Here is a 288,358-nt window from a genome sequence, read left to right on the forward strand (position 1 = left end):
GAAGGAGAGTGGTATGATTTCTAATGGAAATTAGCTTCTTTATAAATTAGAAACATTAAAACAGGATTACCCTCACAAAGGAAAGTATTAGCATTTAACTGTTAAAAAACCTGCTGCTCTGCTGTTTTAACACAGTCAACTTAAAACCTCTAGGCCGATAAAAGAGTTCACTCTCAGTGCTCTTGTTTTCAAGTAGATAACAACAACATGATATTTGGATTGATATTTCCCTCCCCACCCCCCCATGCTTCTAAAATGTCGCTAAGTTGCATCATAGTATTACTAACCCATGAGCTGTACTGTAGATGTTTGCTTCTAAAGGTCCACAAAACCCAACCATTTGTTAGGTGACAACCTATGCCTGGGACCCTGGCAGAGATTATTAGCTTTACCATTTAGTTGGCTTTCTGACAGAGATTTTTAATCCTGTGAATTATTTTTAGAGGGATACATCAAGCAAACATACACCTTTCAGAGCTGCTTTATCATCTACGAATCTAGCCTTGGCTGCAAATTGTGAACATCATCCCTACTTGAGAAGAGCAAACATATGTACGTGTAGGGATATGACAAATGAGTCCTTCAGACCCATCTTGACAGTTAACCTCATGGATTTACATCCGTTACAAAGATGCAGTAGAAAAATGACAGGTCACAAGTTGCTTTCCAATGTAAAGCCCTATTTTAGCCCCAGCACAGCTTTGCTGTACAGAAGTGTTAGCCCGAAATTTGCCAGAGGTGCTCAGCAAGTGACAGAGAGTATTTTGCAGGAAAAAGAGCATTAATTGGAGGCTTGTATCTTGGAACGCGGCTCAGTGAAGAGTTGCCCTCTGTGGAGACTCTGACTCCTGCACTGAACCAGTCAACATTTCTGCACAGAAACTTTCCTGCAAAAATAGTTTGTTCTCTGATAAAAATTTAAATATAGAAACTAGGCAAAGGAGAGCTACTTTTTCAGATAGAAATAACTTCTCAGCAAAACATTTCCTCTTTAGCCTTGCCTTTCAGTTAAAAATGTTTTTCCAAACTATCTTTTTAAAGATCATAAAGTGAGCTCCGAAGAGGCTGGGCTTTGGGGAAAGGGCAAGGCTTCTTGTTATATTTTCTTTTATATATATATAAAGAACAAAGTCAATAAGATAATTTCTCAGAGAAAGATTCTTTACACTTTTTACCAGCTTCACTGCCATCTCTTTCTAACTGAAAGTAGATTAAAAAAAATAGTCTCCACACCCTTCAAACTCCTTAAGAGTATTTTTGGAAAAAGAGATTCTTTAAATTAGCCCAAACTGCTACTTTTATTCAGCTGTTTGGGGCCCAGATCTGATCTCAGTAGTTTCAGCAGGATTTCCAAGACTCGTACTTTTGCTGATGTAAAGTAGTATTTTTGTCACTTGGTTTCTCTAGGAGCAGGACTGGGAATAAGGGAGGTGTACTTTAGGCATTTCCCATCTAACACAAGGGGTTAATCGAAGCAATAAAGTTAGAAGCATTAACTCTCTGCAGCCACAGCGGAGGGCAGCCAGCCGTCCGTGGGGTCACATCCATAGGACCGCTAGGGAAGGCCTGCGGACCCTTTTGGGGGTGTGAGGGACAGGGAGGTAGAGAGGTGTGTGCACACTCACACCCATCTGTACGTACAGCCCAAGGAGCACTAGGCTTGGCAAATACAGCGAGTTCCTTCCTCCTTGGCAGAGCCCATCAGCCCCTGCCCTCTGTCTCATGGCAGCAAAATGCCATCGTCTTGGCAAGGGACCACCGAGCCCTGAACACCGCAGGGCCGGAGAAGCCGCTCCTCAAGGCCACCAGCCGGGCGCTGGAGGTCCCTCGCCTCTGTGGGCTTGCATCTGCCAAAGATGCTGATGTAGAAAAATCGGGGCAAAAGCAGCAACGCAGTGCCAAAAGGGGCACGGCAATGGGTATGGGATTTGCCCGTCATCGGCTATGGGAACTCCCAGCACCTCTTGTGTAGCTGGTGGGGCTGGAGTCCTGAAAAATCTAATAAAATGGGAGCCGAGCATTGTACTGTGTTGGGACCCACATCCTCAGATCACCCTTTGGTCGTGTTTATACATTTAGGCTGTATGCAAAGTTTGTGGCGAGCTATCAATTATAAATCATAAAAGGAGTTTGTACTGTTAACATTTCTCATAATATATCATTTATAGAGTCACACCACAGTGTTTTCCTAAGCAAAAGCATGCAGCCTGAAGCCAGGAATGAGGTAATTACTTGTACAATAGAAATGTAAATTCAGTAACCTGAAAAGGGGGGAGGGGGCGGGAAGGCAGAAGTGATGCAAGTCCTTACAGAGCCAGGTCCCAGGGATAAGTCACAGGCACCAAGCAGCAATCAGCCAGGAAGAAAAGAAAGTTTTCCTATGAAAGATGTGGCAACCAGAATAGTTGCTCTAGCAGCTACCTTTAAAATCAGAGGAAGAGGTAGCAGAAAACACTCCAGAATATGCCAGCCCCAGGGGCAGCAGCCAGTGAACTACCCCAGAAATCTAGCTGGGTTGCAGAAATAGCCAAAAAAATATTTAAAGCTAAGTACAATATTAATAATTGTTTTCTTTTATTAACTTTATTCTAGTACCACACGCCCACAGTCCTAAGTAAACATCCTTTATCCTTCAATCTCATCTAGTGAAAATGCTGACTGTCAAGTAATGTAAAATGACAAGGGTTTCCATTCCTGCCAGGGTGGAATCAGAGGATTAGCGTGCTTTTGCAACAAACAGCTGGAAAAAAAAACATTCCTGGGGTATCACAAAAGCAGCAGCACAGCCCTATGCTTGGCTGGCAGGGCAGAGAGGAGGAAATCTCCTTCAACAGCAGCTGGGCATGGGAGCCCCTCTGCTGTGCAGCAAGAGAGCAGGAAGGACCCTGAGCCCAAAGGGTACCCAGCACAGATACACTAGCAGCTTTGAAAGCCTTTCTGCCTCCTGATAAAAGCCACATACCAAACCCCCCATACAGCAAGAGCCCAGGGCACGCACCTGAAGGAACGCAGGGCAGGGGGAACACTGCAGCCATCAGGAAGAGAATAACCAGGAGGACCCCCAACGCTCCCAGCTCCTGGGCTCAGCAGGCAGACCCTCATCCCCAGCTGCTTCCCATCATCCTCCAACCCCTCTGTCTAAACAGGCCACCTGAAACCCGTAGCCCGAGGGCACCCCATTTGAGTGGCTCACAACCCGGGAGGGGTACAACAGCTGTATTTTGGCCAGACCTGATTGAAAAGCCCAGCCCTGCTGGCAGCGGGCACCAAGTGCTGGCAGCGGGCACCAAGTGCTGCGCCTTGTTGGAGGCCTGCGTTGGCAGAGCACTGGGAGCAGGGCTGTGGTCCCTATGCCTACATGCAAGTTGCCCCAAACCAGTGACTTCCCCTCCCAGTTAAATCTGGTGTAAATCAGCTCAGCATGTCCATCATAGGTGCAGCTGTAGGAATTTAAGCCCAGTGAGGCTCTGGTCTGTAGAATGAATCCTGGTTTGCTTTACAGCTCCAAAGACAAATCTTGATATATGCTGAGGTTTGGGATGGGGGGTGGGAACATGACATCAACATCCTGAAATGTTTAAATAAATGGAGGCAGCAGCATTGTGAAGCACTGCTTGTTCCTCTAGAGGCTTTGCCAAAAAAAAAAAAAAAAAGTTTAAAAAAAAGTAAAAAAAAGTTTAAAAAAAATAGAAAAAAAAGTAAAAAAAAAAAGTTATTAAAAAAGGTAAAAAAAAAAAAGTGTGACCTTGTGACTTTTTTATAAAACCCTGCTACATCAGAAAGTTGGAAATATAAACAGCTGCTTTCACTGACTACATCAGTGCAGCCGGGCTGGGCTGCCTAATCCTTGGGTAGCAGTGTTTATAAATACTGTTCAGACAGGCAGGTTAGATCAGATTTTCTCATGAGCTCATTCAGGATGGTTAGCTTTCACGGGCAGGCCCGTTGTTATCTCTTTTAACTGCCAGATTCTGAAAGCCAGCCAGGGTTTTCAAAGAGTCAGTCCTGGGGAGGAGGGGGAGGTGGCAAATGAGAGTATCTTTCATCACAAACCTGACATGGGTGAAGCTGCAACTGGATTGACACCACCAGAGAATATATCACTCACTGCCAGGCGGAGCCGGGCCGTTTCTGACAGGCAGCGACGAACTTGCTGCAGAGCCCTGGGCTCTCCCTGGCGGGCACAGGCCCCTCAGGACCGAAAGGATTTACCTGCTCTAGAAACAATAATATGAAGATGCAATACCAGTAGAGCTTAAATATAGAATCATAGAATCATTAAGGTTAGAAAAGACCCTTAAGATCATCGAGTCCAACCATTAACATAGCACTGCCAAGTCCACCACTAAACCATGTCCTCAAGCAGCAGGTCTGCCCTTCTTTTAAATACCTCCAGGGATGGAGACTCAACCACTTCCCTGAGCAGCCTGTGCCAGTGCCTGACTACCCTTTCAGTGAAGACGTATTTCCTAATATCCAACCCAAACTTCCCCTGGAGCAACTTGAGGCCATTTCCTCTCGTCCTATGGCTTCTTACTAGGGAGAAGAGACCGACCCCCACCTCGCTACAACCTCCTTTAGGTAGTTGCAGAGAGCAATAAGGTCTCCCCTCAGCCTCCTCTTCTCCAGGCTAAACCACCCCAGTTCCCTCAGCCGCTCCTCATAAGACTTGTGGTGCTCTAGATCCTTCACCAGCTTTGTTGCCCTTCTTTGGACATGCTCCAGCACCTCAATGTCCTTCTTGTAGTAGGAGTATGACTAATTAGAGCATAGCTTTGGATGGCCTGTGCTTGGCAAGAAGGCATTAACCCAAACCTTCTCTGACAGGACACACCAAAAATCTCTTTCAGTTTTGCTGCCTTTCAGTTGATGGTTACAGAGGTATTTCACTGCAAAGAGGTAACGGCAAACGCAGGGCTGCAGCCCTAGGGAGAAGCAAAGCCGGATAAGTCCTGCAAGAAGAGCGGATTAAAGAGTGTTTTGAAGAACATGGTGCAAGGCCCAACGCCTGACACTATCCCGGCGTCTGCCCCGCGCACTGTCCTCACACCGATTGTCACAACAGCGCCCAGAGGAGCAGGAGGGAGGTGACATTATCGCTGCCGCGGAAGAAAAGCACCAATAATGAAAATTGCGACTGTGTCAACAGTGCTGCTGAGGAAAAGGCTTTTTCCTCCCTGTGTTTCTATTCCTCTAAAAAGAAAAGCAAACTCCAAAGCGCTGGCAAAAAGTGTTTTTTGTGGGAGCCCGCTGAAACACGCATCCAGCGTGAAGCCATTTGAGGTCGCTGGCTCCGCTAGTGTTAAACCCAAGGTGTCCCTCAGCGAAGGATGTTGGGCAAAAGGGCCTTTTCCCATGTTTTCTTGTGTGTCCTTCCTTAGGGTGATCCCCCTTCTCGGGTGGTACCAGCCCAGCTGAAAAAAAAGAAGTAGAACAAAAGCAGTTAGAGCTGCACAAGCATTCAGGAAGGGCTGGCGCCCGGCAGCTCCCCAGAGAGGGGCCGAGCTCCAGCTGCAGGCCCAGCCCGGCGGGGGAGCCTCTCGCACACATCAGGGGACAGAAGCTCCCTTTCTTTCCCAAACTCCCTCAATCCTGAAAATAAAATCAAAGTTCAGGTGTCCAGAGCACCCTGCCGACTTCAAGGGAGTCGGCAGTGAACAGTGGCAGGGGCTTAGTTTTGGCCCATTTGGATCACGAGGTGCAGAGGGCTGCCTCCCCAGAGGCAGTATTTGCCCAGAAAAAGGTGATCTACCTAGATGATTTCTACCAGAGGGCACAAGTTGCCTTTAATCTCCAGCTGCTAAGGGCTGTGATAAGGGAGGGGAAGGATGGGCAGAGAGAGGCCAGAGTTATTAGCCCATGTCCTCAGGAGAGGCGGCTTCCTCCATCCCTCCCTGCCTCTCTCTTGAAGCCAATTTCAGCTGAATTCAAAGGAGTCTCAGAGGTGTAAGTCTCAAAAATAATTGAATTTCTACAAGGCCAATGAAACATAGCAGCCTGGGAGAATAAGAGATTCAAGGGAAAAGCATGCGACCAAGAGTGGGCACAACTGGCCGGTGGGCCAGCAAACGCCACTTGTCCGGCTGTCCCCTGCCTGGGCACCCAGGGGATGTGGCCGGACACCCAGGGGACAGAGGCACAGGCACGGCCTTGCCCAGGCTCCGCCAGGTCTTCTGCTCACGGGCCGTAACCTCAAACAACACAGGATATCGCTGGGGGGGGGGGGAAACAATTTTTAGAGTTATTTTCCATGACCGATTTCCTTGATGGGGGGTTTCTGTGCTATAGATACAGACCCAGCATCAAACTTCATGGCTGCAAGTTTGAAGGTACACAATCTAGGTTGAAAACAAGCTCCATGTTTTCAGAGATGATGGGGATTTGTCATGTCTGCTACATGAACAGAAAGTTTTCTGCTCAGGGCTGCACGCCTTTCTTCAGTGGCTTCCAGATAGAGTCGTAGGCTTGACTCACTAATATCTGGTAGCTGATCACACTGGTCCCTTGAGCCTTAAAATTAATTCATCAAAAAATGAGAGTAAGCTAATGCCTTTCAGTTATAATTGAATAGGTTTCACACGATATCGGACAGAACTAATACTCATCAGTTCTCTTAATCTATCGACGAGATTATAAGTGGGGAAGAGAATAAAAATTCCTTCACCTTTGCTTGTGTATCATGAAGCAAAAAAGGAAAATGAAACAAAGCAAACAAACAGATGCAAGCCCTTCTTTCACAGCCCATTTTACAGATTTCTTCCAAAAAACCCAACCCCACAATGATCTCCATTAAAAGATAGATTCCATTCCTGTCACTTCTGACATGACTTAATAGAAGTAATGCAAGGTTGTTTTGCTTATGGTTCTCTGGGCATAGCTGGTGGTAATTGTTCTTGCTGAGCAGCGGGGCATTCTTCTTTGTGAAAAAATCAATAAATATTTAATTCATAAATGTAAGAGAGGTGATGAGCAAAATATACAACTAATAAAGATAAATGGCTTTTGAACTCATGAAGGCTTCTTTCTTATTAAAGAGTCAGTGGAAAAAGTGTCCCTGTTGGGCAAAGAGAACAAAATAAATTGTGGACTTTATACTGCAAACACAGCATTTAAAAAAAAAAAAAAAAAGAAAACAACATTAATGCATCATTAAGGTTGAGTGTTTAAATCTACAGAAGCCAGCACAAACATGAAGGAAGATTCCTGCAGCAACGTTAATTGGGACTTATTGCAGACTGTGTTATTGATGATTGCATACATTCAGTTGCATAAAAAAACTGCCAAAGCTGTATACAACCGGAATGCAAATGAGTGATGTGCAGCCATGTGGTTTCTCCTACACCGTGAGACCCACCAGATAACAAGTGCAGCAGGTATGGCTGACGGGTCACCTACAGATGCACACACATGCATATATATTACATGAATAAGCATAAGGCAAAAAAAAACCCCAACCTACCAAATCTTCAGGATACATCTTCTACTTATTTGTGCTTGTTTATTTGCAGGCAAGTTAACAAAGACTGTGGCTAACAATGCATTCCTTTAGTGCATGCATAATTTAATTTGCTTCATCTGTTGTCTCTGCAAATGCTGAAACATGACAAGAATGTAACACTCCCGAAGTCGTAAAGTACTTCTATTTAGTAATTTCTATGGCCAGATGAAAACTTTGTGTTATTTCATGTCCCATATTGCTAATAAAACCGCAGCTGAGCTAACACACCCCAATCCCTCTGCCTGTTTTCCAAAGCAGTGTCCTGGGGACATATACTCTAAATTGCCTACAAAGGCTTCTGAACAACACAAAACCAGCCCGCAAAAAGACCCCGTTCATCCTGGCAAGCCCATACTCATACTAGCGCTATGCTGGAAAGGCCAGCATCTGTCTCGGCTCCAGCGCGTTATCATTGGACTGTATCAGCACCAGGCGATCAAAACTGGGAAATGGCGTTTAGCCGATGCTGGGGAGGGGGGGATATTATTTGCATTACTGCAGTTCCCAGACACTTCAACTGGGATCAGATTCCCGCTGCAGGCAGTACAAAGGCAGCAATAGGAAATTGCCCCCTGTGTCCAGGTAGGCTATTAGCCTTTCAGAGAAGGGGTAAAGCGTGGGTCATCCCGTCAAACGATTCCGATTTCACAGGGGAAGTACTGATGCCGGCTGTACTTCCTACCAAGTGCTGTGGGTTGCAGTGGGAATTTCGGTGTCATGAAGTTTTGTTCAAAACGAAATCAAGTGCAAAAAAGTGATCCCAGACACTTTATCAAGTTGCCCGAGGTCACAGGCTGTGGCAGAGCCCAGGGCCGCGAATTTCCCCCCTAGCGTTTCCCATGACTCTTCCTGCCTTTTGGCGCCTCTTATCACGAAAAAAGAATGGGATTGCTCATGCGGTGTTGCATCTTCGTCGCTGCTTTTGCTTCTAGGTTCCCCAGCACCTGAGCACAGGCTGAAACAGATAGGGGGGACATTTGGCTTAGATGATTCAACTAATCTCATGCAAATGTACTAGGCAGTCTTGGTACCCATTGTGCTTTCACCTACATAATGGCCAAGCCAGCTGAATATTGCTTTTTTCAAAGATAAAAGCATTTTTATGCATTATTCCTTAAAGCTTTTTGTGCTCACACACTAAAAGCAGCTCCAGCTGAGGAATAACAGAAGTCAATAGACTTAGTCTCTGTCCAGGTAATTATGCATCCTCCTCCCATGTTAGCTGAAGAGAATATGATGATGATGGGACATCATTAACATGTCTGGTTTTTTCCTCCCTTTTCTTACTTTCAGCATATGAAATGGAGAACTGCAGTTAAACATTTATCATTACATCTTTTCTGGCTTATATTAGAAATGCTGCCTGCCTGCATTATCTTGCATATGAGAAGCAGGAAGGATTTTGCAGGCAAGACAAAACATAGAAGAACTGGTTTTAAACAGAAAACAATAAACTTGCCTCTCCTGACATGAATTTATGTGATTTACTGATTTCTGAATTGTCCGAGTCCAGACGAAAAACCAACAAAAAAGACTATATATAGTTTCCTTTAGTAACAGAAGCAAACCCAAACCATCCAATAATGCTAATGCCAGAGTTGTGAGCTCCTCCTCCACGTCCCTCACCCACTCCCAAGTTAATTCGCTAGTGATAAATCCACCCCAATGTACCTTCTCCCCAAGGAATCAGGATTGATTATGAAAATGAATGCTAGCGATTTTGCCCTCTTCACAGCCGATCAGGCATTGCTCCTGCCCATGCTCGAAATACAAAGAGTTTTGAGTGAAGGTTGCAATTTCACATTTGAGATCACGGGAGCTGGAGGATTTGGCTGGAGGGAGTGGGGTGGGTTGCATCTGAGAAGACAGTCAGCTCATCACTTCAACCAGAACCACTACTTGGAAAAGTTGCAGCAACGCGGCACCTCTAATACAGCACGTGCACGTTGCTCATAGACACAAAGCCACAACCTCCATACCCATCCAGTGTATCAAACCTGGCTTTAGAAAAGGAATGATAATAGACTTATGAATTGAATTCAGCGCTTGAATTCTGTTACAACCAGTCTTTAAGTTACATTCTTGAGAGAGCGTTTTGACTGTTGATCTATGATCGACGTTTCGATCCATTGGCTTTTACGGGCTTTGGGAAATTCCTGCTGATTTTGGCGGTTGTTGGCTTATATCTAAGGTCCATGCATTACTGGAGCATAAAATCTATTTTGATGCTTTAAGCAGATATGGAGAAAGCTCTACGCCCTCCTCCCCTCTGACTATAAAATTATGACTACTTTCATAGTAGTTGTATGTCATGCTGTTTGATCGTCGTTCGTTGTTGTTCAAGTTGTTTCCATTAGGAGGAGAAATTGCTGATGGAGTCACATATTTTTATGCAATCCTGTTGATTTTGCAAAGAAAAAAAAGAAATACAAAAGCCTTGAAGATAGCCTGAATCAAATCAGAGATAATTTCGTTACCATTTTCTAGCCTGCACTCAAACCTGGAAAGAGATTTTTCAGCCATTCTCTCTGGATCGTATTTCCAACTTTTTTCTGTCTCCAGGACTTTCTAGCTCCTTTTTTCTCTCTGTTTCCTGGCTACTCTGGAAAATACACACTCCAGTTACAGTATCTTATTGCTTAGATCCGAATTCGGGCCCTAGAAACATCCTTTCACCATCCTTTTCTGCTTCTTATTAAGTACCCAGGGCCTATGTTTTGGGCACGGAATCCGTTCATTTTTATTCCAAAAAAGGAGGTTATCATCTTCCTGCATGTCTCCTGAATGAAAGAAACCATCACACTGACACGCTTTAATTAAGCTTCGCTCAACCACCATCAATTTCAGACATATTTTAAGAGAGATGATATCAGGAGAGGTAAAATAAAGAAAAAAAAAACAGTAATTAAAATGATGGAGTCAAAAAGCTTCCCAAAAAGCAAAGAACAGGCAACAGTAGTGTGTACTTGTCCGTGCTGAAGTAAAAGCATACAGGGATCATTGTGAAGGTTACATGCTTGAGTGAATGCCTGATGACCATAGAGTAGCCACTGCTTTCAGGTATCTGCTGGAGATGGAAGTAGTAACCCGAAGAGTGTATGTTTCTGACAGCGATATAAGCGCAAATACTCTCCTTTAGAAGGGTTACAAGGAGAAAGCAGTGGACTTCACTTGTAGTTCTAGTTTGCTAAATTTCACTCAGATACATGAAATCATTCCCCCAGAGTCCGAAGACAGTTTGTTACGTGGAGTCCAAAACCCATTTCATCAGAATGACCCTGATTTGGACCTTCAACCTTGGCTTCACACTTGCGGTTCAGAGCAGCTTTTTCCACCTTCAGCTTCAGTAACTTCCAAATACACTGCAAGAAAGGGGCTTCTGATGAAGCAAAGTTATAACAGGATTCCTGGTGGGCAGCGTGAGGCCAGTGCAGGATGAATGCTGGGGAAGAGTTTCAAGTTAGTGGAAACTGAAAACAGTTTTTTGGGAGGTTGGGGGTTTTAGCTTTTTTGGCCTAATTCCATTTCCAATTAAGCCATTTAGTGAAAGCAATATTTGGCCAAAGCAGAATGAGATTTTCACAGAACAACAATAAAATATTTAATATGTTTATGTTCCCAAAAATTAAAAACAAAACAAAACAGAACAAAATGCACAGAACAAAATGCTGTTCTGAAATGGGCAGACTAGATTAGTCTTTTGCTGGAATACCTCTATTTTTGTCATTAGTCGGAGAAATGCTAGGCAACTGACAACTCCCACTTCATCAACAGGAGCTGGGAATGCTCCATCCATGACGAGCTCCGATCTGTTTACAGTCCTACTTACTGCTGCCATCCTGATTTAAGTGTTATACGAGAAAGTTTTTCCCTTTTATAAGCTCTCTTAGCCAGACTCTGGTCCTCCAGGTCACTTAAGCACATGTTTAGTTGAAGTGCACAAGCAATTTCTTGTACTTAAGAGAGGACCTGACTCTGCCCCACCGCAGTCAGCAGAGCCAGGTTGTTTGAAGTTAAGCACACACTTAAGTGCTCTGCTGGATCTTTGCCCAAACTGTCAATCTTTTGTAGTTAATCATTTACCACCCTGCTTATGTGCTGGTAGTTATGCTTCAGTGTGCAAATATGTAAATTGCTTTCATAAAGCTCCGCGCACCAAGCACAAATAATGCTTTCTCAGCCCTTTACAGGAGTTCTCCGGTCCTGTGACATCTCAGATACATCAAACGGCACTTAGGACTGGCAAGAAAGTCACTTCTCCGTTAATTAAACAGAATCATTACTGTGTTCCTCTTCTTAAGAGTGAGGCACATTCACAGAATTGCAAAATAAACAAATAAATAACACCATTTAGCTCTAACCTGACAAGTGTCACGCATTTTGCCTTTAGGAGCGTGTACATCGATCCATCTTACACACACCGCCACTCCTAGAGCGAAAATGGGAGCAAGCTGTCAAATGCATGATAAGCATATTTGCATAACTGTGGCACAGATTAAGTTAAACAACTGCCTACGATGAGGGTATTTGCAATGTATCACAAGGTAATTCTCCCAAACACAAGTGACCATTTTAATTTTGCTTCCCCTCGCTGAGGTTAATTGCTGTGAACTACAGGGGAATGTCACCTCCACTGACCCGAGCCCCGTTGCTTTGTATTCAGAAAGCTCACAGCTCCCATGATTTTTCACAAAGAATTAAAATTGCCACAAGGAGAGAAAATAGAGTTGCTGCTAAGCAGTTCCAAGATATTGTATTGGAATGATAGGCAGCAATGGCACCTTGCTGAAATACAGCCTTAAAATACAATTAGCTGCAGTTCCGTAGATTGCAGAGCCAGTTATTCTGTGCTCCTGCCCGTGGGGCCTTCCATGCATCCACTAATGAAAAGGCTGCTTTTCCCCACATGTCAGGTACTTTTGCAAGAAATGAGTAAATGACAGAATCTGTTCCCTTGCTCTGTAGAGCAATTTTTGTAAAAATTTATTCTCTGTCAAGCAAACTGCCTGAAAAAAAAATGCAGTCAGCCACTTTTTCTAAGAGGGAGCTCGAGCACTTCCCAGATCAAGTCATATTAAAATGAATTAATGCCACCAGCTGGTCTCCCAATCATTAATTGAAAAAAAAACCAAACCAAACCCCAAGCTTTAAGTATCATTAAAAAAATATTCTAAGCAAACAAAAGCAGCAAACCAAGCAAACAGGCTCCCCCATGATAGACCGGTTGCCATCACGACCTACTGAACAGGACAAAACTCATCCCCTGAACAGCCTTGGGCTCCAGCGCTGACCCTGCCAATGGTCCCAAGCTCCTGCCGCAGAGCCAGGCTGGCAGGTCAGGTCCTGGGCCACCCAGGACACAGGCAGAGGAGCAAGGGGAGCAGGGACCCTCAAGGGGAACCGCCGAAAGACACGCTTGGGGAAAAAAGCTTAGGCAGGGTTCACTGCATGACTGTTTTGGGGTTGGCAGGGAAATAAAGCCCCAGGGAATGGAGTAGCTTGGGAGAACATTTCAGAAGACTTGTGTTCGATTCAGGTCCCAGATGAAGGTTTGGCCATCATCCCAAATACTAAGAGGTTTTCCTTCACTATATAATTCTTTAAAAATTACATGCACGCTTCAGTTCTACTTTTGCCTGTAAATACCAGTCAATTACCAAGTTACGTTAAAGCAAGTAAGTTCGTAGCATTTTAAAGGAAATATAACGTGTTAACGTAGGTTAGAAGAGACACAGAAAGATACCGCTTGTATGAAAAAATGCACGGCGGTGAAACAGATATTTTCCTTACACAGTAGGTCAGATATAACAAGCTTCCTACTCAAAGCCCCTGATGGAAAATAACCACTCATTTCTGCAGATCTGGTGAGATGGAGACACAAACATCCAAGCAGCTAAACGTAGCTTTGGGTAGCACTGCTTTGTACAGTAGGTTCTAGTGTCTCTTAATATAGAAATTGATACAAAAATAAAATAACAGTATTTTCAGAGCCCATCTCTGCTTGTGTGCTCACTGCGACTCACAGCACCAAATTTCAGCCCCTGTTGAAATTACTCTGATGTTTTTGTCTTGCACTGTCTCATATGCCAAGAAGAGAGAATAATGATGTCCAGCACAAAAAGCCACATCTATTGAGATACGTAAAGGTTACTCCACAGAAAGTCAATACGAGAACTGCACTCAGAATGCCTTGTCCTTTAGCATTTCTGCAAGAGCGATAAGCTAAGTTTCACTAGAGGAGTTTAGGTCTTGCTCAGAGATTTCCCCAACCCTAAATGCCAGTGGTTCAATTTTCCAGCGTTTGTTACTGGACACATGTCCTTTGGATCAGCTTGCGGTTCCTGAAGCTTGGGGCTGGGCTTGAGCAGGTACTGCTGGAGCAACACTGCAAACCCCCGAGGAGGAAGAGGAGGCGGTGAGAACAGCAAAGAGCCATGCTAGTGACGCATGGCTTTCTCATATTTCTCCTGCCATCTTGTTGCGAGGCAAAAACGCTGGACCCAGGTGTGACTGCACTTGCAGTGGTTTAAATTCAAATTCCCCAGGCCTGACTCTGCACTATCCTGCCCCTTGCTCAGCCACTGGCCCAAGCACAGGGCACGCAGGACTTGGCAGCCTTTGCACTGGATCACAGGACAATTCAGGTCAGGAGGGACCTCCTTGCAGCGGAGGTGACACCCCAAGAAGCAGGGCTTCAGATGGCAAGAAATTCAGAGCAGAAGTGGGCTCCATCACTGGTCGCTTCCCGTCGCAAGGACATTGGGCTGGGGATCTTGGTGCAGTGCTTTCTCTCTCCCCCTCTCAGAGAACGCACTGGATGATATCCAGCCATTAACAGGTCAGCGGTACTGACCCGAGGGAAAGGTAAACCTCTATGTTAGCTTCACCTTATGTAACATTAAAGGAAATAAGAAAGAAAAAAAAAAGGCATTTGCTCTTACAACTCACATGGAAAATAACATGCAAACAAAATAAGGTGTGTTTTCCTCTATTTCCACTTGATATTATCCACCTTCAAAGTTAGAAAGTTATGAGGCTTGTTGCCAAGTGTAAGTCAATAAATAAACAAATAAAGAAAATATCGACAAGCTGGATTTCAAATGTCACAGGACAGGGGCGAGTGCCATGCTTTCAGCCTTCTCCTTCCCCTTTTCAGTCCTCCTTAAATGCTGAAACGCCCTGCCCTGGGGTGAGGAGGGAGCCCTTGCAGGAAGCAGCTGAGTTCAGAGCCTCTTTAAGCCGATGAACTGGATTCGACCCCACACATCCTTATTAACCAGTCCAGGTGAGACTAGTTGAGCAGAAAGTTGTAAATAATTTGGTGACCACCAGCCGCTGTGACGGTCAGTTCCAGCTCAGCACAAGCCCTGTCTCACTGATGACCAGGGCTGATCTGGGGCTGTCCCACTCACGTGGCAGCAGTGCAAGATAGGTTCCCAAACCTTCCCCAGCCACGGCAGCTCACAAAGCAGCTGCCCAAAGACAACACAGAGGAGAAGAAAACCAAAGTTTCTTGCCTTCAGGCTGGATGAAGCCATGTGATGATGGAGAAGGGGGCACCTGGAGCTGCCCCACCACTGTGACACAGAGCACACCCCAGAGCAGGTGTAAGACAGAGATGTTCTCCCTTCCCCACTACAGCTGTAGCTCCCCAAAATATTCTCTCCAGCTGGCTCATGCTCACAGCACCCCACATCTATCAGGATGCAGCAGCAAGCCTGGCACCCTCCATGCTCTCATCCTCTTTGCCAAAGGCATCTGAGAGAAGTACCCTCACCACCCCAAAGACACAGGAAAAGGGACTGCAGGATTCATTCGGACAATTTTGAAAAGTGATGAGCATCGCACCCTTACGGATTAGCTGGGGTGGTAGGAGCTGAAATGACATTTGTATCGTGGCTTGGCCAAACCAGACACCACAGTTCAAGGGCAATGCTAGAGAGCAAGGTTTAGGTAAGACCACGAACGTTCATTCACGTCTTTGTTCTCATTCAGGAATGTGAAGGCTGTAGCAGCATTACAACTAACAGCTACGGCACGCATTGAAATTGCCAAAGCTTGTAAAATCTGGTTTACTCTGTGAGGGGGAAGGGAAAGTCATTTAGTTTGAGTCATAAGAGGTCTTGATACAATCTAAGCTTCATCATCGCTGAAGAAACAACTCACTCCCTGGACGGATATCAAAAGGCTGCTGCGTACAGCCTTGATAACACAACAGCAGAGAACAATTCCTGCGCTGAAGATTACAAGATCTTTTTATCAGCTGCTCCTCAGTACAGCTTCTCTCACATCACACCACCTGATGGGCACTCCAGGTTTATGGTTAGCTCTTCAGGGGTCCATGGCTCTGAAAGCAAGAAGATATAAGCTTTGCAAAGGTTTTTATACTATGAGTATAGTTAAAAAAAATTGTGCAGCCCCAGGCATAAATAATAATGTCAATCTACTTGCCTTTCCCTGCCCGAGGTTTTCACTGCCTGGAGCCTCATCTGCTCTAGGAGTCAGAGAGCCTCCAACTCTGCTGCAGGTGAAAGAAGGCAGGCAGGAGGGCTCAGGGTACTTCTGCCGTCGTGCGCTTAGCAGAAAGCACAGGGGCTGGGTGATACCTGCACTGGCCTGCAAGGCTGTGCTGGATCAGAGCCCCCCTTTCTGTGGCCCAAGTCCTGTCTGGGGCCCATGAAGAGGGATGATGCTCAAAGACCCACAAGTAGAGGAAAAGAAAGCTTAAACTCAGCTGAGTACAAAATTTTATTCCCTACCTTTGCTCCTAAGGTTGGGGAGGACTTATTATTGCTGATGACATTTGTTTCTGGAAAGGAGAGGAGCGCGCATCCACGGGATGGAAGACTCGAGTTTGTCACACGCCCCATGGGGCTGTGTAAAGTAGCTGAGTGGGAGAATTTTTGACACCTCCCTGTGCTGGCATAAACCCAAAAGTGCAGGCCAAGACTCCGGCAAGAGCCTCCCCTGGGGAGACAGAGGAACAGCACAGCCAATCCTGCCTCTCCACGAGAGCCGCTCTCCAGCTCTCCCGCAGACTCGGCTAGAAATGGAATTCACAAATGGCACAGAGATGCGAGGGACCAGCGGGGGAAAGGGAAAAGTCAGCTAAGGTTGCTACCACTATGGCCCAATCAGAGCAAATGGCAAACAAGAACAGACCCCTGCAGAGCAGCACTAGGGAAAAACCAATGCGTGTGTTGCAAATGTTCCCCCGTGCTCATTGTCCACTTTCTGCTCTTACAAGAACGGATGTAAAAAACAAAACCTACTTTGTGGAAAGAGACCCTATGGAAGCCATAAGCAGAAAGAGTATTTGATGTAGGTCATACTTTGGACAGCCATTCGTTTCCACTTGCCTGCATACCAGAGTATATGGATTATTCCTAGTACCATAGATGAGCAGCACCAGATGCAATGGGGTGAGACGCTGTTTTATTAGTAGCCCACTGTGGTAAGAAAAGACATCAGGCCTGAGCTCCTGTGCATTCTCCTGGGGAGCCTGCAGCACCAGACAGTATGTACCTCCAGTGTTTTCACTTGGTAGGTAGGACATCCGCTTGGTCTTGTCATAGATAACAAGCAGTTTTGACATGCTTGCAGAAGATGTGCCTTCAGGGTGGCAGCCTTGTGGGTCCCACCTTCCTGCTTTTTCAGTCAATTCCTTCACATCACACAAACGCCAGCTCTTCAGCTGCTCCCATCAGTGAATTTGCCGTACAAACAGTAGTTTTGCAAAGAAATCACTCCAGTAATGGAGGCTGGGATGCTCAACGGTACAGCTGCCTACAGCTGTGTGTACTGAAATGACAGTGCTGTAGGCAGAGGTCTCAAGACATCAGTTAGGTCACACAAAGCTGATGATACAGTACCCTGCACTGATACAGTCCACCTTGTAGACTGGGGCTGAGGTGGGGATAGCTCTCCATAGCAGAGACTCGCTGGATCTAGGGAGAACAGGCATGGCAGATTCCCATGCCTACACATAGTCTTTGCTGTGGCAGCAACTTTCCATTTGCTCATGGTTGCTCCTTGCCTTGGCTGTATGGTACGACTACCAGCAGTGGGCACATGCCCACCTTCCGGCATGCATAGGTATGGTCTGTAACAAATGTGAAATATCTTCTGTGACTGAGGCCAGCTGTGCTAGCAACATGCCCGGTAGGACCACCTACCTAGTGGAAAAATTATTCCCTCTCTAGTGCTCAGACGCTCTCAAGAGGCACTCCAAAGCTGCACGGATGACTGCAGGCCCATGATATGATATTTTTCTAGCACTCAACAAGCAGATGGAGGTTTGTGACTGGTTTTGCCCAGCCAAACTTCCTGTGGAGGGATGACTCGTTTCCAGAGTGTTAAACAGACATGTGACCACAGCCAAATGCCAGCCAGATGGCTGGAAAGAGTACTGGAGCAGCCCTCATGACGAATGTCTAGCCTCGGCTGCCAGCACCACGTACCGTATGTATCAGTTCCCAGATCGGAAGGCCTGGCTGCAAGTTGGGAGTGTGGCACAAGCGTACATTGGCAGTGCTGGATGGAGGAAGAGGTGGAGCTATTGAGGAAGTTGGATAAGCAGTATGAGGGGTGTAAGAACACCAAGTTGATTGCGGAACATATTCCGTCAAAAACGATTGTATGGTTCTATGATTCTTTGAAAACAACTAAACAGTTAAGCGATAAGAGAACAGGACTTCATAAGAGTCCTGTGAGAAGAAGGGAAAAAGATCGAGAATGGAGGGAACATCTAGAAGAAGAGGGAGAACATCCTGTGGACATTGGATCGCATGTAGAAGGTGGACTGAGGTCCCACTACTGAAGAGTGATTTCTGACTGGCTGATATCAAAAAAGCTGCCCATTCTTTTGAAAGGTGATCAAAGGGAAGGAAGATCCATCAATACTGATAGATGAGGCAGTTGATTCATGCCTGTTTAGGAAGTCCACCGAGTTGAAAGCAAGCCAAGGTCAGAAGCACCAAACGGCCTGCAGGGCTGCTCTTTCTCAGCCACCAAAGGACTGGATGAAGAAGAGGGCCAAGAAGCAGGGGCAATTCCTACAATTCCAGCGGCTGTTTTACCTGGATAGACGGAAACTTGCTGGTATCAACCTGGATGATGTGGACTCCCTAAGGTGCAGTATCCCACTGGACAAGGTACACAAGGTGTTCAAGTTCAGATGGGAATGGCTAGGAACAATCAAGGGCCTAGGTGCCCTCAGAACTATTGGTCAGGCAGCAAACTCAGCATTCAAAGCCATGATCACAGCAAAAGAGATCTCTAAAAACATCAAGGAGATAAGTAAGAACACAGGACCAGATGGGCTTAGTTTGAGAGATCTTATCAAGATAGATCCTCACTATACCAAATTAATGGAACTTTTCAATCTATGGTCGGTATCTGGTATTGTACCAGACATGGTAAGAGAATGTCGGACTGTGTTAATATCAAAATTTGGTGAATGGAGTCAAATCCAGTTGGCGGCCGGTCACGAGTGGTGTTCCCCAGGGATCAGGGTTGGGGCTGGTCCTGTTCAACATCTTCACTGATGATCTGGATGAGGGGATCGAGTGCACCCTCAGTAAGTTTGCAGATGACACCAAGTTGGGTGGGAGTGTCAATCTGCTGGAGGGCAGGAAGGCCCTGCAGAGGGACCTGGATAGGCTGGATCAATGGGCCGGGGCCAACTGTACAAGATTCAACAAGGCTCAGTACCGGGTCCTGCACTTCGGTCACAACAACCCCATTCAACGCTACAGGCTGGGGGAGGAGTGGCTGGAGAGCTGCCTGGCAGAAAAGGACCTGGGGGTGCTGGTTGACAGCCGCCTGAACATGAGCCAGCAGTGTGCTCAGGTGGCCAAGAGGGCCAATGGCATCCTGGCTTGTATCAGGAATAGCGTGGCCAGCAGGACCAGGGAGGTGACAGTGCCCCTGTACTCAGCACTGGTGAGGCCGCACCTCGAGTACTGTGTTCAGTTTTGGGCCCTCACTACAAGAAGGACATGGAGGTGCTGGAGCATGTCCAAAGAAGGGCAACAAAGCTGGTGAAGGGTCTAGAGCACAAGTTGTATGAGCAGCGGCTGAGGGAGCTGGGGTTGTTTAACCTGGAGAAGAGGAAGCTGAGGGGAGACCTTATTGCTCTCTACAACTACCTGAAAGGAGGTTGTAGCGAGGTGGGGGTTGGTCTCTTCTCCCAAGTAACAAGCGATAAGGACAAGAGGAAACGGCCTCAAGCTGCGCCAGGGGAAGTTTAGGTTAGATATTAGGAAAAACTTCTTCACCGAAAGGGTAGTCAGGCATTGGAACAGGCTGCCCAGGGAAGTGGTTGTGTCCCCATCCCTAGAGGTATTTAAAAGACGGGTAGACGTGGTGCTTAGGGACATGGTTTAGTGGTGGACTTGACAGCACTAGGTTAACGGTTGGACTCGATGATCTTAAGGGTCTTTTCCAACCTTAATGATTCTATGAAATCTTTAAGTGAAAGCCTTTGACAGCATGAGCCATTTTCACATCATTTCAGCTCTTAAACAGAAGGGCGTGGACAATGATAGTATTGCCCTGATTACAAACTTGTGTCATAACATCAGTACTCATATTGACCTGAAGAACGAACAGTCGGATCCCATTGAGATTCGGATTGGTGTAAAGCAGGGTGATCCAACATCCCCAGTTTTATTAAACTTATCTGTGGACTCCCTACTATGCAAGTTGGAGGAGAAAGGAAGTAGATTCCAACACTGTTCGAAAAATATAACTACAATAGCTTTCATGGACAACTTGGTACTGTTGAGTGGACCATGGGAAGGAATGCAGAAAAATATTGAAATTTTGGAGGTCTTTTGCGAACTAACTGGCCTCAAAACACAAGGGGAGAAGTGCCACAGCTTCTACATCCAGCCAACAAAAGACCCTTCTACGATCAATGCTGTCCTTCATGGACGATTAATATGATTCCTCCTCAATATGACTGAACCTGGCAGCTGGCTTATGTATTGACCCATGGACTGGAATATCAAAACCAGTACTGGAGAAAGTGAAGGGATGGTTACAATGGATTGAGAAGGCTTCACTGAAGCCATTTCAGAAAGCTGACATCGTTAAAGGATATACTATTCCACAACTGATCTACTTGGCAGACCAAGCTGACGTGAAAGCTACGTACCTAGAAACCCTTGATTTGGCAATTCGAGCAGCCATCAAGGAATGGTTACATTTTCTGGCAAGTACTTGTGATGCCATCCTGTATTCTAGCACTTGGGATGAAGGTTTAGGTATTACCAGACTCTCGGGATTGATCCCCATGTACAGGTTCAAAGACCTCACAGAACTGCGCAGTCTTCAGACGAGACAGTAAGAGCAGTTGTTCGGCAGGAAGGTATTGAGAAAGAATTTGAAAGATTGTGGATTGCAGGAGGGGATAAGGATAAAATTCCATCTATTTGGGACCATGAGAGCAGTTTATGGTGGTATTAGAGGAATTAGGCAGAGAGGAACCAGCCTCAGAATGGGAGATACCGCTCCAAAAGTCATCCTTCCAAGACCCTGTAACTGACAAACAGGAATTTGTGAATTGGACCAGGCTGGTATCCCAGGGCTGTGGAATTTCCAACTTTGAGAAGGATAAAATCAGTAACAACTGGCTTGAATTTTATAGAGGTATTCCTCACAGAAAGCTTATCATGGCCTTACAGCTAAGAGCTAATGTCTACCCCACAAGAGACTTTTTAGCAAGGGGCAGACAAGAGACTCAAATTAAATCATGCTGACACTGTCAGGTGGAGAATGAGACCTGTTCACGTATTACTGGTTACTGCCCTGTGGTACAGGATGCTAGGATTAAGAGACATAATCAACTATGAATTATTGGCAGATGAGGCCAAAAAGAAGTAATGGGTAGTATTCCAGGAGCCGCTGCTGAAGGACGAACAAAATGAATTATACAAGCCAGACCTGGTATTCGTTAAAGGAGATCAGGCCCTAGAAGAAGACATCACAGTCAGATATGAGAATAAATCAACATCTTTGGCAGATGCAGCAGCAGAGAAAGTCAAGAAATTTCAACATCTTAAAGATCAAGTTCAAGAACTGACAAATACTAATATAATTAAATTCATAGGATTTCCTTTAGGAGCATGTGGAAAATGGTACCAAGGTAATTATGAGTTATTAGCAGAATTGGGACTCTCCAGCTCCCGACAGGAAAAGGTTGCTCATCATTTATCAAATTGGGCATTATTTTCTTCAGTAGATATTGTATAGATATTTGCTAGTCAAGCACGGAATATTTAAAGATCTTAATGAATTAATTAATTGTAATTGTGTTACTTAATGAATTGTAAATAAATGATTCTTTCTATCTATCTAAGGTGGGAGCAGGACCCCCTCAGAAGTGCCAAGGGCGAAAGGCAGAAGGGCAAGCATGACAAAAGCTTTTTAGAGGGTATTGGTAGTATGTAGGGAAGTTAATGGGCTCAGAGTCATGACGCATCCTCTATCCTACCAAAAGACATTAATTACCAGTCCTTACCTAGGTGGATGGGCCACCTTTACTTAACTCGGAAAAGGAACATGTATAATTTTATATATGTTCGATAAATAGCACAATTTTTAGTGATGCCATCATACAATAGCACAGAAAGAAGACAGTTTTTTCTTTCACTCACTCGCTCCATTGTGCAAAGGGATCTGCTTCAAAAGCCCTTTTATTGATGGTGTTGATGGAAAAAGCTGTTTCAAAGGCAGGACACCTAGCTCCGTGCAAGCCTCCTGCTGAGCAGGAGGTACAATTTTTGCTTCAGGAGATACAATTTTTGTTTAATTCTCACAACAGATGACTTCAGGGAGTGATGAAGCATTGACCTGTAGGTGGGTACTGTAGTTTGTGCTACTTAATCAGCTGTGGGCTAGTGGTAGAGAAGCTGATGATTGCTGTTGAAAGGGCTATGAAGTTACAAGTCTATCTCAAAGCCTCACGCAATGTATTTACAGTTACTGGGTCCTCAGGAGCACCCACAGCAGCAGAGCCTCTAAGCACCCTGGCTCTTTGCTCTCACTTGTAATCAGTGTACAGCCAGGGGATTTGGGTCTGCATTTGATTCATGCTGCAGCCATTACCCAGGCTGACACTTGTAATCAGGAGCAGAACACAAGTGGAAAGGAAAACAAGGAAAGAAAGGAAAAAACTCTCTGTGTGGCATCACTCCTATGCAACCCACCAAGTCCAACTGCAGCTTCATGACCTCTTTACGCTGATCTGACCCTGGGCTGCCACTGAAACAACCAGCCCTAACCTTCCTGCCTGCCCCATCGCAAGCTGGACCAGGGGATCTGTCTGAATGCTATTTTACAATTCTTTCATTTGGATCAATTACCTGAGCCGGCATACTGCTCAGCTCACCCACACACAGGAGGCAGCAGGAGAGCACGGTCAGCGGCAGCAGTTCACGCTGAGGTTAGCTAAAAGCTATTGTCTTACAGCAACAGCTTCACAGCGCACCAGTCAACCTGCCTCAACGTATTCTCACATGCACATTGACACAGCTTGCAAAAAGCGTAGCCAGTTTCAGAGATATTCAAATGCGTATGCCACATTGGCAACACACAAATCGGTGATCTGCCCAGACTGATTTCATTTATGCTTTAGTCTGCGAGACGCTCATGTGAGACACGAAATGAAGCTAGGACTTTGCAGACTCCTAATGAGAGAGAGCATGTGAGAGACAAACAGCTGGCAGACAAGTTATAACAACCAAAAAAAAACCCCAAAAGATGGTTGCCTATTTCTTTTAAAAAGGACTTCATCGCTGTTTTTATTTTCAAGAAATATGAACACTTGGATAATAAAGCTGAGGCTTTTTTAAGCCCATTGATGTCTAAATGGCAATCTCCAAATGCAAATTCCAGTCACGGGACAGCATTTAACCTGTATTAGCAGAGCACTCTGAACCCCAGGTGGGATTTTGGCACTCTAGTCCGTTAAGTTCTATTTACATTCCAGAGGTGGAGGTTGGTTCAGAGGAAGCCTGAGGATGTGAACAAGGCAGGAAGATTTATCGCTTTATCATGTGGAATGGTGTTTAGTCCTTCTGGGAAGTTCAAGTCTCTTTGTAGTTAGCAGCTGGGCCAGTCCATTCATCAGCATCATAAATATGGTCAACGACATCACCAGCACATAGTGGCTAATGCTGCAAGGAAGAGAGAGAGAAAAGAAGTGAGAAAGAAATACAAATTTGCAGAGTAAAAAAACCCTGACATAAACAACCCTCTGAATATTTTTTTTTCTTTTTAACTAAGCCTAATTATTGGCCTAGTATGTCATTTTATATATGCTGCTCCTGGAAGACAGCTATTATAGCAGCACTATCGTGTAAAAACCGAAGTCTGTGACAAAATAAAATGGTGGGGACAACAGAAAACACAACTGAGCATATACCGAGTGAATAAGAGGTACTGGGCTTATTTTTCATTCAAGTGGGTAATTCAACGCATGTGACAAACCATTGCAAAACTTCCGTTTGCTGTGAAGTGATAACGCAGAATCTAGGGAGAACTTGCCATCAGGTAGACATTCCTTGGTAGTAAGACAACTCAGATATTTATGTCAGCTGAAGTGAAATTTTCTAGAGAAAACACTATTCCAGTAATGAGCAGCTTTAAGAAAAAAAACCACACTACTTTTTCACTCAACATTTCTAAAAATTGCAGATTTCTCTGATGTGGTAACACATGGTTTCAAGAGTGGCTAATAAACACAATATGAAGATGCAGCTTCTGGGTTAGGAAGTCCTTAAGTCACTAACAATTAAAAGGATAACAAGCAGAGAGCTTGTTCTCCACTCGCTCAAATTCTGTTACCTGATGTTCACTAGTGTTACAGATGGGCTATTTCGGGTCAGACTGAGATTTGACTGAGGATATTCAGCATCTTGTGTTCAATGTCTGAACAGAGCTACTGTTAATGTAAACCACTAGCCATTAAGAAATCAGAATTTCAGCCTGACATTTCAGGCTAGAGTTGCAGATGAAATACTGCTGCATCTGTATCCATCATGCATTCAGTGCAGCTGTTTGTTTTTTTCCTAGGACTACTGAAGATACAGGTCTTGAGACATGAGAGGTACCCATACCTCCTGATGCACCCATCTCCACTATTTCAAAGCAGATGGCTCTTTAGGACAAGCAGGGTAACTTCAGACGCAATGAAGTCTGAGTTTAGTCACAAAAAAGGATTGCAAGGAGCACTTGCCAGTTTAATGACCTGGAATTTCTGCCAAAGGACTCATTCAGTTTGAGAGTTTAGCCACGGAAGAGCAGTAAAGCTCATAATGCCAACGCTATCAATCCTCAGGACCCCGAGACTCTGACAACCCTGGCACCAGCCTAGTGCAATTTAGCTCTGTGAAGTGGAGAAGCACCAGCTCTTAACAAAGCTGGGCCGCTAAGCAGTGTGAGAGAATAAAAGTGATCCAAAAAGTTCACGAATGAGTGGAAGCTCTTCCACAGCCAGGGTACCCGCAACCAAAGGAGCCGTGGTCTGAACAAAGTGGGTGGAGAACACTTAAAGGGAGCTGACTCATGCTACAACATTTTTCTGTTTCTGTTGAGCCTGACTAAACCTTCTCACAAATACCTTGCTCAAAACACATAGTTTTAAGAAATCAATTGCAAAAATCCACCAGCACAATTGGGCTCAGACCTCAATAAGCATAATCCACCCCAGCAGCCTGCAGCTTGCATCTCTGTAAACTCCCAACTGTACACCACGCAACTGAAAATATTCACTAATGTGAACAACTCAAGGTTTAAAATATCAGACAGGAGCCATCTTTCCTACATGCCTTTCCTATAGGCATCTCCCCCCTCCAGCTTTAGCTAAGCAGAACAGCACGCCTACAAGAGCCATACTGCTGCTCTGTTTCTGTGGGGAACGTGTAAGATGACACAGCGAGAGCATGAAGTCAGGCGCAAAGCGTATTTTCACCTGGTCAGTGCACTTCAGACTTCATAGTTCACAGCACAATAACAAAGATATCACAACTCCCTCAAGAGCTGCCCTTGGAAGTCCACCTGGGTGTATTACAGGCTCAGTTTCAGTCCTCCGTGGGAAAGGACACGTTGCCAACTGAAAGTCAAACCCTCCTTGCAGTTATCTTCATGGCGTAACGTGCCCTTGGGGACTGTGTAAGCACCACAGGTACAGAAGTTTGGGTGGCTCTTACAGGAACAGCCACCCTGCTAAATAGCTGGATGGCTTAACGTCTCATGCATCACTGGTAACACCTCAGCTTGCCTTCTCACCTGGCACCAGAATTACAGTTCTTCATGTAAGCAGCAACACCACTTTCCTTCTAGCTTTCAAAGAAAGCTTGAATGAGAAATCTGAAAATCAGAAGCCAAATGAAGACCCTGCCTTTATTCCTACAGACACCCTGAGACAGTCACCAGAGGATCGTCAACTTGCTGCCATCAGCATGGTCCTTACACAGGCATCTGAGTTCCTGTCCGCCCCAAAGGGAGCTTGTCCAGACATGGGTGTTAATCAGTGATTTTGGCGGGCACAGAGAAGGGCTTTGTCAAAGGAAAAAAGTCTCCACAAACTCTGCTTAGCTACCTGTCAGTCGAGGGACTGGGTCCTCCATACTTTTGTAAAGAGGAGAGTGCTGCACACAGTTCTCCCTTGCTATACTGCAAAAGGCTGAATAGTTAATGCTGCTTTATTAAAACATCAGATGTTCAGAGTAAAGAAACACATACATAAATTATGCCATAGAGCACAATTAAAAACAATTTCAGTCTACTTGTCACATAATTACAAACAGCCAGTATCTCTGGGGCTACCAGCAACTGGTACTGCGGTGTCTGCAGGCAGCTCTGCTTGGTAAATTAGTCCTCAGGCTGGAGTAATGCTGTAATTAAACAAATAAACAAAGCAAGACTCTTACAGGTATATGCCACAACAGCAGTGGCAAAATCTTGATCCCTACACAACCGAGAACTGCACCCTTGGCTGGATCTGTAGTTACAGTGAAACAGGTAATTCTCAAAACAAGCTTCCTCCATCAGAAGTCAAACCTGAGCTAAGAAGAAAAAGGAGCAAGATTCTAGGCTCCAGGCAAGTTAGATCCATGGGGAGGAAGAAGAGACATTAAACAGGTACAAGAAAATAGCATAGTGGGGCAATGCTTATAAAGGATGAGATGGGCAGGGACAGGTAACGGTAGAGAAGAGGCAGCTGGTGTAGGGGATCACAGATGATCTAAGGTAAGGCAGCACTGTTCAAGGGAAAGGTGAGTGCCCTATGTATAGATCAAGGTCAACAGGCAAAGCTGGTGCTAGGAAAATTTTGTATCAGGGAGGAAGACACCTGTTTCAGTGGCAAGGAATCAAAAGGAGAACATATGAGGTACTACCGTCTCCTGGCTTTGTTTGCAACAGTGTACATTGGTGAGGATTACTAATCAGAGGCAAGAAGAATCAAAGATCAGTAAAAAATGAGGAGGCGGGGGGGGGGGGGGGGGAAGGGATATATCAATCTTGCTCCAAGACGTGGCTTTCTCCCAAGACAGGCTAATTCCTAAGATGGCAGACCTGATTAGAAGCTGGGAAGACAGGAAGATGGAGTAAGTTACCATAGCAATTAAAAAACTAGAAATAAAACAAGTAAAACAAAAACAACTCATGCAAGGACTTGGAAGAGCACTCTCCAGAAGAGTCCAAGGACCTTATTTCTACACGACATGCTACTTTGAACCGTGGGACTGTTCCTAAGCATACACTGAAATTCCAGATTTAGATTCTGAATTTTAGATCTACTGCATTTCCAGCCGGGATCCCACACCCTCTCTCCTCTGTTTCACACAAAACAAATCATGAAGCACATCACTCCTAGCTCCCGTTTTAGAAACTGGTGGTTGGTAAACACTTTTCCTCCTAGTTACAAGACCTTTGGTTTAATAGTCAGACCTAGAAGCCCCAGCATCCCAAACCTGAAAACGATTCTGTTATCCTAAAATCTAAAAAACAGTCTCCTGTGCTTTATCTATGTCCCCTGAACTTTGAAACTGCAGAACAGTTAAGGTTGTATCTTTATCTTTCAGCAACTGTTATAAAAACAGGGAGAGATTAGTACAGTATATGTCTGTATAAAACTGTAGAATACTGTCATATAAAGAAGCTTTAGGGTTTGTCTTGACTATCTGAATATACAGCTATTTACAAATTGCATATACTGTATAGATATAGTAGGCTTTAGAGACCTATAGACAGGCCTAAAGATCTATAGATATAGATAAACATACCTTTTAAGTCATAGAGATATTATTTTAATGACAAAGAAGCCAAAAAGCTAGCCTTTGTCTGTTATTAAAAAATAAAAGAACCTGTCAGAACAAACTTCTCATGATCACGGACTACACACTGATACATCAAAAATACTAGGAAAACTGCATTATTATTTTTATGAAATGTAATGGTGTGTTCTTCTAGGGCATACAATGCAATTTAGGGTGACCTCAAGATATACAGGTAGAGGGTAAGGTTAGCAGACCTCAGAAGCTTGTATAAGCCACTGCTATGAGTTCTGCATTCACTGCAAGATTATTATCTCATTATTATACCAAAACAATGAAAAGCACTCTCTGAAAAACAAGTTCACATTGATTTTGGCATGACCATTACGCAAAGGGGCTTGAAAACTTTCTAAGACATCATAAATATATATGGTAATTGATAATGTACTGAGAGGAGGGAATCAATGGTGCGTTGATAATTTGCTGAATGTGGTAATACAGGACTGCATGTTGGATCTGTTGTTGCTCAGCATTTCATTAATGATCCGGAAGAGCAGGAAGAGTAGAAATCTCTTTACATTCAAAGACAATACTTAAGTGGCATGGTAAATTCAACCAGGGAAATAAAGACATCGCATTGTTAAGGCAAATATGAGGCACGGTAAAATGACATGTAATGTCGGTAAGGCATGGTAGAATGAGATGTAAAAGCCAGGAGTTAGGGGTGAAATTAAAAAAAAAAAAGGAAATATGTCAGTTCAGCAAACAAACCCTACTTCCAAACAATGAGAGAGATCCACTAGGAAACAAAACATCACCATAAAAAAAAGCAGTGGAGGTCTTTTTCTTTTTTTTTTTTTTTAATCACAAGGGATTTAAAACCAGCTCTTACACATGAAACTTCTGAGCACTGGTACTGAAAAACAGAAGTATTGCCTAATGAGGGTTTCCTACTGAACTTGCACATTCTTATTAAGAGAGGACACACAAAAGTTTTGAAGCAAGGTAATTAGAAAATCCATAGAAAGCTATCACCGCAAAAAAGAACGAGTATGGAAATACACATCAGAAGATTTGCAGATGCAGCACATATACCACTGGACTCTGACAGATGTTAGAGGAATCAATCTTCACTGGGTAATTAAATTGCTGCTTTTCCACCTGTGACTTCAATGATGTGACAACTAGTAATATAAAACAAACCCTGATAATTGCACATGCACACATTCTTCCTATCAGTGCCACAAAAAAAAAAAAAAAAAAAAGGGGGGGAAAAGATGAGAGCAGCTGTCCCTAAGGGTGCTCCTATTCTTTGTTCCATGAAATCCTACACAGGTTTTGTTGAGATACAAACAGCTGGGAAAAAAAATAGAACCATCATTTCCTTAACTGACTCAGCCTTCTCGGGAAAATTTTGGCAACACTTATAATGTCAGCTGAGATGGGATATTTTCAGACCTTGCTGTCAAAGCAACAACAGACAACACTGCAATGGGAATGCCACAGAGCTGTCACTGCAATTGTAGCAGGAGGACAGGAAAGAGCCATGTTAGTACCTCTCTCCCACTGGTTTTGGGAATTGCCCAAAACCCCATGAAGCTCATCTTCCCTTTCAGGAATAAACAAAACAACAACAACAAAAAAATCTCCTGTTGCCTGCTAATTTTGCCAAGCTTGAGGCTCACACATTAGAAATCTGCTCAGAGGAGAAGGTTTAGGTGCCAAACTATTGCTCATGCTAGGTAAAAGAAGGACCACTTCAGCTCTGCGCCTATGGCTTCACCTCTCTTCTTATGCAACCTAGTCATTTTTATCTTATGTGCATAGGCACACATACATATAAAATATATATATAAAGAGACTACAATAAAATAGCACAGGTGGCAAAGTCAAGCACTCGAAAGTGAAGTAATGGTAAATTTAAGACTGCCTGAGCGTTATTCATTACCACATTAAAAATTAACCACAAATTACTCTTTTGAAAGGACTTTTTCAGGGCTTTCTTCAGTGCTCAAAACACACACACAGAGAGGCAGAATTATGGTTGTGCACAGTGAGCTCCCCTAAACTCTTCAGGATAAGGCAAACTTCCAGCTGAAATGGATCCAACAATCTATCACCATTGTAAATCTCTACGCTATGAAGACCGTATATCAGAAAGGAAGTTTTGGGGTACTCGTAACAATTTATATTTTTGCTTCCTAAGTCCCAATTAGAAAGCTTCTTGCCCAGCAGAACACAGCTTTTCTGAGGTCTTTAATATCCTTATTAATCTGCATAGGAATTCACACCAAAGGATGAGGCCATCTGATTTGTCATAAACTGACCATAGCAAGGAAGTGTGATGTTAAACCATTGTTTCCACCATTCGATCTAACTGTATCTCCTCCCATTAGGAACCCTTCAAAAGGTAGCTACAAGCAGGAATTTGAATCTCCAAAGAAAACAAGCAGAATACGTGTGCTCACGTGTGTACACGCATGCATGCGCCGGAGGGAATGTTGGGGCCCCGCAAAGCAGAGAGTAAATGTAGACTAAACAGAATATTAACAATGGGTCACTATTCAACTTCTGTTTAAATAACAGTGTCAAGTGACCAGATTGGCTGGATTATTAACACCACATTCCCTACTAAGCTTATTACAGCATATTATCTATTTCCACAACTCAGGGAAGGTAAATCCGAAATGTGTACTCCTTGTATTTGTTACTTCTGGACTATTCACAAATAAGACTGCACAGTTGAAAACGTACCCCATGATGTATGCTGTGGAGGCTAGTACAACTCATAACGCAAAACAAATTCTCTCATTTTAGCTGTGATTTCTACGTTTAAATGCCACAGATTTACTCTTCCCCAACTAGGGGGAGGATAAATGCATGGGTCTTGGTAGCCACCAACATATTTGCACAAGGTTCATTAATTCATGGGGGATTGTACATGGAGGCTTAACTAGATGCAAGACAATTAACAATTTTGATAAATTGTTATTTTAACAGTGATTACAACTAATTAAAATGCAAAACAGTAATTAAAATATTTTTTGTGTAATTACTGTTCTTTAGAAACCAAACAAATCCTACTAACTGTATTTCTTGCCATGCTAGATTCATTACTTACTCCATGTTGCTCCAGCACAGATTTTAAGACACAAGTTTTAGCTTGGGATATATATATGTGTGCACACATGCGTGCACATGCCTTTTAAGTACAGGGAACCTCACTGAAGCATTTGATTAAGGAGAGTAATTGGAAAAAATTACAAGAGTTCTGAGTAGATAAACAACAATATTAACCTATGAGCCTTTTAAAAATGCAATGGAGGCAAAAAAATACTGTACCTTGTTCCAATATCCAGCCAGCTTCCATAATCTTTAACCAAAAAGAAAAAATGCTAGGAAATAAAACAACTTTGATTAGTACCTCAACATTGCACAATTTGAAACACAAAATTAAAAACCATGTTTTCAGGCTGTTTACTCCAAGTTTCTAATTCTTCAAGTAGAACAAGGGCAAGACCTTTCCTGGAATGCTTATTCGGACCAAAGTAAAGAATAGTCTAGGAGCCAGGAATAGATTTAAAATGGTATCAAGCACAAACAGCTAAAGATGGACTAAGCTCTGTCAAGCTGGGCTTGCAAGAAACAGAAGATTACCAGCAGAGAACTTTTTCAATAAGAACAGCCAAGCCACCTTATTGTTTGAAATAACGGGATCCCAAATAACACCTAGTGCCAAAGAGAAGGCTGCATATTGTTTTCATAGAATTCCGTAACAAATTTCTTTGGGCAGCTCTGGCAGTTCCCCACCTGTAAAATGGGAATAGTGTTGGGAGAAGACAGCACTTGTCTATTAGTGAATCCCCCAAATTCTAGCTGGTGGCCACATTGATTCAAGACCACAAACCAGTTCTCTTCCCTTTCTTTTTTTCTGCCAACTTTCTCATTTCTTGGTATACGCACAGCTCCTGCATATCAAACCTCTTTGGTAATATTTTGGTTTGTACACCAAGTACATATTTGATAATTGTTTAAAAATAGTTAAACTAAAAAAGGAGAATACGTGAGATACAAGACCTGGATATATTGGGGCTTGCTACACACCAGTACATGCCTGCACTCTTCTTTTGGTCTAGTTAGACTGATTTTATTAGTGAAATGCTATCAGTTTGGTTTATTGGTATTTTAATCCTTTTCCTGTGGACATTATCAAAAATCAGATTAGTCACACAGATTTATTTGAAACTACACAAAACTATATGTTCTCCATTTCTCACTCTACAGACAAATTAATCATTATTTGTTTTTTTACTCACTCTTTTTCCTATCAGGTGGGATCCACAGATCACACTGTACAAGGAAATCACATCAGGAATACTTACTCCAAAGGGACGAAACTAAAACAGCATGTACAAAGTGAGAACACCAGCTCTACTTGCTGCTTTGAAAAGGTTTCTGTTTACCTCGTGATACCCAGTGGCACTGCTTGCTTGGCTGAAGACAGTTTGAGGAGGCAACGAAAATGTACTTTTAATCTGTAAGGATTATGTTGGGGTATTGTTCAGCTTTGGGTTGTTTTAGCTAGCTTGGGTTGTGGACGCAAGCTTTCTAAAGACAGCATTTCCTAACAGCTTATTACAAAGGGCACAAAGTGTCTTTTCAGATGTTGCTGATCTGGATTCTGACAACTCTAACAGAGCTGGTGGGTAATGCATTTCTCCTTTTCCTCTCTTTTTCAAGGGAAGGTAGGGTGAGTAAAAGGTTCAAAATTCCTGAAAAACTAACTAAACCCCTGCACACAGCTAAAACTGATATTCTTATTTAAATTTTTCCTAGGAATTTGATTGGAAAGCACATGAAAAACTCGGAATGATAACTTACTACTTCAATTTTGTCCCTTATTATTATGAGAATATTGCTTCTTCAGAAGCATCAACTACATGAAATTCAGAGCGGTGATTGGAGGAGTGTTATCTCTAAATTATGCTATGATTTCAATCCAATTCACTGCCCTAGTTACAAAAACTTTGAAGTCTGAAACAAATTCAGATCTCTCCAGATGGAATTAGGAGAACCCTCTGCTTCTTGATCTTATTTGAAGAGAATGTGCAACAACAACTTACCAAAGCCATAATGTCCGAAATCACAAGAACAATGAGGAAAAGGCTGCAAAGAAAAAAAAAACAACCAAAAACCAGACCATCAACCTTTATTTATAGCCACAGATGTTACAAAGCTTATTAAAACCCCTATAAACAAACTAAGATATGATTTCCTGCACTTGCCTTTCAATCCCTCAGATACATTTCAATGCATTAGAGAGCAGTTAAAATATATGTCTAGGATATCTGGCATTTGTAATCCCACCCTGCGTGAAAAAGACATTTCACATTAACAGAGTTTCAATTTTGCAACAGAGAAACCTAACATGAGTCATTTTTTGGAGAATAAGAGCATCTTACAAACACCACGTGCCCATTCCTGATGCAGGCAGCTCATGATTTAGAAGCTTCAAGATGGACTCAAGAGTGAGCAAAGCTGCTTGGTATAGGCAGATCGATACCTGAGGTGATCGGTCCTGTCCTGACAACCACCCTGCTGGGTAAGAGGCTGCTAAAGGAGGCGCTCGCCCTGCTTCCAGATCTCTGGGTGCCCGTAAGCTGGTCTGGGCATGCCCAGCGTTTTGGTGGCGTGCTCCCAAACCCACGGGCCTCTCTGCCAGGCAGCAGGTTGCTTCTGGAAAGTAGGCTGCGGCCAGAAAAAGGAACCAGAAGGGAGCATGCAGAGCTACTTTTTCCCCCATTAACCTAATCTTCTTTTCATTAAACTATGTAAATCCTAAATTACATGAAAGCAATTGCAATAACTGGTTAAAACTAGTTTCGAAGTTAATGACACTGAAGCAATGTTGCAAACAGCTGACCCATTAACAGAAAAAACTCTTTAACTAGAATACAGTTAATTTATCAGTATCACCATCATAAATCCATGAAGCTTTTTTTGGGAAAACATCCTGCTGCAGTGTTCCATGAGCATGTACTGGGGGAACACCCATACCAATGCCTCCTGATGAGGAAGCTGCTGGTATTGCCTACGTCAGCTATGCTTCATTAGTAAATAAGGATGCACCAAACCAACTGTATCTCAGACGCACTGAAAGCCTTCTCTCCACTTACCTACGACTCAGATAGGACGTTGCCATCTTGTAGCGCCTAGGAGGCGCTCAACTAGAGGGCTGTTTTCACAGGCAAGCTCCAATAACATATTCTGACAGAACGCTCCCCAAGAACAGCAAAATAAAAAAAAAAAAAAAATCTTTAATCTGTAAATGGGGAGTTTAGGAGCAATTTCTCCAAATCACAAAAATCTACTTTTTGCCCTTCTGAACTGCATGAAGCCTTTCACAACAGAAGGATAACACTAATTTCAGGGCATGTTTATACACTACAAAGACAAGATTGTCTTCTGTGATGGCTTAATTTATCTAGCAGGGGCAGCAAGAGCAATAGAGTGCAGCAGAGACTTCATGCGCTGACAATCAGAGCACCACCTCTCCAGGGGTCCTGGGCACATCTTGTGGTTTCTGCCTTGTTCCCAAGGCTGACGTTGTGACAGTATCACTGCTGTTGTTACCTCAGCACAGCTAAATGAAGCTGGCACAAATACCAGCTGGAGTTACCACCACAGCCTCATAAAGCGGCACAGATGTACTCCTGTCCCCTGGTTTAAGAAGTTGATATCATTTCCCCTCTCACACACTCAGATCCACATTCCATAAAAGCTTGCAATATCACTGGTGCTGCCAAGGCAAGTGTTCACAAGTTAGGAAATTCTGACCTTTGTGATGCCTGAGCCCTAGAAATGTAAATCGCTAGCTAGTCTTCTGAGCAACCCCAATTCCTCAACGCAGCCCTGCTCCTGTAAAAGCCTTAGTGAGGAGGACGAATATCCTTCCTTGGGGGTCCAGGGACAGCCCAAGTACGCTGCACACACAGCTAAGGCAGAGAAGGTAAAAGGGACAGTCAGCCTTGTGCTTCCTTTCCGACATGAAGTCATATTTCGGGCTGCTGTGTCCCTTGTTAGTAGCGGGTGGCATTGTATAAGGAGACAACAGGCAGGGCACAGGCAGGATGAAAACAAACAGAAAGGCAGAGGGCACCACACTGAGCGAGGGCAGCTTCCTCCTGCTCAGCTGAGCAATCTGCAGGACAGAGTCCCTGCGGTCCCCCTGCCACCGCCCAGCGAGACTTTCAGTCAACCCCACACAACATCCCATGGTGACAAACTCAAAACCAGGTGGCTGACAGGGACCTCCTCCGCCTCAGCACCATTCGTCATCCCACATGATGAGCAGAGGTTTCAGTCATGTGCGCTGGGTGCGCTGAAAGCGGTAGGGAGGGCTAACAGTTCAAACAATAAAAATCTTCAGACAGTGAAAAGAGTGAGGGTAGTTCAAGTCTGGATACAGCATTCTGTGAGGTGGTGCACCCGTCCCACGCTCTCTCTGAAAAGTCTTTAGAGATGGAGAAAGGACTGGCAGCCATCTAGTCCTACTGCAAAAAAATATGTAGTACTGAACACACCTGAGAAGCATTGAACTGCAATGGAAGTGCATGCAGCCTTTTTTTTTTTTTTTCTCTAAATGCTATTTGTGGTGAGGTCAGTGCTACAAAGCTGTAAATTGGTTACATTATAAATAGGTTATTTTTAAAATATTGTACTGTAGACAGAGACGGAGTATAAAACAAAAAATTAGACTTTAAATTCTGCTCATTTTTCTACATTACGGGGGAGAAGTGCTCCTCCTCTGTATTGTCAACAATGAATATTAAATATCTGATTGTTTCAGACAGGGCCAACACTTCCATATATACTCATTTATCACTAAGAAAAGAATTCCTGAGCTTGCAAAATCACTGAACAAAAACCCAAACCATAATAACAAATAAAAGTAACGATGTGATCTACTGTTTGTTTTTTTTTTTTTAAATTTAGATTGTGATTTGACAATTCTGAAATCTTGCAAAATAGATTTGAAACCCTTACTAATGCAGAAATCTAACAGTTACTGTACCTCTTAGAAGACAGTTGTGTTGTGACTTGAACAGCTTCGAAAGCACATGATACCAGAACAAATGGGATTACAACCTGTTTAAAACACAAGCTACATTTTGGTTTATAGCCATATTTACAAAACAACCTGGCAGGTTGTGGAAACATTTTCCTGCCTTTGAAATTATCACAGAATGTGTATGTTACAAAAATAAAATATTGGCAAGAAAGGGTAGAAACTCATTTTGCAGGAAACACATTTAGGAAATGAATAAAAAACGCCTTCCATGGTCATAGCTGAACTGCAGTGAAATAAGCCATGAGGTAATCTGGAAAACTATAATTAAAACACATTAATGATCCTCACTTCGTTTATCCATTTTAGCACTAGTGATAAATGCTTCAACAAGGCTAGAAGACAGAAGTATTCAGATCCAATATCTCATGTGACAGGCTGCAGAGCTCCAAGCATGATAGGACAATCTCATCTCAACCACAAAAAAATCTGAATATAGAATGCGTTCAGTAAGGCAAGGATCACACTGCTCCTCCAAAGCCAAGACAAGCAAATGTATGCAGTTCAGTAAATTAAGAACAAAACAAACAAACAAGTTAGAAACATGAATTTTGCCTTTTGCTCTTTCCAAAGTTGACTTGTAATCCTTAAGTTAGTAGTGTAAATGCATTGCTAAAACCCGTTCTTTCGCATTCAGAGGGTTGGCATTATTGACTTATGTCCTGCAGTACAACACGCAGTACGCCTGTAACTTAGTCTGCTTTCTCTGGGACAGAAGCAGCAGAAAGGCAGAAGCAGGAAATACTGCTTATTTGAGCAATAACCCATAAATTCCATGTCTCCCTTCCTGTTTCCCTCTTTACCCCTCTGGCAGATTCTTTACTCAAATATTAGAAAAGAGCTCCCACACCTTGCCTGCAAACAGGAAGTGCAATCCAATCTTTGATAGACTATTAAAAAATATAAAAAATAATATTCATTGTAAAGTGACAACCTAATCAGTAGAGCATTCAAAGCCTGTACTTAATGCAATGTAGATAGAGCTAATAAAAACATATATATCCTCAATGTTTCTGTAGACATTATACTATAGGGAAAGCTTATACTTTTTTAAATAATTTAAGTCTTTTCAACACTTAAAATTTCCATTTTAATACAATAAACTGATCTAATGCAGTTAAATTATACTTCCATGTACTTTAGCTTTTCTCTTTTGGGAAACAGAAGGATCCGTCTCTAGAAACACTACAAAGGCTGAAAGTGTCACACATGGTTAAGAAAGCTAATGAAGCTTAAATACATATATATGTTTTTGTAAATTGCAAAGTAACAACCGTGTATGTGATATGTTATTTATTAAACAGTTCTTTGAGAAAATTTCACTAAGGTAAGATTACTAACCTTTAGCAAAAGCAAGCCTCCCATCACAAAGGGACTGAACACAGTCAAGAAACAATAGACAGAAGCAGGATCAAAACTAGAGAAACATGAAAAAGACATTACAACATATCCTTGAAATGGCATTTTCCATTAAAAAACAGAGCATTTAGTTACTCCTGTAAAACACTGTGCATATATACATTTTTAAACAAGGCTTCCAACTTTCTCTTCTCTTGCTCAAATATTAAATTAGCAAGGACAGCCTACCTCCCTTTTTTCTCTACAATTTTTCTCTGCTCTTGTCTTTCGAGGTGCCATGCCATTGGTGAGCAGCTGAGCTCTCTCTGCTCATGCTGCCACTAACTTCTAATGGAAATTGAGACGACCTCATAACCAACAAGCTCAGGCTCTTAGGGAACATGTTACAGAGAGCAGAAATGAAATAAATTGTTATCATTATTCCACTGACTATTGCTTTAATTCTGCTGCCCTGATTTTGCTAAACAAATTTATATTTAGTACACCAACTGCAGGAAGAATTTTTTGTACCCTGCATCTCAAATCAATAAATAAAATTTACCTGTTAACAGAAGCTATGTTTCCGGTGCCAAAAAAGGCTGTCACTATGAAGAAAACCTGAATGTATTTAAGGAAAACACATCACAGAAATGGCTGCAGAAAACAAAACCAGCATTTTCCCCCCTTCATTCCAACTTACTTTCAAAATCCTATCATGAAACTGCAAGAGCTGACCCATTATTACAGCTTTACGCTGCATTAAGGAATCCAAAGTATTGTCTAGCTCTACCCAAGATTTCACACATGACTACATCAATTTTAAAAGACAGGGACTGCCTGGGTAAGAATTTAGAGCCTGTCTTGAGGCCCCGGCCAGAAAGCTGCAGCTTGTTTTTTCTGGGCCCCTACCTAGAAAGACAGGAACAGCCCTTGGACCACAATCCCCGCTGTGCATTCAAACACACATGCTTTTGCAGAAAGTAATAACGCATGCATGTCTACTGCACACCAAAAGAGATGGCTTTATTGAGGAATTGACCGTGGAAGAGGTAGTTGGCTACGAAACAAGACTAAAGGTTACTGTGCTATCCCTCCCATAGGTTTGTTGTCCAAAGGTTATGCTGAGTCTATCCATCGCAACACGGGATTCCCAGTTTTTTTCCTTACTTGAGGGAGAGAGGGCGACTCTGGCAGTATGTATAGCGGGAAGTTTTTTTTATAAACCCTACCCTTTTCATCTAGGTACAACACTTGCTGCTATATGAGCCCATGAAAGATATTCTTCTACCTCCTGAGCTCATTGGGGCCCCTTACAGCTCACACCTCTTCAGCAGAAGAATGGTTTTTAACTGCTTTTTTGCATCAGGCAGAGGGCAGTCAGTGACAATGGGTGCTGTTGCCAGAGCTCCCTCTGGTCCTTCCACTCCTGTTATAGCTCCTGCACTGGATCATTTAAGTCTCTGCATAAACAATTTACTACCAACTGTTCAGCAGAATCGTTGGGATTCTGCACGCAGTATTTTGGAAGGATTAGGTCAGCATAATTAAAGAAATTATGCTTCCCAAGAGTATCACATCATTTCAAGTTTAGTAACACAGCAGTCTAAGAGCATAGCACAGTTCTGCCAGTTAAGATTTATAACAACAGTTCTGCAATGAAACAAAAAGATACCAGTAGCACATAGGTCTAATCAAAATGCTAAGCATAAGCAATCTGAATCTTCTTCTGGAAGACCAGGCTATAAGGTCTCTCAGCACATGCTGACTTTCGGGCCCTATATAGGAACCTTGAGACAATCTTAAGATATAGAGCTCACAGGGTCATGGTTGCAATGTGACTGCTCTAGTAGAAAAGGTTTCTCTTCTAACACTACCATTTCTAAACATTAAACAGCATCTAAATTAAAAAAGCCACAACGTCTTTCGAGCAGGGGTGTATCACACCTGGTCTCTGCAAACGAGACCTGCAGATTATGTATTTTTTCAGGAGCTGAACAAAATACATTCAAATGTTTTAGATTAAGAGGAGATTAAAGTAGTGCTACATCCAAGTGTTAAAGTAGTACTACACTGGAGCTTTAAAAAATAGAATTGGATTGTTTGATTTTTGTTTTGGCTAATTTTTAGCACCTGACAGAGAGCAGCAGCTTTATTAAAAGTTAGCTTAGTTTTTGCTAAAATAGCAAAATTGCAAATGAAATTGATAATTTACTGCAAGGTATCTCAGCTGCTTTTCAGGTATACTCCAAAGCAAACACAAACGTTGAACACCTAGCAAATGGTTCTGCCTCCTTCCTTAGCGCTGAACTGCCTTCTTAATGAGTTATCTGTCACACTTCCTCTGCTGCAGGTTCCCAATGTCCAACAGCGTTCTCCCAAATTCCAACAGCATAGACTCTGCGACTGTGATCCACCCTCTCAGATTTGGTTATTCTGCAAACTATAAAGCCTGTTTTTGCAGGAACCAGTATTGAGACAACTCCCTCCCCAGCTTGAGCTATGATAACCCACCTGCACTAGAAACTCCTATGTTGTAGACTGGCTCATAATTTCTCTCCCACTTGCACACCCATCACCCTTGCTGCCAAATACCACTCATTTAACTGCAGTCCCACGATGGAAGAGAAAAATGACAACGTTATCAAGTCGGTACAGTATTAAACAAAATCAGCTGTAGTTTCAGTTACAGTAATGCAAAATAACTGCTATGTTAGTGAACAAACAGCCCTTCCCTCCCAAGCCTCTATCATTTCTAACAGCAGAAACCATGTGTGACAAATAATTCTAGGCTAGATTCTGGGAACACGTTTCACTAAGAGTCCGCAGGAACTTTTCTTCTTCTCGCATCTGTCTGGCCATGGCCAATGCCTGCCCCCTAACATTTTCTTCCTAACACACTGCCACACTCTAAAAATGAGAAAGTGAGAATAACTTTAATATCACCTTTTCCAACTGATTTGTGAAGGCTGAATGAGTTCCCTCCAGCCAAAATGTAGTAAACCAAAACCAGACTGAAAACAGGACTCCTTAGAAGAAAGTTAACCTCAACTGTAATGGTCATGAGACTAAACTTTTTAAAGTGGCCAGGGAGCCAGATTCCAAAACAGTGCAGTTCGTACTGAATTTTTTACTACTTTATCAAAACACATAACGTACAAGACCATTGTCTTTTGAGCAACGTGAGTCCAATCATCTTCACCAGCTTCTGTTTCCAGAGCCTACCAGGCTACAAATTTTGATTGCGGGGCCTTTTGAAACAAACCCATCTTTTCCCTGGGATGCAGCAACCAGCAAAAGGATACAAAGAAGAAGGACCTGCGGACGTCATCTAGGTGGAGCTGTCGAAACTGAGTTATATCAGTAGCATAGGCAAAGTTGAAAACAGCAAGCTGGAAAGACAGCAGAAGAAACCAATACATGATATCAACTGATGTACTTTGGTAGAACCACCATATTTTTACTGAAATGAATGAAAAATAAACCTACTTCCCTATCAGCTGTTATTAAAGCAGTATTACGATGAGGACTGCAAACCTTTCCCATATTTTCATTATACTTTAATGAATCTGCCAGAAAGATTGTACAAGTGAGATGATCAAATGAACAGTGGAGCTTCCGCTGTTACCTACACTAAAAATGAGCTTCTATACCTTAGACTTATCATCTTTTTTCATCATAAATATTCCTCCTACATGCACACACTTCCACTGCTCACTTGAACATGTGGATAAAGACCCACAGAAATAAAAGACTGCAATTATCCTCAGTTGACTTATGTTGTGAGTGTGAATACTAAAATATTCTCCATCTCCTTCACTCAGTTCTCACCACAATATCACTTGACCTGAAGAGAAATTTTTTTCATGGAGATTAAGAGGTCAATGAACTCCTTTTCACTGGAGAAAAGAAAAAAAAAAATCACGTAATAGACATTCAACACTGACAACATTTTAATTAAAAATAATCTCACATCATCAGAGAACCGAGCTGGGTTCTCTAATACAAGATTTACTTTGTGGCTTATATTAACAGGCATTCTAGAGATGATTTCTCTAACCTAAAAATGAGAAGCAGGGGTAAGCATTGTTCCTTTCACTTGAAACCAAAAAAGTCAAATGACATACAGGGAGTGACAACAGAAAACTTAATTACAGCTTACCTATGTTCTTTTCATTTGCACTTGGTTAATAAAGTGTTCATCACTGTTTAATACTGCTTGAAACAGAGTTTTATTTTAAAACAAACAGAACATCAGACCACCATCAGACAGGCAAGCACCACAGATGCCTTGTAACAAGATGCAAAAGGTAGAGTGGGTTCTAGAGTGGAAGAGAAAGTCCATCCCACAGATGACTCTGCTGTGCTAGAAACCTCCGGTTGCAATCATAGCCTCACATTAAATGTACATTTTTACATTCAGATTCCTCCTCTATCACTTAAGATACTATAAAACATGCTCACACAAAATATCATAACTATATGTAGCATTAATAAAAAGCGATTCCTGTTTTCATTTCTGATATTCAGCCTTGAATGGGTAAAGCCTGTTCTCTCTCAAGTTTTAAAACTGTCTCCCTTGCAGGAGAACCACAAAACCATAGTATGTGTCAGGTCCGCTCCGGTGACTGCCTTGGTCCAGATTTCACCTCCCGGCACCTCTCCCTAATTGTTATGAGCTGCAAAAGGAAGGAAAGATGTGTACCGCCAGTTCTCTTACGAGTGACTCTGGCCACTCCCATGCACCTGTACTCAGGTTCTCTGTGACCTGCACCAAGGATGGCGCATTTGGGAGAAGCGGGGGAGAACGGTGCTGCACATGTGCCTGGCTCCAAGCACCCAGACGACTCCGCAACAGGCACTTCAGATCTAACCAAATCAATGGCATAGCCACAGTTTGTTAAACCCTTGACCCTAATCAAAAAAGCTAAGTAGCAGGGCAAGCAGCATGGGCTTTGAAAATTGCTGACAATATACTAAATTTTAAGGTGAAAGAAGTTGCATTGATTACAAAACTTCCTCTCCAGGCAAATCCGAAAAGGTGCTAGTTCCAAGTTAGTCTCTGGCTCCTTCTCTGTCTAATCAGAAATGAAACTCTGTCCTTGAAGAAAGAGTGGAAGGACAAAGTCAAACTAAGATTTCTGGTATTTCCTATGGGTCATTTCAGAAATCAAATTATTTCTTTTCAGCCTCTCACTTGTGACTCTGCCATCAGAATAAAAAAAAAAAAAGTACAGTGACATTGTACTTACTCTAAAGCGTTACTGCACCTTATGCTGAATTAGCACTAGACTTGACAAACAGAGCTTTGTAGCCTACAGAACATACCACTAAGTCAAACTGATTTCCTGCATTCCTATAAATGGCTCTGATGTGGAATATCTTCAGTAACATAAATTATAAATCTCTCTTAAAAGGTCCCATTCCTATTTCATAAAACAGCTGATTCTGGCTTCCCAAACTTAAAGAAATGCAAAGTGTTGCTCTATGAAAACCACTCAGAATTATTTATTATATCCTCAAGGAAAAAAAAAAGATAAAGCTGATAATTAACCTGATATAGCTATCTGGAGCTGTTACCTTTGGTTTGAGAGAAAGACCATAGTGCTGCAGTGCTTTTTGCTCCATATTTATCCACACAAACATCAAACCAGACAGCACCAGTGGAAACAGAGCTTCATACCTGAAGAGTTAACATAATAATCATAGTAAATGCAGTCACTAACAACTATTTAACAGCAAATATTGACATGTTTCTTTTCTTTTTTCTTTACACAAATGATATACCAAAGACCTAGTGGCATTCTCTTCTCTCCCCATTTCTGAGGAGTACCCACAGCTGGATGATTGAAGTTTAAAGGCATACAGTAATTAAATGGTAAAAGTAGGAGAAACAGAGGCTGCTTCAGCTTTGTCATCTTTTGCACTCATTTTCTCATTTGATGGCTGCCACAACAGTGGATGAGTGCCCTTTGTGTCATGATTAATTTTAACAAAACTGGAATAAAATTAAAAAGAAACAGGAAAAAAAGAATCACATTTGGCACCCATTTTCTGCAAAATTTTGTAATGAGAGCTATTTGGAACTGCGGGGTTACAGTCCAACCTAGACAGCAACCAGAGATTGTGTCTCTTTAGGACCTAACCACACAAACTCATTCTCATGGTGATCTCAGTCTAGTCCCAAGGAGAGAGGCATCTGTATAATAAAAAGAGCATTACATTTCACTGAAGTGAAATGTCCTTTTCTTTCCTATATGCCAACCCATCGCGATAGCAGTGTCAAGTCACACTCTAACCAAGGCCACTAAGCTGTTATAGCTACAGCCCCAATCTCAGAGGATTACTTCTGGCTCCTACAGCACTCAAACATAGCAAACTATGAGTGTACTTACGTGAGAGAGAAAAACCCCCAGACAACTTAGGGGCATAGATTGTCACTGGATAATATTAGTTTCTCCTTGCCCTTTACATCTCAGTTGCACTTCATGGTGCCTCTCATTTTTTTTTTCCTTCAGGATAAAATTTAATACTGACACTGACTGTGACACTAATACCGACAAGACTGTAATTTTTTTTCCTTTTTATTTTTTTTCCTCCTTGGACACACACTTATTTGTCTAAAAATAAGAAAATCATTGCAGTTAATCTTGGTATTGTTTCTGTTGTGCCTCCCTACTAGTGTAGCTACAAAGCAGTTTCAAACCGGAACAAAAAATTTTGAATAGATATTTTTGCTTTAATTATCAAAATGACAAGCAGTTAAACATAAAGACAACAACAGTTGGGTTGTCATTAACAAAAGTACCTACAATTGTCACAATGGTCTACACTTGCCTACAAATTGAATGTCTTCAACTGAATCAGTGACAACTGGTTGTATGCAACCATGCTCTTCAGCTGGCTTCAATACTTCCACTTAACTGCACCTAATGCAGTGCTGTAATTACCTGGGCCATGCACTGGGTTATCGTTACATCGTATAACACAGCACTGAGGAGAGAAACACTGGATACTTTTGGCACCGAGTGCCTTGTTTTTGCTATGATTGGTTGTTTGGGGTTTTTTGTGGGGTTGGTTGGTTTGTTTGTTTCGGTTTTTTAAAAAGAATTGTTCCTAAATTTGTTGGTCTATTTGAACATTGTAGGAAGACAGCAGAGAGCTGTCAGCATTTAAGTGGTCTGGTGCAGGGCCAAAATACAAAGGAGGAGGTTATCAGCCTCAGAGAGAACAACATTCATGCTTTAGCCAGTAGCCTAAGAAGGTTGAGGGTAAGAGTGTGTGTGCAGACAGGAGTAAGATTATGATCCAAATCTTAATGGGGAAGTGGGAGAAAGGGGTGGCAGGAGATTAAAAAAAAAAAAAGAGAGATGCTTCATCTAAAATGAGAGTATCCACAAGAGGCAGCTATTGCAAAATGTCTGCTGCAAGATATTTTATTCCACTTAATTTTCCAGTGTAATTAAATCCAGAGGATAAGTGGGAGGGGAGGCGGAAAGAATGGTTCCTATACTCCCCATTAATTATGCTCTTAAAAGCTAGTGAGTCTAGAAAAAAAAGGGTTGGCTGACACAGTGTTTTCTTCATTTACAAGCTCTGAGGAGTTGTCTTTTATCCAAAAAGAAACAAACCCTACTCTTTATGGGGACTAGCATCCCTTTGAAAAAAATTACTTCCATGAAAACCTCTCTGAATAAAATTTTCCCTCATTTCAGGGCTACCTGTTTCCTGCTCCACATCATTTAAGCCATAACTAGACACCAGCGCTGAGCAGCTGGGAGAGAAGTTATTTTCTGTTGTTTGTGAGCAGAAAAGCACATGCCAAAACAACAAAAGACAAACTAAACCAGACTTTCTTATTTTGGTGCAAGATTGTTTCCAGCCACTGCTTGGTCTAGCTGAAAGAAATGTGAACAAAACTGTTTATAATACAAGGAGGAATATGGAAGTTCCCCTGAGATTTTATTTAGGAAACTAAACAAGGAGATAAATGGTGAGACTACAGCTGGAAGCACACATTACACCTTTAACAGAAATGTTAATGAGATTCACAGTTTCACATTTAGCCCTTGATTTTCATTTGTAAGACCAATCTAAACAGAATAAGAAAGAAGTACCCTGTGCTGAGGAGCAGGTAGGTGGACATCAGGGAGAGCAATATGCTGAACAGTCGCTGAAAGAGAAGCGTGGGGCTCAGTAACGGCAACACTGAGGAAGAAACTGCAATAAAAAGAGATCCATCAGTCACTACATGCAAAACATTTCACCCTCAGTAATAAGATAACATTCTTCAAATCCTGACACTTTATGTACAGAAATTCAATACTGCTCATATATGCCTTTATTTTCAGAAGTTACTTTTGCTAAAGAAAACCCAATGTTTGGAATGCTTAATATTTATCAAAAGTAATTTTAGTTCCCCATCACTTTAATTCCCTGGCTTTCTACCTCACAGCCTTTATAGTTTCTCATGAACTGATGTTAATAAGTCCTTAAGATGATGCAGAAGCACTACTCCAAAAAAGAGTCAAACTTGACTGTTTAATACTACTATGAGAACCGCTTACCATGGCCCCAAGGACCTCCGGCAGCTCAAAGACTGCGGTTACAAAGGCACTGCTCCACTGGATTAGATTAGGAAACCTGCCACATTTTGAGGTGCAACTGAAAACGCTGGTAGTAAAGATACAGAAACTATCAACTTCTTAGCTTCTCTACTTTAAAGTTTTAAAACAGGAATATTAAAGGAACTGCAGGGGACCTATCTGTCATGATTCATACCTCTAGCCTTCAACTTGTAATGCATTTCTCTAATGCAGGTGTGGTATCTTAAGAGTTGGAAGTGCCTCCTTAGGGCAGTCCATTGCTCAACTGCCCAGTCAGCCCCGGTTAGCAGAGTCCGTGCCGCCTCTAAAGAGACACCTCTAGCTGGGAAGCTTCTGAAGGTGAGGACAGGGCCCAACAGTTTGCAGGAGGTGAGGAAAATTGGGAAGAGAAGAAATGGGCTACTTGAAGAGTGAGTAAGGAGGAAGAAAAGCAGAGGAAAAGTGGCCAGTGCTTGAAGCAAGGAAAGGGAGAAGGAAAAGCATTGCTGTGATTTAATCTTTAAAACTGATTTTTTTAATATGAAAATTTCATGTGTTTATAATAAAGTGTGCTGACAAATAACATTGGTGTGATTCCATTGTGGTATAGTGCCCTCACATTACTGAATCATTCGAAGACTGCATTAACAGTAAGTCATAATTAATCATCACTCTATTAGGGAACAGAAATAAAATTATAATATATGGAAAGTGCTTGCTTGTGCTTATTGTCATAGTATACTTTAGAATTTATAGTAAACATATCAACGAATGAGAGATGAGGCTATTTCTAAAACCTGTGGGTCAGTATGTTTTACTTCCTGGCTTTCAGCCTTGGCCACTGCTACAATTACAGAATAAGTGACTTCATTTCAAGGGTGCTCCAGCCTTTCAGCATCACTTGTAGCTTTCTATACTTAAAGAAGACCTGACTCAAGGAGGAACTCCAGGGACCTCACCGCAAGTCAGAATGGCTGGAAAGAAATTCAGCGTGGCAACCGGCCTCTGTGAATGACACTCAAAACATCAGATGTGTATCACTCTCTGAGTGCAATCATAGATGAGAACAGATGAGTGGCTGGTAGGTCATAATTAGCCTTTCCCTTCCATCTCTGATGTGACACATCAGATATTAACCATCAAAAGACTGCAGGTTTCTGGCTGACCTATACAAATCTCTGTATGTGTCCCCTGCACACAGTTGTGACACCAAATTCCTCAAAATGTGGCTAGTTACAATGACAGATTTCCACTGATGAAAACTTTAAAACATAATATACATTCATTTAGAAATATCTGCTAACATAAAGATGGTTCTGAAGAACATGGGAAGCAGCTGGATTAACTTTATGCCTTCTGGTTTTACCTCTGTTTGTGGTTAACGTACAGTGCGCGAACCATACAGTGTAACACCTAAAGCCAGCTGGATACAGGCCTGCAGGAACCCATCCATCACTAATTCATTTGCCTGGTTCTCCAAAAACCAGTCTTTCTTCAAAAAAATAATTTTAGGCCTGAATTAAAACTTTAAACAAAGGTAGGCTTCATATTAATCAGAATGAACAGCTGGGGAGGAGGGAAAATTTGCTAGAAAACTTCAGAAGTCTCATTATCATACTGACACGATAATAATACTCATATCAGTATTATTATGAATAAATACTGGTAACTGTGTGTTCCTGGTTATATAAATACACAGAGAGGTGCAAAATGAGAGTTCAGTAAGTAACAGTGCCATTCTTCCACGACTAAGCAAAGATGAAGAGGAGTTTGACCACCTGTAATGCCACCAACCCTGGAAAAGCCACAGTAGACCTTGGTACCTTAATTCTTATGGTGTCACATTTGTGGTACACGCTAGTGACAAGGCAGATGCTAGTTGTGGTTATGGTAGTGACAAGGCATTTCTCTCCAACAGGAGTATTGAGGACATGTTGTTGGATGCCTTTGCTTTTTACCTGCTTAGTTCTGTGTTTAATTATGTAGAGCAACTTCAGCAAATACATAAAGCTCCTACCTAGTATATTGTATTCACTTAAAATTATTACTTCCAGCCTGAGAGACTTTGCTAAAATATTCAATACCACCGTGGCAGCAAGCAGACTTTTTGGGTATATACAGTTTACTTCACTGTTAGCTTTATTTTTATCACAGAAACATCACCGACAGCAAAGAGAATTTCTAGACTTCTCTGACTGCCCAAATTGTCTCTTAGACGAAAAATGTTTTTCTCTCACCCTTACACAGGAGAGAAAGATAACCTTTACCCTCAATTCCTGCTCCAGTAAGCCAAGCAGGACATCATTGATTTCATCGACTTTACAACTGCAAGGAATTCATCCACACAGAGATTCCCACTTAGGTTAGCAGGCTACGAAGAGTTAGGAAAGCATGATGGAAAGGAAAATGCTCCAAAGAAAACTACATTACAAAGAGAGCATTGCCCACACACACACTGATCACAATCAGTTGTATTAATCTTGAATCCATTTGCTCAAACAGAAGCAGGATTGCTAAAACCAACAAGATCTGCTCAAGTTAAAACAATGTCACCATTACAGGAATGTCCAAGACATCCAGCAACTACAAGAGTCATAATTCATCCATTAAGCTATGTTTAAATTCCTGGTCTTGACTTCTAGCAAAGAGCTGCTGTCAAACTTTGCATGTAATACATTTAGCTCTAAAACAAATCCCACATTCCAGATCACTCAGGGATAAACAATGCTTAACATTTTCTAATGGAGGCCTACAGAAATTATTTTATAGTTGAAATACGAAAGGTATTGCTTTACTGTATTCCATAACCCCAGTGATAATTACATTTGCTCTGTTTAATCATCTTAAGATTTTAATTTTAGAGTGGTGAAAGATCCATAGACTTGTAAATTGCTTTTTTCTTTAATAATTAGGTTCTAACAGATATCAAACATATAATAGCATCATTAGTTCACAGGTACTTTGCAAGGCAGCTCTGAAAAGCATTTTCATACCCCAAGGGTCTCTGCCATGAGCTGCAACTTCAAGTTTCTATTGAAATACAGCAACAACCTTCCTTCACTTCCCTATGCTTAACTGGATTGCTTGCAGAACATCTCAGATCACGCTTACCTGGCTCCAAGTGAAACAACAAGGGAATTTATAAAATTATATCCCTAAAAGGGCTCTTCAAGGTATTCAGAATATTAAGAACAAAAGATAAAGCTACTTGTAAATCAAAGTTGTTTGCATTTTATTACAAACCTACAAAGGAGTAATATTTTAGAAGACTTTTTAACACATTCCTCAAAGAAACCTCACTTAGGAAAGAATAGCAAACACATGGAAGAACTATTAGGAGTCAAATAAAAGAATATGTGCAAAAGTAAGATGTTAATAAAAATGTGTCACTGCCCCCCACTCAACCCCAAAACCCACAAACTATCAATGTACAAGTTTGGGAGGGAAGATATTCTTACCTAGAGTCATCCAGCTAATAATTTGATTCAATACAGGCAATCCCTGTTTGTTCTTAAGACTGTCATGGGTACTGCTCACAACGTATGTAGAAAGTGCAATACTCAACATCTAGAAAGACGAAATCAGACAATGAAACACATAATTAATGTATGGATCTCTGCCATCCCATACTAAATATGTAAATATGCTTAGGAGTTGCATAAACACCTCATCTGAATCAACATAAGAACAGGAAGTCATATGTAATGTCGAGTATATCTAGCTTTTTACAATCTATACTTTTTAAAACTTCCTTCTATTTTTTTATTCTTATTATTTATTTGTGCTATTTTTGAACAGTTTAAACAAGTGCCCTGGATTACTGATTTGACATGATATGCTCTCTGTCAAGAGTAACTACTTAAACACTAATGTAAACCACAGAAAACATATGCCTCCCGTTTTTTTGAGAAACACTTGTCCTCAAACAGGAAGAACTAGCAGAACATCTGGCTTTGCAGCAGCATCAGGTACAGGGTGAAGGGGAAGGGTTGTTAAGGCAAGAGCTTCGCATGGGCACCGCAGCTCCTGTAAGAAGAGACAGCAGAAGCAGAGCAGATTGGAGGTGGATTTTAAGAGATGGAAAGAAGCTGCAATCTTAGCAGACTGTTCAAATGAAATTGTCTGCACCACCTCAAGCAGAGCCTTCTGCCTTGGATAAGCAGCGAAGCTGAAGAGGGTTTTTTTTCTTGACTAATTCAAGAGACAGCATTCAGTCATCAAGTAGGTGCAAAAAACCATAGGAAAATTACTCCACGAGTCAGTCATTTTTGAAAGATGACAATTATCCAAGAAAATGCTTGAGCCAAGTTTTCAATTACTGCTGTTTATTCACAACTCCGCAGTTCCACTAAAAGGCAAATCAAGCATGCACGGTACTGTGCAAACATGTGCTGTAAAACTGCATTACAACATATAATTGCTGTTGTGGCTTTTTTAGTGCAAAGCAACTACGCAGTGTTCACATCCATCACTTTTTACCATATGAATAGCTGCCATTCTCCTGCAAGATGCAGTGATACCTAGTGGTACCTTCCCAGAGGACACATTTAGCCATCAGCATTCTTTTTTGGCCCGGTTTCACAGGTGCGCAGTATCTGCTGCTTCTATTTAATTTCAGGCCACAAGAACATGTAACTTGTATTTCTTTGTGACATCAATAAGCTAGGTCAAAGCGTTAAGCCTCCAAAACTCAAGGAATTGGCCCCTTTAGACCTCTGATGTTTATTTGGGATACTTTTGCTGTATTCAGGCCAGATCTCTCCCCTTTGATACACCTTTTCAACTTTAGTGTCATGAGCTCTGGCAATCCCTCTGCTATCCCCTAGCCACTGGTGAAGTCACTTTGCACTCACACTGTGTCACCTCCCATAATATATCTTGTGCCTTGGAAGACTTGTGATGACCTGGGCATGTTAGTAAACCCAGTTTACTGCTGCTAGATCTATGCCAGTGTCCAGGGAAAGGCTCAGCATCTGCTTTTGAGACTCCTGTGTTCGCAGTTTAAGTAATGTTCAAACTGCTCTCAGCTTTCACCAGCATCTCCAGGACTGTGGAACAGTGCAGAAGCAACTTGGCGATGCAAACTGAGGTCTCCAGCTAAGAATGTGTCTTCTTTGCCCCTTTACAACCTTCTTTAAAGGTCAGAGATTATTCTTGCACAGCTTAACAGCTGGCTCTGAGAAACACTCATCTGTAGGTCACAGCTAGAAAGAGGAAACCAAGGGTGACATTTGCAGTCCCAACATTTCTTCATCAGCAGCTCTGGCTGGGAGCTCTCCTAAGCATCTAACGTGGTAGCAATCCATAGAGAGAATGGTAGGAGAACCAGCATCATCAGCCGGACGTATACAAGGCTGGTTGAAAGCACTCCTCCTGTCCCCTAGTTCCACCAATATGACACGGATTCCTACTGTTTATTTCTCCTGCTAATTTAGAGGAGAAAACTAATGAACTGACCACCTTGGACCCACATGAAGTTCAAGCCTCCCAGGAATAATAACTTGGCCCAACGTTATCAACCAATGGAAACAGCAGTGTTTTCGGTAGTGCAGCAAAAACTGGACTTCACCTATGAAACTGCTGGCAAAGAGAAACTGGTGTTCTCTCCAGCAAAAAAATAAAGTTGTACAGTAAGCACTGCAGCAGTCTAGCTGATGGATTATAAATAACTCCTGTTTTCACCATTCCTGAAGCCTTAATGACTTCTCAACGATCATAGAATCATTTAGGTTGGAAAAGGCCTTTAAGATCATCAAGTCCAACCGTAAACCTAACACTGCCAAGTCCACCACTAAACCATGTCCCTAAGCACCACGTCTACCCGTCTTTTAAATACCTCCAGGGATGGGGACTCAACCACTTCCCTGGGCAGCCTGTTCCAATGCCCGACTACCCTTTCAGTGAAGAAATTTTTCCTAATAACCAATCTAAACCTCCCCTGGAGCAACTTGAGGCCTATCACTTGTTACTTGGGAAAAGAGACCGACACCCACCTCGCTAGAAGACAGAAGTAGCATTAACCAAAAGAAAGACAATTTTCTCCTTGCCATAGCAAACAAAATTCAGAAAAAAAAAATGTTATTCCTGCTTTAATGATATCAAGAGAAAACCTGAGAAACTCTTGGCAATTTTCAGAAACTGTGAGGGTGTAATTAGTATCTTCTGCCTCAACAGTGACATGTATCAAAACTTCAAAATTAGGTCTAACCATAACTGAAGTTTTTGTAACAGAAATGTAAAAGTAACCATACGAAGCTACTCAAGCTTGCTTTTTTACTTTTTAATATTTCTTTATTTATACACTTTTGTTGAAAAATCTTTTTGATCATGCTGTTTGGTTATCTGGGACTTTTTTGTTTCTTTAAGGCTAATACCCATGTTGGAAATCTATAGTGTGTAGGTACAAAAACCAGTGAATAAATGAGTAGCCTGTAAATGGCCTCTCGGATCCATACAGGTATGTAGTTCATACTCATTTGCTCAGGTGTACACTCTGTCCCATCCATGGAGAAACTAACACAAAAATAAATAGTTCAGGACCGGATCGGAGGGAATTATCTTTTCTGTGGAGGACTACATGCAAACTGGCGGGTTTTTTGCCTACTCTGCGGGTCTCTGCCAACTCAGGTTTCTTTTTGACCAAAACGAGAGCAATTAATGTAATGGAATAAGCTTTGTTCCTTACCAGGCATAATATCTTCACTACAGGCTAACTCCCAGATGGAAAAGGAAGCTCACTTGGACAAGAAAGAAGAAAGTTGTCTTCAGAAGAGAAAAAAAAAAATCATCATAAGCACAACAAAAAGCCTAGCCTATGCTGAATCTCTTTCTCTGACTGAAATAGGAAAAGAACTCAAAAGTGAAGTTTCTTTATTCAGATGCAATTCCAAAATAACTTGTGAAGAACAACTCGGGCAAATAAGCCTTTGGGAAATATTATCTTATTTCTTGTATGAAAATGCACTCATTCCAAATGAGCAGATGCAAAAATTTGAGGTGAGGTGAAATGAAAGATTTAAAAGAGGGTTCTTGCACACAGACACTACCAAAACAAAGAGGAAAATGATTTTAAAAAAAAAAAAAAAAAAAAAAAAGAGTCAGAGGATCCTAATCAGAGAAGTTTGGCCAGATCAGTAGGCTTTTTGCTAAAAGGAAAAAAAAACTAAAAACACCAGCTATTCCTTCTCCATTGTGTAATTCAAAGGCTTTTAGTCAGAGTTGAACCTATAAAAGACGTTAGCAGAGTGGCTAAGGGAATCCCCAAGACAAACCATAAAGAGTATGAGGAAGGGACACCATATTTTCCCTTCCGCTTCAGTCAGTACTTGGAGGAAAGTGGCACACAACGAAGAAAGGCAAATTTATCTTCTCATTCCCCAAAATGAAGAAACATCAAACAACCAATCTTAGTTTCCTGTCTAGGAAGGAACAAGGTTATCAGAGGAAAGCATAACCTTCAGTGACTGCCTCCAAACACCACATATGGGGGAGCTGTAAAAACTACTTTTAAGAAACCCCTTGTCAGATGCAAAGCAGGAACCTGACTGTGTGTGCTTATGTATATGAATGTCAGTGCCCTGATCACGGTCTGTCATTGCAAAAAGGTACGTTTCATCTGACTAGAGGATTCATCTTGCACTGGGAGATGTTGATTTACAACTGCCTGGGAGCTGTAAAGCAAAACTCATGTTCACAATGCTCCAAACGAGCATTTTTGAAGATTATCCCTTTCCCTGTCCCCACTGAAAACTCCAACTCAAAAGAAAAAGTAAAAAGAGAACAAGGGAATTCCATTGCCTAGACATACTAGTCTTCTGACAAACATTTTCCTTTCTTATTCCTGTACGTTTCAAAGCAACTAAATGCAACCTAACCTCGAAGCAAGTTATTTACTTAGAAATGGCTAATGCCTCCGTAATGTTCTTTTCCCCCTCTAAGTCTGAATAATCTCCCCTCCCAATCCTTTCCTTACCCAGATTGTGAATGGTGGATCCCATGTTTTCCATTCCCAAGTAAGCTTTCGAAATAAAAATCTAATAGACACTAGTAATTAGATGTCACTATTGTAAAATATCCTCTGGTTAAGGAGCAATTTGAGGACCTTTATGATCTTCTTAAAGGTTGGGAAAAAAAAAAAAAAAAAAAAAAAAAAAAAAGATGTTACTCCCTGAACAACCAGGCAGAACATTTTCATCTAATTAAGTACCTCAGGGCTCTGTGAGTCAATTTCCTGACTGTCTGAAGTTGGCTCAAGAACAGTCTGTCATTAAAAACTTTTTGACTACAGATCTGTTTCATCATCATTTGTGAGCTTCTCCACAAAGTTACAGTGCATGAGATGCTGCACCAGTTGTGTGGTGAGTTGATGTTGGCCAGCTGCCAGGTGCCCACCCAGCTGCCTTCTCACTCCTCCATCAAGTACAATTTGCTTTCAAGCATTCCAGTGAGAAATCCACTGCTGAGCATATACTGAAAATATCTATCCTAAATGCTTAGGAAAGGAACTGATACCTCTTTTCCACAGTTAAGCTGGAAAAGTTAAGAGAAACCACCAGCACATTATGCACTTATGTGCACTCAGGTAAAGGCATTTCAAGCATTCATTATTCTTCTCCCTCCTCCTTTTAACCAACTTGAGCTCCATACCTAAATCACTGATATAATGAATGCATTGCTTAGCTCAATAAGAAACTCCAGCACGTAAGTCATAACCAATAAAGCTGGTCCTGAAATAAAACCATTATCTTGTAATAAGTTTTTTTAAAAAAAAGACTGCAGACATGCAAGGTATTATTAGAATCTTAAAGGCTCTCTAGAACTTAATTAGCACCTACTATGAAAAGATCTACCTATTTCATGAAGCTATACAGAAAAAAATGTCATCTTTCATCTGAAAGAAGATTTAACCAACAGAAAACCAGCTCAGTATCAGTCTCACATTGTTATTCAACAGTCAGAAACTGGAAAGAACCCCCTGAACCAGTGAGCCTGTCCTCAGTGTGCATGTGCAATTCCTGCAAAGTTAATTGGAAGTTACAGACGCAGACTCAAGGCAGGACAAACTCTCAAACTTTCTGAGCATCAAAATGTGTATGCACATCTATGTATCAATACTCATAAATATGCACAGGATGAGCTTTTGGGAACACTGTATTATGGTATTTAAAAATGCATATTACCATGAGCACATGGTCCTCTTGAAATAGCCAAGGGAAAAACTTCTAGGGACAATCCTTTTCTTCTTGAAAATTGTGGTCTTTGTAGGAACATGTTCTTCAAAAGTATGTAAAAATTCGCATGTAAAAATGCTCTAACATTCAGAATTACTGAAAAGTAGCAACTGACCTGATAAAAATGTACTTTCAGATCTTCGTTATTTCTGTACTTATTTTCGCTTTTACAAAGAGATGCCAATGAGAAGCAAGAGAACAAGAGAGTCAGCAAACCAGTTGCTATTCTGTAAAAACAAACAAAAGAGCAATAAATTCCCAGAAAATATCATCAAAAGTTCAGAAAATTTCCATAGAAGTGTTCTTCACTAAGATAAAATAATTCATTACAGTATCAAGACTTAATGTATTAATGAAACTTCAACATCCAGCTTTAGAAAAACAAAATCCAATCCAGAATCAGGTGTGATTTTTTTTTTGTAGTGTTTTTTTTATTTGGGGGTGGGTGGGGTGGGTTTGGTTTTTTTTTTGTTGTTGTTGTTGGTTTGTTTGTTTGGTTTTTTGGTTTTTTGTTTGTTTGGTTGGTTTTTATACAAGCTTGACATCCACAAATACAGTTACACTCTTTTCCTGGCAGTCGTGCAAAAAAATATAAATTCTTCTTCTGAACTGCCACCCTTTATTTTTAGGCACTTTTGATTACCTCCAAATAATATTTTGAATAAAACAGGAACAGTGATCGGTGATCTAAAGTTAGTGGTTTCAAGGTTTGTCAGGTTTGTCATCTAACAGGGTAATTACACCACCATTACTATCAAATACATAGCTTTGTGTAAATGCAACAACGAGACTAACAGGAAGATTGTCACTCATCACACAAACACAGAAAAAAAAATACTGCTTAGCATTATTGAGTAAATCTGCTAATTGAGACACTGTTCCAAAATAATAGACATGATTCACTAAAAGATCAATACTAATATCACCTCTGATTGCCTCTCTTAAGCAATCAAGCAAACAGAGGAACTGTAAAGGCAGCAGAAGTTTTTGCGTGTATTTCTCTGTCATGCTACAACCCTGATATGGAAGTAGTCAAACCACACAGTCCTCGCTTCCACTTGTCCCTTGGCATCTCCACTGAGAGACTAGTGACAAAAATGTCCATTTGTGACTGCTCCACTCCACTGCCTTTTTTCTCAGGCATAACCCAAAAATGTACAAATACCTCATATTCAGTAAAATCAAGCTACATTGCCATATCTCAATAGCAATTTTCAAGTAATGATTTAACCAATACAGGAACACAGTTGCAGGCTACTCACTCATAGAACAGAGGTTGGAAGGTATCTCTGGAGATCAGTCTAGTCCAACTCCCTACTCAAAGCAGTGCCAACTACAGCAGGGCCATGTCTAGCTGGGTGTTGAATACTTCCACTGATGGGAGACTCCACAACCTCTCTGGGGAACCTGTTCCAGTGCTTGACCTCCCTCAGCGGGAAAGCTTTTGTCTTATGTTTAAATGGAATTTCCTGTACCTGAATTTTTGCCCGCTTCTCGTCTCTTCACTGGACACTGAGAAGAATCTGTCTGTTGTCTTTATTCTTCTCCCCCAGACAGGTATTTATATATATTGATAAGATCCTCCTGAGTCTTCTCTTCTCCAGAATAAGCAGTTCCAGCTCTCTCAATTTCTCCTCTAGGATAAGCAGTCCCAGCTCTCACTCGCTCTCCTGTGACAGATGCTCTAATCCCTTATTCCTCTTAATGGCCATTCTCTGGACCTGGTCCAGTATGTCCACATCTCTCTTTCTGGAGAGCCCAGAACTGGACACAGCATTTTCAGATGTCTCTCATCAGGGCTGAGAAGAGAGGAATAATCATCTTTCTCATCATCATCCTGGTGATGCCAAGGGTATCATTGGCCTTTCCTGCAAGGGGCATATTGCTGGCTCATGGTCAGACCAGTTGGTCCCAGCCTGTCCTCGTGCACGGAAATTATTTCCACTCAGGTGCGGCGCTTTGCACTTCCCTTTTTTGAACTTCATAAGCTTCCTGTATGCCCATTTCTCCAGCTTCTTGAGGTCCCTTTGACGGGCAGCACTTCCATCTGCTGCATCAACCACTTCTCCCAGTTTTGTATCACCTTATCACCTACAAACTTGCAGAGGATGCATTCTGTTCCATCATCTAGGTCAGTAATGAAGATGTTAAAACAGTATTGGCCCCAGTACCAACTCCTGCTGTACACCACTAGTGACTGGCCTCCAGCTGGACTTTGTGCCACCAATTACAATCCTTTGAACTTGAGAGTTAAGCCTGTTTCCAGTCCACCTCACTGTCCACTTATCTAACCCGTACATCATCAGTTTGTGTATGAGGATGTTGTGGGAGACAGTACCAAAATCCTTGCTGAAGTCGAAATAAACAACATTCACTGCTCTCCCCTGGCTCACTGAGCCAGTCTTCTCATCTTAGAAGGCTGCCAGGTTGGTCAAGCATAATTTCCCCTTCATAAATTCATGCTGACTACTCCCAATCACCTTCTTGTCCTTCGTATGTTTAGAAATGGTTTGCTTCCAGGATTAGTTGCTTGAGTACTTTTCCAGGCACTGAGGTGAGGTTGACTGGCCTGCAGTCCCCTGGATCCTCTGTCTTGCCCTTCCTGAAGATAGCAGTGACAACATCTGCCTTCTTCCAGTCCTCAGGAACCTCTCCCACCAGCTGTTGCCACAACTCTTCAAAGATTATCACAGTGACATTGGCTAGCTCCCTCAGCACTCTTGGATGTATCCCATCAGGGCCGATAGACTCGTGCAAGTCCAATTTGTTTAAGTGTTCCCTAACCTGATCCTCTTCCACTACGGTTATGTCTTCCTTGCTCCAGACTCTCCCACAGGTCTCAGCAGTCTGAAGGCTGGGGTTCCTGATGGCCAGTCTTACCAGTAAAGATGGAGGGAAAAGAAGGCCTCAGCCTTTTCCATGTCCTTTACCAGGTCCCCAGCCCAATCAGCAGTGGGGCCACATTTTCCCTAGTCTTCCTTTTGCTGCTGTATGCTGTCTTGTTGCACTTTACATCCCACACCAGGTTCAACTCCAGGAAAGCTTTGGCTTTTCTAACCTATCCTGCATATTCAGATAGCATCTCTGTTTTCCTCCTGGGTCATCTGACCCTGCTTTCACCTCCTGTATGCTTCCTTTTTACGACTGAGTTGAGTCAGGAGCTCCCTGTTCGTACCATACAGGTTTTATTAATGTACCGAAGAACCCCTGACCTGACATATAGTGCCACTGCTCAAGAACAGATTTAATAAATGCACTTATTTCTCACTGCCGCTCTAATTTCTCCCTCCTGTACCTTCTCTCCCAGCATCTCCTTATCTTCAATATCCTGAAGCATCACATACACATATATTTTCAATTGTTCCTTCAAGCCTTTTCAGATTCAAAACTCCCTTGACAAGATTCAGACAGGTGCAAACTGTTTCAGAGGTACAATATTTCAGTAGAAGAATAAATAGGAAGATGTACAGCCTAGGTAAGGTGAATGTAAAAAAGTATCAGGAAGAAAGAAAGATCTGAAGGTAATTTAATTCCATTTTGATTTCTAAGCTGTGCTCAAATGTTCTAAAGAATAAAAAAACCTCAGTTTGGGCCAACAGAAATACATACATGGGTATCTACAGCTGACAGGTTGTAATACAGCCAAAGCAAATCTGTCCTGAATATTTCTAATGTGCCCAAGTATCAAGACTAAGAAGGGTTTTCAACAGATAGATTTAAATCACAGTGAAAAAATATCGAGGCAGAATGTAAATAATTTTGGAAATATCTGGGCTCATAATTCTATCTATCTCCAATCATATATTACTGCTCAAATCCCATATTTTACTGAGGATCAGGCACCCTCGCTCTGGGGGGGTACAGTATCTTCTGCCAGACAGCAGAAGGACCAGTTGCAGTCTAGGTCAATTCAAGTCTCTCTCTGCAGTAACTACAAAGATACCACAAGCCTAACACCTTCAGGCCAACCACCTGGATTGCATCCAGATATGAGAGAATGCTTGTATGATGAAAGAGCAGCTCACAAGAGGAGAGCGACACATGACAAAGATGTACTAGAAAAAAAAATGCAAATCACCAGAAAGGAAAATGCAGAACAGAGAAGCAGAGGTGGAAAAAGAAGAGACAAAGGAGACACCAAGGAAGAAGAGAGCTGTGCCTATCCTATTTGTTCTATTTCCCTGAATATCTCATTAAGTAGAGAGTGCTATTCAAAGACAGATTATTCAAAATTAGATGGAGGAATTCAAAAAGATGCTGTCAAAGTAAATTGCTTTTGAATAAATGTTCTTATTCACATGTCAGTGCTATTTACCATGTTTGCACTGCAGTAAAGCTCCTCCTTTAATGGTGACCTTTATTTTCATGTAAAATTTGCAAATTTTTGTATGGTGAGAAATGTTTCCCTCAACAAGAAATTACAGAATAACACAAAGAGCAAATGGATGTGGCAAAAGAATTAAAAGTCTATTCTCATTCACATTAGTGAATAATTGAGGTCTCTATAATCATGTTATTTAAATTCTGAATTTCAATACCTGTCTCGGCCAGCTTTCAATAATACAATTCATCACATCTATCAAAAGTCAGCCTAAATTTTGAATATCAAAGAGGGAAACAAAAAGTTTAAAGGAATGAGATTCTTACACCAGAGGAACGTTTGGTTCTCTTCCTACAACAGGCATTAAAGGAAATATTGCCAGGAGCACACACAGAAGAGTCCAGATCAATGCTGTTGTCTAAAAGAAGAAAAACAAATGGGATTTTTTTGGAGGTCATGTGGACAGACAATTGTCTAAGCAGAAAAAAATACTTCAGCAAACTACTAACAGCTACTAGCATCTCCCACAGGCAAAAAAACCCTGCCTCTATCACGAGTAACATCAACTGAAAAAAGGGCACAGGGTCATTGGTATTACAGTACTTCAATTTAATACAGAAAAGAATCTCAATTACACAGCTGTCAAAATCCTATCAAAGACAATGTGAATTAAAGCTAAGCTTATACTTAAGAGCACTTTCTCAAAGTGTGGCCTTCACATACATTGCAGTCGCCAGAAAGCTGATGTGTAACCTTATGAAAGAAAGGAACAAAACTAATCTCGTCAGAAGTTTACAGCCGCTAACTAATCACCTGTTCTCTAGCAATATGGTAACATTTTCCAGTCTTTGAATCTGAATGCCATTTGATTTAACCACCATAATCGCTTAAGTTGTTTTCTAAACTCTTTGCTAGGAGGAAAAAAAAAGATTCCCTATCCCAGGTATTTTACTCTAAATAAAGACATTAAGAGTTATATCACTTAAAGTTTTCAAGCTGAAGTTAGATTCAAGTTCCCGTAAGGAAATTTTCAGTGCTACAAAACATCTTCCGTGTATACCCAGCTTTAAGACAAGTTACTTGATTACTCAAATACAATTTTAAAAATTGTAAATAAACAAATACAAGCCACCATCTTGACAGTTCTTGCAGAGCAAGACTCAGCAATTTGACTCCAATTTTTTTTAATTTTAATTAAAATGTTAATGTTACCCCAGAACTCTAGGTTTTAAGTATCCCGCGAAATAAAAGATGTCAGAATAAACTAATGGAAGAAATGTCTCTTATATTAAAGGTTGTGCCACTTCACACCCATATCTGCAGAAGTAAAGTTTTTTCCTGGGAAAAACAGTACAGAAAGCTGCCTCTGCAGAATGAAGCTTGCCAGCTGATTGCAGACAACAACGAATCGACAAGCATTTTTCAGTTATAATCTTTTTTTTTTCAATAAATTATCATATTACTTAAATGGTGGCACTTTTACCAATCATGCATCTCAATGCTTTTGTCATTGTGACAATTAGATAAATCATGTGTGTTTCATATGATTTTAAGGCAAACATTTTTTAGTTATCATTAACGGAAAACTGATAGCTAACTCACAGATACCCTGAAATTCTTAAGCATCTTATTACTTATCTTATACTTATAAGAGACCTACCCAGATCATATTAAACTCCCTTGCCTTGCTACATGCTGCTCATGACAGAGATCAGAATAAGAGCATAACTGAACAAGAATCTAAAGATGCATTCCAAAGAGACCAGTCCCAACATCCTAAGATGCAATCAGCCATTAGCCATGTAAAATGCTCTTTTTAAGCAAAGCAATACCGTACCTTTGCTTGAACCCACAGCTGTGTGATCACTGGCCAGCCAGCAAAGACAAGAAGACCAATAGTAAGCGTTGAGCGGTAGAAAAAGCTGAAGACCTAATAAAAAAAAAAAAATCCAACAGAAGACTGAAAACCAAGCACATTAATAAAACTTACAATTCCTCAAAGAGGTAGAATGCTAGCAATGAGATACCCTGTTGATACATATGGGTAAAATACTTACTAGTATTTCAATTCCCAGTGCACAAACCAAGAGGAATCCTATAGACTGACGTATATGATGTGACAAGAGATTTGCGGCAAGGTCTTGAATAACAGGAAGTCTGTTCAAAATGACGGAACAAGATAATCATTATTTTTTAAAAAAAGAAATAATATAGGGTTTTACCTCTGAAGAGTGGGGAGGGGGTCAGAGCACAAGAAATGTTTCAGGTATGGCTGATCCTGCCTGCTGTTTAGAATCAGAGCGGGTGATGGCCTGAGGCTCCTTCTGCCTGTTTTTACTTGATATAAAATCTACAGTAAAACCCTTCAGCTTTTTCCCCCTCTCACTTCTGGCACATCTTTGCCAGTATTTGGACAAGCTTCAGATTATTATTTATCCAAATCGAGTCTGAGTTTATGAACATTTTTGGTTATGCTGTGCTTAATGTCCATCATAACTGATGAAACATTCACAGAATCATAGAATCACTTAGGTTGGAAAAGACCTTTAAAATCATCAAGTCCAACCGTTAGCCTAGCTCTGCCAAGTCCACCACTAAACCATGTCCCTAAGCACCACATCTACAAGTCTTTTAAATACCTCTAGGGATGGGGACACAACCACTTCCCCGGGCAGCCTGTTCCAGTGCCCTTTCGGTGAAGAAGTTTTTCCCGATATCCAATCTAAACCTCCCCTGGCGCAACTTGAGGCCGTTTCCTCTTGTGCCATCGCTTGTTACTTGGGAGAAGAGACTGACCCCCACCTCGCTACAACCTCCTTTCAGGTAGTTGCAGAGAGCAATAAGGTCTCCCCTCAGCCTCCTCTTCTCCAGGCTAAACAACCCCAGCTCCCTCAGCCGCTGCTCATACGACTTGTGCTCTAGACCCTTCACCAACTTCATTGCCCTCCTCTGGACACGCTCCAGCACCTCCATGTCCTTCTTGTAGTGAGGGGCCCAAAACTGAACACAGTACTCGAGGTGCAGCCTCACCAGTGCCAAGTACAGGGGGACCTGCTAGCCACACTATTCCTGATACAAGCCAGGATGCCATTGGCCTTCTTGGCCACCTGAGCACACTGGTGGTTCATGTTCAGCCGGCTGTCAACCAACACCCCCAGGTCCTTTTCTGCCAGGCAGCTCCCCAGCCACTCCTCCCCCAGCCTGTAGCGTTGCATGGGGTTGTTGTGACCAAAGTGCAGGACCCGGCACTGAGCCTTGTTGAACCTCATACAGTTGGCCTCGGCCCATGGATCCAGCCTGTCCAGATCCCTCTGCAGGGCCTTCCTACCTTCCAGCAGATCAACACTCCCGCCCAACTCAGTGTTGCCTGCAAACTTACTGAGGGTACACTCAATGCCCTCATCCAGGCCATCGATAAAAATATTAAACAGAACTGGCCCCAATACTGATCCCTGGGGAACACCACTTGTGACCGGCTGCTTTAGAGAGAGAAAAAAATCCCCATGTAGCTTTTCCAGTGTTTTATGAAGCATCTCATTATCTAACTGCAGTTGGGTCTCATTTTCTCTGAATAATACTGAGTTGGTATCTACAGAATTGCCAGTAGATTAGGTAAGTAATACAAATCAGAAGGTAACAAGTATTTTTGGATTTGGAGCAAAAGGAGACCCAAACAGACGAGCTTGTTTCATATCAGAGCACAATCCTCAACATGACTAGCACATGTACTCCAAGAACAGCTGGAGTTCAGCATACTTGACACTTTGCAGGATCAGACTATTTCAAAATTACTGAAGAAAAGAAACAACCCGTCCCAATTTACAAAAGAAGTCAGCTGCTACAGGTATTTCCCCAAGATTTTAGCACCCTTTTGCTACAGTTACAAGAGTGCTAAAAACATTTTGACTTGGAAAGACATTAATTTGTTTTTGCTAATAGAAAAGATATCTTCTAGAATTGGCAGCTGTATCAGTCTGTTTGTAAACTACTCTATATGTCAAGTGAAAAAATAAACCAGAGTCCTCTGGAATGCTCAGGAAGCATTTCAGGAAGTTTAATAAAATTATATCTAACTTTCTCCCAAACTTATGGGAAAAATTTAATCATCAACAAAAAGGAAGCACAGACCTGGTTTTATAAAACATTCTTTGTAAAATGTATTCTTTACTTACTCTCTCACAACTGCATACCATACTGGTACTGGCAAGAGACAGTATACATAATATGTCCAAGGACATGTTTGAATCAACAGGAAAAAAGCTATTATCATTCCAACAAAGGCAAAACCGTAGAAGAGAACAGTAGATTCCTGAAAAACAAATGGTTGGACAAACATTCCTGAAACAGCAATAAAATGTTTTAAACGACACACTATTTTCCATTTGTTAGTTACACAGTAAAGCAAATGTTATTTTAACACAGCCACTCAAGCTGCCTTGTGTCTATGTCTACAACTCTGGATGCTGTTTCCAGCCAGATGAGAAAAAACAACAATGAGATTTGAAGATCTAATTCTAATTACATCTCTATATAAGGTCTGCAGTAAAATCTGCACAGGCAAGGCACATCTGTGAAATCTGGAAGCCCAATGTATGCAATGTTATTTATGTTCAACGGATACTTGAAATCCATTGGAAGTCAGAGATGCTAAGGGTCTTGGAAAAAAGAACTCTCTTAAATTTAGATTCTAAAAACAGACCTGGAGCATAACCTTTTGAGTTCAAGTTCACAGCATTACGGTCAAAACATTTAATGAAAATTCCATCAGCACATGCTTCCTCCTCCTGCTTGGGACATTTGTAAGAGAACTAATTAAATTAAAATATAAAGCATTAAATCCTACTGGAAAAAAATCCAACTCTTCAGGATCTAGGGACAGCTACTGAAGGAGGTTTGTGACCAGCCTTCCACAGGAGAGATGGCCTTACTCAAAGAACCTACAATTTCAAAATACAACAGAGGACTAGAGTCACAGGGCACTAAAAGGTTCCTAGCATAGCTAGACCTGTTATTATATTTAACCCTAACCTACAATGCCAGCTTTGGGCTTTTCTAAAAAAAAAAAAAAAAAAAAAAAAAAAAGAAAAAAAATTAAGATAAGAGATTAGAACATTCTCCTTACCATGTACTCAACGAAACACATTCTCGGACTGAGAGAGGTGTAGGGAGGAGCACCAAAGAGAGAAAGGAAATTTTTTTAAATGGGTAATCGCAGACAGGTAGGCTAGCCCTTAATCATCAGGTAGCAGCAATCTCTTGTTTGTGCAAGGAGAAGCATTTAAACAATCACCCTGCATCTACCTTTTACCTGGCCATTGAACTACTCTTCCTTATTTAGGGACATTCAGATATCAGAAGGATTAGTGGTAAGGGAAGATTATGTACAAGTTTTAAATAAACAATTTTATCTTTATGTATTGCAACTTGACATAGCAAAGGCAGCTTTAGTGACTGAGCAGTCTTTAGTGTATTGTGTAGGCAATGACTGAAGACACTGTTTTCTTCTACACAAATGCCAGTTTTTTTGAATGAGTTATGCAGACAGATACGCGACTATGTTAAATATGCTGAGAAGAAAAGACATTCAATTAGCAGTTCACGGAAATGCGTTAGCATTTTTTCTGCCCCCCCCTCCCCCCCCCCCCCGTAACTGACATACAACTGCCTCGATCTAAACTGACAGCAAATGCCAGTTCTAGATGATTTTTAAGATAGAATTTCTGCTAAGATATGCCATTAAAGTAAGAAAAAATGTCATATATAAAGCTGACCTAATGCAATTTAGTAGTTTTAAATTTTGCATTTGCTGACATATAGACAGAATGAATATGTATAGATATGATATGGACACAATATAATTTATCACTGAATGATTAAACACACACAATCAACATTTTATTCCATATAGAGACATAAATATTATAGAGTCCAATATAGTTGGTCATGCATTGAAAATGGAAACCAGATTTGCATTTTCTTGTGGATGTTTAAAAACAGATTAAAAGGCTAGGCTTCTCGCTAAGCAAAACAACACTACTCTAAAAGAAAAGAAGTTTTTTCACATGGAGCGTAAGAAGCCAAAAACTGTTAAAGATGATATATATATAGGATATGCAGTTTCATTATTCAGAGGCTCCTTTCAGATTTTATAAGGCTGTGCTTTGCAGAAGACTATTTGTCAATGATAGACTAGTTTCTCAGCAAAATTCTTTAAGTAGCTCCAATATTAGCTATAAACTAAATAACTTCCATATATGAAGCAGTAGCCCCACACTGTGACTCCCAAAGTATTTAGGAACACTAAAAAAGGTTTCTACAGAAAAGGGCCTCTTACTAAAACTGGGGAATGAAAAATTCTATAGACAAAGAACTCAAGAAATCTAATTTTCTTATACCAGTGTCACTAGCATAAAATTCATCTTCAACAAGTAAAATCAATATACCAAATGAAAATCTTATGTCAACTAAAAATGTGAAGTTTTTGCTTAATGTAGTTATTAATATACCCAATATTCAGTCTATTTATTGTAATTATTTTGTTCATATCTAACATAACATGCATCTTGGATTATTTCTTCTCAGTTATTTGATGAAAGAAAACCTAAATCATGCAGTACAGCACTTATGAATATTTTCCATTTCAATTTTGTTTGATCATTTTCATTAAAGGCCAAGACTATCTCATTTCAGCCAGTAGTAAAAACCTCAAGACAGCATGATAGGAATTTTCTCCGAGTAATATATTGAAGGCAGTAAAGATGCTAAGTGAGTGCTCATGCTCATTCTCATTTACATTACCAAATGAAACAATTCCTTTTATTCTGAAAGAAATTCCTGAAGTTCGGGAGATTCCCCCCCACACCCCAAGGCTTTAATTCTTGTCTAATGACATGCTAACTTTTTGCCTGTTCACCTTTTTGAAGTATCTCTTTTCCTGACGAATGACTGAAAGTAAATGAATTTCTTAGGATTTTGTACTTTGTGAAAAATCAAACCATAATAATCTTGTCAAAAAGAGCTCCCTTCATCTTTGATGTCTTCTGCTGCACCCTTGCAAATCACAAAGAGCAAGAGAGCAAGCCAATCTGTGAAACCACAGTTCACCTTTCTATTAAAACAGGTTATACATTTTAAAAGCACCATGATTGGACTGCACAGCTTCTGAAAACTGATTTCACATTGCCAAAGAGGACAGGAATAGAATAATTTACATGCTAATTTTTTTTTGGCCGTACAGTAAAGAATAAAAATCAAAATGGAACCCTGAAGTCTGTATTCTTCCAAGCAAATATTATTACAACAGAGTGCTGATTTTACTACAATTAATGCTGAAAATTGACTTCTGGTTAAAGACAGACCCTCTAATAGTTTTAAATCACTACGTTTGCTTACACTTGCATTAGCATCTAGTAAAATGCACAGCTGTAGGAAGGAAGAAACTGAGAAAGTACAGTATTGCATACTCAGACTTCCACGGCTTAGGAATACTGATCCTAATAAATGGACCAAACAGTAACACTGCAGGATTACAGTAGCTAGAAAACTCCACAGCTTGCCAGTTTCCACACGTAGTCAAAAGAAGCGGAAGGTGTGCAATTTGGTCTCTCGCACAGAGAATGAGCATACACATAATGCTGAGAACTGATAGAAAAAGTCACTGCATGTTTCCGACCTACCTTATTGTTAGTCTGGACAGTCTTGGTCAAATTGGTATGGGTCTTGATAATCACCAAAATCACGTAAGTCGTCCAGCCCACAAAACCCACTGCAATACTTAGACCCAGGAATAATCTATCGTAAGTATGGTAGTAAGACAAGCCTTCCAAAGCAAGGTTAATCAGCGTTTTGCACAGAGATACCTAGAGGCAGACAAAACATGTAAGCAACGGTTTAGAATAGTGTAAGCTCCATTCCACAAATTGACCTAACTGACAGCAACTGGAGCTCACACACTGCTTTGGACTCCTGTTGGACATAAAGTCAACCATCATTTGGCTCCTTCACCATCCCCCCGGCCACGACAGTGGTCCCACGGTGAAAGCTACACAGATAGCACACCTTGAACCCCACCTACTACACCAAGCATGCCACCTGTTGTTCCCATGAGCATTTGACCATATAGATATTCCACTATAAGTGACCCCCAAAGAAAACCAGTCACTTGCTTCTGAAGTTACGTAGGAGGAAGATTATGGATGTAGCTGAAACATGGTCACTTCTCCACAGTCTGAAATACCCCTTTCCTGGGGTTTGATGTCCTCCACTTCAGTAGTACCTGATACTCCCAGCACTTTGCCTAAGCACCAGAGGTGAATTCAGAGACTGAACTGGAGCCCCGGTTTCATTCTCAAAGCAGCTGCTTGGGGCTCTCAGGATCCAAATCATTTGGACACAAGAAGGGTTGTACCCAGCCTAATCGCAGGTCCCCTTACTCAGTACCTCCACTGGGGAAACACCATGATAAAAACAGTGGTTTTTCCCACCATGAGTGTCACTCCTTACATGGAGCTGTGCTGACCCCTGTGATTCACCCAAAGATGGGAAGCTCAGCTGTGTAATCTGTGGTCACAGAGGATTATCTGGTGATTAAAAGATCTGTAAGGAAGAGCGTACATGACCATGTTCCTTTATATATCCAGGTATCCAGTTGGGACTTAACAGCAACAATCAACAGAAAAAGGTATGTCAACTACTGAAGAGATCACAAGTCTGCCAATGGGCAAACTCACACAAAATCACGTCATTCCTGAGGATACAATTATGAATGCATGTTTGCAATGCAAAGAGCTGTAGAGTTGAGGTGGCAAAGAATCATCTATACCCCAGCAGCTGATAACGCACTGACCTTTCGGCACTGCGATATAGGAAGCTGAGGATAACCAGGGCACAGGTACAAGCCTGATGTGTTAGTGATCAAGAGTGAACTTCAACACATGGGGCACTCCAGTGAACAAGGGGTAAAATTTATATATAACCAACACCACAAACTCTCAGGTTCTACTGCGGAAATGTATAAAATGTCTCCTATAAGCAAATGTGTGACAGCCAAGTAGTAGTATTAGGAAACCAAACAGAAAACCTGCTCCCACAGCAAAATATAGCCATTGATTTAAAACTGAGCTATTTCCAATTTACAATGAGGTGAATAAAAAGGCACGAGGTATAAAATAGATGTAGCTGTCCTGTGCATAAAATAGTAATTTATTACCCTGAAAAACACATTAGGAAAAAAGAAGAGCTGAACCCTAACACATAACGGAATTACTCTTCCATGCATATGGCAGGTTAAATGTAATCTTACATATTCAACTTTTTCATGTATTTTTTAACACAAAAGTCGATGACCAAACTAAATCTCTTAAAATGAAAGATTTCTTTGTATCATTTAGGTCTACAAATTATTTCTGTGAATGTCAGAATACAGGCACTGGTGAACTGCACCCATCAAGTACCCTGTCACACAGTGAGTGGTAGCAAACGCTTAGGAAAGTAATGCCAGAACTGGGAAGGACAGAATGACTCCACATATGGCTCTCAGTCTCTGACAAACAGAAATGTGAAATTAAAAACAAGAGCAGCTGGTTCAGATAAAAGAACAAAACAAAGCAGGATCTATGATGGAGCAAGACATCATACTCTTTTTCATGCAACTAGCAGCCTAAGAAGTGTGAACATGAACTACATTCCTCAGTTTCTCTCTCAATTCACCCTTTTTTACAGTGGAAAATAAAAACATACACTGTGTGTTAATATACTATGGAATGGTAACAAACAGTTTAAGAAGTATGAGAAAAAATACAGCAAGTCAGTATTGTTCATTAGAACTGATGTCAAAATGCAAAATTCTGGAGAATTACAGTGGGATTTTATTTGTGTAAAAAGTGAGGAAGGAAAAAAGTTTTATTTCCCAGTTTCATTTCAAGTTAAACAAATGTAAATATTTACATATAATAGAAGTTACTGTAAAAAGTTTCTAGAAGGCATATAGCAAAAACAGACTTACCGCTTCATTATACTTCTGCTGCTGAATATATAGTCTTGTTTTCTTTAAAAAGTTGACCTGTTCAGAATCAGAAAGTGGTCTGTAAAACAATATAAAGAGATATTAACATTTCTTCTTTTCACCAGCAGTGGAAGAGGCAGAAAAAATTAACTCTGTAATAAAAAAATTACTCTGGAATGGAACATACCAAAATATTCTGAACTTCATTAGAGGTAATTAGAACTAATCCATTCCTCTACATTTATCTTCACACTTGTGTCAACACTGCCGCCGTCTAACTTATCGCAAGATCTTTGCATTAAGAGACATTTCTTTTATGTAGGTGTTCCCACCTAATACTGCTGACAATTATCTCCCTTGTGCATTATTATTGACCATTGCTCTGGACAAGAAGCACTGCACACAGAAGAATTAAGCAATTTAACTGATTTGATAGATAGTTGTAAGCAGTTTGTAAGCCTGTCAGCACAGGACGAATTGTTCAGGTTCCACAATAACAAGAGATGATACCTAACAATCTTCTCTTTGAAAAATGAGAGCTTGTCCCCTGTTACACAGGGAGCCGTTAGCAGAGGCCCCAGAGCAGGGGATAACGCAGTTACCTGGCTACACTGAGGTTAGTGATAAAAATCTCTTTGATTTTAATGAATTTGATCATCAACCTAAATAATTGGTACAATTCTTCCCTTACAGAAAGTAGCAACATGGAGAAACACGCCAGTCAACCAACCTCCACCAAACGAAGAGGGAAGGAGCCCTTTTTCCTGTACCATTATTTTTTCCCAAGTTAAGGATGGCAGCAGGCCAGAGGATCCCGGGCTTACCCTGGGCAAGCTATAAGCCACAACACAGTCACTGTCACTCTAGGCACCACAGGCAAACTATCACGGGTCACAACTTTCTGACAGCTGATGAACGCATACAGCAGTTTTCCTTCACGCCTTCCATGACGCTGCTGCGGCACAGCGTCATCTCCTCAGCATCCCCAGCACACGATGGCCCAGTTGCACACCTCCCTCCCTCGCACGTGCTCCTTCACGTGCCTCATGCACAACCACCAACTTCATGTTTCAGGCTGTGCCAAATCAGGACCGGCCCTGGGGTCTCACTCCTACCGTTTAAATCGGCAGCAATCACCTGTGTGGTCACTCAGCTGAACCAAAGGGACAGGTCTTGATCTCGCGCAATTACTGCATGGGAACGCTCATTCCCGCAGCTCCCATCAAACACTTGGGAACCACTTCTGCCTGCCACCCAGAAGCAGCGGGCACATCATCAACAATGCATACATATCATGTCTTGAGCCCTGAAACATATTAAAAGGATTCTGTGCCTGAACAATCTGAATTTTTATTACTAATAACATCCTGCTATATTATGATACTGTTCCGTTGAGTTGAAAGCACAGCAGTATTGTGCAGGAGTCTTCTAAAACACATTGGATAATAGCAACAGCAATGTATCTCACTTTTGAGAAGAATAAATGAAATAACTGTATTTAAAAAATGTTTGACTCTCTTCCATCTAGAAAAGAACCAAAGTATGGTATCTATAAATAGGTAGGAAGAGAGAAGTCCTGTGAAAAAGGAAGAAGGGAGGAAAAGATGACAACAAGGTGATGGTAAGTGTTTGATCACCTTAACTTCAGGGGGAGAACAGAGGATTTTAGAGAACAGCTGAAAAATAACAGAGTCAATGTTGGCTGCTCCTGCACCTTCAAGACATGTCCCTATGAAAGCCAACCTTACAACTGCGCAGGCCGAGGGCTACCAGCATGCAGCCAGCAAGTGGGCACCAAGGCTGATGATGACTCAAGTCAGAATCTATTCTTCAAGTGGGTGAACCAGACCCAAGTATCGCCTCAAGGAAATCCGTAACCCTCAAGTTTTGTTAAGTTTTTTGGCAGGGAAAAGGGAGCAAAACATCAAACCAAGTTGGGATTTTTCATCATGTGTGGAGATTAATAGGAAGGAAAAAAAGTATCTTAGCTTTTAGGTAAGGATTTTAAAAAATCTGGAATAAATATTAAACAGCTTTATTTAGGACTTAAATACATCCAAGATGTTCCTATGTTCGCTGTCTCATTTTTTTTTTTGTTTAACACATACCATTTTCTGTGGATTTTATCCTTGTCGTATTCAATGCAAATTTTTAATAAGCTAAAAAAGCCTTATTTTTATCTTTCACTTTATATCTCTAGTCACTTAACTACAAACCCCTTAATTATCTTTTTATTCTCAATGAATCACTTTATTATTAATGAACAATAGTCGTTACCTATTCCTTCTTAGATGACAGCATCTGGGATCTCTATACATGGATGGTGTAACAGAATAAATGGGTTTTTTAAACAGTAAAGCTTCAGTAAGTCAAATGCAGAAGGTAATTATTTTGTCAAATGGGGTTACCATTAGCAGGTGCATTGTTAATTTTCAATAGCTAACATCATACCACATATTTTACCTGACTTCCATATGCATGCTTTTCAAGATGCTGAATTTACAATTGTCTACAGACTGTTTTTGTAAAGTTTATGAATTCCACCAGAAACTAAGGGCTGTTCATATGTAACTGTATCAAAATGCGAGTTTCGCTCTGAATGCAAGGTTTGAGTGTCATCTTAGATGTATTTTGCCTCCATATTACGCAAAAGCTCGAAGAAGGGATTAGAGAAATTTTGCATCTCACACCAGACTAGAAAGAAGAGTTATCAAATATGCTGATTATTTCTTGGTTCAGGAATGGATGCAGCTCACCATAGGCAGTTTATCATCCATTGAGGACCCTGATTCACTTCCTAAAGCTGACAAAGTAGATGGGAGATTTAAAAGGAGCCCCTTGCAAGATGTAGCAGAAAGCGTACAGAGGCAAAGCTGAGCCATGAACAGAAGTGGAAAGTTGCCTATAGAAAGAACTTTAGAAATGATGGTTCTGTAAAACCTACAAGACTCATCAAACAACAAAACCACAAAGAAAATTTAAATCTGAGAAGTTACAGCTTGAACTATTCTTAGCACCACTTAATTTTAACTTAAACTATTTAAAAGGTTTTGAATAAGAGACAGATAGTGTTAGAAAAGAATAAACTGATCAGTTATTTCCCTGTGTTTTAGTATGTAACATGCCAGAGGCACTACTAGTATGCCAACGTATTCTCAAGGTCACTTAATGCACACATCCATGCAATTAATATTAATGAAGTGAATTTACTGATCATTATTAGAAAGATTCCGAACTCTATAAAGAAAACTGTTATATGCGCATACGCTCTTCCCAGCTACCCATCACCAAAATCCAATTCTACCAAATTGAAGATGAATAGTCTTGACTAGTAAAATCAAAAGTCTTTTTCCATAACACAAAAATACCTGTCCTATTAATTAACAAACACACACAGAGAATTCAGTCAGTGGACTCAACTCTGTCCTCCTGTTCTTGTCTTGAAAGTATTGTAAAACAGGCTGTATAGTGTAGTACTCTGAAGTTAAACGTAAAAAGAAAAACCAAGAACTCTATGGTCACTTATATTATAAACATATGCATTCACAATATCATCAGGACTCTAAAGACTTACGATTACCTTCTTCACAGGAAATGATGGTGGTTCTAGAAGAGTAATTTTGTTTTTCACAATGGCTATCAGAGATTAACCTTCTAGTTCCAGACACAAGTCACAGGTTCATCCATGAATAAACGTAATTAATTCTGAAACAAAACTATTGGGCTAATTGTGCAAGTGCTTGTAAACTATCCCTTCTGAGGTGTTAGCTACTGTTGTCATAAGCATACCTGACAAAATTAGTCTGTCCAACACTTCATTCACGCTTCATATAAGCTATTTGACAGCCCTAACAAGACTGTGATGAAGTACGTTCACCATAGCAATGTCAAGGGGACCTCTCTTTGGTCAATGAGTCTTGTTTATCATCACACTACAGAAGTTACCATCCCCAACGGCACAGGTAGCATGCTGCAGTCAAATAATGACATAAAAATCTTGGAACAGAAGATGTCTTGCAAATACATCTGTATCCACCACTGCTAGTTTGTTAATTTTATTATGCTTGGTTATTTGGGTAGTGATTTATAGTCATTTTATTGTATACTAAGTTTTCCAGAATTCTACTATAAAAAGTAACCCCTTAGGATCTATAGTAGTTTAACACTTAAAATGCTGCAGATTTAATAATGAAAGTCAAGGAAGCGTCACAGACTTGCAGATGCAACGTACAAAGAGAAAGGCTGAGATCTTTGCCTAGCTCACTGTCAGATGAAAATAAATTTTTTTCAGCTGCTTTGCTCTACACACACACACATCCCTGTATGTAAAAATGATAGACTACTCGCGCTTGAGAACTTACTTTCTTGCAGGAGGACTCAATAATCTCTTTAACATAAACTCCATGTACCTGACCATTGTCAGCTCATGCACATCTACACCATTCTATCACTGCCTTTTCATACTCTCCACTAGAAAAACAAAACAAAACTGTGCATCCCATACCCCTCTGAGAGCAGCAAGATTTGCAGAAGACGTAGTGATCACGTTTCTATGACCCATATCCACCAGCAGCAGCAAATCAGCAGCAGCTGCTCAGCAGACTTGAGACTTCTGAATTTTCATATTGGCTGTTGGGAGATAAGGAGAAAAGGACCAACTCCTCCTGTTCATTCAAAACTGAACAAGCTAGAGGATAAGGATATACATACCTTGAACCTCATGATAGCCACAACAAGGCAGGGCAAGGCCATCTGAATAAAGCCTGCTAGGATTTTGTATGGGTCAGCTTCTCCCGAACACCACATAAGGCAGAAAGGCAGACCTTCCCACTTCCTTTGCTATGATATTTCTAACTTCAAAACGGTTGGCAGTGAAAGAGGCATCAGCCTGCCACTGTCCAAACAACTCCAGCGACCTCTTCTGCCAAAAGGCAGAGCAGCCACAGGTTCTTGTTCTCTTCTCCAGAAAGATGATCCATGGCATCTTGGTAACTTGCAACTTGAAAGAAATCCCACGAGTTAACATTGCCCATCTCGCCATGAAGCTCTTCCACTGGCACCACCCCACCAAGCAGCCCAGGCCTCTGCCGCCCACCCCTGCCCTCCTGCAGGGAGGGCACTGAGGGGGGCAGGCGCCAGTGCCTCTCTGCTCTCACCACGGGGGAAAACTGCCAGCAACAGAAGCAGCTGAACATGTTCAAACTCCGTTTGCCACCCATCCCTCTGCGAGAGGGCCATACTAAGGAGCAAAGATCGCTTCCAGTCCAGCAATTCTGCAATCAGCTGAAGTAGTACTTATAGGACCCACTATTACTGCTTTGATCCACATCACCGCTGCTGGCAAAATGGCATCTTGAAAGTACAGATGTAAGACTGGCCTGATGTTTTTGCAGGGCTGCTATTCAAAAGTTATACAAATAATTGAACAACACTTTTTTCAAACCCTTTTTCAGAGTAGCAACAGGTTTCACAAACAAAGCCAGTCTCCCATGAGAGCTGCCTTCAAACGTTCCCACCGTGCAACAGAGACAGCACCTCAGAAAGCAGCAGGCGGGTAATGGGAAAGTAGAGACACAGATGTTGCACTGAACACTATTAATTTAGCAGAAATATGATTGCATGCTTATGCCTGCTCCACATCAAATTCACACCGGTTAGCAACCCATGAGTGCAGAGATTTGATATTAATGATAGAGAAATCATAAACTAGCCTAACTTCATTGTTTTATCGTTTCTTTTGAAGGTATGGTGCATAGCCTTGTAGGAGCAGAATGAAATGCACAATATAGAACCTTTCCACTTCTCCATCAACAGCAGAGAATCATCAGAAAGAAAGTGAATGGCAAGCGATGCAAAGTCATTAGTTCATTCAGCAAAACGTGGAAAAATCGACCAAATAAATATTTCAAAAATCGAAGTCTGGAACCATGATGTTTACTTTCTGTTGAACTTGCTGTGCAGTACAGAGTACACGATGCTACTAGGGGCAATGATCAGGAAAAAAATGCATTACGGTTCTATGGACTTTACCAAATTACATATTTACACGGATTTTAATAGCCAGAAGCCGATTTTTCCCATTTTTAAAATGTGTTCAATTCCAGTTCTTTAGATGTGTCTACTGAAGAGAAAGAATTGTTTTACTGTATCTGCCAAAGACAGTCCTTTGCATATGTTTTGGTTTTCATCAAAGAGTGAAGTTTCAAAGATCAAATGATTTGGTGGGTAACTCAGTGATCTTTAATCTGTTTAGATGGCCTCAATTTTAACTGTTTACTAAAATATTTTCAGGTAAGCTACTAAAACAGGCAAGTCCTACAAAACTTTATTTTCATAATTCAGAAGCAAGATGCACATAGTTTACAGATAAAAAAAAATACAGCAATGTTTTTAGTGTGCTAAAGCTGTGCTTTTTTAAAGAAAAGGTACTCCACATAAACCTACACTAAATGGTTTATTACAGATGTTTAAAGCCCAGGACCCTCAATATTCCCTTTCCTGACTTCATCTACTCTCTTTTCTCCTGCTGTTCTGCTACCAGGAGTTTCAGTCTTGGAGTGTCTACGTTTCAAGGGGGTTTTTGTGTTTCTGGATTATCTGACTACTGTGTTAGATTGTAAATCAGTCAGTCCAGCTGTAGCTTTGTACTCAGTTACCTTTGCAACCTTTTTACTTTTAAGCAGCATTAAAAAGCACCGCTGCATGCATCAGGCACTCCAAAAGAAAGAAAAGGAGTAAGAAAGTCAATAACAGGCTCCTGTTTTAAGTTCTGAGGTTTTTGTTCTTTAAAGCATAAAGAAATGAAGGGAGGGGACACACACTTCCACAGGCCAAAGATCGCAAAAACCATCTTTACTCACATATTGCAAAAACCTACCAGTACACGTATGTTTTTGTATTCAGATTTGCAAACATGCAAAGGAGGAAACAGCAGGACATCAGAGAAAACGCAGGAAGTGGTCTGACTGCTAATGGTCTAATCCTGGACTGTCAAGTCCTAGGAATTAAAATAGCCTTTTAATTTCCACAAATCAGCATCCCTGATGTAGTATATTTGCATATTCAACAGCAAAGTGCCTTAGGATATTTATGTAAATCCTTTAGATAGCAGAGATGAGAGAAAAAGGAGCCGGCAAGCTACCTGCCAGCTGCCAATTCACTGAACAGAGAGAAACAATTAAGATAACTGGGCTGCACACAGCAGATTTTTGCATGCAAACTACTACGGCGAGAGCTGCGGACAACCAGAGGCCAGGAGGGAGGAGGCCACGCTCTGAAGCGGTCCCTCCGGCCTGCTCAAAGCCGAACAGAGAAGCTGGATGCAGGGATCTAGCAGGGGCAGGGGTTTTGCCTGAAGAGGCAGAAGGACATGATGCAGCAGCCTTGAGAAGGGAAACGGCTTAACAAGGAAGATGAAGATCTTTGCAGGAAGGGAAATGCACCGTTTTTAGTCTCTGCAATTTCAGTACTGCAGGGGACACGTGCTGACTCTAAATAACAACACCCTACCTATGCAGCAAGTCAGCCCTTGCTTCTGCAAAATGTATGATAACTTATGTCATACACCAAGCTGGATCTAGATATCTGCAGTGTTGTGGATATGTAGCGTTGTGCCACGGGTCCTCTTCTGCTCCCTGATCCTACATGCCAAACCTAAACTGCAGCAACCATTTTCCAACCAGTTGCATCCAGAGCAGGCAGCATGTGCTATGTTTGGGCAGGTACCTAATAGCAGGGCGCCATGGCTTCCAAAACACAGGTTTGGGCAGGCCCCCCGTACTAATCCTGACCAGGAGACCATCGTACATGAAGGAGCCGGTGATCCACGTAACAGTGAACCTGAGTAGGCTCAGGCCTGTGCTGCCTGTCCAGCGTGACTTCAGGCTGTGTTGCACAAATCCCTGGCCGCAGGACAAACCCAGCCAGCTTGTAGCAACCGAGGAGCCTGCAGGCAGCTCCCACTCCCTACTGGTGATCACGCTGCCTGCCTGTCCTCATATTTATCTAGAAGTGCAGCAAGAAGTTCTCATGGGAACCTCCATTCTGCTTGACAGTAGAAATGATTACTAGAGTTGATTTCTTGCAAGAAAATCATATAATAGCTTGAATGACCAAAAAGAGGGAACCTCTCCACAGACAGGATCTGTGCAGCACCATGGGAAAACCCATCCGGGCTCCGTCTGATGCTGCACAAATGCAGGGTACCCAGCATCTGAAGGGATGTACAATTTACTTGCTATCTATATGCTTCATTTTGTTTTAGCTTATTAAAACAGCTATTTTATTAAGCTATTTGTTATCAGGCCTTTCTTATTGAGATCCAGAAAGAGCCCTGCACTGTCTCTCTTACCACATGCCCCAGTGCAGAACATCCTCTGCCCATCCCATCCCACCACCTGCCTCTACACCCTCCCTCACGCTTACTGCATGAAGCCTCACAAGTTACAAGAAAAGGACAAAGGGATTTATGCAAGGAAACAGAGAAATATACATAAATCTTGTGATATTTTATCTTATACATTAGCCTCTTAGCTCCTTCTAAAGACCTTACCTACTTCCTACTTGATAGTAAATCCAATTATGCCTGGTCCTCCTGCGCAGAAGCTGCTGCCAGTAAGCTTTTCATGTACAAACTAAAAGCTCCTGAGTGCACTGCTGAAACTTGAGACCAGCAGGATGCCTGCTTTCTAAGAGGATTGCATCCTCCCTGAGCAGCGTTTAACAGAGTGCTTCAGACACAGCCCATTCACTGAAAGAGAAGCTGACGTTTTTGCCAAAGAACAGGCATTTTATAGTGCAGGCATTGATTTCTCCCTAAAGAGATAATACATCTACTATTCAATCAGTTTTTTTAAAAAAAATAATATGAAGCCATTATTTCCATTTGAGCACTTTTGTCTCTACAGCACTGCATGTCTATTTTTTGTTCACATGTATATACACAGGTTCTGGAAGCCAAGGGTGGAGGGGAGAGGGCTGTCAGTCTGCCTCCCCGACACCAACAGGCTAAAGATGCCCACGCTGGCCTGCTTGTACCAGCTGCCCCAGAAGCAGCCTGATGCCTAGACTCCTACCTGGTAACACAGTGGGGACAAAGTAGAGAAAGGAAAAAGCTGGCTGCCTTTCCAGGGTTCACTAGAAGTTGACAGAAGCTGCTGTCCCTCATTCTTGACCACAGCATAAAGGAGCTGAAATGTCTCCCAGATAAATCAGTGCCTCTGCTAAATCAAAGTTCCTCTGGAGACACAAAGTATTCAGACAAATGGACAGGGAGAGTAACCACTGTTGCAAATACCCTTCCCTACTGCAATAGCTTCACTCTTTGCTCCCGACATTCAAACCTTAATGTTTGCTCTTGCAATGCATGTATCACAAATACCTCGCATACTACCATTTATTGAGATAAATGCCATTCATCTAAACAAAATAAGAACAGGATGCTTCAAAGGATGTACTATGTTTACTGACATCTTAAGGGAGCCCTACCCCACTTAATGGTGGAGGAGAAATCGCTTGTTTCACTTTGTTCCAAATGTCAACTTTGTAGAAATATCTATTATTTAAATTTTGAAAGGCCATCAGACAGAGGGAACAATGTAGTGCTGTATCTCCAGTCATCAGAGAAAGGAAGAAAAGAGAGGTATTTGTGCATATGGCATTTCTTTGAAGTTGCTGTACATCTTCAAAGACACTCTACATTACGAAAGAGCTATTTTCTTTTCTATCACCATGATGAGTAATTATGTGGAGAGAGTCTATATGATTGATCTTCCTTGCATCAAATCCATGCAAATGTTTAAGGGAGTTATATCTCAGTTCATACTGGAGGGCAGAGTGAGTTACATTTTCATATGGTGAGGGAGAGGCACATTTTTATTTAATAGCTGTACACTGTGCATTAAAAATGCAGCAACTTTCTATATAACTATGCAAGTTATAACTTGATTATACATACAAAAGTATTTTTTTGGGATGATTAAAATACAGTATTCAAACAATTAAGTTACTTTATAAATGTAGCATCAAGATGGTATGGGATTTTTCATATATGAGAAGATACAAACTTGACTTTAAATAAGATACTTAAACTGTTTCCTGCTAAAAAACAAAACAAAACCAATAAAAAAACCAACTTACTGATATAAACTTCAAGACATTAAACAAAAAAGCACAGCTAGTGGAAAGCAAGCACTTATAATTCAGCTGCTCATCTCTTGGTTTTTTGTATACGGTGGTTCTTAAACTACCGCCATCTTATTGTGAGGCGCCAGAATCTGAACAGCTGGGTATCTTAAATCTCCTGTACCTGTTGGGATAATCAAATTGCATTAATTGGTTAAGAGGATTTTAGTGCAACACTGATGTCCCATCTACTCACCTCACTACACTGTCCCCCTGCTACTCCTTGTAGGATTACTTTCACAGCCCAGAGATGCCAGCTTTGGGAGTCCTTTTACAACAGTAGCATCTGGCCCCTTGGCACACTCTTCTTTGAACTGTGCCAGCTCGGCAGTTGCCTTAAGGTACATCAAATCGTCAGAAAGCTAATAAGATAGTTCACTATCCTGGACATCAGTTTTCCTCTGTTAGCCGTCTTCAGATTTGTCCTCACTCTTCCTTCAAAGCACCTGGCATCTTGGTACCTGTTTTTCTTACACATAAAGGTAAAAGCATTGTGCCTATGTCTCAGAATCCTGGTAAGAAAAGCCTCTGATTTCGCTAAGCAAATAGTTTTTGAAAACATGTCTTTCATAGCTGGGAAAAAAAAGGTAGGAGTGGAAGGAAGTGGTAAGGACACTCATTTCAGACATTAAATCCCTTCAAGTATCCCACTGGAACTGTAGATAAGCATTCTAAACAAGTATTCAATATCAGCAAGGGACACTGTTCTGCTCCTGTGCATTCATTCCCCTGGGGTGGGCTGTGCACCTTGCCTTGCAGAATCAGCAGACACTTGCAGCTGAGCTCTTTCTGAAATGTATTCTCAACAGTTCCACAGGTAGCCTCAAGATACGCTTTTACACAGATTTGTTCTTTGATGAAGGCACTTTGACAAAATGAAAATGGCATTACTGGCAGTCAGACACATCCCTATTAATAGATACAGCTATCCAAATTCTAACCTGCCTCAAACCTGGTCAAGTAAACACTACTGAAGTTTCTATCACACAACACAATGATCAGCTTTATCCTCCTCCTCATCATTATACACCTGACAGATGGATTTCAGAGAGAAATGCAATTTAGATCCAAGTAGGAAAGGGCACACATCTAATGGCCTCCTTCATTCCCCGTCCATTGTGCCAACCACGCTTCTACTTGGGATGAGATTCCCTGTGGAAATCAGAAGCCTTATATCAATTCAAAATACTTTCTCTGTTTGCAACATTGTGTAAATAAGGAGTAAAAATAGGCTTGTAATACATATATAGGAACTAGCTTAATGCTTTTGGTGCAATATATTCAACATATAACTCAAACACTAGTTTTTAAGTCATTGCATCTGAAGGTCATGAACAGTTTTCTAGTCACTCAGTAATAAAATACCTGAAATTCAAGCTCGGAAACAGGATTTTCCCCTCAGAATATTAAAACAAACTTTTTAATGCTATTTCTGGCTGAAAAATTAAGCCGAGGTTTTTGTTAAGTTGTAGTTTCTATGGAATACATTATTTGTGAACGTATCCCCCCCCCCCCCCAAGATAAATACATCTTCAATAGTAATTGTATCAACTTCTCTGAAACCAGAATGTCTCAATCTGAAATTTGAGATTCAGATCTCTTCTGAAACTCATATCTACATTTCTGTTACATAGACTTCATTCAATTACAGCATTTAATTTAAATAATATAAGAAAGGCAGTTCTTACAGATATCTTTGTTCATTTTCAGGTTGTCAAGATGCTGAAATATACATAAAATCTATAATATTCCAAAACAAAATATTTAGATTTTCGATTTCTACATAACTTGATGGTCCCAAGCACTTCAGACATGAATTACGCTTCACTAACCTCCAATAAAACAGGAAGGAATAAAGCATTATGCTGGAGCACACACTTTCTGAGCTTCAAGTTACAGATTTCAGGCACCAGGAAGATTAAAAAAGGATATAACTCCTTTGTCTAACAACTGAAATCAATGAACAGTGGTGGAAGAAACTATTCGTGTCTGAATGAAAGGACAGTAGTGCCTAGTGAAAACACAGCACAGAACCGTACTCAGCTGCAGCAGTGGACAAGGCCAACCACAGATTAACAGACATTAGTGGGCAAACCTGCCATTAAACCTGGGCTGACAAGTCCAAATAGCACATAGCTGTGCAGAAATGCAATCTCCATACCACTACCAATTACTCTGAAACATAGCACAGTATACCAAGAGATCTCTTGCTCCAGACACAGATCCCCAACTTTGCCTTTTTAACTTCTGAAAAAGGTAGAGTAACCGTACCCTTCTATACCCTTTTATCTACCACCAAGAAACCAGTGTCGCAGTAAAGCCAGCAAAAGGGGATACATGCCTTTCCCTCAGCGTCTCACTCTGATTCAAGCAAAATTTGTTTGGAGAACTGATGAGGGTTGCCTTACACTAATGCATCAGATCACAACCTGCTCAGGCTCGTGTTCACTGCTCACACAGTCACCTCCATGTGAAGGAGGGGACAGATCTGTAGACAGCTCATGTCTAAAACTACCTCAGGTTTTCCTTCAGTTCCTGCAAGCTGGAGCACTAGGAAGTTACTCATCTGCTTAAAAATAAGTTGGTGTTCAACAACTTCATCCCAACTATTAGTAACTGGTTGGACAAGGCCCCTTGGTAGCTTCCCGGACATGGGCCAAGTTTTGAAAGTCAAGGAAAGTGGTGAAGACTAATTAGAATCTGGCCAAACTCTGTCCCCCCCTGAACACAGTGGATGAGTATTTGCATGAATGTGTGACCATCTGTGGTATGAACCTTTTTCTGTCTTCCTAGAGTGAAGATAAACAGTATAATCTTGAGAAACCAAAGAAAGTCTTTACCCATACAACATGCAAGCATAGGCACCTTTTGTAAGGTAATTCACACATCCAAGGAACTATCTTGGTCTCATACAAAAACCTTTTCTGGAAGGACCATTAACGCAAAATCTGATTCAGAAAAGTTTTAAGAATACCTAAAGAAAGTAAAATAAATTTATTTTTGCAACGGACTATGACAAAGTAACATGTTCATACCAAGTTTTAGTCATATTTTCAAAGTGATAAATGTCTCAGGCACTTGCACTTAAAACAATCCAACATATCATAAAAAAAGAAAGACACCAGTCCATAAGGCAATCAATAACACTTAGTTCCTTTAAAGCTAAATTTAGGATTAAGACAAACGCATCCTATTTTACAGAATCGGTCTTATTTCTTGGGGAAAGGTAAAATTTAAACAAGAGCTGTGAAATCAAACCAACAGTCTTCCCACAGAATCAAAGATGACTGACCATCCTTTCCATATGCTATTTTTGTTCCATACTGATCAGTAAATTCTTTGATAATGCACCTGTCATTCTTAATCAGAATTGGATCTAAAACATTTATTATGTGCCCAAGACTGACTTGACTTGTGTCTCAGAGCTGTCTTGAACCTTTCCCTTTGAAGAAGCTAGTGGTATAAAATAACACAGTAAATCACTGTTCAGAAAGACAGAAGTCTTATTTAGCGTTTAAATGTACTTCACAGGAAGGGATCCAAGTACTTTTAACCGCTCCTATGATTTAAAGATCTTAATTAACATCAGTTTTATTTCCCAAAGGAAAACAGCTGCTCTTTGTGACAAAGCGTTTTCGGAGCACTCCACAAACTGAAAGCTGAACTGAACAGTATCACGTGCACCCACAGCAAAGCTTTCAAAAACCTTTCGGGGTGGAAAGAAAAAGGAAAAAGCAGCTTTAATCGGATAAGACTGAAAGGCGAGCGGGTCGGTAACTGCTCCATACACTAGAACACAGAGCTCACAGATACACACATCAGTACAGAGACTCCTTCACAGCCCTGGAAAAAATAACACCAGGCAGCACAAATTCTAAAGATTTTGAGCTTTTTTTCTGGATGCAAGGTGTTTTATTTGTTTTCCATTAGAATTTAAATCACAGAAGAAATAATTCTTAGTTCAACTTTTATATGCATATAAACAAGAACAGATTGTATTTCCTGACCCTATAGAGACTTACATCTCCCAAGGAATGCTAAAAGAACATAGCAAAAAATCAGTGAAAATTACCATGCAGTCTATATATAGCCATATTGTCAAAAAGCTCAGGCAAATAACACTTAATGGAAAACTAAATGTAAGGAATAGATTTTTTTAAAAAAACCTACTTCTAACCAGAATTTTTAAATAGAAGTTAATTGCAGAGTTCTAGTGCAAAGTCTTATAGTCAGATAAACACTATCATTTAAAAAAAGATGGAATTCCTGTTGCTGCATCTCACTGAAATACTGAAGTGATAAGACAATCAATCAGATAAAATATATATAGTTTTTACAGACACTTACTTGAATGGTGTGAACAGAAATGACAGTGTAGTTTCCTTTTTCTGACTCATCTTAACCTGCATAAAAAAAGCATTAAACCATTATATGCAAGTTGCAACAAGACTAAAAATTGTATCAGGAATTAAACTAAAAATCACAGAGGAGTTCTAAGACTTTGGAAAAGGAATGAAATCACACTGTTGATATATTTTCCAGGAAACTAGGTGTTATACTCCTGTATGTGTAATTCTTCTGAGTTCCTGGAAACCCAGACCTGCTCTAAAGTAGGTAAAATAAACCACTCCCCAGCCAGTGATTTGCACAGAAGGACTTCTACGGTTTTCAGAATAAAGGGAAGATAGGGCTAGAAGTGCTACCACATTTCAATGACAACCTCCCTCGATGAACCAGTATTATTTATGCCAGACGGCAATGAGTACACTGCAGCAACGCTGCCAAAGCAATGCTGTTAGATCGATTAACCTACACATGGATATATATAGAAGGTTTTGATGCCGTCAAAGCCACTTTGCCCAAGGCCCTTTGAAACATCTTTAAGGTCTCCTGCAGCAGCCTGACTCGAGTCTGACTGTCAGCATAAAGCACAGACAGGAACTTTCTAAGCGTACTGCTCCCAAAACCTGACAGCTTGAAGTAGCAACCTGCACATCTCATCCTATCCATCCAAGGCAACATTCTCTCCAGAGAGTACAAACAGTGGTCAGGTCAGCCCATCACAGGAAAAGTAAAAACCCACTCGGCATGTTTGAGCCAGTGCGCTACTTCTGCTTCAGCAGAGAAACGCAAAGGAAATTCACACGTGATCCTTACAAAACAATGCTAAAAACAAGCCAGCCAACAAGAAAATAGATAATTTAGCACTACAAAATGACAGAATAAAAATAAAGGAAGACAAGAACTTTTATTTCTTTAAATAATCCCTGACACACCAATTTAACTGAAAAAGACCTGAGTCACATCCTTAATTCTTAGAGCAGAGGTCTTCCAACTGTGGAGGTCACACCAGCACGCTTCAGCTTCACAGCCAGCCACCTCCCCTGCTACATGCCAGCTTTCCACCACAGATTTGGAAGTGACTCTGCTGCCGACACTGCCAACCTGGTATCCACACAAACTGCATTTGGGAAGGTGGCATTCAAGGGACAGAAGGTGCTGATGGTGCTAATCTCTTGAAGGTGCTCTCAGGCTAGTTCCTTGTTCCACCATTTCCCAACAGGGCAACGGTTCTCTCTCTCAGCTTCCCGTCTGTGGAAAAGATGGTTTTCCTTCAAAGCATTTATATGTCTTGCCAAAACTCAGATTTTTGGATATGGGACTGTTTTATTCTATTCTACAGTTGAAAAGCAGCTAGTGGAACATAACATTTTTTTGTTTGGACCACATATGTGTTCTCATAATATGGTAATATCTGATATTAGATGAATCCACGACAGAGAAGCCAGAGATGAACACTTGCAGAGCAAAACAACAGATACGACAGCATTAGCTAAAAGTTAATTAGGTCACTAATTTAATTTCTTTAATGGGCTGGTGCCTGTTACCTTTTTGATCTGTGTACTGACCCTGACTTAGAGCCTTGTCTCCCAGCCGCTCTTGCAAAGGCAGTATTTCCCTTTTCAGGTATCAGAACTCAGATTCTACCTACATACTGTAAGTAGGTTTACATTAATACTGATAAACATCAAAAGAATGAAAAGTTACTCATTCTTCTTACAAAAAAGGTGTTTATTAAAGTCTTTCCAACTCCTTCAGATATGGCTCACAGCTAGTCAATCAACATCATCCAGTATGCGCATTCAATTTTAGTCCTTTGAATTACAGCATGCTATATACAGCATACATCCTAGTATAATTATTTTACAGACAGCAACAATTATTATTCAAAGAAATATTTTTCTTTACCATATGTTTAGTTACCTTAAATTGCTCGAGAATCTGAACAGCGTTGGTAAATATGCTCTCTGCTTTGAAATGAGCACTATTGTTCAAATATTCAAGAGGCAGAGTTCCCTGGGGAAGAAAAATACATATATACATAAGAAATATAAATTAAGAAACAGGAATTTCTCTGACTGAATGGCAGGCCAAATGAGCAGTAGGAATACTTCAAATTACTGCTGAAATAACTACTGTAACTCCTTTGAAAATACTCTTCTCGTATAATTTCTCAGCATTACAGGGACTGTTCATAATATCCCAGCTCCTACAGAAACGCAAAAAAGGTAAATAACAGAAGTTGTTATTAAAGTATATAGTATACAGTAATACAACCTCAACTTTTAATCAGAAGCCATTTTTGAAATACCTAAAAGTCTTCCATCCAAAGACTTGCCTGGGCCTGACTCACCCAGTACTCGTGATGGGAAAGCGAGCAGTTCCCGTGCCACCCTATATACTGGGCAGCTTTCCTCGCATGACCAGGAGTGAGTGCAGGACAGGGGGACAGAATTTGGGGCAGTCTCCAGAAGAAATATTTTGAAAAATGTGCTGCAAATAGGTGTTTTAAAAATGAAACAAGCAGCATGGAAGCACACTAATGTACTGCTAATTGTCAATTAGGTATTTATGAGACAACCTTTGGACTATGTAATAATATACGAAGGAAATTCAAAAGAAAAAGCCATCTCACAGTGAGGACACTCACTGTTCACTTAATTAGAGGGACAAGATATCATCTGAGGAAAGTACACTAGTTTAAACAAGAAATAATTAAACATTAAATTGCAGGAACCAGCTTGTTTACCGGCTCAGCTTTCATGATTAAAATCAAGTGTTATTCAAACCATATTGCATTTTGACCATCCCTAAAAAACAAAGTAACAAAAACCTTTTATGTAGCTCAAGAGTATGAAGTTGAAGATTATAAAAGGATCAGCTGCCTTTCCAACTGAAAGCACTATACAAGATATAAAAAGATTAAGTTTATGCTCCAACCTGAAGACATACATATAAAGCTAAAACTACAAGCAGTCTCCATAACCTATAGCAGTTTTCCAAATGTATAACCTTTCCCCTCACACACCTCAAGTCTTGTCCACAACACCTTTGCGAGCAGATTTCTATAATACGGAAAAATGTTTGTACTTCTTACCACAGAATTCAGGGGGAAAGGCACACCAATAAGGGAAGCCATCAGCGGTGCAATATCAGCCTGCACAAACAGAAGCATCCCCATTTTAAGATAGTTCCAGCTTCTAGAGCTAATAAATTCAGTTTAATTTTAATGTATTTGCATTTGCAAAAGTAAATGGTGTAATACTGTGAAGTTATGACACACAAAACTACTTTATAATATTTTTTTTAGTTGCCAGTAGTCATCACGGCATGATTAGATTCAAAATCTGAGGCTCTACTACTGATAAAGCTTCAAAAATGCATTTAGTTTAAAAAGCAAATATAAAACCCCACAGTATTTATTCACAGGAATTCAGTACCTCCTTCACTGCACTCAGAGGCATAACCACTTTTTATGACTATTTATATCGCAGAAAAAACTAATTTCATATTTACAGTTTTAAGTAGTACACTGAATATACTGCTTTTCACAGCACTCCTTAATCCATGTTTCCAGAGTGCCGATTACTCATCTTCTCCCCTTCAGAGGGCAATTCTGCACTTTCACTCATGTCCCAGTCAGCCCTCAGGAAGGCCCCTCAATCCACACCAAGGCTTCTCATAAAATGTCTCCATTATTTTCTACTTGTGATGATAAACACTGGCTCTTGCCAGGTTTATATTTTCCTTTATTATAAAACTATGCACCAAAATTCTTTGTTTTTCCAGCATAAATCTGAAGAAACTATACTGAAGCCACAGGCACTGCTCCAGCCTCAGATCTACTGTGAAGAAGGAGACTCAAAACCATTATTTGTAGAGGACAATATATATGTATAGCATAATAGTAAGCAGAAGTCTAGTTTGCTGTTTTTAGCCACAGTCCCACACGTACTACAGGACAAAAGCTCTGTCTTTGGGGACTCCGTTACCCAGAACAAAGCGACGCTCCAGACTCTCCTATAGAGTCTCAAAATAACATCCCCATAGCTCCTGCCAACCTTGAGAAGAAAATTCATCTCTAATTTTGTACCAGGGCTTTGCTGGAAGTGGCTAATCCAGAACATTCCCAACTTCAACCTTCTAGCACAAATTTATTTCCCTTGTTTAAGCAGGTTTGGAGTCTGTTATTCATACATTCAGTTTCATAGGATGACAGGAAGTAAGAAGCAAACAAGCTTCAGGTGCACACACGTATGTGTGTTATCATCATGATTTAAAAAAGCTTGGCCAATTTAGTATCAAGGGCTAAGTCGTCCACCTTTTTTTCTTCCTTTACAGTACAAATTATCTAAATTGCTAAGTGGCTGCGCCATAATCACAGACCCTGTTAAAAAAAAAACAGTTTAACAGTATAGCAAGAATTGGTTTTGATTCGATAATGATAGCGACTTCTGGAAAAAGTGACAAAACACAGACATTGAAGTACATAGCTCTGAAAGAACTACACTGAACATACACACACGAATAACTTCAGTGCAGCAAAAAGCATAGAGCAGATGCTCACTAACTTGGGAAACACTGTCATCAGATCATGCTTTCTTTGTGTTTAGCTGGGCACCTTCATAGGAGATACCAAGGAGGTGTAGGCTCAGCTCCAGAAGAGTTTTGAAGTAGCAAGTAGAGGGAAAGCATCACAAATTACTTCTAAAGGTTTGCAAAAGCAAATCCCCCTCTGAAAACACATTAGATGCTATTCAAGTTACTTTCAGATAATGCACTGAGTTTTCAAGGAGTACCTGGCATATGGTGCTGCACTCTTTCTACAATGGCATATGATCACATAACTAAAAATGGTGTGATAATGCACCTTCAGGAAGAGAAGCTGTAGATAGCTGCCACGTGTTAACAAGCAATTTATAAACTTTTTCATATTATGTTGAGTATGGGTACGGTTCTTGCAACTCTAACATTTAAGTAACACATTCCAGGGAAACGCCACATCAGTGTGATCATTGATTCAAATTCCATCAACCAGTTTAAAATCACATAAAACTCAAATTCAGGTGAAAATTTATGAGCCATTAAATTACTTATGTTTGATACCTGATTGACATCCAGCCTCTTCAAGTTCTCCAGTTTCCATTCTGCAAGAAATAACAGAGCACATGAACAGCTAATCTACACAGATTTGAAAAGGATAATTCAGTTGACATTTAATGTCTTGTTGCCATTTTCCGTAAAGTGTGGTTACTAAAGAAAATTACAATTTGGCTGCAGGATGCTAGCTCAAGAGGGGTTACAGATGGAACTCAACAGGCAGAAACAATAAAATGCATTCATTTCAGTTCACATTTTCTTTCATCCATCAGGATAAATTGCTGCCTGCAATTGTGACCCAGATCAGTTGAAGAAAGTCCAAGGTTTTTATTTTTTTCAGTACAGTATAGAAGGTGAGGTATTACCTCCTGTGCCAACTAAAAGATTCAAACTCAGGTTTAGGAGAAGGGCCGTTTAAATCTCTTCAATAGTTTTTAAAAAAGGTTATCCCAAGGTCCCCAATATACCGGTACAGAGCGGTACAAACGTACTTCATGTCTGCCATAAGCAATACCGGCCAAGAGCAAGCTCAAGGGAAAAGTTCAACAATTTAACAATCAGAACAACTACAATGAAGGCAGAGACGAAGCCAAATGCACAAGCCCCCAAAGCTGTGGTGCATCATACAGAAAGCTGGTTCAAAACGGTATTTTCCTGCTCTCCATTAGCCTCTCGGGAAGTAAAGAGGAAATTGCCTGTTTTCTTTGGGGGTGAATAGTTATTCAAAAACAGAGTTTAGCAGGGTTTGTTTTGTTTTTTTTTTTTTCCCCCATGTCTTCTTTTCCTAATGTTTAAATTCACTGCCCCACTACCCACAGCAATAATATGAACAGTAAAAGCAACAACAACAAAAAAAAACACCCAAAAAACCACAACACACAGCCTTTTTTTTTTCCCCCAAGCTTAAAAAAAAAATAATCAGATACACAGAAAAACATGACAGCGGATGAAACAGATTTGCTGATACAGTACTTAAAATACTGTCAATGAGCTACCTAGAGCAGATCTCATGTACAGCAGTAAAGACATAGGGGGCACCTACCCTCAACTTGGGAAACAAACTTGATGTTAGCAACAGGAGCACAGCCACCTTCCTCAGTACACACACAGAAAGCTAAATGGGCCAGTCACCACCCTGCTAATGCCACTTGCCAAAACGACACCACAGAAACAGCACAGATGGAAGCCTAGCACCTCAGACCACTGACAGTGTAGCCACGTTGCTGAAAACTATCCTTTGGGTTTATGTGAAGTAGAAGTTCAAATGTACCAGAAACAAGCTTAATGAAAAACACTGGTAAACCATAGCTCAAAGGTCTGGCTCAACCTCATTTATTTTTTCGAAACAGGCATTCAAATCCTAGACCACACCAGCCTTTCTCCATCTCTCGATACAGCCCATCTGTGCCAGACCCAAATCTGTCTCAGCTGAAAACAGCCTGAGACAGGAAACATTCACATTCGCAGTATGCATGTACCAAACTTCTTTTCAGCAATTAGCTCATACCACTGCTAGCTTCAGGGGTCTGAGCACAGGTCCACTGTTATTTGGGCCCAGGAGCACCCTGAAGAGCAGCCGTGTACCTTAACAGCAGCAAGATATACAGTCACATCGAGTTCCCATGGCAACGCAGAGGAAGTATTATCAGCATTAATCATGAATTGTCTTAAACTCACACCAACATGAACAAGTTTGCCTCCTTCTGCTTCCCAGAAAAGGAAATGGGTTTGTATTTCTAGACATATAGCCTCTCACCCATATTTCTATTATATAAATGCATTGCTTGTTTTCCTTTAAATAACATTTTCCAATGAAAAATGTTGGAAAACTGTCTACACACGCACAATGTACTTAAAGTAGGAAGAAACTGCAGCTCTGCTAGAGAAATATCTAGCTTTGTGAGAAGCTTTTACACCTCTGCTTTCCCTACTCAGACATTCCCACAAGGCACAGAGTTGAGGACATCTGCCTTGGACCAGGAGCTGTAAGGCACCGAGCCCAGGAGCTCCCAAGGACCGGGACACACCTGCAGCCCGGGCTGTACTCCCAGGAGTGAGACGCCTTGGGTGTACGTGCTGCCCACGCTGGTTTATGATTCCAGCTCACTGTCTAGGTCTCCTGTACAGTGCTCAGCACAGTTTTCCACCTGCTTGATAGGTTTTTTTTTTTTCTTTATCCTGCCCTGCTTTTACTGCAGCTCGCTGGGCAGTCAGATGCAAACAGTCCAGGGGAAACAGCAGGGAAGCGCCGGTTCAAGGCTGAGGACGCGGCTACACGAACCAAAGAAAATCTCACGTAAAACCTCACAGAAGCAAAAACAGTGAAGGGGCACACTGAGCTCCCTCAGCCACGGCAAAGCAGGCTGAGCCCCCTCCAAAACAGGGATGTGTATAGATGAAAACAGCCACCCCATGTCCTTCGGCTGCAAAAGGCTGTGCCTTCACTTACAAGCTTCTCTAGACTTGCACCCCAAGGCGACCCGGCACCGAGGAGCCGGAGAGCAGCTCTGTATTCTCTTTCTTTCTGAAGAAGGGTCAAGCCAACAGCCAAATGGGTAATACTAGACATTGCCCACAGGATGCAGGGCTGCCATCACAAATCCTTCCAAGATGATTGCATGGCCAGGCCTGAGGGAAGGCAAAGCACAGGTGAAGGGACTGCTAAGGAGAAGGCTGTCATCCCAGAGCAGACACTGTGCCCTTCCGGCCATCCAAGGAGCACATTAATCTTTTCCATGCCAAATCGGACAGACTAAGTCGTGCCTGTTGGCACTGCCTTTGGGGCTATCAACCCCCAATGGCAACGATGAGAAGAGAGACAATTCACTGAGCTGCCTACAGCCTGCTTGCACTGAACAGAGCATAAGTTTGTCAGCATTAGAAATATTCTGCTGTTTCCATGAACTCTTGACTCAGAGAAATTAGGAAGGATTGCCAATAGACGCAAGAACGTGAACATTGGTGCATGCAATCGCAAATATAAGTCAGACACCTGCATATGTAGAATCACAGAATCATTAAGGTTGGAAAAGACCCTTAAGATCATCAAGTCCAACCGTTAACCTAGCACTGCCAAGTCCACCACTAAACCATGTCCTCAAGCACCACATCTACCTGTCTTTTAAATACCTCCAGGGATGGAGACACAACCACTTCCCTGGGCAGCCTGTTCCAGTGCCTGACTACCCTTTTGGTGAAGAAGTTTTTCCTGATATCCAAGCTAAACCGCCCCTGGCGCAGCTTGAGGCCGTTTCCTCTTGTCCTATTGCTTGTTACTAGGGAGAAGAGACTGACCCCCACCTCGCTACAACCTCCTTTCAGGTAGTTGTAGAGAGCAATAAGGTCTCCCCTCAGCCTCCTCTTCTCCAGGCTAAACAACCCCAGTTCCCTCAGCCGCTCCTCATAAGACTTGTGCTCTACACCCTTCACCAACTTCGTTGCCCTCCTCTGGACACGCTCCAGCACCTCAGTGTCCTTCTTGTAGTGAGGGGCCCAAAACTGAACACAGTACTCGAGGTGCGGCCTCACCAGTGCTGAGTACAAAGGGATGATCGCTTCCCTAGTCCTGCTGGCCACACTATTTCTGATACAAGCCAGGATGTTATTGTCCTTCTTGGCCACCTGGGCACATCAATGACACAACGGTCTTCAAAAAGCTCTCCTCTCCTGCACAGTCTCAGCTGCATTTGTATGGAACAGGGAAGGAAAATTCAAAGAAATTTTCAAGAGACTTCTTTTAAGCATCTTTTCTCTCATATGTTAGCTTTGTGAAAATATCTGAGATTGTAACTTAATGGAGTAGCTGAACTGTACTGACCTGCGAAAGCGCCAAGTTCCATTTCAACAACAATTTTTTCTTTACTTTTAAGCTACATAGCCTACTATAAGCTACATAGAATAGAAGCTATAATGTACTACCAGAGAGAGAATAGTCACTTTATAAGAAGATACTTGTTACTCAAATAGAGATTCAAACTCCCAAGATACTCAGAGACCCTCAAATCTCCAATAGAGATTATCCCTGGCAATTAAGAACGTGTAAAGATAGTGTCTAAACAGACCAACAACATGCTCAACAGCTGGAAAGCTGCAGAGCAAGTCCAGAAGGAAGGGAGGAGTTTCTGATGTTTGCTTTGGGGTGTTTGGTTTTTTTTCTGGTTGTTTTGGTTTTTTTGGTTTTTTTTTTTTGTTTTTTTGGTTTTTTTTTTTAAACCATCAGAAGGAAAACATGAAGCAGGCACAGCAGGGTGCGGACACATTCCCTCCTTTAAGAAAATACACATTTCCCTAACAGATGACAGCCAAAAAGCTTTCCCTATTGTGTACCTGGAAGTCAGCTCAATACTCATCTTCTTTGAAATGCTCTCACACCATTTTCATCATTACCTGAAGTCAAACGCTGAGGTTTGTACTAAAGCTGCTGAGAATCAAGGAAACTGACAGCTGTACAAACCAACTCTTACAGATCAACCCTTAGAGACATCAAGTGCCCTTAGGAGTCTAGCAGATCAGCCATCACAGACACCAAAATCAGTTTGTTTTACTCTGTTTTCTATTTTTTATTCTACAACTCATTTTCAATTTTATCAGAGACATCATCGTTTTACAGCAGCAGTTAATCACAAAGAGTGAAATGTTAGCATGGTCTATATCTGAGAAGTCCTGTTTGTTTAATCTGTTACCAAATACCTTCTCAAGAGCAGGGTGAGGTTAAAACCTCAGGGCTGAAGTAATTTTTGCCTGTTTTCTCTTCTCTAATGTAGCTTGACAAACAATCCAATAACAGAGAAAATCATTACCTCATTGATTGCGAGTAACAATCTGAGAGATTCAAGGCATCTTAAGAAACAGAGCAGGCTACAAGAATGGGGCAAATGAAAGAGGAAGAGCTTGCACAGTTTAATCACACATGGTTCTAGAAATCCACTGATATTTCAGTAAGCCAGTATTTATTACATTAGACATTTGAAATATTAGAAATGAATTATTTTTTTTTAAAAGTTTACTCTTCTTATACAAAGGGGAAATATAACAGTAAAGAGTAAAGTTTTTATTGAGAAAGACTATTTACATTTCCACAACAGCCACAAGGATGCAAGTGAGACAAGACAGCCCCTGGAAATTCCCCAGGGTTGTACTGTGAAGCTAGAAGAGAGTCTTAGGACATGTCAACTTATCATGTTTCTGTACGCATAGCTTTTAACCTCTGGGAGTCTTCCTAAGAATTAAGTCTCCTTTGGAACTAAGTTTTAGGAGTGTGAATAGTCTCCTGTACCCAAAGAGAGAAAGTCTTCAATTCCATGACTGGAAAAGAAAACCGACTCTGATATTATCTACTCAATTTTGCAATATCCTCCATAGGCATGCCCTGCCACCTTTTCTTTCCACACCACACAAAGCAAATCATATTTACTGTAATGGAACAGAATTCAGTGAAGATCAACAGGTGTAATGGTTAAACACCTCTCTCTCCACCAAAATCTTGCACTTAAGTTTTATATTTTACCTACCTTTCAAAAAATTGTCTTCAAAGAATTGGGATGTGACTTTCTGTGGATAATTCACCCCAGCACCCCAAGCAATCAGTGGTGTTAAAGTTTCTGAGGGATGACCAGCTCCATGGGATCCTAAGATACACCAAACCAAAAAAAGTGTAAACTTTAAGACACTTGGTGTAAAAACAAACAATACCTATGTATATGCACACATGTACTAAGTTCTTGTTACAGTATACACACTAAAATCCTGTTACAGACAACCTATTCCAGCTTCATAGCTTATTTTTATGCCACTAACAATAAAGGCTAAATTCAAGCTGCAAGTTGGGAAACAGGTACCACTTAAGTCAAGCCTATAAAGATATAACTTTGTATATTAAAAAACCCAAACTGTTAACATACAGAAACTAAAGCCAAAGTATTTGAAAGCCTCAAGGTGTAGAGGAGTTACCTACTCAAAATACGTGCATGTACCAATCCTGAGCATCCCATGAAAACCAGGGATGGTTGATTTCAGTAAAATTAGGCACATGCCCAAAAAATCACATAGAACTGATCTCTGATCCCCAAATAAGGATTAGACTTCTATTTCAAATCTAGGAGATAATATGCATTGCAACTGTCATCCTTTCCCCAGTGATATAAGTTCATTTTTAAGGTTTTAAAGCCTGGTAGCACACTCCTTAAAAATTGATAAAACATGACTTCCTTCCCCAGGGAAATTAATTCCCTCCAGATTAACGTATCAGCTGCCAAAAGGAGGAAGCTTTAAAACCATGACATCTCAACAGCAGCTGCACTGAAGCAGAAGCCACACAAGCTTGAAAGAAATGCTGGTCATTGAACTCAGTGGGTGAGGCACCACAGCAGTGAGATAACCCAGTCTCAGAGGGAATGACACTGTTATACAAACTCTATGCCAGTCACTGCACAGTCTACAAGATTATACATCTTCCTTGTATTTGCATAGATACACACTTTTCCCTCTCTGTGCGTGTGTGTGTGTGTATATATATATATATATTAATAATTACAAAGGACAGAGAATAACACATTGTTTTAAGGACAGCTTTTTTTAAAAAACAAACAAACCAACCACCAGAATTGGGTATGAAATTGGGAATAGCATTGAGGCTGTACAACAATCACTATAGCAGAGCTGAAGAGCTAGCTTTGCTTTCTTGAAACAGCCCTAAGCTTAAGAACACACAGGTTTGGGAATAAGATTTCCAATGTTTAGAAATCCCTTGGAAGGCACTCTCTGGGCCCAAAAGCAACAAAAACTGCTCTTCTTTGCAGAGCCTGGGAAAAGAGCAGATGGAGACAGTGCTTCCTCCATCTTCCAGGCATCAGTTATTTCTTTCTATTGCAGGAGCAAAGTGCAATTTTTGGTGAGCTTTCATTTTAGCCGAGCCACCAGCTCCATCAGCATTTTACTGAGACTCTGCCTCCGTGAATACTTTAAGGCATATACAGCTAAGAGAGGCAGCTGCATCCACCCTCCCCCTGTTATAAGAACCAGGTTTCAGCCTGATCTGAATTACAAGGGGGGGGGGAAATTATTTTCAGCTGGGTCAGTACCCTGTTCCACCCCTCAGCACCCTCCAAACACACCTTTTCAGGTGAAAGGGAGGGAAAGAGTGCTGCTGTTTAGTTTTCTGTTCTCTGGTCCAGCGCACCACACAGTAGTACTTGTGCCAGGATGGTAGCAGAACAAGTGGCCAAGGTGAGGATAGGTGTGGGACCAGCTATGGTGGTGGTCAGCAGTTCCATCTGAGATCAGCTTAAAGCAAAATCATGGAGTCAGCTGAAAAAATCAAGTGATTTTATTGGTGTCTGCCAACAACCACAGTTTCTTTGATCATGTCCTCTTCCCTAATAGGTTCCCCCTGCCCTTTTAATTTTTAATTTGTTTTAAAACTGGTGCACATCCCATTCTGCAAATAACCACTGAAAAACTCCAGCAGTTGCTGATACTACAAGCTCAAATAAAAAAGCTACTGAACTAGCCTTCAGACCGCTGGCTATGTGCCTGAGCATCATCTCTGGATTTGCTCTTGGACTCACTAAAGTCAACTTCAAAGTTGATCTTCTGACAGAAGATCTAGCTTTTTCTTCAAGACAGAAAGAGACGACAGAAAACTATGACAGACCAGTGGTTCTCAAAGCCTGAAGAGTTACTCCTGTCACCTTTTATTCCCCCTTCAAAGGATCCAGTACAAAATGAGAACACCCCAGCAGCACACTCTGGCAGCAAGGAAGGCCAACAGCACCCTGGGCCATGTTAACTGGAGCACAGTCCAGGGAAGGGATTATCCTCCTCTACTCAGTACCTGTGAGACAACCTCTGGACACTGGATCCAGTTTTGGGCCCCTCCAGTACAGGAAAGACATCAACCATCTGGAATGAGTTCTGTGGGGGGCCTCCAAATTGGTCAGAGGAGCACTTGTCCTGTGAGGAGAGGTTGAGGAATTGGGACTTGTTCAGCCTGGAGAAGATGGCTTTGGGAAGGACATAACAGAGCATCCTGCCTGCACCCCACTGCAAGGGGGTTTGAGAGAGGATGGAGTCAGGGTCTCACTGTGGTGCAGGGTAGGAGGATGAGAGAGAACAGGCATAAGTTGAAACAAAGGAGGTTCAGATTGCAGATAAAGGAAACCTTTTCCCCTTCATGAGGGCAGGCAAGCAGCAGAGCAGGCTGCCCAAGGGGGTAGCACAGGCTCCATCCTTTGAGGTTTTAAAGGCCCTGCTGGATAAAGCCCAAGCAACTGTGTCTTTTCCCAAAGCTGATCCTGCTTTGAGTAGGTGGTTGGACTTCCTGAGGTCCCTATGATCATATATATATATATATATATATATATATATAAAAATACACATATATACACACACACACACACTTCCCTTATAAAAAATTATGATTACTTGAAACAGACAAAAAATATATGCCAGAATTAAAATTTATTGCAAGTGACAGTCAGCTCAACAGTAAATAATATTCAAAACAGACTATTTCACAAATCAGCACCTGAGGTAATTAGGCTGATTTTGAATAAATACACAAATATTTTTGTCATTTGTGATGACAGAAGTCTGTATCCCTTCCATTTAAAAAGTTTAGGATTTCACACACAGAATAAGATGCGGAATTTTGCCAAGACCACATCTGAAGCATCCTTGGTTCAAAAGTATCACAGTTAGGAGTCACAAACACACACAGCATTGGAAGAGAGACATCACTTTCATCGGCTGCACCCAAGGACAGAAGTGTTCTTAAAATTCTTGATAAAAGAAAAAAGGAGAGGGAAAAAAAATTGTCTAAATGAGTTCATCACCGTAAACTCTTCTCATCTGCCCTTTATCTAGTTGCACCAAAATTGCCTCAAGTCATTCGGCCACTGCGGTCATGCCCTTCACAAGTTCCCTCTGTGGGTACCAGCCTGGCCGGCCACCTGCCTCACTCTCCTTTCTGTACTCTCAGCTGCTCCACCTAGTCTCCAGCACCAGCCTCCTCTAAACAGATCACACAGCAGTCCCATCCTTTCTGGTGGGCCTAAAAGGCCAAAATAAGCAAAAAGATCCCCTCGCTAAAGTTTTTCACCAGCTCCTGGACAGATCTGCCACCTTTAACAGGTGCTTCAGAGCACCGAAGTGAAAACTGTATCTCCCCCGTGGGCTGGAACAAAACCAACTTTGTGGTTGGCAGCCAAATAACACAATCTCCTCCTGCCTGGGCTAGTTTTCTGCAGGGAGCCTCTGACAGAGGTGGTATTCAGGTTTTTTATCCCTACTAGCAGCCACTAAGGGAGTTAAGCTTTACCCTATTCATTTTCTTTTTCCTGTCCAGATATGCAACTCAGCTGCCACAGGGCTGATGAGGGCTCCTGCAGCCAATTAACCATTTCTTAATTTGCATGGGCTTCATATACAAAGCAACACTTAGGATATCAAACCAAAGCAGGGGCTCCAAAGCTTCTAATGGAACGGAGCTCTATTCGCACTCCAGATACTCAGCTATAAACTCACTGACTCAACATTTAAAAAAGACTCACCCCAATCTGTCATTCCATGGTCAGAAGTTAAAATAAATGCAGTTTTTCCATCATTTCCATAGAAATTGTCAATCATCGAAGCAATTTCTTTTACACCCTCATCAACTTTTTTAATATTCTCCTTGTATTCCCTAGAAAAATAAGAAAAAATGTTGTTAGATTCACAGTGGCTCTCACCTTTGGTATAAAGCCAGTCATCCATGGTCATAATGCTCGATCCTTTGACTATAGACAGCTTTATCCTCTACAGAACCTCAAGCTAACAAAAGGCATCCTAGATGCAAAATCTCTCCTCCTCTAAGTCTCATGTGAGATACTAAATTGTCACAGCACAGTTTGAAGGTTCTTGAAACTACAGTCTCAAATGGATATTTATTTGTATTTCAAATCTGACCTGTCCTTGATTGAAGACTATAATTTAATCACCCACAGCTATCAGGCAAGTTAAGGAGAATGTCAAAACTAAGGAATTCTGGAAAACTCAAACACCTTAAATTGTAAGTTTCAAAAATTACTTTAAGCCAGTAACTAAAGAAAGTTAAGCAAAGAAAGATCTGATCATGTAGGGACAGCACAGAGCCCAAAGTATTGTGGAATAGAGCCTAAACCAAAGATTTGTATATTTTTAGAAAAAGTGACCATGATTAACTTTCAGCCAACTAATTTCCTATTTGTTGCAGTTGTTAAAGTCAGTTTTAAAACTGTATCTTCAAAAAAATCAAAACAAAAGAACATGAGACATACAGCAAATATGAACTTCGGAATGATGTAGGAAATCAGAGCAAGGATTTTGAAGACATGCAAGGATCAAGAGAAAGACATAATATCCTACATTCAAAGCATGTGAGGAAATGAAAAGGAAGTTCTCAAATAATGCATTTCAAGATGAATTGGTGATGAGTGCTGTTAGTCTAAACTCTTCTCTTTGTTCAAATGTCCTAAGGAAAGCTAAAATATAATGCTGGAATTTGCACCCACTATTTCTGAGCTTACTGTTGTCTATAAATTCAACCACACTATTTCAGCCATGGAGAATCTGAGAATTGTTTCCATTTTATGTTTAAAACTACCATTTCCTACATATCCTCTAGATTATGTGTTGACTATAACTAAGACAATCTGCTAAAAATGAGACTTGGGTACAGGAGTATACCCAGGCACACTGTATATAGCAAAAACCTGTCACTTCCACAGAGGAGACCTTAAAACCAAAAAACCCTAGAAAATTCAGAACATTAGTAATCATGGCGACATATACGACCTATTGTAGAAACCCTGAAGACTAAAAGTCTTCTTTCAAGCTTGATAAATAGCACTGGTAAAGTTACTGTATGTATTTAAAACTAATAAGAAAGATATGCTTAATCTCTCAATTACCTTGAGTTTGGCCGATGAGCATGTCCATTTGTGTCTATGCCTAGCAAATGCAGGAACAGAACCACTTTCTCTTCATTCAGTGCAGAGAATAACGTTTGATTACTTCGGGAAGAATTAAAGAAGTCCTGTATGGAATAAGTCATTAAGATATTAATCTGAGTACAATAGAAAAAGATGACAGGCAGCCTAGTAAAACTAAAACGTAGCTGTTTTCATGTCAAAATACTAGCAGTTATTTGAGTTATGAAAGAGAAAAATTAATTCTTTCCCAATTTACTTCTTGGGGGATAACCACCATCAATATAGTCAGTCCAAAGTTTCAGCTTAAGACAGGCAACACACCTCAAGTTGAGGAGTCTCTTTGTTTGGTTTTGGTTTTTTTTTTTTTTTTTATAGTGTTATTTGAGTTTCTTTAGGCAGAAATACCAGATGACTGTGTATCATCCCTTCTTTGACTCCTATGTAATCACAACTATGCACCATTCCCAAGATCCACTTATGGCTTTATATTTCCATTGATTTATCAATTTCAAGCTAGAAGCAAAGGTCTCAAATACTCTTGCTTTGGAAGGAGGTTCTGCAGGACTGAGATACCAAGCTACAACTTGTTTGCGGAAACCAAATTAAAACAGAACAAAACAAGACACGCTTTGCAAATACATGAACTACAGAACACACATCTGCCTTGCACATGTCCTATTTAAGCATCCCTGAGGCAGATGCTGGGAGGATTTTCCCCTCAGATGGAATGAGTCTTGACATGGCTAGTCTGTGTTAGACCAGCCATATTACAGCAATGCAAAATGCAGGGAGACAGCTATTCCAGCGTGATCTCCTTAGTAACAGCACTGCCCAAGGAAACAAAGTTGGATACGGTTTTAGTTCAAAGAGCATCCAGAGAACCTTTCAGTACATTAATATAAAGGAAAGTGTCTTTGAATTTCACACAAGAGTCCAGGGAAAATACTGCTAGAACCAGTGAACCATTTCTACCACCAAAGGACAGAGCAGTCCACCACACACCTGTGATAGCAGTGGAGCTGTTAAAAACTAAAGCTCACACCCTGTGTAAACAAAAGTCACTGTACCCAGAGGAAGACCAAACTGGTAGCAAGAGTATCACAGTAAGCCATGTCAGGAAACCGTGGCAGTACACAATTCCACCTTTTTTTTTCCCCCTGAATATACACAAGCCGCATGGACTAACATTTGCACGCTCTCAACTTCAGCTCTTGTCCAAACAAAATCATGATCAAAGTCCAGAGATATCACAGAATCATCACAGAAAGTCCAGAGATAATCATAGAATCATCTTTGCACAGGAGTTAGCAGGGCTCATTGACAGAGGTTTAAACTAGATTTGAAGGGGGAAAGGGATAAAACTAGGCTCACTAGAGATAAGCCTGGGAGCTGCACACCAATGTTTGAGGGATGGTGTGTTAGTGAGGTTCTTTGGTCTGCTGTCTCAGTGGAGAGTAGGGGATGGAGATCCTCCACCTCAGTGGAGGTAGGGTATGGCGATCCATGCGGCAGCAAAGATGCAAGGGTTATGGATGTGTTAGAAACCACAGAAGCGCCTGAGAATGGTCACGTAGGAATTAGGGCTTCTCCCCCCAAGAAGGTGGCGGGATCAATAGCCCAGCTGAAGTGCATCGACACCAATGCACGCAGTGTGGGCCACAAACAGGAGGAGCTGGAAGCCGTTGTGCAGCAGGAAAACTATGACATAGTTGCCACCACGGAAGCATGGTGGGATGACTTGCACAACTGCAGTGCTGCACCGGATGGCTATAAACCCTTCAGGAGGAACAGGCAAGGAAGGAGAGGAGGTGGGGTAGCCTTGTATGTTAGGGAGTGTTTTGATTGTCTAGAGCTTGATGATGGTGACGATAGGGTTGAGTGTTTATGGGTAAGAATCAGGGGGAAGACCAACAAGGCAGATATCACAGTGGGAGTCTGCTATAGACCACCCAACCAGGATGAAGAGGCAGACAAAGTGTTCATGTACAGCCACCTCGTAACCCAGAGCAGCAGCAGCCAGAAGAGCTTGCCCAACCTCTGGCTAATTAAGAATAAGACAACCAAAGGAAGAGGAGTGTAACCTAAGACATGGCATCTTTTCCCACAGAAACCAGCAAACTGTACACCATGGAACATTTTTAAAAATGTTTTACTAAAAAAAAAAAAAAACAACAAACCAAACAACTAGGAAGTTCGCCACAAGGAATTATCTTCGGCTGATAAAGGTGGTCAGTTGGTAAGCAGGACACCAAACGGTAGGGGCAAAAACCATTTCACCTTGCTCTGGAGGCTGCTGAACTGTTTGCCCAGCACTATCCTTGTATCTTCTTGCAGCCTGCTAAAGGCACCTTCTTTTTGGTACTCAGTATTCACAAAACTTGAGACTTACCACCACTCAACACTAGTTTCCAAGCCACCATTATATATTAACGCTATCTTTCTGTCTCAGTTTTTTTGTTTCCCTTTTATTTGCTCTATTCAGTTTTATTCTATTACCTCCCTCCTATATTTAAGCCGAATACCACCAAGAAGTTTCAGGGATGGGAGTAAACAACGAAGAGGCTGAGAGAACTCAGTTTCTCCAGTCTCAAGAAAAGGCAGCTAAGGAAAGATCTCATTGCTGTCTACAACCGTCTACTGGGAAGGTGAAGAAAAATTGAGCCAGACTGCTCAGAGGGCCCTGGTGATGGGACAAGGGGAAACTCACAATTTGAAATGCGGGAAATTCCAGTACAAAAAAGAGACATTTTAAAATTATTTTTTAAACCATAACTGTAGCCAGATATTGGAAGAGGTGCTCAAGAGGTTGTTGAATTTCTGCTCTAGAAGATGCTCAAAACTTGACTTGGCAAGGCCTGAGCAGCCTGCTCTAACTGGACCTCCTTCATGCAGGGAATTGGACTTGATAACCACTACAGCTTTCTTCCAAACTTCTTTTTCTATGATTCTGGCAATTTTTCTATGATTTTCTGGCAATTAACAACAAGTAATGCCCTGACTACAACTGATACACAATTTAGTAAGATCAGCAATAAGCTTCCCATTAAAACATTCACAGTAAAATGTAAAGTTAATTATAATATAATACTAATTAAAATATTACAAGAGAAGTTTGGTTACAACTATGTGAAATCTTTTAGTATCATCTGCCTCCTTGGATGGGACAAAGCAAGGAAGAAAAAAGACTACCTAGAAGGTCCAGCAAAAACATGATTCACTGATGTCTGAACAAAATATGGACTCCATAGATGTTTAACATAAGTTGTTGGGGACCATTTGGTCCCCCAAACAGAACCCTCCATGGAAGCATGATCCTCTAATAGAACTGATAAACTGTTGCTGAATGCATGGATGTACAGGGAGAAAGAGACCTAACAAACCTTCTCCTTTCACAAAGCTCCTTCATACATAAGTCCAGGACAACTGTATTAAATTGGTAGATTAAAACTGTGCACGCTGATTTGTGCTCATGTGAGAGTTTAAATAGTTATGCCAGTTTTTAGATGTAAAATAAATGTACGAAGGCAGGATAAACATATAAACCTAGCATATATATCAGTTGAGCATGCTCATGCACAAGACTCTTACACATATTAAAAATAAATCATTCAACCATTGTACTGCTAGTTAGAGCAGAGCTATCTGTATTGAAATCCACTGGTAGAAATCCACATCAGGTCATGGCACTGTCTGCAGAGCTTCGAAGTTTAACATCATTCAGTTCTGGACTCTTGCCCCAACCCTGCACAGAAGGGACAGTCTGAAGGCTTGGTCTGGCCTTCTTCCAGCAGAAAAGGGCCAAAGGAAGAATGAAGTACTGTGTTCAAAATGGGGGGGGGGGAAGGAAGAAGAAGAAATGTATGTCCATTTAAGTCAGAAGACACTAACTGAATACCTTGAGCATATCCTACCCTGTGGTCATAATAAATTGTGGTTAGACCATTACTGCGACTCATCTTCAAGACTGTTTGAGTTCCTGGAATTTTAATCATTTTACCCTAAAAAAGAGGTCAATCTTATAAAACTGTTTTTCACAAAATACTTTAAAAAAATCAGAAACGCATTAAAAACACAATTTTAGTTAACTGAGACTCCCAGTATTTTGTGCTCTGATTTTTCTTTAGCACAGACTCAGACTATGATCTAGGTAAAGGTTATTTAACTGAGAATCATTGGGCCACATCACACTAAATTACACTCAGTCCCTTAATTATTTTGAAGGCTTCTAAAAAAAAAAAAAAAAAAAACAAACCAACAAAAACCAACAAGACCAAAAACCAGAAAAAAAACACAGTCAAACAACTCCATACCCAGCTGGATCTCCAAGCCACTCCCAAGCTATTACCACATTAAAATCACTGAGTTTTAACCAGCTGCAGATAAAAACCCCACCCAGTCTAGTCTATACTCAATTTTGTTTGTCCCAAGAAAGGGCTAGGATCACCCTGTACCATGAGCAGACATGACTTGAACTATCAAGTATCACACATTTTTTTCCTCCACTCATGATTTAAGCAATCTGCTTTTGATCCATACAAATAAAAACTAGTCAGAGTGTCTCATCTCCTGACCAACTGAGTTATCACTAGTTAGCACTTTTTAAGAGAACAAGCAATTTCAGGGTCCCAGCACTAGTAGCCCAAACATTAGTTAGCCATTCTCTGTTTTATCCCCATCTTTTTTGGGGCAGAGGAAGTCACAAGCAGCCCTCGTGATGCTTGGGACCTGCTGACTACGCAATAGAGAGGGAGCACACGTTAGTGTCTTTCACTTCCTAAAGAGGCCAAAATCCAGAGACCACCTTGCCCAACGTAGAGTTAAACAGTGTTGTTAAATATTTGAGAAAAAACTCAAATGAGAAAAAAAATATGTATGTAAAACAGAATTTAGATTTCAGCAACTTGTCATTGTTACTTACATATAATCTCACCAGCATAGCTGTGAGTTGTTCAAGTTATAATAGCAGAGTGACCCCAGTTTCAGTCAGAAGTTTCACGCTTCTGACGCACTGATGTGTAATTTAAGAGACGATTAATGGAACGAGTGTTTTACACCAGTCAATCAAGTCCTATCCATTCATAGTATGAAATTCAGATGGGCAAATTAAGTCTTTAAAATGGTGCTGATTGCAAGGAAAAAGTCATCAGTAATGACATATATATTAAACGTATCATTATAGTTTGAAAGAAGAAATGCCATTAGGTTTTTTGAAACAAAAGAAAGGTAGTACCACCCTCACGTACCTGTGCAGCTCCAAATGACAGCAGGGTGCAACTTTAAGACAACAGCTATTCAAGTGTAATTGACAGCCTAATTTGATTTGTATTATTCATATGCATTACAACAGCAACCTAGCTCAAGTGCACATTCAGGGAGAGGACGGCAGTTAGAAAAAATACCTTTTCACCTTGCAAACTCAGAAAATCACTTCCCTTGAAAATTAGCAAACTATAATGAACTTTTCCACCCTACCTCACTGTTTAAAGCAGGCGCACCCTTGGCTTCCTAATATAGATGCTGATTTGGTTTATTGATTTATTTGGTTTTAATTTTAGTTTGATTTGATTTATGCTGGTTAGCTAGTGTTGATATACACAGCCCAGAGAGCTTGTGGAAAAAGTTTTATTAAGTCTTAAACTCCATTAACATTGTTATGAGATCTAGAAAGTAACTCACCTAATTGCTCCACTGATATAGACATTTATACACCAATGCCCACTATCAGCATTTCTTAATCCAGGACAAGTGACGTAGCATGGAATAACACGAATAATCAGAAACTATGTGCCCCAATTGGACTATTAATACTTACAGTGACAGCGTCACAGACAACAACAGTCATGAACCAGCACTGACCCAAGTCAGCTGAGCAGAGCACCACGTGAACAAGTTCTACTGCTTCAGAGCCTAAGCCGCCTCCGCTCCCCTTTCCCCCCCACCAAACCAACCACGACTCCTCTGGCAGCCACAGCATAGCATGAACCACAGTAGAGAATCAGGAGCCAGCTACGTGCATCAGAACAAGCCACACTGTATAATTACAGTGGATACAAGCCTGACAAAAATCAAGTCAATAATATTGTCCATTTCCTTCTCATCATCAAGACTTACCATTTCTGCTATGCCATAATACTTGTTACAAAATCCTTAAATAATCACATTCAAGATTTTAAAGGGTTTATAGTACTTTAAGATGGGTTTCAGATTATATGCAAATTTAAGACAAAGAAAAGCCAAGAATGTTTTTAAAGGGTACTTTTATTAGTGTTAGTTTTTTTATTAGCACTGAATGACAAATACTTCCTCTAAGCTTCCATTACATTAGTCATGATAATCAATTCAAGCAATTTTTATTTATGACCCCAAGTGACAGATCTTTCAAAAATTGCTTACTTTCTAGTTCTATGATAAAGTTAACATGTTCTATGATAAAGTTAACATCCAGCTGTGCTTTTTATACACAGGTAGCATAAAAAGATTCTCTGCTCACCTTAACATGATCAAAAACCCATGTGTCAAGCTTGGCTGCATCTTGTGCTCCAAAGTCTTCACTTTCTGCTGCATAACAAAATGTATAAACGTGATCTCCAGTAGCACCTGCAAAAAACCAAACAAAAATAGATGGAATAGGAGACAGAAAAAAGTTTTCTTCCTTTTCTCATGGTCAAAAATATATGAATGTTAATGCATAGGAGTAGAAATCTATCAAGAATGACAATCCTAAGAGAACTCAAAGAAGTTTTCTCCTTATTTTAAACTTCTCCACCGTTTATGTTTTTTTGAAGCCTGGGTACCGTTTTAACTCATTAGGTTATCAGCACCTACGAGGAATGAGGAAGAATGTTATCCAGTATGCTCAGGTGAGGAAATAAAGTATAGAAAAGCAGGTAGGAGTAGAACAAATACCAGTCAAAGTAAATTAAACAGAACTTAGTTTTGAAACAAGGAGTTTCACTGAGGAACTTCTAACAGAGGAAGCTACACATTAAGAGCCTTGTTTGAACACACACGTTTTGAGGAGTTTTTTGTTTAAGAAAATGTAATTAGCTTTTAGTTGTTAAACCGAATCATACAGGCCAATGCCCTATCAATGAGGCCTTTTACACAGGAAAACATCATATATCACATATAATGAAGGCAACAGGAGGGATGTAACCTAGTTACTGTACATCAATTCTAGGAGGCAATGCAGTATTGAAAGCCGAGTGGACAAGTTCAGAAAGACAACATTCAAAGTCTGCATCTTTAAAACATGGCTTCAAAATATAAAAGGGAGAACTACTGGACTATATTCAGGCATAAAGTACAACGTGAGGGTCACTGATGCGAAAACACAGCATCTGGACAAGGCAATTTCATTCTGTACTCACTATCAAGAGAGCAAAGCAGAGAAAGGTGGGAAAAAAAGATGAAGACCTAGAAGAAAGTAAACTTCTGAAGCCCTGGAAAGATCTGAAGTTAGGTGGGGTTTAATGAAATAATTCAGTCAATGGCTGAGCTGTTATAGCTTGGGGATACTATTTCTACAGTGACTATGTAAACTCCCAGAGTGAATATGTTCTTCTATCAGTTGATGGCCAGAGAGAATATCACCAATTTGCTGGATGTCACAATTACATCCTGCAGTTTTGTAAGCTTCCAGGCTTGTGAATGAACTAACATCCCAGTATAAAGGAGCTGTTTAAACCAAGATTATGTCCAAACCCACACAAGGGATGCAGGTATTTCAGGCCAGGAAGATGAAAGCTGGCACAGATTTTCTGGTGCAGCTCCCCGCTGCCCCGCCAGGAGACATTAGTACTACTTATAACCCAGAACACTCGCTGCAATTCTCAGAGTCTGGAAGAAAAGGATGAAAATACTCCCCGGCATTAAAAAGTGATTTAAGGAGTTCCAATTGGTGGATAAAGAAGTTCAAAAGAAGAAATAAGCCCTGGCCATCACTGTCAGGATGACTGATGGTCTAAGAGGGTAGAGTGCTGTACTGTTTTTCCACAGTGTCACAGCAAACCTGAGAAGACCTGTCTTTGAGAGGTGCCACACCAAAGCAGTCAAATGAAAGCATGCAGCTTGCAGACCAGGCAAAGGAACACATCTACTACTTACCCATTTTTAATTTCTACCAGAGCAAAAAACAAAACCCACTCAACCCTGCATTGCTACAAAAGATAAACAGTGGCAAAATGAAGTCATACTAAGAAAGTTTTAGAGTGCCTGCACAGCTTATAATTTTCTTTTTTTTTTTTTAAATAAGAAAACATAGTATGCAAAATGTTACAAAATATTATTTTATTTCTGTCATTTGAGAGGTGGCAGGCAAGAGTATGCCCAATACTTTCTCTAAGTCTGGGGATGAGAAAGCAAAGATGGGATAGAGAAATAGAAGGAAGCCAGGGATGAAAACGTCCTTTAGAAGCGAGCACAGAGCTCTGCTGGGTTTGGTGCTGCCCTTACACTAAGGAGGTATAACTGGAGGTACCAGAAACTCCTGCACCAGATACCACCTATTCCTGTTGCAGACTTGTCTGGCACATCATCTCACCCTCAGCATCAATATTCAAATATTAGGATTAGGGATCAAGTTATCACCCTCTTACAATAAGATTTACATCCTGCAGAAACTAAAGCCCATGGTCTGGTAGCTGGGCAGGTCCTGTGTCCGACAAGTCTTTCATCGGTCAGAGCCCAGACCAGCAGGAGACTTTTGCTAGCAAATTTTGCAGGCACAAAAGAGGGGAAAAAAGAATGAAGGCACAAGGACAGTCAGACACTGAGCCAACAGAGTGTGGGCATCGAAGAGCTGTCATCAGACAGGTGAGGAATGTGAGAAATTCTGCATTTTTCTTGGTGCGCTGTAGGAACAGGGAACTAGAAGAAGAGACCAAGAGGTCTCTGTCCAGAATAACCCTGACAAGGGTTTGTCCCGGTTGTCCCCATGGTCTTGATGACACCCTTCTTCATACTCAAGCTAAACAATGACCCTAGCCTTGTTGTTAGTTTCCAAGAGAGAGAAAGAGAATCTGTGAAAAAAATGTCAGTCTGGGTGCAAAGGACTAATATCTGCTTCCCTTAACAGAAGCAACATCCTCAGCTCCTTTTTCAGCATGGCATTATACTCCACTCTGGATTACACTCCAACCTAGACCCATGACAAAACAGTACAGGACTGGACTGTTCAAGTCAAACCTCAAATTCTAGCAAGTCTAGAAGAAAACCTCAAAATTTTAAAGAGCATTCTGGAAATAACATAGGCATTTTCAAAGTGTGTTATTTTCAGATAATTTCAAGGTCATAAACTAAATATACCATAGAAAATAAGGTTAAAATTATCACACTGAACTTGCGTAGCTTAAGTAAGTTTAACTATTAGAAACTGACACCTTTTAATTCTGCTTAAGATGTAAGTGAATTGCACGCCAGTTCCAAAGGTGCTTCAGACATTTTCTCGGACTAAAACACTAATCACACAGTCATTGAGACTTTGACAAATTTAGATTTCATGCATATCTATTTTGATATTCAAAGAGATCTGTGAGCATTTTATCTACCTTCTCTATTGAATCCTCAACCGTTTCATTGAAATAGCTACTTTATGACAGGAAAAGGACCTGAAGAACATAGACAATGCCAGGAAACAAAGGTTTTTTCTCTCCTTCCCAAAAACCAGCAGGTGTTAAATACTCTTTATGCATCATCCAATGAAAGTGGTGAAACAGTTAATAAAATTCTGAACGTTTTGGCATGACAAAATACACACAAGAAGAGTCCTGTGACCTCACTGATTTGCAGCTTGGAAAGAAGGAGGGAAATTAAGCTACGCTCCCCTATTTCCTTTTTGGCTTTTTTGTTGAAGTAAAGAACAAACACTTGATTCCATTCCCTTCTGTATTATAAAACTTCTCTTATTTGGAAGGAGGGGAAACACCTTTTTCTACTAAAAGAAGTTAATCTACCTTTCTATTATGAGAAACTATGATTCATTTTCCCATACAGCATCTACTTGTCAGACACAGAGCTGCACTAAACCTTTCTCAATTTGGGGGGATTTCTCTCCCCCTGCAAAAGAAAGCTCCATTGTTGATGCCACTCAGAACAAGTCATATTGAGAGACACAGCAACAGTATGGTATTACCCTTGCACATCCCTCCAGATAACATCAAAGCTGCTTCCAAGTCCTCTGCTTATCTTCTTACTCAAACAAAACTAGTAGAAGGACAGGGGTCTGGGAAATTCTTGAATTCCCCAAATATTTTCCCAAGAACATATCTCCAAAAATGTAAACAATCTGTGCAAGGGCAGTGTACTACCTTTCCCCTCTCCCCAACTACCATCACAATATTCCCAAATACAAGCTGTAATCTGAGGTCATGGGAAATTATCAGGAGATATTTTTACAGCTTACCATAAACTTATGAGGATCAAGCAAAGATCAGAAAAGCAGCGGGGGGGGGGGGGGGAATATCAGGAGGAGAGGGGGAAGAGACTGGAGTTCAAAAGTTCAAGAATCATCATGAGAAATATGATGTACACTTTTTCTAAACCAATATTAGATTCCACTCCTATCCTGCCTATCACATTTTTCTGATTTGTCAATGCCAATACTTAGAACAGAAGAGCAGCATATGCTCCTAGCTCGTCCCCTTTTCACTTCAGTCTGTTTTACTCTGAGATTAAGGGAAAGGGTGTTTATGCCCTCATTCTTCGAAGAAGAAAATGAAATTAAACTTGGAGACCCATTAAATGTTTGAAGTGCTGCTCAGCAATCTCTGCGTGCTCAAAGACCAATTGCACTGGGCTGACAAGACTTTAACACACTGCACACCATGGGGAAAAGACCTCAGCTTCACGAATAGTACCAGGCAGTTCCTACTTGCATCTAGTTCTTCCCTTTATATATTATTGTTCTGGAGTAGAAGCAAGATAACCCACAATAAGCTACTTCTCTAGCTCAGCCACTCAAAAAGCATGGCTGAAGTTCTATCACCTGACTCACTGGGAGCTGCATGCAGAGGAAGAAAAACCCCAGCTGCAGACTTACAAACAAGAGCTTTAAACCTCAACCAGAGAAAAAAAATATTAGGTCCTTTCAACTATGGGTGTGTTGCCTTTAGCATGCTAACAGAATTATGGAAGGCCTCTTTAAATAGATGAGTAATAAATAGGGATATCTTCCTTAAAAGCTTCCTTCTTTTTCTCCACCCAGTCTTGAATTCACAAACTAGAAATCAGGTATACACAAGTATACAAACTGGAAATACTTCATTCAGCTTCTTGTCTAACTCAAAAAATTTAAGTGTCTCTATTTTACTACCTAATAACTATGTGTTAAAGATGCACAAAATTTAAACCTTACCTTTTGCAAACATTGGCAAAATATCTGGGCTTCCCCAGCTCCAAGTATATTTACTTTCATTGAAAACAGAGTCAAATTCCACTGGATTCTCCTTCCATCCTGTTAAACAAACATACCTGGATTTAAATGGGGTTGCCAGAAGACCTCATTGACTTCTAAGATTGATAGTCCATGCAAAATTTTTTTAAGTTTCCCTTATATTATTTCATAATGAACTCCACATTGTGAGTCTTGGTTTTTACTTCCATTTCAACCTCTATTTGCAATTAGTCTCCCATTCATTAAGAAGTGAGCTGAAAACCTAAGCCAATCTCATTATGCAGGGATTCAAACAGACAAAACACACAGCTGGTTTACCTTCTAAACAGCTAAAATTCTCCTGAATTCTAAATCCCCTGTTGTCTGAACTCAGCTTTTGGCATTTTAGGCAACAAATTACACACTCAAATACCATATTTCCAGCAGTCACGTTCCACCTCATCACAATAAAACCTTCAAGATCTTCTGTTTCCATGACAAGGCAGCTGACAGAAATATAGAGATGCTCTTAACAGCAATTCCTGCCAATCCTGCATTTGTAGCAGATCTCAGAAGGAAGAACCTTTTGATTAGCAACATGGACAAGACCAAGTAATTCCTCTTACCTCCCCTGTCCAAAACCAACACACAACACTACAAGTGTTCAGGCCTTGAAGCCTGGGGGGAGGCAGAGCACCACACAAAAGACCAAGTCAGTAATGTGAAGGCTTGTTCCACATTATTAACCACCAAGTAACAGCTAGCTCTGGACACAACACATAGCTGGGGTTTTCACTTTATTTTGCTACTGATTCTCCAACTCAACCTAGCAATGGTTCAGCTAAAACACTGCAGTTCACTTCTTGTTTGTGGTATCGACTTAGCCATATCCCATTACAGCCCCGATGATAAATAAAACCTCTGTTATATGAAGAGGTCACTCCATAAATAAGATACTTCTGCTTTTAGACTCAGGGTGCTCAATTTCACCATGTTACAAAATATTAACTTATGTAAGCTATTTTCATAGCTATCAATATTAAGAGTGGGAAAACCATCCAAAATTATTCTTTTCCATATAATCTTGGTATACAAACCACTATGCAGGTATTTATCAATAATCATCTAGAAGCCCAGCACATCACTAAAACACCTTATTTTGGAGGACAGTGTTCACAGCTTTAGGACCAGCATACCTTTAGCAACTGCACTGACATCTTCATAGAATCCAGCTATAAGCGCAACATGCCCTGGCCTGGATTCTGTTGGGACCCGGGTGTGAGAGATTCCCCAGCTGCCATTATTCTCTAGAATACCCCTGAAAACAGGATACAAGGTAGTTAATGCTTATGACTTCTTGAAAGTACAATGAATTGCAGCTAAAAAGTGTGGCAGGTAGATGTGAGGCAAGAAATTAAAAAAAAAAACAAACCCAGACTAAAACTGATTTTCACTACCACCTGCTGTGCAGCAAAACAAGCAGAACATTAACCTGCAAGTAGTTTTATATTATAACATCCCACAGAGAACATTACTATTGTGGCCCATCAGCACTGCAAACAGATGAGTTTAGCTGGTGTTCTAATACACTTAGAATTAATGTACTTTTTTTTTTTCTGCTGCTTTCTGCTATAGCTTACTTTTTTTCCCCTTAACGGATTGTTTCTGCCTGGTGTTACTTTTCTTTGTTCTTTCCATTTAGCTTGAAAGTGTCTAGCTCAATCTTCTCTTATTCACTAAATATGCTCAATTATAATTAGTTCTTGTGACTATGTCTGCCTTTATCTGTGCTGAATACTGGAAGCCAGCATCAAAAGAATTTAAAATCCATGTAAATCTAAGGTGAAAATCATTTCAGCAACATGGAGAAAATTTAAGTAAACCTTGTATCTTTTGCAATTACACCAAAGTGAAGGATGCTTCCTCACCACACGCACAGAAACAGATAAATTGCCTAGGGATTATGCACATACAATAGTTATAACAGATAAAAAGCAAAGCAAATAGAGGACAAAGCCCAAGTGTAAGAAACAGCCTCATAAACTACTCTTGTCTGCTGAAGATACGAACAGCTGGAGCCTGTCGGAGAGCAAGCAGTGAGCATTACCATACGCTGTTTTCTTGTCTCCATCTTCTGGAGGAAGAGAAAGATTCACTGCTCACTGTTAGAGCAAGGGGAGGAAGAAAGAAAACAAAACACACCAGGACATATCTTACACTGATGTTTAGGAAAAAAGCAGCAGAATCGTCTGAAAAAATTCAAAGTGGTTTTTAAGGGTCAAATCTACCAGGAAATTGTATTTTTGTTGTTCATAATACAAGCTACAAAATTTGTTATATTTTTATTGGATGTGGTTTAGCCCAAGCAGATTCTAAGTTCATGCTTTGTAACTTTATTTTTAACAGAGATTTTATACAACTGTTAATTACAAGATCTGTACACTCATCTCTAAATATATTTCTCATTAAGGAAGGAAGAATCAAACCACAACCTAAAATTTCAGGCTCCACTCTAAGCTTGCAGGATCCACAGTTTGTTTGTTGTGGTTTTTTTAACTCAGCTTAGACCTTATATTCTCAAGGCCTACTCGAAAGCTCACAGGCCTATTTGGAATAGCCCAAATATTACAGTGAAAAATGTAAAAGGTGATACAGCACTCTGGCATGTTATTCCTAGCTCTCATCTCAGCTAGGTTTTAAAACAAGTTGTACTAAAAAGAGGTACTAATTTGAAAAAAGGACTTAAGTATTAGTTAATGTGGTTTCTAATTTATTCTCACTGAAGACTGATCAAAATGTATTGCACTAGCATTAGTGGAAGAATTAAGACAAAAATAGAACACTTTCGGCCCCTCTCACACTTTGTTGTCACAACAGGTAGGAAATTGTTTTAATTAGAATTTGATTTCTATTGAGTTGGAAAGTAATCCTTTACCTTTGCTTTTGTGGGGCTGTGTCACAGGACGTGAAGTCAACAATAACACATACCAGGCAGAAAAAATATAGCCGGATATTGTCATTTACCTATTCAAAATCGATTTAGCTATTTTGAATTATGTCAAAGCCTTTTATTCAGAAGAACCATTTAAACAAAATTAATTTTCTTGACAGTATAAACATTAGCTACCCATAATAACAATGATGAATATGAATATGACCTAGTAATAGGGCTGAAACATGACAGGCAAGGAAGAAAACATCTTCCCTGAAATCCCCCCCACCACAGCAATTCAGACCACCCACCATCCCTCACAGCTATCACAATATTGCTGAAAAACAGATTTTTCAAGAATATTTGTAAGAGAAAAGACTAGGTACTTGGCATATATCAGCCAGCAATCTGCTCCAAGCCTAATGGATATTTATTATTCATTTTATGTACCTACTAAAACTTTGCTTCTATTTATAGCACACTGCTAGAAGAATGGCTCTTGCTCATTTAAAGACAACCTTTCCTTATTAATAACACAGTCATTCCCAAAGCGCTCCACCTGGATGAGACAAGTAATCTGGCTGTTACGCTGCCCGCTACTATAAAGCGGACAAGGGACTGAACACTTGGCACTTAGGAATGAATGTGCAAAAAAAGTGAACTTTTATGTTAAATTGCATATACTCTGAGTTAATATTATTGAAAAAGGAAAGCTCAGACAGCAATAACTTGGCAGAATAAAACACTTCCAGCAACCAAGATCTGATCTTGTTGACCTGTTTACAATGTTAACTTACAGAAGTTGTGTAGCTCAAAGGTTCGGTGACAAAACACCGAGCCTCTTGCTTCGAAATTGTAGCAGCATATGTAATAGAGGTGAAGATATGCTCTGGATTGCCTGGCCCTCCACCCTTCAGAAGGCACAACATGCCACATGTTTTTTTTCTTTTCATCGTCTCTCACGTACACATGCTCACACACATGTATTTACATGCAGAACGAGACACGAGAGAAATACAGATGGCACTTCAAACCTCTACTGGCATTTTATTCCACTCAGTGGCCTACCAGCATCTTTGCTTGTTACAAGGCAGTTCTTCCCCTCCATTCACCCATGTACTTTCAGTGAAGGTGAAAACGTTTTACTTCTATAGATTTTGAAATAGAAAGTCTGTAACTCCACAAACAAGTTAGAGACAGCTAAAGTGCAAACTTCCCAGTACTGAACAAGCTAAATACACGGTTTAACTTTTTATTTCTAGATAGGCATGATAATGCTGAATGGCCGAAATTGGAAAACTCAAACCACTTAATGGCAAGGATGTCCGTTGTAACTCTTTCCTAGCCACTACCCACCACTGCTCCTAGTGATGGGGCCATTATGGCATTCACATGTTGTGATGGTGCAAAAGACCAACAGTTTTACTGCTAAGAGAAGAAACTGCTCTGGAGGAAGCGTGAAGTCCACTGCTAAAAGATGACATGAAAAACTCACGCTGATATGGCAGACAGTACCTTACAAAAACACTACCAACAGGAGAAGCAGGTACAAGTAATCCCATATAAGCTGCCAAGTGCTGTAGCAAGGGCTCCTCAGATTGCTGTAGCTGACTGCAAACGCCCTAACAGCTTCAGATGATTGATTATTCAGGTTTGCTCTGATAGTCAAGACAGACCAGTGCTATTACAGAAAAGCAGTCTTATTTAATACTGTCTACTTTTTTTAGTCTAAGAAATTATTTGTCTTATGACCAAATAATTATCTTGATATAAGGAAACAGGGAAGGCTGGTGAAAATTAGTTTTAAGCACTCAAGATATGACTTTTAACACTCTTTTTTGACAGGATTAGTTTTTCACAATCTTAAACCAAATCACTCCATTAAGCAATCAGACACACACTAGAGAGCACAAGGGAGGCAGCAGGGTCATGCATGCAGGAAGGGTGGAACAAATAGGAAGTGGCAGCCTGCTGTTACATCCATTCAGGCCTTCTTTTTTAATCACTCCTTAAGAAGCTTCATCAGTAGCTTAGAATTAGAAGACAAGCACGTTAATGAACTACTACTCCTAAACTGAACATCCAGGAAGCAGTTTAAATTAATGACTGTTAGGCTTTCAGAACTGATACCATGGCTAATGTGAATGAAGAAAATTCACACTCCTCTCAGTTACTGGCTAGCTGCAGTTTTCAGAGGACAATATTGACTCAAGTTACTCTGTTCCTGGTTCAGCAGCTTTACTGACAACAAGGGACACCAACTCAAATTCATGCATTTCTGCAGAGTGTAACTCTGCAAATTTTGTTACTTCAAAGGCAGAGGGAAGGCAGTACCCAAGCCACCACAGTTGCTGTCATTCCTCTTGTTCTCTTTTCAACATTATAGAGCTGCCTCCAGAAGCTAAATCTTCTGGATCAGTAGTGTTTTCAGATGGACTTACCGCAGGTAAGGTGCTTGGGGCGTATCGTTGCTGTTCAATTCATACAGGGAATCTGCCCGCAGACCATCAGCAACAAAGAGTACGAGACGTTTTGCTGGAGGTGGCAGTGGAGTCTGCTGAGGAGTCATACCATGAACCAGGGGAGAGCTGAAGTAGATGTCAAAAATGGAGACCAAGAACACACAATGCACAATGAGACCAGCGAGTATGAAGACTGGTATATGCATGGCAACAGCGGGCTGGCAAGGCAAAGTCCAACACTGAAAGGGAATGAGAAAAATAAAGGTAGGCAGATGAGACCATGTGGTACCATAACCACAGTCATGACCCAGGATCCATAATCAATCGCTGCTCCCAACAAGTTTTTCCCCAGAAGTTCTGGTCAAAAGTCACTGCAGACTAGTTCAGAATTTCAGACAGTCATTATGTCTCAGCAGCTCATCTCTGGTGTTTAGTGGGGTATCAGATGGCTTCAAAAGACCATTGAATCAAGCCAGCTTGTCTGATATTCAGCAGTTTTTTGTTACGTCCATCAGTGACAGAAGACTCGGACAATGCAATGTCTCCATGAACATACTACCCTCTACCGGCTGATTGCATGACAGTGTGAGGTCTGTTCAGGCAAACGCAAGCCAGAAACAGGTAGGGAAAGCCTTCCTATAGCAAACATCCATCCAAAGTTGCTTTTTCTGATTTTACTATCAATTCTGGGCTCCTTATATTCTGCCTGGAAGCAGAGAACTTCTTTTAGAGGAACAAAGATGCTCTGCTGAGTGCAAAACACTATTCCTCTTCTAAAACAGGTGACAAAAGCACAGAAGCTGAAGGATTATGTTTCATGGATAATGATACTCCCTTTTTGAATGTTTTTTCTGCCCTGTCATCCTCTGAAGTCAGGTTAGGGATACAAATATGCTTAAAAACAGGTACACTGGAAATGTATGTGTCTGCCACGTGTACCGAGGGGTTCATATGATGCCTACTGAAGGCAACACAAATATGTATACTGACTCAGGTAAGTGCGGGATCTGAGCCTGAAGGAAGCTTAGTTTTGACAACGTACTGTTAGTGCTGTCCAGCCTGCTTAGTTATTTAAATATTAGCTAATTACCAACCTTAACAAAACAACACCTCCACTCACCAATTTAGAAACATGTTCCTAGCAGCCTGGAAGGTTCAGATATTCCATTATCTTCGTAAATACACACCTCTTTCTAAAAGAAACTCTCTGTTTCAGAACGTAGTTAGTGCTTCTAAATGACAATATATAAGTTTATCTTGTTACTTACAGAATTCCAGCAGCTGGACAGACACAGACAGCCACCACAGGGTAATACAATTATTCTTATCAAATAAAAAAAAAAAAAAAAAAAAAAAAGACTTCACTACCATGTAACCTTAACTCTGATCAAAACCCTGAAAGATGGTTTTAAAATAAAAAATTTAAAGGGCGAGGAAAACCAGAGGAAAAAAAACACACATGCTAAAAAAAGGATTTGAAAGTTAATATATATTATTATTTACTAATCCAAAGAAAATTCAGACCTGCATGCAACTTAACCATAACTTCCAAATCCACCCATTTTCCCTACTAAAACACAGATGCAACAACTCCAATCCTAATCAGAAACATTAATATAGTAATTTCTCATTTTAGAGATTTGGAGAGAAAACCACATAACAAGATGGAGATAACTAAACACAACATTTCAAAGAGACACTTAGTAGTCAAGCTTAAGTGATCAAACAAAAACTTTTCATTAATCAGAAACTTACAAGCTTCTATGTCTACAAGTGAGATTCCAAGTGAGACTTGGAATATTTGTAAACATCAGTTTGTTTATTTTTTATTTTTAAGTACTCAGGGTTCCTGCATGAATTTAAATACATGAAACCACAGTCACAGAGATACCATTAAGCTGAATGCCAGATCTCATTTTATTCAATCAGTTTTATTTTCCATAGGGCTTTTTCTTTTGATGTAGTTGTGTTTGATAAGAGAATCCAAACTATTCATGCCTTAAACTGATGAGACTAAACACCCTACTAAACAAAGCAGTTACTTCAATCAGATACTTGCTGTTGTATACTCCCAGTGCTACAATTCTACAGCTTAACATATTCTAAATTCTTCTAATTAAAGTATTAGTAACCTAATCTGTTTTCAGCACTAGCTATTTCTCTTTGCTTTAACTCTCCCCAGGTCTGAGCCCTTGCTTGCAGCAAAAAGAGTGCAATCAAGACAATTCAAATTTAATGCTGTCTTAGACTATAGCGATCTACAGAATTAATTAAAAACAAAACAAAACCAGATACTTTCTTTTGCAACCACAGTTTGACTACATTACACTAGACTATTCAGCTGGTCACAACATATCCAACTGCTCATCACCATCAGATGATTTCAAGACAGGCAGCTCTCAGAGCACCTGCTTCTGCCATGTCCCTCATAGCCGCTCCTTCTACCTCTAGCTTAGCTCACATTGCTGCTTTAATGCATGACTTTGTGCATCATCACTGTGACAACATTGTGAAGAGCATCCTATCCTCAGGCTTACAAATACGTTCCCACAGGTATAAAGTGTTTGGAAAACTCCTAACTGCATCTCAGCTGAATGCCAGAATGGCACCTGGTGCCCTCTCCTAACAGCAGTCTTGCTTTCAAACTACTAAGCCATTGGGCAAGGTGTTGCAACCGAGAACTCGTCTGTGGTTAGAGAAGGCTCCAACTCAAACAACAAAGTTTAAATACAGTCAGCAGCAATTCTAGAGAGGCACCAGTGACCTTCTACACCTTTTCAACAAGTTACAACTAAACTAGATCACTGCCAGCCCAAAGTGCCTAAAGTTCATTTAGGACAGCTGATTTGTGAAATCCATCCTCTTCAAACATTCAAAGTATCATGGAAGAACAAAACATTTCCAGTAACTGTTTTTCAATGGAAAAGGAAGTTCTTTATCACTGCCTGGATTTCTCTAGGACTTCCAAACCAAAGTACCCAATTCTACCCCCTAGGACAAACACCCAAGACCAGGATTTTTTGGACCCAACTTTCCACAGGCCCATCCCCATCTCAGTGTCAGCTCGTCTCAACACATGCTACGCCACTTGGAGCACACCCCCATTTCTTCTCAGCCCGCGATACTGATACACATTTGACTATCGAGAAGGGCAAAAGAAAAGCAAGCAGGCACATGGATGACATTTCTTGCAGAGATCCTGTTCTCTAACAGCTGAGCAGGGCAGGCGGGAGAGATCTGACAATGCAGAGCAAGGAGACTGTGCACATCAGTCCTCTCAGAGGGAGACGATGCTCAGGGAAAGGGCAAGGCTTGGGTCCTTGAATGCAGAGTTAAGTTTCTGTTTTCACCCACGATGGGGAAACATTTGTTTGCCTAAAAGGTATGGCAACATGAATGAAAATGGGCAAGTTAATTTCCAGAAAGCTTTTCCTAGAGACTGAAGACAGCAGGGTGGATCCCCCAGGCGTGCTGCCTGTGACAGACACTGCAACCACCATACGTACGGACCAGGTTCTGAGCCACCCTACTGCAGGTAAAACAGTAACCAAGATAACATATTCAGTCATTCATATTCACTGAATTGCAAAATTACGTATCACAGACCTGAGAAATACTTGCATCTGGAAACAAACACATTGAGATAATGTAAAGTATTCCCTGTCAAAGAAACGCCTTCACTAGGCCCCTTTGAACTTGCAAGTACCATGGCCTAAGACAGACACGAGTGGAAGACAGTTGAACAATAGGCTGAAATGGCCCCTTTGCGTATAAAAAATAGTTTGCATTTGAGAAAGAGCTTGTCTAAGTGATCCATTGCTGTGCAGAAACAGGCCTTGGCTGATACTGGTTCATTTCTTGGCTGAATTGCTACCAACTGGTACTTCACACAGTTTTTTAACTAAAAAAAGCGAGCAAGACAGGAAGTCAAAGAAATCAAAAAGAGCATCAGAGGTACCATTCAGAAGTCTTCTTCAGTGTGCATCTACACTGGTAAGAAAAACGAGGGTCAGTCACCCCAGCTACAATCTAAGTTAAGGCCGACAGAGCTGACAAGGCCAGACCACCAGCATTTCACAATCAACATTGATATTTAATTGTAAACTTTTGGATTTCAAGTGTTAGAATATATGTCCTGAAAATCAGAGGTCAACCCTCTTCCCTAATTGGGAATGCAAAAGTCACCTGAATTCACATTTGCAAGTATTTAAGCTTCTTAAATCTAGGATGGGGTACCACCTTTCATTCTGCCGTGGAACAAGATAATTTTGTCCATACATTTCTAGCTACTTGATATGAAGAGTCATTAGTTCAATGAATGCCAAAACAACAGAGAAAAAACATTTCTTCTTGGAGCAGCCATCCATCCCCCAGAAACCTACTATTAAAAGTTGATTTACCGTGGATCACTGAACCATGAAAGGTAAACCATCAAGGAAGAAAGTGAAGGTAAAAGACAGAGGGAGCTCCGGGGTTTGTGAATGGACCTCCACAGAAAAGGATTAATGCTGAGCAATGTTTGTGCTGTATAATTGCAGCTACAAGCATTTGTGGCATGAACAGAAGAAAAAGATGAGTACCTCCCGCTTCAAGTATAAATTGGATACTCCTCCATTGCATTCTTGCATGAGAGGCCATCAATATGGAGAGGAAAAGCTAAACATGTATCTTGAAAATATCCTTTTCCTTACAAGATCTGGACACAATCTTCGTAAGTCAGAAAAAGGAGATTTAGGAAAAATGAGATTTGTGGAAAAACCTGTGTAGATCTCCTGGGACATCTGGTTTTTTTCTGCCTCTGATATGCTCTAGCATTACACCTTTTCTCCCCCCACCCATTTCCAAGAGGAGCGGAATCATCAGTTGATGTGTGTTCTGAAAGATGCAATGGAAGGTCTCGGACTGCAAGTCCAAGGAGGGATGTCACTTAGCAGTCAACATAGCCTCCACACAACCAGTGCAGGAACAGCTGGAACTAGTTGACAGCACCTCTAAATTTGAAAATGCACAGATCTTCACTCATCTGAGTCCTCTGCCGTACAGAGATCTCTTCCACTCCTCTTTTCTTCCGCCTTTGTGCTTTTGCATCACCATTTCACAGGGTGGTTCAAAAGCCAGTCTGAACCTGCAGGTCCAATGTGGGAACCAAAAGCTGAACAGGATCTCACAGGTGTCCCAACAGGCCTGTCAGAATCAGGAGGAGCTGCAAATGGAAGCATCAGTATCAAACTCCTTGGTGCCCAGCAGCCTTCTGGCATGCTTTTCTAGCTGGGAGGAGGAGAGAGCAGCTAACCCAGTAAAATTTGGGTGCTCAGACATCCCTCAAATCTATAGCGTCTACTCTCATGCCTTCTAGGCACAAAGAAAGCACAGCTAGCACTGTGTATGCACCTGCCCTAGCAGGAAACGTGCTTATCTATATATTATTTCTCTGTATCTCACGTGAGATACAGAAATGAAATCCAGGTTCTATGGGACACCACACAAAGGAAAAAAAGTCTTTTAGTTTTCTCCTCCTCTCTCTGTTACAGAGGTCATCATGAGCAAATTTCTCTGTAGAGCCTGGTGCTTGATGGTTCAAGGCAGAAACTTTGCAAGGCATGCTAAAAGGAAGAAATAACAAAGACAAAAGGAAAAAAGTGGATTAAGCACTAGCTTATAAGGAAAAGCCACAGCCTGTCAAGGGAAGAAAAATAAAAATGTATTAAACACACACAACCCTTTTCACTTTGGAGGACAAGGAGCCAGACCTAAGTATTTATCACTAGTGCAAAAACGTCTCTGCCCTCAGGTGCCTGGCCATCCAAAAAGTGGATAAACAAACTGTCACTTGAAAATATATCACACATCTTTCTGTCAAGAAAACTTAAGCCAAGGATACCTCAGCATTTTTGTGTCCTTTGATACTTTCCCAGACAATCCCTTAGCAAGTGACTTAGTGCACTACCTCCCACGGTCCTTACTTTCACAAAGCAAAACACGAGCTTTGCCCAAATCATGACTGCATTATTCAACTTAATTCTGTTAAGCCATTGCCTACCACACCAAGAGGAGAAAAAGAAGCTTCTAGTCTTGTAGATAACAGAGGAGCATGTTCCAACCTATTTGCCACTTCTTACTGTCCATCCAAACATATCACTTGTTATAATACAGTTCAGATACCCAATTCACCTCCTCTACAGACTCAGCCCAACTAGTAAACTATGTATCAGACTCAGATTCATTTGTTTCTATACTTTTTCTCCTTCTGTCAGCACCACCTAAACTAAATACAGAGCCAATAATGATACTGTCCAACCTCCAGTATGTCAGAATTTAAACTATCCCAATAAGGTATTTTTTTGTTCAAACAATTTGGAGCCAACAACACAAAGCTGGCATGGGTTCTTAAATAAAGACCCTTTTCGGATCCTTAACAGAAAGGTACCAAAGATTCACCAAGCTCCTCACTGCGTGTTAAATACGAGTTGTCCACATGAACAGAGCAAGTAGAAAATTAGCACTGCCCTGGCTATGCTGGGGGCTTCAGCAGGCTTCAGAGCTTTTTACTTTATTGGATGTTGTAGAATCATAGAATCGTTAAGGTTGGAAAAGACCCTTAAGATCATCAAGTCCAACCGTTAACCTAGCACTGCCAAGTCCACCATTAAACCATGTCCCTAAGCACCACGTCTACCCGTCTTTTAAATACCTCCAGGGATGGGGACACAACCATTTCCCTAGGCAGCCTGTTCCAATGCCTGACTACCCTTTCGGTGAAGAAGTTTTTCCCAATATCCAACCTAAACCTGCCCTGGCGCAGCTTGAGGTCATTTCCTCTCGTCCTATCGCTTGTTACTAGGGAGAAGAGACCAACCCCCACCTCGCTACAACCTCCTTTCAGGTAGTTGTAGAGAGCAATAAGGTCTCCCCTCAGCCTCCTCTTCTCCAGGCTAAACAACCCCAGTTCCCTCAGTTGCTCCTCATAAGACTTGTGCTCCAGACCCTTCACCAACTTCATTGCCCTCCTCTGGACACGCTCCAGCACCTCAATGTCCTTCTTGTAGTGAGGGGCCCAAAACTGAACACAGTACTCGAGGTGCGGCCTCACCAGTGCTGAGTACAGGGGCACTGTCACCTCCCTGGTCCTGCTGGCCACACTATTCTTGATACAGGCCAGGATGCCATTGGCCCTCTTGGCCACCTGAGCACACTGCTGGCTCATGTTCAGGTGCTGTCAACCAACACCCCCAGGTCCTTTTCAGCCAGGCAGCTCTCCAGCCACTCCTCCCCCAGCCTGTAGCGTTGCATGGGGTTGTTGTGACCAAAGTGCAGGACTCGGCACTGAGCCTTGCTGAATCTCGTACAGTTGGCCCCGGCCCATCGATCCAGCCTGTCCAGGTCCCTCTGCAGGGCCTTCCTGCCCTCCAGCAGATCGACACTCCCACCCAACTTGGTGTCATCTGCAAACTTACTGAGGGTGCACTCGATCCCCTCATCCAGATCATCAGTGAAGATGTTGAACAGGACCGGCCCCAGTACTGAGCCCTGGGGAACACCACTCGTGACCGGCCGCCAACTGGATTTGACTCCACCACCACTCTCTGGGCTCGGCCGTCCAGCCAGTTTTTTACCCAGCACAGAGTGCACTTATCCAATCCGTGAGCAGCCAGTTTCTCCAGGAGAATGCTGTGGGAGACAGTGTCAAAGGCCTTACTAAAGTCCAAGTAGAAAACATCCACAGCCTTCCCCTCATCCACTAAGTGGGTCACCTTGTCATAGAAGGAGACCAGGTTAGTCAAGCAGGACCTCCTTTTCATAAACCCATGCTGGCTGAGCCTGATCCCCTCGCTGTCCCACACGTGCCGCATAATGGCACTCAAGATGATCTGCTCCATCACCTTTCCCTGGCACCGAGGTCAGGCTGACAGGCCTGTAGTTCCCCAGATCCTCCTTTCGACCCTTCTTGTAGAGGGGCATCACATTTGCTAACTTCCAGTCATCTTGGACCTCCCCAGTTGACCAGGACTGCTGATAAATGATGGAGAGTGGCTTGGCCAGCTCCTCTGCCAGCTCCCTCAGTATCCTCAGGTGGATCCCGTCTGGCCCCATGGACTTGTGAGCATTCAGGTGGAGGAGCAGGTTGGTGACTGCCACATCTTCAACAACTGGGGCTTCATTCTGCATCCTATCTCCATCTCCCAGTTCAGGGGCCTGAAAACCCTGAGGATGAGCAGTCTGACTGTTAAAGACTGAGGCAAAGAAGGCATTAAGTACCTCTGCCTTCTCCTCATCCTTTGTGGCAAAGTTTCCCTCCGCATCCAACAAAGGAGGGAGATTCTCCCTGGCCCTCCTTTTGCCGCTGATATATTTGTAAAAACTTTTTTTGTTATCTTTAACGGGGGTGACCAGTTTAAGTTCTAGCTGTGCCTTCGCCTTTCTAATCTTCTCCCTGCATAACCTCACAACATCCTTGCAGTCCTCCTGAGTCACCTGCCCCTTCTTCCAAAGGTGGTAAGCTCTCCTTTTTTTCCTGAGTTCCAGCCAAAGCTCTCTGTTCAGCCAGGCCAGTCTTCTCCCCCGCCTGCTTGACTTGCGGCACATGGGGACGGCCTGCTCCTGTGCCTTTAAGTCTTCCTTCTTGAGTAACATCCAGCCTTCCTGGACTCCTTTGCCCTTCAGGACTGCCTCCCAAGGAACTCTCTCAACCAGACTCCTAAACAATCCAAGGTCTGCCTTTCTGAAGTTCAGGGTAGCGGTTTTGCTGCCCCCCTTCCTTACTTCTCCAAGAATTGAAAACTCTGTCATTTCATGGTTGCTGAGCCCAAGACAGCCTCCGACCACCACATCGCCCACCAGGCCTTCTCTGTTCGTAAACAGCAGGTCCAGTGGGGCACCTCCCCTGGTTGGCTCGCTTACCAGCTGCGTCAGGAAATTATCTTCCACACACTCCAGGAACCTCCGAGACTGCTTCCTCTCTGCTGTCTTGTATTTCCAGCAGATATCTTTTAAGTTGAAGTGTCTCACAAGAACAAGGGCTAGAGATTGTGAGACTTCAGCCAACCACTTGTAGAATACTTCGTCTGTTTCCTCATCCTGGTTCGGTGGTCTCTAACAGACTCCCACCAGGATATCTGCCTTATTAGCCTTCCCTCTGACCTCTACCCATAAGCACTCAACCTCATCATTACCTTGGTTGAGCTCTAGACAATGAAAACACTCTCTAATGTACAAGGCTGCCCCACCACCTCTCCTTCCTTGCCTGTCCCTTCTAAAGAGCTTGTAGCCATCCATTGCAGCACTCCAGTTGTGTGAGTCATCCCATCCATGTACATGAGCAGAGAAGAGAGCGAGCAGATGCAGGGGAGCAATCGTTCTGAGAGACAACAAGGCAGAACCAGTGGACACCTTTCTTAAAGTCTAGGAGATTAAAGAAAGAAAAGCAGCAAGGACCTCCTGAGCGCAATGAACTATTTTTCCAGAATAAAGTGATTCACACAGATTAGAGAAGGGTTTTTTGGTTGGGGTGTTTGGTTTTTTGATGTTTGGGTCTTTGTTTGGTTTTTTTCCTTCTCAGAATCCTGAGAAAGTTCAGCTCCCAACTGGTGGCAGATGGGATGAAGAGACCCTCTCTTTCTTTGTACTTGCACCTATCAAAAAAACACAAAAAAATCCTGCTATTAGCTGCGAGTTCCTCACCAACAGTCATGTCAGTGCAAGGACTAAAACACCCAGACTGTATCGGTGGCAGGGGAGCAAGACAGCTGCAATGAGCAACCTAAGCCCAACCATCAGAGACAAGAAGCAGGCAGTTTATTTCACAGGAGCTCTTCCCTCTTCTCAAGTTGATCCACAACTTTCTGACAAGACTTTTTTTTGGCTTTTTTCCCCCCCTTTTTTTGACTCATGCCACAGAAGCTACATGCACAGTCCCAAGCTGGATCAGGTCCCTCAGCACTCAACAGAAAGGCTGACATAATTAAGCGCCCCCATTTTCCCAAAGTAATCTACATCTAAGCTGCATTCCTGCGAAGTTATAATCTCTCAGCATTATTTATAAGGCAAAGAAAACCGTACTTGTACCGCAATACAATACAGTTCTTTATGAGAAATGTAACATTTCCCTTTTATATTTTTCTTTCTTCAAATATGCAATAAAACATACACAAAATACTACACGGAATATGCCCCATTGGCAGGAATATTTTTTTAAGGATAATAAAGTGTCAAAACAGGGAGCTCAAGATACATTAGTCATTTCTTTTTGAGGGATCATGCTTCACTAATACTGTCAAGTCTGTTGGTTAAGATGAAGAAAATCCATTGGAAATGCATTTTCAATAAGCATCTATGGCCTTGGTAAGTATCTTTTACATAAAAAAGAAATAGACAGGAATGTCTCCTATGTTTCTGGCTGACTAATACATTTTTCAACTGAACAGTGTTGTGTATTTTGTAATTTAAACCGTCAAAGTGGTGACTGTACAATTTGTCTGTACATAAAAAATGATCCTTTTTCTTAGGGCAGGGGAGCAAAGTGTGTGGTCTAACTGACAGTATTTTGCATGGTATGGCAGTTATACATCATCTAAGATGGTACTAGCAGTCCCTACCCTATATTTTTACTAACTTAGATTTTTAAAGAGTTATACTAGTCAAGAAAGGCAATCAAGTCATTCCTGCTGCCACAGCACTTACACCTATTGACTGCACAAATTAATTTATACAAGAGACTTACCAGCCAGTCTCAGAGTAACTCTCTCTCATATCTTTACACGCTACTTAAACATAGGAAACCCAAAATCTTCATCTTGACTTCATATAATCATACTATGAATAGAAGTGGGAAAACGATAAAGTCCCTTTTCCTCCTTTCCAAAATTTCATTTTCTTTCTCTATTAAGGCATAACATGCTCTGCCAGACAATGAAACTACAACTACAGTATTTCCACTTGCTCTTGCACTGAAGTGGCTTTTGTAATTCAAACCACCTATTTAAAATTATTTTCTGTTCAACATCTTCACTGAGCATTTTACGGATTATAATAACAAATGACATCTGTTTTAAATTTTAAATTTGGTTCAATAAAGCATATCCAAACCTGAGGCAAAGAGCTCAAAGAATATTTAATTTTCTTTTTAACATTACTTGATAAACAAAATTACTCTGCCTGCCTAGAAAAGTCTCTTTTGCCAAAACTTTTCAAGGAGAAATTTGACTATGGCCTGCAAGGCGTCAATAAAACATCAAGTGTCCTAATACTTGAACATACTGCAAATCAGTTATCCAATGTCAGCCTATGCAATTTTTCTCTGAATTACCCTGTAAATGTGGGAAATTGTATCCACAAGTCTCCCAGGCACAAAAACATACTTAAGAACAACACTGACAATACAATGGCATTGACAAAGAGAACAAGGGTACTTCTTTAAGAAACGATGGCTGATTTGAGGCATGAAACAGAAAACAGGAGCATCACCCTTTGGTAACACTTGTTAGCCAAGTCGAGAAAAACCGAAGAGTAGAAATTCAGCATTACATCTGCTCAGTATGCAGGCAGCTAGAAATTCAGAACTCGGAAAAAGCAAAACCCAGCAACAGTAAAACCTGAGTGGTTTTGTTGCGAATCAGCTGTTTCACTGGGCAACAGCATTTGAGGGGCCTACGCCTGTTTTGAGGATGTGTCTGCAAATCCTCTTGTGTATTTCTTGACTTCTGAGTCATTCAGCAATACTCTATCAGCAAGTCTTCTCTGAGCGCCACTGTTCTACAGCTTAACATCATATTTTCATCTCAATATGGACTGTTTAGTTCTTTTTGTGCTGCCAAGAGTGTCTTGCATTACCCAGATTTCTCTGTTCTTGCAAAAAATAAGGATTTTTTTTTTTCCTGTCGCTGTTTTTTCTTGCCTTGTTTGGAGATCTCGTAGACAGATTTTTCATATTAGAAGTTTCATGGGATACGTTTGGGGAAAGAACGTCAGCCTGAGAGTGTCTAACAGAATCCAGCCCATCAACTTCCACGGTTCCTAGGGTCAAGGGACAAGTGGCACTTAAGAGAACGCAAGCACATGGAAGACAGCTTGCCACAGCAGTCTTGCTGTCTCATTGGAGCCCTCCCTGACAAACCAAGGCTGAAGGCCCCCTGAGATATTTTTATAGAGATTTGCAATAAAACTATGCCATAAAGTACATGCACCAATACAAGCGGAACAGTTCTTCCCTTTAGCAATAAAAGGGACAAGGATCAAACTCTTTAAAGTCATACAACAAATATTAATGTAGAGCACACCGGGGAAAGGATGGAAAAAGAACAATTTTCAGCTGCACTGAGCTTTGCAAAACCAGCTTGCAAGTGTAGTCTGTATACACACAGAGAAGAAAACACTCTTTCAGAAAAAAAAAAAAAAAAACAAAAACCAACAAACCAAAAAAACCAAACAGTGCTTAACATATGTCCCATAGAAGCTAGAATGGATAAGGAAGGTTTAAAAACGCTGACTGAAGTTGCCTTTTATTAAGTCACATTTTCTTATCAATATTAACCATCACAAATAAACAAGAATTATGTCAAATAGTAACAAGCCACATCTGTTGAATCTTGCACATAAGCCTCTGAATGCCAATTTGCCAATGGCTTCAGTTTGAAGCAAAAAAAGGACTACAGGACAACCTTCTAAGCACACAGTAGTACTTTCAATAAAAGGAATACAGAAGTCAAATAATCAATTTGTAGGTTCCCACCCTTTCAGAAGCACCTTTTTTAAAAAGAGGACTTTGGAGCTTTTCAGTTCAAAAGTACTACTTAATTATGCTAGCCAGTTGAATATATAACTGAATACTATTCAACTGGCTAGCATAATTGGTATTTTATATATCTTTACCTACCAAACTTCAGTTCATAGCAAAGTCGCCACAGATAGAGGTAAGTTAGGTTTCCCACCGGGAACAAAAACTCATTTAAAGCCTGAGGTGAACATACACAAGGAAAGCAGTCCAAATCGGAGCTGCATTATACGACACAATTCACCGACGAGCACAGTCCAGAAGAGCAACCTGCGAGCGCAGAGGGGAGCGAGGGCCAGCGCCCGACCCGCACCGGCACCGGCACCGGGGCCCCCCGCCCCCGCCGCGGCAGGCGGGCGCTCTCCAGGGTCCTGCACCGCTCCCGGGCTCGACCCGGCACCGCGACAGACCCCGGCCCTGGGACATCCCACCCTGAAAACGTGCTGTCAGGAGGCGCTGCTTCGTCATACAGAAACAAGCGCGGGGGGGGGGGGAATCTCCAATTCCTTCAATCACCAAGTGAAACAAACTATTCAAAAAAGAATTGCAGTAGCCAAGTTGTAAAGTGCAGGAAAGCACCAAAAGACTGGCTTACATCACCTTTAAGAGAGCATTCAAGTTCTGAAGTAGCGATGTCAGTACATACAGCATTTGTCCAAGGATGCTTTGAGGTCTAGTAAGAAATCTTTATGCAAAGGAGTCACCTCCTCTTTCACTCTTCCACTAGCAGCCATAGCTGCAAGGTGCTCACATAGAAAGCATTTTCCTAAGTGTGCATAAGACACAAAACCCGTGCAAATGATCAGTTACTGCAGCCTGAAAGACTTACGTTCACTTTAGAACAAAGTTCTTTTTGCTCCTACGGCAATCTCTACCAACCAAGTCATTAACATTCGTGATCATTTATGACATACCAACGTGTAAACACCCTCTGTTGAAACCCTGTGAGCTTACGCTTGTTTTCAAGACAAAGCCAAGCCACTATTCGTTTCTGTAAGACACCTTTATTTTTCAGCTGCTGACTGACTCTAATAATTAATAGAGCCAGGAAATGACTCTTGGAAACAACCGGTATTCTGCCTCTTTGCAATATGGGGCACTGCTGATTTAAAATTAAAGCTCCCCACCACTCAAACTCTTTTCGCAAAAAAATGGCAATAGCTTCACCGTAGGAAAAAAGCTCAGAGAGCAAGATGAAAACTGTTAGACAGAGACCCAGAAACCTGGAGAACACAGATGGGCAACATCTCTCTGGTTCTCATATTAAGTCTTCCCCCCAAAGTGGAGCTTCCTGATCTCTCTGCTGGCAAAAGAGGGGAGCGATACAACACTGGTAGGTAGAAGATTCCAAAGAGATGACAGTTACTATTACGAGACAGGCACCAAATACAGTTTCACATCAAGAACACGAAGGCAAAGTCTACCTATTTTGGTATCTGCTCTCAGGGAGGACATCACCAGCTAGTTTTGAGATGACAGAAGTCATCTATTATTCACTTCTGTGTAGCACTTATTCACCTGTACCCTACCATCTGTAGAAAGTTGCTTGTAATTAAAAGCATGTTCTCCAAAATACTTAAGACCAGCAAGGCAAACGTATTTTATTAGGTATTTTATACAAAAATGGCTGTCATGGGAGTAGCAGTTAAAAAACCAAGAGGTCTTCACAGGCACAAAATACTGCAAGGGAAACAAAGCCAGTACAGCTGCAGAGAGCCGTCCTGTCCTCCTCTGCTCCTGCCCACTTATTCCCATGCCAAACCTCTTCCTTGGGCTGGCACAGCCATCTGTACAATCATATAGTCAAACACACTGGAAAATGAATTCAATTGAAAATAACCTCAAGAAAAAAAAAAAAAGGAAGGAAGAGTAAAGATAATTTTGCTGTAGTTTAGTTCCCCAGTCTAGTTCCCAAAACAAACCTCTGCGTTGGCACCAGGACAGGACTGCATCTCGTCTGAACAACAGTGCTAACTCAGCATGTTCAAAGTATGTCCTCAGACTCCGACTTTGTTCTCCGAAGCCTGCATCTCACACTAGTTGTAGTCCTTTTATTAACACCACAGTTTATTGCATGACCTCCTCCACAGGCAGACTCAAATCTCTCTTGACATATTTTCCCCTTATATTTGAACAGGACTGAAGAACAGCAGGCTGCATAAAGAAAATATAAGGGTATTTCTGCAAAACGGTGCAAACACTAAACTGAAGAGGAATAAGGTCAAGCAGGCAACCCTCAAAAGCACAAAGCAGTGGCACGGAGTCAGCATAGCAACATCTCTGCAAGTTGGCCCATGCGATGGGAATAAATAAGACCTTTTCAATGCCAAGCCTTAACTGTCTTGACCTCCACAAAGCTTCAATAAAAGACACCTTAACAAATTCAGGCAAAGCAGCTTTTAATGCGAATTTAGTACCTTTAGACCTCAGAACTCCAGAGTGACTTTACAGTGATGGTTTTCATACTTCAGTGCACTGTTTCCCTTCGCCACCTACACTGTCCTTCACCACGGTGAGGCGTGGTAAGGCATACCATCCTAGACAGAGTGGTCTGTTACACCAGCTTTCTGTGCAGCCTACGTTTCCAGACAACGCACTCCATCTTCCCAACTAGGGTGAATGAAGCCCAAGCAATTCAATACTCTAGTGTTTGTGGTGTCATAAAAGGTCATATCTTTTATTCCCAAATCATGTCTCCTCACTGAACTCTTAACAGTACTTTTTCCTGTCTATTCATTCTCACGAAAACATAGTAATACACACATCGTGAAGCTTGAACAAGTTTTCTAAAATACTCCTTAGGCTCCAAGTGTGTTTGTTCCCTGTATTTTTGATGGTAGGCTTCCAAATATCCACTCTTCACAGTAATGCTTCAAAACAACAGTTTTAGAGGTAGAAAAACACAGCCAAACTTTGATTCAAAGGGATTTTGGGGGTTTGTTTTGTTTAATTCAGGTCCTCATCTGACTTCATGGGACATTATCGTATTTTTGGTGAGGCTGAAAATATTTCCAGGATCCCCTCACACTGCCGTCCTACTTCTACTTCAAATCCCAATTTAACAAACGCTTTCTAAAGTCAGTTTCTCTGCTTAAAGCTATGTCTGTACTTAGCACGCAAGTAACTATTAACTACTGATATAAGCTATTCCTGTTAAAAACCATGCCTGTAAAACTGGAAGGGGTAGATAGAGTTTCAGAGAAATGGCAGAGGTCTTTAAGCACAAACTACCAACATTATGAGTCTCAACATTTGCATTATTTAGTTCCTGCAGAATACAAAAATATTTTTCAGGTTAGAGAGTTTACAAAGCATTGAAACTCATTTTTTTTAAGGTCTGAAAATAAACATAAAAATCATAACTTCCGTAAAGTTTCTTTTGAAAGGGCATAAAAGTTAGTCTTAAATAAACATATACAGACAAAGATTCTTTCAGGTAGCTCAGTTTTAGAAGACGACTTAAGCAAGAGTCGGCAGAACTCACAGATCTGCATTACTTTAAAGTAGAAATCAGATTTGCTTCAGATTTGCCTCCATTATTTTGTTCTCTGTGCCTTGATTGGGACCCCAGTCAGATGAAAAAAAAGCTACTCTACTTCACTATAGGACTCACTAGAACACATTAATTCACACATTTCAAGTATTCAGCACAGAAAAACCCAATATGGACTCAACAATTCTTTTTTTTTTAATGAAATTAACCTTGTCTGTAGAAGCTGAAACAGAAAACCCCTTATAGCTTGACTTGAACTGTACGTTCACTCACTGTGAGAGCAGTTGACACTGCACCAGAGTAGAAGAGAAAGAAAGCATACTTTACACACACATGACCCCACCAAATAGCACAGAGGGAACTCGAAACTGGTCATATGTTTAAGTTCATTAAACTTTGAAGCATTAGGTCAAGATTTAACACTCCTACCAAAATCAACATAGTAAAAGCAAAGATTGAATTTTTTCTACTTGTTTTCCACCTCAAGAACCATAAGTTTAAAAGTTCATAAAAAAAACATGCATAGACTGAAAAAATTATTTATACACCACCACCTCCAAAAAACTCTGAAGGTGTTTTTTCTACAAGCCCCTTGTATTTTGGATATTTAGCTTGATATACCTATTTTTAGAAATCAAGCCTTCTGAGATGTATTTAGGTATGGTGTTCTTCAGATATAGAACTTGAAACCTTGAAAAATTAGAAGGAAACACTAACTCCAGCAAAAGACAAAGCAACAATCTGCCTCTCTCAGAATGACTACCAAATACATTAAGAAAAAATTAATTTGTAGCTGTCTGCCTCAAGTAGACTTATATAATGCTTTATTTCCAGAACTCGTGCATCATTTTCTGCCTTGCACATCCTCCAAGGTGCTACACTTTCCTTATCAGGTTTTCTTCTCAGGTCTCTCAAAATAATACCCCCTTGGTATACCATAAGAAACTGTTTTTAAGCATATTGTTAAAAGTACATTTTCCTCCCTATGTTCTTCAGCTCTGGAATACACATTTCAGCCGTGTTCACTTTATAACCAGCCACCCATAAATTATTTTGGAGCAACTGAGTGACATCTGTAAATATTTCAGTTAGTTTCATAAACCGAAACAAATCTCTTTCTAAGTACGGAAACAGAGGAATACTTTTACATTATTTTAGGTGAGGAAGAGTGAAAAAAGCCCTTACTGTAACAGCACACAGAACTCGGCAGAAATGAGTCTCTTAAAAGAAAGGCAGAATTTAGTATTTGAACTACCTTTAAACTTCAAGTCACATGTAAACATTGCCGATCGCCACTAGAGGGTACTACAGGACATCAGTAAGTCTTTCCCTCCATTTTAAGGGAAGAGGCCGAACACCAGCACTATCAAACTTTACTAAGTTCATACTGAACATGCTTTAACCCTCCAGAAAGGAAAGGAAAAAGCACAAGATTTCTTTAAGGGTTCCTAATACAGCCGGAGCAGCAACAGTAAAATATTTTTGTTCTTATTTTTATTGTGGCCTGAGTCGACTTTTAAAGCATTTTTCACCATACCACCATTTTACTTTATGCTACAACCAGTTAAGACTCCACTACTTACTTTACTTACTTACAAGTTAGTAAAAAAATTCAAAGTTTATTATAGGACAGAATGCAAAATTGATTACGCTATTCACAAAAATTTATGCAAATTAAAAACAGAAGGAAAGCACCACTCTTTTATAGCATACTACCATGATATGAATGGAATAGTTTGCAATCACAGTACTGAATATTGCCTATAGATCTCAGTATCACTGCAAAACGTTGCTACAATTTTATTACCAAGATTTTAGCCTGAGTTTTGCTCTCAGTAAAGCAAGTAACTCCTAGTGAATCAGCTTAACACAAACAGAGCTCCTATTAGTAGGAACAGGACGTTATTTTCAAAGAAACAGAACAGAAACCAAGGCTGATCCTGTTCTGCATCGTTTCTAGTGAGCTGAACTTCCTTCAGTACCAAACACTACCTGTTGCTACGCTCTGGCTTCGAGTTTCTTGCCAGGTAACGCACAAGGTAACAGCTTTGCATCATCTTTGGAAGAGTGATAGCGTCATACTTCCAGATACACAACCCGTACTTGCACTCTCCCTCATTTCAGCCCATCAGGCACACCTGATGCCGCACGGTGGCTGACGCCCATCGGGGGCGCGGAGTCCAGCACCCGCCCGGCCCGGGGGACCTCACAGGAGCTCCAGCTCCTCCTCACAGCTTCCCCAGGCAGCCCCACACTGGCCCGGCCAACGCAACTCGGGCACGGGGGCGGCTGACGGGTGCCTCGGGGCCTGCGCCCCAGCCCGGGCTCTGACGCCGAGCCCCGCACCCCCCCCAGCAACACCCTTACGCCACCGGCCGAGCCCCCACCGCAAGGCCCCCAGGCCAGCCAAAGCTCTCCGGAGGCCACCCGGAGCTCGGGAAGACCCGCAGCAGGACCCCAGCCCCGGGGAACCGGCCCGGCAGCAGCCCCCCAGCCCCGCCGCGGGAAGCGCTCAGTGCGCACGCGCCACGACTCACTCATCGCCTCCTGCCGCGAGCCCCAACAGCTTCCGCTTCCGCCCGGCCGTTCCCGCTCCCCGGCCGCGCGCCACGCCCCACGCCCCTCGGCGGGGCCCCGCCCGCTCCCCAGGCCCCGCCCCCCGCTGCCGCCCGGCGCCCGCGCGGAGGGGGCGGGCGCGAGCGCGAGCGCGAGGCCTGGAGGGGAAGGGTCTGGGCGCCGGGGCGCTGCCGGCGGTTGGCCGGAGGAGCTCTCGCGAGAGTTGGGATCCGGAAGCGGCAGCGGGGCTGGTGGGGGGCGGCTGAGGAGGCGGCGGCGGCCGTCGGTCGGTCGGTCGGTCAGTCAGTCAGTCAGTCAGTCAGTCAGTCAGTCAGTCGCTGTTGCCGCTGGCGGCAGCGCCCGCAGCAGCCAAGGGGGCTGGCAGCGGCCCCGGTCCCGCCAGAAGTGGCCGCGGCGGTGGCGGTTCCGCGCAGGCTTTGCCGAGGTAGCGCCTTGGCAGTGGTCGCGCCGCGTCGGGCGGTAAGATGGCGGCGGCGGGCGGGGGCAGCAGCGTGAACCCCTTCCTCAGCGACTCCGAGGAGGACGAGCCCGAGGAGTCCAGGGCCGGCGGCGGCGGCAGCAGCAGCAGCAACGAGCCGGGCGGGCCGGCGTACCCGCAGCAGCAGCAGGAGGCGGCGACAGCTGCGGGGAGCCCCGAGGAGCTGCCCGGTTTGCGTGCGGCGGCGCCGGGCGATGCCGGCGGCGGTGCGGGGGCGGGCGGCGGGGCCGGCGCGGGCCCCGGCGCGGGGGAGCCACCGCGGGTGTCGATGGACGCGATAGCGGCGCAGCTTCTGCGGGACCAGTTCTTGCTGACGGCGCTGGAGCTGCACACGGAGCTGCTGGAGAGCGGCCGGGAGCTGCCCCGGCTCCGCGATTTCTTCTCCAACCCGGGCAACTTCGAGCGGCAGAGCGGCACGCCGCCCGCCGGCGGGGCCCTGGGCGGCCTGGGCGGCGTGCTCGGGGGAGCAGGCGGCAGGGAGCCCGGCTCCGGGCAGCTCAGTAAGTGGCTGGGGGTCGGGGGGAGCCGGGGCGGGGGCGGCGGGCGGCGGCGGAGCGGGCCCCGGGGAGCGGCGGCAGCCGCCGCTGGGCGCCCGGGGCTGGGTGGGGATGCATCGCGGCGCGGCCCTTGCCGGTGCGCGTCGCCAGGGAAACTGGGCGGCCGGGGAGGGCGTTTGGCATCGCTTCTTGTTTTGTGTACCCTGCGTAGGGGAGGCTGTAGGAGCGGGGCAGCCGGGGGCCTCAGCCAGATGGGATGCCGGGACCGATGGTACCCGGGTCCCGCTCACGTACTTTATCGAGCCTCAGCCTTCCTGTGAAGGTCACGCGTGTGCCAAATGTGGAAGAAACGTGAGGGATGGGAAATTCAGCCTTAACTTTTAGCTGTCTCGGGGTTTCTTGTGCCTTCTTTAGTGCATACTGTCAAGAGATAAGTCGTATGCTGCTAGGAGAAAGAGTTTGGGTGTTATGCTATGTGTACTACATTTAAATCTAAAAATTGTCAAAAATGGGGTGTCAGGAGCCAGCATGTTTTTTTCTGCTGATGCATTAGAATGGCCAAGTCATCCAAGGATAGGTCTGAGTTTCACAGATCATGCACAACTAATACAGTGTTTCCTGTAATTAATGTTGGCACGTTTACCAAGTGCCTGCAGTCTTTGGCTAACCATTTTGGGATCTGGAGTTGGGGAGCAGTAAATACACTGGGTTAGTGTAGCTTTTGAGAGAAAAAGTGGTGCAGATATTTGGAAAATCATCACATAGCTGGCCTTAAAAGCTTTTGAGTTTTAATAGTAGAGCAGATGGGTTAGAATAAAATAACTTGTGTGTCTTATCAATGTTACTGTCAAGAAATGTAGAGTTCTAAAAAGGAGGTAGCTTGTAGGAGTAGCTTTGAGAGAAAGAAGCTGCCCAGCCACCTGACTTTTGAGGACTTAGTGAACTCATGGGAAGGTATTGAAATGAAAGGAATTGTGGTTAGCAGACAGTTGAAAGACTTATTTATGTGTATGTGTATTGGAAGACACCCAGAGGCATTTTGTAAATAGTCCCATATTTTTGTTTGCTGTAAAAAAAAAAAAAAGTTTCTAATGTTGCAAAGATATGCAGTTAGACTTAAAATTTGGAAATAACTAGTAGTATCCAAATGGCTGGGATAATTGTAGACATCTAAACTTTCAACTTGTTATTGCTTTTCAATATTGTTTAAAAATGGTATTTTTTTTTTCCAATTCATGCTGTGTAGTTTATATTCCGGTTATCTTGTGTATGAATACTTAGAATTTCATAGTTGGCTTTGTCCAACTGAGAGCTTTAGTATGGTCTTCTTCATGATAAGATTGGTGAATGTTGGAAAAACTTGTGCTTCAAGGCTTCGAGCTGATATAAATTTCTGTTTCATTAAAAGCAGCTTCCTTGGGGATTCCAGTCAATTCTTCCAATTGATTAAACATTTTATTTTCTTTGTTAACATGATATGTTGTTTCCAGTTATTGATAATGTACATACTCCAGTAGAGTTAGAAGAACAGCAGCCTATGTGACTGTGGTGTTATGCACATAGAAAAATGATCTCTTGCAATCCTTGACCAATGTACATTTATGTGAGAACATCTTAATGATTATTGTGCTGATCTGCCGAATGATAGATGGCAATGGGACATCACTATTAAAAAAGGGGGGGAGGAGGCAGGGGAGAGAGAGAGGAGGGGGGGCTAAAACTTGTTTTGGAGCAGTTTAATAATACTGAGGTAAGCTAAAAACAAATATCACACTAGACCTTAGGTTAAAGGTTAAGTCTAAGTGTCCTGAAATCTGATATCTACAACAGGCTAGAGTGTGCTTTTCAAAGGATTTTTTTGTCTCGACAATGATTCAAAAGGCCGTTCACATTGAGTGACATTGAAAGGTGACAGATCCAGAACAATGAAAAAAAATGTATTTTTTTATAGCTCAAATAGATTTTTGAACTTATTGCCATCAGACTTTCTTGCAGTCTGGAGTGTAGCATTGAGCTAGCAATTCTGACAGTGCTGTTCAGCCTGATTCTGGTTAATGTCAACAAGAGCTGATAGTCTCATGCCTCTGAATTTATGCCAATTTCCAAATGTTACAAAATAGATTGCAGCCTCGGATGGGCTGAAAGTTATATGGTCTTTGTAAGAGTTCTTTTCACTTCCCTCTTAAGCATCTGGTATCGGAATTAGGTAGAGGTCTATGCCACAGGTCAGATCCAACAGTAAGTCTGAAGAGTTTCCTAAGTTAGCCAAAAAGTTCAGTTTTGTTGAGAGGTCTGGTCTGTTGTGTCCACATTCATGGATCCTCACGTGGAGACTTGCAGAGAATGTACATGAGAGTAGTGCAGGTATCTTCTCCCACTTTAACATGCCAAAAGGTATTAGAGAATAAACCAATAGTTCTCTTCATAGAAACTGTTGATGTAGAAAGTAGCAGAGTTTGGCATGATTGTCATTTCAAGGTCACTTGAATTTTACACTTCAGTGAAAAAAAATTCTTAATGTGGTCAGATTTAATTAAAAAAAAAATTCCTTATTTCTGTTGATATCTGAAGTTAGAATTTCTTCTCAGCACTAGCTTTGCACCTGCTGCTCGCTGCCTCCAAGTTACATGAGTTTCTATGGTTTTACGCTGAGGTTTTTGATAATTTGAGTGGATGCAGAGAAAGTGTGACTGGCAATTCTTACTGAATGTGAAGTATGTTTGGAATGCTGCCTGAGGATTTCCACGGAGCAATGGAAAGCTTTCGTACTGTGCGTTCCTATACAGAATGGGAGAACACTTTCAGTGCAAGTGTTCATTGGCACTTCTCAGAATCTTTTTAGGCAAGCTAAACTATGAGTGCCTGCTGCAATTTCTTTTTATTTTATCTTATCTTTCTCTTTATAGATTGCTATAAAGAGGTTTTAATGAAGTATCATAGGATTTAAACAACTAGCATCATGTGGTCAGTTAGTGACTTAGAAGCTATTTTGTCTTTGAACCAGCTTCAGAGCACTTGGTTACAAAAGCAAATGATAGTCAGATGACTAGGATTTCTTAGCTTTTTGCAAAAACACCCTTCCATTTTCCAGCAGCAGTAATGTCACAGCTGCAAGCAGAGATTAAGATATATTGTAATGAAAAATATGGAAATGTATATTGTGTCTAGCAACTTTGCTCTTCTAGTTTGAAGCAAATTCACTTTGTGAAGGAATCAGCATTGTTCCTTTAGGTGCACAGCGCTTGTGTACAGTCGTCCTTCATGTCCTGTATCTTCCCAAACTTCTGTGACAGCTTCTTCCATTGGTTTCAATAGCAGTAGCTCCACATCTCCTAGATCATTTTGATACCACTTTTCTAATGCTGCTCATGTGAGTGCTATGGTTTGGAAGTTCCTCCTTCATACAATATTCCAGGTCTTTTACAAGGCGTTGGTTAGCACCCACATATTAAATTTGTGTACCCTTCCCTCTCATCTTTGTACAGTATAAATTGAGACACTTGAAATTTAGAAATAAAACTGTGGCTCAAATATCTGTTCCCAGACCTCAAATGATTTCCAGTACATACATATGACCATAATTCAAGCTTGAGCATAGTGGGTAAAGAAACCTTTTTTTTTTTTTTAATGTGATTGATATTATGTCCTTCGATTTCTATGCTTGGTGAATGTCCTTTCCTGAACGGGATGCAGCTTACACTGTTAGAACTAGCTTTAGTCTTAAAATCTGCCATTTAATTTTTCTTTATGGCTACAAAAGCTCAACATTCTCAAAATTTCAAATAGCTTTAATGAAAATCATAAAGAAGTGGTTTGAACATTTATGTTACATTCATGTTTTTCAGGAGAGGATTTGTTTCTAGTTATTTCCAAAATAAAGTTGTTTATAACTTTCTGGGAACTTGATTCCAGTTATATTAAGCTAATCTGTGAGTACAAAAGTATAAGTATTGCTGCTTCTTCGTAGTAAGCTCCTGGCATTGTTTACGGTTTGGGATTCTTTTGTTTGTTTGTTTGTTTCAGATATGGTGAAGTATCTCTCTGTTTTGCTTGTAGCCTTTGAAATTCAGATGGCTCCTACTGGAAAAAGCCATGTGGGAAGAGCGTATTGATTATGCTTTTTTGAGAGAGGGATGTCTTGGTAACAGCTCCCAATCCTGAGTTACAGACATTGTGACTATGTGCAGGCCCTTGTCATGATCAGTGTTTCACCAGATTTTTGTTTTGTATGAGTATATAGCAGAACAGGGCTACCTCAAAACAGTTCATTGTATCTCAGCTTAAATGGAAGTCTAAATAAGATAGGAAATTGGGAAGAAGACAAATAACTTCTGTTGTTCTAATGACTGGTTCTTTCTTTGTTAGGGGCTTGTTGTTGTCAGCTCAAGTCTTCTGTTTGTTACTTTATGAAAGTAAGCAAAAATAGATAGTCTTGTTGGCTGCCTCGCCAGATGCTGTGAGGTGGAATGACAACTTGTGGGTGAGACAGTGGCTTTACAACCTGATTTGGGAAAGGTGCTCCTCTTAGTAAGGACAGGACAGAAAGGTGCAGATGAATAGGTAATCAATCAAAGCTGCTGGTATTAGCAGATGAGAGAGACTGAATGTTGTCTCTTTAAAAGAAGTACAGAAAACGGTTGAAGGAGTAAGAGCTTTGTATGTAATGCTGTAGGAAAGGGGAGCCAAGTTTCCTGCAGACCTGCCAGAAAACAGTAATGCCTGGATGAAACCTGAGAGGTTTCATAGTGCTCTGATGTTGCCTTTACTGATAGAGAAGCCAGGTGAACTTTCTCCAGTTGTGACTGCTTGAAACCCCCCTCCATTTTACTGACACTTGTATTTCTGAAAAGTTTTCAGTGAGATGCACTTCATAGCTTAAGAGCTTCTTAGTTTAAGACTTCAGCAACTGTTGGAGTTGTCAAATGAGTGAAACCAGGTCTGCTGGAAGCTGTTTCTGATGAATGAGTGGATAGTTTAAGCTTTGGCTTATATCTGTGTTAGGGTGATTTGGGATGTAATGGTAGATAGTTCAGAAGACAGGTTAGCCCCCATGAGGGTCTAACTACACACAGAAATAACAGGATAAGGTAGCATGAGATAAGCGTGATATTGATGGGCAAAGAAGGACAGACTAGTAGCCACTAGTACTTGGCAGGCAAATATCAAGTTATCACTGAGTAGCAAGTGTATCATATGTCCACATTATATTTTACCTTGTAGTAACTTATTTGTGTGTTCTTGTTCTCTTAAGGTGTTTACAGTATGGTATGGGGAATTCAGCTGCTTTAGTCCTGACTTTCTGTTCAGTTCCTGTGCCAGAGATACTGTTACTTTTCAATGTTGGGGAAGGCAGACCTGAACCTCTATATATAGGCACGGTAGCTGGTTCAGTTATGTATGAGTTTAACCATGCCTTGGTTGAAGGCTTCAGCAAAGTGAGCAGGCTTTGCGCTGAAGCAGCACACGTTTCCTTCTGATAGTTTTGCTGTTAGGGAAAGGTAAGATTGGGGTGGAGGGGGCGGAGAGAAGAAGGGAAACAGTAATATAATTAGCTGAAGTTTTGTATTTCAGAACCAACCATTGGAAGTTTCTTTAAGGTCCCCTGTATATAATTTCAATTCTGTATAAGTTATATCAAGTTTCCTGTAGCTTTTCTTCCTCTGAGAATTATCTTTTTCTTGACTGAAGATGTGACTCGTAAATTGTGTTCAGCTGAGAGAGCGCTTGCTGGAAATTTTATACAAGATTCATTACCTGATATGGAAAGATTTGTCTAGTATTTGCAGGCAAATCATGATCAAGTAGGTATTGATATCAGCTGTGTTGGAAGTTGATCTGCGCGCAGTCCATCATCTCTGTTAATTTAAAATTTGTAAATACTGGACTTCTGTGTTTTATAAACTCAGAATTAATGAAAATATGGAAAAAGAATCTTTTTCAGGAAGGTTTCGTGCTTTCAAACTAAACTAAGATTTGTTACAAATTCTGAGTTAGGTAATTTATATATATACAGAACTATTTAAAATACAGCATCAGAAGTCTCTTTCCTATCAATACATAAAGATAAGTCATAAAACCTTATGCTGTTGTGTGTTCGGAGTTATAACTCTTCAATGTATTACTTGTATTTGGTTTTCTAGTGTATTGTAAAGATGCAGGTTTGAGAAACTGAGTTGAATTCTCCTCTAGCATAGGTTAAAACTTTGAGTGATTCAGTAAAAGTTGTAGGCCTTGTCTTTTTATTTATGATGCACGTGCCTGAGACATGGCACAAAGTACATTGAGTTTGTTGGACAAAAAGTTAAAAAAATCTGTAAAGATTTTTTTTTTTTTTTTTTTAAGAAAGAAGAAGCTGAAAAAGCCCTTGAGAAATACTGAACTCTTTCCCTCGGTGCATCATAGGGGAAAGGAAGTTTACTTCCTCCCTTCCTCCAATATAACACTGCATGATGGTGATGCAGCTGATTACTTTGCTGTTGAATTGGAGGAAATACTGTTACGTAAAAACTCACAGAATAAGGATTTCTTATTTATCTAACAAGTACTTTTTCATCTTGGTTTGATGTTGGAAGGGAGAGAGCTATCAGCTGCTTTGTCATTTGACAAAACTGTTGGAGTAAGAGAAATCATGGCAAAAATTACAGAATCACAGCATGGTTGAGGTGGGAAGAGGCCTCTCGAGGTCATCTGGTCCAATCCCCCTGCTCAAGCAGGGCCACCTACAGCTGGTTGCCCAAGACCTTGTCTAGACAGCTTTTAAATATCTCCAAGTATGGAGACTCCACCACCCCTCTGGGCAACCTGTGCCAGTGCTTGGTCACCATCACAGTAAAAAAGTGTTTCCTGATGTACAGAGGGAACCTCCTGTGTTTCACTTTGTGCCCACTGCCTCTGGTCCTGTCACTGGATACCACTGAGAAGAGCCTGGCTCCGTCCTCTTTGCACCTTCACTTCATATATTTATGTACATTCATGAGATCCTCCCTGAGCCTGCTCTTCTCCAAGCTGAACAGCCCCAGCTCTCTCATCCTCTCCTCATAGGAGAGATGCTTCGGTTTCTAGTTGCTAGGGGTTTTTTGGGTTGTTTTTTGGTTTTTTTTTTAATGTTTTTTAAATTCTTTTTATAGAATCCATGTGCACACATTGTTAAAACTTAACTGGAAAACTTACTGCTGTCTTGAGATAACTGTAGAAATCGGGGAAAGGGGAACACACGAGAATTGAAATATGAAGAAAACTGAGACAATACAATGCTTGAGAATTAAGATGGGTATTGACGATTCACTTTAGTAGTCCCTCAGCAAAGACAGCAATTTAAGGACTAGACTGATATGTTTTTGCTTGATGTCAGAGAGTATAACCGAAAGCTGGGCTACTGTGGAGAATGGAAAAATTCTCGTAATGGAAGTTAATTGATACACTTTGGGAAATGCAGTGCTGCAACATTGAGCATATGGAGTTAATTTGATGCTGTTGATGCTTTCTGATTTCTGCTGAAGCCAGCTGGGGTCTTGAGCTGGAAGAAGTACCTCTGTGCCATGATTCTCCCTTAGCTTTTTTGTTTTGGGAAGCTCTGGTAGCTCAAGCACACTGCAGCACATATGTAGGGAGCCACGCTGGGTTTGCTGCTCTCCCCAAGGTCATATGCCCCTGGCCGTCAGCGTTCACTGCAGCAACATTCAAATGGCTTTGTGCAGGGCTGGGTTAATTCTTTCAGACTCAACTACTTTGGATGCTGCCTGAGACCGTCTATGCAGTAAGCCCCCCCGCAAAAGCAGTATGTTAGTGGTATGGCGCTCTCTGAGATCAGCTCACGTGCATCTGTATCTCAACCCAATTCAGTGAGCGTGTGTTATTTCTGTGCTAGGGTGCAAGATCTATCTATTTTCTACTTGTAATTTCATCTTTCTCATGAGCTTCTGCTGTGTGCCTGTCGTGGGAATGAGGGTTATAGCTTTTTTCTGCAATGTATCTGCAAAATATTTGTTGGTGATTGGTTATTTTTTCCCTGCTGTTCTTGGTGAGCAAGCATAGGTTATTTTTCTCCAAGTAGCTTTTGGGTTTTTACCCTCATAAAATTTCTATGACTTTTCATAGCTTGTTAGTAATATGAAGCAGGTAAATGTATTGATCATCTGTTTTCAATCTCGTTTGGATTGCCCATCATGGCTAGTATTATCTGATCATCTTGAATGCCTGTTCTAAGTAATTTGTAAGTGGATTGCTCTGACAGCTTGAAAGTTAATTTTATTCTAATAGCTTTACTTAACTTAGTTTTCTTTTCATTTGATGATGGTCTGAGGACTTCTTTTCAGAACATACCAACTTTGAAAATTCAGCAGGTCTCATTGAGTAAGAACACTTGCAGTTGCAAAACAAGATTGATAGGTGCTTACAATTTAGTGCCATCTCAGAGTTACCATAGACATGTGGAATGTGTTGATCTGGTAAAATTTACTCTACAAGTTCAAATTGGTCTAAAAAATTGATACATAAGTCTGTTTCTACCATAAAGGTTTTATGCCAGATCAGATATCTGCTGCCATGGATCAAGTTTGCTTTGCTGGCTGATCCAGCATTGGTAAGCTTGGAACAAGTTGAAACATATCAGAAGTTCTAAAAGCAGCAGCCATTTAAGACTTCTTAAAGTAATATTGCTCCAGAGTTATCTTGTGAAATTTGGTAAGGCTTAAAGAAATTTGCAGTATCATTTATGAGGAATTAAATAGTTTATTTAATTTATTCATATGTATTGCACAACATATCTATTTCAGTTGCTACATAATGCAGCCACAAATACAAACTGTGAATTGATGATCACTTTTTAAAGTGTTAATGATGTCTGATCCTTTGATTTAATGTAGAAAGGACTCTATTAAAGCTATTCAGGTTTTTACATTATTCCACATCTTCTGTGAATGCCACCCCTCTTGCCAGTTCGTTTATTCACATACACATATGTGCAGTTCAGTAATACAGGGCTTAAGCATGTGCAAGTAAATACAAGAGGAAGATTTTTCTTTCTCCCAGATAGTCTCTGTCCCCAGTTTCCTGGGCTTCTGCTGTTTTGTGCCTGTGATATTGTAAATATATAACTTTTTACACTTTCATTTCCTTAGGACTGAACTTCAACAGTTCTTTTATTGTACTTGTAGCACAGGGAAAAAAGGAAAAAAGTGGCAGACCTGAGTAGTTCCTAAAGAAGCTTCTCAGTCGGGATCTGTTATCAGAGTACTTGCTGGTTTGCCTGCCTCTTTGAACTTAAAAATTAGGTTGGATGTCCTAAATGTAAAGATAAGCTGTACCCTATAAAATATGTTGTACTGTTGACTTTTCCAGACGTATATGAAATTTTTTCCAACCTGTGATTCGCAGACCCCTTAGAGTTTCATCTTTGATCTCCTTATGACATAATTTTCTTTTGGATGGAAAATTTTCCACCAGAGGTTCCTACATGCGAGAAGTGTTGTATGTGTATATTGGGAGGAGGAAGAGCTTAACCCATAACAATAGCGTAACTCATCAGGAAAAACTTCTGTATATTTTCTGAAGTTACATAGAACTACGTCCCTCGTTATCTTAAAGCTTGTCTTAGTAATAGTCCATGGGTTGTAGGTTGAAAAATGTTGCAGTAGGGGTCTTTTAGCTTTTCACTTTTAATAGATCTGAAAGAGTATCTCAAAATTAGAAAATTTTGCTTGAATTCTCGCACATACAGCTGTAATTACATGGTTTTCTGACATTTATAATCACTAGCTACTTTCATGGTATGGTAGTTCATAACATTTGGAGTCTAATCTACTGCTATATATTAAGGTGTAGAATGTCGGTTGAATTATCATGGTTTTTTTAATTCATAAGAAAATTAAACCTTAGCAGTTCTTTATTTTAATAATTTTGTTATACAAAACAGATTTTCAATGATCAGTGGAAGAATGAAGTACAACTTACTTCTACTGCTGCTGAGAATTGCATCCTGGAGTCCTGTTGGTTTGGTTGTTTGTTGTTGTTTTTTTTTTTCCTTTTCTAGAAATAGCCATCGAGATGATGATGCTAAGGAATAATTTTTGATGGCCTCAGTCATTCACTTATGTAACTTTAAATGTCTATTTTTATTCAGGAGAAGCTAGAAGGCATTAACTTGAGATGGTTTGTAAGTGGAGTTGTACCTGGGACTGAACTGAGAGGCCTTGTTAAGGTTTGTCCCTAGTGAAATCCTATGTAGTGAAAAATTTAATTTAAGCGAAGAGAGTGTATTATTATCAAATAAAATTACTTCTGGTGGATCAAGTTTCTTGTGTGATACTTCTGACACCAATATTAACACATTTTAAGTAAAAAAGAAAAAAAAAAAAAAGGGGAAGGGGTGGGGAAGGAAGTCTGTGCTTCTGGAACAGCTTCCAGAGCTTCTGGAGCTCTGCTTGGATAAATATTCAGAATTCTCTATATACCAGTAGCATGAACAATGTTCCATAACATTTCTTTCCAAGCCTGTGGTATGTTGCATGTTCCTGTTTGGTAAGGCTATAGTAAATGGCAAGTAGAACTGTATTAAACGATCAGGTATAATGTCTTCAGAGAGTGGTCTTTGTTTTCCTTTTTGAATGCAAAATAGTGGGGTTTTCTTGCTTCTCCAAAGAGTGATGTGTGAGGATGGATTCCTGAAGGGTCTAGATGATGGTTCTGTTAATAGCATGATAGGCCTAAATTATTATTCAGACTAATGGACTTCGGACTTATACAACCTTTCTTGGAGATAGTAACTTCCTATGATATGTGAGCTGTCTGCCTACAGCTGTTTCTTCCTACATATAGCCATGTAATTCATGTAAAGCCTGGCTTAAACTGGGAAAGATTTTGTCCTAGTATGTGGAATATCCAGTGGCAAGCTGCTCTGATCTCGGTTGGGAAGGATTCACTTTGCACTGCATCTTGTTCCATATGGATGCTAATCAAAACAAAATTTCCAGTAGCCAGTTATTTTAATTTATTTTAATTTTTTTTTTCTCGAGCCTTTCTTTCAAGAAGTAGTATCGCTTGGTTTGTCTGTGTTTGTAGCAAATTGACAATGTTATGCTTATGTAAAGATTATTTAATAATGTATTTTTGTAGAAGACTGAAACTTATTTCTGCTTAATTCATGTACTGTGAAACTGGCTAATATGATCCCTCTTGGTGTCCCTTTAGGTAAGCTGGAAAAAAAAGAAACTGTTTCTACCATCAGAGTGAATGAAACTTAACCTCTTTAATATTACGTACGTCAGTGGAAGGGGATGTATCACTTGTTTTGAGATTTTTTTACGTTTTCCTCCGTATATAGTTATACTCAGCTTTCAGTGAAAGAGCTGAATGTGACTAGGGAACAGAAGCTGTCAGCAGAAATCTGTGTGTTGTACAGGTGACAGTTCTGGGAATAAGAAAGGAATTAAAATTCCTTTCCGCTGGAATGAAGCAGTATCTTAAAAGATTAATAGGCAAGACGTTGTGGTGAACCTGATTTTTAACTTCACAAATGAAATTAGAAACATTGCATTTTTCAACAAATGGATTAAAAAACTTCTTAGCTTTGAGTATCAAATATGAATCTTGGCTTTCTCATTTTGTTACTCCTTTTCCAGTGGTGGAGGTAAGAGACAAGAACTATACACAGGCTCTCCTTTACTATCGCAGTCAACCTCCTGGCTATTTCGCTACTATGAGCTATGAAAAGCCTAAGGTTATTTCACTTGTTTTCTATGCACCTGTGGCAATCTCTTGTTCCATATTGCAGTGATATGCTTTCTGGAGTTGTTTATACCTGCTTGTCAAAACTGTTCTTGTTTTGTTGTGTTACCATTTCTGACACATTAAACTGACAGCAATTATTTTTTCACTATTCACTAGGAAAGCTTTTAGCAAAAAGGAATTGCTGATTAAAAAGAAAAGTGTTTTAATTCAGAATACTAGAGAAAGAAATGTAAAATCCATGCACAGAAGGCTGTTGATAAGATTGTGTATATTATGACAGCAAAATGGCTTCCCACTGCTGTGTCACATTGGGTTTTTTTTCCAGAAAAGAAACAGAATTCAGCCAAATTGTACTTCTCCTTTTCGGTGGTTTTCCCCCTGCAAGGTTCTGCTTTGATTATTCTTTGCCAAATAACTTAAACCTAAGATTTTTATTTTTTATTAAAAAAATAAAGTGAAGAAATATACATTGTTTTCCTAAAAAAAAATTGATTTTTTTTTTTTATTCTCCTTTCTTTTCTCCTTTCAGTTCAGAAAGTAGTTCTCTTTTCTGAATGCTTTAGTTGAAATACTTCCACTCAGTGTGCTGGAGTACAACTGTTTGTACTTCAGAAAAATGGAAATGTTTCGCATTCCTCAGGTGAGCTACGTGGCTGAGCACAGCCCGTCCCTTGCCGATTCCCCTTTTTCAAACAGCGCTGCTCATTTTCCTGGCGAATGAGGCTGTTGCGTTGCCAGCAGGGAGGCACCATTTTCACCCTCTGATCCTTTGGTGAGCAGGTACATCCTTTACGGAATTGTAAAATCTGAGGTTATATGATGTTATCCTGTAATTTTCTGGATGATGGCATTAGTCTTAGGAGACAGACCTCTGCTGAGGACTGCCTACGAAGGCAGTGGTAAGGAGTGAGGCAACAGGTACAGTTACCCCCATGGTGATGTTTTATGTAGGTGAAGCGATGGGGCAGGCCTGCCGCTGCTCAGCTTTGGGCAGTCTTCAGCACAGCCCTGCCAGGCAGCGTGTGTGTGCCATGCCTCTACTGTTGATGATATGTCTGGCAGACTTGCCAGCCCTCACCTTCCTCGGCAATATTTTCAGTTAACTGTCTCGTTTAGCTTTCTCTTCTCACCTTGTTATCCCATGGCTGATACCTTAGCAGACTCTGTCAGAAATCCCTTTTTGCTGTTTAAACCTATGTTCCTGTGCAGTGCTTGGCGCTGTTCCTTGAGAAGCCTCAATATGTTGTGCAATAATGGCTCCAAAACTCATCTTGCCTAGTCCCAGCAGGGCAAGATCCAGGCCACTAGCGCTGCTGTGGCATTGATAGAAGCAGCAGGTCCCTCCGCTGCTGGCTCTCCCTTCAGCCTTGGCTCCACAGCAGCTGTGCCTCGGGGCAGAGACTGTGGTGTAGCCAAGGCAGGCAAGGGCCATGTGGCACTCCAGGCTTTGCAGTATGAGGGCAAGGGGGTGGAGCTGCCATTTGACCCTCACCCAGCCTGGCTGTGGTGGAAGCCCATCTTTCCAGGCGGGGAGCAGAAACAGGTAGCTGCACCGGCACTGAAGGCAGAGGGAGCAGCTCCATCATCGCTTCCTTTCCTTCTGCTGGGAACGCCTGCTTCAGTGGGAGCTGTGGCAGTGCAACAGTGTCTGTGACTGGGCTTTCCCCGTAGCTGGGGCTTGGCAGCGTTAACCTTGGCACTGATGATTCATTGATGCCTGTGGAGCCAGTTTGGTCAGGAGATGTCTCAGCTGAAGTGCTTCAGCACTGGTAGCCTCTTAACAGCAGGAACCAATTCTGTAGCCACACCACATATTTTCAAGGCAGTATCCTATAGCCAAGTAGTGGTAGAAGTCTTGGTACATTATTTGAGCTAACCCTTCTGTTTGAGTTGCATTATGGGAGCTATAATTTCCCAACTTGAGTTCTGCAATATGTATCATCTAGTGGGACACTCAGTTGAGAAGATACTGTTCAGCCTGTGTGTGTATACAGTTGTCTCTGTTACTGTTTAATTTCCTTCAGCATTTATTTGGATAGCTGTACACAGTTCTCCATGTAGATTCAGGTTCCATCAATGTGATACATAAAGACAGTTTTCATTTTAAATGTTATCTTCAGATTGAACACTGTGGCCATAACGACTTCTAGCACCAAAATTGGTTTAGTACTGACAGCATGCTTGGGGGATGATGACAACTGGGGCAGGTACTTTTGTAATGGGAAGGAGGATCAGCATTAATGGGAGAGACAAATAATGGTAGCAGGAAACAGGCCATGAGGCTGGTGTTCCTCTGCACATCTTTGTTTGGTTTAATCAATCTGAATCTAGATATTTGTGTCTCTTCGTAATGCCAACCTGTATGTAAGAGTGTGTTGGATGTTTGCTGTTATCATGAACATTGTAATGATAAGGAGAAATCTAAATGGTAAATGTACAAGTTTCAACCTTACAAATTGCTGCTCTGCATGTAGATGTGGTGTTTAAGGCAGTTTCTGGGTGTTAAAGTCGTATAAACCCTTGGTTTTATTTAGTTTCTGTAAGGGCCATTAAGGTTGTAAAACTGGTTGATATTCACTGGTTAGGAATTGTGAATTGTTGGATTTACAGCTGCTGGTATGATCTTAAATGGCTTCTGTTGTATACATCCCATGCTTTTTTCTAGACACCTGTTTTTTTCAAGAAGTTTCTGGCTGTTTTGGCAAATAAGTTTGTGGTTTATGGCTGGATTTGTTTTATCATATGTGGGGGGAGAGCCTTTGCCTCTAAAGCATGCCAATAGTCATATGAAAAAGATTTTGTTTCTTATGGCTTTGGATGCTTCACTAATTATGATGTGGTTGACTTTACCTGAAAATTTGAGCATTGTTTCTCTGATTTTTACCTGCTTCATATGAGAAATAGAAAATTGATTTGTGAACATGGCAAGACTGCAGGAGGAAACAGAGTTGTATTTCTGCTTTTGCCATAGCGATCCTATGTATGAGACTGGGTCACTTTTCTTAAATATCAGCTTTTTGTTGAGATCTCTATTTGAATGTTGTCTGTTTCTTTAACTTGAGTCTTGAATTTGATTTCAAAAATGGATCTTGCAGCTCCCAATGAAATAAATTGGAGCAGTACTTACTGAACAAGGTATTAGGTGTTTTGAAAAGTCAGCTGTGAAGACTTCCATGCTGTGCGTGCAAAGTTTACGTTTACTTTTTAACTTAACCACTCTAAATGTGGTTCCCCATATATAAAATCTGGTTTGTTTTCACAATGGTCCATTTTGCAAAGATGCTGTAAAAAGAAGAGTTTGTACTATGCTGCTAAGTGCTATAGAACAGCCTAGAGAGAATTATTAAATCGGATTAATGTCTGGAAAAAATGCAACAGATAAGACCAGAACCTGCAAATGAACAGTAAGTTTTAAAACTAAATACTGAATAGAGACTTGTTGAGCAGCAACAGTCTGTTTCATTGCCTGGATGACAAAGCATAGTCATGGGGAAAAAATTGTGGTTAAATATAAACTGTATGCTGTCATATACTTTATGTCCATAAAGCAGACAAGTTAAGGTTGCCAGGCACTTTAGTTTTGGTACTGTATAACTCGGCTGGAGTTGGCAAATTTAGTATTCTCTATAGCTTTTCAGGTGAGTGTAGATGCTTTAATCAGTCTCAATACAGGTGTTCTTATTTCCATCTAGTGCTGGCCTGTATGTAGAGAGGGTGTCACAAGACCTTAAGGGACAACTTAGGCTCAAATGTACAAAAAAGGAAACTCATTAATAGATTTTTTTTTTTTCACATAATGCGGAATTGAGGGGGGGATTTAAATACTTTGTGATGTTAGTCATGACAGAATTTGACTGACAAGTGATGAAATTGCTTCTATTTCCACTGACAGTTACGAGGTTTTTTGACAGCCCTATGGAATTTGTTCTTTGTTAATGTGACAACAGCTCTAAAGTAATTAAAATTATTTCTGAAATGCTACATAGAAGTTGATTTCAAAAGAAGGGGAAAGATACTAAGTTACTTAATATAATTTTGCATGTTCAATTGTGTTAGGAACGTGTTCTATTTATTTTGGGTTCTGTCACCAAGTAATTTCTTTGCGCATTTTTCTAATAAAATGGTGAATGTGTGCTTCAACAGACTTGAAATTATCTAAATTGGATTTCCTTTGATTCCCTCCACCCCCAAATGAAAAATCTCAAGGTCAGACCAAAACCTTATGCTGGTTACTGAATTTCTTGAATTTTTTTTTTATTAACAATTTAATTCTAGAGTGTGACTATTATACCTGCAATAGCATGAACTGTACTTGCTTTGCTTTGGTTTTGCTGGATAATGCATTCCTTAGTAAATGTTGTATTAAGTGGGTATGTACTGAAGTTAATAGCTAGATCAGGAGATAGGTAGAAAAGTATTTGGTCATGTTAACATCTCTTAAAATATTAAAAAAGGGAAAAGGAAGTAGCGTATTTGGAGCAGTTACAGGTTTCTGCAAAATGGGAACATCACTACTTGAAACTTGTTGCAGAACAGTTTGGTTTCTTGTGAGTGCTCACCTGCAAGTCCAAGCAAAGGTCCCTGGCCCTCGTGGAAAAGGGGAAGTGCTACACTGCCCTGCTCCTCAGCTGCTGTGAGCAGGGTAGAAATGCCGCCTTTTCAGGGGAGCAAGGGTGAATTTCTTACAGTGTTCACTGTTCACTGAACTTGCTGTAATGTTGTTTGGTTTTTTTTTTTTTAAATTTACAGACATATTCTTTACTTAGAGACAGACTTTTACAAAATGCAGTAAAATTTCAATCTTGAAGAACACTTACTTAACTTTTGATTTGTAGTTTCTGAAATGAGAAGATGTTTTGACTTTCTCTGTCAAAGCCAGTCAACTCTTCAGGATTTTTTTCTGATATCCTTTTTTTTTTTTTTTTTTTTTCCTCCCCCCCCTTAAGATCGTGCTGGAAGCATCAGTACTCTTGATTCCTTAGATTTTGCAAGATACTCTGATGATGGCAATAGGGAAACGGATGAAAGAGTAGCAGGTAAGTTTTTTGTATGATTTAGGAATCATAGAATGCTAACTTTACCATTTGACTTGTTGTTTCTAGCATAAGTATATTTAAATGAACGTTCCTGAAGATGACAAGACTTCACTGTGGTGATTTAGCTAATTACTTAATGATATAATCATGTTTCAGACACTTCTATAATTACTGTAAATATTCAGGCAGGTGTACTTCTGTATGATTCCAGATGTCACCGTGGTAGAAGCAAGCAGTATACTTGAAAATTGTGCCCACTTTTTGACAATAGAACATTATCTTGCTGTTGCCTACTGACTACTGTTTAGCTGAAGTACATGCTAAGATAGTATATGTAGGAGTCTGTGACTACTACATGGGTGATAGCTGTCTGATGTAAAGATCTATAGCAAGTCATATCTTAAATATAGTTTACGTGTAGATCAAACAAGCATTACCAAACCCAGAGTAAATTTGGGATTTTCTCAGTTCCATAAATCTTCTTCGCTACAGGTCTTAATTGTAGTGCTTTTCTCTCGCATTTGATTTCTTGATTGTATAAGATTGTTTCGAAGAAGTGACAGGGAGTTTTGCCTCTTGCAGTTGTTCTGAACTTAGGAGCCTGTGGTATTTTTAATTTCAGGATTTATGATTATCTCACCAAAAGCAGAGACTGCTTTTCTCTTATATTTGAAATTATTATATCATCTTTTGCATGTGAGCCATGTTTCTCTAATCCAGGCTTTTTTCTAAGTTCAGATATTAAGTTATTCACTATAGAGAAACTCATAAAAGCTCTCTAGAAACTGCTACAGAACTCTGTTTACTTCTGGTCAGTTCATACTGTTTAATATCACGAGCACATGAAGGTTGTCCATGCAGTGACCTTTGTTCACATAGTTTAGCTTTATGAAACCTGAAATGATGCAAGCTGCTGTTTCTCTGTTCCACACTATTGTCTCTGCTCTGAACCACCAGGCTTCATCCTAGCAGAAACACCTTCACGTTCTTAGGCAAAGTCTGGTGAAACATAGTTCTATAAAGGATCTTGATTCTGAAATTTCCTCTCTCAGTCAGTCTGAAATGGCAATCAGTATTGACCCAGAGAGAAGAAACAAGTGTTGGGAAAATCTCATTTTTCTTACCCAGCCAGTGTTTCTGAGGTAAAGGACTGGATTAACTTCATGAACATGAAGCAAATTCAGGTATTTTGGTGCTCTGGTCTGGAACTTACTGTTCTTCGATTTATATGGAAACTCCCAGGTTCTTATTACTATCTAATTACTGTCTTTTTCAATATACGTAGTCAGTTTCAAGGAGGCAATAGTTGTAAATACACAGCTAATCTTCTGAACAAAGTGTGTTTAAGGAACCCAAGTATTTCTGAATTGTGTCTTGGAATACAAGGAAGAAAAAAGCAGATTCCATATATTTTAATTTTTTCATCTTCTTGGTAGATTTTTCCTGTTTCTAGTCAATATTTCTTGGCAATAGTATTACTGAGAGAGCTAGTTTGATCGTTACTTGAAGCTGTCTTTAATAACTGAATTGGATTACAGATGCTTACAGAAAGTAAAGACCAGTCAGAATTGACATCCAGTAGAACCATTAATCTGGCGGAACATTAATGACAAAATATTGATTACTTCCAGTATGAAATGAATATATCCTAAAATCAAATATTAAATATAATTAAATACATCCTAAAATATATAAAGAGGTTTTTGAAGATTACAGTATATTAATTGACCACTGTCATATGTAATAGACAAACAAATTATATGGCAGGATATTTTCATTACATTTCTGTGTTCCTTTAGAGAGGTTTTTTGAAGAGTTGTTAAAAAGTGACGTAAGAACTTGAACAAAGCAAGACCAGATGTTATTTCTGGATGTTTGTAAAGACTCAGAGTTTTCCAAAATATCCTATTTCTACTTAAAATTCTGGTTCAATTATAATTGCTTAAAGTCTTTTGCCTCAGTTCTGTTTAAAACCATCTACCTGAGCAATAAACTTCAGGAAACTGAGAAGTGTTTAATTTGCACATAAAAAAATTTTCAGTAGAGGTTTCAAAAACTTTTCATATCCAGTTCCTTCTTTGAACAAACTCTGGCTTACAAATTCTGCTTTTGAAGTAGTTCTTGGCTGCAAATGTGCTTTGAAACATAACTGGAAGTCCATCCTGCTTATGTCTTCTCATATTCTTTCTTCTCAGCAAAGAGCTTTGATGCTTAGGAGATAAAATTGTAATCTGTTGTGAAAGCTTGAGGCCATGATCTGATAGTCATATTTTTCTTTTGATAGTTCTCAGAGTGAGGTTTGAATGGTTTCTTTTTGTAAATGCCTTTCTCATGCTGTTATCTTTGTTTTTTACTGTTTGGCCAGAACCCATGATTTCCATATCAATTCCCTAGTCAAATGTCAAATGAAGGGTAGGAAATAAATGCACATCAGTCACTAACTGGTCCCGAGTCAGAAGGACTTTAAAACTGAAGTTATAACACATCCAGTTACAAATACTTTTATGCCATGGCAATGTTAGAAAGCACCAAATCAAAAAATGTGCATGTATACCATCCGAAGCCATCATATTTCTGTTTTGCCATTATGGGTGGTGTTAGACGTAGGTGCCATATTTTTTTATTTTGCCAATCCAAAAATTCCTGGAAATAACTAAAAGAACTCTTGTTTGAAATGGATTTCGGTATTTCAAATCTGTTAGCCCAGTTCATTCCATCTGGCGTTAGAATCAAAATTTGGCCTAGAAGCAAACGTTTTGAAGAGTTGGTGTGAACTTGTTGCTTGGGAAATCTGATCGAAGGAAGCTCCTCCAAATACTAATTTTCGTAAAACAACCAGAGAATGGAAAACCTGTTCCATTCCTGTGGAATAAGAGTATGCCTAACTTGAAGTCAAATACCCACAGCATTTGGTGTAAATAGGTCATCTGACATTCAGTCTAAGGAACTGAAGCTTCTGCCACATCTTAAATCGACCATGTGCACAAGTATGTTTGTGATGAAAAACCCCTACTTTCCATAATTCAAAATATTTAGTATTGCTAACCTTTGACATCTACTCTCCTGAGAATCTGATAATTTTAAAAACAGAATGCTGTATTTTCAATGATAATAAAATAAATTCTTGTAATCAAACTCCCTTTCAATCATTTGTGTTCTCAAATCTCCCTGCATTAGCATTGATTTCTGGCTAGACTAATGTATCTCTGATTAGCAGAATAAGATACTGTCCCTGTAAGGATTTGAAGGGAAGAGGCAAGTTCAAAAACCACTTGATTATTTTTAAGGATTTCATTTATCTCGCCTTAGGTTCGCAGTTTCTGCTTTTTATAGAGCCTTTTGTTGATGTTTTTTAATAAGTACTATTTCTTGTGTGCAATCCAAGTCAGAGGAGAATCTTCAAAACAAACAAACAAAACAAAAACAAAACACAAGAGGATCTGTAATACAACACTTACTTGCTAAAATGGTGTGTTCAATTTGTTCATCCTGGAAGTGGGTCTGGTTTTGACTTCCCATTTCCTGTCTTAAGTCCTGTTAAGCAGTTGTATGCCTCCTTAATTTCCTTCCAGGTCGATAGTCTCCGAGGGTTGAACCTGAAGACGAATCTGCTGTAGTTCAGGTCTTCTCTGTAGCTGGCCCTGTCTCATTAACTTAAAAGCATTAATGAGGCTAACGAGTCAAGTGTTATCATTCTAATAGTGGGAAGCCAACAAGTTCTCTGTTAGCTTGCTCATGAACTCTCATGTTGATCATCATTTTTGTAGCTTGATAGTCATCTCTCGTGCTGTAGTACAACTTTCCGTTTCAGGTCTGTTTGTGTTACATCTTGAAGTGTTTCACGCTGACTGTAAATACGGTTACTTCTTTTCTTCTTAGGACTTGTGTCAGGGAAGTGGGAATTACGAAATCTCAGGTCTTGAAGTATATTGTGATAGTGGCTTCATTGCTAATTATAGAGAATTTAAATTTCTTCTGATTGACTCAAAACGTATGCACAAATCCATCAAATGTAATGGGATGTCATACGTGTTCTAGAGGGCATAATTCAGGACATCTAGAGTTCTCCATTTACTTTACAAGGAGGAAGAACTCAAAATGACAGTTAAGAAACAAACAACAACAAAACTTGTAACAGTATGTCTAAATTTGGGGAAAGCTAGGTAAGCACAGGGGCCCTTGGTACTTCAGAGGAGAACTGCTTTTAAAAGAAAACGCTAGAATTCCATATAGTGGCTTCATAACATAAAACTACCTTTCTACTGTTGTCTGAAGTACTTCATACTGAAATATGCAAAAGTCTGACAAGATAATTCCTATGTAAAATGTAAGATTCTAGTATAATTGGAAAAAATACTGCTTATACAAAAGCAAGTACTGAAAATTTTTAGAAGTACTGTTTATTCCTTCAACTTTTTGGCCTTGGCCCAACAAGACTGGTGTTGATGTAGATCTCAACTTGTTCAATATCCCAAATCACAGGTTTTTTCTTTATAGCTAACTTCTCAATCTATGGTTCAATAACTTATAAAGTTATTAACAAGTGTGGGTGAATAGAATAAGATCCTTGAGAAAGCTTCATTTTTAGATTTCAAAGCTGAGCAGACAAGCTACCCACTGCTGATAGGCACTTCTCTCTTAAGGTGTATTAGATTAGCTGCATGAAAACTGAAACATTTAAAAATCACTAATCTGAAAATCTTGGTCTAATGCTTAGTTGCTTGCTTGAAAGATTCAGCTCTTACTTAAGTCTAAGTAATTTTTTTTCAGAATGGTAGCTGAAGTGATTTCTTTTTATAAAGAAAAAGCAAGAGAGCCACTTAAATTCGGAACCGTTTTCTCCCCTAAGGCAAAACAGATTGTTCAGAAATGCCCTTTCCGTGTAGGAAGATTAACCAACCTCAGAGCTCTAAATTTTGGTTCTCTGCTTTCCTGATGTAGAGGAGAATCAATTTGGTTCTTTCCTTACCTAGGCTGTCTGCAGCAAAACTCTTCTGTGCATCGTTCTTAAGGAGTGTCAGCTCCTTTCGCCAAGTACTATAATGAGTTATACAAGGTATCAGTTCAGTCAAGCATGAAGTTAAACTTTAGCTGGCTTTATCAGTGCTTAACTTCTCCAAGGTACATAAGCTTTACAACAAAAGGAGCCAGGGGGATATCAGATAATTTATTTTAGAAGTCAGTACTTGATAATGGTTACAAAGAAAGGGGTTAGAGGTTGCTTTTTTAATTTTAGAGAATGTCCTATCATCAACAAATAGGGATTTCCAGTGTTGATTTCATTAGCACATAAGTTGAGTTAAAAATCATTATATATTTTGGGCAGAAGATTGCATTTCAGTATGGCTTCTAAAATAAAGAGCTTTCATCATAATTTAAAATTTGATTGAAATTATGTTGTAGCTGTTTAAAAATATTTATGTTTATATAAAAAAACTACAAACTTCTTCAAATAAAAGCTACGTTTGTGACTTAGATGCATCAAGGTTTGTATAGTGGCAATTACAATGGTGGCATTAGTAAGACGAGGGGATGAGGTACAACTGTAGCAATGCTGTGTTGTAGTAGAATTATGTGACTGTTGTGACATGCTGCAAAGTGACAGCTTCTCAAATACACTATGTCCAGAATCTTCCACTGTATACAGAGAAACATGCAGCAGAGTAATCTACTTCTAAGGTTGAATGGGTAAAGTCCTAATGGCTACTAAGAATTTTCAGCATCATGACAGTTCACTAAAAATTAATTCTTGCCGTCTGACATGGGTTTGTCTGACATGAGTTTTTTGGCTTTCTATGCCTTCAGACATGTCTTATTCCTATTTTCCTTAATGGGATTCCTGAGTTTTTCTCATTTGTGTTGTTTTTCTAACTTTTTGTTTATTATTTATATCATTCTAGTGCAGGGCACTCCTGATCTGCAACTGTTCTGGTCTTTGAAAATATTTTACAAGAATAAAATGTTAACACATAGTCATTGCCATCAGAAGAATTACTTAATTTGAATTCTTCACAATTTTCAAAAACTAACAAATTAGTAGCTTACAACTTAGAATCGTAACTGTGAATTAGTAACTCAAATGCAAGGAAGTGCTAAAATTATTAGATACTTTACTACAAGAGCATTTTCTAACTTTGTTGCACAGAAGTATTTGCAGATCAGCATTGCTGACTACTAGAGAGATTTTACATATTTTATTCATTGTATCCTCAGTTGCGCTTTTGTATTGCTGCAGTAAAATTCTGTGCATCAAACAAGTTACTTTCATGTAGCAAATGTGGTGTACTGTAGTTACTCCTTCAGTTTTTATGGATAAATGCAAACTGAGTGAATCTTTTTTTCCATGCATGCTAGTTATCAAAAGATGCTTAGAAACAGCTATTGAAAAGAGGAAACTGTTTTATTTGTAGTCTTCAGTAGCATTTCTTACAAGCAAGAACCAATGCAGTGTTTCTGCCATGCATTGTCCTGTGTGAAAATATTTCAAAATGCCATGTTAAATTGTTTCCAGGCAATGATCAAAAATCTCATTAATATTTTCTTATTAAAAGCAGCTACAACATTTTTAGTTTTGCATGGGAATAAAGTAAAGGTTAGATAATCTATTTTGAATAGTTCAACACTTTAGTATGATAGCTGTTCTGGGCTCATCTAGTTAAGTACCAAGAATTCTTCTTTCTGGTAACTGTATACTTAAGTGTGATTAGATTAATCTGATTATTATTATTATCTGGTAATTCCTTAAATAGGTTCCTTTAGATGCACTAACTGTAAATGCCTATAAAAAGAGCATTTACTGTATGTTTTGCAAAGGTACAGGGTTTTAAAATTTGCAGCCACAGTATACACATGACCTCAGTATCAAAACACATGAAATTCCAGTGCAAACAAAACACTACTGGCCCTTTTTGGAGGAAACATTGGAACATGAGAAACACATAACTGTGACCAGGGAGGTGGAGCAAGTGATAATAGCAGCTAAAATTACATATTTTTGAATCTCTAAAGCTGACTCTAGATCATTGAAAGTGTTGTATAGTCTAGAATCACTGGAAACTTTTAAGAATAATGGAGCAAAGATACTTTTGTTTCAAGCTTCTCTGTAAGTGCTATAGGAGAGTTGCATGTTTTGCTTTTTTTGATCTTGTGCATCTCTTAAATGTATACAACTAAATTAAAAATCTTAATCAACTCCAGAGTATTCCTAAAACTCCACTATTTTTAAATAGATATTTAAAAATGAGATTGTTCTTAGTAGTAAAATAAAGTATGTTCAAATTCTGCCATATAAACTAGTAAAATTTCAGTGTATAATTTTATTTTCAAAAAAAAAAATCTGTAGTCTCAGTGGGACAGTACATTCACTTCATGGTTTAAGCTTTGCTACATGGAGACAGCTTCCTCTGCTGCCAGCATGTATTTGCTTCATCTGTCCTCTGATTGCCCGCATATTCCTCTTGCCCCAAGAAATTGAAACGTTTGACAGTATCAGGTGATTTTAAGAGTGGGGAAGAAATAACAAGTGGTTGCCAGTAATATGCAAAGTTAGAAGCAAGCAAAAAAAAAAAAAAAAAGACTCCAAAACCCTACAGCGAGTCCTTGTCAGACAGCTTGAAATTTGGATTTAGCTAACTTAAGGCCAATGAAACTATGGAAAATGTTCACCAGTTTGCTTTCAGACCAACTCTGCTGCATGTGTTCATAAGTTCCATGAAGATTGCATGCTTTCTGTTTAATACAAACTGTATATTTTTTTTCACACCCATCCTTGCTTTTTATATTTTATTTTTGTTTCCCTTGCCTTGGTTGGATGCCTGTGTGTGTTTAATCCAAATCCCTGTCCAGTCCTGGAGTTTGAACTACGGAAAGCCAAGGAGACCATACAGGCCCTCCGAGCCAACCTGACTCAGGCTGCAGGTGGTGTACATAAACCTTTTCTTAAGTCTCTACTTTGAACGATGTAGAAGTAGCTGAGCTTATCTTGTGTGAAAGAGTAAAATTTAGTTACTTTTTTTTCCTCCCCAGAAAATGAAGTTCCTTTGCAGGAACGAAAAAATTATAAATCAAGTCCTGAAATTCAGGTAGGTGGCTGGTGATAGCTGAGCTTTGCATGGACTTTAAGACAGATATGCTTCTGTAGTTGGAAGGAAGATGAACCAAAGATGTAGTGCATTGTTTTCTTTTTTTCCAGGAGCCAATCAGACCTCTTGAGAAAAGAGCTCTAAACTTCCTAGTTAATGAATTTTTATTGAAGAATAGTTACAAGCTTACATCAATAACATTTTCAGATGAAAATCATGATCAGGTAAAGTTTTCTTATGTGGTGTTTTTTGGGTTTTTTTTACATGCCTGCTTTCCATATTCTGATCTTGTCATAGACTCAAGTGAACTTAAATGATATTTCCTGTGCATGTAGTTCACTTCATACATGTAAGTATTCTAAGAGTTAAATATGTTAGTTAGCATTTTCATACATAAAGCATGGTTTGGAAACAAAACACTTTGAGGAGGATTTTCCCAAAATTTGGGGGAAGGAGATGGAATGCTTGAATTCTTTAAAGGAAGAAAAATACTGTCAGTTATAGGTATTTATACACTTTCCTGGATACTGATGGACACCCTTTCAGTTAAACTCAAGGATCTGGAGGTAATAAAATTTTGAACATAATCTTTTCCTTAAATCATACTCAGTTGATTTGTGCATGATATACAATATACTCATTGTTTGTCATCTCCTGGGTATATGTATTTGTGTAAGTATACTTAGTCATACTGTGCTATTACAGTCTTGGAGAAGCTCTCAGTAATAAGGTGTTATCTTAGATATTTCCAAACGTAGCTGTGCTTTGATGTGTTTTTCTTAAGATGATCAGTTTTATGTCTCTATTGGCTTGCATTTCATAGGAAAAATTTCTTCGAATGTTTGGAAGGTTCTTATTACATTCTGACTGTTACTGGGTGAACAAAATGCCCAGTAGCATAAACACCCCATATATGTATTCAACACAAAACTGGAATATTGCCAGAAGAATTAAATATTTAATTCAATATTAAATATTGAATTTCAACCCGTTGTATCTATAACTAGTCCTCCTGTATTTTTCCTACAGCTCATATGCTAATCAGTAAAGAAAATGGGTTGTCAAGTAAAATTTCTGGATCATCCACTTAAGATCTGAGTTTAACAGTGCTAAGTTTCATACAAATACTTGTGAGGATACAGCCCCAAAAAGAGAAAAGATTAATAATTTATCCTTACTTTTTATGTGTTCTCAACTGAGTGTTTTATGTTGTGAGACAATTAGCAAAAAAAAAGGGTGTTCTTAATTCTAAAAAGTAAATATAAACATACTACAATTAACATATAGAATGCAATTTTTTCTTTTATTATTATTCACATCATTCTTTTAGAAAATAATCTTTCTCTGAATAGGTGTATGTAACCAGACTGGAAAAATATAGTGAAAATTGTAAACAGTAGGAAAATCGTTAAAAAAAAAAAATAAAATTGAAATTTAATGTCATTAAAGAGACCGTCACAACTCCTGTATAGCAATGCACATGCTTATTTATATATATGGACATGGAATGATCTTCTAATAATAGGATGGTAACATGTCGATGAGAAAAGGAACGACATATAGTGATGGTTTGAGATAGGAGGCCCTAGAATTGTTTACACCTCTACACAATTAATACAGTTATGTCCAAATTTCACTGAGAATATTTACCCTGTCTATCGGTCATCTACAGAGCTATTTGACTGTCTGCTTCTGGAAAATTACACCTGTAGTTGTGAATGAGATGGGAACAAAATGCTACCCCTATCAGTAGAAAGCCTTTTATCAACTGCACTGGCTTCTGCTAGAATTTGATCAACGTTATATCTGATTCTAAAAAGTGTTCACGTCCTAGGAAAAAAAAGAAGTTGTGATCTTTTTTGGAAGGTGCTCTCTTTAGTACATGACACCTTTAGGGTGAAACTGCTTTGGGTCATGAAATGGATCCTTTTTCTACTTTTATTTCTTGCTATCTGTTTTAAGCTTCCTTCTCCTTTGCTACAGTGCAACTTGACATGATTATTTTGCAGTTGTATGACCTGCAGTCAAATGAGGAAGAGAAATGAAAATAAAAGGAAGTGTATTGTATGCTTTAGTTTCTCTTATTCCTTTGAAGGATTTTGAACTTTGGGATGATGTAGGATTGAACATTCCGAAACCTCCTGACCTGTTACAACTCTATCGTGACTTTGGAAACCATCATGTTACTGCAAGAGATGTGGTGGATGTATCAGTTGGTGTAGACGACGATGAGTTAGAGGCTGCTACTCCTATACTTGGGAGCGTCCCTGTGTTTGAAACAACACCGCAGTCAATAGAAGTAAGAGATTGTACAGAAGAAATGTTTGAGCTGTTTGCAGTACTACTTAACTTCATTGTACTAAACTCTTTTATTTCTATCTTGTATTTAGCAATGTTTAATAGTGCAAAAATTAGAAGATCAAATTAGTGTGTTAAACAGTGAGAAATGGTCTTTGATGGAACAAATCCAAAGACTTGAGAGGTATGTACTTATCAATCTGCTCGACTGCTGATAAATGTTGGAATAACTTCTCAATGTTTTTCTAGCACATATATGAAAACATACAACTTACACTTACAAAATTACTAGGAGTTCTTTAGAGCAGGGTAGTCTTTCCTTTTTAATACATGGTATGTGAGTTAGAAAAAGAGACTTCAAACTGACTATTTCCCTTTGATTACCTACATAATTTTGTAATCAGTTTTGTTCTTTTCAGTGCAACTTCTTAATTTACTTCTTTGAAAATAGAATCAGTTCTGATGTGTTTTGTGTAGGTTTTCTCTTCAGTCAGCTTTATTTCACTCCTTAGTACTACGGTGTGTACAGCTTGCAAACACTGTTAGAAAGACGTTTGCTTTAATAATGTATTTCAACACAGTTTTTCTTTCTACAGAGCAAGATTAGTAGAAATGACAGTATCTTTAGCAACAACAAAAAAAGAGACTTTAAAAGTTTGGTCAAAACATGTGATTCTGTAAGCTATAAGATTTCATTCCTCTTAAGAGATGCACCAATACAACATATGGGCGAGTGCATAATTTTTAAGTGGCTTTATTGCCTTGCATAGTTACCATTTCAAAGCCAGGTGGGATAGTATATGTTAATTCACCACTGTAGTATTTTAAGTTTTGCATCCCAAATAGAGTTCTGTCTCGTGACAATTTGCATCTCGGTGCTCAGATTTCAGCCAGAAGCAGATAATACTATTGTTACTCACTTATTTCATTGATTCACTCACTCCGAGTGCAACATTTTTCCTACTGCTAATTATTGACTAAAGAACTCCGTTAAACCAGTGCTCATTTGAGCAGCTTGTGTGATATAAGTTATTTCTATTAAAAGAATTTTTGAACATACTGAAGTTGAAGAGGGAGCTCTTCAGTATGTTGTCCTTATTTCTGTGCTTCAGTCTTGTGATTCCAAGAACCTTCTTGTGAAAGCTACAAAAATATTTCATACTTTGCTTTTCCTTTTTTAGTGAAATAGATTTTCTCAAGAATGAAAACTTTGCTGTGTCAACAGTTTATGGTGTAGCTCCCCATCCTTCCTTAAAACAAGTGCCTCTCGCAGTCTCAGAGGGCAATGGACGGTACTTGGATATCAAGAGCTCTGAGAATGACAATAAACATGGAAACACTGAGGAAACAAGCCTTTCTTTATCAGCCGACGTGGATTCAAGGACTTCTAAAGATGATACGCTAAATTCTGTGCCCTGCAAAGGAACAGAGAAACTGTCCTCTTGTGCTCCATCAACTAAAGCTGCAGTCCACTTCGATAAACCTAATAGGTTAGTGATGAGTTTTAAACTGGAATGCTTTAATTAAAAATTCTTGCAAAGTGGATAGATATTTTTCTAACAGTAAAATTCTGCAGAATTCATAGATCATTTGTGTTTTGAATGCAAATAAAAGATTTAACATACCATTAGGGTACAGTGCTGATATTTTCATATTGTTCCTAAACTTTTTCGGAAGGAGTACCTTTGACAAACCTACATTTTTAGTATTAAGTTTAAGGGTTTCTTTTCACCTCCTACTTATTTCTAAAACCAGTCCTGTTCCTTGCAATAAAAATAGCTAAAATCAAAATGGTGAGTGGGAAGACAGGGTATTTCCATTCTCTTTTAAATTTTAATTTCATAGTGAAATCTCTTCTGTTCTGCTTGAAGAGTGGTTGGGAAATTTTTTACTTTTTCTATGTAGATGTGTATAACTCTCTTAGAGTATCTAAGAGAGCTGTATGTTTTTGGGGGTTTTTTGTTTTTTTTTTAATAAACAGAAAGAGTATCCGATGACATTCTGCTTTTTGAGTTTTGAATTTGGGGCAAGTCTTCACTGGGTAACTATGATTCTTTTAATTAAAATAGGGTATTCATGTTGTGTTATTACATGGAGACTCAGTTTGTGTGTCTGAGTGTTCTTGAGAAAACCTCTCCAATCTACACAGTCTTTTTAAGCATTATAGTGAAGAGGGGAAGTAACATGTTCATTAAGTAATAGATAAACCACTGTGTAGCCATCAGGAGTAACATGGACCACAAACTTAATGAGGGTATGTACAACTTCTGAAATTACCATTGTGGACAAAGATGCCCGAGTAGCTCACCTTATGGTCTTACTCCTAGGGGAGCGTTAGCCATTCTGCTTTGTATTTTGTCAGTTTCTTTAGCATTCTTTTGCTGGTGTTTGATACAGTAATATGTTTCTAGAATTATCTTTTATCTGAAAATAGCAAGTAGAAATCTACGTGTGGTATTCTGTGCAGATGGAAAAATCAATACAAGCTGCAGGGGGGAAGATGAAGAAGAAGAAAAAGAAAAAAAAGAGTTGCTACCCCTACTAGTAATTAACTTTTCTTGCAAACCCTAAGTATCCTGTTTTCTCTGTATTTCCTGAACTTCTTGCACTGAGTCCTAGGGGTAGGGGCACTTTTTCAGTGGTATCTTAACTTTAGAATTGAACAGGAGGAAAGATTTCAGATTTCTGAATACAGAATAGAGTCCTACTGCAAGTTTTTTCTCTTCTGGTTGAATATACTAGTGTTTAACAGGAAAGTAGAACTTGGCTTAGATTTTTCTGGAAGATTTGCAGTGGTTCCATTTAAGCTTTCCAGATTTTTTTTTTTTTAATTTCTTTCATATCGTAGCTGCATATCCAGACTATGTAATAATCAAAACTTACAGCTGTCATACATTGATTGCTATAAACTTGTCTACCTGCTTTCATCTGTGGCTCATTGCAAGTTTCTTTTTGCTCAGAGTAATTGGGAGTGCTGGGAGGCATTAAGTGCATGAATATTAGATTGATGGTTTGGGGACAGTGAGGATGGGTATCAAAATAGGATGAGATCCCTGAGTGAGGAAGGAACTATGAGTATCTCCAGTGAGATTTATAACAGTAGTCTCTAGAAAAACAGAATTTGTTTTGCTGCTCACAGGTCTTTTAAATATAACTGCATGTGGATTTATTTGAAAAGTAGTTGAATAAAGCCTTGAATCCACACGGAGTTAACTTCCGAAGTCCCCTCAAATGCAGTTTGCTGCTGAAATAAGTAATGCATGTGTAATATGTAGCTATTTTTGTCCATATCACTAAATTTTCTTCCTGGATTATGCACTTGGTTTGTAATAATACAGTAAATTTTTGCATTAAGAATTATATTATTCGTTAAGTATTTTGAGATCTGTGGAAGAAGCAGCACAACAGAAGTGCTGGATATTTATTTCTTTTGGTCCAGGGGTGGTTATTTGTGGAAGACAATTACTACAATTTATTCAGAATGTTTTAAGAAGTATTAAAAACTAAGACTCTGTCCTAAAAGGCAAGATTGTTACTACTTCAGCTACGGAGTGGATTCTTGGCATAAATCTTGCCCAGATGGGAAGAGAGGATGGAAGAGTGGGTGAGCCTGCTTTGTGTGGCTGCACTCAGAGCAGCTGTGCTTGCATGCCCGCAACCGAGGACATGGCCGTCATTGGAAAAGTGCCTCGTCTAACAGATTGCAGTAGAAGGCACTAGCAGCAGTTTAAATACACTGCACCACATGTATTTATTCAACTCATTTTAGGTGTTTGGTAGTTTGCACCAAATACAAGGTGTTTTCTGTATATAGCAGTCACTCCTGACTTTTTCAGTAAATTGACTCTTTTGTCCCAGTGCTATATAGAATAGAATAATAGTACTTGGGTTTTGTATTCGTCATACTTTCTTATATTTGAACATCTTCACTACTGGCATCTGTTGGCCCTTGCAAAGACTTTCCACTGACTTGTGTGCAAGAAGCTTGGGTCTCTCATCATTTCTGTCCAGCATAGCCATCAAGGATTTCACTAGACTCATCAAGGAGAAGCCTTCTTGACTCTAAATATAGCCAGCAATCATAATGGGATCCGTGCTGCCCAGAGCTTGCTGTTAATTAACCCATAGGGAAATTCAGTGACATATTGTCATGCTTAGTTTTCAGTCTTTGCAAAATGGGGATAGAACTTTGCCCTTATGTAGGTTTTTAATTAAGGTTTCAAGCGGGGAAGGATCTGACATTCTGCGGAACGAACGCCGAGGTGAAGGACAGCGTGGGCAAAGGGCTGGCCAAGGCCTTGCCACTCTCTTAATGTTAAGCTGCTGCTTTGCAACACTTGCTCCTGTTCTCCCAGGGTAAATAAACCTTAAAGCCTTGAGGAGAGCCTGTAAATCTGTCATTCAAGAATACTTTTACAGACTAAGGACTAACATTTTTTAAACAGAGGTCCTCTACAACTCGCTGCCATCTGAGTCGTTTAGTAACTTTTTTTTAAAGTGAACCCTTGCACAAAACCAAGCTGATTGGAATTAAAACAAACTTACTTCATTAAAACGTGTTTTAAAAACCCATACTGTCAAGAAAGAAACTTGATTTTAAGTAATAAGCATAAATTCTTACTTATCATATTTTGTAAATAGTCAGAAGAGGAAAACTACTCTGGTATATTTATCCATATCTTCCTGGATTAGTTTAAACAATTATAAGTAGGAATTTAGGTTCTTAAAGTGCTTTTTTTGGTTAGAAAAGTGAATGATGATTTACTATAAATAGTGTGATGTTTCAATCTGTTAGATAAAAATATATATGTCCATACACATAATTGCGTGTGTGGAGGCTTTTGTGCACTGAGGTTTACAAAATAGCATTTTTGAGAGTTGAAAGGTGATACCAATTTCTACAAAAGAAATATGAATTGCCTCCTCCCTTAAACTTATATAGTGTCATTAGGAGATTCAGACAGCAGATGATGACATAGGGTAAGATGCTTTCTGTGCATGTTTTGGAAGAGAAATGTTCTTTTTCCTCTTTAAGCATAGTGGATGAGGCAGTGTTAGATTAGCGTCTAAATACAGGCCTCAGATAAGGCAGAGGGAGCTGTCATTACTGGGAATAATAGGATGCTGCTGATGCTTGCCTTTTTTATGTAATGGTCAGTCCAGTAATTGTTTTCTGAGAACATTTCTGCCAAATTATCCTCCTCAGACAAGGTTGTTTTGAGACTCTTATCAGGGTTTTATGTGTATGCTTAAGGCTTTGAGTAGCTTGGCGCTGTTGGCTGGTGCTGTGCATGGCCATGAAGCAGCACGTCCATAGATACACATCTACATTAGGGATTAAGCAGCAATTTAAGGTTAGTTTTGAGGTTCTTGCTATACATCTGAATCCAACATTTAGATCCCAAAGTGGAAGTTGAGCAATCTCTATTTACTCCTGAAGCTTGTAAGTGACTGATACTCAAATGATTTTATGCAATGTGCAGAATCGGAGCATTAAGCAAAAATACTGTTTCTTGTGATTTCCGCCCTGCCCCTCCATTTGCATAATGGTATGCTTCCTCTTGTATTGCTAAAGCTTCCTTTTCTTCATGTTTTAGTCCTATTTTTGGCTGTGCAGCAGTGTGAAAGATGTTACATTTTTTCGGAACTAAAAGTTACTTCTTAATTAGGACACCCACTTTTTTTCTTACTACAAACTAAACACCTAAAAGTCAAAGATAATTTTAAACAAAAACTTCTGCAGTATGCTTCACTTAAAACATGCTTTCTGAATGTCATTTTACCTAGCTGGTTCAACCAGAGTGAAAGGCCTTGTTCAGTTATGTTTCTGATCTATGCTTTTTTTTCCCCCCTCCCTTTTTAACGATATTTCAGGAAATTGTCACCAGCTTTCCATCAAGCACTACTGTCTTTCTGTCGGATGTCAGCAGACAGTCGTTTGGGATCAGAGGTATATTTCCCAGTTGACATAAACTAGAAGATACTTTATTCTGCATGGCAGCAGTAGTTAAACAAGCAATAATTGCTTTGAAACAAGACTTACTAACATATGGAGAGATAAGTTTATGTGCATGAAACTTAAGAAATACAGATATGCTTTCAGATTTTTAGCTTAAATATGAAACCTAGTGATAGATATGTAATTACTGGGAAGTTTTGAGTCTCTACAAGTGGATTCATGCATTTGAAGTTACTGCCAGCTCAAAAACTTATCACTTAATGTGTGTGAGTGAACTAAATATTTTCTGGTAAGTGATCAGCCTGCTGCAATTCTTATTATTCTTTTGAAAGAATATTTTTCTATTCCTGTGCTTCATTTAAGAAAAACAAACAGACAACTTGGTTTTCTAGGTATCTCGGATTGCAGACAGTGAAAAAAGTGTCATGTTAATGTTGGGACGCTGCCTGCCTCATATTGTTCCTAATGTGCTGCTTGCAAAGCGAGAGGTGAGGAACCCTGAAACTTTACTTTTTATTTTTACCAGGATGTTTTCTTGTTCATTTTGAAGATGTTGTGTCTAATTTCATGAAAGTCTGTTACTTGCAATCATGTTCTTACTTTTGTGCATGCATCTCTGCTCCTAGAAAATGGTTTTACACCTCTGTCAGGTGAGTTCAGTAAACCTGCATGGTATCCTAATATTTCTTCCTTTGCTTAAGGCACCCATTAGCATTCAGCAAGACTAACTGTTACTGTAGGTCCATCTGTTTGTGGTAGCACAAATGTTTTTGTTAGAGAAGACCATGGTTAATGTGTGTTATAAAAAGCAGAGGATAAAAGTTCAAACATTAGATATGGTTTATTTTACCTATCAGTTTTAATAAGGATTAATGTTCAGGTTCTTTTGCAGCACTACGTACTTCAACAAAAAATTTATTTTACTGTCTTTTTCTAGAAGCTCCATGTATCGGCCAAGACAAGTTTCATCAAAAACACCCCTTCATAAGAAAATTAGCAATCTTGCTTATATGTTTTCCTTAAATTTAAAATGAAGCTAAATAAAATTATGAAAATGTAATGTTTATTTTGAATGTAAATGAAGACGGTGTTTTGCATAATCATTCATACTATATAGTGTAGAAAAGGAAGACTGTGATTGAAGATGAAAAAAAAGACTGGTTTTATATAGCTTTCTTGTAAATATTGCACATTATCAAATGTGTAAAAAAATAAAAATAAGAAAATATATCAAACAAAAATTCAACGGCCTTATAGCTGACACCAAAATAAAGAGTTTGAAGTAGCATAGCTTGTTGAGTAGGTTTTAGTCCTTGTTGAGGGGACCTACAGTATGGTAGACTTAATAGTGCGTTTTGCATAAATTCATTTTAAGGCTTTGAAAAATCCTCAAGAAATTTGTACTGATCCTATAATCTAAAATTTTATAACATACAAATAATTATCAGCAGTTGACATGGTGAGTTTGAGATGTACCACGTTTTGAAAGTCTCAAACTTTATAAAAGTGTTTTGTTTTTTTTTTTCTGAGGGGGTGGGGGTATTAACAGGGTGCTCTGGAAATGGTTCTGTTAATAGTCTTTCAGAATAATTCTGTGAACGTTCCTGGATCAGTGCTTAATTTCTGATTTCTTATTTATTCCTTTCCTTCCCTCTGCTTGGCAGGATGTGGTATTTTGGCTTCTTTTCACAGCTCGTAGCATAATCTGTGTAATGCATTTAATATTTTTGTGATCTTTTAGGCTGTTTCCTACTTATTTTGTTTTACAGTTGAAGATACATTTGATTACATGTATTTTTGCCTTAAATGAATCATCTGTTTCAATTTGATTGAAAAAGCCGCAAGTGAGAATTGTGTAACTGGTTTGCATGGAATGCTTAATGTTCTGAGAATTGAAATTTGCTTTAAAAATAGCTTTTCTCAGTTACCACCCATTGCTATAACTATTGTAATGTTCTTTCAGATGTAGTTGTGGAATTTGAAGGAAAATTTGGGTAGACCATCTGCTAGTATATATTCATATCAGTATTAAGAAAAGCTAACCTAAGAACTAGGCTCTCTTCAACAAGGTACAACTTTGGGTCTTGTCCAAAACTAACCTTATCATGGGAAAGCCTTAGCACAATTTTACGGAGAAGTGGTGTAAAAATATACCAAAAGATCACCAATTTGAGAAAGATATGTAACAGGTTTGGGTTATAATGCAAAGTGATCACCAGTCTGCTCTGAAAAGGTACAGTGGTAGTATTTAAGATCTTACACTATCAGTGTGTTAGACATGAGAATTAAACATAATTTTGTTGTGACTCCCTAAAGTACCTATCTTTGTTCTTTAAGCATCCATCATGTTGAAATTGATTGCAAAATCTTAAGCGGAAAATGTTGTGCTATACATTTTCACTTTGGAGAAACTGGGTTTGTGGAGGTTGACAATCTCTCAGTAGGTGTTGTCCTTTACCAGCGATTCAGAAGCCATTTCACCAATGCTTTTTGCCCTCTTAAGGTCAGTAGCAGCCTGCCTGACTTGGTAATAAGTGGTCCAGTAAATATTACAGTTGACATCTGAGCGACTAGTCAGTGTCAGAATGTCTGATGCATTTCTGAAATTATTTATGTTATTTTTGTGTATTGGTGCAGCTTTAATTGTTCTTCAATGTCTGTAGTTTAGGTTCCAAAGGAAGATAAGAAAGAAGGAAAAATACAGTATTGAGTAGGGTGGCTGAGGAGATCATTTTAGTTGTTTCTAGAAGAGCAGTTCAACCGGGTAAAAATAAATAATGCATAATATAGGATAGTTGCCTGAAAGCAATTCGTAGTCATTAAAATTCCATGTATCAACATATAAATTTAAGCTTGTTTTTATCCCAAGTGTCTTAGTTTATCCTAACTGCTTGAAAACATGTATGTCAATGTTTAGATTTGTATGTGAATGCACTCACAAACAAAGGACATGCTGCAAGCCAAATAGTAAATGGAATAAACAGTACCAAAATGCTAAAAACCTATTCTTTGGAAAAAAAACCCTTTGGCTGGGTATGCAGTCTGTGATAACACTTCTTGCAGATGAGCAGCCTGAGTTCATAACATTTCATCTGCATAGGAATCTGCTTCCTCAATTCCTTAATCTGCTTCCACTTAAAACTAAAGCACATTTAAGATTTAAAAAAAAAATAAAATCGGCCACCTTCTATTTGTCAAGAGGTATACCATAAAAAGATTCCTTTGGCTAAGCTCTAATTAGAGAAAAGCAATCTTTTAAAATGTTTACCATAATTAATCAGTGCAATACTGATTCCTCACCCTTTATAAGATGTAAAAATCAATATATTTTTGTCAGATAACAGGGGTATCCTTGTTTGTATGTACACCTTCCTCACTCCGCAGTATGTAGTCCTTTAGCAGAATTTGGGTCAGAGTAAACTTTGTGGCTTAATATCAGGATCTTGTTACTCTTGTTCTTAATTAAGAAACACTTTTCCTTAATTATTTATACCTTTCATCTCACCTAATATTCCAGGGTTAGTTTCTGTAACTTTCATTTGTGTTATGCAAACTTAGCAAAATCATGATAGTAGTGGTTTACTAAATGTGCACCACTGAATTTTTATACTGAGAAACTTTTATATAGAGTTCAATATGTTAAGAATAGAGTTTTGCTTTTATTTCTTTGTAAAGTTGAAGCAAAGATAATGCTGAATCTGCAAACTCTGAATGGGTGCCATTCTCAACTCTGCTAGAAGAAAGTAATGCTGTAGATATAAAGTTGTTCACATTAACATGTAGTAACTACACATAGACATCACCGAGGCACTTTCATTCTCTGGCATTTTTTGCAGGTAGCTGTCTCTTAAAACATGGGAGAGCTGAATATCTTTTTACAGATTTTCATCTCAGTCTTAGGCTTTAAAAGCCATAAAATATTGGCTTTGTTAAAAAATGTAAAAGAATGCTGTGTCAGAGCTTGGCAGTGTATTTAAGTGGCTGTTTCCAGTGTCTGTGTCAAGCAGATGTTATTCTGGTTGGATATGGACAAAGGTATATGAGATCCTGGGCATGAAAATTGTCAGCCATCAGTATCTTCTAAATGACTGGGATCTTCTAAATGACACAGAATAGGGGAGAACAGAAAACTTTAAATGAACAATTAAAATACTTTCTGTTGCTCTGTAAAACTTAGATGGTGGTAGGCTTCTATAGATTGTGTTTCTGAAAAATAGGGGATAGTGTTGACCACAGCCTGTTTGCTGGTTCTTTTCTGCTTTATGTGGGGTGTTGGTTTTGATTTGTGGGGCTTTTTTGTCTGGAGGTGGGGTTGCCCGCCACACACACAAGAGAGAGACATAACCGTTCTTTAATTTAAGTCCTTTAGTTCAGTTCTCTGGATATGAGAGCCTAGTGTAGTTTTCTTAGAATGAAATAGCTCGGTCTCATAGAGTATCCTTTTCATCTCTAGTCTGAAAGCTGATGTCTTTCAACACCGTGTCTTTAAACATGATGTAATTCATGGATGGAAGGAGTTGAATTTAATGTTTATGAATTGAATTGCCAGTTGCTACTAGTTTTGTCACAGTAGTTATATATGCAGGTTTCCAGATAAAGAGTAGATATGAACAAAGAAGTACAAAGTTTTTTTTCACACCCATATCTTCTGCATTGATTCTTATGTAAAAGCATCACTTTGCGAGCTACGAGAGGCTTAATTTGGATCCTGGAATAGTCTTATCCCCTGAAATGTAATTAGAGTTGTAATTTTAATATATAATAAGATGAGTAGCACAAAGTTCTGAATCATGTATTAATCCTATGATTAAATATTTTTTTCATTTTAAAACTGAAAGGATGAATTCTGAACTTCAAATACATTCTTGCACAAGAGACTCCGTATCAGTAGTTTGGTAGTACCTGCAGCTGTTTCAGTTGCTGCAGGTAAGATTATTTTATTTACCAGTTGTCAGAGGCTAAGTTACAGAAGAATTTTAACATAGCATTGGTTCACAACGTAAGCAGTGACTATGAGAGAAGATTAAAAGGAACACATTTACAAAATCGATCATAATGTTTTCCTGGTTTATGTATTATGTTGTCACCTGTTTGCCGTATTAATACATTAATATTTGAAATAATAAAAAAGATGACTATTCTAAGCTATTGAAGTAACCAGTCTTGACACTTAACACTAATTAAATTTATTCTTTGAGATAATTATTTTGCTTATGAACACTCCAACAAAAAGGCACTAATTAGTGAGGGAAACTAAGATGTAGAAGACTTTTGTCAGAATGTTAAACAAAAAAAATTACAATGAAGGTATCAACACAGATAGAAAATTCCTTGCTACCTTGTAAGAAAATTGTCAGCAAAATAGACAAATGCTTGCTCTAGGATGCATTTAAAAAAACCCCGAACTTTAATATTTTGTTTCGATACTTCTAATATGTAGGAGGAACTGTTTTGACAGTGTTATAATGGCAATCTGCTTGGCATCTAGCGGGAAAACAGTATCACAGTTCTGAAAGCCACTCCTCCTGGTATTGTTGACTAACACCAACATGAACTAATCAGTTTTCCTAAGTCAGAGGCAAAAGAGAAAAGAGGGACTTGGGGATGAACAGGACATTTAGGAAAGATCCCAAATTAAATAGAGGGAGGGTTGTTGGGTTTTTCAGAATTTATGTTCTTGCTTTATGACTGTCAGCACAAGTGGTATTCCTTCCCAAGGAAGGCAGAGTGTTTCAAATAGCACTGGAAGTCCTCTCCTTGATTACTAATAATTATATACAATCTCCATAACCATGTTAGGAGCTTTCCTCTTGAATTTAAACAGCCAAATGCTAATATTATTGTGTCTTATTGGAAAATTACCACTTTCTACAGCACTTCTCTCCTGTTTTTGAGAATGAAAAATCTGAGATTTATTAAACAAGTCTGCATCTAAGGCATGGCTCTTAGCAACAGGAAGGAATGAGCTCGAACCTGCCTGTAGGTTGTTTTTTGTTCTCAATCATCCTGAATATCCCAAGAAGAATCTGTCCTCTTTTAAGTCTTTGGGAGACTTCGCTTGACCTGTTTTGTCCCATCTATGAGAGCAGTTTTGTTCTTTTCCCACAGAAAGTCCCCTTCACCTCCAGTTTTACCTTCCTGTCCATTAAGTCTATAGGGAGCACTAAAACACTGTTCAAGACTTCTCACTGTTTCTCCACTCCCCTTAATAGAAGGAACTGTAGAAGCACTGATGCAACGATGCAGAAAACACTCTCTTCTCCCATAGTATGCATGAAAGAATGTGACCAATGGACAAGAAAATACAGCTAATTGCATCAGCTATAATAACCAGCTTTCTGCAAGGTAAAGAACCAGCCTTGTATCTGCCCCATGTCAATGATGTTAGATTACTCATTAGCCTTTCACACACAAGGTGGTAGTATCTAGGTGTATATTCCGGGGTGTTTTCCTTTCATACAGACTCAGCTGGAAAAAGACAACTTTGTTAACTTCCTTAAATTTGAAAAGAAGCTTTAAAAATAAAGTTCATGGCACTGTTTTGAAATCTAGCAGTAGTTCTGAGTGAGCAGTTGAGATTTTTGAGTAGGCACTCAAACAATCTATGAAAGTGAAGTCAGTGTGATGGTTTCAACAGATAAAACAAAAACTCCAGATCATAAAAAATACATATGTCCCATTTCATGGGGTATATTCTTTTTTAAAATATTCTTTATAACGAGTCCTTAAGAATAATTGCAAGAGCAGTTGGATAATGTGAAGTTAGGGTAGATTTCAGAAAGTTAGGTCTCAGTAAAGTAACACAGAGGTTTTTTTGATTTAAAGGTTTCTTCCATGACCTATATTCTTTACGGTGAAGTAAGTAATTATGTTGTGTATCTACAAATAGCAATCTGGTTTCCTCTTTAAAACATCTTAGCTTAATGTATAAGCAGTGGTATTTAGAGGGGCAGGGGTTTTTTATTTTTATAATATTTTTTCAAATCTTTTTGACTTAAAACAGTGTTTGCAAGAGAGAAAATGCTGCTGTGAAGTAAAAAAAAAAAAAAACAAAAGACAAAAGTTAAACAGATTAAGCCCCTGCCTTCTCAGAACTTTAAATGGGCAAAAGCTGAATGTTAAGTATACAAAAATAAAAAGCTAACATGCAAATTCTAGAGGGAAAGGAGCTTCAGGTGAAGACAGTTATTTAGCACTTCGTGCAGTGTAATTTGTGAAGTTTCTTTAATACCGGTTTTTAATTCACATTATTTTGCATTGTGCTACACTTATGTAAAAACAAACCCGAAAACTGGCGCAGTTTAAAATATTGAGGAATAGAAGTGTCCAAATTGTTCAAATTTATTTCTCATTTCTCCTTCAGTACTTTCAGATTTTTTTAAGTGGTGGGTAAGATATGTCCACATTCATTGCTCTGTCTCATCATAAATTCCCTAATCTGTACCATAATTGAATTAAATATTGCCAAAATATCTTCCAGAATGTTAAAATACATTTTAGGATGTCTCTCAGTCATTTTCAGGGGGGAAAAATAGCATGCTGAGTAGAATTCCTGTAAAATGAAAACAAAAGCTTATCAGGAGTTAACTAGCTTAGGCAATGCTCTAAACTAGAGTATTGTTCTATATTTAAAATAAACATAGCACTTGCTGTTTAGGAAAATACAAGATGAGCAGTGAGTGTCTTTTAATGTTGTTTCCACATGTCCACCTTGTTCAATAGGCTTACTCTCAAGAGCATCGTGACCAGGTCACTTTGAATGTCTGCAAGAAGAAATTGGCACCTCCCTGCAAAGTTCTTACAAATAACTATAGATTTTTCCAGGTTTCCTAGTAACTTCAGAAGTGTTTCCCTCTGTCATCTGCTTGTTTGTCACAGCTTATTAATTCACAAAAAGTTTGTCTGCTGAAAGTGGCTCAAAAGTATGCGGCAGGTGGGAGAGGAAGCCTCCAGATTACTTGCCCATGTTTTCTCTGCAGACAGCTAGGTTTGTCTTGTTCTTTTGCCTCAACCTCCCAGTGTGATGTTTCTGTCCATAAGATATTAAATCATCTAGAAATTGTGTGGCTTCCAAATTTGGTTGGAGTAAAGGGTCACGTCAACAAGGTCAAGGAAAGGGACTTCCAGTCCATGTTTTAGAAACATTTGTTTCTTCTGGGAATGAATACCATGAGTTTTGAAGGCATATTTAGAAAGGAGGAGGTCTTCACTATTGTGAACAGCCTTATATTTTCTTTCAGTTAATGTTTTACACAGTATTTTCTTGGTAGTTTGTTCCTTTAGAGAATTGAATTGCTCTAAAAAGAAAATTCAGCTTCAGATATTGCCTCTTTATTGAAAAAAAAAAAAAAACAACAAACAAACCTTTAAAAAGTCATATAGTTCTCGGTCAACAAAATTGAGGATATCTGTCTGCAGTCACCTTTACCAATATATGTTTCTCAGTGCTTATTCAAACTTGTGCACAAAACTATGTGCATGCTTAATTGGAAATTTTAATCTTTAACTCCATGGCATCAGAAGTAGCTTTTTCCCTAGGAGCTTTGTTCCATAGATGTCTGTGGAGCTTACTTCAGTTCAGTAGGTAGTGAAGACAATTTAAACCATGATTGTCCTCTAATTCGGGTTACAGGTGACCTGCATATTTTAATTGTAATCTTTGTGGAGCTTTTTATTTTGTGTGCTGGTTCTCCCCTGATCTTTCCTAGCAGGAAAATAATTCTAACTTTTGTAGACCTTCACTTTTTTCAGGTCACTTAAGAGATCAAGACTCTAAAACATCTTCTCTAACTGTTCTGATGTTATGTGGCTAGACTTATCTTCTTAGTTTCTTTTGCCATTAATGAATATATGCCCAAAGCATTTTTACTTTGTTTGGTTTTCCCCTACCCACAACTTTTTAGGAATTGATCCCACTCATACTGTGTACAGCCTGCCTCCATCCTGAACCCAAAGAGAGAGATCAGCTTCTACACATACTGTTCAATTTGATCAAACGACCAGATGATGAGCAAAGGTGTGTTTGCGTTTGTGTGTTGCGGGACAAGAAGGAACTTTTTTTCTTTGTCAAAGAAGCAGAACTAATAGAAACTGGATATTATTGGATGATTTTAACCAAGTTTCACTTAATCTGATATTTTGCTGGTATAGTGTTGACAAATTTATGTGGACTTCGGGACTTTCCATTTCCATGACCTGTCCTTTCTAGTTACTGAAATGTAAGAATGTGCTTGGTAAACTGCAGTGTAACATTTCAGTTCCTTTTTTGTTTAAAGATGAACTGAAAGGCTTTGTTAAAATGAGCTTTAAGATCATAATTCTCTAGCAATGGTTGACATAGAAATCAAAACAGCTTTTTTAAACCTCTGTCTTAGTGTATCTTAGTCATCTATATGTTTGTAAGTTAACTACCACGTTTAGTTGGGGAAAATGGCATGAGAAAATAGTACTCTTCCTACTTATGGTTCAGTACTATGGTAGCAATAAAAAATTCAGAAGACTGAAGCAGTGATTTCATTCTGACAGGTGTGAAGAGCTTTGTTTTAACTTGGTTAAGACTTAGAAACAAAGTATACTTTTTATTTTGTTTTATAAATTTAGCTCTTCCTTAGAACTCAGGAAATCTGACTTTGTTTGTACCAATCTTGATAAGAATATCCTTAAGGTTGAAAGACAGTACTCCAGCTGGTTTCCTTCTCTAACTGTGGAAAGATTTTTCATATTTGATCTGTAGCTCTTCCATTATTTTCATTAGAGATGTTTTGTAAAGCATCTGTATCTGTCCTTGCTCTATTCTGTCTTCAGACAAAATAGGCTCTATGAAATAGGTGGAAAGCATTTCTTTTGAAGATTCTCTGAAACTGAAGTGTTCTGGTGTCTTTCATAATTGTTCCCATGGTAAAATTTAGAGATGAGGTAGGATTGAAAGAGATGGCTTTGGAGACAAAAACATGCATAAATAAATAAAAGCAACTTGTAGCACAGTGGCACCATGCTGACTGAAATTACAAAAAGATGCAGTCCTTGTTCTCCTTCAGATTCGTTAGAAATCTGCTTCTGAAAGGTCTACCATTATCTAAATGTTTTGAATGTCCAATGCAGATTGAGAAGCTAAAACTGTTTTGTGGTTGAGGGGGGAAGAAAGTTACATCTCGTTTGTAGTCTCTTGTAGTTAATTTGTCACAGGATTGGTGGCCTATCAAGTAGATTTTTCATATGCCTGTTAAGCTGCAGTTAGGTGTGTCTGTTCCAGCAGCTAAGAAAGAAGAAAATCCAAGCTTATTTTTCCTTGAAGTTGTTCATTCTTTGTTGTGACTTAGAGATTTATATCTAAAAGTAACTAATTTTCTTCAGAAATTTGGGAAGAATATTCTGCCATAACCCCAGGACAAAACACGCATATACGTAATACATATTTACACGCATAAAAATCATAATCTGTTTTAAAGGTGCTGTAGCACCTACTGAAGAATAAGTAAAATTCCATCAAATAAAAGAGATTCTGAATACAAATTAGATAGAAAATACTTATTCAGAATTTCAGTTGGGTTTTTATACTTATATATTTGTATGGAAGTGTATTATGCATATTTTTTTTAATCTGAATAAGTTTAAATAATGTTTGAGCAATCTTGTGTGCTATGAAATAAGCAAAGACATTCAGGTTTAGTCACCAGAACAATGGTATTAATTATCTCATGTTATTGTTTACCTTCTGCTATACTGTACAGGCCTACGTTATACTTTAAAGTAGCAGTTGATAAGTTGACTTTTTAAATTTGTTAAATGCAACAGACTGAAAAGTGACATTGCATTTCTGATAATGAACCCATTAAAATAAGTATTTTACTTTAAATATTTGACCTTGTAAAGTATGTTAACAATTTTGCAGAAAGCCTGAATTTTACTACTTGCCCACGTGAGAGGCTTTTTGATGCACGCAGATATAGCATATTGCCATAGTCTTGTACACTAACATTATATTTAACAAGGCCACTTTTATCCTCAAGGCTCTGCTCATTAATGTACTATTCAGCTTTTCAAAATGTCTATCAAATTCTCTTCTGCAAAGGAACAAATCTGTGTTAGCTTCACTTGAATTTCTTTTTGGATAATTATGTTGGTTTTGGAAGCTAAGGAGCCATGAAGAAGAAAGATTAATGTTGGAGTCTTTTAGGGCAGGGTTAAAACATAGTTCAAAATGTGAACTGAAGATTTCCGAATAATGTACCTAGAAGCAGCACTCTTCATGAAAAGAAGCTAAAATACATTAAGCTTAGTTTCTCTAATATAACTTTTCATCGGTCATGTTACAGAACACACGTAACTTCCTGACCTATTAAGGAAACCTCTAGTAAGTTTGTAATGTAACCTTTAGGAGGGACAAAAGAACCTTGAACCGTGTAATGCAAGATTGAATTGCTTACCAGTGCATACAGTCACTTTCTAAAACCTCTAGAAAGAAGTAAGAAGTGTTAAATTATGTCTGTTATACTCTAATTTCTGCTTTGTTCCTGTAGTCTGATTTTCGATTTCACTTTGGTTTCTGTACTGGTGAAGCAAACTAGTGCTCTGATGAATCATACTGATCTGCTTTATGTTCCTGCCTAAATGCTCATAAGTGCATAACCTGGAGAGAGCGCTTTGAGGAAAGCATTCCCAGCATCTTGTTAACAAGAGAGATCATTATGACAATAAGCAGAAAGGAGTTTTTCCCATGTCTAGCCTAGACTGCAATTTTGCAACAGCTTAGTGTTAACATTTTTTGTATCAATGACCTGTGGTTGAGATCTTTACAACCTTCCCTTCCCCTGAAATACTGACTATTGTCATATATTTTGAAGGTGGTTACCGTAAAATATTTAAAACATTATTTTTAAATTTTTTTTGCAATATCTTAAAGTTCCCTACTTTATAGGCAAGGCAAAAAGAAATCTGAGTTGATTTGGAGATTTCATGGAACTTTTTTGAGAAGGTTTGATTTTCAAAAATACTGTATATTTTCGTTATCCCCATTTCTAATGCAGAAGATTTCAAGTGATTACTGTGTTCTGCTATTTGCTTTTTTAATATCTTCTAAAAGTATACTCTGTTGCCCAGTTCAGCGTGTAGAACCAAAGACAGGCATTTGAATAACTGCTTTGTTGTAGAATTCAGAATTACCACAGGCTTTTGTCTCCATATTGCTATCACAGATCAGCTGTTGATTACGTGAGTGTTATCTAATCATTGCATTTTTGTTTTTCCCCAACCTTTTTACCTTGATCAAAGGTCTGGTTCTCTGTACGTGGGAGGGGGGGAAACCGCAAACCAAAGAGCTTGCTCTGATTGTTGGCCTAAAGAATGCTGGGGAAAAAAAAAATCTTTTTAATAGACTATTTCTCCTTGAAAACATTCTGAAAGTGAATGAGTCTTTTTTTTGATAGAGTATATTGTATAACTGGTTAAGAAATAACCAGCAGAATCTCTGCCTTTCAACCTTAAGGGCATGCTATTAGCTGCAGTAAATATTTAGGAGTTTAGACATGACACTAAAATGGTAACAAATTAATTCTGGCTTACTTTCCATAAAGTAATAATGAACAAATTCTCAGTGGTGTCCTAATCTTAATGTGGAGGTGATAAAATGAGTGTCTCATGTCCACACGTTATCATTTGAAACTGGTTATTTAAGTGTTGATGTAGGCACTAAAAGTAAATAGAACTGGTGAATTGCATGCAAATTTGGTATCATTCCAATCCTATTAACAGGAGAAATAGAAGTAAAAAAAATCTTAGCAAGATAAACACTCGTTAAATAAAAGTTAAAATATCACAAATGACAGTTAAGTACAATTTTATTGAAATTTTAAATATACCTCTGTGCCTATGAAATTGATGGAACAGTGATTTCTTGCAAACTTTGAGGGAAGTTAAAAAATGCAAGAATATAAATACAAAGGACTCAGGTGATTGTAGGTAGTACTGATTGGTTAATTGCTTCCCTTTTATAATGGGCTTTAGAAGATTTCTGACAAGAGTCAAGTCCAGTGTTTTGGGAGGGATGACAGTAACTTCCATGTTAGAATGTTGCAAAACCATGTTGTAAAAGAATTAAGTTACTTGTTTTGAACAAAGTTCATTAAGTCTCACAAATGCTTCTAAACAAAAGCAATATGTGTATTTGACTAAAATACTGATATTATTAAGTAATTTAGATCCTTTTATTGCATGATGAATCGTAGTATTCAGTAATAAGAATTAAATGAGGGATTTAGTCAGAGATTCCCAATCTCGGACATTAGGAAATCGGAGATGCCCAAATCAGAGATTCTAGGGCTCTAGTTTATGGAGTTTGGGATCTGCAAGTTTCTGAAAAAGGCATATTAAATAGAAAGCAAGATAGAACCATAGAATAGTTTGGGTTGGAAGGGACCTTTAAAGGTCATCTAGTCCAAAGCCCCCCTGCAATGAGCAGGGACAATAGTGGCTTTCAATTTAAGATTTAGCCTTTAAGTCAGTGTGTATGATATAAAATTTTGACTGTGGACAATTACCTGTTGCCTGACAGCATCTTCTTTTCCTAACTTAATATATTCTATATATTATAGAACTTCACTTTATAAACAGACTAAAGCTTTAAATTTATGTTTTCAGACAGATGATACTGACTGGGTGTGTGGCATTTGCCCGACACGTTGGACCAACACGTGTAGAAGCTGAGCTTTTACCACAGTGTTGGGAACAGGTAACTGACTATTTTGCGCTTTATGCTGGAAAATTAGTTAAAAATTCATAAATGTTGAGTTTTATTTGTTTGAGGGGGAGGTTGTTTTAGTTTTGTTTTTCAATGAATGGCAGTTCAGAGTATTCTCCAGAAAGATATTTGGATGTTCTTTGTCCTCGTTATATATACCTTTATATAACATTAAAAAGAACTCAGAAGCAGAAAATTTGTCAGACTATCTGGAGATTCTTGTTACCTGCGTATACCTGCATATGTTTGTTGTATTGAAATGTGGATATGCATATGTTCATTATCAGTGTTGCCTAACCTATTGCCAGGTAGGTGCCTTTATAATTTGTACTGTAATTTCTAGACTGTTGGAAATCCATTTTCATTCAAAGATTTCATTCGCTGATTTTTATATTGTATTAAGTCGCTGGAGCAGTGTCCACACTTCAGCTAGCTTAAATTCTTAAACAGAAAATTAAAGATCAAAATAGTCAGAAATAAGTCCCCTGTAGATGGGCATGATTTTACACCTGTAAGATCAGCCTGAAGCTTCCATGTGACTTCTAGAGTCACAGTGACCTTTTCCACAGATATTCTAAATTGATAGAAATAACTGAACAGCCAAACTGAAGTGCTCTTATGGTTTCATCTGAGGCATAGAAACAGAACAACATGAGTTCAGGTGAAAATGCATGGTATTTTCCTACCATAATGAAGAAAAGGGAGTTCATCATTGCCTAAAAGACAGTGAATAACTAAGCCATGACAGAGTGGTAATGCTTGCTTTGATGGCACAGTCTTTCTGGTCTGATAATTGTCTACTGTTTCTTGCGTAACGCAGCCATCTGTGTTTCACAGTAAAGTCCAAGCTTTAACAGTCTTAATACTTTCTGACAGTAGAAGTACGTATTATATGCAGCATTTGTGCTTGCATGTATGACTGATGTATCTATTGATTAAATGAAGGACTCATGGCAATAGTAGTTGAACACGAAATAAACCACATTTTGTTTTCTTAGTCGTTCTCATGAAATTTAAACAGTTTAAAAAAAACAGTCTCACCTCAGTAAGAGCACATCTTCGTCATACCAGTTTCTTGCTAATTGCTGATGCAAAAGAGAAACCAGTCCAACTGTAACAGTACAGCATATCAGGCTGCCAAGCCATATGTCGTCATGCATTTATTTCATGCAGTTTGTCAGACTTTGTTTGCAGTGCTGAAACCAGGTCATTATTTTCTCCAGCAATATACCAGCTGGATCTCATTGTCAGGAACTCAAAAATACACGTAATTTTCTACCTTTTTTCAGTAGATGCTTTCATCGTGAAAGCGTTCATGCAGTTGGTCTCCAACCAAAATCTATTTACAGATGCAAAGGACTGGGCCCTCCGAAGAAGATTCAGCATTTTCATCCACACATTCTGGAGCTCAGTTATCAGGCTAGTCTTTGTGATCTCTCTACCTGCTCTTCACAGGTAGAATTTGATAGATGGCTCATGTGAGTTTAGATTGAGGCTCTGTGAATGCTAAAAGTTCCCTCAGAACTAGTGACCAGTTAATTGGCTTCCAAAATTGTACTAGTGTTTATTAAAGACAAAAGGAAAAGAAATGGTAATAACCATTTTACAGTTTTGTTTAAGTTTCCAAGGGCTAATAATCTTCCCTGAATGCAGATCTTGTGGAAATTTGAGTCTTTTTTTCCTCCAGTGTGTCAGTATGTCTTTGCAGTGTCAGGGCTGATATTTATATTGCCTTGCCAGCCCATCTAAACCAGTTGAAACTAGTCTTTGCTGTTTCCCTCACGTAGGCAGAGCTCCAGAAGGCAAAGTGTATCTCTATTACCAGTAGGGAATTTGCATATGGAAAGATGGCACATAAGTCAAAGATACTATAGGTATTAAAGCAGCCTGTTGCGTGCCCATGTTTCTCATCTATGAAATCTCCATACTTCCGAAAAATATTACAGGTGCTCTAGGGATGAATGAATGCAAAATAATGATAGACACAGTCAAAGAATGTTTTCCCATGCTTGAGACTTCAGTTTAGTCCTGAGGCTCATGATTTGTGCATTTGAGTCTCTTTCAAATGACCTTTGCCACACTTCATTCTTGAGAGGGTTCTGGGGTGATTTCAGATCAGAACAGTGAGAAAGTTGAAGACATGAATACTGCATGAGTGGTCAGGTGCCATTGTTCAGTGTGCTATGGAAATAAAGTCGAGGTCCAAAGTGATTTATTACTATGTCTTTATCTGTAGTTTCTCCTAAGCCAGTAGAGTTGAGAGAATCACAGAATGGCTGGGGTTGGAAGGAACCTTTGAACATCTTGTAGTCCAAGCCTGCTGCTTAAAACAGAGTCAACTAGAGCAGGTTGCTCAAGACCAAGTCCATCTGGTTTTGAATATGTCTGAGGATGGAGGGAGGCTCTGTAACATCTCTGGGCAACATGTTCCAAGGTTTGGCCACCCTCCCAGTAAAAGAGAATTTCCCATGTTTCATTTCCTCTTGTCCTTTCATTGGGCACCTCTGTGTTCTTTACCTCTCTGTAGTTAGGTACAGATATTTATAAATACGGCTAATATCCCTCCTGAGCTCTCCCTTCTCAAGACGAAACAATCCCAGCTCTCTCAGCCTCCCCCCGGTATGTCAGATACTCCTGTCTCTTAATCGTCTTCACGTCTCTCCGCGGGACTTGCTCCAATATGTCCCTGTCTCTGTAGCTGGGAAACCCGGAACTGTACGCAGCACTCCAGATGTGGTCTCACCAGTGCCGAGTAAAGAGGGATAATTACTTTCCTTACCTGATGGTGATGCTTATCCTAGTAGTGCCTAGGATACCACTGGTCTTCCTTGCTGCAAGGAGTGCATTGCTGGCTCTGCTTCCTATCTGTCAGGCCCTCCAGGTCCTTCTCTGCTAAGCTGCTTTCCAGACAGTTGGCCCCCAGTCTGTCCTAGTGCATGGGAATTATTTCTGCTCAGGTTCAGGACTTTGCACTTCCCCTTCTTGAACTTCATAAGGGTCCTGTCTGCCCGTTTCTCCAGCCTGTTGAGGTGCCTCTGAATGGCAGTACACCCATCTGAGGATATTAACCACTCCTTCCAGTTTTGTGTCATCTGCATATCTGTTGAGGTGCATTCTGTGTTGTCATCCAGGTCGTTAATGAAGATGTTACACATCTTCGTTGTTGGCCCCAGAATCAACCCTTGGGGTGCACCACTGAGGACTGGCCCCCAGGTGCAACTCTTTGAGCATGTGATTAGTTCAGCCAGTTGTCCATCCACTTCACTGTCCTTACCTAGCCCAGACTTCATCAGTTTGTGAATGAGGATGTTATGGGAAACAGTATCAAAAGTCTTGCTGGAGTCAAGATAAATATTCACTGCTCTCCCCTTGTTCACTGAGCCAGTCATCTTGGAAAGCTATCAGGTTGGTCATACGTGGTTTTTCCTGTATAAATACATGCCGACTATTCCCAGCTACCTTCTTGTCCTTTGTATGTTTGGAAATGCTTTCCAAGATTAATTGCTCCAACATCTTCCCACGAACTGATGTGAGGCAGACTGGCCTGTGTTTCGCTGGATCCTCTGTCTTGCCCTGCCTGAAGATAGCGGTGACATTTGCATTCTTCCAGTCCTCAAGAACCTCTGCCGTTGCCACAACATTTTGTTGATTGCCAAGAGTGGTCTTGCAATGACATCAGGCAGCTCCCTCAGCACTCATGGGTGCAGTCCCCATCAGGGCCCACAGACTAGTGTATGTCCAATTTGTTTAAATGTTTCCTAACCTGATAATTCTCTACCAAAGGTAGGGACCTCAGACTACTTAAGGCAATTCTTCCCAATAAAGACCGAGACAAAGAAGACAGTGAGTACCTTGGTCTTTTCCGTGGTAAGATGATTGTCTTACCAAGGCTATACACTGCATAGCAAGAGAGAAAGAAAGAGTCGCACCACATGCATATCCTGTTTTATCTGACAGGATCAAGCTATTTACATTTCCCTCTCACCATTTTACCCTAAAATTTTTTAATTCAAGTATATTGAAACATATCACGTATTCCATTGTACAACCATTAAACTGGCTGTTAAAGCTGACTCCACCAGGATTCAGACTTGGTTCTGAAGTGTTGATATTGAATTTGCAAGGCAGAATTTTTGAACGGCCTTTGAGTGGAAAGGGGAGGTAGCACAGGATCAAGAGGTTCTTGGAAATAGGAGCTGTTTTCAGTCACGTTTTAGAGGCGTGACATGTTTATGCTGGACTTGAGAGCAGAACTTCAATAGCATGCAAGTACTTTTTGGCTTAGTACATGTGTCTTATTTTGACCCCGATTGCTCAGCAAGACCTGGGCAGCTGTGCTACACTGGTTGGCTTAGAGCACTAGAGGGCACTTGTGTAGTTCTTAGAGGAACGGTGTTCCTTAAGGGCTACACATGGCAAAATATTTCATTACATGGCAGCTCAGAAGTTATTCCTATTCTTTAAAGTACAGCAACCCGTACACTGCTTTCCACCCTTCTTTTTACTGCACATACATACATGCTTCTCCAATTCTTCTCTTACTATAAGCTCTATTTTATAGGACAGCTAGAGAAGAAGATATCTGCCCTGCCTTTATGCCTCAGTGCAAGAATTTGAGGCTGCTTAGTACCCATACGCAACTTCTACGGGCACAATCAATGTTTATTTAAGAGGTGCAGGCGTATCCCTCCGTTGCAGTTCATTCTAGCCACATTTTGAATACTGGTTACTGCAAAGCAAATAGCCATTCTGTTTCTCTTTACCAGATTAACCACAAATACCCAGAGAGACGGCTACTGGTAGCAGAATCCTGTGGAGCTCTAGCCCCTTACCTTCCAGTAAGTATTAATACTGACTCTAAATACTTTGCTAGTGAAAGCCAGGTGAAAATCTGTTGCATAATATAAACGCCCTTTATCATTTTAAATTTTCCAAAGTGTGTTTGTTATGCATAGAGAGTCACATTAAAACATACTTAATATCATGCATGTGAGATTCAGTAAATCACATTAAGGAGGAGATAGCTTATTATAAAGGAATACAGGTCAATCTAGCTATAAGATGTCTACAAAAGCAGTATGTTCTGAAAAAAATCATCTTTGCTTCAGTAAAGATGAAGTAAAGATAGTTAGGACCAATTAAGGAAATAATCTCTGAAAAAATAATTGGCAGCCAATAATAGAGTTATACAGACACTGTGGAATGTTACATGAAGAGTGCTGCCAGTCAGAAGAAGCACCAAAATTAAGTCAGTGACAAAGTAGAATTTGAAGCTTCAGAGAAAGAGGAAAATAACCCAAATTAAAAACCCACTTCTCCAGTTCAGCAATGCAGTGATTAAAGATTCTGTTTTAAGTCTAGGCCTGTAGTAGTTTTTTGCTGTGAGTTATTTTTAGTTCAATATGAATTAAAGGACCTGAGTTCTGTGCTTAGTAGGACAAAAGACTCTCTAATGAGGCTACTGACATTTTATATTCATTCATCTTCTGTTGTGAAAACTGAATGTATAATATTCATAAAGGGATCTATGGTTGGAGGAAAAGATTTTGTTTGTGAGCACTAATAGAAGTGCAAATTATTTATAAAAATTGATATAAACGCACATGTCTTGTTTCATTGGATTTAACAAGTATGTTTCTTGTCTGCAAACAGAAAGAAATTCGTAGTTCATTAGTACTTTCCATGCTGCAGCAGATGCTAATGGAAGATAAGGCAGATCTGGTACGAGAAGCTGTTATCAAAAGCCTTGGCATCATTATGGGATATATTGATGATCCAGACAAGTATCAACAGGTATAATTTGGTTCGGGTTCTGTATGTATAAAATGTCTTCTATAGTTATTCATGAATAGGGGGACGCATAATTTCATGTATTTTTATTAAATCTTTCCAGATACTTTTAAAAATGTTGATGGCTTTTATGAATGTCGATTTTATTGTATCACCAAGACCAAAAAGAAAACATATAAGCATCATTAGAACCTCAGGTATAAGCCTTATACAGAAGCTTCTCTAATAATTCATAATTTGCCTTCAAGACCATACCACTTCATTGCCCACCTGATACCATTAGCCAATTTGATATCAAGCCTACTTGTAGTTCAACTTAATACCGCCTAATAATGTTTCAGATAAGTGAAAATGAAGAACTTCTAATCCTGTCTTGGAGTTTTTGAAGGCAGAGGGGTAAAATGTGTTTGTATTGGTCCTGAGAACTTGACTGTAGAGAAATACCTGCAGAATAATTGAACCACCTACTGTTTACCTTTGTAGATGTGGTAGGAATATCTGTTGAAATGCCTCCATGTACTACCTTGTTTTGTTTTTATTAGTGTAAAGTTTTAAAAATAGATGATAATCTTTTTCTAGTCTGCATGTTTTGTATGGGAAACTTTAGGATAAATTTTAGGAAAATAATTACACTCTTTATTGTCTTTTGCCAGGGCTTTGAACTGCTGCTTTCAGCTTTAGGAGACCCTTCAGAACGTGTAGTTAGTGCAACGCATCAGGTATTTTTACCGGCTTATGCTGCCTGGACAACAGAATTGGGAAATTTACAGTTCCATCTTATACCTACACTGCTTAATAAAATTGAAAAATTGCTCAGGGTATGTGTTCAGCTGTTTCTACATTGGGGAATTTTCTTTGTATCTTTATTACATATGCAGGCTTTAAAAAAAAAAAAAATGTAAATAATTGCTACTTAATGTTCTACGGGGGAAGAATTTTCTGGAGATTCTTGTTGTAACTCCATAACTTCTACTTGTCCTTTGGAAGAAGGAAAAGAACATAACACCAAAACCCAAACATATTCTTCTTCAACAATGTTTTGCTTTATAGCCCAATAATCAAAGTGCCGTTCAGAAAACACTTGCCTGGGGCTGTGACCAGGTAATACATGTTATTCTGAGTGCATTTGCCCTATATTTAAATTGTTTTTAAGTGTCACGTAGTGTAGTCTTTAATAAAGTGCAATATTTATTAAACAAAAAAATTAAGTAGAATTGAATGCTTTAGTTAGCTTCTTTGCAGTTATGAACCAGTTTGTCTGCACACTTGATATCTGGAAAGTTCTGGAAAATGGGTTATCTCATAATGATCTAACACGCTTAACCAAGATGCTTGTTTTCAGAGTACAGGCAACTAGTTTATTCAGTTTTTAGATGCATTGGTCTCTGAGACCAAGAATTCACATTTCCAAAATGTGCTGAAAAATGTTCTTTCAGAATATCAGTATGTTCATTGACATGAACTACTAAATGCCAAAGGCTATATTGCTTGAATCTTTTGAGTAGAAGTGACTTAAGGGGCTTTGGATGGTGACACAAAGTAAGCTTGTGGTTAGGATAAATTACTATATAATTAGTGTCTGTGTAGAAGCTCATCACAGATGTGTTGATTTCTTGCCAGAGAATACATGCCTAAGCAACAGATCATCCAAACTGAAAACTTTAAGTAAATGTCCTGTTTGTTTCAGGAAGGAGAACATGGCTTGGATGAACATAAGCTCCACATGTATCTGTCTGCTCTGCAGTCGTTGATTCCTTCACTGTTTGCACTGGTGCTACAGAATGCACCTTTCACAAGCAAGGCTAAACTTCAGGGAGAAGTACCCCAAATAGAAGGTAAATGGTTAATTTCTGATATGTGGAATTTTTATGAACTTAAGTATAATTCAGTGACAAATCTCAAATCACTATTAACTGCAAAGGAAGAATTTCAGGAAATAGTCCATAGTCCACAGTCCACATTTACTTGCGATTTGTGTGTATTTAAGGTTACTACATAAACATAAGTTGCGGAATCTATGTGTAAACTTTAGATTTTTATAGCACACTGTCTGTACAATAATGGTTTAAGCTTATGTCCCCAAGCCTTTTTTTCTAAACCACCTGTTCTTTATGTTATATTTTCATATGTAGCGAGTGCAGAGCAAGAAATTCAGGGAACCTCTGTCAAGTTGTGAATTTTTTTTCTTCAGTGTTGCTGAGTTGACAGAACTATTTTTTTTTAAAAGGCATATTGCAGCATAGGAAGATTTGTCTTGACTTGTCATGACTTTATTTTTGTTCTGTTTTTCCCTTTTTGGGAAAATATCTTTCTACTTCCTTTCTTCCCTCTGCTCCTACTTCATTCCTATGAAAGAAATCAGTCTGACATGAACCCTTATCAAATATTTAACTAATTACAAATATCAGCTTACTAATGCAGAAGAAACATGTAAGTGGTGAATATTTACAAAATATTTTACCCCAGCCAGCAGCTAAGCACCACACAGCCGCTCGCTCACTCCCCCCACCTCAGTGGGATGGCGGAGAGAATTGGAAGGGTGAAAGTCAGAAAACTTGTGGGTTGAGATAAGAACAGTTTAATAATTGAAGTAAAATGAAATAGAATAGTAGTAATAATAATATAATAATACAATAATAATATACGAAGCAAGTGATACACTATACAATTGGTCACCACCCGCCAACCGATGCCCAGCACGTCCCCAAGCAGCGATCACTGCCCCCCGCCCGACTCCACCCAGTTTATATACTGAGCATGACGTCATATGGTATGGAATAGCCCTTTGGCCAGCCTGGGTCAGCTGTCCTGGCTGTGCCCCCTCCCATCTTCTTGTGCACCGGGCAGAGCATGGGAAGCTGAAAAGTCCTTGATCAGTGTGAGCACTACTTAGCAACAACTAAAACATCAGTGTGTTATCAACGTTATACTAAATCCAAAACACAGCACTATACCAGCTACTAGGAAGAAAAATCAACTCTATCCCAGCTGAAACCAGGAAACTCATCATAAAAAGTTTCTTATATCTGGTCTGAATCTCTCCTCTTTTAGTTTAAAGCCGTTACCCCTTGTCCTATTGCAACAGGCCCTACTAAAACCTCTGTCCTCATCTTTCTATAAGCCCCCTTTAAGTACTGAAAGGCTGCAGTAAGGTCTCCCTGCAGCCTTCTCTTCTCCAGGCTGAACAACCCCAACTCTCTCAACCTTTCCTCATAGCAGAGGGGTTCCATCCCTCTGATCATTTTTGTGGCCCTCCTCTGGACCCGCTCCAACAGATCCATGTCCTTCCTGTGCTGAGGACCCCAGAGCTGGACACAGTACTCCAGGTAGGGTCTCACCAGAGCAGAGTAGAGGGGCAGAATCACCTCCCTCGACCTGCTGGCCACGTTTCTTTTGATGCAGCCCAGGATACAGTTGGCTTTCTGGGCTGCGAGCGCACATTGCTGGCTCATGTCCAGCTTTTCATCCACCAGTACCCCCAAGTCCTTCTCCTCAGGGCTGCTCTCAATCTCTTCATCCCCCAGCCTGTATTGATACCGGGGATTGCCCAGACCCACGTGCAGGACCTTGCCCTTGGCCTTGTTGAACCCCATGAGGTTCACATGAGCCCACTTCTCAAGCTTGTCCAGGTCCCTCTGGATGGCATCCCATCCCTCAGGAGTGTCAACTGCACCGCTCAGCTTGGTGTCATCTGCAAACTTGGTGAGGGTGCACTTGATCCCACCGTCTATGTCATTGATGAAGATATTAAACACTACTGGTCCCAATATGGACCCCTGAGGGACACCACTCATCACTGATCTCCATCTGGACATTGAGCAGTTGACCACTACTCTGTGGATGCAACCATCCAGCCAATTGCTTACCCACAGAACAGTCCATTCATCAGTCCGTCCATCAAATCCGTATTTTTCCACTTTAGAGAGAAGGATGTTGTGGGGAACTGTGTCAAAGGCCTTACAGAAGTCCAGATAGATGGCATTCCATAGCTCTTCCCTTGTCCGCTGATGTAGTCACTCCACCATAGAAGGCCAATAGCTTGGTCACGAAAGATTTGCCCTTGGTGGTGATGATAGTTCCATAATCTCCCTGTACCGGTGTTTTTTCTTTTTAAGTGAGGGTTATATAATCTCTTAGAGACGGATTTAACTCACTGTTCTTTAAAAAGTAATTTGATAACCTTACACAGAAGGCAGTAAAGAGCTTCAGACTTTCTTATCTGTCTTTACTGACATCACCTCCAAGGTATTTTCATCTTCTTTTGCTCATGGTCACTTGTTCTCTGCTGTTACAGTCACTAGATTTCCCCGACCTGTATCGCCTCTTCAGGATGTGGCCATCATCATTGGAAGCCGCGAACAGTTAGCAGTGTTGTTGCAACTGTATGACTATCAGCTAGAACATGAGGGTACCACAGGCTGGGAGACTTTGTTATGGGTAGTCAATCAACTGTGAGTTAATTTGTATCTTATGATTCCTAATTTTAAAATGCGTCAAAATTAATAGTTCTTAAGCATGATTATGTTTAAAAATTATTAAACATAAGAATTTTAAGTATGATCGTGTTTAAGAATTCTTAAAGAGGAAAAAATTGAATTTTTTTAGGTGTTTTCATTTTCATACTGAATTGACTTTGATTTTATTCAGAATATATCAGCTATCTAGCAGAAACTGTAGGTAACTGCTTGCTTAAAAAAATTGCTTCTTTCATCTCTGGCCTAGTATAGTCAATTCTCTGTTGAAGTGAAGATGGTTGTATTCTGAATGTCTCATGAAATACACTGTTCTGCAATGACATGTTTGAAAATATAGGTCAGACTTCTGGCACTTAAGCCCTTGCTTTCTTCAAGGGTCAGGAATTGTACAGAACATGTAGATAATTTTGTTAGAACCAATAGTGCTCTGTGTGTATATTTACTAATATAAACAGTAAATTTATACAAATATAACTGGAGAGAAACAAAAGATCAGAGTAGTGTTTAATATCCGTTTGTTTCCCGATTTTTAGGCTGCCACAGCTTATAGAAATAGTTGGCAAGATCAATGTAGCATCAACTGCCTGTGTCCATGAGTTCTCTAGATTTTTCTGGAGACTTTGTAGGACATTTGGGAAAATTTTTACAAACACTAAGGTAAGATATTACCTTAAATATTCTACAAAAAGAGTACATTGATAATATATATTCTCCATATTTATGTTGTGTCTGACTACCTGCACTTCATGTGACCCTTTATACTTGCATGTCACACTGATGCTTTTCTATAAGTACATTTAAACCTGCTATTTTTAAACCTCTTTTTGCATCCTTTTGATTTCCATTTTTGACCATTTTGTAACAGCTGTCCCATCTTGCCCAACAAGGAAGGATTTTTTTTTTTTTTTTTTTTAAACTGTATTCTTCATATTTGCTTTGTGAATGGCATAAAGAGTGGGAGAGGTCATCCTAATTCTAGTGGTTTAACAATTTTCTTTCTTCAGAACAGCATACTGTTCAACGCTTATGGTGTACATAAGTACTCCAGCCTGTACTTGATTGGAAATGTAATGCTTTCCCTGCCCGAAATATTTTCTGTAGATGATATCTAAACATTTTTATCAAGGAAATATATCATTTTTCTCAATAAAATAACTTCTGAATATAATTCAAAAATCTTTTAAAGGGAAATTATAAAACATGAGAGGATAACCTAAAGATAAAATTACAAAACAGGATTAGCATTATGTGCTGCCTCCAGAGAGGAGATTAAAGCCAGTCTCTGGTCTTTGAAAGCCCCTTCTGTAGGCTATCTTTAGAACTCTTGCTTCTATAAAATTGTTCTGATACTGATTATCACAGCTATATTTTGGAAGAGAGCACTTGGACAGCAAAGATAGAAATAGCTTCTTAAAACAGTAAACCCTAAAGCCCAACTAAGCATATTGCCAAGAGACTTAAACCTTTGGTATCAGGAGTGCTAAATACTGCTACCTCAGTGTGGGTACTCAATAGAAATTTTTACTATCTTATGTCATACTTTCAATTTTCGTAAAAGCTGGCTACGCTCTTTAAAGGTTTTTTTCTTTCTGTACCTTCAAAATGTCCTTTTTCTGTTAAGTTGTTTTTTATATTCTTAATTTTTTCCTAAATTAATTGACACTGGTAACAGGTTTTCTTATATGGGATTCATCATCCTTTGTATAGGTAAAACCACAGTTCCAGGAAATCTTAAGACTGTCTGAGGAAAACATAGGTAAGTAGCTTTTTACTCAAATGAATAAAAATTGATCTTAACCACAACTGGAAAAAACCTGTCAATCTCTTGTTCAAATGACATTTTCTGACTGCAGCTCTCAAATTTGTCATATTTGTGAAATGTTGAAAATCTAATCTTAATCTGAGTGGAACACTCTGAAGTTGTAGATTGTGTGTTGTGTGTAAAGTACAAATAAAATCTCAAATCCAAATACCACTTGAGCATTATTTTAGCGTGTGTGTGTGTGTATGCATACATATGTATATAAATTCTTCATGTATATATAAAAAGGTGAATATATGTAATACTTATAATACACACATAAATCTAATATATAAAATACATAGTATATATATTACACACACATATATACACATATATGTATACATAAAGCCTAAATTCTTCACTGTGTTTCATTAGATTCCACAGCAGGTAATGGAGTGCTAACAAAAGCCACAGTTCCCATCTATGCAACAGGGGTCCTTACATGTTACATTCAGGTAGGTTTGTTTTTCTGTTTCTTTGTTAAATGTATAATAATACGTAAAATTGATTCTACCAGAAAACCCTTACTGTTTTTTTTGAAAACTTGCAGTGTTCTTGTGCTCTGAAGACAGGTAGATAAGTGGGCAGCTGTAAACACATTTAAAAGCAAAGTTTTCTAGTCAGGTTGTCTACTACATTTAGATGATAGTCATTAGTGTTAAAACCTGAATTCAGTAAATCTTAAAATGACATCTGGTGTCTTCACTACTGCTAACTCTGACATTGACAGCTGCCATATGCCTCTATCAAAAATACTAATGTTATTCCATAAGTGGATTCTTGGCCATTTAACTGTGACCCCTGCAAACATAATTTTGCAAAATTTACTGAAACAGATAAACAGGTAAATCACCATTTTGGCCATAGTTGGAGTCTTAAAATTTTAGTGTTGCCTAATACTAAAATAAACACTCCATAAATAATACTACCGAATCCTCCAGTAACCAGCATTTATGGACCAGCGTATACGTAGCTTACAGGAAAAAATAAATACTTCATCATCTCACAAATGTTTCGTGGACTGTGAGCAACCACAAACTGTCAGGAGCCATGAAAGTGCTTAAGTATTCGTCTTACAAGTTTCTTTAGTAAAACAGTTTGGGTAATTTATGCACAAGTGTGTGCTTAGTTGATGAAATACAGAAACAGAGTCTCTTCTTGTGTTTCCTTTGAAAGGTTCTTGTTCTTAAACCACATTTCTGAAGTTCGTAAGAAGATTGTTAAAGGCCATATGTAGTTTGTTCTTGTTCATAGTTTGTCTCTTCCATAGATGTAGGTCATCACAACCGCAGCAATACTTCTACTACATTCAACATTGTACGCTCTTCTTTCAGGAAGAAGACCGCAAGCTCTTAGTTGGATTCTTAGAAGATGTAATGACCATGCTTTCACTATCCCATGCTCCTCTTGATAGCCTGAAAGCTTCCTTTGTGGAACTGGGGTAAAGAATATACCTTGGCGTTGACTAGATCTAAATACATAAAAGTTTTTATTAAAAGCTGCTAATCTGCCTGTAATTTTAATAACTGTGATGCTTTGGGTGAATAAGGGGTGTACTTGTTTTTTTTTTCCTTGGTGTTTCACAAAATTTTAACTTTTAATCTCTGGATTAAAAATATAATGGTAAAAGAATTCTGAAGTATGAAAAAGAAACCCCAAAAACCAAACAAACCAAAAAAAAAAAAACCACAAAAATCAGTCATTGAGGATAAAATGGAAATTCATTTTGTATTTTTCATACTATTATGATGTGTTCTAGATAAGTATTTGCATTCAGTTCAGTGTCATAATTTATTGAAAATTATATTCTTAAAGGTTTGTTTTTTTTTTTAAATGAACTTCAAAATGCAACATATTTTCTAGACAGCAACATGCTGCATGTCCTTCAGAATGGGATAAATGTTATGTATCCTTCAGAAAGGTTAAATGCTGGAGTTGTAGACTTGTTGAGCAATGGATGCTTGAGACTACATTTTGTAGGCAAAGAACATATTCCGGGTTTCAGAGTTTGGTTTTTGGTTTTGGTTCTTTTTTTTTTTTTTTTTGATTGCTGAACTGTTTTCTTCTAGTGCAAACCCAGCTTATCATGAGCTGCTCTTAACTGTCTTATGGTATGGAGTTGTCCATACTTCTGCTCTTGTTCGATGTACGGCTGCTAGAATGTTTGAGGTAAGTGTTATCCAAACTTTTTTACACCTGTTTAAAACCAGAGTTTATTTTTAAAAACAGTGATTCAGATAATGTTGCTGCATTCTTAAAAATTACAAATGTCTTAAATAAGTTGTGTACTGTGTGATGGAGCAGGAAGTTGTGCAGTTGTTTCTGTATCTGTTCTTGTTCAACAGCACATCTTTAATTAAGCAATTTGTCATTAGCCACTTGCAAGATGTTTCTGTAATAACTGTGTATGTGTTCTTTGATCTGCTGCTGACTCGATTGTTGCCTTCTGATTATTGCATGCTGAAAATCATTTTCCAATTATGAGAACGCGTTTCATTGCTAAACTGTGTTCAAACCAGAATTAAATACATTGTCAAATGTGTTTGCTTAAGTCTATGGATAAACAAGCATCTCTGAGTTTTAACATTTGCTTTTGCTATTCAACACATCATCAGTAGCCTAATTCACAAGTTATTGGCTTTCAACACTTTTTGTCTATACTCGTACAATGCACTTGCATTGTAATTCAAACTAGTTTCCATTGGTGCCAAATATGGTGGTAAAAACATACATTTAACCAATTTTGTATTTTTGGTAAAAATTAAAATAATTTACGATTACTTTACTTGCAACATAGTGACAGCTTCAACTTTCCCTTAATTTGCTCAAGATAAAGACTTACATTTAACTAATAAATTTGCTTTTATTTCCACATCATGCCTTTGTTTTATCAAGTGTTAATTTAAGAAAGCATATACAAAAACTCTGGGACATACTCCACTTGCTGAACAAAGAGATTACTTTTTCTTTCTTTCTCTTTTTTTTATGGTAGAAAGACATATTTCTAATCACACTGTCACAGTCCATTTCTTTTTTGTTGTTTTTTTTTGGGGGGGGGGGGCGGGGGGTTGCAGTTCTTCCACATTTGACTCATTTGGAGGATAGCTTTGCAGTGGACCTCTAGCTGAACCTGCCACCTTGTATCCATTTGCAAAAACAAATCTCAAGTCTGCCTCAGAAAAAAGAGCACTTAACATAACCATTAGTCTTTTTTTACTGCAGCTTTGGAAGTCATTGCAGATAAAGCACTAAACAACCACTTTACGAAAGATCCTGAGACTTCAGTTGAAAACAGCCAACCTTGTCTTTTTTTTATTTTTTCCTTCCTTTAAAAAGGAGATGGCAATTTTTGGTCACACTTAAAATATTTTTGGGTTGTTGTTTGTTTGGGGTTTTTTCTTTTTTTTTTTAAATCTAACAAGAACATTGTTTATATTTTATATTTGTAATAATAAGCTTTTTTTTTTTTTTTACATAAGCGTTAGCCAAACATGTGAAAGACCTTAGTTACAACAGGCTGTTGTCTTAGTTGCAGTTTATTTTCAAATTCAACTGCATGTTGATTAGTTTTTCGCAGTCCTGCATGCTATTTGACTGCTTGTTTCCTAGTATGCTTCAGTTTTTATGAAAGCATAGGCAACTTTGTTGCAGACACTTTCCTGACTTGAAAATAGTATCATATTGACACTTCATTGATAGCTATAGCATACATATTTATACATGGCAATATGTAAATTCGGGAAGTCACCTGTGTAAAGAGGTGATAACAGTTGGTTTACGCTTTTGGAAGATTCCTTCATTTGAGGAATTTGTGACATCTCAGAGGCTGCTGAATGGCAAAGCCCAGCGATTAGATAATAAGAGAAAGAGTATGTCACCTGCAGGACAGCTATATGAGAACTGTAAAGAGCAGCACAGTGGTCTGTACAGCAGCACAGAGACTGCCGTGATTTGGGCCTGCCAGACTGCGTTACCAAACCTTCACAGTCTGTTATGGATTGGAAGGACACAGAAGTAATCTGGAGCCATTCTACCCCTTCTCTCCTTCGGGGGCAGGAAGCTTTGTGCTACCATTTTTAAGGTGTAGTATGCATAAGTATGATCACACATTGATCTAGAGGAATCAAAACAGGATAAAAATTGGCATTGTCTGTCTCACTGTAACCTTACACGCTGCTACATGGCTTTGCCCATCCAGCTGTTTCTGCCGCTTCTGTGTTAGTGTTTTCAGTCAGTAGTTTCCCATCTGAATGTTGATGCAAACAGATTTGATTGCTGCTGGTTTGAACATGAAGCGCATAGTTGAGTTATAAGCTCTGTTGGTCTGTTTAGGTTCAAGGCTAGGAACACTTATCTTCAGAATGACACTTGAATTATAAAGCATGTTTTATTTTCTGTAAGACAAAATAATGCTGTTTACCATGCTTTACCATAATTAAAAGTGTGGCAGCCCACATAGTCATGAAGCTGAGATCATTCTCAATTGTTTGCTAATTATACAAATCCCAAGCATTTTTTTCAAAGCATTACATTACCCCTAGGCTTTTCTCAAAATTAAGATTAATAAAGAAAACTCAAGTCCCTGTTTGTTCAAAATTGAAAATAGTAAGCATTCTCTATTTTAATCAATGAGAAGACTGGTAAATCTGTATATGAGAGTTAAGATCGTCGTAGTCAAACAGCGAGCTATGTCCTTAACAGCTGTTCGAAGAGTAGGCCATAAGCTCAACACATCAGCACTTTAAGTTGTTGCCACTGTAAATAATCGTGAAATGTATTAATGTTAAAATGTAGTAGTTGAATTGACATTCCTAATACTTTCTGAATAACAAGTATAGGAAGTTGCAGCTTTCCTCCTCCAGGTGCTTTGCAGCAGTAACGCATACGTTCTTACACAGCTTAACAACTCTCTCCCCATTCTTCCTTCTCCAGTTGTTATCTGTAAGGCTGCAATATGTTCCGTGCATGTGTGCACCCGTGCATGCATGCACATACATGCAGACACAAATATTGCTTAATAAAAATTACTGCTGTGTATAGAAGGCTTCTGGAAAGCCAGGTTCCTTCCAGTCTTTCACAATTTGCTTTGTTTTAAATTCAGAGTTGGTAAAGCAGGAATTCTCAAACAAATAGCAGAATGTAAAACCTTCTCTAGTTAGAGCGTGTAAATATTGCCTGCTTTTAGTATTGCGTGATATACTGACAGCTACTGCTTTCCCCACACCCTATGGATCTTACGTGTTCTCTTGTTACACTGCTGGGGGGGAAAAGCATAGAATTTAATTTGTGTTCATGATGTAATTTGAGTAATTAGAATATAGCTAAAAATTAAAAAGACACTTCAAATTTCTCAAGAAACTACTAATAAGCTTTTTATGTTTATCTCCTAAAACCAGCAAATATGTGCAGACTTCATTACATGAGATACAAAATGGAAATATCAAAGCTTTCCCTTTTTTATTAATGCAGACAAAAAAACCTGTTTTGCTGAATATGGATAAAGTTTGGAACTTGTCGGTTTTGAAAATTAGTAGGTTTTCATATGTAGAAAACAGGTAAAGGGCATCTGCTACATATGCAGCAAACGTATGCTTACATATAGCTCCATAAGTAATGTAAAAAAAAAAAAATCACCTGGGAACATCTGAATTCAAACAATTTCCACATATTTATGGGTAATATATTTCACTGTGATCTCAGTTTTTAACATTTGGGATGCGTTGCAACAAATTGATCTCTTCCTTAGTTTGCAAAAACTAAGGTTAAATCTAAAATAGTCTTGAATGACTTTGAGGAAAGCTTAGTGGCATCTGGGAAGGTGCTGTTCGTCACATTGAAAAAGGTCTGAAAGGTATCACTCAGTGTGGGAAAATACATGCATTTGGCCTACCTAAAGACATCTATTTTGCATGTGAGAGCCACCTACTATAATAAATACCATTCCATTGAGTTAGGAACAGCATTTAGATTAAACTGTCAAACTCAAATTGGCATCGCTTTAGTATTTAAGTATACGTTAATATTAGTATTTGAATTACAATACATAATTACTTGCTAAACTTTTGAGAGTTCCAAGTTTTAAAATAGCTGAAAATAGAGAAAACATCATCATGTTGTTGAATTCGTCAGGTTTGTGCGGATTGCCAGACCACTTCAGCTTTCTTCATGCCTTTGCATATATGAAGCACTAGTGTAGCAGTATTTGCTTAGCTCCTAATTTTGGTTTGCTTTTTGTGTTTTTTCTTTCTCTCTCTTGGTTCTGCCGTTCTTCTTCCCATGATACTGTGCTCGCTCTTTCCGTGCATCACCTGTGATACCCCCCTGCTCCGACCATTCAGCTGTTGGTGAAGGGGGTACATGAAACTCTGGTAGCTCAGAGAGTTGTTCCTGCTCTCATTACTCTCTCCAGTGACCCTGAAATGTAAGTTTCCTGACTGTCTTATATACCTAGCATCCCTCTTAATACTTAGGAAGAAATAGCCATCAGTTCTGTTTCTTATTCTAGCTGAACAAAAACTGAATTACTTTTAAACAAATGTAACTTTTAAACCGCTTGTTTGTAAATAAAAGGGTTTACTGCAACACCTAGAACTAAACTGGATAAAACTGCTGAATAAACTTTAAATAGAAAACTTAAATCAATGTCATTTAATTTCTAAGTTTTTTTATATTTAATCATATTCTCAGTTTTGAAATTTGCTTTCATCATTTCTAGCAGAAAGCTGGATATTAATATGTTCTGTAATGCTATCAGCTTTACTACTGCAAAATTAAATATCATCTGCATTAGTGAAATGTAAAATAGCTTTGGCTGTATCTAGTTTCTGATAGATGACCGTAGTACTTAATTTCCTGGACGTTCTGATGTGATATTTCTTTCAAGCTAAGGAGGGATGCTTTGCTAATCTCACTAACAGGTTGTTACTAATAAATGCTACAGCATGAATAAGTCTCTTAATCGTTTTAATGTCTTGTGTGGGTGACTAAACCAAGAAAAACCCCAAGAGCCTGCCTGCCCATCCTCAGTCACAGCTAACCCAGTTCTTCAAGTTTACCAAACCGTTTTTTATTGCATGTTGACTGGTTTACAGCTGACTCTTCGAGGCATGAATGACGCCTTAGTTGACAAGCGGGTTGCTCCAGCCCTTGTTACCTTGTCCAGTGATCCTGAATTGTGAGTTTCAGATTGAGACCTTGAGTTAATCCTGTCTGTCTTTTTCCTGGTCTGCTTTTTTGTTTTGTCATTGTTAGAAACTAATGTAACTTAAAGTACTAATTTTTTAAATTCTGCTTTAGTTTTAATGAATTTTATTCTTAATGTTTAATACATCTTAAAGACTCTATTTTTCTGTTGTAGTTCAGTAAGGATTGCAACAATTCCTGCTTTTGGGACCATCATGGAAACTGTTACTCAAAGAGAGGTAAGACACAAGTAGTCAGGCTGTTGTTTTTGTAGCAGAAGTAGGTGATTTTTTTTATAAATCCAGTAATTTATTAATGAAATTGGAGGGGAAAAAAAAAAGCAGCTTATAAATTATTTTTTTCCTTTGCTATATTGTTTTCCAGTTTAAATTGCTTTCCAGTTTAGCAATGGTCTCTCTTTTTTTTCTTTTTTTTTTTTTTTTTTTTTTTGGAAACAAACTGACTCTCTTAACTAGTAAAAACATTTCCTTCTAAATATCAAGCCAAACATAAACAAAGAAAAGCAGATATGTAGAGGGAGAGGCCTGTGCTAGAAGATGGGAAATTCCATGCTCAAAATGTTTTTTAAAACATTGTCCAATATAGTTGAGAAATCCAAGTCCATTATTTCCAAATAAAATAGCTTTACTTTAAAATGCTAGCCAAAAAGTCATGGTGGGATTCAGTTAGCTCCACATAAGTACACTGTACCATTTCAGATGCCTTAGCATATCCTGCTTGGCTTCCACCTACTTTAGAAGGGCACAAGCCTCTTGTAGTTCCCGTCATATATGTTGGTTTAGCCCATGGTGTCCAAGATGGCATTAAAAGACATCATGGTGACATAACTGAAATAATCCTTGAGGATAATATAGATAATGCAATTCCTCCTTGTTTTTTAAATGATGAAACTTTGGTAATAGATCAGACTTCTGAAAATGACACCCAGGATTCTGCTGTAAGCAGTAGAAATACTGTATTTTGTTTTATATAATAACTGTACAATCAAATTTCTTCTTCAAGTCCTTGCAGCTTTTTGCAGAGTTTGCATTCTTCCTGTAATTTCGACATATTCTAAAAGAATGCGTTTGAGGAAATGTGAGAAGTCAGTGATGACTCACAAGTACTTGGAAGATGGATAAGTTACAATTTTGTAGCTTGGAATGCATGCCTATAATCAGTTTGGGAAGAATACTGTTTTGTTACCACAGAAAAATTACTGTATCCATTGCACTAATTATAATAAGCCTTAGAGTACAGAGGTGATCCCGCCTTCCAAAATGTATTAGATGATGTTATTTTTACAACTTTGAATGCAAATTAAATACTTATGTCATCTTAGATATATTTGTATTTTCAGGTTTTTTAGCCTTTAGTTGAAGAAATCTTTTTAATTCCATTGATTTTATGATGCTTGCTTTTGCATCTCTGTCCTCTGCAGAAAATTTTTCAGCATACTAATTGAGATATATTGCAAAAAAAAAAAAAAAGTGAATTCAGTTCTAATTAAACAGGAAAACTCCAAAGATATTAATAGTAAGAGGGAAATTTTAATAGCAGATAAAAAACGTGAGTATCAAAACCAAGTAAACCTCAGGAGGAAAGACCAGCTATGTGGAAGCACCTGTCTGTAGTTAAAGACAGATCAGATTAAAACACTGTTAACAGTCTTTAAAATGTAGGGCTGCATCGAAGAGTTTGAAACATCCTGTCAGAAAAAACTGTAAATTAACAGAAGGTCCAAGGTTTGTCGTCTGAAATATGGAAGATCATAGGCAGATTCTGAACTGACCATAACGATTTCTAGCATCTTCATTCTTTTGTGTACTTTTTATTTCTCTGGGAATATTTAAGCTTCTGGAAAGAGTAAAAATGCAGCTGGCATCTTTCTTGGAGGACCCTCAATATCAAGACCAACATTCTCTACATACAGAAATCATAAAAACATTTGGAAGAGTTGGACCTAATGCTGAGCCCAGATTTAGAGATGAATGTAAGTTGCATCAGTGGGAAGACGCGGTCTTCCTCTTTCTGTCCCAAAGATAATAGTATGCTGGTTATATTGATTTTTTTTTTTTTTTGTCTTTACAGAGTTTGATGAAAACTCTTGTTTTCAGAGTTTGATATGTCCCAGTATTTAAGACTTTGCCAATATAATTTTCACTTTACCTAACAATGGTGTCTATATAGAACACCAGCACATAGTGATGAATGATTTCAGTGCTGGAGGGGACTGGCCACTTTGCTGCAGGGCAAATTTGAAGTTGTCTTTTTTTTAATTACTTGACAAAATGTCTTGTAAAATGCCTTCCTCTCCTCTGCTCCCCCATTGCTTCCCCCCCTGCTGGCATATAAATTTCAAGTATTCCACACATCTTAAATGTAAGTGCATTCCAGATTAACAAAGCGGCTTTTTTTCATGGCCCTGAAATGTAAAGCACATAGAAGAGCAAAGTCAATTGTTAGACTGTCTTGAAGATACTTGTAAACAAAACATATGGAGCTATCATGCCTCCCAACTGCAGGCATCTAGTTTAGCAGGCTAAACTCATTAGACAGGCTTCCTCTATAGTCTGTGAAGATTTCTCATGACACGCATATCTCTGTCACTAGCTTATCAGCTGTATTTATAAAATAGAAGCATATTTTAGACAGCTTTAGCAGCAGGAGAGTAATAACGTTGCAAAATATTTGCTGTAAACTGTTACTATGTCAAAGGTACTCTGAGGTACCTTTTTATTTTAGGTGATGTTACCACAGTTTTATTTCAAGTTTGAGTTGATCAGTTGAATCTGCAAGGCAGTCCCATCAAAAGCCATTACTTCCAGTTATTATTCCACACTGATGTGTGATGCTTCAGATGCCTGCGATTGCCACTTCACAACCATTTAATTCTAAGCAAGTCTATGGAAAGCAATTTCAAATACTTACTCCAGTATTTACTTTTACAGTTGTTATTCCACACTTGCACAAGTTAGCCTTGGTCAACAACCAGCAGTCTGTGGATTCGAAGAGACTGGATATCGCTACCCACCTGTTTGAAGCCTACAGTGCTCTTTCCTGTTGTTGTATCTTTTTTTGGGGGGAAGTTTAGCTGTTAATTCTCTGGGGGGGGCAGAAGATTAATACTTGAGAAATAACAAAGTTTGTCTTTGAATGTGTGACGTAAAACATGATCTGTTTAGTATAAAGAAGAGTTTTTCACAGATGGTGGATGTAGTGGGTTGACCTTGGCTGGATGCCAGGTGCCCACCAAACTGCTGTATCACTCACCTCCTCACCGGGGGGGGGGGGGAGGGGGCAGAAATAAGATGGAAAAAAATTCATGGGTCAAGATAAAGGCAGTTTAATAAAGCAAAGGCCAGGTGCAGAAGCAAAGGAAAACAAAAGATTTATTCTCTACTTCCCATCAGCAGGTGATGTGCAGCCGCTTCCTGGGAAGTAGGGCTTCAGTATGCATAGCAGTTGCTGCATAAGACAAATATCATAATAAGGAATTACCGCCCTCCTCCTCCTTTCTCTTAACTTTCATTGCTAAGCAGAGGTCATATGGTATGGAATATCCCTTTGGTCAGTTTGGGTCAGCTGTCCTGGCTGTGTGCCCTCCCATGATCTTGCCCACCCCCAGCCTACTGGTGAGGGGGGAATGTTGGAGAGACAGCCTTGATGTTGTGGGAGCACTGCTCAGCAGTAGCCAAAACACTGGTGTGGTATCAACACCTTTCTAGCTACCAATACAAAGCACAGCACAATGAGGGCTGCTATGGGGAAAATTAACTCCATCTCAGCCAGGCCCAATACAGTGGAACTGATAGATACTTTAAAAAAAAAGCTGCAAAAACAAAGCCCTTGATCTTAAACCAGTAAATTAAGAAAAAAATATTAGAAGAATGGTATGGATATATGAAGTTAAACATATTTAAGGTCTTTTTTCTTCTTTGTTAGTCGTGAAGTGCCAAATGCTGTTCTGTTTTCTTGGATTTTGCTGCTGTAGCTTGTCCCTGTGTTCAGTACAATAACATTATCAGAAGACAGAAAAAAAATGGTATAATTTCAGAAGAAAATCCTTATAAAACCTTAACAACCTGGTTTTTAGTTATTTCAGAGGATTTAATGGTCAATCACTTTTTACCAGGACTTAAGTGTTTACGAACTGACATGGAACATCTCTCACCAGAGCATGAGGTGAGTAGCTATGTTTACTAACTGAGTATGAGATGCAGGTGGCAGCAAAAGTTGAGATGTAGTGGTATTTAAAACAAAAAGTTAAGGAGAGCTACTCATAAGTGGTATCAAAACGTATCATTGACGTTTTTTTTTGATGAGGAATAGGTTTCAAGATTTAAAAAACAGTAAAATCTTTAAAAATGTATTTCAAAGCTGAGGACCTCTGCAGAGAAATATTCAACTGTCAGAAGTGCATGTAGAAAAAGAGATCTTTGTACACTTAAGAAAAAGGAAATGTTTTTACCATCCGTTTTTTCATCAAAACAAGGATACACTAAAATCAATGGCCACAATATATCCAAGGAAATGCAGATGAAAATTGGTGGAGTGCAGGAGAGAAATGATAGGCAAAGATGAGGAAAGTGTAGTCCTGAAATACATGGGATGCACTTCATATCTGGAGTACTGTGTCCAGTTCTGGGCTCCCCAGTACAGAAGCATGGACCTACTGGAGAGAGTCCAGTGAAGGGCCATGAAGATGAAGGGACTGGAGCATCTCTCATAGGAGGAGAGGCTGAGAGAGCTGGGACTGTTCAGCCTGGAGAGGAGAAGGCTCAGGGGGATCTCGTCAAGGCTTATAAATACCTGAAGGGAGGGTGCAAAGAGGATTGAGCCGGGCTCTTCTCAGTGGTGCCCAGTGACAGGACCAGAGGCAGTGGGCACAAAGTGAAACACAGGAGGTTCCCTCTGTACATCAGGAAACACTTTTTTACTGTGATGGTGACCAAGCACTGGCACAGGTTGCCCAGAGGGGTGGTGGAGTCTCCATCCTTGGAGATATTTAAAAGCTGTCTAGACAAGGTCTTGGGCAACCAGCTGTAGGTGGCCCTGCTTGAGCAGGGGGTTGGACCAAGGGACGTCCAACCTCAACCATTCTGTGCTTGTGTGAATTGTAAAAAGCAGATTATAATAAGTAGACAGGACAACACAGAAGCTAACAAGATCTCCTCTGGTAGAAGGAGCTTACAGAAAGTAGCAAAAGAAAAGAGTTAGCAGGAGTAGCTGACTTGAGAAACTTGAAAATCTTGGCCATGTGTCCGTGCACTTTTTTGTAAATACTTGAAGAGGGTGAACACTAACAGACATTGAAACACATAGATATTAAGTCAGTAGCTGAAAACAAGAGATGTAGTTTAGTTGCATGTTGGGAAAATCTTGACAGTGTGAACATTTCAAGAGATGGAGGAAAAGATTTAATCAAAATGTTAATACTGCACTTTCATGGATTACTTTGTACTTGAGAAAAGTAATTTCTTTTCCTTATGGTTACAAAAGTGACTTAATTGAGACAGCTATATTCTTCTAGGAGTTCTAAGTTTTTATACTTGGTAACAAAGTCCCTTCTTCAGTTATATTTTCAGTCTAATAGCCTATAGTCTCATTCTTTTACTTTCCGTATATTATTATATTACTTTATATAATTTACAGTATGTGGAACTGGAGTTGAATTAATTTGAGGAACTTTCAGGCCTAAAAGGAAAGAATCTGACTTCAGAGGGCTGAGTCAGAAGGGACAACAGTGCATCAGTCAAAGGCAAAAGAATTGTACTTCCTTACCACAGGCAGCCCTGGATGAGATCTGGCATTGATGATGCTCTGTATTCAGAGTGAGCTGGGAGATGTATTGTGTTTTGGGAAGTCTAAGAATAAATCTGAAAGCTGCAGTAGGCAAAAGTTGGATTTAATTTCATTTTCTTTGTTCTGTCATATTCACTAATGGTATAACTGGTACAAATACAAATACTTTGTTTTTATATAGTAGTTAGTGCAACTTCTAAGGTTTAAGGGCACAGTAAGTTCAAAAGATGCCCTGAGTTAGCACAAAAGAGCTTATTTGATTGAGTTTGAGTTTTGTAGCCAGAGAAGGAACTGAGGGCTTAAATAGGATTAAAAATAAATAAATAAATAAAGACAGCTCTCAATCCTCTTTTACCACATTCTGCATCACTGTGATTAATTGGCTTCAGGCATGATGCCAAGTGCTTTATTGTTTTAGCCAGAGAGAAACATAAATTTAAAGATATTTACTCCTGCTCCAGTGGGTTAGAAAACTCACTACAGCTTTTACTGTAGAAATGGAAATCTGGTGCTTAATCAGCTCCTTGCTACAACAGGATGTTTGTAGGCGCCATGATAGAGACCTCTGAGGCCCAGTTAGTTCTAGTGTCTGTCTTTCAAGCCTTCTGTCTTAAAATTGAGTTTTCTGAAGTAAATGTGATTTACTGTTTCAAATAATTAGACATTTGCATAAACAGAATTAACCCTTTTCTTATTTTGGTCACCATGGTGTTATTCACGATTCAAATGGCATATCAGTTACAGAAACACATTTTCTCATTCACAGGGCCTTAGCTCTTGTGGCTCTAACATCAGTACAGAGTTTATGCTCATCTTGGAATTGTAACATTTGCGGGATTGGCTTGTGATCCTGTCAAGCAGCGTTTACCACTTATCCCTCATATTTGCTTTCCTTTCATTCATATAAACAAAAGTGCAAGTTGGGCATTTAAGCCAGACCCTCTCATCTTTAAAATAAACATTTCACCTTGTGCAGACATTTCAAATACTTTGCCAGCATCTCTAATTCCATGTCAAGTCCCTTCTTCTCCCTTCTTCACTTGCCTTCTATTTCCATTTCAGAATAATGGGATTGTGAGTTGCATGATAGTGAGATATAATCAGTACTTGATAAAAATATTTAGTCCATCTGCAGTATTGTTTATAATACTTAAGCACGTGTTATGTCTTGTAACTATATTTAGAGACATTTAAATCTCTGAAATATCCTTCTTAAAGGAGGTCTAAATGACTTCATAGTCAGTCCTATGACCAAACAAAGAGAACCCAAGGGAAGAGGTGTGAGCAGTATGTGCAATATCATAATGGAAAATTGCCATGTGATATTATATTTATACCTTTCCTCTGTTTCACCCTGAACTTTAAGACAAATTAATTTGGGGAAGAGTGAAGAATTGCTCCACTTCATCCAAGAATTATGCAGCCTTCCCAGAAGGAGCTGTGCAATGGATGGGAGCTCCATTCTGGTATTCAAATGGTTCCGAGTGCTTGCTGAATTATTCTCCCCCTTGATCAAGACTTCATATTGTTGATACTTGGAACATCTAGATTCAGATAGATGCACAAAAATGTAGAAGTGCTCCATTGTACAGGTAGAAATGCTAAGTAACAAAAGTCATGGCCGCTGTGCTTAGAAATTTCAGTTTTCTTTTGATACAGAAAGAAAAGCTTGCTTTTTCACTGGAATTCTGAATGCATTTCTCTCGTACCTCTGTACTCTTGAGTTCAAGTACTTGCATAAGATTTTATGCAAATGAAGGACAGCAAATTTAGCAGTAAGAGTTGTAGTCCTCTTAGACTCGTACACAGGTTTGAATGCTGCTTTCTGAAACATTCAAGGGTATATAAGGGTATATAATACCTGCTACCCAAACTGTTTCAAATGTTGAAGTAATACTTTTGGAGAAGTAGAGTGAACAATGGCACATATCTGCAGACCAGGCCACATCTTATCAGTGTAATAAATGGTTTTAAAGGATATTTTGTGCTGCAGCTGTCTAATAGGGATTTGACAGAAACCAGCTTTTTTATGTATTTAAATACATCTGTAAATAGTTATCACTTGGTAGTAACCATTAGTGACTGATCTGTATTTTAGAGATTGCAATTAGGTTTTGTTTTTTCGTCTATTGTATATATTCAGGTTTTGGTAAGACACTATTAATTTCAGTTGCTTGTAGCTTTGAGATTTTAAGTTTAGTGTCTCAGAGAAAGTGCTTAGCTTTTTCCTGAGCTGTGAGCAGAGAAAGTCTCTATTTCGGCGGGGGCGGGGGCGGGGGGGGGGGGGGGGTGTACGTTTATAGTTTCACACTCTGCATTGCAACTGCTTTGCCTAAGTGTTTCAAATGCTTTTGTCTTAATGTGTTAAAACAGTACTGTTGTGGGCAGAGCAGGGAGTTGTATACCTGTCCAATGAATTGTATGATTTCTTTCAAAGCCTGCTATTGGGAAACATTCCTTTATTTTTGGTATGCTAGAGAAATGTAAAATGTCAGTGTGGGGGTGCTTCTAGTCTTAAATATTGTGCAGAAACCTTTAACGCTGCAATCGCTTCAGTAGGGGGAAAAAAAGCCTTGATTCATAAAAACCCTGGGAGACACCAGTGAAATTTTCCATGAAGGTGTTGTCTCAGGATGCCATCACGCTTATTTCTTTTCTTTCCTTGCTTTTTCTTTCATGCATAATGTTGGTAAAGATACGCATTTTAAAAGGTACTTGAAAACTCTCTAAAGGAAAATAGAGGGAAGGTGAATGTATGTCAAAGTTAATTGCTAATAAATGAAAGTATTGTTTGAAAAAAGGAAGATAAGGAGGTGTGTCACAGAAGTGAGTTTGCTTTAGCTGTATTTTAAAAAGCCAGGAGAAGCAGAAGAGAGTCTTGAACTCCTGTAACTACTTCAAAAACATTTTCTTTCTTAAAGTATTTTGAATGGTTTTGTTGTTTCTAGCCACAACATATTATCAGATAGCTGGAATTTAAATGCACTTGAAAAACAACAGAGAAACTTTTTAAATAGTTCTACTAATGTCAGAATTCATTGCAGAGCAGATTTCATACTAAACATTAATGCCAAAGAAAAAATGTCATGTATATCTCTTCCTTATGTGTCTTAGGTTATTTTAAGCTCCATGATAAAAGAGTGTGAACAGAAAGTGGAAAACAAGACTGTCCAAGAACCGCAGGGGTAAGACTTCCACTTCTCTTTTTTCTGTGCCTTCAGATTAATGTTCTGCAGAGTCTATTCCATAATGGTGCCCAAGGCTTGTGACCAGAAATCCCGCACTGACATATTCTGTATTTGAAAGCAGGTTTTAGGAACTTTAATTCCGTTTGTGATTGTTTCTGTCTCCAGTGTAAAACACAGGACAACCCATTACTTTCTTCTTAAATTTTTATCCATTTAAAGCAGTAATTGAATTTCTGTCCTCAATCTGAGAAAGCAAGGAGTGCTTGGCCCAAGTGCTTAGAGCACCACATGTGGCATGCACCTTGCAACCCTCTTTCATGGGGGTGGCCTGCAGGCTGAAGGAATTGTTCTGGTCGTGGTAATGACCTGCTCCAGGCTGCCGTCTTTGCTTACATGTGACTAGTGCACACAAGAACAGTTTCTCCAGTGTACAAACTGACCTACCTGCGTGAATACGCTGTTAAGTAAATGTGTTGGCTTTGGGAAAATGCCACTTATGTTGCACTTCAGTAAAACACCCGTTCTACAAATGCACAGTAAACCCAGCTCTCCAGTGAGGCATTGGACACATGGTGTACATGCATCAATTTGCCTCATGTGGTAGAGGTGGTATCGTGTGTGTGTCTCCTGATAACAAAAGAAGCTAACAGACCCACAAATTTGGAAAGCTAAGCATCAGTATGATGAGGTGTATGTGTTCTTTTGCCTTCTTGTTGCCTGGAATGGCATACCAGCAGGTAACTTCTCATGGATTATTATATAACTTAATGAATCCTTAGCAGTTTTGCCAGGAAGAGTTTGAGAAGAAACAGTAGGTATCTGAAAAAGAGAATCTGTCCTCAGTCCTGATACCTTGCCATGGGAATCAAGACAATTACTGAAACTCGTTTATGTCATGCTTCCATATCAGTAACAGATTGATAGAATTTACTTCTTGAAAGAGCTCAGGCAAAATCCTGGAAACAACCGGTAGTTTGAAAATGACTGAAATAGAAAAGGTGTGAAAGAATTGAACAGAAGAGACATGGTGTGGAAAAAGATGGTCTCTCATGCACCAAATAAAGTATCTCAGGCTTTACTAGTGGTAATTAGCTTGTTTACTGGTGTAGTTGATGGTGAATGGAGTGTAGTAAGAACTGAATCCATTTGAGACATGAGCATCAGGACAACTCTTAAAGGTGTACTAGAAAGGAACTTTAGACTTTGGAAGTGAAATAATTTTAAGGCTAAAAATGTCCAGGTTCTACAACAAATCACAGTCTCTAGTGTATCTGTTCAAGTAAGGTAGTTGGTTCTGTCTAGTCATATAGAAGTCCTGTCTAAGGGAGAAGAAATACAAAACCTTTAAGATCTGAAGAATGCACTGTCAGTCACCTTCTTTCCTCTTTCCTGTTCATGTGGCAATATTATGAAGTAGGGACTGTACTGACTAAGGGTATTCCAGTTGAGTGGCTATTTTCATGATGAAATAGTTATTTCTTTGACATATTAGTTATTCGCAGAATAACAATATATTTGACTTAATCACTCCACAGGAATATCCCTTGCTTGCAACATAAATAGCTAGTCAGTCAAGAATGAAAAAATGCATTCGTTCATGCTGTTGTTTTTTCCCAGGGCTTCGCTATGTTACTTCCTCAAGCTTTGTACTTTTGCCCTTATCCTTTCTTCCTTCTCTTAAAGGGAGCTTTCTGGCATGCATACCTATGTGTCCCCCCAGTAGCCATACTCTGAATGCCCATCCCCTTCCTGTATCCTTCAGGTTCTTCAGCAGCTGTGTATTTGCTTTTGATTTTTAAAGAATGGTGAACGCTTAGCTTGCCTTCAGCTACATTAATGGTTGTCACTTAAGCCAGGTATTCCCTCAGAAAATAACCTACCAATAATGATTCTTGGCAAGATAGAAACTTGCTAGTTGCCCCATTAGACCCATCCTTCTTTTTGCAAGTAAGCATTCGTTTTATCAAGATCTTCCCTGTACTATGTACCTTACGTAGCAGATACCCAATAGGTAGTTGTGATAAGGCAGAATTAACAGCCAGACTCTGCAGATCTGATGTTAAGCAATTGCTATAGACTCTCGCCAGCCAATCTGTGCAAGGACATCCCTCCACATAAGCAATGACTTAATATTTTGACTAACAAGTTGATTCATTAGAATCAGTTGCATGCATGGCCATCTATTACTTTGCAAATATTTCCCCTGCCTGGGTTTTATGGACCCAATGCTTTGTGCAATAAAAAAGCCACCACCTCAGACTTTGACTATGTAAGGAAAAGAATAGAAGCAGCATATGTATCTAAATATATAAGATTAGAATTTTATGTCTGATAAACATTTTTTGAAGTAAATTAATTTGTTGCTTCTTGAGCAACTTCTTGACAGCCTTTTAGGAGAGTTCATTAGAAAATATGAAATTGATTCCTTCTCAGGCAATTGTATTCTGAAAGAAATTTTTTTCTCTCGCAGAATGCAGCAAATGTACGCAATATCAAACTGGTCTCTTTAAAGAACACTATTAACCTTAACGTGAAGGTTCTTTATTATTTTACCTGCATTAACTGAACTGTGAAACCTAAGGTCATGAAACAAAATTCCTTGGTTGAGCTCTTCCTAATTCTCAAGTGGTGCTCTTCAGTTGGACAGTATTTTTAATTTTTATTTTTCAAATGTGTGCTTTTGCACCTCTCAAATGTTTTAACCTATTTAGTTCATCAAAGCTGTTCTCTGCGTGGCTAGAGTTTGAGTGATAACTTTAATTTCACATAGGGTTTAGACTTACCTTGCTTTAGCTTGTATCAGTGGAGACATGTTAACCTAAATGTAAGAGGTCTGTATTATTTACAGTCCCTCTTATGAAAATATTGTGAAATCACAGTTAGTCCTATTAAGCCACTGTAGAAACAGATAAATGCAAATATGATACAACATCCAGTGAATTTTCTTTTAGAATGCAGCTGCTGAAAACTGTAAGATTTGAAAAGGATAAGTCTTCACAATGTGTTCCTTCATTCTTTAATTAGCCTTCCCCTTTCTTATTAAAAATCAGGCTACGGTTGCAATATTTTACTGTACAAAATGAACACAAAATATTTTACCACTGAAGAAATGACCTTTTCATGTACATGAGTATCGCCTTTTCTTGCTAAGCCCTTGCCAATTTCAGTTCCCAATTTTAGTGTTAAATATATATTTGACGAAGGATTTAAATGCAGCTAGGAGATAAATCACTGATTTTTTTTTTGTTACCAACATGAGAATGCATGCAGAGAAATAAAACTAGATGCAAAAGCAATCATAAGATGCTGTTCTTTATCTTGTCTTTGCCCCTTATTGTTAGAAAAGGTTGGTCAAATAATATGGGGTGACAGAAATAGTTTTAAAAAAAAAAAAGATTGAACTTTGTCTTTTTAAATATTTGATACCCACTTTTGTTAAACATTTTCTTTAGCAATTAACAAGGTATTTCAATCTTGGGTAACAACTTATGTTACAAACTGATTTTTATAAAATGTCCAGCATGGATGTTTGTTTTGGCCTAAAGCTTCCCTGTAAAACAGGCAGAAATCTGTGTAGCATGTAATTCATCTAGACACTGGTCAAAAATTTGATGTTTACACATTATTTTTGTTTGTGGGTTTGTTTGTTGTTGCTTTTTTTTTTTTTTTTAATGAGTAAATGCAAGGACTTTTCTATAGGACTACTTGTTTCAAGCAAGATAAGTTATTGCCTTGTTGGTTTCTCTGATTATTTTTTAAAGACATGAGACTCAATTTATTTGATTTCATATTGCTTTTATTATGTGTAAATGTTCAATTTGTATAACCATAGAAGTACTTTTAGGGCATATTTAAACTTTTAAGTATGTCAAGTGTCGTGGATTATCTATTTACAGTAATGTAATATTAGAAAACATGAACTTCTAGACACTCCAGTTCTTAATTTTTAACATCAGATGGTTGATATCCCCCAAAACTGTTTTGAAAGTCAAGTGAACATTTCCTGGTTTTCCTCAAACTTATTCAGGATCGTTAGAATAATGACAGCACCGTTTGCTTAAAACTACAGGTTTGTCACCAGTTGCTAGGCTTTCTTCTCTGAAGTAAGCAATTTTATTTTCTTAATGTTGCTAATGCGTGGTATGTACTAAATTTCCCAAATCCTTTTCCCTAGTTACACAAAATTCTAGGATACATAATAGCTGGAATAGCTTCTGGTTGTTAACCAGCTGATAGCTAGTATAAACTGTTATTTACATAATTTATATGCCCTTGCTTTATCATGAAATCAAGGGAACTTGCACAAGAAATCCATCTTACAGTAGTAGTAACTTAGCTGCTAAGTTTTATCAACTGAAAATATGCAATTCCCTAGTTGACTGTAGATGTTTAATCAAGCCAAAGATGTCTGGCTATGTGATTGTGCCTGAAAGAAATAGTTCACTTTAAAAGTTTATAAATCATTTCAAAACAGCTGTAGGTCATCATCACTGGCTGCTAAATAGAATAAAAAGATTATTTTTAAAATGTCAATTATAATCAGATGTTGTCTAAAAAGAGAAAAAACCTAAGAACAATTTTCAAAATTTTAAACTTTACTAAAAATTCAGACATCATACTTTCAATAAAATTATGCTTAAACACTGAATATTTGATAATGAGGAACTTCACAGAGCTTTCAGAAAATACCAGCTAATAATAAGATTTAAAATGAGATGATTTATTTCAGTAACCTGTTCCATTAATAGATGATGTACTGAAAAAAATACCTAGGAGTGTGTTTTGTGATACTCTTAGGTATGCTGTGTGAGGCATGCCTAAAGCCACTTGAAGGATCTCGGTCCGTTAGGCACTGTGGAAATGCAGGAGACAGGGAGTCACGTCAGCTTAAAAAATAGGAGTGGGGGATACATTTGAAGGGATATAGTTATGATACCATTAAGCTGCCTGTAGATCCACAGTACAGCTTTAGTGAGAAGCTTCCCTTTGTTTTTTCAAGTACTCTGTTTAAAAAGAACCAGAATTCGTTACTGCTAAGCACCTTTCTTTGTGGTATGAAATGGGGAAAAAATACTGAATGCATCCCTGCTACCTTGGAAGAAATAATTCAAATTCTGTTGAAGCAATTTGGAGTTAACTGTAACTTGACCTGCCTTGATGCAAAAGTGTCTAACAGAACCTTTTATAACCTTGCAGACTGAAAAGTCAGTTCCTGGAAGCTGGCCTGTGCCAGTAAGACGGATCTTGTGATCTTAGGTATAATTTTGAAACGTAGAGTCCATACAGAGCTCACAAGGGAGAATTTCACTGGTAATGTTTTGTAAAATTGGCCCTATCTAATGTTGAAAAACATGTTTGCCATTTACTACAAATTATACTACATTATACTACAAATATAGGAAGCATGGAATTAATAGAATTAATGTTTATGCTATCATACGTTTGCCTTGTTGCACTCTTGTCTTGAGACAGATTACTCCTACTATGCTAAACAGTTACATATATATGAAGTTGAGCTCACGGATATGTTGTAAATTTAAAAAAAAAAAAAAAGTCAGTTAATTTTGCAGCATTGGGATAATTTCTTAACATGTTTTTTGAAGTTGTAGCATCTTGTAGGTTCAGCATCAATTGGCTTGCTCCTTCTAGTCCGGTTTGTGGGGAAAAATGTGGACTCCCCGTTGTCTTCTCTAGCACGTACGAAGTAGGAACACTCAAGCAAAGGTAGCAGGAGTCACATTCACAACAGACAGAAGGAGAAAGCTCTTTACCCAGCCAGGGGAAGACCTAGTGGGACTCAGTGCCCAAGGGTGAGGGTTACAAGAAATTTACAAGGGGATCGAGGGAAAGCTGAACAAGTAATACAAAATAAAGATTCATTAGGAGTTGCTAGACTGACAGTCCACACCAATTTTAAACTCTACTCAGGTGGAAATATGTGGAAAATAAGAGAGTTGGGAATTAAGGAGAGAGGTCACCGTTTTGTACTTACCTTGCTTTTACTCTTCCCTACATGTCTGCTAATGGTCACTGTTGGAGACAGGATACTTGGGCTAGATAGATCCTTGGTCTGAACCAGTACTGTTGTTCTTATATTAAATAAACAAGGATTGACATTTCCAGTGAGAAGGTAAAGCCAATCTTTTACGGAGGTATTTGCCACTAGAGCAACTTTCAAATAGCTAACAAATGCTAACGCGGTGACTTCTAAAGGCAGTAAAAACTAGTGTGCAGAAAAATAGTTCGCAGCTTTTCACTAGGACTGTGAGGGCATGATAATTCATTTAACAGTGTGTATTTGGGCTTGGTGGTGATGGTTTTTCAGTTCTTCTTGATGGACTGGTCTGTTGTGATCTTGAAACCTCTAAAATGCAAGGACAATGCAGTTGCTTATTAAAAAACAGAACAGTGTTCTTTTTTCTTTGTCGTCTTATGTCACTGAATTTTTTACTTTCCTAGCTCAATGTCGATTGCAGCGAGCCTTGTGAGTGAAGATACAAAGACCAAGTTTTTGAACAAAATGGGCCAGCTGACTACATCAGGTGCAATGTTGGCGAATGTGTTTCAGAGGAAAAAGTAAGATGGGAAAAGGAACTCCCAGCTAACACTAAGATGGACCTCACAGAGACTGGTTCCTGTACTTGAAGTACTTGCCTTTTATTTTCTTCTGTCTTATGTTCTTGTAGTATAATTTTATTCTAACCTCCAAAGATATTTGCACTGCTTTTGAATATCGCTGTGTATCTGTTAATTTTGGGTTAACTGTGGTTGATATAAAACTGAAATCATAGTCTGTACCAAGTCCCTGTTCCGTGTTCTTGTCTTTCCAGCATAATTTTTTTTATATAGTGGAAGGTTGGTTTTTTGTTTTGTTTTTTAATTTTCTGACAGGATATCAGCAAATATCTGTATTATACATGGAGCTATTATGACGGTACTTAAAATAATGTAAATTTGAAGTCATTGTCATGAAGTAATAAAAGTGGAGATTACTTATGTATTTAAATTATGAAAGAGTAATGCAGATTTTTTTTATTGTTTCTAAAAAGAAGAGGAAGAGCCACCAGCATTTGTCTGTGCTTCTAGGGTTGTTTTTGTAAGTATTGTGCATCTTGAATCCAGAGGAATTGCAGTATCTAATGTATGAGACTGCTTGCACTGCATCAGTCTGCAGGGAATGCTCATGTTTCAGATGCTTTATGCTAACATTGTAAATGCTGTACAAAGTCCTTCAGATAAAATTCTCGCACCTGTTGTGGTTTTTTGAGGGATGTTTTCTTTTGTTGGGGGTTTTGTTTTATTTTAAAGCACTTTAACAACCAGCTCACACATCCAGAGGCACATCCACTAAGTAAAGGAAAAACATGATAAATTAATAAGTGTATAAGGTACTACACAGGGGTCCCAGTACAGTTTTGCAGGCAGAGGAAACTTTTGCAGGAGAAAGAGGGCTTTCGTCTTGCACTCAGCATGCAGTTCTGTGTACTGTGAAAGCTAAAATTAAGATATTTTGTTGTTTAGATTGAATCTCAGTTCAAATTTAATTTCAGAGTATGTGAAATGATGTTAAGAGTCTGACATGCAGTTTCTTTAAAACGTTAAGTAGACTGCATACGTACTTTATAAAAATGACCTTACAAGGAGTGTCTTCAACAACTACCAAATATTTTTGTTAGCAAGGAAGCATTAACAACTGAATCCTTTTATTCTTATGCAGCACATTTTTTTTCCCTTCTTTATGTCAATGTAAGCTTCTGAAAGTAAACGCAAGTGCATGCATGAACTGGTATGAGGCAGCAAAATGTAAAAGCTCGGGCATTCTCTGACACGGTACCATTCAGTTGGAAGTATTAACATCTTTGAGGACAGGGGAAGCAAAAGGAGCGAGGGAACAAAGTATTCACTTCTGAAACAGAATATGGATGGAGCAGCACTTCAGGTATTGCCCTTAGATGGAAATAACGGAGATAATTTGAGGCTTCTAACTGCTTCATGTCTGTGCCTGTTGGCTCTGCATAATACAGTTGCCTGCCATGTTTGTGTTGTGACAGGGCCTGCTGCACACTTGCACAACGTCGGTCCCTTTGCACTGCACTGATGAAACATTTTTCTTGAGATTATAGACAGCTCCATGCCTTCGTGTTGCTTGTTACCATGAAAGTATACTTCTGGCAGACTGACTGTGAAATGGAGACATTCCTGAGGAATGGGAAGTGGTGACGTTCCTCTCTATTGTTCTGTTGTCAATAAAAAGTTTTGTATACCTGCCTTGTCTTGTTACTTCTAGTCTTCTCCGAAAAAGATTATTGCATCAAAACAGCTGTTACAGGAGAGAGGTCTAACGCGCAGAAATTCTTTAACCTTAACTTTTTTTACATAGCAGATGGTAGACTGAACTCCCTAAATTTCCTGTCTCTCTGTGCCTGTTTCACTCTGGCTTCTAGTCATGTGGCTTTATTGCCATTTTCATGCAGGGTCTCCTCCTCTCCTGTGCCACACGTTCCCCCCCCCCCCCCCCCCTTCTCTCTTCTATGTCTGTTCCTGTAGTTGCAGTGCCAGAGATAGCTCCGTAGTCATGAGACCAAAATGACTTCTTGATGGTTAAACTTCTACTTTCCAAAGCAGGGCAGCTGCCTGCAGGCTGCCTGTGAGAGTGGCTCCTAGCCCACACTGAACTTCAAGCAGTATGTGATTTGGAAACTTGTTAATGAGCGCAAGCCAAAAAACTGTGACAGCAGTTTAACTTTGGATGATTGTGGGATGAGACTCTTCAGTTTGTTAGTACAAACGTAGCATCTTTGCCCAGCTAGGTCCAGTCTCTCCAGCCCCTTGCAAGTTTAGCTCTTGCTTGTCAGCATTTTACTTCATGCGAGTTGATCCAAAGCGGAATTGAAGCGGGAATCCCAGGAAGACCAGCACGGTAACCACTGAGGTGAAAAAAAGTCTGTGTAGGCAACAAACCTTATGCAGGTTGTCTTCAGGAGTTTTTATCAGCTTCCCAGATATTGACAGATGTTCAAGAAGATTGCGAGAAGTTGTTCTGTGTGGGTTTGGGGGATGGTTGGGGGTTTTTTTCCTTCTTTTTCCTCCTAGCTATGGCACTGTAGCATTCAGGATTGGGAAAGAAGCGAGAGAACTCTTCAAAGAAAAGAATTACCAGAATATTTTAAATTAACTTTTTTTTTCCTTCCTGTTATTATGCAAAACAAGTTAAGTGAACCTTTTGGGAGAAGATGCTTCATTAAAAGAAGACAGTTGGATATCCAGCATGGAAAGCAATTCATCCCCAAAGGGTTATCTTCAGTTGCTTATGACTTTGCCTAAATAAGGATTCTGTAAAAAACTAAAACGTTGGCTGAACTTCTACAGCTTGAAAGGATTGACTCTTAAGCAAAGATGATCAGTGGGCTGAAGGTACACAGCTGCCTGAACGAGTGTTCACAATCTAAATGTTTTCTGTAGAGTAAACGTAAGGCTGATCAACATTATGCATATATTTTGTTCTGAAAGAGATTGTTTTCTAGAACTATAAATGAGGCAAATTACTTGTTTCCGATCTTCTAATCAAGGTGAATAAAGGGAGCTCCTTAAGAAAAGCTGCACATTCTTCTTCTGTCAGTCTCTTCCCACTCCCCTTTCACACCAAGAGGAGGAAAAAATGCTGCTATTGGTGTATGTAAAAGTATATTCTGGTTAGGAGAACTAAAAGCAGTATTTGAATGGATTCAGGGTTAGAGAAACTGAGGAAGCTGATGTTTGCAAATTAAAATGTTAAGGTTGAAAGATAAAAATTATCCATGAAAAAAATGTCTTGTGAAGAACTAGGAGGAGTTTTTTGTAATATATTGTGGAATTCATTGCCTCGTATGGATGCTAAGATGATTCAAAATGGTGCAAAAAAAGCAGAAGTGTGGAATATTTCTGTTGTGACAGCGTTAATGGCATTTTTCTGTTCCAGGAGTAAGTGGCTCTATTATTTTAGTGCAGTTTCTAAAGGTGGGTGTCATGCATTCATAATGTTGTAAGTAATTTCCCATGTGAAACGTACTGATGTTGATACTTAAGTAAACCATGAAGTACCAGCAAAGTGTCATGGAGCAGAAAATCATTACTATGCTGATACAGCAAGCTGACTGGCATGGCATTGATCCTAGGTAGAATCCCAGAATTTCTTGCATCAGATGTAAATGCTGATGAATTACAGGATTGCAGCATGGTGCAACAAGACTTCACAAAAACTGGTTTGGTGGTTTACTGAGTGCATTTGGCTAACGTTTCTAGCATACAGATTCGGATATGTAGCTAATTTGGTTTAGGCTATAAAATTGGTCAACAAAGGCAGGGAGGAGTGCCGTTGTTGAATTAGTAGGCTACTCAGATCCTGGATGTTAGTACTGTATGCTAATGTATCATGTGTTAACTAATCTCCATGAGTAACCATGAATGAGTAATCATTTTCCAGAGAAGCTGTTTCTAAAGTGTGCTGCCTTTAGGTTTAATGGTGGTCAGGTTTCATGCCTATAGGTAAGCTCTAAGAAAAGATGATTCTGCTTGTAGAGTTTGTAACAGGCAAGTCAGTGGTAAACAGCCTATGTCTTTGGAGGCATCTGCACTACAAGCTGAGCTTGAACTTCCATCATACTTCCAATGTAGTGAGACTTCCTTAGACTGAAGATTTCTAGCTCCTAGAAACTTCGAGCATGAGCAGTTCTACCGTAGAAGTCAGTGACTCGAAAAGGTGACTCGTGAGTCGGTGTAAAGGGCCGACACCACGACAGTGTCTGTCTGGTTCCTTTCCCAGCACTGGTATTGCATGTGCTCCTCACCGCGTCCCTCATTCACCGTATTTCAGGCTGGTCTGTACCCTAACCTCCATCTTTTCCATCCCACAGAGGCAGATACCTTTTTATTCTACCATTTAAATACTGTGTGTATACAAATAGGGCTGTTTGCAGTGTATTTGAATATTGCCATTCCCAAAATTATTGTGATTGTGGTCTTGTGCTACTGCTCTTTGCCCTGCACTTTAATGGAGATTTTTCCTGTTCCCCAAAACCTGAGAAACCTCTTCAGCTTCAGTTGCAGCTGAGGTGGAGGTAATATGATGGAGCCCTGCTGAAGTTACAGCAGCTGTAGTGAAGCGTGTGCCTTGTAGGATCCCGTGTGTCATTCTGCCAGGCGTGTTAAATTCCCTTTAAATGTGCTGCAATGGGATCAGGGAAGTGGGGAAGGGGAAGAAGCAGCTGTAGTGTTTAATAGGCGATAACGTTTCATTGAGGTTTGATCCTTTGCTGAGGGATGAATGCACTCTATTGATCTAAGCATGAGTCATAACATTCTGGTGAGTTTTCAAAGAAGTTCAAGATCGTTAAGTGTGCTGTGAGATAAAATGACAGGGTGGCTCTGTGGAACTGGTAATGGGGCGTTACCCGGTGTTTCAAAGGAGTTGTGGTCTCAGTCCTCCTGCTGAGGGGCTGGTGGGTGTTTGCCAGCCGTAAAGGCTCGTCTCCAGGCAGGACAGAGGAGGTGTATCCTGGGCAGCACCAGCTCCCCAGTTCGTGCCAGTATTCTCTTGTCCTAAGGATGAATATATGACTTAAGCCTTGGAGGTCATCAGGTTGGTATCTCTTATAAGCATGAACAAATGTTCAAAGTTAAAAATTCACCACGACTTTGTATTTCCTTCCAGAAGTATGTAGGCATTGTTATTGCTACAGTGGTTGGTGATAACCTATCAGTTTAGCGTGTGCTTGCACGTACTTCAAATATTCAACACGTTAGCAGTGGTTGGTTGTGAGCTTTTTTTCCTTTTCAATGCTGCAAACTTCAGGTTTTTGACAGGCATTCAGCACTGGTACACTTCTGTGGGACTGTAAAAGGTATGTTGTGTAAACCACACCAATGTAAATAAGGAGCTTCATCATAATTGCTCTGTCATGAAAAATATTTGTGTATTTGAAAATCTCAAGGCGATTGGGCAATAGTCTGCTATGGAAACTTGGATTTCACAGGAAGAAGACAGTTTCAAGTTGACGGCATGGTTTTGTGTATGTTTTTTTTTTTTTTTTGTAAATAATAGATTTTTTTTTAATGGATTTATTTTAATAGCTAGAGACCTCAAATGAAATTAGAGCTCCCTGTGCTAAAAGTGTGCAGATATTTTTCTACCTTTTTTTTCTCTTTAGGCCATCCACATATTGGATCATACAGTAGAGCCCTCTCCCTGTGGTGGGCAATGAGGCTGCCGGAGGCAGCCTTCCTCCCTGGCCCCATGACAGGCTCTGTGCATGGGTTGCTGGTACTCCAGAAGCTGCACTGGGACCCGCCTGCCCCCCAAGGCATCCCCCTGATTTAGGTGACTCTTTCCTACAGCTCCGACTTGGCACATGTGCTGGGTTTCTCGCTCACCTGCTGAGAGGCGGGTGCTCGTATTTACAAAGACTGTCTTTAGTTCAGAGTCCAAAACCCCAACCAACCTTTACAACATCTAGTGGAAGAAAAACGCTGATCAAGATCCAACAACACCCTTCATCTCATCCCCCATCCCTCGACGGGGCGTGAGAGGCAGGAGAATGGAAGCACCTTCAACAGCCTTCCTGCATGGTGTGAGAAGGCATCCTGGGGTACAACCATGTGCCATGCAGTTTTGCTTCTCTGCAGAGGTTTCTTTCGTGTCGTTTCAAAGACCCAGGTTTTACCATGCAGCCTCCCAGTTCTCCCTCTCAAGGAAATGGGGCATCATGAGGGGCTGGGGCCCTTGTGCTGGTAAGGGGCAGGGGATAAAGTGAAGGAATAGCCAGGGATATGAATGCGAGTCCACAGGCGCTGTTCAGATGCTCAGTCGACTGGTGTATCCACCACACCATTCCTTAACTTTGCTTTTCGGGTTGAAAGTTTTGGAAAGACGGGAGTCAAATTCAGGGATTGCCTGGGAGTTAGTCACTGTTTATCCAAGCTCCTGGAAAAGAGGCATTTTTACACTGATGCTGAAGTGGTTTCATTTTCAGACAGTTAGAAGACTTGTGGTAATACACTGAATGCTGTAGTTCTTTTAAAGTACTATTTAGTATGTAATTTCCACTTTTCTCTCTCTAGGGAGGAGGTAAGAAGAGATCTGTACTGACTACAGACCTGCTAAGCGGTCAGCCATGCTCACGGTTTGTTTTCTATGGCAGGCTTCACCAAGGAAGGGATCCTGATATTATCCAGGGGACTATTTTGATTCTGTCTCACCTCTAAGGCTACACGTGGTTTTCCATCTCTCTTCTTTAGAAAGAGCATCCCAAAGGCCAGTCTAGCTTAGGCTCGCCTGCCACAGTGGTGAACAGGAGGCACCCGAACACCACCGTAAATTTGAAACTTTCAGATTTCAAGCATTTTGGTTTTATTCAAAATAGGTACTTTGCAAAGGTAGCTGAAACACTAGTGTTCTATAATAGGAAAAAAAAATTCTATAAAAGAAAAGGCTGACAAACCAGTTTTGGTGTAAACTTTTTAGTTTTTACTTGTGCTGTATAGAATGATATACGTGATAAATGTGAGAGTGTTGACAGCACTTTCTCCTATACATTCCCTAGTTCATATTTTCGAGCATTCACATTTCTGTTTCTAACGATCTACTGCAATACATAATTAAGACTATAAAGCACCCAGTAGTGGCTTCTGCGGGTTTTGGCTCAGAAACATGAAATTTAACTCAGAGGAAAATGTCTGAGCTTTCAAAAAGAGGCTGTTTTCACATACTGGTAGAAAATGAGAGAAATTTCAGCCTGAACAAGAAATACTTCAGGCAGGATCAGGGGTGAGAACGCAAAAGTAATTGCACTAACGTGCAATACTGAACTATCTGGAGCTCCTCTGAGCTGAACAGGGCTTGGGTTTACTCAATACCTTCAACGCCTTTACTCAACACCTTCAGAGCAAGCCAATAACTTGTCTAACTGCTCGTGACAGTGTGAGTTTGCTCCTGTAAATCTGTGGTTAGAATGAGCAGCTGGTAAATAAACACAGCCTATAGCCTTCGTATTGTGCTAAATGTGAAAAGGGGAAGAGACTTAACAGGCTGTTCTGTTTAAAAAGAAACATTTCCTTGTACCTTAAATACGAACATTTTAAAACACCCCGGCTGGCACAGGGCTGCGAGTTTTCGGCAGCGGGTAGACATGGCTCTGGCAGAAGGATCTCCACCCGGCGCTGCCCTGCCATCTCACCAGGCTCCCTCCAGGACCGATGGGGAGTAGGAATGGCACCGCTGCCAGCAGCTGGGCACGTATGTTACCCATGCCTCACGCCTTACCTTGCAAAGCCCCCAGCGAAGTCAGCTTTGCATGTGTTGCCTACCGGGCAAGCTGGGTGCCGCGGCCATCCCTCCCACCCCTCGCCCCCAACTCAATTCCAGTTCTGTACTAGAGCTGTAGCCTGTCCAGCCCAAGTGCGGCGAGACCGCGACTCCTCTGGCAGGTCAACAGGGCTCTGATGCTGCAATTGCAAGCTCTATGGCTTGCTAAAACCCATCAGCATGTCCCTTGTCCTAGCTCTTCTTGAGGCAAATGGGCAGCAGGACCAGCCACTGGCCCTAAGCTAGGCGCGTCATGCAAGGTCGTTTTGCCCCATATCCCATTGTGGAGCATCAAACCCGTGCAGGAGCTGCCAGTGCCCAAACAGCTGCGCCATGTTGGAGACCAGGCAGGGGAACGTGGGCACTGAGACCTGCTTGAGCACAGATCAGGCAGGGCCCAGCGCTTGCGGAGGACATTGAGGGTGTTAAGTGTTGAAAGGAACTTTAGGAAGATTAGAAAGGTCTGGCTTTATGGCCCCTGGAAACTTTGTAGGGGTGATGTGAAGGTCGTAGCTTTGTTTTGCCATGCAGGCAGGCCCTCTATGCTAGCTACAGGAGAGAAACCTGGCAGCCGTTTCTGTCCCGAGCGCTCCCTGGCTCTGAGGATCGCTCCTTCGAGCAGAAATCAGACCACAGCAGCACAGGTAAAGGACTTTTTTTTTTTTTTTTTTTCCCCACGTCCACCTCATCTGTTGTGTTTGAATTTATTTATTTATTTGCAAACCTGAGCAACTTCTTTTTTTTTTTTTTCCCCCTGGTCAAGGGTTAAATCTAAATACACAAGTGAAAGAACAACTTCCTTATTCGCTCAAGTCAGAAGCACGCTCCCGGCTTATTTCACAGCAGCGTGTGAGCGTGGGGAGGCAGGGAAGGTGGTGTAACAACACAATCGGCTCTGCCAGATCCTCGGATCCCGTAAATTGGCGCTGCCCTGTCCTGCCCCGCCACAGAGGAGTCCTGCGCCCTTCACAAGTCACGGGGCGTCGCGAGCTCTGCCCGGGTTTGGGCGGCACGCCATCAGCTGCAGCCGCTCTTGTGCCGGGCAAAGCGGTTGCTGCTGGGTTGGCGGTGTCGGCGCGGTGTCGGCAATGCTTGTGTTTTGGGGGGGCGTGGGAGGCCACTTTGCACTTGCTGTCCCAAGTTAGGTGCCAGGGACTGACCCCGTGCACAGCACAGGGTGTTTTAGGAGAGCTCCCGAAGCACATCTTCCGCTTTTCTTTCCCCTGGCGGCAATCCCACCTGCCCGCTCCCGCCATCAGTCAAAGCCAAGTACTCGGGGCGGGGGGCCTTGAGCTGCACCACGGCACCCAGGCCGGCACCTGCAGGGCTGTTTCACGGGAGCAGAGATGGATGGGACGGGACGGGAGGCTTTCCCCCCTGCCGGGGGTAGGTGCCAGCAGGAGGGTGGACGTGCCAGGGTGGATCAGAGCGCGAGGGAGGTGGGAGGCCATCCCAGGTACGGCCGAGGCCTAAGATGTCCCCTGACAGCGTAAGGCAATATCTGGAGGCGGCGAGGAGGAGAAGGGAATTACGGGGCCGATGCACGGCGAGGGAAGGTGCCAGGTAAGAGGAGGGCTGGGACGGGAGGGCGCAGAGGGCGGGAAGCAGGTGGCTGGATGGCCCTGCCACGGAGGAGCGGGAAAGCAGTCCCCATCGGCAGGAGGAGGGACGTGGGCATGGTGACTAAACTTCTTGTAAAAGGGGGTGGAGAAAGGAAAGGGAGGGACAAGAAGAAGGGAAAAAAAAAAAAAAAAAAACAACACCCTGCATGTCAAGTCTGAGGAAATGCTGTGGGAACTACAGCCAGGCGCCTTTTTTTTTTTTTTTTTTTTTTTTTCTCTCTCTTCTCCTTCTTCTTCTCTATTCTCCCCTCGTGTAGCTGAGAGGAAGGAAAGGAAGAAAGAGAAGTAGCTAGCTCAAATGTGCCTCGCTCTGCTGCCGCGGCGCGGGGGCTCGGCTGGAAGGATCTAGTTTCTCTTCGGTGGCAGGAAAAGGAGCCACAGGAGGAAGCCGAGAGGGACACCCAGACATGCCCGTCCCGTCAGGCTGCTGGCTCCTTCTCCTTTGCCTCGCTGCCGCTGGCAAACAGGTAAGACGGCGCTGCCAGGGCTGAGCTGGAGGAGGGGGAAGGCGGGTGTCGCACCTCAGGCCAGGGAGGTTCGTTCCTTCGCCTGTCGCTCGGAGGAGGTGGCGAAGTCGGAGCCCGTGGCATCTTGCACCGCCGGCGCTGGCAGAGCGGGGTTTGGCAGAACAGCTTCGCCTGCCTTTTTTTTCCCCTCTGGTTGTTTGGGGGTTGTTTTTGTGTTTTTTTTTCCCTGCAACCCGCCCTGGCTCACAAGCTTCTCTCGCTTCTTTAAAATCAAAATAGCCCAAACCCAAAGTTCCAAAGGAAGCCAGAGGATCTGCAGGGAAAACAGCTTGCTCCTGCCCAGGGCAGGGTGTGAGAAACCAGAAAATATTTGCAGCGAGGTTGTTGAGGGATATAATTTGCATGTAGAGTAAAAATAAGGCAGACTCCACCCTGCCAAACAGATTTATTCAAGAGAGCATGAGCACACTTGTCCCTCAGACGTGGGACGAGCGCGTATGGTCCTCGCAGCCCAGCTACAGCTTTTCAGCCTCCCCCGGAGGGGTGCCGTCCCCCCCGCGCGCTGACCACCCCGCCATCCCGAACACAGGCAACCCCTGAGCGGCCCCGGGAGGCGGGACGACGTTGTGACCCCGGGTCCAGGGGTGGCAGACTGAGGCCCGGACCGGCTACGTGGCTCGCTTGGAGGTTCACGTGCCGCTCCTTATGGAGCCGGGAACCAAACCCCGATCCCAGGCCAGCTGCCCCAAAAGGGCAGCTCTTGCCTCTCAGGGGGAAAGAGCTGAGTGAGGTTTGGCTCTGCGGTTGTTTGCAAACAGAGCGTGCTCTTTTTGCAGCTTCATGCGATGCCAGGTGGCCAATGGTCAGCGTGTTTTACGGTTGCGATCATTGCTGGTCTTCCCCTGTTTTCAGAAAGACCGTTTTCTACAGCCAGCTCTTGCTGAGCCTTGTGAATGGTGTACGCTGGGTTTCCTCCAGTGGTTTAAATTTGCAGAATCTTGCTTTGCTTTTTCTAATTATACAGCTTAAAAACGATTCCTCTCCCTTTGGGTTATTTAGACCCTTTTAGGCAGGCTGTTTGTAAATCCCATGCTACAGGCACTTTATTTCTTCCATTAATCACTGTTTGGCAGCCTTGTGACCATTTGTATTTCTGTCATTTGAACTTCTAGTATTTCTCTGTGTCTCATTATTCTTGATTAGTTGTGTCATTTGAAGTGCTTCCCTCAACACAGTGCTATAACTGGGCCGTGGCTGGGCTCCCTGAGAGCAAGGTGCAGCTTCAAGAAAAAAAAAATATAAAAAACAAAACAAAAAACCCTCTGCTGTCTACAGCTTACAATTTAATGTCTGACCGCATAGTCCTGAGAGCCTTTCCTCTGAATCTCTGGTCCTAAATATGTTGCCTAAAACCACACAGGCCTTTTTTCCCCTCTAAAACATGTGTTTCATTGTGTCCACCCTTGCTCCTTAGGCTGTTCTTAAATTGCTGCTTTTCAGGTGTCTTCCATATGTAAATGAATGAGCCTGCATATTTCAGAAGTGATTTTTACATCATAGCTTTCAGGTGGTTTGTCCCATTCCTTAGTATCCTCTGTATCTGTCTTTTTTTTTTTTTTCTGCCTTGGTGTTTAGGACTGTGATCAATGCAGAATGATGAGCAGACCTCAATGTTCTTTGTACCTTTGCTCCAGGTCACTAACCATGACATATTTGCTTCCTTCTGGAGACATTTGGGTCTGGGGTAGTTGTTCCCTTTGGAATCTCCTCATTGCCTGGAACCTGCTCTACTCTTGATCAAACCTTGGAAATTCAGATTTCCATGCTGTAGCTCCCGGCATGTTTCGGGTACCCTGATGTAGGAGCCAGGAGGAGCTCCTCATTATTTCTCACCTTTCAATTCATAGCCTTTCAGAGGATGCAAAACAGGGAACTTGTATTTATTTGGAGCTGATGTGTAAAGTCTTTCCACTGCATTCAACACGTGCTTAATTCTGAGTCTGTAAGTGGTTGCACAGGGTGCAGCTTTCCATAGCCAACGCTTTGGACAAGTAGCAGTAGAAAATAGTAGGGGGCTCCAGGAAAGTTGTAGTGTAAGTTTACATAGGATAAGCCATGCTTTGTCAAAGAGCCTGTTAATGTAATATCCCGTCTGCAACAGTAAGCAGAACCTGCAAGTTGAGAATGTGAAAGCAAGGCAAGCCTGGAGAGATGCTGCTCCCACCCAGCCTTTCAGGTTCTGCTTTGCTTGACTGATTTAGCAGTGGTTTCTTGCAAGAGTGCTGTTTTCTGATGGAACATATTGTGAGAGTAAGTGTGGTAGGGCTAAAGTTTGTCTGACGCACGTGTGTTAGTTTAGAGTCGATAATATGGTGGGGTAGTGGTAGGGCAGTGCTATTTGCAATGTATTTCCTGCAAAGAATGAGAAATGCTTGGAAATGTAAGTTAATGAGTACTCATAATTCTGCTGAGAATAGACATGATCATCGTCATCATTTTCACCAAAGAGGAAACAGGAACAGAGAATTTGTGACTTGCTCTAGGTCACACACCGAGCGTGGAGCAGATCTGCTGGGAGCAGGGCTCAGCCCTTCTTGTCTTGTGCTTTAGCCACAAGATGATCTTTCCAAGTGATTCGTCTTGGGCACCTGTCAGAAGACACGGTATTTTGCTTTCTGAGGCATGATCTGTTCAGCTTCTTTGTACACAATAGTCACATCCTTTTCCTTGCTTAACACTGGTGAAGAGCATAAATGTTTCTATCAGATGGGAGTTGAAGCCTGTGAGAATGTGCATTTGCACATATGCAGTAAACGAGTTGCCTGGTTTAACGCCAAGGACTCTTCTTCCCTTGTGTGGCAGTGGGATGGGTTCTTCCACTACTCCGCAATATTGACTTTATAGGGAAAGTTTGCTCACTACACGCATCTGGAATTCTTTGTAATATAGAAAAATGTTGGCCAAAATATAGATTATCTTTTAACTTCCTGAAATACACAGTCTTTATGATAAGACGGGGGAAAAAAGAGCATAAAAATGTCCATGCTGTGTTATACCATGGGCTCTCCTGGTCCAGTATTCCTGCTCTGATCAGGGCCAAAGGAATCACTCAGTAAAGCAAAACTTCTACAATATCTAATCTAAACTCCTGGATTTACTCTGTTGTTAACAGCATGGTTTTCAAAGTTACTGTAATTCAATTAGTTCGTGTGTCAAAATGCCCTTGCAGGAATGGTTCCTGCAAGGGAAACTGGAAAGTTTTTCATTGCTTTGCGGTTTCCCCCAGAACATGTGAAAAATCTTACAGCACCTCATATAAAAGGAATATAATGCACATAAAACCGAACCTCTGCTGCTTCTCTTTTCATGTTAAGCATCATCTTCCTGATGTAATTTCTTCCTTCCCACAAATGGGATCAAAACAAACCTTCACCACATTTCACAACTCAGTAGAATTCAAAGCTTATCGGCCATCTCGAGGGTACTGACCGATGTCATTCATGGCGCAGGGCTTTCTTCATAGTGTGCCGGAAGAAAAAAAAAAAGCAGGTCAAGCACTGAGATTAGCTGTGGCCGTAAGGATCTGTTTCTGTTGCCTATTACTGTCATCCCAAGCACCCTCAAGCTCAGAAAAGTGGGATGTGATCTGACCGCTCTGCAAGAATCAATGCAGACGGTAAAAGGGGTGCGTGCATAACTACAGCGTAGAAAATCATGAGAACCTCAAAGTGGTGCCCTCTGGCATATATACCTTAATGCTATTTAGAGGAATCATATTTGAGTCACTTTGCTATGTTTATCCACCTGTCCCTTGGAGTTCAAGTGGCGGAAGACCCTGCTGTACTAGGTCCGTGTGTAGACACAACAAAAAGGTAAGCCCTGTGGTGAGGCTGTCCTCCCGCTGCTCCTCCCTGCCAGCTCCCTCCCCGTATGACCGGGTCTCCAGGAGGTGTTTGCGGTGACCAGAGCCAGGAGGGTTCCTGCCACCACGTGCTGTGACCTCAGAGTCCAGACCTCCTTCCATCCCACGCCCCGTGCTGCGAGGAGCTGCTCTGCAGTGCGAGGGCTGCTGGACGCTCGGAGAGGGTAGTTGCTTCAGATACTGGTTTAGCTGACTGGAGGCGGGCAGTGGGGAGAAGAGGGAAATGGAGATGGCTGGTTCATCACGTCCTCAGCTGCAACTGTGCTTCTTGCACGGGCTGCCCCCTTCCTTTCAATGGAAACTCAACTTGCCAGGCGGTGCTGGCTTCTGCTGCAGCTGCTCACCCCCTGGTTTAAGCGTGCATTGGTTGGCGTTGCCTGCATGGAGAAGCAGCTGCTCTCAGAATGGTTCATTATTACTGATGGAAGGCACAAAGGCAAATATTTGTGTGCTACAAATGCAATACAAAAATGAAGTGCTGTTTAACCAGGTTGCACTATGGACTTGGGTAGGCCTCAGTCTGTACAACACAATAGCCTGCCTGCAAGAACTTGCCCCTTTTTATGACTTGCTCTTCTTTGAAAATGGTCCAAAGTTCATGTAGTAGACGAAGGACTGTTGTTGGACCTCTATGAGCAGCAATGGCTGAAAGTCACAGGGTGCGCTGCAGGCGAGTCCTGCTCTGCAGGCAGTGCTGGCACCCAGGGCAGTCTGCTGTTGTGTCTGCTCCGTGGCAGCAGGGTTTGGTGTGACACTTCAGCTCTGGGGAAATGGAAGTTTCCAGATTTTTCTTTGCTTGTGTGTCACCACAGTGTGCAATCGTATTTGTGACGTGGTGCCTTGCCAAGGGCTCAGCACTGCACCAGAGGAGCAACTCTGGCTTACGCCTGGCGCTCTGGGACATCCTGTTTTTTGTCCCATACCTATGCTGTCACCTCAGCTGCTCTTCACAGTGCTTCCCTTGGTTACCTCTTTTTGTTTGCTTTTTCAGGGTGTGAGTTCTCTGGGCCGAGGGCTTGGCTTTCCTCGGTGTTTGTACAGCGCTTAGGATGTCGTGGCTGCAAACAAAGCCAAAGAGTCATTAATCACGGCAGATAGAGCCCCATCCCGTTCCCACTGAAGTCACAGGAAGGTCTGCCCATGCGGGCCCGGGAAGGGAGCGGATACATCTCTCCGGCTGCCTGCCATCACGCGGGCTGCAGCATCCAACCCTCGCCCTTGTTTTCCGGGTACTCTTCTGCCCGTGACCCCACCAGCGTCCCTGCAGCGGAGGCATGTTCCCCTCACCGCTTGGCCAAATGTGTTCATGGTGGCTCCTTGCCTCTCCCCTGCGATGTCTCTATCGGAGACGCTGGGGCAGGGGCCGCGGTGGAGGATGGCAGTGCAGCGGGCAGGCGGAGAGCTGAGACCCGGAGCCGCCTCTCAGCTCTGCAGAACCCGCTGGCTGCTCGCCTCTTACAATGTAGATAAAAGAGACCAGGAAAGGCTGTGTTCGGTAAAAGAGCCGAGCTGGCCGGTTTAATCCACCCTGCAAGAGCCAATTAGCCAAGGAGGGAAAAAAAAAATGAGGTCATTCACCCTCACCACTTTGTGGCTACTCCAAAAGAAAAAAAAGTATATAGGGTCTGTTCAAGAATGACAAAGAACAACATTTGTGACTGCAGATGGGTGCAGAATATATTTAGTCAGTGGTCAAAGTGGAGGGAAAAGAAAAAAAAATCTTGTATGGAAAAAAAAATACTGTGAAGTTTTGTTAGGCAACCCATTGATCTGGAATACAGATAGGGAAAAATGTGCTACCAGGTTCATACGGAGTCCTAAAAATTGCTTACGTAGCACGCAAGGGAATCTATTTTGAGCATGTTATTTTGCCACAGCAAATAGTTTTGCCTTATGAGCATCATGTTCTTCAGTAACTTTTCATTGTTCAGTAGGAAGGACGATGAGATGATTCCTTCAGTCTGCTCTCACAGGAAAAAAAAATTCTCCCCTGTAATACCACATGTAGTAAAACAGGCTGCTTAAGGAAATGGGCCAAAACCCGTTCAAATCAGGGAGGGCTATTTCCACCGACTTGACTGGCCCACAGTCCCCGGCAGAGCTGGTTCCTTGTGGTGACACCTAAAGAGTAAATGAACCAATTCTCAGCCCAGTCCTGAGCCCTTTAATAAAGGCAGTGATTCCTTCATGATGGAGAAGGTGCAGGTCCGATCATGCAATTCTTACTATAACTCACAGCAAGGCAGAATGGTCTGTGGGTCTTACATGCATCCGTGCTATGCAGCCATCGTTCAAAGTAAGGGCTACAGCCCTACCACTGCCCTTCTCGTTTCTGCCTGCAAGAATATTCAGTATTTGTTCTATGTGCAACGGTAAAATCCAGGAGAAGGAAGCAAAACAGCACGTCAGGCAGCGAAAGCAGGCTTCCCCTCTTTTCTATGATGAGCTTTCGCATTCTCCCTGGCAGCTCACCTAGGATTGCAGGGTCTCGCCTCACACCATAAGAGATTAATATGTTGTTTCACTCTGGTGGCATGCTGGAAGGAAGGAGTACATAAACACAGAGATTTTTAAGCATAGGAAGTCCCCATTGAACTCCTTAATCTGGCATCCAGAAATAGTCTAGCCCAAGAAATCTTGCATGGTCGTTTCTTCATTAAGATTCAGCTTCAGCTGATGAAGCATAGAAAAATAATCCACTGAACTAAAATGCAAGAGGAGCATGCTCCACATAAATGATTGTGTCTTTAGTGCCTTTCTGAATATTATTATTTTAATTAAGCATGAATGGGTGTAGAGTTACTCACGGCGAGTCATTGGGACCGTACCTGTAATGGTGAGACTGCTAAGCTTTCCTATGGAGTGCTGCTGGTGCACCTGTTTAATCTAGAAGAAATTTGCCTTTACAGGCCTTTTCACAAGCAGATCTAGGTAATGTCATTATTCTTCAGTTTTTATTTCTGCTTGTTATGGACTGCTGTCTTGCTGTCAAGCTGCCTTCTTAAATATTTTGGTTTGGTTGGCTTTTGGGTTTCTACTCTCTGATTCATCTTTAAAATATTCTACCTAGTAGCTATTAGTCTTTGAATTACTGTGGCCGTGAGGACACGTAGGTTAAAGCATGAGGTTTTGCATCAAAGTGCAGACCAAGGCGGCAACATGCAGACGCTACCAACAGCCCAGTTGATGAAAATGTTAGGCGTACCCTTCTGACTGCTGAATGAAGATGACTTTGTCTCTGAATGATGAATGCTGTGCACGTGATGGCGAGTTTTCAGTCCACAGAGGAAAGCTGGCTGATTCACATGTTTGGTCGGTAGCCATTTCAGCCCTGCCACCTATCACCTCTGTCATCTCCCATCTGATATACCTGAGGTTCCCGTCTGCCTTACCCCCACCGCCCCGCTGCGAGAGTGGTCAGTGCGGCACTTCTCCTTCACGTAGTCTGCTGGCTAGAAATAACTCTGGTGGGTGGGAGATTGATGAATGGTCCTTCCCGTTGGCAGAGCAGCACCAGCTGCTCAGGTGTTTGCTTTTTGCTGCGCCCTAACACAGAGGGGCAAGGGCAAGAGTCAGGATGGGGCTTTCACCACTGTTTGCCAGCTTCCTGGCTGCAAGTTACAGCTTTCTCTTGACCTCTTTATGCAGTTTTATCCCTCGTGTTCTTTCTGGCCTCTTTAGGTATTAAGGCTCTAGCAGGGTTTCAGGGACCTATTTTTAAGAGTGAAATAATGTTTAGTTTTTAGCTGTTGCCATTTCCCGGCTGTATTTTACCACGTGGTGGTAGTTCTGTGATGTGGTTTACTGGTCACTGGAAAGTTGACATCACCAAAAGCATTTCATTCAAAATCTAAGATTTTTGTGATGAATTACAGACCTGCAAGCGAATAACTGGAATTGCACAGCTGTGACTTGTGTGCTGCTTTGATTGAATTTTTATCAACAGCGAAGACTGTCTATGAAGGAAATGTTGCGTTCAGTATCCATGTGATTATGATTAAGTCTTCAACATAGGACTCCTCTTTCCCCTTATAAATTCACAATTGTAAAAATTTCCAGAGTCCTTCGCTGTGCGTGTTACTATTACGTGCCTCAATAGAGCTCCTGGGAGCACCAGCCGCAGAGCTGTGCCCATCGAAAGACAGATTCTCGTCTTTTTCTTAAATAATTTTTTAGGCAAGCCTCTGAAACTGGCAATGAGCTGAAGAACTCTGGGCTTTGCTTAGTGATGCTGCTGACCCAAATCAGGTGGGAAGCTGGAGGGCTGTGGGCACACGATCGGTGTGAGAGGAGAGGGAGTGGCTCACATTTGAAGGAGAAAGAGCAGCAGATGACTGCAGAGGCCATCCTAGCTGGATCCCAGGGTGCGGTGCTTGCAGGGGCTACTGCAGATCAGGAAATGTTGGTCAAAGCTCAGTCCTCTTGACAAAGGCAAATAAAGCCCCAAATCCACAGAAATATTATCGTTCTACAGCAGGCAAGGCTAAGGACCTCAAAAGCAAGTGGTCTGAATAAACTCAGACTCCAAAATATAAAGAACAAGTGGTGTGCAAGGCAGAACACACCATAGTTGGCTCTCCCGTAGGTACTTTGGGTCTGCAATACTAAATTGGAAAAAAAAAAAGTGCTTTCTCAGTGAAATGATGACAGATGACTTGAATACTCTCCAGAAACAACTACACTGAGCAAGAAGGTGTCATCTTAAGATAGTTACCCCTTGACGTGTCCCTTTATGTTTCAAATTCTGCAAAACAGATTATCGGTAATGAGCAATTCCCATTGAGGCCTCAGGTTCTTGTTCAGAAGCGACATGGGAAAAAGACTGCGGAAACCCCCGAGCTTGTTCTTCCAGATTTTTTATTTTAAAGGAAAGAGGCCCATGCAACTCTATCTTCTCTGAAATGTCTGTCTGAATATTCATCTGAGCAAGCAAGTAATTTTAGCATCCATGACACACAGCTTCTGCTGCCATCCGATTGCTCAATGGCACCAAGAATAAATATTTCCTTAAGCCTGAGGACAGGAATCTGAATGCTGCTGGTTCCCCCTTCAGAAGCACCTGTGTGTGTGTTTTTTCAAGGTCTGAGTAACACAGTGGTGCTTTGTAGCTCTGAGTCATCGAAGCTCTCCGACCCTACAAGCACACTCTTGCTTAGCGTCCTTTTCGACAAATGGGGGGGGGAAGAAGCTGAAAAGGCTGCCTGCAGCTCAACACCAAAACACATTCCTGCTGCAAACCTTGACATGAGCATGCCTGTTTATCCGAAGAAGTCAGTGGTGCTACTCATGTGCTTAAAGGTAAGCAGGTGTTGGCATGCTTTACCGAACCAGATCCACCAAGCCCAAAGGAAGTTTGTCTTTTTTCCCCTAGATGCTATGCCTGTCAGATATACTTGTTCTGAGGTAATGTTAATCAAGCGGGAAAGCTGACTTTTTTAGGAACTAGTGCAAACTTGTGTGCTTCACACACTTCTTAAGTGACAAATTTACGCAGGATACCTAGAGCTCTTTGAAGCCCTCATTTGTATGTGGTGGTGGTATTTAATGAACAGCTTCACCAATAGTGAGACCATTAAAGGAATGACCAGCCTGGTTATTGTCTTATTTAATCACTTCAGAGGAGGTTGACATCTTCACATTCATCGAGGCCCCTTCTCTCTCGAGACAAGAGCTCAGTGACAGCTAGATCGCTCCGTCCCACCGGCCAGCGCCCGATGAGAGGAAGGATGTTCCAAGGGCTACAGGGCAAATGTGAGACTTGGGAGACTTGGTCTGGTTTCCTGTCACCTCCGTAAAGCCAGCCTGCCTCCGGGTGCGAGTTCCTCATCTGCAAAATGAATTGCACTTCCCCGTCTCAAAAGGACACTGCGGTGGGAATGCGCTGGTGGTGGCGACGCGTCGGGTCATTGCGCTGCCAGCAGCACGAGTACTTCTCAGCCCCCGGGGGAAGCTGACGTACAGTTTGACAATGAGACACGCACAGTCCCCTGGCAGAGGGTTAAACAAGGGATAACCTGACTTCAGTGGAGCTGTGTTAGCAAAAGGGCCCAAGTTCACTGGATCGGCTCCCACCCTAAGAAAACCCCAGGTTGCTTTTGTTTCCCTTCGTGTCCTCTCTTCCCCCCAGCTTCCAGGCTCGGCAGGTCCGGCCAGTCCATACCAGGCCAAAATCCCTCGCCTTCGCGAGGAGGCTGGGCTCACGTGGGGGTTAGCACGTGGACGCCGAGAGCCTCGTCTTTATGTTGTTGAGCATAAATCAAAGGAGGGAGTGCTGCAGCTCTGTGAATGCATTGGCTTGTGTGAAAAGGGGAAGGACATGGTCACAGAAGAGACTACTTATTGACATAGTGTAGATTTATGCAGCTGCAGCTGTGAGTATACTGTAACAATAGCCCTCTTTATATGGTAAAACAGGGAGGTATGAAATGATTTCCAAAAGGTAGCCCAGCAATTAGCCTGCTCCCCTAGCCTCAGCGCCAGGGGATTGCTGCTTCTCCTCAGGCTGAGTTGTGATTCTCAGAAATTATTCCAGGCCCTTTAGCTGAATGCTCTTTAGCAGATTTGCATATCCTTCCTTAAAGAGGATGACTTTGCCCTTGTTTGACACTTCAGTAATTTTTTAGTCTTTTCTTCTAAAGAGGAACTATCAAACTGGGGCAAACGAGGAAGAAGAGGACATTCTGTTACAAAGAGCGAGCAACTGGACCTGTCGTTGGTCTCATCACTTTTGTTGCCTTTTCGGATGGCTGGGAATAGGGAATCAGTTGCTCAAGACCTTCCCTCTGCTGCTCGGTCCTGCAATGTTGCCTCATCCCCGTGCTAGCCAGCTTAGTGTTGCAGCCTGAAGTGCCTTACAGACAAGTGCCTTTGATTACAGAAGTGTTTTCAGCGTTTCCCCTGGGGCACTGAGCGGTGTCCCTGTTCAGCTGCCAGGCTGGCCCAGCTTTCCCTTTCCTAGACCGCCTCTCGCCTTGCCAGCACTGATCGTTATCCTGTGCCCCTCCTGGGAGGTGCTGCGCAAAGGTAGAACATGATCTTTGTTCTGAAAAACGTATAATCTAATCACAAGAAAGGTACTGCTAATGAATGCAAAGAAAGAGACAAGGAAACAATGAGACAACAGAAGATTTCTTGCAAGACTGGACTCTTAATTTGACCTGGGATTGCTGTCATGATAAAAAATGGCTCTAACCTGCAAAAAGTACCTGACTTGAGGTACTTACTCTGTTGCAGACACAGCTAGTGCAGTTTTGATAAACACAAGTTACGTGCCAACCCATGTCTCAAACTCCAAGCCAAAAGGTGGTGTTTTAAAGAAAAATTTCGACATTTTTGGTTGTCTTTAAGTTACAAGACACTTGCCAGCATTAGAAGAGGACAAGGTGCTTATGGAAAAATATTTTCTATTTAAAGAAATTGCAATTGCTGAAACTAGAAAAGGATGAAAGAGGAGAAGTAAAGACTTGGAGGAAACAAGGGGAGAATGCTAAGTAGAGGAATGGAAACCAGTGTCAGTAGACACAGGGCTGTCATATGCTATTAGATAACAAAAGCTCCCTTTAACCAGCAGCAGAAGCTTTACTGCAGCTTTCTCCAAGTCAATGAGATTTTAACAACTGTATCCAATAATGAAGGGCTCCTTGCTACAGGCTGGATTTTGAATCATTTTATCTATTGCAAGATCAACAGCTGGTTGTAAGGTGTTGAGTTGGCCTGGAGGACGGCTGCTGGGAGGCTCCCGGGCAGCCATAGCAGGGTCAGCAAGGGGCTGGGCACAGTGCTTGGCTGGCCAGGTTCCCCAGCACGAGCCATGCCCTGAAGACTGGCCGAGGGAGCCGCATGTGCTGGGCTGCGGGTGGGACCACGGTGTGTACAGGCAGCCGAGAGCAGGGAGGGGACGCAAAGGCCCATAAGATCTAGAGGCAACGCTGCTACCTGCTTTGCAGATGCCCTCCCACGTAACAGTTTCAGGTGGTTTGGGGGGGGGTGGTTTGTGTTGGTTTGGTTTTGGTTTTTTGCGAGGGAAAAAGCTGTTGGCTTAATTGTATCACCTCTTTGGATGGCTGCCTCAGTTCCATGAGACCATCTCTGCAGGACACAGTAGGAGCCATAAAAAGCTGCAAAATTAAAGTCCAATATTTTCTGGGGCTAACCAGGAGTATTGTGTATCCCAGTGGGAAGCTGAGAACTTCTTCTTTTTCAGGAGTATAAATCGTTCACCTTACTTGTTTGTTTAATGCTATACATTAAAACTGTCACTTGCCCAGGTCATGGGCTGAGGTCATATCTGTGGAAGAGACTACAGAAGTATCTCTATGCCAATTTTTTTTCTTTACAATTGTTTCAAAGTCATAGATTTCAAATAATAGAGTACTGTAAGAAAAGGTTATACAGCAGGCCAAAAGTTCATGACAAATTGCAGGACTGTTATTTATTTATCACTTGCCTATGCTACAAGTCCCTGTGTCTACAGCATCAAGTACATATTCTTAGCATGTCTATAAAGCACCTTTGAAGTCATAAATGTTGGGTAATTTTTACTGCTTAGCTATCTAAAACACTATACAGAAGAAAAGTTTTCCTCCTCTCTGCCAGCACTGTGACTAGGTAGGTCTGAAGCTCTCCAGGTATATTGGTTCTCATCTCCTCTCCCTCCTTCTCCGCTCCAGTTGTCACTACAAATCACTCCGCCGTGTGAAAGCGAGCAACACTATGAATACTCTGGACGGTGCTGCACAAAGTGTGAGCCAGGTATGTGAGCACTGGGCTGTACCGGCTTCATAACTGAAAAGCTCCTTAGAAACAGCTCTGTAGGTCAGTAGGCAGCTTGCTCTTGTGACTGCTAATCTGTTGGCACATACGGTCGCAGGTGCATGATTTCAGGCTTACGAGTACCTTCTAGTGCAGGAGTGGTCCTGCTGACCTCAGCAAAAGCCATAGCAGCTATTTTGTTGGGATAGCGCTTAACCACTGCGGGAGAGAGAAAGCAGCTTGGTTCTTGTGCGCGTAGATAGGACTGCTCCCAGGCCATAAGCTTCACGGATGCTTCGGTGCCACAGTAAATGAGGGCCAGGCTGAGGAACTGGCAAGGTGGCAGGAAGAAACGATTGTCCACAGCCGTACAGCAGTGTCAGGCCAAGCTGTTATTTTCCCTAAGCTCCTTAGACAGCTGGTGTGCAACTTGCAAATGACCTACTTGTCCTTCTCTCATTCACAGGAAAGTATATGTCTGCTAGATGCACTGGTACTTCTGATACCATGTGCCAGCCGTGTGGCCCAAACGAGTATATGGATGTCTGGAATGAAGAAGATAAATGCTTACTACATAAAATATGTGATCAAGGTGAGCTGTTCATACTGAAGAACCTTTTAATCCAAATTAGTGAAGCATGAAGATGGGAAAGTGGATCTAGGGAAGTTGCTTTGTTCACATAGCCGTCACTGGAGGCTGGGCTTGCAGAAGAGCCTGGCAGAGAGGGAGCTCGCCTGTGCTGAGCACTGCGACCATAGTCTCCGTGCTGCTGATAATGATTATCTTCACTGGGGCCATTTACTCCTGTGAGCTGGGTCTTAAAGGTTGTCCTTTTGCCCAGTATACTGTGCATTCACTTCTCCTAACATGCTAGTTTCACCCTTGCAAAAGCTCTGTTTATTTTGTACAGCAGCTACAAGGAAAAGTGTTGCTCAGGAGCGCAATCAGCGAGGAGCCCTGTGCCGATCAAGGGTCTCCCATGCTTTTTCAAAGATAACATTTCCTCTAACGTGAATGGTTTTGCATCTAGCACTCAAGCAAAGCAAATAGGCAGAACGGGAGGTTAATAAACTTGAAGCTTATTATCAGAGAGATTTTTACTCTCATCTGCTTTTTCTTTTAGGGAAAGCTTTGAGAGAAGTGAGCCCAGGGAACAGCACGTTCCAGCGGCAGTGTGCTTGTACGATGGGCTACCACTGGAATGAAGACTGCGACTGCTGTCAGCGAAATACCATATGTGCTCCAGGATTCGGAGTCGAGCATCCTGGTAAGATACAGAAAGGGAACATACAAAGTGAAATGTCTGGCTCAGGCCTACAGAATGGGGCCAGCATCGTGTGGGTTGTGATGTTAGAGAGGATACTTTAGACTCTCAGATGACTGGCAACAGAAGATGCATACCTGGGTTATCATTACTACTGCATATAACCCTCCTGGACTCTTCGCATTTTGAAGGCTTCTGCCTCTGTAGTTTAAATAGTATCTTGGATCAAGTGACTTTTGCAAGATAGCGCGTGGACATGGCAATAGTCGCAAGGTGTTCAATGCGTTTCTAATGTTTGCGGAGGTGTCTGACTGTGAGTCGCTAGGACATGCATTGCTCCAGTATTCAGAGAAGCAGTCCATTGGGGATTGTTGCTGAGGTCGGATTTGAAATCAGTTTTTGTCCAATGACTTTGCTTTGCCATTTTATAACATTACAAGCAAGTTAAAAGCGATTAACACCTTTCAGGTAGTGCAAGTATTCTTTGTTTTAGATGACTTGTAATGCAAAGATTTATTACAGACATTTAATTTAGTCCTAAGTCTGATCGAAAACAAAATGCAGGTGTTTTGTGGGTGGAAAATAGAGATGGTCAAGTTCAGAGTTTTAATCAACACTGGGAAGAGTTGCACCAAGCACGAGGAACCCCAAAAAAGCAGCACATAATAGAGTAATGGAGGATGAAATGCTGCATGGGCCTGGAGCACAGTGGTGCTGTTTTTTCTCCTGTCTAGCAAATCTTGACACAGCATTTTGTTTACTGTGGCTTCATAAAAGTGGCAATACCAGTTAGCGTTACTGTCTGTGGCACAGCATGGACGCACAAGGAAGTTAATAGAAGGGGAAGGATATAATAGCTGTGTGTTATTTTACAATAACTGCAAATGGCTCCCAGTCATTTCTCATTTTGATCGTGTAGATAAGTGCTCAGGTGAGACTAGCATACTTTTTTCTTCTTACATGTGACTGTCATTGTTGCTCTAATGTAATCTAAAATCCTTCTCTCTTCAGGGAGGTTTTCGGGGTGGGGCGGGGTGGGGGAGTGGAGCGGGCGTATGGGGAGCATAGTCACCTTCCCCTTACCTGGAAAGAACTCATGGAAACTCAGCTATGAAGTTTTTCTTCCTTTACTACACACAGTGCAACAAGACAAGGACACAATGTGTACACCGTGTCCCAGAGGCTACTTCTCAAAGGTCGCTTCATCCACCGACGAGTGTAAATCCTGGACCAAGTAAGTCCCTGTATCTTGCAAAAGGACTGCGCTAGCCACAGGGCAGGGAGAAGCTTGGGCAAAAGCATTTTTCAGTGGGGTGTTTCAGGCTGTCTGCGGAGCGCACAGAGCATCTCTGTTGGCTGTGCAGCGATAAAAGCGTTCTCACACGGAAGCTTGATTTCTCCTTGGTGGGGAGCAAGAGAGAGCAGTAACAACAGAACTGCTGAGTTAACACAGCTGAAAATAAAGAAGGTATCTGAGCTTCTTAAGGGTGGAGAAATGCAGGATAAATGTTGTATGTTACAACAGAAAGTACTACTCTGCATGAGTGTAGGAGCCATGACAAGCTCCCTCCTTGTCAACCTGGCCTCTTCGTCTTTCTTTCTCAGCTGTACAGCTCTAGGAATGGCAGAAATAGTGCCTGGGACTGACAAGTCAGATGCAGTTTGCGCAGAACGGAAGATGCCTGAGCCATCAGAAGACGGTATGTGTCCTCATACAGATTATCTGTTAGAAAGTACCAGGGAGGAGGAGGGGTGTGTTTATGAGGGTTTTTGGCTGGCTTAACTCCGTTCCCGTTGTGGGTGACTCTATGGGGAGCAGCTGTAGACCAAGACAGCGCTCTTGGAAAATCCAACCTTTAAATATTACTTTAAGCTTGGCAGCTCTAGGGCCCGTGTCCACTACTAAGCAGAGCTTTACACCTCCCACTGAAACTGCATGGCAAGCAGCATTGCTGTTATACCCATGACCTCCATCACATTTACAGCTCTGTCTTTTTTCAGCCTGCTGATTTCCATGCACACATTATCTGTATAAAGGGTAGCAGCTTCTCTCCATGCTTCTTTTATAGCAATAGATAAGTCTCAGCTGAACGTAGTTCTCCCTTCTTGCCCACTGCCCATTTCCCTCTCCAGTGTGGATATGGTACCAGGGAGGCTGCTTGCCTGGCATGCAGGGATCCTTCATAACCTGAAATAAAGGACAAATTTTGCCAGCTGAAGTTTATAGCCTTCATGAGAGGTATGTCCTCCGTCCCGTGAGGCAGAGCAAGCACAGCCCATGGGCTGCTGGCACCTTGCAAGGGAACTTTCAGAGGAGCAAGACTGGATCATGCCTCTCTGAGACACCAAGACTCTGTTTTTTACAAAGATGGCTCGTACCAGATACCTTCAGTAAGGCTGCCTGTCACAGAACTGCACGAGTGCTAGAGCTTTTGTCTGTATTATAGAAACTGAAAATCAAATAGGAAGGAAAAAAACCAACCCCTCTCCTGTGGAAAAGCGGGTAAAATGAGCAAGGATTGTCATACTGCTGAGTACAAGCTACATGTTGATGGCACTACCTTTTTTACATTGCGCAGGAACAACCAGGATCTTATACGTGTTGATTGTCGTCTTGTTTTTTGTGGCACTAATTGGCATTGTCATCTTCATCATATACTACAAGAATAAGGGAAAAAAGCTGACAGGTACGTGATAGCTAATGATATTCATGAATGTGACAACTGCATGGCTCTCTGTGCACTCTGATTTCATGGGTAACCACCAGATTAAGAAACTCAGGAGTTATTTTGGAAGTTCTGTGCTATCCTTACATCTGTCCATACGGATATGCTTAAACTAGCGCAAAATTCCTTTCCTGTAGGCCGGGAGTGCCTTACACTTAGGCATAATGTATGTCGCTTGGTATCCTCCTGCAGGCCTGACCGTGGGGTGACAGCCCTCAGGGCGGACGCAACCGCTGTGTGGGTGGAGGAAGGCTGGTGCTGGGGGCTTTTATAGCAGCATGGTTGCTCTGCACCGCGTGGCACAGCAGACCCCTTGGCCGAAGGGAAGCAGGGAAAGACTTAGGGGGCCGGCACCACCTTCCATCTCCTTCCCCCCACTTTCCCTCCTCCCCTGAAACCTGCATCTGGACAGGATAAAAATGTGGATTTGAAGACAAAGGCTTGATGTGTATTTGAAAACACGATGGAGGCAATGTTTTTAGCTCAAGGCTGAAGTTCTGATGAGGTGTGGAAGAAATACTAGAAGGAAGTAGAATAAACAGTAGAAGTAGAAAAACAGAAAAATTCTAGCAAAGGCATACTGGATAATGGTGGGCCACTGAATATATTATGAATACAATGGAAATACCTTCAACAGTTACTCAACTCTGTGTTAAGCCCTGGACGTCCTTAGTTTGGAGTTAGGACATACCCATATTGTTCTGTTCATTTTTTATTTTCTCCCCCTACACATGGAAAGCTTTTCCTAGTGTAGTTTTTCCATCATCTCCTTTCCTAAGCCCTAGCAATTTATGAAATGTTTTGGGAGCAGTGGAAGGGAAGACAGCAACCCTCTCTCGTAAAGTATGTTTCAGCCTGTGTTTTAGAAATAGGCTGCCTCTGCCACACTTAAACACGGGTTGTGCTAAATCTGGAATTCCTGGGATGGGCTGGAGGAAATGTTGACTCTCCTTGCAAACCAAATACTTACGATGCAAAGCAGGTTAGGGGGGAATGCTCTTTATTTGACATTTCTATTGCCCTGCTGCTCTACAGTGACAGTACTTCATTGCCTTTGCGTGGTAAATCCTACGATCCGGAGCCCCTGAGACTTGCAGGCTCAGGAAGAAGCTCTGCCTACTTGGGGGCTGATGGTAAATGGGCAGACTTAACATCAGAGGAACAGAGTCATTGCTGGGAACTGGCAGTGGCTACATAGCTGATCTATCTTCAGACATACAAAACCAGCACAAGCTTCAAATGTACGTGAGACCTGAGCCCTACAAAATCTCCTGAAAATATAAACAGAAAACAAGAATTGCTGACTCTATTAAGTGGCAGGCTTTACCATAAAGCATTGTTGGACTTCAAGCTTTTCCTTGGGAGGTAACTCCGATTAAGTGAATTTCCCCATTAAGTACAGCCTGATGAAGTGGAATACGCGGTATTTGAGCCTGCCATCCCGTGGTTTCCGTGGCTTACCCTCTTCTCTCCAGGCTCCTCACTCCTGTCTGAGAATGGTCTTTGGGCCATCCATGTGACTTCTCTTGAAATAGACTGTACGGCTGCAAGCGGGTCGGTATCGGGCCAGTCATAGCCTGGTGTGACATATGACCAGGAAAGAAACCCCATTTGATGTGGAACACGGTTTAACCGTGGTCTATTTTAGGAGCTTGGAAACATTTGTTCCACAGAAATATATCCTTGTTCCAGTTACAACGAATCCTCAGCTAGACCGACACTGGGACACTTGAACAGTCAGTAAAAACAGTCTTACTGATTTTCATTTAATATGATATTGCGGATTGTGAATGACTGTGGGTGTTTAGGTCTGTGGTTAACTTCAGTGCCTGCTATACGTTACAGCTACTCTTTTTGTTTTCCCTACAGCAGATCTACAGAATTGGGCTAATGAAGTGTGCAGCCAAATAAAAGGAACAAAGGTAAAGTCAAAGACGCTAACATTTTCTCTCTGATTTATGTTTTTCCTCATGGCATTCCTGACACCCCCCCTGAAGCAGACTCCACGTTAATGTTTGGCTAGAAAGCAAGTTTTGACTTCCTCAAAAAACGCTTGCAGCTTTGGCTTTTTCAGTCTGGTTTTCTGTAAATGTGAGGCATATGAAATCACCGTTCTCAAATAGCTTCTGAACCTGCTCTCTGGTTTCAGCCAGTTTTAACAGTGGTAAAAGTCTCTGTGATGGTTAAATATTTATGAGGGGAAAGTTAAACATGAGCCCACCAGTTGCTGAACACCTAAGACTGCCTAGGAGAGAGCCCTTCTAAATCCTAAGAGCAGGAACAGCTTTGTTGATTTTGCACCTTTTTACATACCAGAGTCCTCACAGGGCAGAAGCCTGGATTTGGGGCAATGCCAGGAATGCCAGACATGCAAGGCATTAAGCACAGAGCCATCAGATGAAGAAACTGGCAGTGAGACCCCTTACTTTTAGTGCTCACAGAAATCCCTCTGGTCCATTTGGCTGTGAAAAAAGCAAGGCCTTCCAAGAGGTTTTGCTCCAGAACGGTCCCAGATCGTATGCTTAAAATACTTAGATGGGTGCAGAGGATCAAGTTCATGTGCACTGCTTGCTTCACACCATGGACGTGGACTGAGGTGTCCCAGGTGCAAGCTCTCCCCGCCACCCCACCTAGGAGCTCTGTCTAGCTTAGCTATCGAAAGACTCAAATTCCATTGCAACAAAAACAAAAAAACCCCAAAAAAACCAAAAAACAAAACCAAAACCAAACCTACCTTCCTACCTTTTTGAGCAGGCAGTTCCTCTTTTGTCTCATAAGTGTTCATGCAAGCTCCTGCATTGGCAGCTGCTCAGGTCCTCCAGGACAGAGGAGTGAATCAACAGCAATTAGTGGCTGGGAGCATTTCCACTCTCCCCTCCATCCTGGAAGATATGAACAGATGCTAGAAATTAAAGGTAGCAGTTCCCAAGTACCCATCATTACAGCACGACTTGCACAAACTGAAGGGAACCCTTGAAGTATTTCCCAACCCTTTTTTGTGGAGCTGCAACCAAAAACGTAGCTTTACTATGACAAGTACTGGCAATGTGACGTCATGGGCCTTTGCATTTGCTGTCCTAACATTTTTCAGGTTAAAGCAACCTTGCCCGTGTGACTTCTTTTTTTCTAGCCTGTCTTGGGCCCTCTGAATCAAACCAGTTTCTTTCTTCAATCATTACTGATAATGAAGGTTCTGCTCCCAGTAAGGCCTTCACAGATCAACAGCCCTTCAGACATATAAATGATTTGGGGGGGTTCCAAACCTTATAAGCATTTAGGTAGGTCTTATTGATGATCCACAAGGAACAGCAGAATCCAGCAACTCTTAGAGATTTATTAACTCTCAAGTACCTTCTTAAGAACTAGGAATAGTCCTCTCCCAAAATGAAATGTTATTGCCCTCCAGGCTGCCAGATTTTTTTCTGAACACCCACTGAGCCCAGCATCACTGGTCACAGTTTCACAGCAGAACAGAATTACACTTCAACACTCAAATACAGCAGTGCTGCTCAACCTCAGCAGCTCCACACCGAGGAAGAACTGAGATCTGCCTGTTCCTTCTTTGTCTAGAAAATAACCTTCTGCTGATCTATTTATTAAACACGTTTTTCTTTTGGCTTTCTTTCAGGAGCCCCCAAGGGATGCATTTGTTACCGTGAGCACCACGAATCCTGCTGTCCCCCAGACCGCTGAAGGCGTGTGTCTCCTGGGCCCCCCTGGCTCTCCTGCCCCTGGAAACTCCTGCTGCACCAGCGGTCACGCTCCTTGCAGGGACGGGAGCCCCAGCATGGCGCCGTGCGAGGTGGGAGGGAGCCTCCAAGAGGTTTCTGTGGTAACCGAGACTGATGGTGACCATTTCCCGCCAGTTCCCACGGAAGACGAATACATGGATAAGGATCTCAATACCACTGATTATTTATCTTTACTGAGTTGGACTGCCAGTAAAACCGTGTCGTCGTTTTCAGAACCAATGGAGGCAGGGGAGAACGACAGCCTAAATCAGTACTTTTCAGGGATTGGGAGCACAGAGGACGTATCAGTCTCTCAAGGCTCTCACCCTTCTGCCAACACAGATGGGGCACACGTTGCCACGGACAAACTTCTTCAGAAATCTTGCCAGCGTGCCCACAGTTGCCTGAAGGAAACAGGCAACAAAGACACAGATCGTTTTGCAACAAACTATGACTCAGAGAAGATCTGTGTGAGGTGTGGCATTTCGTACAGGGAATCTGCCAGAAAGTGGAGCAGACCCTGTTGTGCTGCGGCTGACAGTGCCTCCACCTCCCCAGAAACTGGATCCTATGCACAGTGCACCTGTGGCTTGAATTTTCTCTCTGCTGGTCAGAGCACTCTAGCAAGTGATCATGGTATGGAAGATGCATCTTTGGACAGTAACAACATGAAGTACCAGAACACAAACAGAAGCACTTCAGGGACAAACAGCAGCACTTCAGACCTCCCTCCAGCATCTGGTAAGCCCATTAGGCTTGACCCATACACAGTCGTATAGGATTATTCTCTGTGCTAGCTCAGTATTATTCAGAGGGTCTGATTTAGGAGGAGGAGAGAAGAATAAAATGATGCCTTTTCAGTTAATTGCCCTGACGCTAATCTGAAAGACAAAAATGAAAGAGCATGGCCATTTGGTTTGTAGCGAATTCTGCAAATAGGATGAGCACTGTGAGGGACCATTGTCCTGCCCTGATCTAACCAGCAACGCAGAACCCATCTTCTGGCTGTCACTGCAAAGGCCAGGCAATTCTGCTACTGAAGTATTTTGGCGGTAGCAAGTGTGTGTATTGGAGAAAACTTAGAAGGAGGAGAGTATAGGGGCGTAGAGGCTGAGTCAAGAAAGGAGCGTAATGCTCAGACAGACGATTTTCCATTCAACAGTCTGCACGCACATTTTTGCCATTAGGTTTAAGTCCAGTTACATTTATACGGTGGTCAGTGAAACTGCAGCTGGAGCTGTAACCTGGTGGCCACGACTGGGTCTAAGAGGTTATGTTCAATTTTCTGCTTTTAGCTCTTTCTCTGTGTTTTAATTTGCTAGGATGTAAGTGTTCACCTAAAAATAATTTCATACAGACATTTTTTCTCCATACACAAGCGCGCTGTCCCCTAAACAACTCTGAAACGCTGTCGCCAATTTACTAATTGACTACCAATTTACTAATTGAGTAAATATATCCAAATTGTCAAATGAAAGCAGGGAAAAAATCACTGAAGCAAAACTAGCAGAAGGGAAGTTATGAGTCTTTTCTGGATAAAACCTTCCTCCCTCAGACTTTTTTTCAGTATGAAAGTCTGCAATCTGCCTGTCATGTGTTATTAGTCATTTTAGATTATAATCTCTTAAAGTCAGATGCTCTATTTTTATTTATGTCAATGCACTGCCAAGCGTAATGAGACCTTAGTTTTGACTGGGACATTTAAGTATTACTGTAATACACACAGCAGTCGTAAGCAGTTGCCCTTCTTTAAAACTATGTCGTGCCTTAACGTTTCTTACAGAGACATTCTTGTCAGCCTGCCAAAGCCCTAAAGCAACACTTTTGAAGGCCCTTCCCTTCTCAAAATGCACGCCATGAGGGAATCTGAAAGTGCACAGTGTTCATCTTTCTAAGAGCAGATACTCTTTCTGCTGTTTCAGTTTCCTGAAATCTTGACACAGTTTCACTGCCTGGTCTGTACAAAATTCAGCAGTAGTAAAGAGAACACAGATTATCTTTTTGTTGTTGTTGTTGGAAGGTGACTCTGAGGTACAACGGAAAGTCAAGTCGTATTTGGCACTGCAGAAGTACTGCTTTTCTTTCTAAATCTGACACAAAGAGGAAGAGAAAATATTAAGAAACAATAGGGCAAATAGGAGAGCTTGGATTTAAGCGATGTGCTAGAAAGTGCCATCTTAGATCTGCAGCACAGTTCTTTATATGGGATTTTAATTGCGTCTGTGCCTTTGGGTATGTACATGCTATAGTGCCATCTGGTGAAAGCTGAGCACAGATACAGCGTTCCTAATTTGCCATTTTTAGGCAGGGCTGCCAGCAGGTACTGACTGAGCTGTGGGCAGCATGAGAGTGTGGGTTAGTTAATCTGTAGGTAATGTGACTTGCTGGCAGAGGTTTTTCTCTGTCCACAGAATGGCCGTGCCCCACTGGTGACAGCTGGTGGCATGAGGAGCAAGCCAGGGCTTAGCCATAGCTTCCACACTGAAGCGCCCCGTCCGCACTGGGGCTGCAAGTGGAGCTGCAATGGCATCGGTCGTTTTGCTGGGCCACGTGAAACGCTCAGATGGAATAAAGGTGTACGCGAAATAACTTTCTGTAAAGCTTGTCAGAGCAACTGAAGCCACCAGGCGTTGCACGCAGTCATGCTAAGAGAGAAAGGTACAAAAGAGTGTGGACAAAAATATGGGAAGAAAAAGGCCGTGGGTGATTCTATCCAGTTTTGGGTTTAGTTCCCTAGCACTCAAAATGACAACAGAAATTGCAAACTCTGTCCCTCCGGTAAAGCAACCCTAGAGGTTGAATAAACCTCTGGACAGGTGCCACATACCGGGGTCACCACCAGAGATGGAGGTAAGCCTTCAAGTGCTCTTTCAAATCCCCCAAGCCTGGAGGCAGTCAGAACATGAAGCATTGGTTCGTGACCACCTCGAGTCATGTGTAGGACTATAGCATAAAGCATGAGTGCAGGAAGGCTTAGGTGACTCATGGTTAGGAATGGTTTTGCAGAGCCTTTCACTTCCAGATCCCAAACCAGCCCGCTTCGGCAGCAACAAACAGTTCTTACCACCTAGAGGCCGTTAGAAGGCTCAAAGAAAATTAATCACCTGCATTGTTCCAATTCTCAGTGAATAATTACCACAAAAATTGATCTGTCATTGTAATTAATATCATCAGGTAGTCTGAAGAGATCAAAAGGCTGAAACATTGCAGAGAATGATGCCTTCACTTATCCTCTGAAGGTGTCCCTTATACTTTCCAGGTTGGAAGTACATCTCTTAGTGCAGTCCAGGAAGCTCTTGTGTCCGTTTTCTGTGCTTTTGGGCCTCAAATATCCTTTTGTTTCAGCACGATGTCTTCAGAAGCAGTGAAGATTTGCCAGCCGCATTCAACTAAATATTATAAATGTGTTATCTGCTTTTTTCCTCCCCACTGTCACATATATTTCTAAATTCTTGTTCTCGTACTGAGCACTGGTAAACTTTTCCACAGTACAGTTTGCGAGTAACGGGCAATCTGTATAAAGGCAAACAGTTATTTTTATACCCCCGTTATGCCTAACAGTTGTGTTGATGGCAAACAGCTGAACCGAATTGAACACAGGGGAAGCAACCGGCAGGGAAAAAACTCCTGCAGAGAAAACTCTTATTGACACCTCATGTTAATCAACAACACTTGAAAAGAAAGCAAAGAGCTAGCAATGCAGTGGTTTCAGTAAAATAAATAGGATTGCTTGAGGGGGGCTATTAGAGAGATGTTCAAGTGCTACCCAGACTCGGTTATAAACAGGCACAGGTCCTCACTCAGCACAGCTGGAGCCCAGTGTCTGTTGCTGATGTGCAAACATCACCCGTGGCTGCCAGAAAAACAGCATTTCTCTGGGCTGGGCCATGCTTAGCTGCAATGAAAATGGGAACATCTCAAGTGTTCAGGAACGGAATGAGGAAAGGCACAAAATGTCTAAAAGGTGTTGGATCAGTCCGCAAGTAATGATTAAGTGAAGCACAGCAGGGAAAAGATTTCTTAGGAAGAGTGTTCATAGGCTAGGAAGATTTCTTTTTTGTTTGTTTTTTTTTTTACCTGGTTGCTTTGGTTTGTTTAATTTTCAAACTTTAACAAGTTTGTTAGTTTGTTGTTGAAAGCTTGTTCTCAGTTATTTTCTTTCTGCTCTGAGGGAAGTTTATTAATTCCCAGAGCCTGGTCCTGCTGTCACTTGAGTCAGTGACCCAGTCCTTGAATGGCAGAAAGATTGAATTTATACTGAAAAATCTCTAACCGCAGGTAGACTGACTGAAACCATAACTGCATTAGGTTGCTATAATATAGACTCTATCTCTTCACTGGAGTCAGCGTATATCCAGGTAAATCCATGAGGGCACTAGGTGAGTACCAGAGCGTACTTACATGGAGGATCAGGACAATGTAAGATAATCGTATAAGCTCCGTGTCATTTGGACGCTCTGTGACTGTATGGTCTGACGTTAAGTCTTTCAGTATTTATTCAATAAGCCTGCTACCTGGCCCACACAGTAGGATTGATTGTTTACCAAAGGGGAAAAAAAACCCAATGTGATGCCTGGGACTCTAAAAAAAAAATTCATAATTAGAAATAATGACCATTTCCTCACAAACCACGGGCAGAGGCAGTTTGGACGCAGCTTGTGCCTCAGGCAGCACGGGGAGCATGAGATGGTCGCGCTCTCTCTTGCTTCCCAGAGCACGACTGAGAGAGAAAATGTTTCCAAGCCTTCCAGACAGGCTCCCTGTGGATGACAGGCTTCATCCTGAGGAGGCAAAAATGGAAATAATGAAAAGGTCCAGTGGAAGGCATTGATTTTAAGAGCATCCTCGTGTCATGGGGAAAAAATAATGGAACAAGAGTAAAGCCACCACAGCGGATTAAGTTCGCTGCGCTAAACATCCATCTCGTGAGGGGAAAATATTAATCACATGGGTCTTCTTTTCTTCCCCCTCCTTCCCCAGGAAATGTGACTGGAAACAGTAACTCCACCTTTATCTCAAGCGGACAAGTAATGAATTTCAAGGGCGACATCATTGTTGTCTACCTTAGCCAAAACTCCCAGGAGGGGGCAACGGCCTCGGGGCCGAGCGAGGAGAACGTGGGCAGCCCCGTGCAGGAGGAAAACCTCAGCCGCTGCGAGACTTTTGCCGGCAACTCCCAGCACTACAAGGAGAAGTGTGCCGAGCTGCAGGGTACCTGCCCGCTGGTGGGGAGCGGGGCGCCATGGCGGACTACCAGACCCCTGGCCCAGGAGCGGGGCCCGTCCCGCCGCGGCCAGGCCTCGCAGCCCGTGCAGGAGGAGGGGAAGCTGGGACACTTCTCGGAGAAAGTGTTGAACTGAGGTGAGCCGGTGTCCTCGCTGCGGGCCAGGGCGCCAACGGGCAGCCCACGAGAGGGTGTGGTGCTGCCGCAGGGCTGCTGAAATCCTGGGTGTCGCGACAGATTCGGAGACTGTTGCTGCCCCTGGTGTCTCCTCGGAAATTTCACAGCTGGAAAGGACCCTTGTGGCACACGTGCCCGTGGTGGTGGTGCTCTCACTGAGGAGGTTACCCGTGGGGACAGGTGCATGCGTGAAGCCGGGCGTGCTGCCCCATTGCAGCAGCAGTGGCAGGGCGCTCTCCTGTCCCTTGTGGGGCGGCGGGCTCCCCGCCTGCCCCCTGCTCCCTGGCACCTCTCCCTCGCAAGCAGCAAAGGAGAGCTGAGGAGATCCTTCGGGCCGGGGACTTTGTGAGGAGGAGAGCAGTGCTGCTGGCCGGGCGCGCGGGGCGCTCCCGGAGAGGGGACGACATGGCGGAGGACGGCACTGAAAGAGGCCACTGAGCTCCGCCTTGGGGTTTTCTTTTTGCAACTGAGTTGCACCCATTTTGCTGGGTCTTGGGCCTCCTCGATGCCTCTGGTGGTGGAAGAAAGTGGCAGCCATGTCTGCTGCTGAGCCTAGTGCCACTGCTGACCTTCACCGCCCCATGGGGAACCAGGCAGGTGGCGTCAGCCTTTCCCATCTTTCCCCAAGGGATCAGACGCTCCAGTCTCAAACCAGCGCCAGAGCCAAGATCCTGGTCTGTCCCTTATTAACTTGTGGGTATGAATAGGTGTAACGCTGCCCCAAGTGCACAACAACAGGCAAAATAGTGCTGATATGCCTTACAAGCATATCAGATTAATCCTGAGCAAAGAGCATTTATAGTTTTGGACCCTGATTCACCTCTGCCTTATTGCACCTCACCAGAGGAATTCAAACCCCTGAAGATGAGAGTGATGTGTGCCTGGCATGCTGCTGCATGAATAACGTCACTGAGGTTTAAGACACAGAGCTGCTAGCAGGTGGAGGAAGGGTCTACAATAACCAGCCGTGGACATTTCCTGAGTGACAGGAGACGGAGGGATTACCCAAAGAAGGAGAATTGGGTCAGGGTCAAACACATGTTCCTTCGTCTGCCCAAACAGTTTTGTCATTCCCTCTGGTATTTTCATTAGTAAGCAGAGCTTTACTTAGGTAGCGTGAAGCTATTTCCAGAGCTCAGCCTATCTGAGCTGAAATCAGAGTGTAGCCACTGTCACACTGAGAGCTGATAAGCAATGGGTCCAAAGGGTTGGATTTAAAGAATAGTAGTTGTAGTTAGAAGTCTCAGCTACTCAGTTGGCTTTGGTTCAGGTCCTGTATCCTGCAGCCTCTTCCAGCAGCCACTGTGGAGAGAGAGGTTAAGGGAACAGAAACTCAAGGAACTCCTCAGAGGAAAAGATAACATTTTTAATGATTTCCTGACAAGGGGTAATTTTCTGACATTCTCCTGTGCATGTGAGCACTGCAGGAGGCTATCTTCAGTCTGAGCCTTCCGGAAGGTCAGTGCTGTGTTTCCTGTCAGACAGCAAAGGGATCTCTTATCCAGTGTGATCTCATCTGCCCTGACAAAAAAGATCTTTGGTAAGGAGGGCTCTTCTCCGGGGAGGTTTTTAAAGGCGAGGGGTTCACTGCGTAGCTGCTCTGTTTGCAATAGTACTGCTCTGCGGGTGAAGAGCACCTGTAAAGCTGACAAAGTGATGAAGCTCATGTTGAGCTTCTTATCTGTAAAACAAAAGGATGGGCTTAGTCACCTTTACCTCTCAGGAGAACAATTCTGCATTATTTACATACCTGGCATATAAAGTTCAGCACAGACATGCAAGACTCTCTCTTGGGTGGCTGGCAAAAACGGTGCATGAACAGCCAGTCTCCCTTTCACCTCTGCATGGCCTTCAGAAAACTAGACCATCCTAGCCTAGACTCGTCCAGGCAGGTAGGTTGTCCCATTCAGTGATGGCCAAGCTACCTCTGCTTCTTTGAAGGTGTGTAACTGAGGCTCTCTCTTATCTGTGGTATTCTTTTGTCTTTCCTGCTGGATCCTTTAACAACCTCTTTCTAGCCTCTTCTGGCCTAGTTCTGTATCCCCTAGGCATTGGTGCAATAGGGACAAGGAAAGAGAGCTGCCATCATGTTCATGCAAGGTCCTGCAGGTATTTTCCCACTTCATCTTTTGAGTCATATTTTCCTGGAAAGCATTCAACCAGCCCCAATTACAGGCCAGGAGGGACAGAATTCTTGTGCTCGGCTCTGGGTAAGCTACCTGTCTGCGGGTCTGTCTCCTCCTTCTTCTCCCTCTGCAGCTTCTTTCTTCCCATGGTTTGTATCTGCCACCAGAGAGCAGGCTCAAAATCCTGATTTCAGAGAAGACAATGGGAAGTTTACGACAAGTCCTCAGTGAGGACACGTTTTTCACTCACTGAATCACAGGATCCTACTGAGCAAGGATTGAAACTAGGATCATCATCAAGCGTGAAGAAATGGGTCATAATGATCTCAGCACTATGGCTGCTCCCTTATGGGAAATGTGATGCGCCAACAGATCCTATTCTTCTTCCTCCAGAGTCTACCCAAAAGTGAAGAAACCATATCATACTCACCAGCATACTGCACGTTCCCTGGGTCTCTGCCTGGCTGCTTAGACATGGGCCCCAAAGGGACTTCTTTATCCTCATGATTTCATTTGTCATCAGTTTGGAGGTGGGGCTGTTTTTCAACATCTGTTTGTACAAGGGAGCCCTATGCATCGGGCACTAATTTGGAGGCTTCTGGCTGCTATTGTAATACACACAATTAATGATAATAAAAATCTTAAAGATCTACTTGAGTGAAGATTTCATACAAATTAATGAAGAGAATCAACTACACTATTATATGCCCATGCTCATTTTGACAAAAAAAAAAAAAAATCAACTGTGAGTATAAAAACATTCCTGATTAGGCTTTTGTAATGTTTTTTGTATGTAGAATTGTTTTAACAAAAAGCGCTTCCCTTCCCCAGTATGTGCCACAACAACGCACAAGTGCATCTGTGCGTGGAACCGAACAGGAGCTCTCATAGATCTGGGGTGGTAACACTTTACTGCTGAGAACTGGGCACTCATTCCAGCTCATTCCTGAAGTCTCCTCCTGCACAGCATGCGTTTTTACAAGTCTTTCAGTCTGAGGAGTCACAGCATGCGTTATCCACAATGAATATACTAGGTGCTCTTGAAACGCAGCCACTTCAGGCCTGGAAGGGCAGCAGTAGTTCTGCATATAACCATGGGAAAATGAGGAGCAGTCTTTTGCTCAAGGGCACTGGAGCAGCCCTTCTTATCCCCGTGGAAAACGAGATCAATATAGACAATACCTGCTGTTAATCTGTGTACTTTGCTACATGTTCACACAGAGATTGGAAATCTCTCTGCAAGGCTTACAGCATACCTGGCAGTAGCAGCACTAAAATGTCGTAATTTCTACTTGTCTATTCAGGTTCCCTTCCTTTTATCATAGTGATGGCATCTCAGCAACTACACCCCTGTGTCTATTATAAAACAGAACCCTTCTGAAGGATGTCTTTGTGCTAATCAGGTATTTAATAGAGCTATAGTTTCATCAGATACCTCCAATCAAATTAGGTAGTAGTGCCCCCTCACCACCACCCTTAAAAGCCATCTACAATGATTGGTGAATTCACTTCTGCCAGCACATGATACTGGACATGGTAAAATGGCTGCAAATTCTTCATGTGGAAAAGTTATTTATGGAGTGTGTAATCTATATTATTAATAGACATTTAAATAATAGTCACTGGAAAATTGAAGTGTATTTGACCAAGTTGTCTTAGGTTTCTTGCAAGGAATGCTGAACTCGCTCCAAACCCTATAAGCTAGTTTTCCAAACCTCCTTCCAAATGGCTGTTGCCCTTTTCAGTCCATCAGGGATACTCCTGACCCAAAAGGCACGTGCTAGGGCAACCTCCCCACAGCCTGCCCAGGGCGCTGCTTTGCAGCGCTCTTGCTCGGAGACGCGGGCACCACAGAGCTCTGCCTGGCAGAATTTGGTCTATGAGGATTCCCACCCCCTGCCCCCCAAGATGCTAAATGCCCACGGTTCACATTCACCTTGGCTGAGCTGCAGTGGCATCTCCGGAAAAATCAAACTGGTCATCTTGTGCCAGTCGCAGTCACTGCTGAAGCAAGGGGCATACGATCTCAGGTACTGATGGGAATGAGTCCCATTTCAGGCCAAAAGATTGTCATGAAATATGTTTCTCCTCTCCTCCTCTTGCCTGGTGCTGTCCTAATTTCCAGAATGAAGAGTGAATTGTTGCTATACAATAAATGATTTCTCCCAGAGCTCTGCCATAGAAGTTTACTCTGCCTTTGTGCTGCGGTATCAATCACCTTCTTGAGCGGGAAGGTTGAAGCAGAAAACAAAACACATACCAACAGCTCCTTAACATCCCAGTTTATTTAACCCGATTCCACGGTAAAAGGCACTACTTTGTGTATGATCGCTGAGTTCCCGTTAGCAAGATATTGTACGGGGGAAATCAAAAAGCAGCACTCCTCCCCCCAAATCCAGAGGAGGAACTGCTGTTGCTTAAGTGGTGTTTCTGATGGCACATGGTATCCTTACCTGAGGAGATGGTGCAGCAGAAATTCTTCTCTTCTTCCTTTTTTCCTGTTCTTGTAGGGTTTTTTATACCTTCTTATTTCCTTCACACTCTCACCATGTATGGGATGATTTACCCGAGCTGAACATATGTTATTTTCAGTCTTTGTTATGCCTTCAAACCTATTCTACCCAACAATCGAGGCTGCACTCCTCAATGGGCAATGTGCAGTTTTTGCACGTACCTTCAAAGGCCTCTGCTGTCACCCAGGGTTCGTACCCTGGGGGGTCCCCACGAGGGTCCCCTCCCTTGACAGACACTAGCAGATACCTGTGTTTCCCATTGCACTCACTTCAGTAAGTCTGGCTGCCTGGTTTTGCTTTCTGCAAGGCGTCAAAGCTGGTTGTGGCCGCCAAGTGATAGTGTCTCTGCAGCAAGGCTTCTTAGCCCTCCGGTCTTGCCTTCAGGCCCTCCAGCACTCTTGTCACATTGTCAAACATTTCTTGTGGGTTTTTTTTGTAAAATGTGAGCATACATGAGCACAAACATAGGGAAAAATACATTATTACAATTCTCTCTGGCTTATGAACAAGGCAATGACAGCATAACATTAAGGAACCATGTTGCGGTAGATGAGTATGCCAGAGTGTCCCATCGGATGTGTTTTGACACTGCTTTTTTCCTTCTTTTTTTTTTTTTGGCTAGCTGGCTTATGGTTTCTTTGTTTTGGCTGAGAATTACCACAGCCCTTCTGGCTCATTCCTTAGCCTGCCTGACCACTTGATTGATCCTTGGGTGTGGTGGGTTGACCCTGGCTAGACACCAGGTGCCCACCAAAGCTGCTCTATCACTCCCCTCCTCAGCTGGGGAGAGAAAATATAATGAAAGGCTCGTGGGTCAAGATAAGGACAGGGAGAGATCACTCACCAATTATCATCACGGGCAAAACAGACTCGACTCAGAACTTAGTTTAATTTATTGCCCATCCGAAGTCAGAGTAGATAATGAGAAATAAAACCAAATCTTAAAAACACCTTCCCCCTACCCCTCCCTTCCTCCCGGGCTCAACTTTACTTCCAATTTCCCTACCTCCTCCCCTCCAGGGGCACAGGGGGACAGGGAATGGGGGTTGCGGTCAGTTCATCACACGTTGTCTCTGCTGCTCCTTCCTCCTCAGGGGGAGGACTCCTCACACTCTCTCCCTGCTCCAGCGTGGGGTCCCTCCCATGGGAGGCAGTCCTCCATGAAATTCTCCAATGTGGGTCCTTCCCACGGGCTGCAGTTCTTCACAAACTGCTGCAGCCTGGGTCCCTTCCATGGGGTGCAGTCCTTCAGGAACAGACTGCTCCAGCATGGGGTCCCCCAGGGGGTCACAAGCCCTGCCAGCAAACCTGCTCCAGCCTGGGCTCCTCTCTCCATGGGTCCACAGGTCCTGCCAGGAGCCTGCTCCAGCATGGGCTTCCCATGGGGTCACAGCCTCCTTCAGGCATCCACCTCCTGCGGCACGGGGTCCTCCAGGGGCTGCAGGTGGAGATCTGCTCCACCGTTAACCTCCATGGGCTGCAGGGGGACAGCCTGCCTCACCATGGTCTTCACCACGGGCTGCAGGGGAATCTCTGCTCCGGCGCCTGGAGCACCTCCTCCCCCTCCTTCTTCACTGACCTTGGCGTCTGCAGAGTTGTTCCTCGCCCATATTCTCACTCCTCTCTCTGGCTGCAGTTGTGCAGGTTTTTTTTCCCTCTTCTTAAATATGTTATCCCAGAGGTGCTATCACCATCGCTGATGGGCTTGGCCTTGGTCAGCGGTGGGTCTGTCTTGGAGCTGGCTGGCATTGGCTCTGTTGGACGTACGGGAAGCTTCCAGCAGCTTCTCACAGAAGCCACCCCTGTAGTCCCCCTGCTACCAAAACCTTGCTACGCAAACTCAATACATTGTGCATTGCACTAGCTTTTACTTGCATCAAAGTTGACAGGTCTGTCGCATAATGTTTCCATTGGCAGTCTCAGATTTCTGTACATTTTATGCAGATGATCATACACAAAATCGCTCCTGATTTCAACTTCACAGGAAACTGCTAGAAAGGTTCCCAAGGAGGCCAAAGGAGGTCAGGAGTGTTGGGGACCACCTGTACAAGCTGGACATATACAAGTCAATGGGACTTGGCAGAATGCATCCAAGGCTGCTGAGAGGGTTGGCCAATGTCACTGCAAAGCCACACTTTAACATCTTTGACAGGTCACGGAGCTCAGGGGAATTCCCAGCTGACTGGAAAAGGGCAAATATTACACCCATCTACAAAAAGGGCAAAAAAGAAGATTTGGGAAATTACAGATTAGTCAGCCTCACTTGAGTTCCTTGAAAAATTATGGAATGGTCCTCATGAAAGCTATTTCCAGGCATGAAGGAGAAGGCAACAGGGAGAAGCCAACACCTCCCTCAGCTAACTCAGCCCTCTCCCACTGTCAGCAGTTCATTGTTTGCTTCGTCATTGCTTCCATAGAGACTTGGGAGTCTGACCTTACTCGTGAAGATGAAGGCATGAAGGAAAATCTTCAGGTTTCCCTCTGTCATTTGTAACTAACTTGCCAACCCCACTCAGCAGTGGACCTACCTTTCCTTGTCCTTCTGCTTGCTAACATACACAGTATGTTAGTACTTTCTTGCTGTTCTTGACATCTCTTGCCAGTTTGGGCTCCAGCTGGGCTTTAGCCTTCCTCTCGGCATCTCTGCGTGCCTGAGCGGTATTTCTATATTCTCCTTTGGGAGCCTGTTCCCTTTTCCATCTCTCTCATGTTCCTTTTTTGCATCTCAGTTCTCTCAGTAGCTCACTGTTTAACCAGGCCGGTTTCTTGCAGTGCTGGCTCCTTTTCCTGCTTAGGTGGATGGACCGCTCTTGTGCATGGACAAGGCTGTCTGTGAAGGTCTCCCAATACTCCTGAACACCTTTGGCTTCCAAGGCAGACTCTTCTGGGATACCTCCAAACAGCTCCCTGAGCAGGACTGAATCTGCTCTTATGAAGTTCGGGGGCTTTATTCTGCTACTTACCTTCTTCACATCTCTTAGGATGTTAAACTCTACAATCTTATCACTGCAGCCAAGGCTGCCATCATGAGTCTTCAAGCAGTCTGAAGAAGGTTTCATCTGTTTCTCTTTCCGTATCAAGTCGTCCATAGCAGACACCCACCATGAGCACTCCCTTGATGGTGACAGCTCTGATTTTGACCCAAAGGCACTCAGCTGAACTGTCCTCTTGCCCACGTCCTCAAATCGCTCTTTTACATAGAGCATAACCCGTCCCCTTCTTCCACCTTTTCTGTCTTTCCTCAAAAGCTTATAAGCTGTCACATTTGTTCTAATACAGCTGTTTCCTCAGATGGTTTCTAAAATGACAGAAAAAAACAACATTTCAGCGAGTTCTCTACTGTTGTGCCTTTGTCTGGTTATAGGTCTGAAAGCTTTATCTTGTGCCTGGGGATGGGCCTTCAAATTGGTCACCTATAGGAAGGGGAGGGTGAGGCAAGGGCTGGAGCTGGTACAAAGAGGAGAGGCTGAAAGAGCCGTGCTCCCTCTTCTCGCTGCCCTGTGGGGACGGGGGGGAGAAGACAGCAACTTGCTGCTGCCGGAGATGACCCCTGCCCCTCCGGCAGAGGCAAGCTGGGCAGCAGCATCCTGGAGGCTTTGCCATGGGCTCAGCACCAGGTGTAACCCAGTGAGACCTGGGTCACCTCTCTCCCCCAGGGAAAAAAAGCAGCTGGCAAGCGATCCAGGGTTTCCTTCAGATGAAATCAGCCCTCTGGGTGTCTCACTCTTAAAAAAGTCAGTGTATACAAAATGAAGTGAAATTGGCCACAGGCACCACATGAGGCCCAACCATTTCAAATGCAGAAACTGCTGCCCTATTGGGCTGTTCCTATTGATCTTCACCAGATTTTAATGGCAGGCTATTTAAACAAAGTCTCAATTATTTGATGCACCTTAAATGAGGATTTAGAAGGTGTTTTTCAGCATGCAGGCCTGCCATTACAGATCTCAATTACTTAACCTTTATGAAGCAGCTTCCTTTCTTTATTCTCTTTGATTTTGATCAGTTCTAACATTTATTTCTCTCTCTTTTAGTGTTGTAGGCGCTTCTAAAGCACAGAAGTTCTTGCTCCCTGTGGGAAATACAAAACAGTGTTTCCCCAAGGACATTTGCTTTCTGCATCATTTCAGTTCCTCATCGGGTTTTTTGCAAGCTTAGCTGGCGATAAATGAGCTAGACAACAGATGGTAGAGCTCATGCTATAACAGAGAAAATGTTTCTTTAACAGGGTTGTCCACTTAAAAATGCAGCTGCCTGCTGGTGCGCAGCCAAATTTCCTTCTGAGAACACCCTTTGAATGTATCGGAGAATGGGACGGATGCAAGTGGCTCTAATGATCATCTCAGCAGGCTGCTCATAAATGTTTCCTGCAACCCCTGCTCTTTTCATCCTCACCCCGTGGATCCAACTTGTCTGCTGGATGGGCAACACTTTGTGGGTACATTAGAAGCCTGTCCAGTTCATCATCTTCACTTACACAAATAATCATTGCAAGGCTTTTGTCCCCTTTGTCTGAAAGGATGCTCCAAGTATGATACAGAGAGGCACGTAAAAATAAATCCACTTCAATCCTTAGGTTTTGTCAGTCAGGCCAGCCTGCTATAGTTAAATGTTGATGCATGTTAAGTCTGTTCTCTTCAAAGTCGCGTTCTTTGTCAGGTCTCATTCAGGTCCACCACACTATATACTTTTATCTACTCTGTAGTAAATTTTGCAGCTGGTGCTTTGTTGATGAAAAATACTAGAAATTAGTTAAGTATTTTTGTTCTTCTTTAGGAGGAGACTGAACGTGGGGAAAAACAGACTCAAGAATTCTGTCCCGTTAACGATTTTTAAAAGTCTTGAAGACTTGTTTGCTTTTGGATCTCCACGTTTTGCTGGGCAGTTACTTTGAGAGTAAGCACTCTTCCGTGCCACCATTTTGCTCCCTCACAGCACAGTTTTTTGCTGGAGGTGGCTGAAGGGCAGGATTGCCCTAAAGAAAAGACGGGAGTCTATTTCTAAATAAAACACGCAACTGGATGGACAGACACACAAAGCTTTGCCCTGCTTTATTGGGATCAGAATATGCCTGCTGCAGGGACTGCAGCGCCGCTGACAGGAGTCCCTTGGAGTTCACGCACTAAAAAAAAACCCCAATCACAGCAACAGCTTCTTTAGCTCACATCTGAATAACAGCAGCTGACTATGTTTCAAAGAGCAAAGACATGCCTGGGTTTGGGTTCTTTTTTTTCTTTTTTTTTTTTTTTTTTTAATTTCTCTCTAGTTTTCTTTCCCTCTCCTAAGCTTATCATTCCTTTTTTGGTGTAAATACAAAGGTCATGGTTTTCAGTACGGTGGGTGACTCATTCTCATGTTTGAGCAATGTGATCAAAATGGAAACTTAGAAGTCCTGGTGTGGCGTGTATTCCCTGCAGCCAGCGTGCGTGCAACATGCCTGTGGGGACGCTAGCTACCCTGAGCAGCGCCGGTTTCAGGGATGGTTGCTTGTGGACTACTGACTGTGTACGAGATCAAAGAAAATGCTTTTAACCTGACAGTGCTGTATAGAAATAAGCAGATTACTTTCTGGTGTTGGACAGACGCATGTAACATCTTTAGCAGCCGTGTATATGCGTACACGCGGGGGCTTAGATTACACCTAGCATTTAAATAACGCCTCAAGGTTGGGATCAGCCAAGCGGTCCCGCAGGACTGCGGCGACACCCGTTGCTCTGGCTGGCCTTGCAGTGACGAGCAACGCCGGCCCTCAAGGCACGGGGTGAGAAAAGGCAGTCCCTCGTGGCCGGCTCGCTGCGCCCCAGTCTTCGCGAGCTCCCTCGGCCCGCCTGGGAAGCAGCCGTTTGGCAACGGCCTACAGCGGGAGCCGCTGCTGCCCCCGAGGTGCCGGGTCCCGCCTGCCCTCGCACCCTGCCGGGGGTCCTTCGACGCCTTCCCGGGCCTCCATCTGTAAAACCGGGTCACGTCGGTTTGGGAGGCAGGAGAGCGCCGGCGGCCAAGGAGGTGGTGGTGGGGTAAACCCACAGAAAAACTCCATCCCTTCTGACGTCAGCAGAACGTACACGCTACGCCGTGCCGCGGTGAGGTTTACCGCCCTCCTCACGTGCCGGACGGCAGGCACGGAGCCGCCCCCGCCCCCGCCCCCGCCCCGCCCCGCCCCCGCCCCCGCCCCGCCCCCCCCCCGCCCCCGCCCCCCCCCCCCCCCGCCCCCCCCCCGCCCCGCCCCCGCCCCCGCCCGCTTGCCGGCAGCGCCGCGCGCTGCCGCTAGGTGGCGCCGCAGGGAAGCGCCTGCGCCGAGGCGGCGGCGGCCGCGCGTCCCCGCCCGCAGAAGGGGGCGGTGCCGGGGGGTCCCGGCCCCTTTCGCCAGGGCCCCGGTGCTCCCCAGCCGCGGGGGCTGCTCTGAACAGCGCCGGTGGCGTCGCCTCGGCCGGCGGGAGAGGCGGGCGGGCTTGCTTTCCCTGCGGGGAGCGGAGCGAGGTCCGGCCGGCTGACCCCGACGGCCCCCTCTGCGCTGAAACGGCGCCTCCTCCGCTCGGGCCTTGGGCAGCGGCCGCCCCGCCTCGCCTCGCCCCGCCGCCGGGCGGCCGTTTCCCCGCCAGCCGCGTGCAGCTGCGGGGCCACAACGTCCCGAGGGGCCAGCCCGAAAGCAGGCAGAGCTGGGCATAAAATAGCGCGTAACCTAACCTGCCCCTAAAAACCACCTGCAGACGGGAGCGCGGCGGCCTCCCGCGGCAGCGCGGTCCCGCGAGTCGCTGCCTCTGTTGCCACATCGTTCTTCCTAACGTCTACGTTCAGTCACCGCTGCCGCGGTCCAAGCCTGTGTTCTTCCTTTCAGGCCACTGCATACACGGAGAATATATTATTCCTCTGCTCTTCAAATGCTTCTTTCAGTCTGTTTCACCCATTGGCCAATGCTGAAGGGAAATGCATAAATTTCAAAAGCCCAAGAGGTTGCTGTCACGGAGGTCTATGAAGAGGGTAACCGGGATTCTTCAAGGAAATGTACAGAATATAGACATAAACCAGAAAACGTACCTAAATCCCTGAAGCCGCTTTGAAATCCGCAGCCAATGAGGACAAACGGCCACGACAAATAACACGACTGAAACCAGAACGGGAGGAATAACAACTTAGGAGCAGATGCTGATGGTCTTAAAATGAGATCTTATCAGCCGTCAAAGTCGGTGGGACCTTGGGCTGCACGCACACAATGCGCATCATCGTGTATTTTGTCAAACGGATAACTGAGGAGCTGGGCGAGCTGGGCCGCAGCCAGCGCTGCGCACCACTCGCTAGCATGCTTTACAAGAACAGACATTCAATTAGTAGAAAACAAAATCTGAAGAGGAAATGATTGGTTTTATCGGTCCTGTGCCAGCTAGAAATTAAACCTTTGAAGTCAAAGACTGTTTTGTGCTAATATTAAAGCTTTCTTATCTGACTCTTGTCGTACGGGAGCAAGAGCTGCCTCCATTTCAAATCCTTTCCTAGAAGTCTTCTCATTTCTGGGCTGCCTTCTTTGAGAGTAGAAATTCTGGGAAAAAGAAAAAAACCAACAACTTTTCTTAACAGAGAAAAAGAATCCCTGAAATTTACTGTATTGAAAATTACAATATGGAAGTAGTTTTTGCCTGTTGAGTCTAACCTGGATATACTTCCCTGAAGTGAGAGCTGCATTCTGTGTAATAATCTGAACACAAAGAAAACAATTCCATTTATAACTAGTATAGCCTCTGCACTTTTGAGTGTGAATGATGACACAGTATTAAAGATGGAATACACTTGTGTGTATTTTCCCATTGCCATTTCTGTAAAATACGATGTATGGATAAAATTTAGGTCATATGTGAAGAGTGCACATATATCCTAAAAAGGAAAGCATGAATATAATATTGTCAATTTGCGAACAAAGACTACATATTGATGCAAAAAATAGCATGGAAAGGTAACTAGCATGGAAAGGTAACACAGCTACTATAAAAAGTTAAATTCTTAAAGCAAACATTGGCAGCCTAGTAATATCCTGATAGACTTTCATTGCACTAGGACCTATCACACACTGTTAAAAAATAGTAGAATGTTTGTGTTTAGATTCAAACTTCATTGAAAACAACACAAAAAGGATGTGGTTTTGCCTACAATAGCTTTTAACAAAGCGGAGGCTTTACATACTCTTGGTTAAAGAGTGAATGTTGTGATGCAGCGCCGATAAGTAATAGTATGTAGAAAATAAATAGTGTTTATACTGAATACTAAATACAGACTAAACTCTAAAGAAAATGCATTAATTCTGAAATTATTTTTTCTCTGTTTTCACCAAAGTCACCTGCATTTTGATTGAAAGGCAAATGCACCAGAAATATTTCCTTGCTAAAGATCTTTTCTCACTTCCTAACTCCTTGACACCCTGGGGTGAGGCGTTTGGTGTCTCTTGGGAGGCTGGTGAGCCTCAAATGCTTGGTGGCCCCAGAGGAGTCTGGCGGGACAGAAGGAGAAATGGTGAGACAGAGGGAGAGCCGTCAGGTAGCCCAGGGGGAGCAGAGGAAAACGTGAGTTACCTGATGGATGAGGACATGAAAGGCTGAGGAGCAGCAGCTACAGAGGACACAGAATTAGTTACTGGGAGCAAGAAGCAGCAAACAGGGAAGGAAGTCAACCCAAATACAGTGGTCATGTGCAGCAGCATGCCTCAAAGTCAGAAAGGGCAATGAGATCCAGCTCAGGAAGGGGGAGGGACAGGGGGATGGCCAGGAGGGCTTCTCTGGACTTGGCGAAGCTGTCACAGCCTTCATCAGTTGTTCAGCCCCCTGTTTGATACGTCCCGCAAGGTCAGTGCTCCTGGAGAAGGACCAGCATTTCTGAAGTCTGTCTGCCAAAAGAGGCGAAACTTCGCTGGAGGGAGCCGTAGCAGCACATCCTCTCAGCTGCGTGGCTGTGCCCACCAGCGGGGCTCCAGGTGCGTCCTCCAAGAGGCAGGAGCACACTGGGCAGCAATCATGAAGGTGCGACCTGGTTACACCACACTTGGTTTCAGAGCACACTATCTCTTCCTCTTCTTTTCTGTACAGCAAGCCACCTTTAAACCAAGCAACAGCATCTGAACAACTGACTGAACCAGCCACACCTCGCAGCATTTAGGGGCTCCCTTGCTCCGGCAGAGGAGGATGGGGCATGTCCACATGGGCGCTGCCTGAGAGACCGCCACGCTCCTCCTCTGATATACACCGGCTGTTTTGTTCAGAGCCCGTGCAGCGACCACTGCAGACCACCACACTTCCTTGTATAAAAAGAGATGGTTAGGAGGTTTTTCCAGTTCTGTTTCTGATGCCTCGTAGGTTAAAAAAAAAAAAAAATCATTTGGCTGCTTTGTGTTCAAACCAGTCTCAGTAATCCATTTCTGTAAAAACCAGGTCCCATCACACAAAGCCAGGCTGCTCCTTTGCCTCTGTAGACTAAAGCAGGGCTTAATGTCCTGAATATCAGGGAATGACCAAAGCTGGGTACGCTGTTCAAACCACTTTGTATGGCACTATAAAGAAAAAAGCCTAAGCTCGGGGGCATAGCCTTACTTCACCCTGCTCCTTGAGAGGTAGCTCATACAGAGGGCTTAAACCCTCATCCCAGTAGGGTACTACCTTGTTCGCTGAGTTTTGAGTAGACTTAGGTCTTCTTCTGTTGGCGCCCATGCTAGTTTTCAAGTCAGCTGTGAAAATTATGGTTCTTTTCACAAAAGCTTTTGCCATAGACCTCAATAGATATAAATGAAGTAATCATGGCTCCGCTACAGAGAAAAGAATCAATGTCACTTTTCAGATTAACAGCAAGAAAGACATGTGTCTGTAAAGAGCAAGACTTGAAGGCTCTCTTTTCCCTCCCTAAACGGGTGTCTGATTAGAGCAGCTTATCCCCAGTTAAGACTGACACAGTTACGTGCGGTGCAGGGCTCCTGGATTCTGCAAGCAGCCCAAACGCAACGTTCCCATTGAAACCATTAGGTGTTCTGCACCTAGCAGCACTGCTTATGCGACTGGCTCACGTATGAATTTTGGCACATGTCCAGAAAAATGCTCTTGTAAAGGCCTCGCGAAATTGAAGTCTGTAAAAAAAAGTCATGATGTTTCCTCACCTGGAATTTTTGCTCCTCCACCGAACACCTGCTTTGCTAACAGCCCTTCTACCCCTCCTGCCCGTGGCGGGAACCATGCCATCGCCCGTCCTCTGCTGCCGCCTCAGTGGCTACAACATTAACATGGCAGCTTGGTGATGGCAAGGGAATCACCTCCACAGTTTTACAGGGAAGAAAGATCGAAAGATGGGTTTGCATTATTAAAAGGGAACTTCTTCGCAGGTAAAATGCTAATTGACTTCTGAAAAATGTTTCTGGCTTAAGATTGCTTCTCTGTTTTCTGTTTAACACATAGTGATGCTCACTGTTTAACATATAGACATCGCTGTTTTAACACACAGTGATGTTTCACATATGCACTGCTTAACATACAGTGATGCACCCGTATGCTGGTGGCTTGTGTCCCCCAAAACGGTTACTTTGCTCCTCTGTGCCAAACTGATGTGGTGTGACCCCATTCCTCTACCCGCCCTCGCATTTGAACACTGCCCAGCTAATAGTACCTGAAGAGCAGACAGCGGAGGTGAGCTTGCTGCACCACTGTGGAAAGGTCCTGGCCATATGTTGCCCGTTGGGTGGAAAAAGTTTGTAATCTTTCCAAAGTATCTGACAAGGCCACCATGTTTTCGGAAGGTCTTGCCTCTTAGGCTTGTTTGCCTCTACATGGGAAGAGAGAAATTCTCTATCAGTTAATTTAGGTGAACTCTGAGGGCTCTGGTTACCCACACAATTTGCAGTCCTGCTTGGATCTGATGATGTTTTTGACATTCATACTTCCTCCGTAGATTAAGGTTTTGCAGCTCTGACCTATATTCACTGAGCCAGCAGCTGCAGCTCTTTATCGTCACGTACTTGAAAGCCACTGTTGGTGGCTTTCAGCCCCATAACGAAGTGTAGTGGAGCATGTACCCCAGCTTGTAGCTGCCAGACCTCACACGTCCTGCTACATGGCTGCTTTCATTCAGGTTTCGAGCTAAGGTTTCAGCCAGTGATGTGGGGTGGCCGAGGAGCCATGGTCCTTCAAGGGGCTGCAGTACAGGTACAAAATAGGAACGGGTGTCCAGGCAGTAACCTCCTAGACTGCCTTCACAGCAATCTCTAGGGATTTATATTGCACAGTCTGTGTAAAAGTATTTCCTTTTTTATGTTGTGCACTTCCAATCTTTTAATTTGCTGAATATTCCCTATTTGTGTTACAAAGAAGGAAAAGGAGAAGCTCCTGATCTCTCTTCTCCAGATCACTTCTCATTTCCCATGCTTGCCTTCAGGTCCCCTCCTGGTTTTCTGCTTCCTAAAGAATACAGTCTCGCTCCTTCAAATCTCTCTCTGATTGGAAAGGTTTCTTATTTGCTATTTTTTATTAAATTCCTCCAAACACTTGTGATACCTTTTCTGAAACCTTTTGACCAGTGAATACACAATACTATACCTGAGTCTGCCCAGTGCTTGGTCATTTGGAATGGTCTTAAAATATTTTCTTTCTTTTTTTAACTCGCAGCCCATTCTGTAAACTTCCTAATATCTTGTCAGCATTTTTGATTGCATATTGAGCAAGGATTTTCACCAAGCTATGCATTGCCACCTGGGCCACTTTATGAAATTGAGGCAGTTAATTTAGAGCCCTTAAGGTGCTTGAATTGCTCTCGCTGCTCCTCCAGAGTGTATTACTTTACATTTACTGAGACCGAATTTCATTTCTGTTCATCTAACTAGTTCACGTCTCTGAAGATAAATAGCAAAGCATTCCAAGAGGGCAATTTGCTGGGAAAAATACGACTTTATGTTAGTTACCAACTAGCCTGTTTAATGAGGAAAACATCCCAAGGAAAACAAAACTCTGTGCTGACTTCACTCGAGGAGCATGCTGAAGTGAAAAGGTGGGGACCTTCTGGTTTAGACACTCAGATTTCATATGTAAGCAATATAATAAGGCAGTGCTCTTTGTGGTCGGGGAGACGATGTTGCCAGGATTAATGAATGATGCCTTTCATTTGCAGAACTGGGGCTGGTTAGCTATTGTAACACCCCGATCTTACAGGTATTTTTAATGAAATGCAACAGATGGAGCAGTGGTGCTGGCTTTCTTCTCTTTCCCAATGTCTGCAGTTTTGAGTGAAGTAAGAAATGAAGGCTTTGTCCTAGCTATGTAGAGAAAATTTCTGTGTAGGAATAATCCTGGTGAAGGATATTCAGACAGCATGCGGATCCAGCTTTTCATGCAGATTTATTAACACAGCTTTTTCTGCAAGCCGGAAGAAAAGTCAGACAGACATTTTGGGCATAAACATGTCTTTCTGGCAGTCTTGGATGGTTCGCTTTCAGATCTGGGAACACCCACTCCTCCCTACTGTCTAGAGCAGAGAGGTCACTGGGATGTTTCAGTGCACTCCAATGACTTTCTACAGGGATGACAACCCACCATACACAGCCTGAAAGCTGCTCGCCTTCTAACAGATTAACTAATTATTCTGAAAAGCACCAAAATAAGCAGTAAATGACAACTGTACATCTGTACAACTGTACAACATTCTGATCTGGTTTGTGGCATTACGGTACAGTACGTCACCAAGGCGCCATGTCGCTCGTGCCATTAAAGCAGTGATATTTAGGATGTGAGTGTGTTCGGGCTCACAGTGTTTCTGTTCACCACAATCTTTTCTCCTCGTATACACCCCCCCCCCCTTTAGTCAGAAAACTGGGGAGGACAGCTTATAGCTCCCAGCTTCTTCCTTTTTTGGGGGGGTGGGCGGTAGGGGGTGGGGATGGGACGGCTAACTGTGAAAATAGCTGCAATATGAATGCTGGGCATCCCCCTTTGAGCATCCCAAGTGTTGCTCATGCACACTGGCCAGTCACCCTGCCGCAAGCAGCGGTGAAGGGGTAACGCACCCAGATGCTTACATGGCGTGATGCTAGGGTATCCTCCTGCCACGGCCACCTTTGCCGTTCGCTACCCCACGGTGCTGCTGTACCTTCTGCACCTGCCTCTGCTTTACAGAAAGGCTATTTTAGAGCCTGCCAAATTCAGTAATGTTGATCTATTTCTTATCCCTCTCCCTGTAATATCTAGTTGCCGTAGTTACCTCATGTATCTAAGGCAACCAGATGTTACAGACGGAGGTACTGAAATAGCATCAACAAGTGCAAAAATTAAGTGTTTTAACTACTTTGCCTGAGTTAAGCCTCTCAGGGCTGTTTCCCTCTCGGCTCTGTAATTTGCCACCTCCTCTGATCAAACTCGCTGGCCTGTTCCCACCTTCCCCCCCCAGCCGTTTGGGACTCCCCTTCCCCTGGAGCGCTGGCAGTGGGATTGCTTGACCATTTTATCAAGGATGTACTTCTGGGGCCACAACATATTGAGGACGCAGCAGTGGGGAGCGAGGGGTGTTTACAGTTAGCGCAGAGCTGGAAGCAATGACCTGATTTTATTCAGTTTGGGAAAAAGCCGCTCACAAAAGGAGGAGGGTTTATCTCATTATCTGGTTTCACGGAGTAAGAAAACGCTTGCAGGTCAGTCAGATGGTTTCCACTTTCTAAGTACTGTCCCGTGGAGTACCCGGTGGCTCTGAGACATCGACAATATTGCTGTTTTCAGGGCTAAGTTTGTCAGACTTGAAACACTAGGCAGCTGATCCCTGTTCCCACCCGATTAAGGATCCCACTGAGCCAGCAAAGAGAAAAGGAAAATGCTTCTTGTATTTCATTATTTTCCCTTACAAAATGGCAGCTGCTCCCAGTTGCCTGAAAAGTTGGAAGACCGGGACGAGTCTCCCCGCAGGTGCGGTACAGCACATGGGAGGCATCGGAAATGGGGGAAGCACAAGCCGCTGCAAGAAATAAGAACGACAGTGACTACACACGTCCCAGAATAACTGTTGTAGGATAACTGCTCTGGGTGAGTAATGTTTACAAGCTGTAAGCCAGTCCCAAAGGGAATTGATTTACCAGGTGTTACGGCTCTGTGCAGGTCGCATAACTTTTAAAGATGGGCGTGCGGGAATGGTTTTGTCTCCCCTCCCTGCCCTTCCACGAGGCCGTGCGGCAGGGTGGAGAGGCACCTGCCTGCCAGGCGACATAGGAGAGGAACGTGCGCTTTGCCGCACGATGAGTGGGAGCTGTGTCCCCAGACTGCAGTCAGAGGTGTCCCCAGAAACCCCCAAAGGGCTTTTTGGAGCATGTGGCCCCCCTAATTTTCCTCCAACTGCAGTGCTATAGGGGCAGCTTTGCTTCTGCTCCCAGGCAGCATGCACAGGCAGGGCTGCTGCTTACTTGATGCCAGCTGTGCCTGGCCAGAGGGTACCTGGAGGAGGAGGGTGGCTGCCATGCCACAGGGGGACCCCAGAAGAAAGAGACTCCCCTGAAAAGTGTGAGATGGGGGCAGGCTGGGTAAGGTTCATCAGCTCTGAGCTTTGATAGCTTTTTTTTGCGCCTAAATTAGTTTTCTTTTAAACACGGAAAAGGAAAATAATCCAAGCTGGAAAAGGAATAGCTAAGCCATGTAAAGTTTTGTGGTTTTTTTTTAAAATAAACTGTAATGGGAAAGGAAGGGTTAAACAGATGGAAAACTACTAAGTTAACCATGGATGTATTACAGGGAAAAGTAAAATTAATTCTCTAAGGTGCTGCCTTTATTCCATCATGAGTTTCATCTTACAGCTGTTGTCTTTTAACTCCCTCATTTTTTCAAAGGCTCCGATTTCCACGTGAGGGCCCAGGGAGGGCTCCTAGGCAATTAATTTCACATGGTAAAAGCACCTTCCTCTCAAGGTTGTAAAAGCACAAATTAGACATAACACCCTTCTAAGGCACCTTTCGAAGGAAGCAGGTGTTTAGTGTTACATTAATTTTAAACCCATAATTAGTGTAACTTGAATCCTGGACCTCGTCCAGTTTAATTCATTATATTCCTCCAGAGGAGCCCCCCTACTGCTGACTTTATGTGAGTGCAGCAGGCCAGGTCTCCAGCTACCCAAGCCTTTTCTTATCCTTTTTGGGGTGCAGGAAATGAGGTGTCAGGGAGCCGCCATATGGGTTTCTATATGGCCTCTGTAATTGAGGTATGGCTGACACAGCCCCTGCTCTGGCTGGTCGTTGGCCATTAAAGGGATGTTGGTGGCCTGCAGGTGGCTGCTGTAAGGGAGAGCTGCCTTTAGCTCCTCTCGTTGCCCGGTGAACTCCAAGATCTGAGATCGTCAGAAGCTGCTTAATGAGGTTTCTGCTGCACGCCTTCCTTGCTCTTGAGCTGATGGATCCCCTTTGGACTGCCTGAGTCTGATGGAGGATTTTTCATTTCCCGCTCTAGCTGGTACGACAGCGCTGGGGGGGCTGCTCCTGCCAGAATGGGAGCGACGGCTGTCAGCAGGGAGGAGGTATTGCAACTGCCTTTTATTTTACCTGTTGCAAGGAAATAAAAGTAATATAAAAGGAAATACCAGTAATATAAAAGGAAATACCCTTAAAAGGTAGTTACAAAGAAGATGGAGACTGCCTTTTTACAAGGAGTCACATGGTGAGGACAAGGGGTAACGGGTACAAGTTACTCCCAGGGAGATTCCAATTGGACACGAGAGGTAAATTTTTCACAGTGGGAACAGTCAACCACTGGAATAACCTCCCCAGGGAAGTGGTTGACTCCGCTGCACTGGACACTTTTGAGACTCAGCTGGACAGGATGCTGGGTTATCTTGTCTAGACTGTGCTCTTGCCAAGAAAGGTTGGACCAGATGATCCTTGAGGTCCCTTCCAAACTGGTATTCTATGATTCTATGAAAACACCAGGATGAGCACCGGATAAAACAAGTTGGACTGTTATCACAAATGGCATAAGGAATTGCCTTGGTTTGCCCTCTTGGAAGCAAATTGATATCACTGGGAAGTATTTTATGTTGGAAGATGTGAAGTGCACTGGCTCAGCCTGGGGTGAGGGAGGGAAGGGGGTGCAAGCAAACCATACCTTGACTAGCTGTTGATAACCACAGTGCTTCTGAAGTGACCGTTAATGAGCAACGCTAACAGCAAAGGGTATTTGGTACCCCGTGTGTGCATGTTTCCTCTGTGGAAAGCTGGGAGGAATTACGAGGGGGGCTCCGGAGGAGCGGTAGCTGCTGGGGCGCTGGCTGTGGCCTTGTGGTTGTGATGCTGCGGTAGGAGCTCGCAGCCCAGTTACGAGTCCAGTCAGCGTGGGTCAAACCCGCCTCTGGCTTTGCGGAGTTGTGGCTAAATATCAGCTGCCTGATTTAACCCTTGCCTTGTACAACTGCTGTTTGGCAGAATATATTTGGGATGCGAGCAGAAGTAGGAGAAAAAGACTTTGCGTGTTTTAGCCAGGATTTGAGCTTAGCTGAGTACTCAATTGATCAGAAAGACACAAAAATGCCATTGTGCAAAACGGGCTTCAGAGCTCGCCTTCCTTCCAGGAGAAAGCCATAAGGTCAAGGTGAGGGGAGATGAAGGCCTGGGGGGTGCTGGGGAGGGAGATTGCGGTACTGGAATAGGCTGGAAGATTTGCAGTCTGATACAGAGTAGAAAACATGAAGTACCATAACTTACTGGGTATTTACTGAACTTGGTAGGATATACCTTAGGCCTGCATGAGCAATTAGTGCTGATTAGCAGTTCCCTCTGCTGGCTGAGCTAATGAAGTTATTCCTTCGGTTCTACAGGTGTATTTCTGGTATTGCAAGGGTGCAGTTAAGTTGAGCAATGTGGTATCTCCACACATAAATTAACAAGGACGGCTACATAAAGCAGTGCCACGGGGGAACTGTGCAGCAAATAATAAAAACGTGGTTCGCTCTACTGCCATCAAACTCTTCTCTGGTAATAAAAAGAGCAGAGCAGCCGCAGACTCTTGTTCTAGGAGTGATTCTGACGTGCGTTTCCCTGGACGATTCAGAGCCGCTGCTGATGCGACTTCGCGTTGGGTTGGCTGCTGCATCATTTTGCAGGTTTTTTGTTGTGTGTACATGCTGTTTGTTAGGAAGGATGTAAGTCTACCCATTATTTAAATTTTAGAATATATTATTTTAAGAGACTCTGCATTTTTCAAATGGAGCAGAATACTCTTTTCTTCAAGGAATAATAAAGCAGACCATTAATTTGTCTTCTATATCTCTTGGACAAAATGGAGATGCGGTGACTTACCACATCATTAACAAGTTATGACCTAATTGGTATAGACCTCTGAAGGCTTAAGTCACCCTGAAATAAGAAATGAAGTCAGGTTGTCAGCATCCAAGCCATGTTCCCTTCTGTCCAAACGGCTCTTCCCGGTGCGGTTCCTGAGGGAAGGAGAGCTCACTGCGAGGCCGCTGTCTGCTCACAGACTTATACACAACATCAGCTGGAGTCACAGCTCAAACAGTGATCCTATGAAAACATTTTTACAGACAAATGCGCTTTTCTTACCATGGAGAAGCCCCAAGTTCTCTTTACATTTGTGCCATTAATTTGCCGGGTGCTTTTGCACACCTCTGTCTGCCTCTGCTCTCTGTGGAACAGGGTTAGTGTTAACTCACCTGTCGCAAAGTGCTTTACAAATAAACATAAAGAAGGCTATGAAACTGTTAAGTAGTTGTTTTCGCTTCCAGGGAAACTGGCTTGAGCCCAGTGTCTCAGGCGGCTGAAGGCTTTCCATGAGGAGATTCCTGTGGGTTTCTGTGCAGAGCTCTCCCACCTCCCCTGCCACCGCCCCTCGCCATCCAGCCAGGAGACGGGCCCGAGGAGAAACAACTGCCTTCTCCCCCGCCAGAGAAATCCTGCTCCGCTCTGGCCCAGGCTGCAAACTGCTTGAATATGTGCTTCCCGTGCCGTGGCTCGATCTCCTCAGGAAAACTTCAGCTACATCCAAAGTAATAACTGAATGCAAGCATCCCAGGCTAAGACCAGGCTTTCTGTGGGAACAACTAGATGCTGCCAGAGAGAGCGGCCGCCGTGGGAGGCGAGGACAGCCAAGCTAAACAACCGCCGTCTGGTCCCACGTCCTCCTCGGGAGCAGCAGCCCTCCCACCGCTCGCCATGAGGCCAGGATCGGGGTGCCCTGCTCATCGGCCTGGCTAGCCAAGGGGCGAGGGACTCCTTCCGCGCACGGCTCTGCTGGTGCGGAGGCTCTGGGCTTCCACTCGCCCCAAGGACGCGTGATACTCAAGTGCACCTGGCTGCGTACGCTATAAATCACTTTTGCGTTCTTACTTGAACCGTGGGAATTTGCATACAAAAAGCCCCATTAGCCCCGATCAAAGGATATTTAGATTGCTGGCGTTAAACAACCAGAAGCAGACAGTCAAGTTGTGAGTTGAACATGTTTCCCACCTAAAAGCGAAACATTTGGTGGTGTCACAGGAATTTTTTACTAGCCTGTTAATAATAACTGTACTGCTTTTCTTGCTGGGTTTTCACCAGTACGTTAAAATTGAATTTCTGTAAGGGCAGGAAGTTTAATTTCAGGAAAGGTAAAATGTCATACCACTTTTTATTTTAAATATTTTTACATAAGGTGCTGAGCGTTATTTATAGATGCATTATTCACCATTACCAAATGAAATCCATTTGATTTATGCTACTAATAATATTAGCCAACCAGACGATAATGGTAATAGAGCAGCAAATGCAACCACTTTTCTACAAGTCCTCATCCCCTTTGTGGTCCAAGCTACCAACTCCTTTGTAGTAAAGACTAGGTCATAGCTAGTTAATCACTCCCAAGTAACTCCTGATTTACTGAAGCACAATCGGTGTTCAGCTTACCCATTGCTTTATATGTTGGGCTATTTGAACCATTAAAATTTAACCCTCCTCATTTAAATGGGTTAGGAGGTTTCATTATAGGGGAGAAAACAGAGACCAAGTGGAGCAAGCACATGTAGAAATACGTTCTTGATGTGCGTTTGCTTTCCGGCATGTACCCATGCTTTATATATGTCAGTCAGAGGGGAAATTCAGAAGTCCCTGTGTACAAACTCAGAAGTATTGGTATGCAAATGGGGAAGCGCCAGTACCTCGTCTCACCACTCCCAGCATTTTACGTGAAAAGTGCCAGTACTCACACTGCAAAGGTGGCACGCTGTTGTGTGCCCTATCAAGCCCATTTCAACCACTGAGTTTATGTTTGGGGTATACAGATGCATCAAATCGAGGCTAAAAGAAGCACTTTCCCTTAATTAAACAATGTTTAAATTAGCTGCACCTTGAGATGTGCAGAATTAACTTAGAATTAGAATTAACTAATATAAAATATTATAGAATTAACTCCTATGCTGTAAAAGGGATTTTCAGCTCTTCAGGATGGGCTGGAGCTGACTCCAAGGTGCTTGCAGTCAGAAAATACTCAAGTGTACACAGAGAGGCTCAGGAGGAAATGAGCTGGGGGAAACAGCCCTAGGAAAAGGGATGCGCTGGCAGCAGCGAGGAGGAAGTGGGTTGGTTTTAAGTAGCAGTTTTCCACCTTTTTCTATTTGCAGATCTGCGAGCGGCTGATTTTCACCTCCTGCCAGCGGGCCGGGAGGCCCCGGAGCAGCAAACCCAGTGATGGCCCGGGAGCCCGCAAAGTCCGGCTGAAAGCCGCCGCGGGGGGTGCAGGGGTGAGGGCCTCGCGGGTGCGCTCGGCATGGTCCTGCCCCACCCTGGGGACCTGTACGGCCCGGCGCGTGGAGGTGGCCGCACCAGCAGCTGGTGGAGGAGGATTCGGGTCTGGAAACGGGAGGGGAAGGACAGAGTGGGCAGGTGGGGAGGTGCTCGGCCGAGAAAGATGAGAGAGAGGAGGGATTCGTAATAAGGGGTGGTAAGAAACTTGCGTTGAATTTCGGAGACCGACACGTGCTGTCAATAAACCTGTGTGTTTTAGAGAGAAAAGGGATGAAAATTCATTCTGAAGACCCTGGAAAAAAAAAAACAAACAAACTTTTGGAGCAAAGCTGTATTTAATTTGGTTATAATCCCCTGAATTGAGACATATTTCAAGATGACTGAAGACTCCCGAGCATGGCTCACAGAGGAAACCTGATCGTTTTTGGCAGAGGGAAGAAAAACTGTCTGTTAGAACTAAGTTCTCTCAGCTGGCACATTTATCACCAGAGATCAATGAAAACCAGCGGATAAATAAAAGCAGATTTTGAAAATGAATGGATAGACATTCAGGCGCCAAAAATCTTTTTCTTTTTCTTTTTTTTTTCCCTGGGTCTCTTATTTTTCTGCCTTGGAGAAAATTAAATTGAAACATATTATATTGACAGGCCCTTATCTTACTTGCACATTTGCAAGACTGATAAACGAGTGGCTAGTGTTGTATAGGCCCCAGATTTGCTGCCCCATCAGACCTATTAGTTTGCCCCACTAAATGCGGACACTTGAATGTGGAGCGTCTTTCAAGGTGGGACACAATGTTCTGCTTTGCCAAGAAGCACACGGGCCAGCTTCTAACTGCATAGCAGGACTTAGATGGGGCTAAAATTACCGAGCAGCATGCTGATGATTTTATAAAAGTTAACTGTATTTTCTCAGGGTGACTTGGTGTTTCGAAGAGAAAGAGAGAGTAAACAATATGTTTGTATTTAATAACAAGCCCTGGAAATGTACTTGGGACATGGGCAAAGCTTCAGAGATACAGGGGGCAAGGGTGCCCCACACAGACATAGCTATATCGCTCCCTGGATCTTGTGCAATGTAGAAGCATCCTTGGTTAGTGTCCTTGCACACATCTTCTTGTGCATCCTCCTTTCTTTAGATTCCAGTGTACTGGAAGAGGTGAGCTTCTCTCCAGGGTCTGCCCTACCTGACCTCTCGCCTCTGTGCTCTTTTTCCCGTGTTAAACAGCGCAGCATTTTATTTCCAACCCCTTCGATATTATTGCCGTATGTTGTCCATCTTCCATCTCTCCGTCTTAACTGCTCCCACTTGGCCTTCCTCCTTGATTTTGATTCTGGATTCCCTTCTCCCTCTCTCTGCCATCTCCTGTGCTCATGCTGTGAGCGACACCATCCCTCTCCCCACCAAAAAGGGCCAGCCCCGTGAGCTGTTCTCCACTAGGCACTGCCATCTCCGCTTTCTAAAAAGCTAACGCAACAAACGCTGTCAGGTTTTCTCCAATGCCGCTTTTCCTACTTTAATGCAGTTTACTGAAGGTGCGCACAAGGCTATTTTATTAACTGCTTTCACTAGCTACCTTAAAGCACTCTGTTTTTTTATGGTGCTGATGAAAAGAAAAGACAAGGGCTAAAGCCACCAGGCTGCTGAGACCAGGACCTCTCACACAGATCAATACCATTTCATTGGTTCCATGTATTTCCCTGTTTACTGTCCATTGCATCTGGCCTTATATCTGTGCTGGAAACTCACCATCCTTTTGTTCTGGATTTGTGCTGACTACAATGGGACCCACACCCTCGACTGAGACCCCAAAGGCTTTCTGTAATGAAATACTTAAGAAGAGTAAGAGTAGTTGAAATCTATCCATTGCCAACTCTTGTTATGGCTAGAGGAAGATTTTAATATCGAATTCAAACACGGAAGTCTTTTATTCACTGGTTATTCCTGTACTTTTTGTATATAAATGTGGGCTTTAGTATGAATGGTTTATAATACAGATAGGTTTGGATCTATATTTTCTTTAGAGCAACAGCAAAGCAAGAAAAAATGTGATCAGTGTGGAAAAGTAGAGTCTGTTTCTATAATACACTGTATTTGAACTAGAACCTGTACGACAGCTGCCTCCAGCAGATAGAGATAAATCACTATGCAGAGACAAAATTACAACAGTTGTGTGCACCACATTTATAATCAAAACTCCATAAACTCCAGCAAGGGAGGGGAAATTCCAGTTCAGGAGTACATGGTTGTGTGTCTTTGACGAAAGAATACGAAGACATTACGTGCAAGATATCTTGAGGCAAAGCTACATAGTACTCAGCCATCCGGGCTGTAAGAGCGTGATGTCAGCATGCCTGGTAGCAGAGGCCTGTCCATCTATCGATTTTATTTCATTTTTTTCTTTTCTTTTTTTCCTGAGAACAGCACCACTCTATTGAAGTCCTTAGATATTACTGGAAAGGTGTAATGCAGGGGAAAAATGAGCTTGGATGAAACAAAGGCTTGATTTAGTGAAGTGTTATCATAAAAGAGAAGTCGTATTTTTTCTGGTTGAAAGAAGGGATCTTATCAAGACTGTCTCTTTAATTTCCCCATAATATTTGAAGCAGACTCATAGTATTTAATGAGCTGTGGAACACAATGACAGCTATAATTTGGCTAATTAAAAGTGACAGACAAGGATTCTTCCTCAAAGACAGGAAAAAACCCACTCATTTCTCTTAATAGATGGTTGGCAAGTCTGGATTGTCTCATCAGCACGACCTGCTGAAGTACTTCTCCGGCCAGATCAACGCCTGGGCCCGTTTCCGAGAGCACGTGCCAGCCGTGCGATGAAGCGCCATGCGGAGACCCGCGAGGTAGCTGCGCGCCGGCTGACTCTGCGGCCTGGAGCTGTGTGGTGGAACCCCCTCAGGTCCCAAGCGGTGTATTGATGTACCGGGAGGCAACAAGTCTCTGGAGTTAGTCGATTCTCTGTTAGTCTGCACTGCCACAGTTCTGTTGCTCTCGTTTCTGCATACGCTCCGGTCACAGCATTTATGTTTCCTTTATGCTTTTGCTGGACAGTTTATTGTTGCGACTAGTAGAAAAGCATCTCATCGGTTTAATCCCACCACTTCTCTCTAGCTGCCTTCCTTCACTGCTTTCCTGCACACGCGCATTATCCAGTTCTTTGTATTCCCGTTAACTGCTCATTCCAATTATTTAAAACCGAGCTTCAGATTTGGTCAAAGCAGCTTTCTCTTCTTGGTTCCTGTTTCAGACTATTACTTCAGGGAAGGAGGGTTCTCGTTTTGCTGAGCTAAGTCCAAGTCGGGAGTTACTGATGTGAGTTGTGCTCAAGCCTCTGCGGCTTAAACCAGGTACTTAACATCTCTCAGCACCTCAGCTTGCTATCATCTGCAACATGAGATGAAAAAAGCCTGCCTGGCTTAGATGTTCTGAGCTTTGCCATATTGCTCTTCGCAATTTGTTGTAAGATCTTATGACAGAAGGTTTTGTAGGGACATAAAATGCTTTTTTCTGGGTGCTGTTAACGGATTAGCAGTGCATTTTTCGTAATCGCTTACGTTTGCACCAGTTAATAACCAGTGTAAAAAGCAGCAAAGGTGAATGGTGAGAAGCATTTTGTGCTCACGTTGCATGCTAAAACTGTGAGTGAAAACCAGTAAGTGGGACTCAACAACTTTGTGGTAGCATGAGAAGCTATAAAATTACTTCCCTTCCCCTGCTCGTTTTTATATCCCACCGCGCTGTCCTGTGTATTTTTCACCCTTCATCTCCAAGGGATATATCCATTACCTCTGCCCAATTTTTCAGTTAGTTTACATTTTTCTCTGATGTGTACCCATGTCACTTTGGCCTGACCACTTCTCCTACCAGCCTTCCCACCTCAGTGAGCATTCCTGCTTTCAGCTGGTTGCCCACGAGTCCCACTGGAGGGCTACTGTGTCAGAGCAGCCTCTTCCCTGCCTGCTGGCAGATGAAAATGATTATTCAGACAAGGACGCAATAAGTTTTACTGTGCTAGTCCAAAGGGAATGGATGCCTCTTGGAATGGCAATGTGTTCATAACTTATCCAAATCAAGTAACTCTGCCTCTTGCAGCTCTTTAAGTAGAGCAGGATAACTTACCTGTGCACTAGCACATAGAAATGCGGTATATAGCCATGCTCTTTCGTTAATGCCTCTGAAAGGGAGCACAAATAAAAATACTTAAAGTTCTCTGATCTTTCAGTATTACGGGTGGGCTGGGATTCAGGAAAGACTCTGGATTTGCTTGGATTTAAGCAAAGAACATTGAAAATAGAGACTGAATAGTTCAAAGCATGTGTAATAGGGGATGAGGCCTCTGCCAAATCAATTGCTAGTTTAAAAGTAAGCTCAAACGTGGTATCTAATTACTATTATGTCTGTGATGTCTGCTTGGTGGTCTCTGCAAAAAACAAGTTTTGAACTTGAAGAGATTCCCAGCATACAGCTAGCAATAGCTCTAAAGCGACTAACACTGACCCAAGCCTGCAGATTTCACGCTAGGCTTAGAAAACATCTTGGGTATATTTCCATGACAGTTTAAGCTGATCTAAGTCAGAGCTGGAACAAGCACGGTTCCAGGCAGGGACTCGCTTTGCCCCAACGCAAAGTTCATCTGATGATGAGACGGTTCAAAGAGCAAACCAGAAAATTAATGCATACAAAACTGATATTACCAAGTTGAAAAAAAATATAAAAATCCAGTAACGTTTTGCTCACTCAGCTGCCTGAACCAATTTGCAGTGGGCTGAGGAAAGCACCAGCAGCTGACACTCGCCCTGCACCCTTACACAGCTGAGGCACGTGGACGGGTCAGACATGGGAGCAGCGCTCAGGCCTCTCTCCTGAGCACTGGAAATTAGTTGGCAGCTTTTCTTGTCCTGTGCTTTCTTCTTAACCTCGCTTGCATTCACAGCCTTTCCATCTCGTCTCCCTCAGTGCGTCTGAAACCTGGCCGTTTCGCATTTTACTTTTTTCAATTCTGTTCTCCGTAATTGCCTCCTGTAACTGATGCAGCCTGCTTTCCTGTCAGCTACTTTTCCCTCCAGTGAGGTCTGAGGTTGGAAAGTTTGAAAGACTTTTCCCCTCACTTGCGCTAAGGACAGCATGAGGCTAAGAGGCAGCATTTTCCACCAAAAATAGACATGCCCATTATACCTACAGAATAAACAGTATCCAGAATTTCCTATTTTTATGGACTTTCCAGAAGGGTAGGAGTTCTGATACATAAAATAATGATCCAAAGGATGGGGCAGGGTCTATTTCTTTCAATGGTTCTTATTTTATTAGCTGTTCCTTGATGACACCTATACTGGTCTTCCTTATAGGCTTCTTGGCATAGAAAGCCACATCTATAAAAGCAAACAGTATCCAATACTTACGCTGTAGGCGTATATGCAGGCTTCGTTTGAGATGATATTCCCCGTGCTCTGAGTTAGTCTCATTTATACAACAGCAATTTTATACCCTTGTAGTCATGTAAATGGGCTTTAAAAAGGACACAAGTATCATTTGTAGCTAGCTTCAGGACAAGAATTCCCTCCCACCATTTGAAAATGTGTTATCAAGCTGCATTAGGTTTGGAAACGATTTTTATGCAACAGAACAAAATTGTGTTGAAGCATCTATTGTACGATTGAAAAATCCCAATGTTTTATTTCTGTTTGTGTCCTGGTTGGCAGTAAGAAGGTAATGCTAGTTTTCTGAGACCATCAAGAATTTCATCACAGCCAATGCATCCCTACAGATCATTTCAGCTTTGACAAAACAACATTTTTCAATGCAAATTCATTTTGTTGGATGTTCTCATTGGTTCCAATCTTCACTTCCATTTTCAGTTCCTTTTTATATGGCTACAGTGCAGTAAAACAGATCTTCGTGTTGGCCATTGGCAGGGTCAGGCAATGCACGTTAGGAATACAGAACTCCTAACATAATGCCCTGCTTCTGCTGCCCCCCTTACAATACAATTTGATAGAGCATTTGTTCCAAATAATTTTGTTTATGAAAAGCAATACTTTCAGGTCTGACATCATTCTCTAATTCGCACTGAATGCAATGGAGTATAATTTTTCAAAAGCTTTGCTTTTTTCTCTTTCTTTTTCTTTTTTTAAGCCAAAAGTTCTGATTGCTCCCATCATCTTTAAAAGGGCAGATACTGCTTAGGGATAAATCAGTCTACTTGAGCGCCTAAGAGCGCTGTCTCACATTATCTCATTGGCAGAGTTCCTGAAGTTGTATTTTTAATCAGCAATTAATTGCACACTGTGGACCAATTCTGCCAGGCTTATTGGGCTGAAGCTTTGAGGTGGCCACAGGAGAGACAAGCCAGCGGGAAGCAAGCTATTAGACCTTGCTTACCGGGTCTTACAGCCAACAAGTAAACCGCTACTATTCTGATGACGATGCACGGTAGGGTAAGCGTGTACTCTTCAGATACGCCGTCGGGGTTTTTTGACCTGCAGGTTTTTTTATTGCGAACAAATATTTTGGCGTAAGACAAAACAAGAGAACTGACAGTGCTAAAACACGTGCACTAGGTATATATGTCTTTGCAGCAGCAACGGCAGATGGTGGTCGGTCAGTGTCTGGCTAACCAGAGGCAACGAGGTGCAGCTCTATTCCTCACTTCTGTCACGAAATGCTCTCCTTTGTTCAGTGTTTTCACGGCACTTTCATCCCCTCCCTGGGGAAATCTGCCTAAGTATTAGGTCCATTTCACAGACAGGAGAACGGAAGACAGAGACAGGAGAGGGTTAGTGCCACAGCCCCACACCGGCGTGTGACTTGCCCTTCGCTTCCTTCAGAGCATGCACGCTCCTCTGAGGCACCGTCTTCACCTCCCCCTGCCCCGCCAGGTCTATGGATTTCACTTTACCTCCCAGGCATTTTACAGAGCATCTAAATCACTCTTCCCACTCCTGAGCATGATTCCAGTTCACATATTTTTCTTCCTTGATCTCTGTTCACCATTCAAGATCCCTTCTTCTGAAAACTTTCTAATTTCCCAGTTCTTGTCCTCTCCGACTGCTCCCTCCAGCCATCACTCCTGAAGGTGGAATTGCTGAAGAGATTACATCCGCTGGGAATAAATTCCTAAATGTTGAGGCTTAACCATGTTCGTTTCCATTTCTACACCTTGAAAAAGAACACAGTAATTTCCCACCGGTCCCCCAGGAGAGGGTTAAGATTAAGTAAACAATGTTTGAAAAGCACTTTGCAGATGGCAGAAGAAGTCCAAGTATTTCCAGAGATCTAGTGAGAGGAAACCTCGTGTTAAGCTGCATGCCTCAAATCAGTTTCAACAATTATTTTCTTTTTTCTTTTATGGTTGCGAGCTTATTTAAAAGGAAAAGAAGTGTTCACTTTTTTTGGCACTTGCAGTTTGAAATTCATGTCTCTGTCACATTCCTTTGGCTTTTCTCTCATGTTCATTACTATGCTCTCTAAGTGCTTAAAAACCATGAGCTCCTAGGACAATAGAATTTTTAAATTAGTCAAAGTGTGATGTTCCGAGGAATTGAGGCAGCTGGGAACCTCTTGGAATTCATTAGATGCTGGATTTAAGCTACATATCCAAGCTAGATGTTCACATTTCAAAGATTTTTTTTGAAGTATTTAAACGGCGTGTTCGGGACTGAAGAAGGGCAATCCCCGGAGAGCCTTTAAAATGGGAGAGGAAGAAAAAGGAAGAATTGGGCAAAATTATCTTGCAACTGGCTTCCGACACTGATTAGTACTTAAATTGGTAAAAAGTTAAACTCTTGAAATGATTTAAAATGCAGGTACAGAACATCCTTTCCCAAGGAGCTGGGGTGCCTTTTTAGGCAAAAGGCTGCAACAGTAATTCATTTGCTTTAACTGATTTTGCCACCTTTTCTCTGGGAGGCGATAAAGCTGGTTGTCAAGATAGATAAGAATGCCGCATTGTGGACTGCGTGCTCACAACGTTTTCCAATTTAAGTCCTCTATCATCAGGGCTTTTTCATCATCTTCAGGGAAACTCGGAGTATTATGGTTTGCTATTCTTTTGGTGTCTCAAAGTACACCAGGCATATTAAAGATATAGAAAGCAACATGTGTCCCTGACTAAGAGAGGCTTTCTTAATTAACTCTTTTATTATATATCTTATTACTTTCTAGATGCTTCGATCAATGCCTTAGCCGCTGCACAAATGCAGAGGAAGGCTCGGTCATGGCCAGATGAGTTTATCACCAAAAGGTATGATTCATGTGCAGGGCAGAAGAAAAGGAAGTTCTTGAATGGGGACCTGAGGCAAACACAGTAGTGCACACTGGTCTTGAGCTGGCCAGCTCTGGAAGCATCTTCTCCGCCCTGCTTGGAAGCACTCCAGGCCCCATCCATGTTGTCCTTGAGGCAGCCTGACTTCTACAGATAACGTCTTCCCTTGCAGCAGGCAACATTGGGACCTCTGCGGGAAAGACACTGAGCAACCTTGTTTGGCCAACATTGCAAGAGCAGAAGGGGTGGCTGAAGCTGGAGGGACTAAGAGATTTGGCACAGGTCACAGCAAGAAAGCATTATTTGGGCTAAGAACAGATTTATTAAAGGAATTACTTTTGGAGGCCATCAAAAGGCATCTGAACCTCATTGATATCCAATGGCAAGTGTTTAAGGAAGAAGAGCAGTTGTGAATAAAATGGCATAAAGAGGAGAAAAAAAAAGAGATAGATGCAGAAAAAGTCAGTAAACCTTGAGCTGCTTAATTGAGAGGAAGATGCTAAGAGGTTTTTTGACAGAAATGTTTTTAAATTTATTAATTAAAACCCAGCCTTTTACCAACAATTTTCCAGCCAGGCTTTCTAGTTTTTCAGAGCCTGTAATGCTTTCCAGATTCCTGGGAAAGAAAGGGTATTCCTCTTTCAAATACTGATTGCTCTTTCAATACATGCTCAAGACAGCTAGGCATGACTAAACTATTATTTCAAGAGTTAGCAGATGATTGTGGATGATAATTGTATCCTGTTGAAAACATCCCTTGAGGTAGGGAAGAAGTGGAGGCAGGGTGAGATGGGGTAATTTTGTGACCCTTCACTTGTCTTCAATTATTAAAGACAGGCCGTAACTGAGGAAAAAAAAATGAATAAGGCTTTGGGCTTCAACCACATGAAACATCTCTCTCTGCTAAACAAAGCACAAGCATCACCACTTTTATATGCAAGTTCAAGTTAAGCATATGCTGGAGTGCCCTTGCTGAACTGGAGTGAGAATGAATGAGGTGTCCACATACGTACGGAAGATGCCCTCTATCCTCCACACAGAAATCACTCTTCTTCCTTATGAAAAAGAAACGCAGCTGCTCCTGGGACTGGGCACTACCACCAAAATAACCAAACCCCCCAACCAGAGGAGGGCCTTTCCCTGGGAGTCTGCGAAGCCCCAGGGGGTGAGGCTGGAGACCGGCTCAACTGAGGGCAGTGCTGGTGATGCACACTTCTTCCCATGGGCTGCACTAGTAGCTCCAAGGATCCATGCTGGTATTCAGTACCCAGGGATGCTTTAGATATTTTCAGTACAACGGTCCCCTACTTCAGGTTTGCTCAGGATTTGAGATTTTGACACTAAACACCAAATTTGATGCCTTGGTCCTTTAAAAAACACTGAAGTGGGGCTATTAATTTCAGTAGGAAGAAGAGCTTATGTAGGTTTCTTTTTTTCTGTAGGAGGTATCCACTCGACTGATTCATTGAATTACTTCTTTTTTCCAGAATAAATTTTGTGAGGCTTTTCCTCATATAGCCCAGATTGTAAGCCATCCCGCTTACATGCCATAAAGTCCTAATAAATACACATCAGACTTAAAAGAGCTTCCACAAATGTCATTATTTCAAGGCAACCTACTCATTCTTCAGAAGTGGAAAGCCAGAAACACCTCCAGCATGAAACACCTACCCATCAAGAGATTTCCACTTCCTTGTTTTATTCCTACGAAGCTGCCAAATGGAGAACTCCTGCTTTACAGGCAGGGATTCACACCTGAACTGAATACTGGACATCCCCGAAGAACAAAGAGTAACACTTTCAAGGACGGATAATTTGAACTGTGGGCACCTCAATATAAATACATGTGGTGTGGGAGAGAGCATGAGGAAAGTGAAGGTTGCTACTTCAAAGTAACCGAATG

General features: G+C 41.4%; 3 protein-coding genes across 27 annotated transcripts; 2 read left to right on the forward strand and 1 right to left on the reverse strand.

Annotated features, from left to right (window-relative positions):
• Positions 1 to 23,271: 23,271 nt before the first annotated feature.
• PIGN (phosphatidylinositol glycan anchor biosynthesis class N) lies at positions 23,272 to 135,645 on the reverse strand. 14 transcript variants are annotated; one of them, XM_087761615.1, is made up of 29 exons: positions 135,516 to 135,643; positions 116,699 to 116,958; positions 112,522 to 112,643; positions 111,308 to 111,406; positions 106,445 to 106,551; positions 99,934 to 100,058; positions 98,557 to 98,687; positions 94,519 to 94,635; positions 89,015 to 89,055; positions 87,006 to 87,065; positions 85,832 to 85,924; positions 83,915 to 83,970; positions 69,386 to 69,464; positions 67,059 to 67,241; positions 63,555 to 63,691; positions 61,440 to 61,539; positions 61,220 to 61,312; positions 59,709 to 59,800; positions 55,177 to 55,288; positions 49,290 to 49,398; positions 45,364 to 45,466; positions 42,827 to 42,929; positions 40,552 to 40,638; positions 37,812 to 37,867; positions 37,253 to 37,328; positions 35,858 to 35,931; positions 32,907 to 32,949; positions 31,126 to 31,178; positions 23,272 to 23,679 (listed from the first exon to the last, which is right to left on the reverse strand). In XM_087761615.1, exons 2-29 carry the CDS (start codon positions 116,923 to 116,925, stop codon positions 23,556 to 23,558), a joined length of 2,802 nt encoding a protein of 933 aa, XP_087617741.1. In that variant the 5' UTR covers positions 116,926 to 116,958; positions 135,516 to 135,643; the 3' UTR covers positions 23,272 to 23,555. The 14 variants fall into 14 exon arrangements, 13 of the variants coding, with proteins under 13 accessions (XP_087617741.1, XP_087617752.1, XP_087617770.1 ...); XM_087761626.1 differs by lacking the exon at positions 135,516 to 135,643 and adding an exon at positions 135,117 to 135,489; XM_087761644.1 differs by lacking the exon at positions 135,516 to 135,643 and adding an exon at positions 117,988 to 118,009.
• Positions 135,646 to 135,775: 130 nt separating this feature from the next.
• RELCH (RAB11 binding and LisH domain, coiled-coil and HEAT repeat containing) lies at positions 135,776 to 219,878 on the forward strand. Of its 10 annotated transcripts, XM_087761556.1 has the most exons (30): positions 135,778 to 136,533; positions 153,204 to 153,293; positions 161,139 to 161,210; positions 161,319 to 161,374; positions 161,485 to 161,598; positions 163,470 to 163,673; positions 163,765 to 163,856; positions 164,854 to 165,162; positions 169,547 to 169,622; positions 170,024 to 170,119; positions 178,535 to 178,647; positions 183,267 to 183,357; positions 188,133 to 188,204; positions 189,019 to 189,159; positions 189,810 to 189,875; positions 190,207 to 190,257; positions 190,844 to 190,991; positions 193,451 to 193,607; positions 194,165 to 194,288; positions 195,339 to 195,387; positions 195,811 to 195,890; positions 196,770 to 196,876; positions 197,505 to 197,604; positions 201,774 to 201,856; positions 202,793 to 202,856; positions 204,472 to 204,610; positions 205,569 to 205,685; positions 206,714 to 206,802; positions 211,537 to 211,607; positions 218,070 to 219,878. In XM_087761556.1, the coding sequence occupies exons 1-30, from the start codon at positions 136,020 to 136,022 to the stop codon at positions 218,188 to 218,190; spliced, it is 3,606 nt and encodes a 1,201-aa protein (XP_087617682.1). In that variant the 5' UTR covers positions 135,778 to 136,019; the 3' UTR covers positions 218,191 to 219,878. The 10 variants fall into 10 exon arrangements, 9 of the variants coding, with proteins under 9 accessions (XP_087617716.1, XP_087617703.1, XP_087617682.1 ...); XM_087761550.1 differs by lacking the exons at positions 190,207 to 190,257; positions 201,774 to 201,856 and adding an exon at positions 202,527 to 202,609 and having other exon boundaries at positions 135,779 to 136,533; positions 189,810 to 189,974; XM_087761569.1 differs by lacking the exon at positions 190,207 to 190,257 and having other exon boundaries at positions 135,779 to 136,533.
• Positions 219,879 to 227,312: 7,434 nt separating this feature from the next.
• TNFRSF11A (TNF receptor superfamily member 11a) lies at positions 227,313 to 263,266 on the forward strand. 3 transcript variants are annotated; one of them, XM_087761747.1, is made up of 11 exons: positions 227,313 to 227,511; positions 227,828 to 228,037; positions 240,629 to 240,710; positions 241,177 to 241,302; positions 241,835 to 241,978; positions 243,116 to 243,209; positions 243,581 to 243,675; positions 244,555 to 244,662; positions 246,571 to 246,623; positions 248,330 to 249,173; positions 253,413 to 256,609. In XM_087761747.1, the coding sequence occupies exons 2-11, from the start codon at positions 227,978 to 227,980 to the stop codon at positions 253,790 to 253,792; spliced, it is 1,986 nt and encodes a 661-aa protein (XP_087617873.1). In that variant the 5' UTR covers positions 227,313 to 227,511; positions 227,828 to 227,977; the 3' UTR covers positions 253,793 to 256,609. The 3 variants fall into 3 exon arrangements, with proteins under 3 accessions (XP_087617873.1, XP_087617881.1, XP_087617889.1); XM_087761755.1 differs by lacking the exon at positions 227,313 to 227,511 and adding an exon at positions 263,249 to 263,266 and having other exon boundaries at positions 227,785 to 228,037; positions 253,413 to 253,793; XM_087761763.1 differs by lacking the exon at positions 227,313 to 227,511 and having other exon boundaries at positions 227,785 to 228,037; positions 246,574 to 246,623.
• Positions 263,267 to 288,358: the final 25,092 nt, after the last annotated feature.

Source organism: Nipponia nippon, unplaced genomic scaffold, assembly GCF_047370975.1.
Source record: "Nipponia nippon isolate SJK-2023a ecotype South Korea unplaced genomic scaffold, ASM4737097v1 scaffold_1, whole genome shotgun sequence".
Lineage (NCBI taxonomy): Eukaryota > Metazoa > Chordata > Aves > Pelecaniformes > Threskiornithidae > Nipponia > Nipponia nippon.

Coding starts and splice junctions, on each gene's coding strand:
- PIGN (XM_087761615.1), bottom strand. CDS start 116,925: ATGCATATACCAGTCTTCATACTCGCTGGTCTCATTGTGCATTGTGTG. Junction 87,066..89,014: donor AGAGGCTGGATGTCAATCAG/GTATCAAACATA, acceptor CTGTTTGTGCAG/GCTGATATTGCACCGCTGAT. Junction 67,242..69,385: donor AGCAGAAGTATAATGAAGCG/GTAAGTCTGTTT, acceptor GTCTGCCTCTAG/GTATCTCTGTGCAAAACGCT.
- RELCH (XM_087761550.1), top strand. CDS start 136,020: ATGGCGGCGGCGGGCGGGGGCAGCAGCGTGAACCCCTTCCTCAGCGAC. Junction 161,599..163,469: donor CAGATGAAAATCATGATCAG/GTAAAGTTTTCT, acceptor ATTCCTTTGAAG/GATTTTGAACTTTGGGATGA. Junction 194,289..195,338: donor AAATTTTTACAAACACTAAG/GTAAGATATTAC, acceptor TCCTTTGTATAG/GTAAAACCACAGTTCCAGGA.
- TNFRSF11A (XM_087761747.1), top strand. CDS start 227,978: ATGCCCGTCCCGTCAGGCTGCTGGCTCCTTCTCCTTTGCCTCGCTGCC. Junction 241,303..241,834: donor ACATAAAATATGTGATCAAG/GTGAGCTGTTCA, acceptor TTTTTCTTTTAG/GGAAAGCTTTGAGAGAAGTG. Junction 241,979..243,115: donor ATTCGGAGTCGAGCATCCTG/GTAAGATACAGA, acceptor TACTACACACAG/TGCAACAAGACAAGGACACA.